We start from the raw sequence: 238,359 nt of genomic DNA, 5'->3' as shown, positions 1-238,359 counted from the left end.
TCTTTCAGCATTTCTTTTTGATTGGGGTATCATTCTGATCAGCATTTCACAATTCAGCAAAACAACAAACATCCCCACTCCGTTATGTGTTATTAAGAAGGAGACAAGGTACAGCATCTATTTATAGACACTGAGGAGCGGTGTGCACATCAGCAGCTGAGAAGGAGGGCGCTGAGTGCTCCCGGGTCTGCTGATGCTCTGACAGTTCTCTGAGCCACACGAGCTGCCTGAAATCACACACTTTTCCACCCAAACCCTGTGCCGGCAGCCAGCTGACAGCCAGGGCTTTCCTCAGGTCTGTTCAAGCTGAAGAGTCCTAACCGCTCTGACTTGCTGAAGGACGCACCTGTTCCTACAGTCGCTCACGTTCTCAACAAAACCATCTCCTTTCCCCAGCTATGCTTCACAGGTTCTGGGGAGTCATCTCACAGGGCGATGCCCACGGGGTGGTGGTCTGCTGAGTGGGCAGAGATGATCCAGGAAAGGAGAAGGGAAGCCCTGCCTGGTGCGGGCAGATCTGGTTTAGGAAAGACATTGATTTCCCTAAAACTGTCCTAGCCTCTCCCTGCCTTGAAAAGCCTAGGGGCACCCAGTTGCACCCCCCATTCGACACCACCGTGTGGGGAAACTGGAGGTGGAGAGGCAGGTGGAGGAGGAGAGCATGGGAGGCCACTGGCCTCCTGAGGGTGCCAGTGAGGCTGGGGAGGGGTGATGGGAGGTGCCGACCCACTGTGCTCCCCAGGACAGCCGACACCGAGATGCCGTGTAAAGTTAAACAAGAAAGAGACCCTTAGGTATACATCTGTAAAGTAAATAAATAGAAAAATGTTCAGTTGGAATATCGAGCTAAGGCTGGATAGGGGATGAGCTTCCCCTTCATGTTTTGCATGAGGGAGTCAGTACATCAAGCGGTTCACTTCTGTCTTTATAGAGTTGTGGGGGTCACTCCCTGAAGAACCAAACATAGAAAATGGCGAAGTAGGCAGGAGATAAGAGAGCTTCACTTTCCATTTCATGACCCGTGCTTGCATTTTTAAATCTGTGCATAAATCACTTTGATTTTAAAAATTACATTAAGTCCTAATGATGCGGGAATTTCAAGGACGGGGGAGACGACTGCCAGGGCCTACACAGCAGAGCTGGAGCCAGCTGAGCAACAAGCCGCGATCACAGCCCAGAGAACAAGATGAATTTCCACAAGTTCATACCAACACTGATACATGACCGAACAGTAAATAAATGAGGTTAAAGAGACAAACTTGCCATACAGAAAAATCCCAGATAAGTGGCTACTGCACCCCCAGGAGGGGAGCCCGTCTGTGCTTCAGGTGGGCTGCGCCGGGTGGGCTGCGCCTGGTGACCTCGCTCCCAGAACAACCTGACAGCACAGACCCAGACACACGCCCGCCCAGGGGTCAAGGTCAGGACACCAGGGACAAGGTGAGCAGGCCGCGGACACTGCCATGACGCGAGGAGACAGCTTCTCATCTCCGCTCTCCTCCTAAACCCGTAACCCCCGTCTATGCAGAGAAAAGGGTCATCAGATCCCAGTGGGGACGTTCTCTTGAATGCCTGCTCTGAGCCCTGCAAACTCTCAGGTCACCAAAAGCCAGGGGGTCCAGAAACTGTCACAGCCCAGGGGGGCCTGAGGGACACGAGACCAAAAGCCTGGGGATGCTGGGGCCCAGGACAACAGGGGCACGGTGGGGAAGTCTGAATAAAAGAGGGACTCTACTCCCCACGTCATTAATACTAGCTCACTAATTGTAGCAAACGTACCCACTAACGTAAGGCGGCTGTGATGGGAAGCGGCCCACCCGGCTGCTGTGAGCTCCCTGCACCACTTCACCATTTGTCTGCAGCTCTAAAACGGTTCTAAAAATAAAACTTATGAAAATCACATACTAGATGCTACTCCTATGAAAATGTGTAGCATTATGTACATTATTAGAGGTGTAAAATAAATGAACTAGGTACTTAAATGGAAAACGTAGATAAACTCTTAAATGAAAGAAATACATTTATAACATTTTTATAAAAGTCATAAAAAATAAAGGAAAATGGATGAGCTAGAAAATAATCTCCAATAAATTCAAATTTCCTTTTTAGTGATAAATGACCTTTTGAACAATAAATGGGGACATTATTACACGTTCTGAGGGCATTTCAAAGCATGGCAGCAGCTTCACATACCCATTCATATGAGCAGAAACTGGCTCCTGGGGGAAAAGGAAAAATGCAGGTCATTTGACCCCTCGTGATGGGCAAGACTAGACGGGGCAGTCACCCTGGGACTCGGCCTGGCAGCAGCCCGATGCACAAACAGGGCCTCAGAAGACAGACACTTGGCAGGCTCCCAAGGGCGCCAGCTGGAAGCCAGCCACCCTGCTGACCTGTCCTGCCTCCCTCCATCTTCCAGGGCAGCATGAGCACCCCACAGTCCGCAGTAGAGTCTGTGCCCCGTCAGGGCTATTTTAGGAGTCAGTGACGGAACACTGGGGGTTGTAAACAGCGGGCTTCGCGGTGTGTCTGCAGCCTGCGCTGGTCCCACGTCCCTGGTGCTGAAAGGACAGGATCTTTCCAAAGGAAATGGTGTTCTTGGATAAGAGCCTGGCCTGAAAGTGTTCAAAACAGGAAGGGGCTGCCAGGGAGAGGGTGGCCTGCCCGCGCTGGGCTGCAGGCCCAGAGGCTGCATGTCCCTGGACAGTGAGCCATAGCCAGGCAGGGAGGCTGCAGAAAGCACCGCGTGTAAAAACACACAGAGGGCAGAGGACCCAACTCAGCAAGCACCGCCCAGAGGCCCCATCAGGAGGCAGCCCTGGGGGAGGCCAGGGCAGCCCACACATGGCCGAGCAGGACAGCTGCCCCCTGCTGAGGCACGTCGGGGCCTTTGGGGAGAGGGTGAGGGGGGACTCCATGTGGCTCCCAGCCCCTGGCTTCCCTTGGCCGAGCTCAGGCCACAGATGAACAAGCAACAACCAGCCCTGAATGGAGGCAGAGGGCTGCAGTGGGTTTGCCCTTGGCAGTGGTGGGCAGGGAGGACTTCCCCTGAGAGGCGTCCTCATTTCAGAAGGAGACTGCTATTCAGAGGTCCAGTGATGAGCTGGGATTCGAACACAGGCCTCTGGGCTCCAAGGCCGGCCTCTCTGCATGTCATACCGCTGAAGACAGGACCAGCAGTGAGCTTGGGGGCCAGGCACAGTAGTATCACCCAGGTGACATGAGAGGCTTAGCCCCTGTGGAAGCCAGATCGCACCCAGGGTGGCAGAGCTCTGGCCCAAAGCCCTGCACCTCGCCCCAGATCTCAGCCTGCCGAGCCACACCCCGCCATTGCATCGAGGATCATGGGGGCCCTTCTGAGATACTCAGGGGCACAGGCGCTTGGCAGGGACAGCTCCACAGAGGGCACAGCCAGTCGCTTTGTGCAGGGCTGGCTCAGGAGACCACAGAGGCGGCAGTGCTCCGGCCAGGGGTGGGGCTCAGGAAGGCAGTGGCTGAGCAGGAGGTCCAGGGAGGGCAGCAGCTGCGCCGGGGGCTCCCGGTGCTGCAGGTCGTCACGGACCCACATCCAAGTGCAGGCTGGGTGCAGACTTGGAAGGCCCTTGATTCACTGTGACTGCGGGGAGCAGCTGCTGGCGCAGGTGCACCTAGAAGGCACGGGAGGACCGTGGCTGTGTGACCAGAGGCAGGAGGGGAGAGTGGGCGGACAGGGCCAAGCCGGACTGCACACAAGGGCAGGTGCAGTGGGGCCAAGTTCCCCAGATGCTCCACAGCCCGGCCCAGAATTCCCGCAAGGCATGGTCTTCAGCTCAAGGCGGGGCAGATGATGGAGCACAAGGCCCCAAGAAAGATAATAATTAGCAGCCAGGGCTCGGTCTTTGTCCAGGTCCTTTCCCAGAACTGGGGTGGAGGAGCTGGCTGGGGAAGACCCTAATGCAGGCGCCCTGGGTGGAGCAGGGCCCAGGAGCCGAGTGCTGGCAGCTCTACCACCGTGAGCACCAGGCCTGGGCACCTGGCAGGACTCACCCCCACCCCTCCTGCCTCCGGCTTTGCTGCTTTGCCTGCGGACACGCCTGTCTGTCCTCCCTGCTTGCTTGCGGCCCTCAGGCCAGTCCCGCCGCCCCGGACAGTGGGCCCGCTGGGTGCCGGGGTCTGTGCCAGCGCTCTCCCAGCCTCCTCCCGTGTCCACGTCCACCCCCCTGTTTCTTCTTGCTCTGACCATTGGGAACCAACCACCAGATGCACCTTTCTCTGAGGCCTCACCCCCCTCGCCCCAGGCCCCCAGCATCACCCACGCTGTTGGCACCTGTGGGCGCACAGAGCTGGGGCCCAGAGCCTGCCCTGCTTTCACTCCCTCCCAGGGCCTGGACTCCTCAGCACTAATACATGCCGAGAAAGGACAGCCTCTGGGGTGTGTCGCCATCCACGTGGGAAAGCCCCCCAGCAGCTTGTCATCTCCCCACAGCACCCCTTTCTGGGTGTGGTGGCCACCCCTGCTGCCTCCCTGTGCCAGGCCCCACTCTGGCCTAACCCCAGGCCTGCCTGAGTGCAGCCTGTAACCCCCATCTCCTCCCCAGGCTCCTCAGCATCGGCTGCTGAAGGAAAAGATGACCACCCTTGGCTCCAGGCTGTGCCAGTCTGTGGTCTTCCTTGGGGAGGGAGCTGGCCATTGGTCTACAGAGCCTGGGGGTGGGCAACCCTGGTCCCCTGGACTCTGCCTCCTGTGCTGTGCCCATCAGGGAATGGAGGGCCTGCAGGCTGCTCTGCCCACCTGCCTGGAGGCCCCACACAGCCTTTGCCCTCAGGCCTGGCCCCTCCCTGGTTGCCTCTGGAAGGAGCTGGCTGTGCTCAAAGCCACTTTCCTGGCACCTCAGGCCTTTGGAATAGGCAGTGGGGAAGACTGTGGGCTGGACTGGCTGCCCTGGCTCCCAGCTGTCCCTCCTGTGGGGCGCAGTGCAAAGAGCCAGACACCTGCCTGAGTGGCATCAATGGGCACATGTCTGGGGCCACTCCACTGGGTGAACTGCAGATAATCACAGCGTTAGGTGCTTCATAGAGTTCTGCAGGGGACAGAATGGTGTGTGTCACCTGCCAGGAACACCGAGATCAAGAGGCTGATGACAGTGACAGTGATCCCTCCCGACATAGCTGGTTGCCTGCGGCCAGCGTCGGGTTATTAGGTCCTGACTCCACAGGCGTCTGGCTACCAACTTCTTTAAAAAGACAAGTGCCTGAAAACTGAAGGAACAAAACAGCAGCAGACTCACAGAACCCAAGAATGGACTAACAGTTACCAAAGGGAAAGGGACTGGGGAGGGCGGGTGGGCAGGGAGGGAGAAGGGGAATAAGGGGTATTACGATGAGCACATATAATGTGCGGGGGGACACGGGGAGGGCAGTATATACAGAGAAGACCAGTAGTGACTCTATAGCATCTTACTACACTGATGGGCAGTGACTGTAATGGGGTATGTGGTGGGGACTTGATAATAGGGGGAGTCTAGTAACCACAATGTTGTTCAAGTAATTGTGCATTAACGATACCAAAAAAAAAGACAAGTGCTTGAAGAGGCCCCTTGGCCGCGGCGGCCTCAGCACAAGGAAAGCTCTGGGGAGATTGCTTCTCCTCTGCTGGCTTCTTTGGGGGGTTCTGGGCCTCAGGTGTCTGATAAGGTGTCTGATGAGATAGCTGGTGAGGTGGTTAGCCAACACAAGAGCTCACGCGGCTTCCTTTGGTTCACATCCGTGGGCTCAGACCCGGAGGGAAGGCCCCGTGCCCAGCACGACCGGCAGGTGCCTCCATGCCTCCATGCACAGGACTGTCCCGCGCAGGGAACAGCCTTCACTGGTCCGGTCCTCACAGGCCACACCCCCTGCGCACTCCCAGGACGACGGGCCTTCCCCGGCAGCCGCTGCCCCAGCAGACACGGAGAGCTCCGGGCCTCCCACCCTGGGTCCAGCAGCTCCTGATGGGGCCCTGCTCACCCAGGAGGTGCGCCAACTCCACGCGGCCTCCACTCTGCCCTGACCCGGAGGCCCAAGGTGCCCCTGCTTTCGGCTGCACCTGCCCTTCCTCAAGCGCTCCCCCGGGGGACGCACTGCCAGCCACCAAGAGAGGGGCAGAGGTAGACGGTGGAGGGAGCTCACTGTCCACTTCTGAGGGGGACTCCCGCTAGCCCAGTTTCTGGCCTTGCTCCCATTCCTGGGGCTGGGGCTGGGTGGGCACATGCAGGGCCTTGTCTCATTGCTGACCTCCCAGGTAGATGCTCCTGCGCAGGTGCCCGCTCTGCCCGCTGATCTGAGGAGGCCGCGCACCTGGGCTGCCTGTGCTGGGAGTGGGGCGGAGGCAGCAGGGTGGGCGGTCGGCCTCTGGGGCTGGAGAGCTGCCCGCCCCGTCGTGTATGCAGCCACTGTCAGCTCAGCCTGGGCGGGAAGTGCCCGGATCCCCCCCACCAGCCAGCTTTCCCTGCCGGGACCCCGGCTTCCCGCCCCTTGCTCTCCCTTGGCCTCTTCCCGGCGTGCCCGGGTACTGGCCCCACGCACGTCTTGGGCACATCCGCCCCCCACGCACGTCCCAAGCGTGCCCTGGGTGCATCGCCACATGACCCCACACATGTCCCGTGTGCGTGTTGGGTGTGTCCGCACACACGTCCTCAAGCAAGTCCTGGGCGCGTCCTGGGCGGGTCCCCACACCTGAGACCATGCACGTCTGCATGCAAGTCCCGGGTGTGTCCCCACACGTAACTCCACACACGTCCCGAAAGCGTCCGGGGCGCGTCCCCACACATGACCCCACGCACATCCCAGGCACGCCTCGGGCGCGTCAGCCCGCATGAGCCCATGCACGTCCCAGGTGCGTCCCCGTACATGACTCCACACCCGTCCCGGGCACGTCCCGGGCGTGTCCGCACACCTGAGGCCTTGCGCGCCCCCTTGCGGGTCCAGCTCTCCTCTGAGCCCAGAGCGCTCGCAGCTCTGCAGCTCACCAGGCACCTGTGCATTTCCTCTTGCCTTCAGGTGTGCGTCTGCGTTTCTCAAATGGGCTGCGGACTGGGTGGATGGATTCCTCTCTGTGCCCCCACTAGGCATCCCACAGACCTTGACTGCCAGTCTGAGGATCAGGTTCGCCCCGCGCTGCGTGCTTCTTGGCACTTGGGGCGCAGCTAGACCCGGTCAGTGCTGGGACACGTCTCCTGACCTGGAGTGGGGGGGCACCCAGGCTGTGGGGCCGTGGCTGCCCGCCGCTTCGTGTGGATTTGTACGAGGGAAGGCAGAAGGGAAGACAGCAGAGGTGCCTGCTTGGGCCATACGCCTCCCAGGGCCCCTCCGTGGCCCCCCTCCACCCATGCTCTCCAACGGGACCCCTCCGTGGGAGTCGCTCTGTGAGCCCCTCGCGGGAGCACAGTGCCTCTCAGCTCTGGCTGGAGTCCATTGGCAACGTAGGCCGGGCCCGAGGTGCCAGAGGGCTTTGTTCCCCCTCCCCTGGCCTTCACCCCTCGTCCTGTCCTGTGTGGCCTTCCTGCCAGGGAGGAAACCCTCCACATGTGGGACACTAGTGGTGGCCCGTTGGACAGCCGGCCTGTTGGTAGCCCAGGTCTGTCCTCTGACGTGCTCCCTGATGCTTCGTGTGGCCTCTCTTCCTAAGGTCTGTCCCAGAAACAGCAGTGAAGTGGGGCCTGTGCAGGAAGGCCACCTCCACAGCACCACCCCGACACACACACCAGAAAACCTGGTTTCTGTCCACTGGCTCACGGCTGCCCCCTGCTGTTCAGGGCCCACAGACCTGAGCGCACCCAGGCAGGGAGCTGTGTGTAGGGTGCTCATCCTGGCAGCTTTATTCACTGTGGACCCAAACTGGGGAGGCTGCGGGCCCTCAGCAGGAGACTAGAAGAACGCTTGGAAAATTCATGCTACACGATAATGTCCAGCAGCAAATGGGAACGAACTACTGGTACGCATTGGTCTGGAAGCCTTACACGAGTCACCACTGAATGGTTCACTGACGTGAACTTCCAGGCCACGTTTAATCTATAGTGAAAAATATCAGAAGGGTGGTTGCCCCTGGGAGTGTGGGTGGGACTGACTGGGAAGGCTGGGGACACTGGGGAGGTGGTTGTGGTCTGTGTCCTGATAGGCTTGGGCTACGCAGATGTGTACCGTTGGTAAAACTCACCTCACATCTGTTCCTCTCACCGATTCTCAACTTCACCTCTCGGCCCAGGAAAGAAGCCGGAGACAAATACCGAATGCCAGTGACGCACAAGCACGGCGCGATGCTCAGGGACGACGGGTACCGAGGTCTGCGGCTTCCTCTGAAGTACGTCCGAAAGTGAGTTAGGCTGTTGGAGGGCTGGGGGCCCAGGGTAAAGCGAAGACCGCAGTACAGTGAGCGTAGAGCCCGCATGGCCGCGCAGGCATGCTCACACGCAGCTCTTCTACCTCTCCTGTATGTCTGGGACTTGCCATCTCAAAAGGTTGGGGGAGAAATGAGTGAGGCAAAATGCAGAATTTCTTTAGGTACTGAGCCTTGCCTCTCGGCGAGAGGAAGGAAGGGTGCCCAAGTCCATCCCGCAGGGGAGGCTCAGCACATCTTGTGCAGCATGCAGTGTTTACTAGGCACTCTAGAGCTGAGGTCCGGCTTTGGCGAAGGGAGGACTCAAATGCAAATAAAACCCAACCCCTGGACGGGCTATGGTCTGGCCGGACGGGTCATGGGAGTGAAATTGCAGGGTGAGCAGAGAGTTGCACTGTGTTTATGTACCGTGTGTACAGTCTGCACACTTGTACACAATGGGGTGTCACATGAGCCAGCGTGGAGTTTCCAGACGTGGCTGTGTTCTTGGTGTGTGAGCCGGGCCTGAGGAGTGAGTAAAGTGGGTCAGGAGGCCCGTGGTCGGGGGTCCCTCAGGCAGACGCACGGCAGCACACAGGCACGGCCCATGTTACGTGTCCCCAAGTGCTTGGTGGCTGGGTTGGGTGAAAGGCACATGTCTGGGACAGCAGAAGTGGCGCCCTGGTCAGCTCAGGCTGCTACAGCCTCCTTGGCTGGGCGCCTTAGGCAGCAAACACTTAATTTCTCATGGTTCTGGAGTCCAATCGGGTTCTGGCAGGGGTCCGCTTCCGGGCTGCCGATGGCTCACTTGCATGGCAGAGAGAGAGAGACAGGGAGCAAGTTCTCTGACTCTTATCAGGACACTAATCCCAGCATGGGGCCGCCCTGGTGGCCTCATCTGACCCTGGTGACAGCCCTAAGGCCCTGTCCGCAATGCCATCACGCTGGGGAATAGGGGGTCAACCTATTTGGGAGGGGGCTGCAAGCACCCCATCCGTAGCAAGAGGCTGCCTGGGTCTGTTACTCAGGCCTGATTTTTACGCCAGAGGTGTGGTGTTGCCTGTGTGACAGCAGGCGCTGTGTGCACGTTTCTGCATCTCTCCATGTACACAGCTGTCTGCATTTTACAGAGGAGGAATCCGGAACCCCGCGGGCAGTGTCTTGGGGAAGGCTAGTCTGAGCCTGGGCAATGCTGCTCCTGGGCTTCACTCCTAAGCACCCTGTGGTGCTGTTGCCGAGTTCAGGAGCCCAGGAGTGGAGCGGATCCTCGGTGGTGCTCGGGATGTGGCAGGACGGGTCATGACAGCAGGTCCAGGCTACGGAGCCAGCCAAGGTGCTTGCTGGGGGTTCAGCCGCCTCTGGGAACACGTCTGGTTACCTGGCTTCCAGAGGGGGTGTTTCTCTCCAAGAACCTGATCTCAAAACAGTGCCTCCATTTCTAAGAAACCGAATGCAGTTAAGTATAGCTTCATCCATTTCCTCATCTGCCCCTCCCTCAGCCACCTCCTCATGCGTCTCTCCCTCCGTCAGTCGGTTCCTCTCTCCGTGCATCTTTCCATCCCTCTTTCGGGGCAGATCTGCAGGTACAGTTGTTTTAAGAGAGAGCAGCAGGGTTTGTGGCGGGTCAGACAGAGGAAGAGACAAGAGGGGGTTCAGGAGGTCTGAAGCCCTGTGGTCTGTGCAGTGGACAGGATTCACTGCTGGGGAGGAAATGGGCTGAGAAGGGATCAGCACTGGGTGGGGGTTTGGCCACACACATGGTCCAGGGGGCTGAGGCTTGGATATGGGGGAAGAGAAAGGATGGGGTGGGAAGGGGCGACACCTGCTACGAGATGGGTGGAGGTAAAGCCTGAGGGGCGGTGGGCACATGGGGGCGGGGATGCAGGCTGCAGAGGTGCCTCCGGAACTGGGAGAAAAGTGGTTTTTGTTATTTAAGCCCCCAGGCTGTGGGATGTTGTGACAGCACCCGATGCGGCGCTGTTCTCAAGCATATCCTAGACACCCGGGCTGCCTGAGCAGTTGGCCTTCCCTCCGAGGCACCTGCACACGCTGCACTCCCGGCTCCCCACTTGCACTTGCGGTGTTATGCACATTCCCTAAGACAAGCTGGCTGATGGCTAACAATTGGAGCCTGGGGCCAGGTGATCCGTGTGTCATGCTGGTGCTGGCTGGAGGAGGACCAGGACCATCGCAGCCCTGCAGGAACTGGCCCTGGAGGGCGGTGAGGGGAGGCATGTCCCCCCAGCAGCAACTGCAAGCAGTGTATTCGCATCTGCTGCACTTGGAAAGAGAGTTGACTGAGATGTTCATCTATACTGGTGGCCAGGCCCTTAGAAGGAATAGGTTTAGAAGGTCCGGGTCAGGGAGGCCTGGGGACAGGCCCCCTGGAGGGGGCTCGGATGCGATCATGCCTGGGTCCCTTGAGCATACTCACCAAATGCTTCTCCCCAGGCCAGTGAGGAAGGGGACCCGTTCCCAGATGTCAGCCAGCTGCTTCCCAGCCACCCCGGTCTTTGCACAAAAAGCCCATGAAAGAGTGGTGGTGGTGGGTGGGTGGCGGTCCAGGGGTCAACACTCATCTCTCCCACCAAGGCCGAGCTGTGTCATGCCCCCTAAGCACTAATCTCTCAGCGGCTGAGACCTATGACACACCTGGGGGAGCAGCCAGCCTCTGGTGGGAGACCGAGTCCGGTGGACTCACTGGGGTAGATGATTATTCTGGGGGTGGTTTTTCCATGCTTGTCCACCAGGCTTCCACCAGGAACCCCATCACAGACCCACTCAGTGCTTTCTTACCTTCATGCTGACCTGTCCACACCACCTCTGACTGGGACCCCAAGAGGTGCGGTGAGGGGCTGGCATCTGGAGACTTACAGGTCCCATTGGGTCTCCCAGCCAGACAGCAGGGAATGTTGGCTGGCCCACTAAAGGCAGCATAGAGGCTGGTGGGAAAACAGCCCTCCAAGACTGAGCGCTGTGCTGTCAGACGTGTTCTCGGCCAGCAATCAGCAAAGGGTACTGGTTTCCTGAGGCCAGACTTGTTCGGGTCCAGGAAGAAGGCAGAAAAGTGGGTGCGGCCCCTCTCTCCATCATACTTAGTGATCCACCTGCAAAAACATTGGCTCTCCATGCCCAAAAGGTTGGGATCTGCTGGAGTGTAAGTCCTGGTGTAAACCGGGGACAGGAATGTACCCCTAAGGGGCGATTCCCGGAGGGCAGGTTTTCACAGCACAGTATTCGCCTTTCCCACTGACATTAACTCGCTCACTCCCCAGCATCCAAGGGGTGGGTGGGCGCTTTACAGACCGAGCGACCTGAGCATGTACCCTGGAGCTGGACTGCCCATGCCCACGGGCCCCAGAGGCCCCGCTCAACCTGGGATTGTGGATGTAACCGCGAGCACGGGTGTGATTGGTTCCATGCCAGGCTCCAAGGCGCAATTCTGCCTCCCCGGCGGTGGAAGGCAGCACTTGGAGATGGGAAGCCGAGAACTAACGGCTGAAACACACGTGCACCTGCCCCGCGACGCTGCATGGCCGCTGATCTGCACCGCGAAGCGTGGTGAGTGACTCGGGCTTGCGCGCGGTGAGCGGCGGCGGCGGCGGCGGCGGAGGGCAGGGCCGGCTCGGCTCGGGGCTGCCTCTCCTCCGCGCTCCGCGCTCCGCGCAGCCGGGGTTGTTTTCAGCGACGTCGTTTCCCGATCCTAATAGACTGCGGACCGGCTGCTGAAGAGCCAGACGCGCGGAGAGGACTAGAGGTGGGCTGGGGGTGTCGGGGCCGCGCGGCCCGGCAGCGGGGCGCTCGGGGAGGGCCTGGCTTTGGGGCGCCCGCCCGCGCAGCGCCGCTGCAACGGCCGAGGGGTCCTTGGACGCCGCTGCCGGGAGCCTCGGTGGGAGCCGCCCGGCCCCGGCCCCGGCCCCGGCCCCAGCCCCGACCCCGGCCCCCGGCCCCCGGCCCTAAGCGCCGCCCCCGGGCCTCCGCGCTCCGCCGCGCCTGGCACCATGCTGCGCTCCGCCGCCCGCCCGGCCTCCCTGCCCCGCGGGGTGGAGGGGAGGCAGCGCCCGCTCGGCCCGGCCCGCGGGGGCAGTTGGCCTGAGGGTGACCCGCGGGAAGGCCAGAGGGGGACCGGAGGTGGCTCGCGGGCGGGCAGGGGGTGCCTGAAGGTGGCCTGGGTGTGGTCGGGGGCGGCGGGGTGACGTCCCGGTGGCCGGGGTCCCGCGGTCCCCTGCCCTGGTGGGGGTCCTCCCCGCTTCTCCAGGCCTCCCCCGCGGGCCAGCCACATCCTTCTCCGCCGCTGCCATTTCCTGGGGACGCCTGGGGGCCGATGGCAAGTGCACAGGCGGGGACGCTGGCTGGGCGCCGGCCCTGGGGGTGGGCTGGTGCTGGCGCAGGGGTCCGAGCCACTCGGGGCTTCCGCGTGGCCAACGGAGCTGCCCAGGGCAGGCGCGGCTCCGGAGGGTGTGGGGTGTGTGTGTGTGTGTGTGTGTGTGTGTGTGTGTGTGTGTGTCTCCTTTTAAGATCCCACTCATTCCCATTTCCGGGGGTAGCGACATAGCTGTCAGAGGCGCACAAAGTCGGGAGGCACACAATGCAGGTTTGATGGGGTCGGGGGTCAGAAAGGAGGCCCGCGCCGTCGCCTGCCCCTTGACCGCCCCGGCGGCAGCTGGGTTTCAGCGGTTCCTTCCTGGGGCGCCCCGGGCTGCCTGTCACTCTCGTCCCCCCGCGGTGATGGAGTGGGTCAGGGGTCTCTAGCTCTTCTGCGCGGAAGAGTGCGGTGACGGCCGATGGAGGCTCCGCCCGGGCTGCGGGCACGGGGAGGCTCCCAACGAGGGGTGCGGAGGGACAAGCAGGGCCCGCACCACCTTGCTGGGGGCGGCTCTGCGCCCAGGCGTTCGTGGCTCCCAGGTCTCTGCTTACCACCTTGTAAGCCTGTGTGTTAAGGAACAAAAATACCCCTTAGAGGGACCCCAGGGTGTGTCCGCAGGGCGCTGGTGTGCGGTCAGGGGGAAGCACCTGGCCCGGCGGCGTCCGTCTTTGGCTTCCTGGCCAGGGGACCCACGGGGCGCGCCCAGGGTGGCCTGGGCCAGGGGCTGCTCTGTGGCGGGACAGAACCGCTGGGGTCCTTCCCGCTAACCGGGCGGGGCCAGCAGCCTAGCACCTCACTCCTTACCTGGACTGCCTGCCTTCTCCCAAAGGGAAGATAATTGGAAAGAGGAACTTTTACAATCAGGCATTTCAGTTGGTTGCTGACATAAGATATTTCCAGGTTTAAATAGGCTTTTTAAGCACACAGTTTATCACTGTATAAGCTCATTATTGTTTCAGGACTTCATTTGTAGTGAGCATAGTAACACAGGTGTGGCCTGGCGTTTATTATCGGTGCTGATGACACCCGCTGAGAACCAAGGTCCGAAGGAGAGAGGGCTCGGACGCGTGGGGGTCAGTTCAGATGCCCGCAGCCACAGGCATGGCGCCGCAGCTGGCCTCTCCTGGGAGCCAGCGTCCGGGGGCTGCCTTTCCTGGCGGCGGTTGGTGGCGTCAGGGTGAACAAGTCCCAGGGTCTGGGGTTTCAGCACCACAAATTTGCTTGCATGCCACTTGGCAAGATCCGGGAGGTTGTGACCAATGACAGCGCAAGGAAAAGCTTATGGAGGAAAAGGTGAGGAGGGTCTAATGATGAAAAACAGCCGCCCATTCCACAGCCCCTGCTCCGTGCCGGCGCTGTTCCGACTTCTCCACCTGGTAAGGGGTCACCTGCAGGGCAGGCCTGGGAAGCTCCTGGGGAACCTCGAGGCGGGCCAAGGTGGCGGCTCCCTGGGAACCTGGCTAGGGCCTCACCCTCACGGAGCGTCTGGGGAGGCAACGACTGTATCATGGAGAATCATCTAGAACGGAGGAGCCTGAGGCCTGTGGAAGGGAAGGGCCTTAGCTCAAGCCTTGAAACCAGCAATTAGGGTCTGTGCCTCTTGGTGGGAGTCCAGGGACTCGTGGGCCTCTGCTGCAGCCTGTGTCCCCAGCCCTGCCCCGCCACCCTCCTCCCAACACAGTGGCCTCAACCACGTGTCTCGGGTGGCAAAGCTGTGCCGTGTCCAGCACAGACTGGCAAGGCCTTGTCCTCAGCGCCCTGCCGAGACCTTCTGCTAAAGGTTGCCTCCTGCGTGAGCTCAGAACAGGGTCACACCTCCCCAGCTGATCTGCCTGCAAGAGGCCCTGCAGTCGGCACCATGCTATGCTCTCCAGGCCAGCCACCTCAGGACCCCCACTCCCTCTGGGCTGACCCCGCAGCGGGGGGCCTCCTCTGGCCTCCTCCCTCGGCCTCCAGCCTGGGCCATGGAGACCCGATGTGGAAAGCATGGGGCCCTCTCAGGTGTGCAGACCACCTGCTCCCCAGTCCCCACCGTCACACTGAGGCTCTCTCCACCACCAGCCTTCACTTTATGATTACGAAGGAAATTCTAAAATTGCAGAAAGCGCCATCCAGTCGGTAGTACCTGTGATTAAAGCCTGCAGAGGGTGCTCCTGTGTGGTCAGGCGCTGTGTGGACCGAGTGTCTGCGTGGAATTTGTATGTGGAACAGCTCTGACCCCCAGTGTGATAGTATCTGGAGGCAGCCCTTTTTGAGGTGATTCGGGTTAGTGGAGGTCATAAGGCAGCCTTGATGGGGCTGACACCCCTGTGAGAGGAGAGCTCTTAGGCCATAGCTCGCAGCCGGGGACAGGCAGAGGTGCTCATCTGAACCCCGCCTCGCTGCACCCTGAGCTGGGCGCTCAGCCCTGCAGCTGTGAGGACCAGCTCTTGTTGTGGAAGCCCCCTGACCTGTGGCCCGAGCTCCCCAAGACCATGCTGTCCCTCCACAACTAGACACCCCTGGTGCCCACTGACCTCTTGACCAGCACCAGTGGAAAACGTCCCTCAACACACATAGTTTTGATCATACTATAATCACTTTATATGTCATATTGTGAGCATTTTCAAAAATCAATCAAAAGATGATCTGTAGGGTCATCAGCCATTTCCTTAATCAGTCCCTTATAATTAGGCATTTGTGTTGAATTTAATCCTTTGCCATCAGGAACAACCCCCCGATGGACTCTCTTAACCCATTTTATTTTAGGGCTTTACTGTAGGTCAGACAAAATAGCCTGCACATGTCCCCACGTGTCAAGGGCGTGTTGGGATCAAGGCTGCACTGCAGACAGGCACCTGGCTGTCAGTGGGAAGACAGGGGAAGGCATGGCCTGCGAGGGGCAGGAGAGGGTGGGGCACAGCCCCATCGGGGACACCCAGGCAGGATCCCTGCACAGGGTTGGGGCAGCAGGACTTGGGGCAGCTGTCCCAGGGCGGGAACAGGTGGACCCAGCAAGAGCTGTGTTTTCCGCACCAGGGGGCCTGAGGCACAGGCCAGTGTCTCCCCAGGGAACTCGGCTGAGCCAAGCGGTGCTGGGCTCTCAGCTTCATCGAGGCCCTGGCACCTCCACGCCCTCAGACAGTGTCTGTGCGGGTGTCACCCTGAGGGGGAGATGCAAAGCCCGCAGAAGCTTGGTGTGGCAGCAGGAGGCTGGGGGTGCAGTGAGCCCTGGACCATGTGGCTGTGTGCGGGGCAGGCTGCGAGCCTGGCCATGGCCGTCAGAGCGGAGTGCGCCTCACTGTATCACATGGCTTTCGATGCCGGATGTGGTCTGCTGAGGTTTGGACCGCTTTCTGGCCCTGGTTTGTGTCTCCTGCCCTCTTCTCTCCCCTTTGTGGTGAGTCCAGGCTGTGTCCCCAGTGTGCCCTCCCTCCCATTCTGGCCAGGGCACTGAACCCAGGCCCTCAAGCCATGAACAAAAAGAGCAAGGGCTGCGTGGGGAGAGGGTGGCAAGCTGGGCGCCTGCAGTGGGCTCCCCTCGCCTTAAAGACCAGAGGGTTGAGCACCAGGTGTGCCTCCTGCCTTCTGGTTGGATATTCCCCTGCAGCTGTGATTCACACTGGTCACCACGATGTTAGAAATGATGGATGAAACCAGGCCGTGAAGAGCTGCCCCTTGTCAGCTTCCCTTAGCGGGTCCCAGAAACAACAGCCTTTCCTCCTTGATGAGCTTTGCTATCATTTATTTCTTAACGTGGCTGCGTTTTGTCCTTCTGCCAGTCAAGATATCTTAGGTTTTTGGTATCTTTCTTTTGCATTTTTATTATACTGTACAAATCCTTTGGATTGTACCTTTTCTATCTTGAAGAGGTATCCTGCTGACCTGCTGCTTCTAATCCAAGCTTTTCTAGTGTGGGGTCCTTGATGCAAACAGCAGAGAGCAGGCAGGCAATCCAGGAGGACAGGGCTGTGTTTTGTTGCCCCAAACACTTCTTTACACAAGAATCCCGCGCAGCCTCAAGGTCTCCACGATGTCTGAAGGCTCCAGGGCAGACATGCGAAGGCAGCCAAGTTCCTGAGGCAGGTGGAAGGTGGTGTGTTTCCACCTGGCCAGCCAGGCACGCAACAGGAGGGCTCAGAGGGCAGGGGCACCCACTGTAATTGGCCTGTTCTGGGGGAAGGGAGCTCCCAGAGGCCTCTGCAGGGGCAGGACTTCAGAGAGCGGTTCTCATGCAATTCGTGCCGGTCCCTGTAACACCTGAATTAAGATCCTAGCAGGAGAATAAGGAACTGCAGCTGAGCCAGGAGTGAAATCAAATCAAGTTTTTTCTTTTGGAAAGATGAGGTGCGCTCCCCCCTTATCCTGCCCCCTACGTGTGCCCCTTATCTCAGGAGAGGGTGGCCAGCATGGGCCTCCTGGGCTCTCGAGGCAGGCGAGGAGGTGAGCACGTTCAGTCACCCAGTGTGGGGCCAACAGTGGGACCTGCCTGGGGACCCAGAGAGAGATGCTCATGGGCTGGAGGCTGAACCTAGATGCTGGCCCCCCATGCAGCTGTCAGCACTGTCCCCTTGTGACCCTGCTGGTGGCTTGCTGAGAGCGGATTTTATTCCCTTAGCAGACATTTGTCAGTTACCTCTTCTGGGCCAGCATCGTGGGCCTCGCTGGGATAGGTGCCCTGCCCTCTGCGAGGGCCAGTGGCCAAACAGACAGGCCCTTGGCCATCCTGCATGTGTAAAGTTTCTGCTGTGACAGGGCCACCATGGAGTTTCTCCATCCCCCAGGAGCCTGCCACATGGCCCCTAACCTGGCTGGGGAGGCCAGAGAAGGTGGCCAGGACTCAGCTGGCCAAGGGTGCGGTGGGGTGCAGAGGAGCAGGGCAGCAAGGCTGGAGGGCAGGGAGGGGCCGGGGGCCAGGCACTGGAGTGGACTTGACCCTCAGAGCCTGGGACGCCCATGCGCAGGGCAGAGGTCAGCTTGTGAGGTTGGCTTTTGCTGTTTCTATAAAACAACATAAAATTTACCGTTTGAACCACTTTAAGTGCACAGCTCAGGGGCATCAGCATGTTTATACCACTGTGCAGCCATTGTCACCGCCTGCTCCATAACTTTCTCACCCTGCAACATGGAAACTCGGTCCCCATTAAACACTCCCCTTCTTGCCTGAGGCCGTTCTATGTCCTGGTCTATGAATGCGGCTACTGCAGGGCCCTTGGCCAGTGGAGCCACCACAGTTTGTCTCTCTCTGTCTGGCTTATTTCCTTCAGCATGATGTCCTCAAGGTTGGCCCATGTTGTAGCAGGTGTCAGAATGTCCGTCCCTGTTAATGCCAAGTGTCATTCCATGGTATGTACCTGTGCCTCTGTGAGGGGTGCCCAGGCTGCTCCCTCCTCTCAGCCGCTGTGAATGACTCTGCTGTGAACACGGGGTGCAGATCTCTCTTGGAATCCTGCTTTCATTTCCTTTGGGTGTACACCCAGAAGTGGCATTGCTGGGTCCCATGGTGGCTCTGTCTTTGGTATTCTGAGGGGCTAACTTATGCTTTAAATAGTGGCTGCACCATTTTACACCCCTCCCAGGAGCCCTCGGGGCTCCAGCTTCTCCACACCCCCAACAATTGTTCTTTTCTTTTTCTGTTTTATGTGTCTATAGCAGCCATCCTGATGGGGGTGAGGGTATGTCTCATCGTGGTTTTGATTTGCATTTCCCTAATGATTAATTGAGTCCCTTTATATGTGTTTTTAAAAAGCTTTATTTTAAACTAATTTTAGACTTCCAGGAAAGTTGCAAGAATAGCACAGAGTTCTCTCCACCCATCACCAGGTTTCCCTAGAGTTAACCCGTTATGTAGCTGCAGTGCGTTATCAAGACCAGAGCATTAACATCGGTGCAAGACCACCCACCCCCAGTGCGGAGCCGATTCACCCCTCCCCCACTGATGCCTCTCCTGCCCCAGGGCCCCCCAGGCCCCGAGTTGTGTCCGGCTGCTGTGTCTCCTTGGTGTCCCGCGATCTGCGACAGTCCCTCAGCCTCGTCTCTGGGAGACTGGTGCTCAGGGGACACAGATGAGCTGCTTTGTGAAGCGTGCCTCTGTTTGGTGTATCTGCTGTTTGCTCAGGACTGGGACCTGCTTGTGAATTTTGGGCAGGAAGCCCCGGTAGCGCAGACCCTTCTCCGTGAGCTGTACCGGGAGTTGTCCGTGTCCATCTTATTAGTGATGCTGGCCTCAGTTGCTTGGGTCAGGCTGTGGCCGCTGGGCCGCTCCACTGGAAAGTGCTGGCCACTGCTGTCTCGGGAGGGACATGAAGGCTGTGCAAACCCATTTCTGACCCTGTCACGGGGAGTGCTGGCACCTGGGGTGCTGTGCCCAGGTCATCCCCGCAGTGCTACTGCTGTGCTCCTCCGGTGCCTTCTTCCCATCATGCTGCTCACGGGAGCCCCACAGACGGCAGAAGCCGTGGCTTCTCACTCACTCATCGATTATTTATGGACATCAGGACAGACACCTGGATAATCATTTAACCCCACAGCTTAAGATCCAGCAGTAACAATAATTATTTTGCTCGGCAAGGTGTCCCAGTGCCGGGCTTTTGGGGCAGCTTCAGTTCAGCTGCTGTGTCCTTTCTTTCATAAGCCCCATTTTTCTTTGTTATAAAAATTAGCTCATGAATTTATTTAAATTTTTGTAAGCATTTTCTTACTTTCTGGAATCACAGGATGTTCAGGCTGCACTGGTTCTAAAATCTTTGGTTCGTGTTCTTTCTCTCATTGATCTTGTTTGTTTCCGCATGGTTTCCTGGCTTCCTTGTTTTTAAAAGTCGGACGCCAGCCTCATTCTTTCGACACCGTGGAGCAATCCACCTTTTTGCCAGAGGCCTTGAGGATTCTGTTCCATCTTTAGCTTTGAAATCCAGTCATTTTGCTGAGTGTGTCTCCACGGCGGTCAGTCTGGGCCTGCTTTCCTGGGCACCCAGCAAGCCTGCAGAAGCGGGTGGGTGCAGGTCTGGGTGGGGGGGTCTCTTGGGGCCATGGGTTTAAATGGGAGCTCGGCCCTTGTGTCGTCCCCCTCCTCCTCGGTGGCTCTGGAGGAACAGGGCCTCCATCTCTGTCCTCCTGGCCTCCTGGCTTCCCACCTCCCTGCGGACCCTCCAACAGTTTCTGGGTGTCGTTTCCTCGGCTGGCTTCCTCCCCCTCCTAACTCAGGTTTTGTGCTGTCATTTTACTTCTGTCCTGTTTATGACGCCACTCGAATCACTGTCAGCTTCTCACAGCCACCTGCTTGCTCCGAGTTCCGCACTGTCCCTCTCTTCTGGCCTCTCAGGCGTCTGTGTGGCATCGTCCCCTGCAGGACGCCCCCACGTCGCTTCCTGCAGTGCTGGCACCGTGTTCTGAATGGCACCATTGTTTCTCTGTAGTTTTATTTTGGCCTGAAAAATTCTTTCTTTCAAGAATGAAGGTGCCAAATATCTTTACCAGGGATAGAATTCTTGTTTGGCAGGTATTTTTTGAAAGCGTGTCCGATGCCTGATTCTGCCGTTCTGCTGAGAACATAGCTGACGGCCTGTCTGCCCCGTCTGCAAACACAAGCCTCTGTCCTCTGGCAGATTTTATTTCCTCTTTCTCCTTGTTTCTTTCCCTCAAGTCTCATAATGCGTCTAGGTCACTGTGGCTTATTATGATCTTTAGACTGTCGTCCATCAATCCCAGAGAATCTGCAACCACTTCATCTTCAAATTTTGCTTCTAAGTTTCTCCCTTGTCTTCCTTCAGATCTTGTTCCCCGTGGCTCTCTGGTGTGTGTTCTTTTTTTTCTCTTTGTGCTCGATTCTAGGTGTTCCTTCTTTCCAGTTTCCAGAATTACTTCCCAGTTGCCTTGTGTCTGTCCCATTTGCCGCCAAAGGGTCCTCCATGTTTTAGCTTTAATTTCAGTTGCTGTATCTGTTTTTCTAGACGTGTGCCTCTATTCAGGTTCGGCATATCACTTTCTAAGTTCTTTACTTCATGAAGTTATGTTCAAACATCAAACTTCCTTCTTTAAAAAAGTAGGCGAGATTATGCACGGTGGGCGGGGTGGAGCGGAACGCTGAGCTTCCAGCATGATTTTGCTGCGACTTAAAACTGCTCTACGAATGAAGTCCACTTAGGAACAGGAAGACGTGTCCCCTGGAAAGCCCTGTCTGCTGACGCTGTGACTGGGGCTCGTGCGGCCTGCTCTGCTCCCAGACTCGCCCTTGCTCCTTGCCAGTTCTGTGCCTTCCCTGGCTGCCGGTAGGTGCGGGCTGGTCACCATCCGGGAACATTTGTGGGGCTTCTCTGAGGCCTCAGGCGAATGCGCCCTTCTCCAGAAAGGGTCACACCTGGTCCTGCCAGGCAGCGGGGTGCCCGGGTGGGAGCACTTGCGAGCCAGCGCTCAGCCTGGGGCCCCCGGTTCCTCCGGGACATCTGCTGCTGTCACTGCTCCTCGGGGCTGTGGCCCCCAGTTGCCCACCAAGGCAGCCTGATCCACACGCAGCCCTTGGAGCTGGGGTGTAGCTCTGGGACAGCCTGAGGGGTCGGCACTTCCCCCCACTCACCATGGGGAGGTCACTGGTACAGCTCCCCGCCAGAGCCTGCCCCTGGCTTTCTCCTGCCTCCTGCCCCTGAGGGGCTGAGGAGCAGAGGGCCCCTTGCGAGGTCCTGGCCAGCCCCCCCCAGGCAGAGCCACTTGGCCTGGCAGTGCCCCACTTCTCACTCTCAGTCCGGGTCAGACCTTCTCATCTTGGTTTCTCGTGCTGGGGGCAAGTCATCTGACTTACCCTGTGCACCGACCTGGGGAAGGGCCTCCAGCTCCTTCCAGCATCCCTGGAGTATCAGAGAGGGCTCAGGGATGCCAGTTTGTGCCCTGCGTGGGGCTGGGGTCAGAGAGAGCCGGAGCTGAAAGGCCGTGAACGTGAGGCCACCTTGCTCTGGGTCCAAGTTCATCTTTGTAATGACCAGGGGGCATGGCGGGGGTTTGTGCCCTTGGAAGAGATTGTCGAACAAAGCATCCACATTATAAAACGCCGTGGGATCCCAAAGCCTCGAGCCGCTGCCAGCCGAGCCGTGGAAACTAGCCTCAGGGATGGTTTAGCTAACGGTGCCTGGAAAGGCCTGGAAAGGCCTGGATACCCTCTCTCTCTCCCATGACTTCTGCTTACCGAGAATTTGAGAAAAGGAGGTGCGCATCAGAGCCACCAAGTAGCCCCGTCTGTGGATGAACTCGGGAAAGAGCTCCCGGGCTAGTGTTTCTCACACTGCTCACCCATAGGGGCAGACCAGCATGGGCAGCACTGCCAGAGGCTGGGGTCTGGGCAGCCATGAGGCAGATGAGCTGCAGGCTGGACAGGGCAAGCAGGGCGTGCAGCACACTCAAGTCTAGACCAGAGCCCCCTCCAACAGACAGCCCGGTCCCTGCAGGGCAGCCACCGAAAGCCAGGCCAGGAGTCGGGGGGTGCGGGCAGGCTCACTGGTGGAGTAGATTAAGGTGGGGCCCCCACTAGGTCCAGGCTAAGGCGTCATCAGTGACTTGAAGTCAGCACAGAACTGAGAAAGAGGAGATACTACAGACAGATTCCCACAGACTGGGGGCTGTTCCTGTGGACTCGGGGGCTGTTCCCGTGGACTGGGGGGCTGTTCCCATGGACTGGGAGCCATTCCTGTGGACTGGGGGGCTGTTCCCATGGACTGGGGGCTGTTCCCATGGACTGGGAGCCATTCCCGTGGACTGGGGGGCTGTTCCTGTGGACTGGGGGTTGTTCCCATGGACTGGGAGCCATTCCCGTGGACTGGGGGGCTGTTCCCGTGGACTGGGAGCCATTCCCGTGGACTGGGGGTCTGTTCCCATGGACTGGGGGCTGTTCCCATGGACTGGGAGCCATTCCCGTGGACTGGGGGGCTGTTCCTGTGGACTGGGGGTTGTTCCCATGGACTGGGAGCCATTCCCGTGGACTGAGGGGCTGTTCCCGTGGACTGGGAGCCATTCCCGTGGACTGGGGGTCTGTTCCCATGGACTGGGGGCTGTTCCCATGGACTGGGGGCTGTTCCCATGGACTGGGAGCTATTCGCATGGACTGGGGAGCCATTCCGTGGACTGGGGGACATCCCCATGGACTGGGGGGGCATTTCCGTGGACTCAGGGGCAGTTCCCGTGGACTGGGGGCCGTTTCCGTGGACTGGGGACCTTTCCTGTGGACTGGGGGCCTGTTCCTGTGGACTGGGGGCCTGTTCCCCTGGACTGGGGGGCTGTTCCCCTGGACTGGGGGGCTGTTCCCGTGGACTGGGGGGCTGTTCCCATGAACTCAGGGGCCGTTTCCATGGACTGGGGGCCATTCCCGTGGACTGGGGGCTGTTCCCGTGGACTCAGGGGCCATTACCATGGACTGGGGGTCTGTTCCCATGGACTCAGGGGCCGTTCCTGTGGACTGGGGGGCTGTTCCCATGGACTGGGACTGGGAGGCTGTTCCGTGGACTGGGGGGCTGTTCCTGTGGCCTGGGAGCCATTCCTGTGTGACTGGGGGCTGTTCCATGGACTGGGGGACATCCCCATGGACTGGGGGCTGTTCCCATGGACTGGGGACTGTTCCCGTGGACTGGGGGCTGTTCCTGTGGACTCGGGGGCTGCTCCAGCCTCCAGAGCCAGGCCTGGTCCCGAGCTTTCCTCCAGCTCTGCGGGCCCTGCCCCTCAATCCCATGAGGAAGGCCCCTGGACCCCGTGGGCCTGTTGGAAGGCCTCGGCTGGCTCTTTGGGCAGGTTCTCAGACCCCTGGGGTCTGTGTTCATCATTTCCCAGGAGCCAGAGCAGCGACTGGAAGCTGGACTCCCTGTGGGAGGTGGAGCAAGGCGGGGTGGCTTATCAATAACAAAACTGACTCACACATGGCCCAGCGCACATGGGTAGCTCACCTTGAGAACCACAGCTCAGGGCAATTGGCTTGAGAATTAGCATGAATCAATTAAAATCCAATGTTTTCTTCTGTCAGCATTTGGGAGGAAATTAAAGCAGGCTTTGCCAAAAAGCCTTTGGCCAGGGCGACATCAGATGAGGGAGTGACTGGGGGGAGGCCGAGGCAAGGGCCTGGGGAGCTGCTGGGGCCTGTGGTGCCCCCTCACCGTGAGCTTAATTAACGCTCACGTCACTTTCTCACTGTTCCTCATCTTAAAATTCTGTATTTGGGAGCTTAGTCAGTGGGAACTCACCAGCCCCCCCTTATTTTCTCTCCCATTGGCCCCTCCCCAGTACCCACTGTGTCATTGGGCCTCTGGGAGGGCGAGGGGCCCGGGGGTCCCACCCTCTGAGCCTTGGAATTGGAGCTGCCCTGCCTTGGTCTCCAGTGCAGACATGTAATCCAATCACCTGTTAAGTGTCGCGCTCATGCACAGGGCAGGCGACACTGCGTCTGGTCCTCGCGGCCCAACCACTGCAGTCTGCTCCAGGCCGGAAGCCCCCACCCACTGCGGCTCCATTCCTGCCAGTCAGTCCTCTCGCCTCTCCCAGCCCAGGTTTCTCCTCTGAAAATTGGGGGAGCCCCAGCATGGCTGGCACAGGGCTGGGGCCCCAGATGAGAGGGGGAGGGGTGCCCAGCAGGGGCACATGTGTGTGTGGGACCTCTCCCTCCCCTGCAGGCTTCCCGGGGTCCAGGGTGGCACTTGGGTCCTCCGGTCCTGCCCTGGCACCGTCTCTGTGCAGGTGGCTGCAGGCCCTGGGGTTGGACATTTATTCTGCGTCCCTGTGGGGGCGGAACCCCTCAAAGGCGTCAGCTCTCCCTGCTCAGGGGCCACAGTCCAACTCGCCTGGGAACCTTGGGGTGAAGAAGTGGGGTCTGCAGGTGGCATCAGGCTTCCCAGCACCAGCTCCCGGGCGTCTTTTGGTCACACGCATCAGGCCACACTCATGTCACCAGCCCCTACCAGGGGCAGAGAGGGTGGGTGGGAGGCCCCGCACGGCAGCCTCTGCCACCTGGAATCCTGGCGTCACCAGGGATCTTGGGAGCTGATTCACGGCAGGTCTCCTGCCTCCATGGGGATGGCCACAGTGGACCTCCCCAGCGCCCCTCCTGTGGAAGGGCCTGGTCTCTGGGTCCAGCAGGGCCCTGGACCCCAGGATGTCCACTCTGCACTCCCGCCTTCTGGAGGCCTGGGCTCCTGCTCAAGGCCCACACTTCCACACAGGCTCTCTGTGGCTGTGGGTCTGACATCATGGGGGCAGGAGCCAGTCTGAGAAACAGCAGGTGTCCTCTCACAGGGGTGGAAGCAGCTTCTCCCAGCCCGGGGACTCCACGCATGTCCCCACCCAGGTCAGGGCCTCACCCTCTTCCAGCATTCTGACCTTGACACCAAAGCCTCTTAAGGCCGTGCAGTCAGCCCCAGAGAAGGTCCTTCCACCTTCACGGCGATCCCTGCCCTGCTGTCCATGTGGACAGGACAGGGTGAGCCCTCGCACCAGCCGCCCTGAGGCCTTGGTCCTTCAAGGGTGTGCCCTAGGCTGGAAGCTGTCCACCTGAGCTGCCAGTTCCACTGTGCACAGCCCCAGAGCTGTTACAGGAGACTGTCAACCACACAACGTGGGTGCGACACGACCCTGCTGCTCCCACCGCCCCGCCCTGTGTCCTGATCCATCCCAGGGTGACAGCACCCTGCTTCCACAGCTGCTGGAGCATGGGCAACACACTTCCAGAGCCCCAGTGGGCTCCCAGAACCCCACCCAGATTCCCCTTTCTGGTCCCGGATTCCCTCCCTGAGGCCGCTCTCTACGCCCACTCCCCAGACCAGCTCTCCCGGCCTGGGCCCCAAGGCAGACCGGAGGTGCTGGCCTGCGTGCAGGGCACATATTCTAGGACGGGATCCCAGGGCACAGAAACGGGCATGGTGAGCGAGCACAGGAAGGAGGGAGGGAGACTGTTAGCGGCCGGCTGCCATGTGTGAGCCTGCTGGAGCGAGCTGGAGGACGGACGGAGGGACGCAGGGCAGGACAGCGTGGCCACTGCCCGGCAGACTCAGGTCAGGACCTGGTGAGACAAGCAGGGCGCTCACTTGGAAGGGCTCAGGCCGGCCGAGCGGGAGCCTCCCCCACAGCCCCCAGGCAGTGCTGCCCAGGTCTCCTGTCGAGCAGGCCCCGGGCCCAGCTGTGGCTTGTTTCTACCCCGTGAAAGGGCCTTACCTCAGGTTCAGCTGTGGGCAGCCGCCCTCCGCACTCTACCTAGCGTGAGTGTGGTGAATTCTGTGGCTCTGGATCACGTAAGGCCATTGAGCACCAAGCACACGGGTGCACGGGCACACACCGCAGGGAGGGCGTGAGTGCCTCCCCACAGAGGGCCAGCCTCAGCCACCACCCGGCCACATGCTCGCCGCTCAGCACCTGGGGCTGAGGCGGGCTCCCGTGTCTGCAGGTGCTGGCGGTGGGAGCTATGGCAACCCCGGTGCCGGGGCCAAGGGCCGGCCAGGCCTCAGCTGCTGCCGCAGGTGGGCATGCCTTTCAGGGCAAGACTATTTCATCTGGGGAGCAATGGGGTAGCATCTGTGGAATGCACTGGGTGCCAAGGGGTTGATTCTGAGGTTGGGATGCTCAGGGGCTCTAGAACCCACCCACGTGCGGGCTGTCTCCCTGCCAAGCGGGCTCAGCTGTGTGGGGGCCCCCGGTGTGCATGGGTGAATGGCCTCCAGAGGGAGGAGAGTAGCAAGGCCGAGGCCAGCAGAGCCTCTGCCTCCCCGGGGGACCTGCCAGGCAGAGGGCACACTTGGCCCGGTGAGGCTGGCAAAGCCTCTTCCTCCTGTGGTGCTGGCCCTGAGGGGACGTGTGTGTGGAAAGGCTAACAACACGTGAGCAGGGGCCCCAGGCCGCTGGAGAGCTGGTCTGATCCTGATGGAGGCCACCGCTGTGAGTGGACTTGGCTCCGGTGCTTGTTGGGCGTGACTGCAGACGAGCTGCCCTTCCTGCTCCAGACGTGGCGCCTCCTCTTGGGGCGTGTGCCCCCCGTCCGCAGGCCCTTCCCGCACCAGTGGCCCAGAGGCGTCACGCGGCAGGCTCACTCAGTGTGGGAGAGGCTCACCGCCCGGGCTCTGGACAACAGCTCTCTGCTGGTCCTGGACCGCCGTGCGTGCCTGCGCCCCTGCGGACGGGCTCACTGCCATGTCGTGGCTTTGCCGCAGTTCCCGTGGTGGGACGTTCTTGGGCTTTTGCTAAGCTCAGCTGCAGGCACGGGGAGAAGCCCTTCCCACAGTGAGCCTCCCTCTGGAAGGCTGCAGGGGCTGCCTGCCCCGGGACTGAGTCATCAGCCAGTGTGGGTGGTTGAGGCGAAGCACCTATGGTGGTCTGGGTGCCGAACTGACACCAGGACACATCTGTCCCCCAGCCTTGGGGCTGCATGTCAGAAGTCTTTGTTATGAGGTGAGATTTGCCAAAAATCTTCCTGGAGAGAGGCTGTGTTTTTGAGGATTGGATTGTCAAGTCAGGAGGGCCCTTGCAAACACAAGGTTGCCTATTTCTCAGGGGACAGTGTTTTTACATGACAGCTGCAGGTGCCTGAGGGCGATCAGGCCAGCCTCCTGGGGAAGAGGCGGTGGGCTCCAGCCGGCTGTGCCCATCACTTGCAGGGGCCCAGAGCCACCCCATCCTTAGGGCTGGAGGCCAGCCCCTCCACAGGCTGACCTCCAGGACTGCTGAAGCTGGGAGCTGGGAGTGCAGCTGCAGGTCTGGGGTGGGGCAGAGCGAAGGGAAGCCAGAGCTGCGGCTCAGGTGAGGGTGGCCCGGCAGTGGGGCCGCCCTGCCCATCCACTCTTACTGGCCATGTGCACCCACAGGAGTTTAGATTTCCAGAAGCAAGCTGCTTTAGCTTGAAGAACCAGAGAGGAACTGGGGAGTTGATACTTTTAAAGGCAGGCTCTTTGTGTCAGGGTAGAGCAGCTGTTTAAAAAGTGATGGTATGGCTGGCAAGATGGCCAAGGGATTCAGCCTGAGCACCTCTGCCCAGAAGGCAGGGCAGGCCCAGCTCATTTCCCAGGGGAGGGAGAGGGGGCTGACCTAGGGCCCAGGGAAGACAGTGGGAACCTGGGGCTGTGGGCCCTGAGTAATACTGTAACCTGTAAACACAATTCGCTTATCCGCTTACTGTCTGTGGGCGCCCTGGCTGCGTCAGTGTCTGACTGTCGTGATAAGTAGCCGTGCCGGTCGGTGGGCACACAGCTCTTGGAGGCCCTGCTTCCAGGCCTTTGTGTGTATTCTCAGGAGTGGCCTGCTGGTCACGTGCTAGTTCTTCGTTGAGCGTTTTGAGGAGCCACCATGCTGCCTTCACAGTGGCCGCACTATTTTGCATCCCTAGCTGTGCTCAGGGCTCTGGGTTCTTGGCGTCAGCACCGACCCTTCGTTTTCTGTTTGAGGGCAGCGCCTTCTGACCGAGGTGGCCCCGCTGAAGCTCTACGTGCACTTCCCGAATGGTCAGCCATGTGGAGCACATTTTCATGTGCTTTTTGCGCACTTCTTGGGGAATTATCTATGCAAGCCCTTTCCCGTTTTGTAATCAGGTTGTTGAGTTTTAGGAGTTCTCTATATATTCAGGATTTTAATCCCTTATCAGACATATGATTTACAAACATTTTCTCCTGTTCTGTGGGTTACCTTTTTACTCTGCAGATAGTCTTTTGATAAGCAAGATTTAAAGTTTTCATGAAGCCCTTTTCTTTTCAGCTTAGCATATTTTTTTTATTAAGATATCACTAATATACATACTTATGAAGGTTTCACATGAAAAACATTGTGGTCACTACATTTACCCATATTATCAAGTCCCCCCATACCCCATTGAAGTCACTGTCCATTAATGCAGTAAGATGCCAGAGTCACTACTTGTCTTTTCTGTGGTACACTGTCTCCCCGTGACCCCCACTACACCATGTGTACTAATCATAATACCCCTCAATTCCCTCTCCCTCCTTCCCAGCCCCCTCCCCTTTGGTAACTATTAGTCCATTCTTGGGTTCTGTGATTCTGCTGCTGTTTTGTTCCTTCAGTTTTGCTTTGTTCTTATGCTCCACAGATGAGTGAAATCATTTGGTACTTGTCTTTCTCCACTGGCTTATTTCACTGAGCATAATACCCTCTAGCTCCATCCATGTTGTTGCAAACGGTAGGATTCGTTTTCTTCTTATAGCTGAATAATATTCCATTGTGCATATGCACCGTATCTTCTTTATCGATTCATCTACTGATGGACACTTAGGTTGCTTCCATATCTTAGCTATTGTAAATAGTGCTGCAACAAACCTGGGGCTGCATATGTCTTTTTGAATCTGAGATCTTGCTTTCTTTGGGTAAATTGGTATTTCTACTTTTAGTTTTTTTGAGGAACCTCCATACTGCTTTCCACAATGGTTGAACTAGCTTACATTCCCATCAGCAGTGTAGGAGGGTTCCCCTTTCTCTGCATCCTTGCCAGCATTTGTTTTTCCCAGTCTTTTCTATGTTAGCCATCCTAACTGGTGTGAGGTGATATCTCATTGTGGTTTTAATTTGCATTTCCCTCATAATTAGCAATGTGGAGCATCTTTTCATGTGCCTGTTGGCCATCTGAATTTCTTCTTTGGAGAACTGTCTGTTCATATCCTCCAACCCAATTTTTTAATTGGGTTATTTGCTTTTTGGTATTGAGGTGTGTGAATTCTTTATATATGTTGGATGTTAACCCCTTGTCAGATATGTCATTTACAAATACATTCTCCCATACTGTAGGATGCCTTTTTGTTCTACTGATGATGTCCTTTGCTGTACAGAAGCTTTTTAACTTCATGTAATCCCATTTCTTCATTTTTGCTTTTGTTTCCCTTGTCCGAGGAGTTGCATTCAGGAAAAAGTTCATTTCCTTTTGTGCATGGAGTTAGATAATAATTCAGTTTCATTCTCTTACATGTAGCTGTCCAGTTTTGCCAGCACCAGCTGTTGAAGAGGCTGTCATTTCCCCATTGTATGTCCATGGCTCCTTTATTGTATATTAATTGACCATATATGCTTGGTTTTATATCTGGGCTCTCTATTATGTTCCATTGATCTATGGGTCTGTTCTTGTGCCAGTACCAAATTGTCCTGATACTGTGACTTTGTAGTAGAGCTTGAAGTTGGGGAGTGTAATCCCCCACTTTATTCTTCCTTCTCAGGATTGCCTTGGCTATTCGGGGTCTTCTGTGGTTCCATATGAATTTTAGAACTATTTGCTCTAGTTTGTTGAAGAATGCCCTTGGTATTTTGATGGGGATTGCATTGAATCTGTAGATTGCTTTAGGCAAGATGGCCATTTTGACAATATTAATTCTTCCTATCCATGAGCATGGAATATATTTCCATTTATTGGTATCTTCTTTAATTTCTCTTATGAGTGTCTTATAGTTTTCAGGGTATAGGTCTTTCACTTCCTTGATTAGGTTTATTCCTAGGCATTTTATTCTTTTTGATGCAATTGTGAATGGAATTGTTTTCCTGATTTCTCTTTCTGCTAGTTCATCGTTAGTATATAGGAATGCAGCAGATTTCTGTGCATTGATTTTGTATCCTGAAACTTTGCTGCATTCAGTTATTGGTTCTAGTAGATCTGGGGTGGATTCTTTAGGTTTTTCTTTATTTACAATATCATGTCATCTGCAAACAGTGACAGTTTGACTTCTTACCAATCTGGATGCCTTTTATTTCTTTGTTTTGTCTGATTGCCATGGCTAGGACCTCCAGTACTATATTAAATAAAAGTGGGGAGAGTGGGCATCCCTGTTTTCTTTCTGATCTTAGAGGAAAAGCTTTCAGCTTCTCGCTGTTAAGTAAACGTTGGCTGTGGGTTTGTCATATATGGCCTTTATTATGTTGAGGTACTTGCCCTCTATATCCATTTTGTTGAGAGTTTTTATCATGAATGGATGTTGAATTTTGTGGAATGCTTTTTCAGCATCTATGGAGATGATCATGTGGTTTTTGCCCTTCCTTTTGTTGATGTGGTGGATGATGTTGATGAATTTTCAAATGTTGTACCCTCCTTGCATCCGTGGAATAAATCCTACTTGATCATGATGGATGATCTTTTTGATGTATTTTTTAATTAAATTTGCTAATATTTTGTTGAGTATTTTTGCATCTATGTTCATCAGGGATATTGGTCTGTAATTTTCTTTTTTTATGGTGTTTTTGCCTGGTTTTGGTATTAGAGTGATGTTGGCCTCATAGAATGAGTTTGGAAGTATTTCCTCCTGTTCCATTTTTTGGAAAACTTTAAGGAGGGTGGATATCAGGTCTTCACTAAATGTTTGATAAAATTCAGCGGTGAAGCCATCCGGTCCAGGGGTTTTGTTCTTAGGTAGGTTTCTGATTACGAGTTCAATTTCGTTGCTGGTAATTGGTCTGTTCAGATCTTCTGTTTCTTCCTGGGTCAGCCTTGGAAGGTTGTATTTTTCTAGAAAGTTTCCATTTCTTCTAGGTTTTCCAATTTGTTAGCATATAATTTTTCATAGCGTTCTCTCATAATTGTTTGTATTTCTGTGGTGTCCATAGTAGTTTTTCCTTTCTCATTTCTGATTCTGTTTGTGTGTGTAGGCTCTTTATTTCTTGATGAGTATGGCTAGCAGTTTATCTATTTTGTTTATTTTCTTGAAAAACCAGCTCCTGCTTTCAGTGATTCTTTCTATTGTTTTATTCTTCTTGATTTTATTTATTTCTACTCTAATCTTTATTATGCCCCTTCTTCTACTGACTTTGGGCCTCATTTGTTCTTCTTTTTCTAGTTTCATTAATTGTGAGTTTAGACTGTTCATATGGGATTGTTCTTCTTTCCTGAGGTAGGCCTGTATTGCAATATATTTCCCTCTTAGCACAGCCTTTGCTGCGTCCCACAGATTTTTTTTTTTGTGGTGTTGAGTTACTGTTGTCATTTTTCTCCATATATTGCTTGATCTCTGTTTTTATTTGGTCATTGATCCATTGGTTATTTAGCATGTTGTTAAGCCTCCATGTGTTTGTGGGCTTTTTTATTTTCTTGCATAATTTATTTCTAGTTTCATACCTTTGTAGTCGAAGAAGCTGGTTGGTGCAATTTCAATAGTTTTGAATTTACTGAGGCTCTTTTTGTGGCTTAGTAAATGATCTGTTCTTGAAAATGTTCCATGGGTAATTGAGAAGAATGTGTATCCTGCTGCTTTTGGGTGGAGTATTCTATAGATGTCTATTAGGTCCATCTGTTCTAGTGTGTTGTTCAGTGCCTCTGTCTCCTTACTCTTTTCTGTCTGATGGCTCTATCCTTTGGAGTGAGTGGTGTGTTGAAGTCTACTAAAATGAATTCTATTTCCCCCTTTAATACTGTTAGTGTTTGTTTCACATATGTGGATGCTCCTGTGGTTGGGTGCATAAATATTTATAATGGTTGTATCCTCTTGGTGGACTGACCCCTTTATCATTATGCAATGTCCTTCTTTGTCTCTTGTTACTATCTTTGTTTTGAAGTCTATTTTGTCTGATACAAGTACTGAGCTTTTTTCTCCCTATTAGTTGCATGAAATATCTTTTTCCATCCCTTCACTTTTAGTCCACACATGTCTTTGGGTTTGAAGTGAGTCTCTTGTAGGCAGCATATAGATGGGTCTGGTTTTTTTTATCCATTCAGTGACTCTGTCTTTTGATTGGTGCATTCAGACCACTTATATTTAGGGTGGTTATCAATAGGTGTGTACTTATTGCCATTACAGGCTTTAGATTCATGGTTACCAAAGGTTCAAGGGTAACTTCCTTACTATCTAACAGTCCAACTTAACTCACCTAGTATGCTGTTATAAACACTATCTAAAGGTTCTTTTTTTTCCCTCCTTTTTCTTCCTTCTCAATTATATATTAGGTATCATATTCTGTACTTTCTGTCTATCCCTTGACTGACTTCGGGGGTAGTTGATTTGATTTTGCATCTGTCTAGTAATTAATTGGTTTACTTTCTTTACTGTGGTTTTATTTTCTCTGGTGACAGCTATTTAGCCTTAGGAACACTTCCATCTATAGCAGTTTCTCCAACATACGCTATAGAGATGGTTGATGGGAGGTAAATTCTCTCAGCTTTTGGTTGTCTGGGAATTGTTTAATCCCTCCTTCAAATTTAAATGATAATCTTGCTGGTAGAGTGTTCTTGGTTCAGCCCCTTCTGCTTCATTGCATTAAATGTATCATGTCCCTTCTGGCCTGTAAGGTTTCTGCTGAGAAGTCTGATGATAGCCTGATGGGTTTTCCTTTGTATGTGATCTTTTTTCTCTCTCTGACTGCTTTTAATACTCTGTCCTTATCCTTGATCTTTGCCATTTTAATTATTATATGTCTTGGTGTTGTTTTCCCTGGGTCCCATGTGTTGGGAGATCTGTGTACCTCCATGGCCTGAGAGACTCTCTCCTTCCCCAGAATGGGGAAGTTTTCAGCAATTACCTCCTCAAAGACACTTTCTATCCCTTTTTCTCTCTTCTTCTTCTTCTAGTACCCCTATGATGCAAATATTGTTCCATTTGAATTGATCACACAATTCTCTCAATATTCTTTCATTCCTAGAAGTTCTTTTTTCTCTCTGTGCCTCAGCTTTTTTGTATTCCTTTTCTCTAATTTCTATTTCATTTACCATCTCCTCTACTTCATCTATTCTGCTTTTAAATCCCTCCATTGTATGTTTCATTTCAGATACTGTATTCTTCAATGTTTGTATCTCATTTTTGAATTCCTCCCTGAGGTCTTGAATATTTTTCTGTAGCTCCATGAGCATGTTTATGATTTTTATTTTGAAATCTCTTTCAGGACGATTGATGAGTTCAGTTTCACTTGGCTCTCTTTCTGGAGTTTGTGGGATTTTGGTTTGAACCAGGTGCCGCCTTTGACATTTCATATTTGTAGGTGGCACCTTCTAGTGCCCAGAAGCTCTATTTTCTGGAGCTGCTCAGCCCCTGGAGCAATGGCAGGGGTCATAGGTGAGTGACGCTGGTGCTGTTGGGAGGAAAGAGCTCTTTCCTGTTTCCTGGCTTCAATGCTTGCCTCCACTGCCAGGGCCAGTGGGCCGAGTGTGCAGGGAGAAGCCTCTATGCTTTGTGCTTGTAGCTGCTGTAGGCGGCGCCACCCTCTGGCTGGTCTGGCGCAATGGCAGGGGCAGCCAGTTTGCAAGCTGGTGCCAACTGGGAGGAAGGCGAAGCAGGCTGCATATAGTGGGGGCCCTTGTAGCTGCACAGCCAGCCATGGAGATGGAGCACCTGAAGCTCCTGAAAGTTCCCAACCTGCTGGGCAGAGTGCACCCAGACAATTTTGCCCACCTGTCCTTTCTCCTGAGCAGCAAGCTGTGCAATCCTTGCCCCTTTAGCAGCCCTCTCACTGTTAGGAAGTCTCTGAGAGTGCCCGCCTTTCTTTTGTCCCAGAGTGGCTGGGGTCCCTCCGGATCATGGCTTTGGTACTTGACCCTTTTCCTTGAAGTTTGCTATTTTCTGCAGGTATAGGCAGTCTGCCACAGCATTCTTTCCTGTTGCTCTTTCAGGATTAGATGTATTTGCTATACTTTCATATTATGTGTGGTTTTGGGAGATTTATGTCTCACCTCTCATGCCACCATGTTTAAGCCTTCTCCTCATGAAGCCCATTTTGTCTGTTTTTCTCTTGTTACCTGGGCCTTTGGTGTCATATCAAAGAAATCATTGCCAAGTCCAATGTTGTGAAGATTTTTGTCCTCTTTCATTCTAAGAGTTTTATTGTTTCAGGTTGTACCTTTAGGTCCTGATCTATTTTGAGTTAATTTCATGTAGTGTGTTAGGTAAGGGCCCAACTTCATTCTTTTGCGTGTGGATGTCCAGTTTTCCCAGCACCATTTGTTGAAAAGAGTGTCCTTTCTCTGTTGACTGGTTTTGGCACCCTTTTCAGAAACTGGTTGACCATATAGGTGAGAGTTTATTTGTGGGTGCACCATGCTATTCCATTGTCTATATGTCTGTCTTTTATGCACATACTTAGTTTGAAAAATATAAATGCGATCACACTATACTCTTATAGCTGGCTTTTAAAAATCCTTAATATGTTGATTATATCTATGTCAGTACGTATGGATGTAAGGTACTTTTAAATGGTGCCGTTGTGTTCCTGTAGCGTGAGGTCCGTCCTTATGTTAACTGTCTCTCTGCTGTTGGACATTTAGGATGCTTTCAATCGTTCGCTGTTACATTATCAGCAACATTGTTGTAATCCTCCCTAAATGAGTTATATTTGAAGTTCCTGGCACAGTGCCTGGCACAGAGGAAGTGTGATGAGAGTATTTGTTAAGCAAATCTCTACAAAAGCACCATCATTACATCATTTCCTTAGGATAAATTCCTAGAAGTTGAATTGCTGAGTTAAAGTTCGTTGCCTGCAGAGGCCACCAGCTGCTGTGTCCCTCTGACCCAGAGAGTAGCCACCCTCTGAGACAGGTGCTGGGGCCTGGACAGACCCACAGCATGAGTGTGTTCCTATTGTAGGGCCTGTGGTGTCGGCTCGGTGGGTTCCTCTGGCCACAATGCCTGTCCGCTGTGAGAGTGGGTGCAGACGCCCATCCTCCTGGGGCCTCCCCTGGAACGTGGACACTGTGGTAATAGGCCGTCCATGGACTTTTCATGACTTTCGAGTGAGCAGAGCACGTCAGGGCCTGGGGAGTACCGATCGGGAGAGGTCCTCACCAGCATCAGTAGCATCTTGTCAAAGGCACAGCAATGGTCTTAATTAGTCAGCTTGGTAATTGGTTCTAATTAGTGAGCATTAACCAGAACTGGATGAACAGCAAGTATCACCAAAGCTAAGGTTCCACGATCATTAATGTTGTGTCATGTTTTGTTATTATTGGCATTTACTCTGTGGGTCATGTCAGAAGGATGCCCGCTGCTCTGGTATCGGGTGGAATTTGAACATTTGAGTCCAGTGGGAAGAGATGGGACTGGGCAGGGGTGGGTATAGACCTAGGTGCCTAGGGCAGAGCTGGCTGGGAGCAGGGGTTGCAGGGACCCTCTGGGGAGGATCAGGGCCGGGAGCTATGTCCCCTGCACACTTCCAGACTCTGGGACAGCTGCAGTTTATGTCCTGGGCAAGGCCGGGCAGGCCAGGCCACCTGCATCAGGCCCTGACTGTTTCCCTGATTGAGTCGGACCAGCTCGATTCTAGTGCCTCCAGCCCGGAAGCCTGGAGGCGGCTGCATCTCCCAAAAGGCGGACTGAGTTACAGTTTGGTTCTCAGGAAGTCTGAGGGTCCACTGGAGTTTCTGCCAGGGGGCTCATGTGCTCAGCAATCTCTGGTCTTATCTGCTGGATTCATTTCTGCATTTTCATGGATACCAACCCCTTCTATGTCTCACCATTTCAAGTAAAAGATGTTCTTTGGAGTGGAAGTTTGCTCATACTATTGGTCTTTAGTGACATAAAGTCCAGAGGGGATCCTCTAAGGCAGAGGGGACCAGCATGCGCTCCTGAGGCAGAGCTGGGAAAGCCCGCGGGCAGAGTCACCCACACTGCCTGCCCCTCACCTGTCTGGTCCTGTGAGGCTGTGGCCGCACCGGCCCTGGGCCCAGGACCCTTCCTGTGAACACAGAGCAGAGCAGCTTTCTGGACCTCATCCCCAGGGCTGTGCCTTTCCCAGCGGGCAGAGCAGCGGCTCCCTCCCGACCCCTGGTGGTCTGTGCAGGCTCCCAGTGGAGCCTCCTGGCGTTACCGGGAGCACCCGTCTGTGTGCAGCATTTACACGGCCTCCTCCTCCTTCGAGAGCTTAGTGATCCTGCCATAGGCTTCTGCTGAGGAACGCCAGGGGATGGTGCCTCCCCCTGGAGGGAGTTACAGCCTGGTAAATTCCATCTGAAACAGGAAAGCTGGAAGGCTTGCTGAGTCATAGAAGCCTGTGTCTGGTCGCACACGCAGGCCTGCGTCTTGGGAGAGCCGGTCAGGATGAGACGCGGTGAGGACAGACAACTGTAAGTGCCGGAGACACGGATGCTTCTGTGTGGACGCTGCAGGGGCTCTGCTGTTTCGGTGTGGGCTGAGGTCTTTCTGCACAGGTCTGAGCTGTTGAACTCGCTTATATTTAGCGTGCATGCATACGCAGCTAGAAAGCTAACAGCCTGGGGGAACATGTCAGCTTGAATCCTTAGAGAATATCTCAGAGGGAGGTGCTGAGACGTCCTACCTATTCATGCTCTGTGTGCCCTGGAAGGACGGCTGGGCCCACTTCCTTCAGGCCAGGAGGTTTCTCCTCTTAAACACGGAGTTTTTTTTATCACATAGGCAAAGCCAGAGCTTGTTTCCATGGCAGCCACGGGTGGGGAGCCAGGCTGTGACCTCACTCAGCCCGGGCGTGGTGAGCGCTGTGTGCGCAGGCCCCGCCCCCAGTCCTAGCTGGGCCTCACTGCCTTTCTAGCACCTGCACACCTGTGTGGCCCCAGCCTCAGCCCCTACCTGCCCTGTGCTTGGGTGGTGTTTTTCTGAAACTCAATCAAGAAGGACAATTCGCCTCTTGACCACACTTCTTAGGCCACCTCCTTCTGCTCTCGTGTTCTTAGGGAACAGCTGCTTCTTGGCTGATTCCCACCACTTTTCTGTGAAAGAAGTGGCCATTCTCGCCTCCTGCCTCAGTTTCTCTGGTTGTGCAGAGAAAACTGGCGCTTGACTGGGGCTGGCAGGGCTGTGGTGGAAACAACGCAAGGGGATCTGATACTGCCGTTTGCTGAGATGTGACGAGAGGGGCTCTGAGACGCGCCAGCGGGCGCCCGATGAAACACCGGCCCCCCCTGCCTTGCGTTCTGCAACTCGGTCATGAGTGGGGGGTGGGGGGCAGTGACAGCACAGAGAAAGCTGTTCCCATCCACAGCCCAAATCAGAGCCGGGCATTTCGGAGTCTCCTTGGTAGATACACGCCTGTGTACAGATCTGTAGTGAAATGCCACCTGGCTCCCGAGGGGGGCTGTGCGCTGGAGAGGTCAGCCCTCCGTGCATCGTGCATCCTGTGGGGAACATGTCAGCTTAAATCCTTAGAGAACATCACAGAGGGAGGTGCTGAGACGTCCTACCTATTCATGCTCTGTGCACTGGAAGGAGGGCTGGGCCCACTCCCTTCAGGCCAGAGGCTCCCTGGGATTTGAGGAGCAGACAAACAGTATCTTGCAGATGACAGCACACCCACTCCCGGGGCTGCGGAGATGGCTGGGTGTGCCCGGCGCCCACAACTCCTATCGGTTTTCTTTTCCTTGATTGGGTGGTGATTTGAGGGGCACCTGTTAAGAGTGTGTGGTGGTTGGTGTTCCTGAGCAGGCAGCCCATGGAAGGCCTGCCCCGTAAGACCCTACCCGACAGTAGGGTCTCACCAGACAGCTGGGTGTGCTCGCGGAGCTGGGGGCTCAGAGGGCGAGGGACCCCCACTGCAGCCCTGCAGGTGTGGGGCCAGCTGCGGTCAGCAAGTGCCGGGGCCTGGTGGCGGGTCTGCTGGGCTGCGTGAGCTGGGAGCACCCCCAGCAGAGGCCGCCTCCTCCTGCCCTGCTCTCACCTCCGTTGGCAGGTGAGGGTGGGTGGCGATGCTAGTTTTCCGTTCAGGCCGCAAACAGCCCTCTTTGGTACAGGGGTTGAAGGCCAGGACCTGCGCTGCGGGAACAGTGTAGCCCCGTGAAAATGTCACCCATCTTTCCCTGTGAATTTCACAGGCACATGTTGCCTGTCTTGGAAACACAGCCCTGCTGGTCCAGCCCCCAAGGTGAGCTTCAGGCGGGTGAATGGGCTCCAGGGCCCAGACCAGAGATGCTCGCTGCCCACATCCGGCCCTGGGCCGCCTGGGCCTGCATCCCAGCAGCAGCCTCCACTTACCGACAGGTGTGCTCCCCAGCGGGCCGTGTCCATTCCCCCTGCAGCCTTCCTGGGGGCCCTCTGGTGTGACTAGTCTCACCTGTGCTCCTAACCCCTCAGCACATGCCCGTGGCATCACCTTCCAGGTGGACACAGTCTGCACGGGGTGTCGCAGGAGACCCCACCAGCGAGCCGCAGACTGGGCTCAGGAAGAGCTGGCCTCAGAGGGAAGCCAGGCCCAGCCTCGGGGAGGGACGGATTCCGAGCTGGTGACTGTGACCCGCTCGGGATGAAGGGTTCCGACTCTCATCGACACTGTCTACACCCCAGCCCCCCAGACAAGCCTTTAGGAGCCTCCTGGACGTTTGGCAATGAACTCAATCAGGACGAGTCAGCACCTGGACTCTTTGTCTGGAAGGGTCCACGTGTTTAAGGCCAACATTCATCTCTGAGTGCTGCACAGGCTCCTTGTGGCTGGCAGGCACGTCCTTCAGAGTTTATTAAACAGCAAACATGGCTTGTACCACCTCTGCTCTCAGGGAGGAAAGAAGAGAGAACCCCAGGCCAGAAGGACCTTTGGTGGCATTAAGCAAAGGGAATGAAGAGGTGGGTGGGGTGGGCTGAGGGGCCGGCGGTAGGTATTGGGTCTTCACCCAGCGCCCCACCCACTTACCTGTTCCGCCTCCACAGCATGCCACACGGGCCCGACGGGACACAGGGCCGTGGGGCCCAGCCTCCTGCAGGCTCTGCACCTGCCAGACCCGGAGTGCGGCCGGGGCGGCAAGGAGGCCGCAGTGGTTTCATCCACTCCAGGTCCCCACCCAGACCCGCTCCTCTGAGCAGCTCTCTGCTTGTAGGTGCTTCTCAACCACTCCACTGCCTCTCAGATTCTGCAGATCATTCCTTGCCACGTGTGACCCGCGGACTGAGCCGCGAGGTCCTTGGCACACAGAGGTCTAATTGCTCCAGCACCATTTGTTCAAAAGGTCATCTTTTCTCCAATGAATTTTCTTGGGCCCCTTGTTAAGTATCAATTGTGCGGATAATACATGGTCTATTTTCTATTCTGCTCCATTGATCTGTATCCTTACACCAATACCAGACCGTCTTGATTACTGTAGATTCATTGTAAGCTGAAAGTCAGGCAGTGATTTCCAGCTCCAACTTTATTATTATCTTAAATTGCTTTTTCCGTTATCTATTTTAGAAACAGCTTGTCAGTTTCTACAAAAAAAGGCCAACCAGGATTTTGATTGGGATTGCATTTAATCTATGTTTCAATTCGCAGAAAATTAACATCCTAACTACTGAGTTTTGTGATCCATGAACACGGTATATGTCTCCATTTGTTTAAGTTGTTTCTCTCATGGATTTCTTGTGGCTCTAGGTGTACAAATATTGTAAATACTTTGTTAGATTTAGTCCTAGGTATTTCATATTGTTTTGGTGTATTGTAAAATTGCAAAGACTGTTTTGAAACAGAGTAATTTGTTGCTAGTACATAGAAATATAACTGATGAATATAATTGATTTTTCTCTTTTGACCTTTTATTCTGTTAACGTGCTACCCTCACGTCCGTGTTCTAGATAGATTCTTTGGGATTTTCTGTATAGAAGATCAAGTCATCTATTTCCATTTGGTATGTCTTTTACTTCTTTTTCTTGTTCAGTATTGAGTAGAAGTAGGGAGAATAGGTGTTCTGCATTGTTCCCCTATCTTAGGGGAAAAGCACTGTCTTTCACTATTAAGTGTGACATTAGCTACAAAGGGTTTTGTTTCTGTTTTCGTAGAGGCCCTTCATCAGGTTGGGAGGCTTCCCTTCATTCCTAGAGTTTTTATTTCTGTCAGAAGACTTTGCTGCATCTTTTGAGACAATTGTGTTTGTTCTTTTCGCTGTATAATATGGTGAATTAAATGGACTCATTTTTTAAAATATTAAACCGATTTTGTATTCCTTATGGATTCCCCATTTGATCACATTCTGTGTCCTTTCTGTACATTGCTGAATAGATTGGCTGGCTTTGTCAGGGTCTTTGCATCCGTGGTACTGAGGGCTATTCTTTTCTTGTGATATCATTGTCTAGTTTTGGTATCAGATAATGTCAGTCTCATGAAGAACTGGGAGGTGTTCACCTCTCCTCTGTGTTTCCGGAGGGGTTGATGTAGATGTGTTGTCAGCTGTGCCCTGTGGGCCCCGTAGGATTCAGCAGTGTGCGCGTCTGTGCCTAGGATTTTCTTTCTTGGAAGGTTTTTGCCACCAGTTCAATTTCTTGAATGGACGAAAGGCTACTCGAGTTATGAGGGAGCTTTGTTAGTGTGTATCTTTCAAGGAATTTGACCATTTCACTTAGGTTATCTGTCTGTAGGATATTCAGTGATGTCCCCTCCATGATTCCTGATACTGGTAATAGGTCTTTTCTTTTTTTTTTTTCCTAATCAATCTTCCCAGAGATTTCTCAATATTACTGCTATTTTCAAAGCACCATTTTTTAGTTTCATTGATTTCTCTTACTGGTTTTGTTTTCAAATTTATTGATTTCTACTAACATCTTTCCTATTTCTATGCTGCCTACTTTGCATTTACTTCTTCTCTGTCCTGTGGTTTAAGATGGGAGCTTAGGCTGTGATGACGTCGTGACTGGAGGCCTTGTTTTCCAGTGCAAGTATTTATTGTCGTAAGTTTTCCTCCCCATACCACTTTAGTTGTGTCCCACAAATTCTGGTATGCTGTGCTTTTATTTTCATTGAGTTCAAAAGAGTTTTCTGATTTCCTTATAATCTCTTCTTGTACCTGTGGGTTATTTAGAAGTGCTTTTTAAATTTCCAAATATTTAATTTTTTTTATATCTACTATATATTTCTAGTTTAATTTTTTTTTTGCCAGAGAACATACTTAGAATCATTTCAGTTCTTTTAATTTTGGTAAGATTTATTTTTTGCATAGCATGTGATCTGTCTTGATGGATGTTTTATGTGCACTTGAAAATACTATCCATTCTGCTGCTGGTGGGTGGTGTATCCTACAAACGTTAACTGTGTCAAATTGGTTGGTAGTAACAGAAATCTTTTATATACTTAATTAATTTTTGCACTTATTTTATCTCTTATGAAGAGGTGAGTTTTGAAGTCTCCAGTTATAATGGTGAATATTCCTTTTTCTATTTGCATTTCTATTGCTTTTTGTATTTTTGAAGCTCTGTTGTTTGATGCATGAACATTTAGGATTGCTACATCTTCCTGGTTCATAGGCTTCTTTATCATTATGTAATGTCCCTCTTAATCCTTGGTAATGTTTCTTGCTCTGAAATCTGCATGTTCTAACATTAATGCAATTACTTCAGCTTTCTTTTAACTAGAGTTTGCTTGACATAACTTCTGTTACTTTACCTTTAACTGACCTATGCCTTTATATTTAGAGACTTTCTTGTATATTATGTAAAGTTGGTGTTTGTCTTTTCAAAAAATCTTATCTGAAAATGTCTACCTTAAATTGTGTGTTTAGTCCATTTGCATTTAATATTTAGTGACATGGTTGGATTCAAATCTAGATTTCTGCTCTTTATTTTCTGTGTGTGTCTCTTCGTTATTTCCCTTTTCCTGCCTCCTTTGGGATTAAGTGGTTTTCAGGGTCCTGGTTTAGCCCCGCTGTTGGCTTCTTCATTACACTTCTTCTTTAATTTAATGTTTGGTGCTTGTTTTAGGGGTTTCAAGATCATCTTTAGCTTATCACAGTCCTTGATATTATGCCAATTCATATATAATTAATGACCTTCTTTTTCCCTTTCCCTTTCCCATTTTTTCCCATTATTTTCAGATATTTTACTTCTATACATGTTGTACAGTGCAAGGCATTATTACTAGGTTTGCTTTGAAGAATGTTATCTTTTAAGGGGATTGAAAATAAGATGGGTCTTTCACATATACACCCTCATTTTTAGCATTTTGGCTATTTTTAGTTTCTCTCTGTAGACCAGTGTCCCACCTGCTAAGGTCCCTGCTGCCTCAAGAACTTCCTTTACTGTTTCCTTGTGCTGCAGATCTGCTGGTGATAAATCCTCTCAACTTCTGTTTGTCTGAAAGAGTTTATTTCTCCTTCACATTTAAATCTTTTTTTGGTAGCAACTTTATTAATATGTCAGTCACCCACCTAAAGTGTGAATTCACAGGGTTTTAGTATATTCGCAGAGCTATGCAACTGTCACTACAAATTTAGAACATTTCTGTCACGGCAACAAGAAACCCTATACCTTTAGCAGCCACTCCCCACCGCCCTTGTCCCTAGCCCACGACAGCCATGAATCTACTTTGTCTCTCCACGTAGCTGTGTATTCCGGACCTTTCATGTAAATGGAATGATATGGAATTGACCTTTATGTCTGGTTTCTTTCCCTCAGCGTCACATCTTCAAGGGCCATCTTGTTGGATCACGGGCCAGAACTTCGGTCCTTTTATTGCTGAATAATTGCCCACCGTGTGGCTCTGCCGTGTTTTATTCATCCATGTGTCAGCTCACAGACATTCGGGTTGTCTCCACTTTTTCTGTTGTAAGTAATGCTGTCTTGGACTTCGTGTGGACATTTTCTTTTTTTTTTTTCTCTTGGGTATATTATACGTAGGGTTGGCACTGCCAGGTCACAGGGTAACCATGTCGAACTGAGGAACAGCTGACTGTTTTCTGAGGCAGCTGCAGCACCATACATGCCCACCATGAGTGCACACGGGCTCCAACTTACCTACATTTTCATTTACCATTTTCTGTTTTTTTTTAAAATTTATTAAACATTTTTATAGTAGCCATTCTAATGGGTATGAGGTGGTAACGCCTTCATCTTTGAAGTCATTTTTGCAGAGCCTGGAATTCTGGCCGGACCAGCTTCACATGCTTGTTGTGACCCTCCAGTGCCATGCGCTCCGGCCACCCCCTCACCTGCACCCGTCCGAGGGGCGTGCTGCCCACCCACCCCGGCTCCTGTCCTGGCTTCTCTTTCCCTTGGTGTTTGTTTGTTGGGCTATGTTATGTCTGGGTGTTTCCCTGTTTGAAGGTCTCAAAGCTCCTTGAATCTGTGGTTTGTTGTGTTTCATTCATTTTGAACCATTCTGTCATTTTATTTCTTCATGCATCTCTTCTCTCCACTCTCTCTCTTTCCTCGGGGACTCCACTTGCCCCTGTGTTAGGCAGCTCAGTATTGCTGACACTAAAATTCTGTTTTCTTTTCTTTCTTTCTTGGATTCATATTGGCTAATTTGTATTGACCTGTTTTCACAACCACTGAGTCTTTCCTGAGCTGTGTCAGCTCCTCTGATGAGACAAGCGGTTCTTCGCCTCTGACACCACGTTTGTCATTTCTGACGTCCCCTTTTGAGCCTTTGTGTGGCCCCGGTGCCTCTGCTCCAGGGCTTCATCTCTTCCTCTGTGATACGCACCTTTCCCGCTGGGCCCTTAAGCATGTTGGCCATAGCGACCTCACCGCTCTGTCCGGTAGACACAGCTCAGCATCTCTGGATCTAGTTCATTCAGTTGCTTTCTTTGCTGACAGTGGGCAGTTTTCCGTGCTTTTTACTGTGTCCCAAATTTTTCATTGCATGTCAGACTCTGTAGAAGAGCAGTAGAGGCCGAGGAAAACAACATTCCCGCGCAGAAGTGAGCACATCTCTTCTCGTGTCAGTGTGTGAGTCTGCATTGATCCCAGCGGTAGCTGAACTGGGTTGGGGCTTTGCTGTTTCTGTCACCACCCCAGTCCCTGGGGTTCTGGTTCCCCCAGAGGTGGGCTGCCAATATGCTGTGCTCAGTGAGCCTGGGATCCTGCAGTGTTTGTTGGGTTCCCGCCCCCTCCCAGCACACCTGCACCCAGAAGTCCCCTTCTGCGCCCCAGCCCCTCACCCAGTGTAGACCGTTGCTGCTGGTTATTCAGTGTGAGACCTGTTTTGGGGACGGGGGTCTCGATCCTTCCAGTCCAGCTCTGGATTAGACCAGGCGTTTGTGCCTGCACTTGGGGGCTGGCCCCCGGAGTACCCGCCTGCTCCCACCCATGGCAGCTCTGCCCTGTCCCGGCGGATGCTGAGCCTGACAACCTCCCTCCTCTCACAGGCAGGCCTCTGGGCTTGTGCTCTCACCGGGAGGCAGGGCTCTTTCCCCAGCTCCTGCGGGAAGGGGGAGGGCTGGGCTCCCGGGTCCCACGCTGATCCCCACCCTACCGTGCCCCGGGTTCTGCCGCAGGCGGACCAGCTCACGTGCCTGCCTGCCCCCGACTGATCACCATCTGGAGTGTGGCCCCCTTGTTTAGTGGCCTCAGGACCTCAGCTCATTAATGGGCTCAGGGCAGACATGATTTTGTAGATTATGCGAATCTGTTCTCATTTTCTGAATGGGAGGGACATCCCCTTATGATTTCTGCGTCTTACGCAGAAGAGATTTCCTCATGGTTGTGAAATCACTCTTTTTCCCTTGTTAGTAAATGATCTCGTTGGTTACCCACAGGCCCTGAGAGCCCCTTGTGTTTTATTAGTAATTTCACAATCTCCTAATATAGTAAAGGCATTAACTTTTTTATTGTATTTACTGCAAATATTGTTTCAAATTATTTCTAGCTCCTTAATTGCATGACATTTGTAATAAAGAGACGTGATATTTTATTTAATGTGTTGGATCTATTGATTTTTTTCCTTTCATCTTCTTTGAGCCTAGAAAAGCCTCTCTCTCCAGAGGTTTAAGAAATGCTCATTTTTGTTTCCCCTGCTAGTTTTAATGCTTTGATTTCTCACCCTTAATTCTCTTAATCCATTTAGAACTTTATGTCAGAAAGGCAGTATTCCCAATGTTTATGAGTAACATTCTGCCCCTTACCATTGGCTATAATGTTTAATAGTCTTGCATGTAATATAGCATCCGATTCTGAACTGTGGACTCTTTCTCCGTCATCTAGCCATTCACGTGATTGGGTCTTTTTCTGTTTAGCAACACTACATGATTTAGACTAGTGAAACTATTTTTCCATTAAAGTAAATTTGCTACCTTTCTCCAAACCCATTTCTGGGCGCCTCAGTCCAAGCATCTCAGAGGGTGACAGAGCAGGTCCATTTTCTGCTGCCACTCTCACCACTGGGCCTTAGGGACTGAGGTTTAATCACAGGCCACCAAGTCACTGCGCCAGCCCAGCTGCCCATCAGAGGCTGGCGTTCTGGCCGTCCGGCCCACTGAGTCCTGCATCCAGTGGGGCAGGCGCCTGCGGCCCGGGAAGGCGCGGGACGAGGTGGCCCCTCCCCAGGGCCTGACCCAGCCCGTCACCTGCCCCTGCATCCGTGGCCCCGTAGAGACACCCCACTGGGTGGCTAAGCACCTGCACCGCTGGTTCACAGGTGGGCCCTCCCGTGGGGCAGGCCCCACCCCAGAGCTGCTTCCCGTGTTATGCTGTCATCTGTGCCCATTTTCTGTCACTGACAAAAATGCATGGCCACAGATCCCGCGGCGTACGACGACCCCAGCTGGTTGTCCTGTCTCTCCAGCCACATGCCGGGCAGGCAAGAACCAGAGCGGGGCAGGCCATCCCCTCCGGAGACCACTGCGTCTCCTTGGTCTCTGGGTGGTCAGGGAATGGCGCTTCTTGTGGCTGGGTGACTGCCCATCTTCCTGGTGTCCTCGCGTCGTGCGGCCTGAAGGCTGTCTGATCGCCAGGCTCTGCTCCTCCCGGCCGGGGCTGCCTTCCTCCCCCTCTGGGCAGGCCGGGTCCTTCTCAGCTGGAAAGCCTCTCTTGCTGGACTCACACAGTTAGACTGGACCACAGGGACGGTCAGGGTCCTGTCCCCATTCCAGGGCCCTCAGTCTGTCACGTTTGCAGACTCCCTTTTGTCATGTGACATGACATAGTCGTGGATTCCGGATCAGGATGCGGACAGTACCAGGCACTTCATGTCTGCCCAGCCCGCTGCGTGTTCCCGGCGTGACCCCTGGCCCTCTTCCCCAAGCCAGTACAGCTTGCCCCACTGGACGGAGCAGGCCTGTTTCTAAGACATCTTATATTTAAAAACATGCTCTAATTAAGTTATTTCCAGGATAAAATGGCAGAGAGCTGAAAGTTTCAGATTTGCAGTAACAATGCGTCCACAAAAATCTCGCTAAGAAAAGCACTTTATAACTATAAGTATTTTTAACTGATGGATATGCAATAGATATTGGTTAATCAAGATAGAATCAAATTGAATGGGATAAATTCTGAAAAGGGGAGCCATGCCAAGGGCAGGAAGTTCCAGGACCTTCCAAGCAAACGGCAGGTCAGTTACAGCTGCCAGCAGCTGCGTCCACACCGACACAGGCAGAGCTCAGGGCTGGGGTCAGCCCACCCCACCTTTTGCTGATGTCCTCTGGCCCTTCCCCAGTTCCCGCCTTCAGTCACCCCCAGTGCGCTATAAACGAGCCCCTCTCAAGTAGACACCTACACTGTTTTTTTCCACTCCTGACTGAGAACACGCATTACCAACCTTACAGCATTTCCCCTAAATTATGTGTGCAGCACACCACTTCTGAAACGTCTTCCATGAACAAAGGGCCACTGAATTCCACTTCAGGCCACAGTGCAGTGAGGCCGAGTGCAGAGCTGGACAGGAGCCCCAGACAGAAGTGGCTTGCAAGGCATGGGGCCAGGACCAGGGTGAGGGCTGCACAGAAGGGACCCTGGGGGTCTGATCAAGGCTTCAGTGGGGTTCTGGCTGTGGACCGCGAGGCTGGCAAGGTCACCAGCTGCAGGATGTGATTGCTGCCCAGCCACGGGGGCACAGCGGCCTGGCTGCACAGAGTGGAGAGGCCTTGCGGCCTGCTGTTGCATAACCATGGTGCCATCCTGAGCCATGGCCAGCTGCTCGTCCCGTGTGAGGTGCCTGCTCAGCTCTTCTGCCCGTTTCCCACTGGGTGGTCTGTCTTTCTTCTGGTTGTTTATAGTTCTGACATGTCTGGACACAATCTTCATGAGATGTGTGTCCAGACGGCTTCCCTGGTCCCGTGGCTGGCCTTCACTTCCCTTGTCCTTTGACCAGTGACAGTTCCATGAAGTCCAGTCAGCCATGCGCCCCTGGCAGGTCATATTTTCTGTGTCCATTTCCAAGGCCATGAGGATCCTCTAGGCTCCCTTTAGAGGACTGCATTTCACATTTATAAATGCAACCACTGGGAAATGGTTCTCTGCCTGTGCTGTGAGGCGGGAGGCAAGGTATGTCTCCCACTCCCATGGACGTGCGGGTAACCCAGCCCCGTTAGCGGGAAAGCATCCGCCTCATGCACCGTGTGTCCCTTTATCACAAATCAGGTGAGGACACGCTGCCGCTGAGCATCGGCACGGTTTGTGGACTGCGCTCGGCCTTGTCCTCATTCCCCATCTTCAGCTAAGAGGGCAGTTGGCCGTGCAGGTCCCCCGGTCCCACCCCCGCCTTCAGGCCGCCCTGCTGGCTCTTGGCCCTGCGCTCCCACACCCTGTTCAGGACCGGCCGCTGGGATCAGCAAGCCTTCCGCTTTTGTTCCTGGTTTTGGTGAGCTGACAGCAAGCTTCCCAGGGGCCCCAGCGGGCAGGGCAGCGTCTCCTGGCATGCAGGGGACCAGCACAGGGACAAGAACACACGGGCAGACTCGCTTCTCAGCGTCACGTGCCCATGACGCGCTGCTGTAACCGCTCAGTGATAAGAAAAAAATCCCTGAAGCGGGCACCCCCACCCCCACCCAGACCTTAGTTCAACTTGCAGGAGACCTGGAAGGATTGCTGTGATTCAGGGGGACAAGAAGGCTGCCTTTGTCTGCCTGTTCGTCTGCCTCTCTACTATCATTTGTCTGTCCCTCTGTCACCTGTCTACCCAGCCATCTGTCATCTATCTGGTTACTCATTTAGAGTGACTGTGTTTTATTCATTTCCACCAGGAGGATGAGGAGAAAAGGCCTGAACCTCCCTAGCCCCTTCCTCTGAGTTAGGTCTGCCCTGCTTGGGTCCTTGTGGTCTTGGTCTCGGCTTGTGCTGCAGGCTCAGCAGCTGAGTCCCATTCTCAGCGAAGGCGTCCTGAGGGGTCCTGAGCTGAGCGGCAACCCCAGACCACAGCCACCATCCTCGGGGGGGAGGCACACCCCAAATGTCATGCTTTGAGCCCCACATCAGGATTTAGAGCCAGAGAAGCTGTGAATGAATACAAAGGTGGAGTTTTTGTAAATCATTTAATTTAAAATCTTTCTATATGGAGGCAATGAATGTAATAAGCCAGTGTGACAAGAACCAGATGCCACTTATGCTGAGGTGCCATTCCCTGGCCTGGGTTTCGGGGGTAAGCCTGGCTCAGGGGCAGTGCCCCCAGGTTCTGACGACAAGGCGGAGCCGAAGCTCCTGGGTGTCAGGCGTTGCAGGTTGGCCCTCGGGCCCGCCAGGTTCCCCAGGAGTGGCCATTCCTTGCAAACGAGGATCCCCACATCATAGAGGTCAGTTCCGCCGGTCACGCGGACTCCCAGCTCCAGGAGGGACTCAGGAGAGCTCACCCAGGACCCCTCTCTCGCTCCTTGCAGCCCTGACCCCTGTTCAGGGACCTGGCCTTCCCCTTGCGGGTAGCCGGCCGAGGCTTCTGGAGTCTCTGGGCACCCTTTCTGGGGCTGTCCATGGTTGCCCCCAGGGTGGCATAAAAACACAGCAGCTAGGGACATGCCTCCTGCTGGGCCCCGCTGCCCAGCCCCAAGGAGGTCCGCTGCCCAGAAGGGACCAGGGCAGACAGCGGGTTTTCCTTCTGCCCTCCACGCCTGTATTCTGGGCCGTGACGTAAGACACTCACCCTGAAGGCCAGTTCCTTAGGCCCTGCGGTGGTCCCCGAGCAGTGAGGCGTGTGCCCGGGGTCGGCTCTCATCAGGCCCTCCCAGAAACCAGAAATGACCGCCAGCCCCAGAAATGCTGTCTGAAAACCGACCTGGCTGAGGCGCCACTTCCCGCCTGCTCCCACCGGGACACCTCCTGGCGCTTCATCCCCGGTAGGGGCCGCCGGGGCGTGGACACAGGAGAAGGCGAAGCCTTTACTACCAGCAGCCCCCTGGCCCAGCTTATCCAGAGATGTGTTTCTAACACAATTTTACTTTTTATATTTAACAATTTATCAGAATTTTTAATATAGTTGTGCTATTTGAACCAGTTCTATAGCCGTAATTGCAATGATAACTCAATCTAGAGACAGTTTTATAACCCCAGTCCTAAAGTCACAGTGCCACACAATTAAATTTCCATTTATATATACATTTTATTATGTGTAAAGATGTGACAGGATGATTGATTAAGGGCCTTCAAGAAAAACAGTAATACCGCATTGGGGGATACGTATCACCTCATTCTGTGGGTTGGTAGAATTTCAAAAAGAAGGAATAATGTAAAACTTCTATTGAAGAAGAGGTTGCTGACATATTTTTAAAATAGATGACAGTGGGTTTCAAATCTATTTTATTTTAGATAGTTCTGCACTCTGCGTCAGGTCCACTAAGTCTCTTGCAGTGCGTCTTTCTGATGTTAATACCACCCCATGTGTTCCTTGCCGCAGATGTATTTTAACCTCCAAATCATTGGTTTAGATCTTCTGAAAGGTTTCCGTGTCTCCTCCTAACACGCCTTCCTTCCTCCGCCTCCCTGACCGCATCCAGCGCACCGACACCAGCTGCTTTATCGCCTGCTCTGTAGTTCCGGGTCTACATCACGCTTTACTCCCATTGATTGTTTTTTTTTTCCCTCCTCATTGTGAGCCCCGTTTCCCTACTTTGCATGCCTGGTAAATTTTTTTTCCTACTTTTATCAAGAAACAATTGACAGCCTGGTGATTTCTGATTGGATGCCAGAGACTATGAATTTTACGTTGTCAGGGCTAATTTTCTCGCACTCCTTTCAACACCACTGAGCTCCGTTCTGGGGCACAGCTGAGTCGTTTGGAAAGGGTTTGACGGTTGAGGCTTCTGTTACAGCTTAGACAGACACAGGGCTGCTGGGGTCTAAGCTGCCGGCGCCCCGAGCGCTCTCACTGATCCTGAGACTCGCAAGCTCGGCTTTCACCGGCTGGGAGAACCTAGCAGCGGTGGGCCGCCTGCCGCGGGGAGGCCAGGTTGGGCCGGAGGCAGGGCTGCACCCCTGGGGGCCGCACTCCGTCTGGGCTCTGGGCTCCTCTGAAGAACCAGGGGTTTGGCTGGCATCCCCGAGATCCTTTCCTGGGCTGGAAATCTGGTTGCTACATGGCTTCAGTTTTAGACCGTGATGGGTCAGGCGACTGGCTCAGTAGAAGCAAAGCTGTGCATAAACCTGGAATCCTTTTGACCAGAATTTTAGTTCTGTTGGTGTCAAAATGCTCCCACCTGGAAACACTTACAGTCCTTTAAAAAGTCATAGCTGCTGCCAATTCTTGCATATCAAAAGGGACGTCTCGGTGTTAATGTGACCTAAGCCTTCCTTCCTGGACTAAATCGGGCACTCGGAACCACACAGTGGCTTATACAGAACGTGTCTTCCCCCAAGATGGCCCTTCAGGCAAGTCCTGGAGGTGGTGGCCCTGTCCTCAAACGGGGATGGCTACTAATCATTTAACGTAAGTCCCCCTTCTATCCTGAGAAGTGGGCTGGCAGATTTTAAATCGCACTGTGATTTAAATGAAATACTGGCAAAAACAAGTGTAAGAGTTTCTTTGATCAGGAAGTTGCGGCGGGACTTCTGCCCCCAGGAGGGTGGGGTAGACACACTTTCCCCTGAAACTCCCATTCATGTAATAAAACCGGATGTCGGATCCGAAACAAACACAGGAAGGCTCCAACAGGTGGGCGAGGAAAGCAGGCTGGCGGGGGACCCCGAGACCCCAGAGGACACGGCAGCAAGCGAGCCGGGCTTTGGTTTGAACTCACACATCCCAGAGAAGGAGCTGAGGAAGCTGGCGGCTCAGGAACCCCACGGGTACAGACGGAAACAGCCCTCAGAAAAGCCTGCGCTCTTCAGCCATGGGGAGAGGATGCATGCAAGGCAGGTGAGCAGGGGAGGAGCCGTGTCACTAGCCACAGGGAAGCGCCACGGAACACCACGAGATATGCACCTACCAAAGCGGCAAAAACACAAAATAGCGACAGCACCAAATGCTGGCACGGACGCAGAGAAGCGACCCCTCAGCATTAGCACAGGCTTCCTGAAAGCAGCCTGACAGTTTCTTAAATAACAAAACACTCAACTACAGTTTGACCCAGAAATTTCACTTCTAGGCATTCATATAAGAGAAACAAAAACTTACATTGACACAACAACCTGTCCGTGAATGTTTATAACTGTGTTATTTATAATAGCCAAAAACTAGAAGCCACCCAGATGTCTTTTTGGGGATGGCCACTAAACAGCTGCAGCGTCTGTGCTGGAGAGCAAGCATGAGGCCCCTGTGTCCAGGGCTCACCCGCTGCAGGGCCCCAGTCCCGTGGCCTCCTGGGAACGATAGAACTATAGGCTGGGTGGATCCATGGTCGCTAGGGGCAAGGAGGTGATGGCAGTGGGGCGTGGGGGTATACAGGACACCGGGGGTCCCTGTGGAGCGGTTTGGAAGTCGGCATCCTGGGGGTGGTTCTGCGCTCCTCCAGGCACTCCCAGGGCAGGTGCGGGACCACCCGACCCCTTCACACACCTGCCTGTGAAGTGACAATGGTCACAAGTGCTTATGGAAAAGTAAGTCATGCCGCCTCGGGGAGGCCTGGTTCTCACGCATCCAGTCTCAGGACCTGCCTTAAAAAGGGGGATGTGCTGGATTCAATGCAGTGGAGAAGGAACAAGGACTCAGGGTCACTGAGCTGAAGGCCTGCCAGAAAAGTCCCACTTTGATGGGGGCAGTGTGTGGCCTCCCCGGGCCTACCACTGACCCTAAAAGCTGCCTGCTGAGCAGCCTGCCCTCCTTGGGGTCAGCTCAGGCGCAGCTGCCCCAGGTCCCAAGGGGCTGGCTCGTGCAGGGGGATGACAGGGGCCACCGCCCTGGTTCCTCAGAGCTGCGGGCTCCGGTTCCCGTTCCAAAATCAGGACAGGAGAAAATGTGTGGGTCGCTCAGGGCGCACAAATGGGCAGGTGCATGAACCTGACCTCCATGCTAGCTCTCCGGGGTCTGGTCCAGCAGGCTGGGTGCTCTGCACCCCATGGCTGCTCCTGTCTCCAGCCATCCCCATGAAGCGTGCACATTGTGACCCAGTGTCAAACGGCAGACCCAGCCTCTGGGGACGGCCCAGCATGCTTGTCTCTGAGGCAGGCCAGGGCTGTTCCCAAGGTTGATGATGAGAGCCAGCCAGCCCAAGCTCCTTCCATCCCTCGCCCAAGCCCCCTGCCTCCCCTGCAGGCCCCACAGGCATCCAGAGCCCACTCGCTGCTCCCTGGAGCCCACCACCCTTGAAGTGGCCCTGCCATCATCTGCCTCCTCAGTGACACAGGTTTACCAGTGACTGAGACCCATGGGGCACATTACTGACCACAGGGCTTTGTCTTGCTCTCCAAACCCTCTGAACATAAAGCAGCTCCCACAGGGAGGTCGGAAGGAAGCTCTTCTGCTCATGTTTATTACCTACTCAGGGACCCCAAAGCAAAGGTGGGCGGACCATGCTCTGGATCTGTTAATTGAACAACACCCATGGACACATGCGAGGTGCAGACCCATCTCAGTTGGCACTGGGTTTACTGGAAAAGGACTTGAGCACAATTTTGCCCCTTCTCCCTTGCATCCGGGGATCCTGAGTAGGTTTGTGGCACTTAGATCTGAGATGGGCTCTGGCTCAGTGCAGCAAATACTGAAGCTGCCTGCACGGCCATGCAGATTGCTTCCATCAACAGCACAATGTAAAGGCCCTTAAATGAGTCTCAGAGCTGGGGGATCACGGGAAGATGGCAGCGTGAGTAGTTCAGAGGAAATCTCCTCCCCAAAACATATACATTTATGAAAATACAATAAATACAACTATTCCTAAAAGAGACACCAGTGGATGCAGTACAACAGCCAGGATACATCTACATTTGTGACAACTCAACATCACACGAAGGGGGTAAGATACAAGCCGCGGCCAGGCGGGACCCGCACGCTTCCCCACCCCAGAACCTGGCGGGAAGAAAGGAGTAGGAACGGGGAGGGAGTGAAAGCCCAGGATTGCTAAACAACCAGCTCTAGAAATCTGCACCCAGAGCGCAGACACAAGGTGCACAGGGTGCTGGATATTAGAGAAACGGAGGAGTAAAACCTGTGGGCAGGTCTCCACAACCGGCACCCCTGAGACAAAAGAAAAGCGAGTGCTTTCTGCAAGTCTTAAAGAGACAGGGAGCCCGTAGCTGGACGAAGTTGTCCCAGCAGCTGGGAATACCGGGGAAACTTAGGTGCCCTAAACCCCCTGGGAGGCGGTGGCTCCCCTCACAGCACTAAGCAACTTGCCAGTCCTTCCTCCAACTGGTGCGGACCCTGACACAACGGCCCAGTTGTGGGAGAGTGGCAGCGTGCGCCAGGGACAGCAGCACCGGAAGGGACCAAGAGCAGATCCATGCGCTGCAGGAGAGGCTTGTGCTACCCTGCAGCGGCACAACCAAACAGCCTGGGCACGGCTCGTGGACACTGATGGCAGTGAAGCCAGAGGAGCCTGGTAGAGGCCTGCGCGGAAGAGCCCCATGCACACCTGCAGTGGAGCCAGAGGGAGCAGGTGCACTCCCAGCAGCCGACCGGAATCCCAGCCCAACGCACAGCCGCCCGGGACAGACCCAAAGGCCGCTGCTGCCACACAGCTGCCCAGCAGGGTCGCCGCTAGCATGGAAGAGTGCACCTGGTGTGCCTGCCACTCCCTGCAGGGCTCTGTGCTGCTCTGATGGAGACCCCGCCCACAGCAGCTTAGGGGACTAACCCAGTGGCTGCTCCAGGAGTGCAGGTAGCCGTCACAGGCAGCGGAGAAGGGCAAGGCATCCAGAAAGCAGGAAAGGACCTTCTTCTCCCAGCTGACACACCCGCAACCTGCCTACAGCCACCGCTGTCACCATGAAAAGGCAAAAAAATCTGGTCCAGTCCAAGACAGTTACACCTGAGAGAGGATCTTCAGAGGCAGACCTAACCAGTCTCCCTGAAAAAGAATTCAAAATAAAAATCATAAACATGCTGACAGAGCTGCAGAGAAATATGCAAGAGCTAAGGGATGAAGTCCGAAGGGAGATTACAGGCATCCGGAGAGAGATTACAGATGCCAGGAAGGAGATTACAGAAGTGAAACAAACTCCGGAAGGATTTATAAGCAGAATGGATAAGATGCAAGAGACCATTGATGGAATTGAAACCAAAGAACAGGAACACATAGAAGCTGATGCAGAGAGAGATAAAAGGATCTCCAAGAATGAAAGAATATTAAGAGAACTGTGTGACCCATCCAAAAGGAACAATATCCGCATTATAGGGGTACCAGAAGAAGAAGAGAGAGAGAAAGGGATAGAAAGTGTCTTTGAAGAAATAATTTCTGAGAACTTCCCCAAACTGGGGGAGGAAATAGTTGCTCAGACTACGGAGGCACACAGAACTCCTGAGAGACGAGACCCAAAGAAGTCAACACCAAGACACATAATAATTAAAATGGCAAAGATCAAGGACAAGGACAGAGTATTAAAGGCAGCCAGAGAGAGAAAAAAGGTCACCTAAAAGGAAAACCCATCAGGCTAACATCAAATTTCTTGACAGAAACCTTACAGACCAGAAGAGAATGGCATGATATACTTAATGCAATGAAACAGAAGGGCCTTGAACCAAGACTGCTGTATCCAGCACGATTATCATTTAAATATGAAGAAGGGTTTAAACAATTCCCAGACAAGCAAAAGTTGAGGGAATTTGCCTCCCACAAACCACTTCTACAGGGCATCCTATAGGGACTGCTCTAGATGGGAGCACTCCTAAAAAGAGCCCAGAACAAAACACCCAACATATGAAGAAGGGAGGAGGAGGAATAAGAAGGGAGAGAAATAAGCATCAGACTGTGTTTATAACAGCTCAGTAGGTGAGTGAGGTCGGACAGTAAGGTAGTAAACAAGCTAACCTTGAACCTTTGGTAACCACAAATCTAAAGCCTGCAATTGTAGTAAGTACATATCATTCAATAATCACCCTAAATGTAAATGGAATGAATGCACCAACCAAAAGACACAGAGTAATAGAATGGATAAAAAAGCAAGACCCATCTATATGCTGCTTACAAGAAACTCACCTCAAACCCAAAGACATGTACAGACTAAAAGTCAGGGGATCGAGAAAGATATTTCATGCAAACAACAGCAAGAAAAAAGCAGGTGTTGCAATACTAGTATCAGACAAAACAGACTTAAAGAAAGTAACAAGACATAAAGAAGGACATTACATAAGGATAAACAGCTCGTCCAACAAGAAGATATAACCATTATAAACATATATGCACCCAACACAGGAGCACCAACATATGTGAAACAAATACTAACAGAATTAAAGGAGGAAATAGAATGCAATGCATTCATTCTGGGAGACTTCAACACACCACTCACTCCAAAGGATAGATCCACCAGACAGAAAATAAGTAAGGACACAGAGGCACTGAACAACACACTAGAACACATGGACCTAATAGACATATATAGAACTCTACATCCAAAAGCAACAGGATACACATTCTTCTAAAGTGTACATGGAACATTCTCCAGATTAGACCACATACTAGGTCACAAAAAGAGCCTCAGTAAATTCCAAAAGATTGAAATCCTACCAGCCAACTTTTAAGACAACAAAGGCATGAAATTAGAAATAAATTGTGCAAAGAAAGCAAAAAGGTGCACAAACACATGGAGGCTTAACAACATGCTCCTAAATAATCAATGGATCAATGACCAAATTAAAATGGAGATCCAGCAATATATGGAAACAAATGACAAGAACAACACAAAGCCCCAACTTCTGTGGGACGGAGCAAAAGCAGTCTTAAGAGGAAAGTGTATAACAATCCAGGCATATTTAAAGAAGGAAGAACAATCCCAAATGAATGGTCTAATGTCACAATTATCGAAATTGGAAAAAGAAGAACAAATGAGGCCTAAGGTGAGCAGACGGAGGGACATAATATAGATCAGAGAAGAAATAAATAAAATTGAGAAGAATAAAACAATAGAAAAAATCAATGAAACCAAGAGCTGGTTCTTCGAGAAAATAAACAAAATAGATAAGCCTCTAGCCAGACTTATTAAGAGAAAAAGAGAGTCAACACACATCAACAGAATCAGAAACGAGAAAGGAAAAATCATGACGGACCCCACAGAAATACAAATAATTATTACAGAATACTATGAAAACCTATATGCTAACAAGCTGGAAAACCTAGGAGAAATGGATAACTTCCTAGAAAAATACAACCTTCCAAGACTGACCCAGAAAGAAACAGAAAATCTAAACAGACCAATTACCAGCAATGAAATTGAATTGGTAATCAAAAAACTACCCAAGAACAAAACCCCTGGGCCAGATGGCTTTACCTCGGAATTTTATCAGACATACAGAGAAGACATAACACCCATTCTCCTTAAAGTTTTCCAAAAAATAGGAGAGGAGGAAATACTCTCAAACTCATTCTATGAAGCCAACATCACCCTAATACCAAAACTAGGCAAAGAACCCACCAAAAAAGAAAACTACAGACCAATATCCCTGATGAACATAGATGCAACAATACTCAACAAAATATTAGCAAACCGAATTAAAAAATACATCAAGAGGATCATACACCACGACCAAGTGGGGTTCATCCCAGGGATGCAAGGATGGTACAACATTCGAAAGTCCATCAACATCATCCACCACATCAACAAAAAGAAGGACAAAAACCACATGATCATCTACATAGATGCTGAAAAAGCATTCAACAAAATTCAACATCCATTCATGATAAAAACTCTCAACAAAATGGGCATAGAGGGCAAGTACCTCAACATAATAAAGGCCATATATGATAAACCCACAGCCAACATCATACTGAACAGCGAGAAGCTGAAAGCTTTTCCTCTGAGAACGGGAACTAGACAGGGATGCCCACTCTCCCCACTGTTATTTAACAAAGTGCTGGAGGTCCTAGCCATGGCAATCAGACAAAACAAAGAAATACAAGGAATCCAGATTGGTAAAGAAGAAGTCAAACTGTCACTATTTGCAGATGACATGATATTGTACATAAAAAACCCTAAAGACTCCACTGCAAAACTACTAGAACTAATATCATAATTCAGCAAAGTTGCAGGATACAAAATTAACACACAGAAATCTGTAGCTTTCCTGTACACTAACAATGAACTAATAGAAAGAGAAATCAGGAAAACAATTCCATTCGCAATAGCATCAAAAAGAATAAAATACCTAGGAATAAACCTAACCAAGGAAGTGAAAGACCTATACCCTGACAACTACAAGACACTAGAGAAATTAAAGAGGACACTAACAAATGGAAACTCATCCCATGCTCATGGCTGGGAAGAATTAATATCGTCAAAATGGCCATCCTGCCCAAAGCAATATAAAGATTCAATGCAATCCCTATCAAATTACAAACAGCATTCTTCAATGAACTGGAACAAATAGTTCAAAAATTCATATGGAACCGTCAAAGATCCCAAATAGCCAAAGCAATCCTGAGAAGGAAGAATAAAGTGGGGGGATCTCGCTTCCCAACTTCAAGCTCTACTACAAAGCCACAGTAATCAAGACAATTTGGTACTGGCACAAGAACAGAGCCACAGACCAGTGGAACAGAATAGAGACTCCAGACATTAACCCAAACATATATGGCCAATTAATATATGATAAAGGAGCCATGGACATACAATGGGGGAAATGACAGTCTCTTCAACAGTTGGGGCTGGCAAAACTGGACAGCTACATGTAAGAGAATGAAACTGGATCACTGTCTAACCCCATACACAAAAGTAAACTCCAAATGGATCAAAGACCTGAATGTAAGTCATAAAACCATAAAACTCTTAGAAAAACACATAGGCAAAAATCTCATGGACATAAACATGAGTGACTTCTTCATGAACATATCTCCCTGGGCAAGGGAAATAAAGGCAAAAATGAACAAGTGGGACTGTATCAAGCTAAAAAGCTTCTGTACAGCAAAGGACACCATCAATAGAACAAAAAGGTATCCTAGAGTATGGGAGAACATATTCATAAATGACAGATCCGATAAAGGTTTGACATCCAAAATATATAAAGAGCTCACATGCCTCAACAAACAAAAAGCAAATAATCCAATTAAAAAATGGGCAGAGGAGCTGAATAGACAGTTCTTTAAAGAAGAAATTCAGATGGCCAACAGACACATGAAAAGATGCTCCACATCACTAATTATCAGAGAAATGCAAATTAAAGCCACAATGAGGTATCACCTCACACCAGTAAGGATGGCCACCATCCAAAAGGCAAACAATAACAAATGTTGGCGAGGCTGCGGAGAAAGGGGAACCCTCCTACACTGCTGGTGGGAATGTAAACTAGTTCAACCATTGTGGAAAGCAGTATGGAGGGTCCTCAAAAAGCTCAAAATAGAAATACCATTTGACCCAGGAATCCCACTTCCAGCAATTTACCCTAACAATGCAGCAGCCCAGTTTGAAGAAGACAGATGCACCCCTATGTTTATCGCAGCACTATTTACACTAGCCAAGAAATGGAACCAACCTAAGTGTCCATCAGTAGATGAATGGATAGAGAAGATGTGGTACATATACACAGTGGAATATTATTCAGTCGTAAGAAGAAAACAAATCCTGCCATTTGCAGCAACATGGATGGAGCTAGAGGGTATTGTGCTCAGTGAAATAAGCCAGGCGGAGAAAGACAAGTACCAAATGATTTCACTCATCTGTGGAGCATAAGAACAAAGGAAAACTGAAGGAACAAAACAGCAGCAGAATCACAGAACCCAAGAATGGACTAACAGTTACCAAAGGGAAAGGGACTCGGGACGATGGGTGGGAAGGGAGGGATAAGGGCGGGGAAAAAGAAAGAGGGCATTACGATTAGCATGTATAGTGCGTGGGGGGCACGGGGAGGGCTGCGCAACACAGAGAAGACAAGTAGTGATTTTACAGCATCTTACTACGCTGATGGACAGTTACTGTGAAGACTGGTGGGGGGCGGGACTTGGTGAAGGGGGGAACCTAGTAAACATGATGTTCTTTCTGTAATTGTAGATTAATGATACAAAAAAAATCTATTTATCATAAGGTTCAATATGTTACTGAACAAAATAAGCAGATTAAACTACGTACTGCATAATACTGTTTTTATAAATGTATTGAAGAATTTACAACTCTGTGGACATAATAGTAATTAATTTGAAGAGATGTGATGATGACTGAATTTTATGCTTTTTGCTAACCTGAATCTTCTAATTTTTCCTATGATGAATAGGTCTTACTTCTGGAACAACAGTAAATAAAGTTATAGCAGAGCATTTTTTAAAAAAATGAGTCTCAGAGCTCCCTGCTTCCTGGTCCCTGCCCCACCTAGGCCCCTCCCTTGATGGAAACCTACCACTGGACATCAATGAGCCTGTCCAAAAAGTAACCGTCAGATGCCACAAACTAGCCGGTGGGCTGGGCTGTGGGACCAGCGTATGTTAGCATCCAGGACCCTTGAAACAATTCTTCTCCTAAAGCTGTTGCATCCATTTCCAAGAGCAGCAGTGGGTAGAAGACAGCCCTCCCGTCGGCCACATTTTATTTCCCTTTTCCCAAACGCCCGGCACCCTCACCACAAGCCGAGGGGAGACTCTAAGAGGGTGCAGGGACGGGGCTTGGCGGGCGCAGCATGAGCCAGAGCACATGGCTCTGCCCTTAGGGGCAGGAGCCAGAGGCCCCAGGGTGCAGAGGGCAGGGCCCACGGTCCCCAGCAGGCTGCCTGCGGACACGGGAAAGCGGGACAGTGTCATTGCGGGTGCGTTCTCCACCTCCCTGGGTGTTCACAGGACCGCAAGCAGGGAGGTGAGGGGGGTCAGCTGCCTGGGCATCGAGCTCCCGCAGCCTGCGGCCTGTAATCAGGGCTGGGCCGTTCAGATCATCTCAGTAGCTGCTGCCACCAAGGGTGGTCCGTTGCTGGTGTGCTGCAAACCATTTTCTGGGGTCTTCTCTCCTGTTTTTGCTGTTCCTCATCCTTGAAAGGCAGCCACCCTCCCAGACTCCCTGCTCACTCTCCACCCCAGCCCGACCACGTGGCAGCCTCCCAGTGTCCCCCCACTGCCCCCCCCACCCATTCTGCAGCTTCCTCCCCACTCAGTATCAGAGGGAGGAGGAGAAAGGCCCTGAGGACTCGGCCCAAGTGTTTCCCCTGAAAGTGACAATGCCCAGCCTGCGGTCCAGCCCCTCCAGCCCCTCTGCACACTTTGAAAGCTGGGCTCTGACCTGATGTCCAAGTTGGAGAGGCACCTTCTCAGGCGTGTCAGCTGGGGCAGCTACCTGGGGGCACGGGGTGCCTCTGTGGCTTGGGTCACATCTGTGGACGAGGCTCCAGGGCATGTGAAGTATGGGATGGAGGCCTTGGGGAACAGGGCACCCTGGAATCCCTTTGGTGGAGGAGATGAGGCCGAGGCACGGGGTCCCCCAGGCAGCACTGTGGAGCCTGCCCCCTGCTCCCCAGCCCGGGCCCCACCTGGCCTGCACGGCTGGTGGTTCTCCCACTGGCCGCATGGGGTGCTGGGAGCTGGGACACGCAGGAATGGAACACAGTCCCCAGCTGAGGGGGGCTGCAGGGGGCCAGCACTCGGGACTGGGGGACAAAGAGCGGCCCAGGGCGGGTCTCGGGGCTGAGTGTGTGTGCTGGCGCGTGCAGGCCGCTCAGTCACACTGCGTGCCTGTCCTCCCGTGGGGCTCGCGGGTCCCTGGAGGCCCCAGGCCTGACCTCCACTGCAGGGCACTGGGGAGGACAGACAGCTCTCGAGGGGTGGCAGGGTGCCCCCCAACAGGCCAGCCTGAGAAGTTCCCGGTTCACACCCCCCGTTGCCGTCAGACCGTCACACCGTGACCTGTATGTGTATGAAAGCTTCATGTGAAATTCGGGCCTTAACGTTGGGGCCCCAGCTCTCTAGTTCCAGAAAGGCAAAGAACATGTATTGAGTGTTTGTTGTGTGCTGGGCATGGGGACGTGTACAGAGAGCACCAGCTTCTGCAGCTGGGGGCCAGTGACACAGTGCGGTCGCCCTTAGACTGGGGAGAGAATAGCCCCCACCCACCCAGCCCCAGTTCCCAGTGCTGGCTGGGTGCCGTCCACTCACCCAGCTGTGCTTCCTCCACAGGTGAGAACATGTAGCGGAGCCGCAAGGAGGTGACACCTGCCGAGCTTGGCGTACACAGCCCAGCCCAGACAGTGGCCTGCGGGGCACCCCACCATGGCCAAGAAGGGCATGGGTGGCCGAGGCAAGGGGGACAAGGCGGAGGTCCTTGCCGCGCTGCAGGCCGCTAATGAGGAGCTGCGGGCCAAGCTCACCGACATCCAGATAGAGCTGCAGCAGGAAAAAAGCAAGGTGGGCCCCCCACACCCCTGCCTCGCTCCCACCTCCCTGGGCCCCGGGGTTGCCCAAGCGGGATGTGGCCATGGCCAGGGCTCTGCAGGAGTGCCCACCCAGCTGGGCCTGGGGGCTCTCAGGCTGCGGGGAGGACAGACAGCTCTGTGAGGGGTGGCAGGGTGCCCCCCCAACAGGCCAGCATGTGGCCCCAAGTCCAGGCTGTGTGGGAACAGCCCTGCTTCTTAGCACCTGGGCCCTGGGAACTCGTCCAGTGGTGCCATCACAAGGAAACTCCCAGGGGCACAGCAGATCGGACACTGCAGGCCTGGCATGGCCCTCTGCATGAAGAAGGGAACAGCCAGGCCCCGTTATTTATAAGAAACCAAATCTGGGCAGGCGCATGGGGATGGTGGGGCCAGGGACTAGACCAGAAATGGCATCCCTGCATCTGGCACCTGGGGGTCTGGCAGCCTGTGGGGAGGCTGGGCTTGTGCTGGTGGGTACAGGGCCTCTGGGTGGAGGGGATGCTGGCCACAGGACGTGCCCCCAAGGGTCAGGCCCAGCTGGCCTCTCTGCCCTCCCCGATCACCTCCCCCAGGAGCCTCTGGGACACGTGCCTGGGCAGGATTCACTCCTGGGGGGTCGACAAGTCCTGGGCTCCCCACGCTGTGATAATTCCCCTTCCTGCTCGGAGCAGGACTCCCCTGGGAGGCTGGTCAGAGGGGAGTATTTGGGGCCGGTTACTAACCCTCCAAGTTACCTGACCTGGTTAAACCAAGAACAGTCATATTTGTGATGCATGATGATTGTATGAGACTCAGATTCAATGTCCACAGATGAAGTCGTGTCAGGACGCAGCCACGCTGTTTGTTTCTGTACTGCGCGGCGTTTGGCTCAGAACTGCAGCTGCGCAGGGCCAGCCTGGTTCTCTGGGGCCCAGGAGTGTCTCCCGGGAGGGCCACGCACCTTCCTGTTCTTTACTCAGCCGCCGGACCCCTCCCTCCCGCGGGTGAGGCGGGCGGCACTCCGCCTCGGGTGCTGTTCCCCTGGCCGCCGCCTGTGAGGTCAGCTCCAACGGCCACCAGGAGGCAGGCGTCCACTGCCGCTCCCAACGGCTCAGCTCACAGGCACGATTACACCCGCCCGAACCTTGAACTGTCTGTTTATCATTTTTTCTCCTCTACTCTCCCCCCGCTGCTCAAAAACATCTGTGCGATACATGCCACATTATTTCCCTTTTCTCAGCTGATTCCCACCCAGGTTTTTGTGATGGTGATGTCATTGTCATCTATTAAGAGGGAACGTGAGCTGGGCTCCCGATGTGCAGATGCAGCTGGCAGTTCTGCTCCGCCGCACCCAGCAGGACCTCCTGCCCCCCTGCCCTCAGCGCCCACACCCCCGGGGGGACAGCAGCGCACACCCCCACCAGCCATGTGCTCTGAAATGGCACCAGAGGGGACTCCTCTCCATAGAGATTCCTAATTGCCACCTGCTGTGTGACAGAGAACACCATCAAAAGTGTTGCTTTTCACTGTCTTGAACTCAACCTGGAAAAAAGGGAGATTCATCTTAAATGGAAGATGAATAAATGTGTCTGCTCTAAGCTTTTAGCAATACTCGTCCAGTCCTCTGAGCAGAATCCCCAGCAGCTGGACTGCTGCTCACTCTCCCTGGGCAAGAGGGAGGGTGGTTAGAACTCCAGCGGACAGTAGGCTGCCTGTTGGGAGCTCCGGCTGAGTGAGTCAGGGCCACATGTCCATCAGAAAGGGAAACAACAGTGGACAGGCTGTCTCCTCCCAGGGACACCTGCTCTGGCCGGGGTGGAGGCACTAGTTTATAGAGGGGTGGACAGATAAGGCACTGTCAATGAGCACCAGGGAGGAAGGACACAGTGTGGCAGGTCTGTGTGCCACAGGGCATGGGAGCACCTGACACCTGGTGTGCAGGGGCCGCTGGCAGGTGCCTGGGAGAGCAGCCTGAGGAGTCCTGAGGGGGCTCTGGCTGGGCAGAGGGAATGGGGGCTGGGAGGCAGGGCACCCAGGGTGTGTGGCGTCAGAGCTCATACACTTCTGGGGAAGAGCACAAAGTGGCTGTGGCAGGAGGGTCCCCTGGAGGAAGGACTGTGACCCCGGGGTGGCACGAGGGCATGTAGATGGGCCCAGATGCTCTGCTTTCATTCTAAATGCACACAGGAGGGAGCAGAGGTCACACAGGCTTCCAGGGCAACGCCCCGTGGAGAACTGCAGGTGGGGATTTGGGAGGCAGTGCTGGCCAAGCACGGTGCACAGACTGGCCACTCTGGAGGTGTGGGTGGCAGGGTTTGTGTGTGGTTTGGGAAGGAAGCTGAGACAGTGTCCTCTCACAGGGTGCCGTGCACCGAGAGTGGGGACCTCAGGGTCAAGGGGCTGCATTTCTAGGGTCCTAGCAAGAAGCAGATGGCATCCAGGTGGCCTGGGAGAGACCATCTGCAGATGCAGGCAGCAGGCGACTCCACGCTTCCTGTAAACAGGCAGGGCATCTACCTGGGCAGCAAGGACAGGAATGCAGTCTTGAGCCTGTGTCTGTAGGGACCAGGGCAGGGCTCAAGAAGGGGACCACCTTCCAACAGAAGCTACAGCTGGAGACAGAGTTCCCGGCCCCTCAGCAAAATGCTGGAGCTGTGACACCCCCATCACTCTCCCCTGGTGGTCCCAGGAGGTCCAGAGGCTGAGCCCAGCCAGGGGCCTGACAGCGTGAGGGCCCGGCGAGGCGGCCTGTGCCAGCCAGCCCCCGGCACCCAGCAGCTCGGCCTCCAGGGGGGAGCTTCAGTCGGGGTGTCAGAAGCCAGACAGCAGTGTGGAAAGGGCAGCCGTAGGTGAGCAGCCAGGTGATGAGGACCCCCCGAGCCTTGTCCCGAGCACACGTTCCCAGCCAGCTCAGCGGTGTGGCGGGAGGCGAGGAGATGAGGTTGTGTGGGGCAGGAGCCAGGGTGTGCATGCCATGGGCTTCTGATTGCCGTCTACAGGGCAGATCTGGGTTCCAGCCATTCATTCCTCCCATAAATAGATTCTGAGCCCGACACGGTGCTGGATGGTGGGCAGTGTGGTCGTTTAGCCAAGGTCAGGGCCTCCAGATGAAAACAAGTATATTTTGACTGTTTCCAAAAATCTAGACACTAGATGCTTAGACTGGTTCCCCATTTGCCAAGAATGTCAAATGGGAAACCCGTTGTTTGGGCTGGAAGGCAGGAGCCCACCCCATTCTCTCCTCACAGGGCTGAGCGGGGGGGAGTGGGGGGACACCCTGCCCCTGCAAAGGCAGAGTGGTCTTACAGGCCCCCGGCTGTCCCCCTCGGCTCAGCCACTCCTGGGAAGGCAGAGTCTGTGGGCCGAGTCTGTGACCCCACTCCCCGGGGCAGCTGGCTGCCACACGGTCTCCCGCGGACCCTGCGGCACCTATTCATGCTCGCCAGCAGTAAGGCCGGGTTCCGCTTTCCACCTGCATTTAGGATGTTCTCCAGGGGAAGGTGACCCCATGTCAGCACACGCACACGCGTCCCCAAGCCCTTGCTGCAGAGCTGGTCTGACCGCGCGCGTCTGCTCGTGTCTTCCAGGCGGGCCGGGCCGAGAGGGAGAGGAGCCAGGAGCTGAAGCAGGTGCGGGACCACGAGCAGCACAAAGGCGCCGTGCTGCTCACGGAGCTCAAGGCGAAGCTGCACGAGGAGAAGATGAAGGAGCTGCAGGCCGTGCGCGAGACGCTGCTGCGGCAGCACGAGGCCGAGCTGCTGCGCGTCATCAGGATCAAGGACCATGAGAACCAGCGGCTGCAGGCGCTGCTGCACGCCCTGCGCGACGGCGCGCCCGACAGGGCCAAGACGGTGCTGCTGTCCGAGGCCAAGGAGGAGGCCAAGAGGGGCTTCGAGGTGGAGAAGGTCAAGATGCAGCAGGAGATCTCCGAGCTCAGGGGGGCCAAGCGGCAGGTGGAGGAGGCGCTGACCGTCGTGATCCAGGCCGACAGGATCAAGGCCGCGGAGATGAGGAGCGTGTACCACCTGCACCAGGAGGAGATCGCCCGCATCAAGAAGGACTGCGAGCGCGAGATCCGCAGGCTGGTACGCGGGCGCGGGTGCGGGATCTGCACTCTGAGGCGCGGGGGGACGTGGGAGGGCGTGGGCGGTGCCGGGCTCGGCTCTGGGCAGTGCGCTCGGCCTGGTGCGTGGTGCCTGCACGGTCGGCTCCGAGGGCTCCTAATGCCGGGCCTCTGAGCACGTGCAGGGGTCAGCGCCCTCTGCGTGTGCCGGGCACCCCCTGCCCCCTGCCTCAACAGCTTTGCTTCGCCACTGGCTTGGGCCAGGACAGACATCTGCAAGTGGGCACCCCCTCTTCCTCCAAAAGGGTTTCTGAGAGGCCCCCTTCTCAGGTCCCCAGGTCAGGCTGGAAGCCCACAGAGGTGGGAGTTTTGATGGCACAAGTAGAGGGCTCACCCAGTCTGTTACGCTCATTGGGTACAGAGAGGGCAGACCCGGGACCCGCGGTGTGATGGCCAGGCCCCCAAGGCCATTTGGGGAGGCGTGGCTCTCAGGCTGCCCCAGGGGAAGAGGCTGCCTCTCCAGGGCAGGAAGGTTCTTGGCAGCCTCATCTGTGGCATCCTAGGGGCTCCAGAGACCAGGTGTCGCGTGGCAGGACCCCTAGAGCCGGTGTCCCAGAGCCCAGGGCTCGGAAGTTGGAGAACATTTGGGGATCGTGAAGTGCCGCACCTGATTCTCCTAGTCAGGGGGCCTAGACCTCCTTCACATCTGGGGAAAATGGAGCTGCCCCCCAGCACCCAAGGTCCCTGCCTTGTGCTTCAGGAGGCCCTCTAGCCTTGCAGTGGGCCACGCTCGGGGCCCCAGGGGCCCTCATGGCATGCCCCAGTCTTTCCAACCCACATGTGTGCACCCGGGCTCCTCTCCCTGCTACCCTGGGCCTTGGTATCCCAAAGATCACCTCTGGCCGCACCACCGTATGGAGCTTCCCAGAGGGACCACTACTCTCTGCACCCCTGGCCCAGAGGGGTCCATGAGTGCTGGGAGCAGATACAGATGTGCCTCTGGGCACAGGCCCTGGCGTTCCCAGCCTGCCAGCTGCCCTCCTTCCCAGACAGTCCCCAGTTCCACACTCCCCCACACTCTGAGCCACCCGACGACCTGGCCAAGACCCCACTTATAAGGACTGGGGTTCCTTCTGTGACAGGACGCGGCCTCCCCTCCTCCTTCTCTGTGAAGGGAGGGACACTGCTGGCCAGCCTGCTGTGGGAAGGTGAAGGGCAGTCAGCGCCATCCCGATGAGATCCGGTGCTGGCGGTGGGGGTGGGCAGCCCTACCTACTTAACTTACAGCTCAGCACAAAGGTGGCAGGTGCCCAGGACCCCTCAGCCCTGACTCAGACCCCCCAGAGGCAACCACCACAGCTCTTCTAGCTCGTTCTTCTGGGTCTTGTTCCAAATTCTCAAACACGTGCTTAAACTTCCACCTGACTTCTCCATTTAATGTCCTCCTCTCCCTCCCCACCGGCCCTCCTCCCACACCCCTACTGCCCACCCCGCAATCATTTTGGTCAAGTCTCAACGGGGACAGATGGTGCACCTGGAAGAGGTGACTGAGGACGCCGAAGGGAGGGGCAGTCTGCAGAGCCCCGGGAGACCAAGGCCACAGGGCAGGAGTGGGGCTGGGGGTACCTCGGCCTCTGCCAGCCCCCAGCCCAGCCGGAGCCTCGGAGCAAACCCACAGGCCTCCCACCCCCGTCTCTTGATCTCATGCTTCTGCTGGCCAAGCCCGACCAGAGCCTGGGAGGGGGCCCATCTGGGGGCAACAGGAGAGGGTCTCACAGGATCCTGGGGACTCCATCGTGGGTGCAGGGAGTGTTGACTACACGCATGACTGCTGAGGTGTAAATGTTCATAAAAGACCCAGAGGGACCGCGACTATATCGTCTTCCTTGTTCACACCTGATTTCCCTGGAATTAATTTTCCATCCGCATATTTTTCTAAGTGTGAACCACTGATTCATCCCAAATTTCCAACGGAAGGGTACATCTCCTCTCAGTATAGTCACGAATGTTAAGGACTCTGTCCACCCTTTTTTGAGACACCTTCCTGGAGTAATCTTCCACCTGCGCCCACCTGAGGGGTGTTTTCATCCTCACCCTGGCCCTTCCCGGGCTCACCCCCTCCTGTCTTCCTCTTTTTGGATGTAAATTTCTCATAGGGTGGAACACACTCTCTAACAGAGGACAGGAAATGAATTTTGGGAGACTTTGTGTGTGTATGAAATTTTCATTCCTACCTCACGCTGGATGTTTTTACTGGGCTTGAATCATAGGCTGAAAAACATTTCCATCAGGAATTTGAAGGTGTTTCTGCATTGTCTTCTCACCTCCACGGTTGCTGTTCTGATTACCGATCCTTCGTACGGCCATCTGCCTCCCCGACCTACAGGCCCCCCCGAGGACGTCTCGCCTGTGACGTGGGCACTTGCTCGGCCCGCGCTCCGGGCAGTCAGGAGCCTTTCTGACTGTGGCAACTGTGTTCTGTGGTTTCTGAGTCATTTTCTTCCCTCACTTCCTTCCAGAGCTCGTGGCAATCAGATGTTGGGCCTTTGCAATTGTTCTGTTTTTGTTTTTCTCTCCTACCTTGGCTTTTGTTTCTACTTTCTAGGAAATGTCCTCCACTCTCTCTTCCAACTTTTCTGTTTTATTTTTATTTCTGCCATCATACATTTGAGTCTCAAAAACGTTAGTTCTCTGATGTAAGATGTTCTGTCATTCTCCTCTTAGCGTAACATCATCTCATTTCTCTGAGGATAATAATTGCATTGGCTGCTTCAGAAAGGTTTCTTGGGCTCCTTTCATTGGCCATGTTACAAGAGTTCTTTGCTTTTTATTTGTCTGGCTGCTGTCTCTTGTGTTGGAGGATTTCCTCCCAATTTTGTTCTGCAGGAAAGCTGACAGGAGGCCAGAAGTGTGTGTGTGTGTGTGTGTGTGTGTGTGCGCGCACACATGTGTGTGTGTGCGTGTGTGTGTGTGCACACGTGTGTGTGTGTGCACGTGTATGTGGAGTGGGCCTTACTTTAAGATGCAATGGAAGAAATTCTGCCACCTTGTTGGGGACCTTTTTCCTTCCATCTTTTTTAATCGTTCCCCACTGAGGAATTTGAGTCCGAACTATAAGGCCAAAGAATTAAAGGCCTCAGACTGGAAAGGAAGATTTGAAACTGCCCTTTTTGCAGGTGATGTGAGTGTGCACAGAAAACCCTAAGGAGTCCACACAGGAAGTCCTGGAACAATTGGAAGAGTTCAGCAAGGTTTCAGGACATGAGATCAATATGCAGAATCAGTTGTGTTTTTACATACTAGCAACAGACAATCCAAAATGAAATATTTTTAAATTTCACTCATAATGGCATAAAAAGAATAAAAAGCTTAGGAATAAATTTAACAAAATAAGTGCAGGACTGGTACTCTGAAAACTACATCCCCTTGCTAAGGGAAATAGAGACAAAAATAGAGACGTTCCACACTCATGGGTGGGAAGGCTCAGTATTGGTAAGGGGACCATTTTCCCCAAATTAATATGATGCTGATCAAAGCCCCAGGAGGCTTTTCTGCAGGCACGGACAGGCTGGTTCTAAAATGTATAATAAAAACACAAGTGTCTTTCCCCACTCTGGTACCTTTTTGTATGCTTGGTGCATCACTTTGTGAGTAAAGTTTTGAATTCTAAAGTGGTCTGTCTTGTTCATCTTTTCCTGGAGGGTCGGTGCTTATTGTTCCTTGCGTAAGAAATCCTTTTCTTCTGAAGCCATGAAGCATTATTGTTTTAAAACTTCATAGTTTTGTCTCTTACTTGTGTGTTCTTGTACCAGGTGCACTGTGTGTGTGTGTGTGTGTGTGTGTGTGTGTGTGTGTGTGTGTGCTGTAGAGACCCAGTTTCTCTTTCCCATGTGGCTATACAACTGTCCTAGCATCTTTACTAAAAAAAAATCTTTGCCCCCACTCCACAGCACCACCTCTGTCATATATGAATTTTTCCTCTATATCATTTATTAACTATTCTATGTCACATACCATTTTATACACTAAGCATTCTTTTGCACCATATATTAATCATTCTTCTGTGTTACATATCAGGCGTTCTCCTATGGCACCCGACCAGTCTTCTCGCCTGAGCGGGCTTTCTGGCCCGCGCCCTGTCTGGGCCTCTTAGGCCTGGTTTGGTCGCTCTGCCCCCAGCATAAGTCTTGATTTCCGGAGGAGCAATCCTCTCCTGCTTTGTTCTTCTTTAAGAATAACTTGGCTCTTCTTGGCCCTTTGGACCGCCACATAAAACTCAAGAATCATCTTTCTTAAATGAAACCTGCTGGAATCTGCACTGGAATGACAGCCAGGCTGTTTTAACAGGGTGTAATCATGGTTCTCATACAGCATGCAATGAATGTGTCAAAACTTTATTTCTTTCCTTAATTAATGGGGAAACAAGTAAAATGCTGCAACCAACCCAGTGAGGATTCGCCCCAAGGAGATGGATGTGCCTACCTGGCCAAGGGCATTCATGACGCCATGAGCAGGAATCATTTGTATATCTGTGCACAGCAAATTTTCTCCGGGTAAACATCTCTCTCCAGAGAATCATAAAGGAGCCCAGTCAGAGACAAAGGCACATGCCTTGGGGGGTTAGACAGACCTCAGCGGCCCCCACATTCCTAGAAAAGCCAGAAATCTCTCCCTGCTTATTTCAGTCCTCCTCGAGTTACCCCTATAGAATCCATAATCCATTTGGGGAATCTCTTCATCATTTCAGTGCTTGAAGACCTACTGGTCTGATGAGCAAAAGGACCCTCCTGAGCCCCCTGCCAACTGTCCAAGGACTCTGTGCCTCAGTGCAGTAGGGAGGGATTCGCCGGGGTCCACCCAACCCAGGTGCGTCACCCACCCCTCTTCAGGGCCTCTGCTGGAGGCTGGTCCCAACAGTGGCTGCCGTGTGCTCTCCTCTGCTGGCCTGGGCCGAGGCGTCCCTCAGGCCTCCTCAGCCGGTGCTCCCAACCATATTATATGAAATGTAATGTATGACATAATGTTCTGTTTTAGTGCAATTTAAGTGAAATAATGAAAAACACAATTGAAACGCTTAGCCCTGTGCCCAGCATGTAGGAGGTGCTCCAAGGTAATTGGTACAGTGACAGAGCCAGCCCCTGTCACCTGTGGGCCAGCCCCTGTCACCTGGGAGCCTGGTGCTCACTGCCCATGAGCCCAGCAGCCAGGCCACAGGCTCCCTGCCCAGAGCCCTTCCTCTCCACAGCCCAACCCCGGTGAGGCCCTCTTGCTTAGCTGATGGAGGCCCCCGCATCTCCTAAGTTTTCAGTTAGGGCTCTAGCACATGAGAGAACATCCTAGGGGCAACACCCCAGGCCCAGCTACGTGTGGGAAGACACAGCGGAAGTAAAGCGAACCTGAGAGGCAGCGTGTCCTGGAAGGCCTGGCGGGCAGGAAGGCTGCGCCCGAGCCTGCTGTCCAGCCAGGAGGAGGGGCTGCATTGGCCGGTGCAGGGGCTCAGGGGCATTTCTGGAGATGGTGGGGACGGACGTTGCTGAGAGTGTGTGCAGGAGCAGGCCTGGGGCAGAGGGGAGGGTGGGAGAGGTGGTCTGGAGGTGGCCCAGCCACAGCATGTGGGGGCCGGTCTGAGAGGGGCAGGCTCAGTGGGGAGGCAGGGCCTTGGAGGCTGCAGCATGGTCAGTAGGGGCTCAGGGTGCTGGCCAGCCCTTTGAGAGGGTGGGAGAGAGGCAGGGAGGGAATGGGTTTCAACAAGTGGTGGCCACTTTGCAAAGAACAGGGCAACCCCCAAAGCGGCCCAGAGCCGGAGGCACTCCCTCAGCCACTTGCTGAATCAGAGGCTGGCCAGCGCCCTCATGTCCCAGCCCTTCCACCTGGACTGTGGCCTGCAGGGTGCTGAGCTGGGGGCATGGCCATCTGTGACTGCCTCAGAGCCCAGCGGGTGCCTGAGCAGGCCCTGGGGGTTGGGAGGCTGAGGGGCTGCCCAGCAGGGCTGAGCTTGGCAGGAGCAGAACAAACAGGCAGAGGGGACTGCGACACTGAGTCCCTGTCTTGGCCCGAGGACCCTGGGTGCCAGCTGGAGGTGTGGCACCTGGTAGGGGCACAGGGGTCTCAGAGGGAAGTCACGTGGGGGAGGGACAGGGGCATGGCCACCAGCAGGCACCCCCATGGACAGCCACAGCGGGAGAGGGCACAGTGGGCTCAGGGCTTCTCTCCAGGGTCGAGAGCAGGCTGTCGGCAGCCCAGCGGTGCCCTACCTAGACCCGGGCACCTGAGGGCACATGTCGGTACGCCCCGGGGAGCATTTCAGGAGGTGACCTCAGGGCCAGTGCCTCCCCAGTGTGCCCAGCCCCGCGGCCTTTAGGCCCTGGGAATTCCGCTGCATAGCGCCCCTGACCTTACAGAGGCGGAGCCCGGGATAGCTCGGACCGTGTCTGTGGAGAAGCCGTGTCCGGGGGCTGGATCCTGGCCGGATTCTCACCCAAGTCAAAGTGAAGGGCAGGAGAAGGCTTGGTGAGGGATGGGCTGGGCATGAGGGGCCACAGGACTGCTGCTCCCCATGGCGGGGTCTGGGAGGGCGCCCCCGGGGCTCAGCTGCTGCCAGCTACCGTGCCACGGGCACACTGCAAGCTCGGACTGTTACTAGAGACTCATAAGACCCAAGCGGTACAGGCAGAAACAGCCCAGCTTCCTCAGAAAACCTGTGACGCGTCATTTTTTGGCCTCCGCGCCGTCCAGTGGGCCTCTGGGAGGTCCCAGGAGACTGAGGGGGTTGCGGGGAGGCAGTGGCCCTGCCTGTCCTCCGGCCCCTCTTCACGGAGGGAGTTGCTTCGGGTGAGCTGCGGCAGGGCCCTGCCCGCGCTGGAGCCTTGCAGAACCCACATGGGTTTGTTTCCAGACGCCACGTTCTCAGATGCCGGGCAGCTCTGTCAGAACCCGGGCCTGTGGCTCCTCGGCAATGCTTCCTTTTGTGCAAAGCTGCCAAACTCTTGGTTGTCTGCTCCCTGGGGAGAGGTCCTGGCGTGCCCCCACACCGGGCCTACAGCATGCCCACGCCTTCGACACACCCATACCCATGCCCATGCCCGTACCCACCCTCTGTCATGCCCACACCGCAACTCTGCCTTAGCCATGCCCACACCATGCCCCACGCCATGCCCACACCCACCCTAGGCCATGCACCCATGCAGGGCAAGCAGGGCCCTGAGGACTGACTGAGCAGGTTCTCTGCCAGGTTCCACCAGGAAGATGCTACCAGGGAACAGACACACGGGGCTGCTGATGGCACTGTGATGGGCATCTTGGGGCACATCTGTCACAGGGGGACCTCGGCTCTATGGGTCGGTGGTTACTTTGCCATCAGCTGGGGCACCTGTGAAACTCAGGTTCCCAGGCTCTGCCTAGACGTGCCAGTCAGGGCACTGAGCGTGCTCTGTGCTTGGTGGGGGGAGTCTGGGTGTGTGCAGGGCATCTTCTCGGCCTCAGCACCTCCCACAGACCCCTTCCCTGGGGTTTCCATACACCTTTACCTGGGAGTGTGGGGGCAGGGGCCGGGGCAGGCAGGGGCAGGGGCAGCTCGTGGGCAGGGACAGGCAGGGGTGGGGCCATGGAAGCTAACAGGCTCCCATAAGGACTTCGACGCCCTTCGAGGGCTTTCACCACAGGAGTCATGAGGTCTGATTCTTGGTTTAGAAGGTGACTGGCTGGAAGGCGAGCAGGCTGTGGCTGGCATAGGTGTGGACACAGGGAGGCCACTTGGAAGCCACCACAGTGGCCCAGGTGAGGGAAGGTGGCCGCAGGGTGACCACTCATGCAGATTCGCTCCCCAGTTTCACCCTTTGAAAGCCCCCTTCCTGGGCTCTCAAGGGGGCTGCCCCACCCTGCTGAGGTTGGTGTCAGTGTGGGTGTGGGTGTGGGTAATAACATAAGATGGGATGGAGCCCTGACCCCCGGCCCCATAGTCCCCAGGGAGGAAAAAGGGGAGCCGGCAGCCAGAGGCCAGGGCCATGGTTCAGAGCCTCAAGCCTGGGAGGTGCCCGTTGGATGCCTTGTGCACTCACTCCTGCAGGGAGGCAGGCAGCAGCCCCTGAACCCCTTGCTGCCCCTCAGCTTCCCTGGCCTGGCTGGATGTCACAGCTGGACATGTGCCCCAAGCTGGAAGCAGCTCCTGTCACCAGGTGGGGACCTCACACGCCTAGCAAGGCCTTTTCTCCATCTCAGCGGGGCATCTGCGCCACGCGTGTGCCCACTCTCCGTAAATGGGTCGGAAAGGCGAGAGCCTGCATTTGGCTGAAAACTCTTGGTGCCTCCGATGCAACGGAGACCCTCGGCCTGCCCTGGAGACACCACCACTGAGTTTCCCGTCCTCACACAAGCAGACCTGCCCTGCATGGAAGCAATTCTCCCCAGTTTTCCTTCGCAGAGGCCGTGAAGCTCCGAGCTTGCGTGGTCCGGCTCACGCGGCCACATCAGTGACTCGCAGGGGAGACGTGTCAGAGAGGTCTGTCCTTTGACCAGAACCACCAGCTTGAAAAGCTGATTTACGGGATCTGTAGGCAGATCTTATTTTCTTGTTTCCTGATGAAAGAAAAAACGCTGTTTCTGTTGTAAGAGTGTAAATGCAGGGCCAGAATATAGTGCTCGTCAGTCTGGCTTTATCTTCACTGGCCCTGCGTTCCCGCTGACCCTGTCGCCCCTTTCTGCATCCCTGTGCTTGAGTACCTGGGAGTTTAGCAATTGAGGATTTCTTTTATTCTGTTCAGTTTACTACAATCTGGGCTAATTAGATATTTCAGCTCTGCTTTCCAGCGGGCTTCAGCGGACAGCCGATTTATTAGCTTATTTTAACCTTCAGCAACAAGTGAGCAGCAGGACGCCCGGTTCTGCTCTGCTATTTGAAAAATGGTCTTCAAACCAAGTCCCCTTGATAAGCTCTGTTTGCAGTGATGCCCACAGCGCCCGAATCTTCTGAAGACTGGCAGCAGGGGGCCTGTTCTACCTCCCTCTCTAAGGGCAGTGGCCACCTGTGGCCAAGGGTGCACCCATGGCAGCCCTGATGAGGGCTCAGAGGCAAATGGCAGCTTTGCCCAGAAGGGTTGCATGCAGCTGTCAGGAGATTGAACACTTTAGGGACAGTTGGGAGGGCTACAGACCCCAGCTGGCCAGGCAGCCGACAGAGGCCCAGGTGAGTCAGACGCATGGGTTTTCCTGCCCTCTAGCCGGAAGCCTGATTTTCTGGGGGCACAGGCCCTGCCCCAGCCTTAGTTTGAAGCAAGAGTAATTAAAATTGGGGTTTACCTGCAAACAGGAGGGCAGCACCCCTCTCTGCACAGCTGAGAGCAAGGAGGAGCAGGTGCAGAGGGTCAGTGTTGGTTCCAGCCCTTCCTAGGCCAGGTGCCCCTCGGAGAGCAAAGAGGCTGCGGGGCCCAGGCTTCTCCTTCTCTGCTTTCACAGCTCCTGCTCATCAGCTCCCCCTGCTGACAGATTTGGGGAGTTCAGGGCATCCCCCTCTGCCCAGCAGGAGCTGGAGGTGGTCTTTCTGGGCCCTGCCTGACAGGGCCAGTCCCCTTGGCCACCTAGGAGCCCTGCAGGACAGCACAAGGGAGGCTGGGAACGGGGCTAGGAGTCCCAGACGGAGTCTTCAGCCGCACCAGCCTGGCCAGAGCCCACTGGGCCGGAGGCCAGGCTGGAAGCCTGATGGGGGAGCCTGGCTGCTGCCCGGCGTGGAACAGGGCCACCCGCCTTGCTCCCGTCTCAGAGCCCGAGCCGTGGGCAGGGCTGCCACAGGGGAGACCCCCTGACGCTTGCTCACAAGTGTCACTCCACCTGTTTCTATGGTGACTGCAGATCTGTACCCTGCTTGCGTGTGTGATCGTGTTCTGTTCTCCTTATAGATGGAGGAGATAAAATTTAAAGACAGAGCAGTCTTCGTGCTGGAGAGAGAGTTAGGGGTTCAAGCCGGGCATGCTCAGAGACTGCAGCTCCAGAAAGAGGCTTTAGATGAGCAGCTGTCCCAGGTCAAAGAGGCTGATCGGCACCCGGGCAGCCCCAGACGGGAACTTCCTTATGCAAGCGGTGCAGGAGACGCCTCAGACCACTCGGGAAGCCCTGTAAGCACCCCATGCTTCACCCAATCTACCCAGAGTCACAGCACGGCACACAGCTGTGTGGCCCTGCACGGGCAGCTCCCGGCAGTCCAGAGCCCATGTTGAGCCCGGAGCTAGAACCCCCCTGCCCTGGGGACAACAACCATGTCTGCAGCCTGCCAGCTGGACCCTGGCTCCCCCCGGCTTGTCTGGCCTGGTGGAAAGGGTGCACAGACTGTCTCCTTCCTTGCTTGCTGACGTGGTATAGCTCTGGCCTTCACGTGCCCCCCTCCTGCCCTGGACTCATGGAGGACAAGGTTGGGCTGCTTCCCTCTCCATGCACAGGCCTTGCCTGCCGGCCAAGAAGGCTCCTTCTCCCTGCTCAGCGGCATCTCTGGCTTGACCCTTGCCCAGTGCTTTCTGCCACTCACATCACCAGTCGCCCCCCTCCACTTTTCACATGACTGTGCCACTTTTCTGCCCCTCCTCAGGCTAGGATGGCACAGGGGCAGCCGCGCTGCCATCGTCATCCATTGCCTCATGGCTGCCCCACATTCAGAGCCCTCTGGAGTGCTTCTGGGAAATGTGGGGGGACCTGAATTCCACGGACCCTTGCTGGGGTCTTTCTAGACCTGCTCCCTAGCCTCTCCTGCACCTGCTGAATGAGGAACCATTCCTCAGTCCCTCCTGGGCACACATTTTTTTTGAGGATGAAACCATGTGTGATTGGAGCCAGGCCTAGGACAATGACATCTCAAGGACAGAAAATGACTTTTTATAATCTTACTGTAAAGGGCTTTACTGATATAATCCCAGCTCCTGCTCTGGCACTAGATAGATCGCATTAACCCCAGAGAGGTTCTGAAACTGGATCAAATGTTGTTACTGATTTTTGAATGAAGTTCCAGTAATTCCACAAGTGGCCTTTTAGAAACTCAATTTGAGGGCACACTCTTCTTTAGGAAACCAACTTTTGAAAGTTTAGGTTGAATAGCTTTTACTGTGCTCATCATGTAATACTAGGAAAACTACATCCCTGCCTACGGTGCAGGGCAGACCCCTTCCCAAAAGGCGCAGCCGGCAGGGGCCCCGGGAAAGCAGGGACCTGGGTTCTGAGACTTTCTCGGCGTCACTGCACCCATGTGCCCGTGTGCCCACATATGCACACGCTCGCCTCCACATTGCACACTCCTGGATATCTCTGCCCTTTGTTCTGTCCCTGTCATGTGGTTAGCAGTGCCTGTGGTCCTCGGGGACCCTAGGAGTCCCACCCTGGCCCCCCAGCCACTCGGGATCATGGGCAGTCACGAACCAGAAGTGCTTGTGTCCAGGGTGTGCTGGGATTTGCAACAGTTTTGATGTCTGTGTCTGTGGACAGTTACTTGCAGTTGAATTTGTTTTAGGAACAGCAGTTGGATGAGAAGGATGCTCGGCGCTTCCAACTAAAAATCGCTGAGCTAAGCGCGATCATTCGGAAGCTGGAGGACCGAAATGCGTTGCTGTCGGAAGAAAGGAATGAGCTGGTGAGCGGCCGGAGGCTGGGGCATGGCGCACGGGGCAGAGGGGCTGCAGTAGCCACTTCCAAAACTCCCTGTGGAAAGGCGTTGTGAGGGTGACAAGGGCTGGGCTTGCACCCGGGCCTCTTGGCTGTTTCCAATAAAACTTTATTAGCAACCAGCAGCAGGGGTTGTGGGGAAAGAGGTGTGGGGCTGTGGGGCTGACCCTTGTGCATATCATTGAGCAAAACTGTCCTCAGTTCTGCACATTATCTGGCACATGTGAGGACCTCGTGCCTCAGGGGAAACATTGCATTAGTCCTTAAAGCCATTGAAGTTCCCGGGTAACCTGTGGCACCCGCTGGGTGTCCCAAGGGGTCCAGCGGGCCAGGTGAGTCTATCGTGGCTCTTATTGGCAAAATAGAGCATCAACCCCCAAACTGCTCCCACCCTCCACTGCAGCCGAGGCCCCTTCTGGTCAGTCTGCCCCTCTGTGTGGGGACTGTCAGTCGCTGTCACACTCTGAAACGATCACAGTGTGTAATCATTTTGTCTTGCAGTTAAAGCGTTTAAGGGAAGCTGAAAGTCAGTACAAGCCATTGCTGGATAAAAACAAACGCCTTACTCGGAAAAACGAGGATCTGTCCCACACTTTACGTCGAATGGAAAACAAGTTAAAATTTGTCACCCAGGAAAACATAGAAATGGTAAGGGGCCCTGGAAAGCCATCAGTTGGCAGGATGTGCCCCCACCCCCACGAGTAGCCAGCGGCCCCCCTGCTTCTAAGACACGCGGTCTGATGGCAAGGCCCCAGGGCAGGGCTTCAGTGCCTCCTGAGAGAGGGTCTTAGACCAGGCTCTGAGCACCCAGGGGAAGGGGTTGTGGGCACCTGCCCAGGGGGACAGTGTGGGTACAGAAACGGCAAGGAGGCCACTAGCCTGGCGGGCCACACCCCCACTCTGACATGAGGAGCTTGGACAAGTCGTCTTCCGATGCTAAGAAGGCCGGGCAAAGTTAGCAGAGCCTCGGGTACAGCCACAGGCTGGGCCACAGGCCAGGCTCGGGCACAGCGCGTGCAGCTGGGAGGCCCCGCTCCTGCCACAGCCACTGAGCGGAGTGTGGGGGCATTGACCTGCTGCCTGTGTGTTCCTTCCGGCCCACAGGCCCCAGAGGTCATGAGAGGAGTTCAGCCGGGGGGAATTCAGCACTGTGGGGCCTGAGGCAGAGGTGGGGGGCAGACCTGCAGAAATCCTATTCTTTCCACACCCTGAGTTTGGAAGAGTTGGCGGGGTGTGAAATGGCCCACGTAGTTCACACAATCTTGTCTTTGGGTGCAGGGCTATCCCCGTATACGCCAGGTACAGGCTACACAGCCCCACCCCGGCTTTGGGGATCCGAGGCCTGGGTTTCCCCTGACTCTGCAGCCAGCTGCTCCAAGGCCCGCACGGGGGCCCCTTGACCCGCAGCCAAGGGGTGACCAGTGTAAGGGCTGCACAGGCATATGCGGATCGAGTGAGGGCACCCCCAACTTCCCTGTCGCCCATCCAAGCAACTCACTCCACCCTTTGTGGTGTCTGGCTGGTTTTGCAGAGACAAAGGGCAGGGATCATACGGAGACCCAGTTCCTTAAACGACCTGGATCAAAGTCAAGATGAAAGAGAAGTTGACTTCTTGAAAGTTCAAATCGTGGAGCAGCAGAGCCTCATCGACGAGCTCTCTAAGGTGCCCAGGCCCCGGGGCACCCCCCGACCCCTGCTTGCTCCTCGCCCCTGCCCGCTGGCTGCTGGCCCACAGGTCACACCCACAGCCTTCCCTAGACTGCGCCTGTGGTCTGGGCTCTTGACTGGTTCAGTGATACCGTGACTGTCAGCCCCACAGTAAGAATTTATGAGGGGTAGGAAAGGGGAGATCTGTCGATTACAAGTTCACATGATCTCAGTTTTCTGGAGGTGAGGGACTGGCCCTTGGCTCCCGCAGGTTCACCTTGGGGATCAGCTTAGAGAGGAGGGAGGACCGTTAGGGCCAAGTAAGGCCTGCCCCTCCAGGCAGTGGGGAGAGGACGCAGTTCTGTGGCTGGGGGTGGCAGAGGTCCGGGGCAGTGCTCTGGGTGGTCTTGCTCTCCATCCCCTAACTGGCCGCTCTCTTTCCCAGACCCTCGAAACTGCTGGCTACGTGAAGAGCGTGTTAGTAAGTACCCCTTGATCCTTTCTCCTCACACTGACACCCTGTCTTGAGCAGCCGTCTCCAAGACCCCCTCTACTACCAGCTCGCTCCAGTCCAGACAGGAAAGCCATGCCAACACCATGACTACTGTGCTCCCTGCCCAAAGGCTTTGCTGTGGCAGCTGAGAATGCCATCCGGTAGGGTCAGATAGATGCCAGGAAACAGGCACGTGCTCCAGATGGCCTTAGGTGATGCCTTCAGGAGCCAGCGCCCAGCTCTGTTCGCCATGCAGACTGCCCCCCTCTCTGGGCTCCCTCCCCACTCAGAGGATTCTTCCCCAACCACAGGGACCAGCTCCTAGGTGTGGCTGGCTTCCTCTCAGGGCCCCAGAAATGCTGCATACCTCCCCAGGGCAAACAGGTCCCTGGGCACCTGCCATGTCCAGGGGGGTTCGTCCCCACCCACGTGTGGATGCCATCTCTGTAGACATCTGCTCAGCGAGTATGGAGAGGGGCTGGGCCATTGGTCCTTCTGGAATTCCCATTTCTGCGTGTGCTGCTCAAATCCCCTCCCCTGGCAGCTCCCCAGCCACGGAGTGAGAAAGAAGCTGCAGGAGAATTGGGTGTTGGAGGCTGAGAGCCACCGGACCGGGTGGTGGCTCATTCCAGCCTGAACAGAAGAGATGAGCCCTCCACACCTTCCCGGCAGGCTGCCCCGAGCAGGCTGAGGGGCTCTGGGCATTCATGATGGGAGGGACATCTCTCCAAGCTTGAAGCGGTGCTCCAGGTCCATTCAGACAGCAACACAGAAATCCTAAACTGACAGAGCTGTTCCGCGACTCAAAAACTCCCTTTCGCTGGTGTTTGCAGGAGCGTGATAAGCTTTTAAGATATCGGAAACAAAGAAAGAAAATGGCGAAACTCCCCAAGGTAAAGGAGGCGATGTTGCTATAGATGCACATTAACCATGTACGTTAAAAAGCCCTTAACAGGAAACAACCTCTTTATCTGGAGGTGAAAAGAAGATAAGTTGACTATTTCTAAAAATTGTTACTGTGAGATAGCCAAAACAAGACCCAAAGTGAATATTCCGTTTATAATTCTAAATTTAAAACTCCAGCCTCAATTCCTTGAAATTTCCAAGGGAAGACATATCACGGCAATAACAGGCGGGCCGCAGGACACGGGCCTCCCTGCTGCCCCACAGAGGAGGTTAAGTTCCGCGTGTCTGTGGGGCACCGGCCCCAGGACCGCCGGCCTGTGCCCTTGAGGGCCTGCCGGCCGTCATAGCGCCCTGGCCACAGCTGCAGTGTCGGGTCCACTGACCCCATGCAGGCCCCACGCAGCACATCTGTGCCCATAGGGAATCTGAAGACCTGGGCTAATTTCTTGGCAGCACAGTCTGTTCTGATAAATGATTCTTATAAAGGAGATTTTGGAAATATTCCCAAGGGACCTGTGTAGACAGGACGGGGGGAGACAGGTGAGTTGGGGTAAGAGGCCAGGAGCCGCAGCCACAAACAGATGGCAGGCGTGGGGAGGCGAGGAGGAGGCCGGGTCTGGGTCTGGGCTGACATGGCTCCTTCTGGTCCAAAGCCGGTGGTCGTGGAGACCTTCTTTGGGTATGATGAAGAGGCGTCCCTGGAATCCGATGGCTCTTCCCTCTCTTACCAAACCGACAGGACGGACCGGACCCCATGCACCCCTGATGACGACCTGGAGGAGGTGACCTCCCGCAGCAGCTTCTGGGCAGGCGTGGACAGGGCGGGGCAGGGGCACCACAGTGCCCAGGGGCAGGGCCAGTGTCACGGTCGGGGAGGGCACCCAGGGCTGAGGCTGTGGGGGGCAGCCTTGTCTTGGATAAAAGCACGATGGGGCATCCTGCCCCCCAGTCCTCCTAGAAGGACCCACCTTCGCATCAGGCAGCATCTGAGCCCCCGGGTGGGAGGCCTGTGCGTGGCGATGGGGCCGGGCAGACTGGCTGGGTCCCGGTGGCTGAGGGCCAGGGAGTGGAGGAGGCCCACCCCTGACAGGCCCTGACCAGCCCTGGGGGACTAAGGCCGTGGGGCCCCACCTGGCAGGTTCTGGCAGATGGCAAGTCCTGGTGGGTGGCAGGTCCCAGCAGTTGGCCCCATGGCCGTGGACCCGCCCAGAGGTCTAACACACCATACACAGCGGCCACCGGCGCACCTCGGGAGCAGGGTGGGGGCAGGGTAGCTGGGGCCAGGCTAGGTTTCCCGGGCCCAGTCTCATGGCCGCCCAACCACCCCAGACCCATGGCCTGTCCTCCTAGCAGCACACCTCCAGGGTTCAGCGGGCCCCCCAGAAGGCAGTGCAGCCTCACCCCCTCCTGCGGCAGCAGATGTGGTTGCAGCCAGAAGGAGGCATCTGGGGGGCACTGTGGGGGACAGTCCATCCCGTGTGGGCAGGGAGGAAATGCATTCCCTTTCCCTGGCAGCTTTACAACTCCACGAGGCCCAGCTCTCCTCCCCTGACGCGTCGGGCAGAGCCTCGGGTGACCCTGGTCAGGAACGTAGGCTCCTGGATTGGGGCAGCCTGGATGGCACGTGGGGCCCAGCTCTGGGCTCATGCCTCGGGGCCCCCAAGAGGCCAGAGCGCTCAAGCTGTGTCTCGTGCGCCTCTGCAGGGCGTGGCCAAGGAGGAGACGGAGCTGAGGTTCCGACAGCTCACCATGGAGTACCAGGCCCTGCAGAGAGCCTACGCTTTGCTGCAGGAGCAGGTCGGAGGGACGCTGGACGCAGAGCGAGAAGTTAAGGTCTAACTGACTTCTACTCCACCGGGTTCCGGCTCCCGCTGGGCTCCGCCCGCTTGGCCAGGGCTGGGCAGGGGCGCTCCCATTGCGTCACCTCCCGGGGCCGGGCCCTTCTGCCCCGCAGTCACCCAGGGAAGCTCCCCATGATTAAGGACCCGTGTTAGGGAAGGCCGCCTGCCGTGGGTGCGACCTGCCTGAGCAGCGCCAGGCGCTGGCACCAGTGATGGTGCTCCAGAGACCCCTTTTGTCTCTGGGGGTGTGACTGGTGGGCATGGGGCCTGCAGCACCTATAAGGTGAAGTCACCTTCCTTACAAACCTGCCAGCGGTGCCCTGGGGAAGCTCTTCCAGACCCAGGCTCAGAGATGAGGATCAGCAGAGGAGCTCAAGATACGAAGCCCGCTGAGATGATTCACTCATCCAGCAGATGCTGAGCTCGAACGCCACGCCCACTTTCACCCTGCGCCTTGCCAGGCAGGCCCTGCTGGGCAGCCAGTGGCCCTCCTGTCCCTGCCTCCCTGGACGCCTGGGACTGGTGCTCACATCTCTCCCACCGGATGGGACGCAGGCTGACAGGTGCCTCCTCCTGGCCACTGGGCCGCGGAGCCCGGGTGCGCCCTGCCCTACCCTGAGCCCCGGCGGCCGGCTCCCAGCAGGAGCAGCTATGGGACGTAGGCAGCACGCGCCACAGGGAGACAGGCCACGTCCCCAAGGAGAGCAGGGCTCTCCTGGGGCCTGGGAGTTGGCTGTGCTCCTCCAGCCACTGTGGGGCAAGAGCACGTTGCCATATGGCTCTGTGACAGCCTGGCTGGTGGAGTGTGGCCCCTGGGGACAGGGGACAGTGTCAGCAAAGCCCAGGCCACACTCCTGTCAGAACTCAGGGTGAGCTGGCGGAGAGCCCTCCCTGCTGGCCCCTCAGGGAGAAGAGCCCATCGGGGCAGAGAAGACAGGGAGAGCCAGGCCCACTGATGGGACCCCAAGAGGGGCCCCGGGCCAGGCTGGGTGTGCCCTGCCCTCCTCGAGGCGAGGGTCCCCAGACCTTGAGTCCGGCCCACACGCTCTCATCCGTTTGCTGTGAGCACTGTTCCCAGGGGAGTGGGAGCACCATCGGGTAAAGTGCCCTGTGGCTTGGACCCCAGGAGAGCAAAGTGGCTCAGAGAGGGTGGCTGGGACCCCCTGGAAGTGGCCCAGGTACACAGCCAGGCACTGAGGGCCGGTATGCTGAACAGAAACAGGCCCTTCGGGGAGCACTAAGGGAAAGTGAGAGGTGAGGAAAGGGGGAGGCGACCCGGCTGGCAGAGGGGTGTCTTCAGGGTGGGGGGTGTGCAGGTGTGTGTGGGGTCTGCACAGGTGGGCGTGCTGATGCATGCAGTTGTGCATGGAGTGCTTGCAGGTGTGTGTGGAGTGTGCAGGCATGTGGGGGGTGTCAGTGTGTGGGGGTTTGTGTGAGTGTGTGTGTGGGTCCGTGTGTGCGTTGGGTGTATGCAGGTGTGTGTGTGGGAGGGTGCAGGTGTGTGGGGTGTGTATGTGGGTGTGTATGAGCATGTGTGGGGTATCAGTGTGTGTGGGTCGGTGTGTGCGTTGGGTGTGTGCAGGTGGGGGGGTTGCAGGTGTGTGGGGTGTGTATGTGGTTGTGTGTGAGCATGTGTGGGGTGAGGTGTGGGGGGGAGGTGAGTGTGTGTGGGGTTGGTGTGTGCATTGGGTGTGTGTGGGTGCGGGTATGCGTGTGGGGGGGTATGCAGGTGTGTCAGGATGAGTCACTCAAGCCCATCTGCATTTGTCTCTGTCACTGTCCCTCCAAGAGGCCAAAATAAACCCCCTCCGGTCAGACCCCAGTGGGACTCAGTCATCCTCATCAGTTGTTCATCCTAAAAACAGGGAATTTCTCTAATAATTGCTCACAATGAACCGAAGGATCATCCTGTGTAATGTGAGTCGTGTCCCTTGCCTCAGATAAGCCTTAGAGTCCTCCCTGGCATGCAGAGAGCTCCTTGCCAAGCAGGGAACGGCCACTCCTCCGTCCACTGAGCAGAGAGGCCAAGAGTCCTCTGAAGATCGCATCACATGGGCGTGTCCGGCTTTTAGAGAAAATTTGATGTGTCTCTCCTCCCGCCCCACAGACCCGTGAGCAGCTCCAAGCAGAAGTGCAGAGGGCGCAGACGCGCATGGATGACCTGGAGAAGGCCCTGGCTGAGCAGGGGCAGGTGGGTGCGTGGCCTGGGGTCCCAGGGAGCTGCAGTGAGGGCCGGGCCGTCTGTCACCCACAGAGAGTCCCTAGGGGTGTGGCCCTTGGGGCTGCAGGTCTCCTGGGATGAAGGTGGTGCTCTGTGGGTCTGTGCTTGCCTCACACTGAAGACTGGCACCTAGGCACACCTCACTGTGTGCCCTACCTCAGTAAAAACTCAAAAAGTGGCAGGGTGTGGATCTAAAGGAATTCCACAGCTGCCTGACCACTGGACCCAATCTGGGTCAGCCCAGTCAGTCCCTCGCCTCAGGGCAGGATTCAGGTCCCTGGGGCTTGTCAGTCACTCCCCTCACCCCTGTGACCACCAGCCATCACTTCTGGGTTCTTCAAATCCTGCTAGGGGAGGCATCCATCCCCAGTGGCCACGAGGCCTGGGCACCCCGACCTCCTGGCTGGTGCAGCTGCAGGCAGACCCAAGACAAACCAGTGGACATCTATGTAGAGTCAGGAGGGTCTGCCTGGAGCACCTGGCTTCCCTCCACGGCCAGTGCAGACCCACAGGGTCCTCCACGTGCTCACCGCTGGGGGCATGGCTGGATGGACAGGCCCGAAGAGGGCCTGAGCGGCCCCCAGGGCTTGCGTCTGATGTCCTCAGGGAGCCCAGAGGTCAGTGCTATGGGGCTGTGGGTTTGCCTGAAACACACAGGACTACTTGCGCCCCAGCCCACCCACCACATCCCCCAGGCCCACCAGGCTCTCAGCCCTGTGGGAATGGCGCCCAGGAGCTGTTCTGGGCGCTGCCTTCATGGACCCTGAACTTTGTGAGTGACGTTCCTGAGCCCCATCTCGTGTAGCCAGTGTTTATGCCAGAGTAAAACCTGTGACGGGCTTGCCTGGGGGCGGGGCGGACGAGGAGGAGCAGGCGGGGCAGGAGGGCCAGCGGGAGGCAGCTTCCTTTCATCTGAAGAATGAATCTTACAGACTTGAAGGAAGGAGGCCAATGACTTTGCCAGGAAGAAACTTGGGATGAAGCCCAGAGTCCGAGAGAGCCAGTGCCCCCCGACTCCTGGCTTAGCTGGGGACAGGGCTTTGGGATGGAGCGTGGGGCTGGCAGGATGGCCCACACATCTCTCTCCAGGGCACAGAAGCCTGCCTCTGCCCGCATGTCCCGAGTGTGGAGTGGACAGGACACTTCCTGAGCGACCATCCGCTCCCTGCCTGCCTGAGACCCCAGGCTCTTGCTGGCTCCGTGCCAGGGTTCCCTGGACCTGTGACACCCACTCAGAACCGTACGCCTCATACCTTGTGGGGTCCTGTGGGTCCTTCTGAAGCAGGGCTGCCTCCTCCAGCTCTGCCCAGGACCCTCCAAGGAAATGGGGCAATCCTGGGTTCCCATTAGCTGCGCGGCACAAACTGTTCTCAGGGGTTACCTGGAAGCTGGGTGTGGAGTCGTGTGGAGTCAGGCCTCTTGTTCAGTTAAAGTGTGACTTACACCTCGGCTCCAGCTTTGATCCTGCAGGGTATCTAGTTTTCCATTTCAATTCCGTCTTCCAGGATATGAAGTGGATCGAAGAGAAGCAAGCCCTGTATCGAAGAAATCAAGAGCTGGTAGAAAAGGTGCGCCCCGAGCGGCAGTGTGGGGGCCCGGGGGCCTGGGCGGGCTGGGCTCCAGCAGAGGTCCCCTTGGCCCACAGTCCTGCTGTGCTTCTCTGTCCCAGGGGCGGCCCAGGTCCTCCTGGGGTCTGGGCAAGCCCTGCGTCTGCGGCTGCTTCTCTACCACGTTTTGTGCAGATGGTTCAGTGGGTGGTGATGGTTAGGAGGACTTTGAAAAGCTGCACTTTCAAAAACCACTGGAATCACCCCATTCCAAAGCCTTGTTGGCCCAGGAACCACTTCTCGTAACAATGGTCATTTTAAAGCCATTGGCTCCCTGGGAAGAGACCCCCCGGGAGGCTGGGCCTCGGTGTGTCACCACCAAGCACCTGTGAGTATGTTTCTGACTTAACCAGTGTCGCCTGACCGTGGGCCCGGCTTTGGGCTCTTCTGGCTTCCACACAACTTTGGGGCTTTTAGGAGGCCCCAAAATGCTGCTGTCCATGTGGCCCCCACTCCCCAGCCAGGGATTTGCTGGCAGGGAGATTTTAACTGGTGTAGGTTGGGTCAGGAAACCCAGCACACAGCTGGGCTGTTCTCATTGGTGGCCGGGCATCTGCCAGGAGCCACCCCATGTTCCCTTGTCCCTCGGGGGCTGTCCACTCGGGATGTCTCCCTCACTACCCCCTCCCCTGGGGCAGCCCTTTCTCTGGGCCACACTAAGGGGACTCACAGCACTGACGGCTGCAGGCTGCAGGTGGCTCTGGGCACTCTGGGAGCATCCCGGGTGGGGCAGGGCCCTGGAACTACAGCAACAGTTCGCGTGGAATGGGGCAGAAGGTGAGCACAACTCCGTGTCCAGAGGCAGAAAAGCCGCTGGGGCCGCACAGCCCACTCTGGAGCCCTGTCATCATGCCTCGGGGAAGGTGCCCCTGGGGGCCCTTCCCCACCAGCAGCTGGCCTCATCTGTGGGCAGAGGACAGGCAGGGAAGGCCATGCCTCCCTCGGCCAGCACAGCCCTTCTAGAGAGGAGCCAGGCCAGCCGCGTGCCCACAGCCTCAGGTGCCTGCCACAACAAGGCTCCATGGGACCCTCCGCCTCCAGCCCAGGCCCTCAGCCACAGGCTAGTCGTGCCCCCTCAGTAACCAGTCCCCGCTTCACGGCATGGCCTGCACGGGGCTATGCTTCGGGCGCCGTTCACATCTTAAATGGTGAGCAACACCTCCAGGCCTCCTGGGACCCTTCACACAGATTGCAAGTCAGGACAGCTGTCTGCATGGTGACCTTGTGTACATGTACACACTCGTGTTCACACAAATTCTGTGTGTACATATAAACATCCACATGCATATTTAAACATGAATGTGTGCACATAAACACACATGCACACTTAAATCACACACATGTCAACACTACACATACACTAAAATACTCATATGCACACAAATGCTCACCTGCACACATAACACTCACACACATAAATGCTTGTGTGTGCACAAAACACTCGTGTGTACACAGGCATGCATGTAAGTGCCTCACACACATTTAAGCACTTTCTTCACTCAAACACTCATGTGCATGCACATTTAAACACTTGTGTGCACACACATGCTCACACACACATAAAGATGCCTGTGTACACACTTAAAGCCTGTGCTCTTTGGTGACAGTGGCACGCACAGGTGCCTCCCAGTGGCCCCAGCTGTGCAGTGCGACACATGGCGCTGGGAAGACCCAGCTCCCAACTGCCTCTGCTCACTCGGAGGACGCTGCTGCTCCCGGGTCCATCTCGCCCCCACCCGTATCAGAGCGGGCCCCTTGGTCCCCAGATTCAGTTCAGGGGCATGGGCCAAGCTGCGTGTCCACAGGGGTCCCCCTCCTAGTGCATTTTCCTGTGCTCACAGGCCACTGAGGCCATGCACCACGGCTCCATTACTTCCGGCAGGCGTGGGCCTCACACAGGGCTTAATGTTGCTGATTCATTTGAACAGCCTCTCAGTTAGCGAGTCGTTCTGGAGGGTGGCCAGGCAGCCGCGGTGCACAGCGTCCATCAGACCACTACGGGCCCTCAGACTCTGGGCCAGTCCTGCCTCCAGGGAGCCCTGTGCTGGCCACGGTGACATCTGACCTGCTCTGCCCTCGTGGGCCCCTTCCGCTCAGACGGCAGGGCCAGGCACCAGCCTCCTTCCCCGGCTCCAGGGTCCCTGCCTGCCGCGCCAGCCCTGCCTCCCCTCGACCCCCATCTGGAGAGCAGAGATGGCCACCGTCTCACTAGGGTGGATCCGTCCGGAGGCAGGCTGGAGTGGGGGCTCTGGCCCGGTCAGCCAGCAGCCGTCGGGGAAATTGGGGGTTGACCTCACACGACCTCTGGTGTTCCGTCTGCCTGTTGTCTTACAGATCAAACAAATGGAGACAGAAGAGGCTCGACTGAAGCATGAGGCCCAGGATGCGAGAGACCAGAACGAGCTGCTGGAGTTCCGCATCCTGGAGCTGGAGGTGTGCAGGAGGCCTGGGCAGGTGCCCGGCGCACAGGGTGGGGTGGCGTGGGGAGGGCCCCAGGCGGCGGCCGGCAGGGGCCCAGAGCCGGTGTGGGGCCAGCCACCCTCAGCCTCCTGGTCCAGGTCCTGCACACGGTCCCACGAGGCAGAGCTGGAAAGGGGGCGTCTGTCTGAGGGGCTGGGCCAGCTACCCAGTGAGCGTGAGTCTCCCAGCCCCACTGCGGAGGCTGCAGCAAAGTCAAAACAAGTGCACCCACCCGAGTCTGCTTCCAGACCCCTGGGGCTGGATGAGATGGTGCCCACCAGGCTGTCCCAGTGCTGCAGGGGGACACGCCCGACTGCCTCGTCGGCCTGGCGGGCATCTGCTTCTTGCTCATGTAAGCCCCTGAGTGGGGGACAGCTGCCAGCCACACAGTGACCGGGAGCCCTTCTGTATCTGTGCTCTGCTGTCGGGGACCCACGCCCTCTGCTGTGACCTTGGCCCCCTAGGGAAGGGCAGAGAGCAAGTCTCCCAGGGGAGGGTCCAGCTGGACACAGAGCCGGTCCTCGCGGCAAGGCTGGGAGGTGTGGTCCACCTGCGAGGGAGGAAGCCACCCGACCGATGTCCACCTTGCTGGCTGCCCCAGCACCACTCTGGGGCCTCCTTTCCATCCTGGCAAACTTCAGGCTGCCTGGGGACAAGGTCATGACCCTGACGCATAGGAATGACCTGCCTTTTGTGCCTTTGCTTTGCTTGGTTTTTTCTGCACCTGTTTTTGCCTTTCCTGTGTCCTGCCCACCTGAGATGTGGGGAGCGGGGTCCCCACTTGCCCACCGAGGAAGTAGGTTGAGTCCAGATGGAGCTGCCCCTCAGGGTCCTGCCTTCTCTCCCCTGGGGCACAAGATGGCTGCGTGGCTGCTCTGTGTGTGTGAGAGAGAGAGATAGAGAGCGAGCGATGCCCCACCCCAGCCTGTGCCTGTGTCCTAGGAGAGGGAGAGGAAGTCCCCCGCCATCAACCTCCACCGCACCCCCTTCGCGGATGGGAAGAGCCCCCTCCAAGCGTGCTGCGAGGCTGAAGGCGTGACAGTAAGTCGCTGCCCAAGTCCGCCCCGCGTGGCCCCCGCCGGGCCAGGGCTCGCCTCCCAGCATGCCCCTTGTCTTGCCTGCAGGACATCCCGGTCACAGAGCTGATGAAGAAGCTGGACATCCTGGGGGACAACGCCGTAAGTGTACGTCGCTCCCCTGACTTGCGCATGCCTCCTCGGGCCGGCCGTCCCCTGCGGGTCCCGCCCTGCCCCGCCATCAGAGCCGCTTGGGACAGTCCCCTGCTATCGAGGAGAAGCCTCCGTCCCTTCCTCCCGTTGTTCCGAGTGTGGGTGGCGCCTGGCGCCTGGGAGCGTGGGCCCGGGGCCTCTGCCCTGCCGGGGGAGCCCCGGGGATGCCTGCTCCCTCCAGCGTCGGTACTTCCAGCCACGAGGTCTGTGCCGGGGTCCTTCCCATCCCCCTCATGCCCATGGTGGGGAGGGGCTGCAGTTCCTTGGAGCACCTTAGACACCCCAGACCTCAGAGGTTTCCCCTTCCTTGGTTCTGAGGGAAGGGCAGAGCCTATAAATAATCTGCAGATCTCCTTTAGGGCAGAGTTCCAATTTCTACAGCAAACTTTGCCAAAGAATACTAACCACTGAGTGGGCAGTGACCGCACCCCTCCCCCCACCTCCCTCCACCATCCCTCATCCATCCGGCCTCCATCCGCCCTCCGTCCATCATCCTGCATCTGGCAGGCCCTTTACCCGTGAGCTTCCCACCCTCCCACAGCCCAGACCTTCCCCTGCAGGTGTGCTGACAGGCGCGCAGGCCACAGGCGGTCCGAAGGCCCCTTGACCCCAGTCCTGGCTACTACTCTCCAGAAGGAGCGAGGCGCTCAGTCAAATCAGTGCACTTCACAAAATAGGTGGAGGAAAAAAACAAGCACATGCGTGCACACACACCTGGCTCACACACTCATTCACACCTCATTCACACACACACCTTCTCACACATACATACCTCAGTCACGCACATACACTTCACACGCACATCCTCTCACACACGTTCTCCCACACATACCTTCTCACACACACACACCTTCTCACTCACACACCCTCTCACTCACACATGCTCAGAGCCAGTTGTTTTCCCAGCAGCTGCGAGGGGTGCAGGGCTGTGCTGATGGGAATCACCTCTCTCCTGCCTGCCCCTCACTTGGGAAGCCATGAGCAGCAAAGGCAGGGAGCAGCTCCCCGCTGCATGTGCCCGGCGCCCAGACCCTGTGCTCCATCTCGGCTGCAGCTCAGGACTGCGGAGTGGCCCAACTTGTGAGGCAGGTGACGGGACAGCCAGCCCATCACCTCCACAACCAGGCTGTGCCAGCGCTCTGACCCTTGTGCCCAAACACCCCAGGAAGGTGCACCTCCAAACTGGCTGCATGGGCACCTGAACCCCAGACCTCGGTGTCCTCCAGGTCAGGGCCCTGGGAGTGGGGCAGGAGCTGGGGGGGTGCAGACTGGACCCCCACCACCCCTCCCAGGCAGTGCCACTCACCGTTACACCTGAGCTGCTGAGGCACAGGTACCAGCGTCAGGATGGCTCGCTGGGGCAAAGGCAGTGAGGGTGGAGCAGATGGCAGATTGCTGAGGCCGGGGACCTCGGATGCAGTCAACTCCTGGAGGGCCTAAGAGGACCCCAGCCAGGCTGATCACCAAGTGGGACATTGTGGATCCTTCAGCCTGGTCCAACCACATCCCAGGATGTTCTCTCCATCCCCCTGAAGCCACTTGCTCAGCCTGACCCCCTCCCAAACCCCCCCGTTAGGCCAGCCCTGCCCTAAGAGGAGAGCAGCAAGAGCAGCCTGGCCAGTTTCCCAGGTGCAGCAGGGTTTGGGGACACCCACCTGGCCCCAGCGCCACTCAGAGTCGGGACTGCAGCCTGCCCCAGGGACATAGCCTGCCTCTGCCCAACAGCAGCCGGTCATCGTCCCTGCCTGTGCGGCTGCAAGAGACCATTGGCCTGGGGGAGCTCACACGCCCGAGGGAGAGAGGCACAGACAGGGCTTTCTGAGTGGCCTGACCTTGATCAGGGATGTTCTGGGGTCTGGGCCTCCTCCCTGCTCCAGTCTCTTCTCCCCATGCCCCACCTCTGGGCGTCCCACAGATCGGGGCCGGCAGTGGGGCAGCCCAGCTCCCACCTGTGCTGATGGGGCGGGCGGCCAGGGTCCCAGGGAGTGAAGTGCTCACATCCTCTGAGGACGCACATCAGCCCAACGCCAGACTTACCCTGCCCGGAAGGACCACCCACGCAGGCTCCTTGTCCAGGCAGGAGCAAAACACGCAGGAAAAGGCAAAAACAGGAGGGACAGAGACCATGTCATAGCCACCTATACTGGATCTCTGCTCCACATACACAGGTGGTTTTTAAATTACTAATAATTGAGACTGCAGATGCAGAAAGCTGCCTTTACACAAAGATGCAGGCAGATGCAGTGGGCAGGTATTCCCTGCTGCCAGTCCCCTCGCTGCACTGCCTCCCCCTGTTCTGCCAACAGGCTAATCTAGAATGTCAGGGTTCCCAGCAGTAACAGGACAGAGGGGCAACATGGAGCATGCACCCAGTCCAAGGGTCAAGATGAAGAGGTGCCAAAGACTCCTGGGAGGGCATCTTAGTAAAAGTGACCCTTAGCTGTGACCCCAGCTCTGGCTCTGTCATCAGCCCCACCGCATACCCACTGTCAGCCCAGCTGCCCCAGAGGGCGCTACCCCTGACTATGCGTTTACTCTGCTTTTGGGTGCAGAATCTCACCAATGAGGAGCAAGTGGTTGTCATACAAGCCAGGACCGTGCTGACGTTGGCTGAAAAGGTGAGGGCAGCTGTGCAGGCATGCTGGGGGAGGAGGGGCTGCCAGGAGCTTGGGCGGGGCCGCTGATCACGTCGGCCTTGGGAGGTTCAGCACATGCACGGGTCAAACAGCACCCATCACACATGTTTGCAAATGGCAGGTTCAGCCGGCCCTTGCCCCAGGGCCAGCTCTGCCTCGGTTTACCCCCAGAGACTGCACGATGTGGTGCATTCTGTTCTCCCTGCCAGGACCCGCTTCTGGGGGCCATTCTGCTCACCAGGGCTCCCCACTCCCCAGCTTCCCTGCTCCCAGGGCTGCCAGCCTGCTTCTGGTCCCATCACACAGGCATCACCTGCCCAGTAGGCCAGCAGTGGGAAAAAGAAAGGGTGTTCTGGTGATTAGGGGCTCAGGGGGTGGGACTGCGGGAGTGCAGCACCCCTCCCACATCTCCTGCAGAGCTCTAGATGCATCTGCGCCCCCTGCCCCCCAGCTAGGCTGTCCCCATGGAACAGGGGGCACGCGGGATGGCTTCGGTGCCTGTGTGACTGCCCAAGGATCACACTCTCCTGCTCTCTCTGTTTGAGTCCAGTGGCTCCAGCAGATCGAAGAGACAGAGTTGGCCTTGCAGCAGAAGATGGTCGACCTGGAGAGTGAGAAGGTTGGTGGGTGGCGCGCCATGTGGCCTGCAACAGGGTGGCAAGGAGCAGAGCCTGAGGCTGAAGGTCCTGTTTTGCTTCAGGAGCTGTTTAGTAAACAGAAAGGCTACCTGGATGAGGAGCTGGACTACAGGAAGCAGTCCTTGGACCAGGCTCACAAGGTGAGGGGAACGTGGCTGCCGAGCCGGCGGGAACTGTGGGTGGAGCCGACTGAGCTGTTCCAGGTCCCGGGCAGCGCCTGCCTGCGAGCAGCCTGGGCCTGGTGTGAGTGGCGTGGGCTGCTCTGCTCTCTGCCCCTTGGAGGCCTCTGGCCCGTGAGCTCCAAGGAGACCCTGCCGCCCTGCCAGCAAATGCTCCCCTGTGACTGCAGGCACCTGAGCAGAGCTCAAATGGACATTTGCAATACGGTGATAAAATAGAATCTGTTGGAAAATAATGCATTCACAAATTAGTTGAACACAGTTGAATGCTTGTCTCATTACTCTTCCTGGGGCTCCTGCCTTATTCATCTAACCATTCTGAGCAGTGCAGGGTGTTCCCCTCCTTTGTACATCTGCTTCCTGTGGCAAACAATTTCTCCTGCTGATAAACCTGTGTGTGTCTCATCGGGTCAACACCAAGATCTGAGAGGACACTTCCCTCAGTCACTATGACTGACTCCTTGCTGAAATTGGTCTGAGATTTTGATTTGAACCTCACTCAGCCTTTCTGTTGCTTCATTGCCCTTCAGATTAGCACAGTGGGGACTAGGGAGCATACCCTGGGAGGCTTCCTGGAGGAGGAAGCCCACACTTCCTCTCTGGCAATCAGTGACACCTGTAAATTGATGTCACCTTGCAGGACAGTCCCTCTAAGTTCGACCTAGACTGCGAATCCTTGAAGTCAGTGTGTCATGGTGCTTATTCAGGAGAAGCTGTCCAGAGGCCCAGTGAGGCGTCCCGAGGATTAGCTAAAAGCAGGCATGTGCCCTGGAATTTACATCACCGCCCCTGGGATGCCTGAGGCCAGTGACTTGGCCCCTTGTGGTAAAGGGAGGTAGGAATTTCCACCTCCTGGAGTCATAGAACAGGTTGTATGCAGGGGGCACCATGCTGTCTGTTACTGCCCAGCTCTGACCCAGGGGCTTGAGGCTGCTGTCACCCCATCAGGGCCCCAGGTGGCAGGGCAGGGCCCTGCACCCTCTGCAGGGTGATGGTGGCCAGTTGCTGCCTGATGCCTGCTGGAGCAGTCACAGAAGAGGCAGCAGAGGCGGGTGGTCTCAGGGAGCTGTGCCAGCACTGGTGGGCCTCCCCAGAACATGTGCCAAGATCCAGGGCCCCAGGGGCTGGTGGGAGGCGTGCTCACAGCAGATGGGGCAGCCGGGAAGCCTTGAGCCCCCACTCGGGTGCTCTCTGTGCTCACAGACCACATGGACAGCACAGGGAGGGGACATCTCACCCCCAAGACTAGGCATCACTCCAGACTCACCTCGAGAAGGGGAATTGATTATGTGACATCAGTGCGGAGAAGATGGGACACCATACATGATGTCAGAGAGATGGCTTTGCATATGCACACACTCACACGCATGCACACACACAGACCCACCTGCCTGCAATAGACAGGCTAAAAGAACACATTGCCCTGGGGGTGCAGAGTGGCTGCTCCGCCCGCAGCCTGTGATGACTGTGGAGACCTCCTCCCTGGGTGATGCTATTAGGGGGCCCCCTTCCCCCAGTTCCAACAAAGACACACGCCTTGCCACCCACCCGCATCTGCTCAACTTGCTCTTTAAGCCTATGCTTTCCACCTGTCATTTACGTGCCCAGCAGGAGGTGGCAGACCGGCCCCACCTGCCCTGGGAGACTCAGGCATTCAGGCGCCTGCCCAGGTCTCACACCCTTCTTTGCTTTGAGCACAAGAGCCACAGCTGGGGGTTTGAAAGGGAAAGCATGGTCCCTGCTTGGGATGCCAGCTTCCTTGGGAGCACCTGGCACAGACCTGGGAGCCGGGCAGAGGCCTGTGCGCAGAGCCCGTCTTCTAGGTGCCACTCGTGCTCCTGTGTGCAGAGAAGGTCAGACAGCCTCTCCCAGAAAGACGCCGGGTTTTTGAAGCCATTGTGATGTTGGTTCTAAGCCCACATGCAGCCATTTGTCTTTAAATGCTGGAGTTTCCTTGAACACCCTGAAGCCCTTTTGCTCTGAGAAGTGGCAGCAGATGTAGGGTGAGCTGGCTGTGACATCTGGGGACAGTTTCTTGTGTGGCTGTCAAGAACAACAAAATGTAAGTAAGGTCCAAAAGGTTTTTTTTTTTTCATTTCCTAGAATGTCTACTAAGCCAAAAGGAGTTTCATCATCATCTTGCCCGAAGAAAAGGAAACATTAATTTCTGAAAAGGTTATGTTTTTGATGGGAAGATAGGGTTCTGTAGTTTGAGAATTTGGTTTTTCAAAGATTGTATCAGCAAAATTCCCTGAGGTAAAAGCTGTAAAAGTGTTCAAATGACTAAATCCTTAGGCATTTACACCAAGGTGTGTATTTTGGCTGCTGAGTTAGAGCAAAGATACTGTTTTATGCCAATCCATGGTGGTCCGTCATGAATTGAATTTCTGGAAGCAGGGGAGGGGAGCCACAGACCCCCCTCAACCCTTTCCTTCCCTCCCCACCCGGCACCCACTCAGCTTCTCTCGGGAGTTCTTGTGGGGTCTGTGTGGCTCCAGGTCCTTTCCCCAAGACTGCAGTGGGCACCGTGGCCCCTGACTTGTGGCCTTTCTTGCAAGGAGTGCGGAGCCTGCCTCTGTGCCTCCTCCGGGGAGGCAGGCCCAGTGAAGTGGTGTGCAGTGCTCTGGGAGGGATCCGGGGCTGCTGGGTGGCCTGTGGGGGACCTGGTGACCCCAGGGCTGCTTCTTGCCCCCTCAAGGACTCTGTGAACTGTCAAGCCCAGGATGCACCCCCAGTCTGCACTGTGCTCCCAGGGTGGCACTCATCAGCTCCCCACTTGCTGTGGGGTGGGGAGAGACATCCTACCAGATTCATAAATGGCATAATTTTTCATAAATTTACCTGAGTCCATAAGTGGCATCAATTATGTTAAATATCAAAGGTTCAGAAGCATCAGAAGCCTCTCAGGGTATTTTACCTTCATTCATTTATTTGTTCGCTCAGTAAACACATGCTGTCTACTTATGAGTGGGGTGCTGTGCTGGGACCACACGGGGGGATGCAAAACCCCTCAGCCCTGGCGGGAGGGAGAATTAACCAACAAAGTGGAAGGGCAGGATTGCCAAGGAAGCGGGGCTTGCAGGCAGAGCAGGGTGGCCAGGGAGGTGGGCTTTGAAGGGTGAAGAGGAGTTTGTGAAGCTCCAGGCAGGGAAGCATCAGGGGCATGATCACAGAGGCGCAGGGTGGCACTCGTGTTCAGGCATCAGCAGTGTGGCGGGCAGGCCTCTGTGCGTTGGAGCCTCTGTGGAATGGGGTTGTTACGGAAAATACTGAAAAAAACCTGGACTGGGTCACTGACGGAAGAACCAAGCGGCACTCGTAGGTCTTGGAGTGTTGAGGCTTAATGTCACCCCGGCAGGCTCAGAGGGGAGTCATCGCCCAAAAGTCTGAGCCCTGAACAAAGGCCAAGGGAGAAATACATATTCTTCTGTTTCTGTATCTACAAGATTCCCACACGCACAGCAAGCAAGCAGGCGAGCGGGCGGGGGTTTAGGGAGTGAACCTTGGGACCCGGGGCCCGGCAGAGCGGGAAACCAAGGGAGTGTTTTCTTATTGTTGTTTGTGTTGAGGTGGAGGGGAGCCACCCGGGCTGGATCGCGGTCCTTGTAAATCTTTCCCTATCAGGGTGGGTGCCTGAGCCCTGGGACCCTTGCGGGGTCTGGACGCCCACCACCAGCAGGGTTCCATGCCGGCCGCCCAGCTGCCCTTGACCCATCACCATGCCTCCGTTTCCTCATGCGTGAAGTGGGCTGATGCAGGCCCTACTTCACAGAAGGCGTGGGGACCGAATGACACTGTAGAGGTGAAGTCTTGAACCACGTGCCGCACCCCAGGCACCCGTGGGTGTGGGCATCCTCGGGGCTCACCGTCTGGGAGAGTGGGGGCCACGGAGCCAGAGGGCAGCGGCTGGGCTCACAGCCTGGGGCCGAGCCGTAGAGGAGCTCTCGTGGCCTGGGGGGCAGTCTGAAATCAGGCGGGGCGGCCCACTCCTCGGTGGGGTCCAGGACGGGGCCCTTCCCGCCTCCCACGGCGCTGGGGGCTCCAGGCCCTCCTGGGCTTGTGGTAAAGTCGCCCCGGTCTCTGCCTCTTTCTTCACATAGCCTGTCTTTGGGGACGCAATTCGCCCGCCACAGGCACCGTTGAGGGTGGCACAGCGGCTGGCTTTGGGTGGGGAGGGGTGTGACGTCAGGAACGTGCCCCCTCTGTCCCCTGCAGCCCCCCTTCCCCCTGCTGCGGGCCCACAGACCCAGGGTTGACCAGGCTGTCGGGGAAGGGGGGGCCCTTCCGCGTTCCCTCCCCCAGGGCTGCCGCCCGCTCGCCCGCTGCACCAACACCCGCTCTGGTCACGTCTTCCCAAATGTTAATGTGGTGCGAGAATTCTGCCATTGGTGTTTCACTGCACGTTTTTAAATCTTTTGGACATGAATGCTCTGGAAATAATTACTCCTGGACTGTTTGCACGCCAGGGAACAGCACGTGACCTGCTCCAAGGAAACACAGCCCCTCTGTGGACTGGCCTGGAGATGGTGTAACCCCGGAACCCGCGGGGCGCCCAGGGGCCCGTCGGGGTCAGGCCCCTGGGGACGAGGGGGGACTGACGCTGCCCCTCCCGCCCCCAGCGCATCCTGGAGCTGGAAGCCATGCTGTACGATGCGCTGCAGCAGGAGGCCGGGGCCAAGGGGGCCGCGCTGCTGTCGGAGGAGGAGCGCGCCGAGCTCACGGCGGCCGTGGAGCAGTGGAAGCGCCAGGCCATGAGCGAGCTGCGCGAGCGGGACGCCCAGATCCTGCGGGAGCGCGTGGAGCTGCTGCAGCTGGCGCAGCGGGTGCGCGGGCCTGGGGGCGACGCGGGTGTGGCCCCCAGAAGCGGAAGCGCAGTGGGTCAGGCGCCCCTCTAGCGGCCACGCCCCAGTGACCATGCCCCCCAGTGCCCAAGCCGCCCGTGGCCATGTCCTCCCATGCCCACCCTCCTGCTGGACTCCCTGCCCCTCCCAACCAGCCTCCTGGGACCTCGAGCTGGTTCTGGGGCACTTCAGGACCTCAGGCCAATCTGGACTAACGGGAGGTGAGGGGCCCTGGCAGACTGGACAGGACAGGCCTCTGCCACTGTGGCCGCTGGGGAGCCTGAGGCGATGTGCCCACTCCGCTCCCCAGCTGAGGCTTCCTCCGCGTCCGGCAGACGCCCAAGGCGCCTGGCCCCGCACGGTGCCCACGTGGCCCCTGGTCCGTGACTGTTCACCGAGGAATGAGTAAGGCCAGCAGGGCCTTTTCCCACTTGGTCTCCTTGATTCCCAAATACCCTGGTCACTGAAGATTTTCCTCCTTTTAACACTGCAGAGAATCAAAGAGCTAGAAGAGAGGCTAGAAGCCCAGAGGCGGCAAGCCAAGGAACTGGAGGAAAAGGTAACCTGGGGGCGCAGGTAGGCCGCTGGCAGCGGGGCCTCTGGGCGCGGGAGAGGAGCAGGGCACCCGGTCCGAGGTCGGCGGGGTGAGCTCTGGACCAGGTGCCGGGGGCGGGCGCTGGGAGCCGCACCCCTGCAGCGGCCCGGGCGTGCCACCTCGCGGGTACCGAGTCCCCCAGCCAGCTTCTGGCTGGAGCCATGTGCACTGGGCCAGGATCAGGGCCCTCTTGCGGGGACGGCTGTGCTACAGCGTATGGTTCCTCCAAGTTCACCAAGCAGTTGGCCTAAAATCAAGTTCCTGAAAGACTGTGGCTTTTCCACATGAAAGCAGGCCGACCGTCAGGTGCGAATCCCTTATTTCTGGTCCTTGATGCAATTACTTTCAGGTTTAGGAAACTGCAGGGCTGGCAAGCAGTTCGTTTGGGCCCCAGGTGGGCTGTACGGCTGGCTCTTTTCTAGACCCCTGGCTTTGTGAGCATGGGGTCACGGGCGCTCTGTCTGCTCACTGTGACAGTCTAGAGTGACACTCCCATACCGGGGTACACAGAGCGTTCCCAGAGAGAACCCTGGCTCGGGGGGGTTGCTTGTTTTAGGGCAGCTCTTTTTCTGATATTTAGGGATGCTTCAGTGATCTCCGGCAGTCAGATGAGGTTCCTGCGGTTGGTCCTGCCGGGGGGCTGGTTTGCACCAAATGCCTGGCTCCCCGCTGAGCAAGGAGTGAGGCCGCCGTTAGATGCACCTCCTTGCCTTGTCCCTCTTGGGGCGAGCAGGAGGCCGGCCTTTGGGCAGACTCCTGTGGGCTGCATGTCCCAGCCCTGGCCCAAGGCAGAGCCAGCAAAGACTCTGTGCTCAGAGGAGAGAGGGGTCCCTCCCCATGGCAGGCCTCCCCAGTGCCCACCCGCTGGTCCACAACCAAACCTGCCCCTTCCCTGGGCACTTTTCCACCACCCACTAAGCAGTGGCCACAAGAGCTGCAAATCCGCAGTGCAGGCACCTGTGCCCAGCCCCAGAACCGCCTGCGTGCAGCCTGTGACAAGGGACACCTGCCCCACGGACACCCAACATGTGGAAAAGCTACCACGAGGCATGGGGAGGCCTGTTCTTGGGGCTCCAGTCCCCCATCAGGCGCAGTCTCTCCCCCAAACTGAACGTGTTTCCTTTTGCATCTTAGAGTGGCAGTGTCTGTTTGCACCAAGTACTCAAGGCTTGTTCTTCTAGCCTAGGTACTGAGGCTCTGCCCTGCAAGACAACTGCGCCCCCACCAGATTCTCTCTTGTGTCTTCACTGGCCTGATCCACTCCCCCCACCCCCTGACCCAAAATAAGATTTCACGTGTGAAATCTCTTCAGGATGCTGGTTGCCCTTTATCACTATTAATGGGGCTGAGACCAGATATGGCCAGGAAGTGCTGGTGTTTGCCCAGCCCCTGGAATGTCTTTCCACGAGGCTCCCACCATCACCAGTGGCCTCTGAATGCTGTCCCCATCGGCTCCAGGACAGGCCCAGGCAGCCAGTCCCACCCCCAGAGAAGGAAGCTGGGTCCCGGGCAGGCAAGGAGACCAGCAGAGCCTCACACGTGCTGGGGACAAACTAGGCATGTGGCTTCTCTCCTGTGCCCACAGCCTGGCCTCTGGTCAGTGCCAAGCCCCCCAGAGTGCGTCGCTAAGTGGTGGCCACACAGTTACCTCAGGCCCTGGGCGTCCTTGGCCCCTCCCAGCATGACCCTCGCCGACTGCTTGCCCCTGTGCCGCCACACCCACCGTGTTCATGACCGTGCGTGCCGCTGGCAGGCGCCCCACCAATGCTCTTCTCTCTCTCTCTCTCCCCTCCCTTTCCTTTCAGTTCCTATTTTTGTTCTTATTTTTCTCCTTAGCTTTCATTCTGTGGTCATAGCTCGCCTGGGCTCTCTGACGTGGTGAGTATCCAGATGTGGGAGTTGTCCAGCGAGGGTGGCTCTCTGCTGCCTGGGGATCAGCCTGGCCCCATGCCGCCCGCCTGCTGCTGGGAGCAGGAGGTGCCTCAGGGGGACAGTGCCCAGGGCTCCAAAGGGCAGTCGCAAAGCCAGGGGCAGCCTTCAGATTCCTCGGCCTCTGCCCAGGTCCAGGTTCAGAGGGGCTTCCACTGTCAGAAGGCACAAGGGAAAAAGCAGAGGATCCCCCTCCCAGGGGTCCTGCCCAGTAGGAGAGACGAGTGTGCACAGAATGCCCGAGTGTGCAACTCCGGGTCCCCTGCCGTGGCAGCATCCTGGCAGGAAGCAGGGCCTGTACGGTGAGGCCGTTTCGTGTCTTTTCGCCCTTTTTCCGCAACATCGAGTATAAGCTGGGGTTGTGTTAGAGATTCAGCCAGAAATGCCCAGGGTCCCTAACACGCGGCTCCTTCACAGCTGTGGCCGTGTCTCACAGAACTGGGTGTCCCTGCGGCTTTCAGAGTCAGACTGCAAAGGCCTGGCAGCCACTGCTACCTTCCAAAAGCAGATGGGCGGCCAAGCAGTGTGGCTGTGTGGTTCTGCCTGGCCCACGGCCCCGCCTTCAGAGGGCTCCCTGAGAGGGCCTTCCCCGGAGCACAGGGCTCACACCCCCGACCCCCCAGCACCTGCCCCTCCGCCACCTCCCTCCCACCCAGCAGCCTCCCTGACCTGTGTGCCCTGTGTCTGTTTCCCTCCAGCTGCCAGAGGAGTCAGACCCCTTTCCTCCAGCCAGGCCAGAGAGCAGCAGGTGGCTGGGCGGCGAGACCGGACACTGCACCTCATTCCTAAGGACCCAGGAGGACCTGCTCTCTGCACACCTCCCCCCTTTAAGGAAGAGGGAGAAGGGGGGCTCTGAGCACCTCTGAGTGGGGGACAGTCACTCTGATGAGCCAGAATCAGGACTAGTTTTCTGGCCAGGGCCCTCCTGTCGGAGGCCTGGTCTTGGCTGCTGGACCCTGGGGTCTTTCCTTGGGGTGCAGCTTCCCGGTCCCGGTCGCAGGGCTGCCTGAGTGCCTGCTGAGCAGGTGCAGAGAGCCCTTCTGTGCAGGAGCCCCCCAACCCGCCCACCCTCACGCTTGGTCCCCGTACGAGCCATATGCCTGTCTCAGAGGGCGAGTCAGAAACAGCACAGGCACCCTGCGGAATGGCAAAGTGAAGGCTGAACCGTGGTGGTGACCGTCATTCAGGGAAACTGGTTCCTCCGGACGTCCCAAGGGCAGTTCCCCAAGACACCTCAGGTGGGCCGTGAGGACTCTGTGACTCTCACCGGGGTCCTGGGCGCTTCCGGACCACACATCCCGCAGCCCTGCCTGGTGCACGACGCTGCCACTCTTGGAACTGACCGTGGCTGCCCCACTGTACCGTGCCGTCAGCCCTCAGCCTTCTGCCCCACCTGAGCTGCGCCAGAGCACCGTGGGGCTGACCGTAGAAGACTAAGGAGCAAGATGGCAGGAGGTGGGGCAGAGAGGGATGGGACCCACCAGAAAGGGGCCTCACCTTCTTGGAGACCCTGGAGGCCAGAGGCCACCTCGGACAGCATAGCCCCAGACACAGTAGAGGCTCTGGGCACCCGGCAACACCAGCGTGGAGGCCAAGAGCTGCAGGCGCGTGGAGAGGGGCTGTGCTGCCCATCCAGAGCTCCGGCCTTCACACTCGGGGGGCCGTGTCCGGGCGAGGGCACAGCAGCACGCCTGTGGTTCTGCGTCCCAGAGGAGGGAGCCTGACGGCCAGGTGGTGGGCAGGTAAGGCACTGCACCCCTGGGGGATGGGGCCCTCCCTGCTGCTGGTGGGGGGGCTGCCACACCTCCTCCTGGCCTGTCGGGCTCAGCCTCATCTGTCTCTGCTTAGTTCAGGCTTTCCGTCTGAGATGTGGGTTCAGTTTGCCAGTCACTCCCTGCAGGCTGCGGGGGTCTGTGTAGCCCGCCCTCTGCTCCCTGAGGGCTGTTCAGGATGTGCTGACCTGGGGGGCGTCCTGCACACCCAGGACACTGCCCCCAGGCCAGCCAAGGCCCCCTGAGGACCGGGGAGTGAGCCACGGGCCGTCCCTGAGCCAGGAGGGTGGCCTCGTCTCCTGCAGGGGGGACCTTCCCAGGGGTGGTGGCTGTTCTGCCAGCTTAGGCTCCAGCCCCCACAGGGCCCTCTGGCCTGTGCTGCCCACCCTGTCCCACTGCCCCCAGGACTCCAAACCCAGAAAGGCCACTGCTGTAGCTTTAGAGCACTCCTCTCTCTAATCCGACCCCCAGCTCAGCAGCTTCCTGAAGGTCCCCAGCATGTTGAGTGGCCAGGCCGCCCGCCCCAGGGTCCAGCAGCTGGAAAGCCCATTCCAATTTATTTCCAAGTGGAATTCCTTGAGTGCAGGTGCTTCTGGGGGCCTGGTGGGGCTTTGGCGTGGGGAGCGGTTCTATTTCAGTGTGTAGTGTGGGATGGTGGGAGCCCCCCAGAGCCGCTCAGCCTGCCCCCTCCAAACAGCGGGCTACTCCTCACGCAGCTGGCTGTGGAGCATTCCAGAACAGCAGACCACCACTCCCTGGGCGTGCCTGCCTGTAGGAGAGGGAGCAGAAGGGGAGCAGAAGGTGGAGGAGGGCCGCACACCACCGCTTACCCGCTTACCGGGAGGGGCACTGGTGGCGTTTCCTGAGGAGGCGAGTGGGCCCCAGGACAGGCTTCAGGCGGGAAGGTCACTCTAGAAGCCAGGGCCCCTCCCGGCCCCGCCCTAGTCCTCAGGCACTGCAGGGCCACACAGGGGTGCTCTAGCCCAAAGACCCCCTTCAAGGCCTGTGGTCCCTGGTGCTCAGGGTCACCCTGCATGAGAACCTGCGATGAAACCCTTGGACCTTTACACAAATGGGCACAGGCCGTGTGGTGCTCTGGAAAGTGCTGAACGCCCCACCCCCGTGTTTCTGATTGCTTGGTGAGGACAATCTGCTGCCACAGCCTGGCTCAAAGGTCCCCCGTGGCAAGGTACATCACAGCGCACACAGCTGGATGGGAATGCAAGGCCAGCGTGCCCAGAAGGCTCCGTGGATGACAGGGTGGTTTGGGCCCCGTCCCCATCATTCCCGGTGGCCTTTCCCCGTGAGCCAGCCAGTGGCTCTGTGGCTGCCGTGAAGAGTACGGGGCAGGGTGGACCTTCCAGGGCTCAGAAAGCTGCCCAGTGTCCCCAGAGCTGTGGTGCCCCAGGGCCAGGAGCAGGTCACCTACGGAGGGGAGCCAGGGCCAGAAAGGAGGCCTGGGGCAGGAGAGTGGGCATGGGGGTGGTCCACCGACAGCACAGTGCCCCTGGGGATCCAGGCCCCCCCCACCCTCTTGGTGACCTCCAGGCCCAGACAGAGCCTCTTGTGGGTCTGGAGCCCCAGGGTGACTCAGACCAGCTCCTGTCCCTAGGCTGCTCACTCCGGGTGCAGGCACTGTCCACACTGGGACGGGACCGTGTACATGTCCCAGCTGCGGGCTGGCGGGAGGAGCAGCTCACCCGAGACATGCTGCCCGGTGGCCTCAGCCCCAGGACCAGACACTCACGAAGGTTTGCAGGCACAGAGCCACACAGAGAACTGCATTTTCCCCTCCACCCAGCCGCTGGTGCCCAGGGGCCAAGGAGAGAGCTCTTGAACGCTAGCAAAATAGGAGAAAAGGCTGAAGTGGTTGACGCCAAGCCACTCTGTTGCAGGTAGAACCTAGCTGGGGTGTCAGGTGAGACACGCCGCGGCCAAGGTCTGCCCTCTGGGCTGCTGGCCTCAGCCCCTTGGTCAAGGCAGTGCCTGCCCGGCTCCCGCTGACAAGGTGTCTTTGTTTGTAACTAGCAAATACGTCGGGGGGCAGTGCTGCGGGCCAGTGCAGATGCCCTTTTTCTCCTTGAACTTTGGTCTGCTGACTTGGGTGCCACCGGGGGCTCTCCCCTGCAGCGGTGATCACTGTGCCCTTCTCATGGCAGTTTCCGAGTCCCCACGTTCCTTCCATCTTATTAGAATTCTTCTCTAAAGGAAACCTGTCCCTTTTCTCATTCTTTATTTATCTAATTGTTTAATCAGTATGGACCAGTGTATATTTAATTTATTCAATGGGTTCGACTCCAAAATGCTGATTACTTATTTTCCTGCTTCAGTCACCCCGGCTTATGCCACTGAGCGTCTTTCAGGTTCCTCCTGTGTCACTTTGACCTGCTCCCTTCTGTGTTTTGAGCACTTTTTTACTTTGCATCATCACAGGATGCTCAAAGTCACCTCACATCTTCCTGCCCCAAGCCTGAAACCAGCCCCTTCCCCTGAGGAGCTCCCTTTTGGCGGATGGTGTTTAGGGACCAACACCTCTGGGTGAGGGGTGTGTTCATTGCCACTGGGTGACATTATACAAGAGACCCCCGTAGAGGCTCAGAGATTCATGTCTGTGTGCTAATGCATGCACACCCAGGCTCTTCACTTATTTCTGCATCTATCTATCATCTGTTTATTATCTAGTATCTATCATCTATCAATAATCCATCTACCTACCTACCTGTCATCTAGATTTCTAGCACCGTCTTTATAAAGTTCATATATATATAGTTCATAGAGCGACATCCAATTCCAGGCCAACAGTCTGCAGTCCACCCGGCCTCTGCCCTCCCTCCCTCTGCCTCCTGTCTTTGGTAGCCGAGACTTGGCTGTCACTGTATGTGCTGGGTGCCTACTTGCCCACAAGTAGCTTCTGCTTGCTCACCCCATACCCTCCAAAACAAAGTTACCAATGAGTATATGTCCATACAGTTTCTTTTATCTTCAGCCTTTTAGTGTCCAGACAAAATACTGTTTTTAGAAAAGTTAAGGTTGGTTCTTGTCTTCCCTCTGCCCAGTGTAGTTACCAGGGGGTTCGTTTGTCACAGCGTTGAGTCCATTTGGGCTTTCCCACACCTACTTATTTTTTAGAAATTTACACACACAGCCAAGTTCCCTATTTGTAATGTACAGTTCTCTGGGTTTTGACGCACACAGGTGTCTGCCACGATCACAGCCCTCTTGCCGCCCTTTGCAGTCATGCCATCCTCACCCCCAACCCCCTGGCAACACCAGTCTGTTTCCCTCCTGTCGTTTTTGCTATTTCTGAGCCACCTAAGTTGGGGTCTGGCTCTGCCCACTTAGTGACAGGACTCTCCTGTTTTGTGGTTTGCTCCTTTTTATTCTGCACCAGAGTCATTTCTGGTGCAGGGATGTGCTACCCTTTACCCAGCTTCTGGTTGAAGGACATCTGCTTGTTTCCTATTTGGGGCAACTTTGACTAAAACCACTATAAATATTCATGTACAAGTGTTTGTATAAATATAAGTTTTTGTTTCTCTTGGGTAAATACCTAGGATTAGCAAGTACTTAATTTTATAAGGAACTTTTGTCCAAGGTGGCTGCACGTTTTGCTTTCCCACCAGCAATATATGGGCATCCCTGTTGCTCCACATCCTTTTCAGCACTTGATACAGTCAGTTCTTTTTTTGTGTCCATCCTGATAGGGATGTGGCGATATTTTATTTTGGTTTTAATTTACATTTCTCCTATGATGTTGGACATCTTTCCATGTGGTGATTTTCTCTCCATGTATCTTCTTGGATGAAGTGCCTGTTCCAATCTTTTGTCCATTTTAGAGTTAGATTGCTTGTTTCTTATTATTGAGTTTTAAAATTTATGTATATATTCTGGATACATACTTTGATCAGCTACATAATTCAAAAGTTTTTTCTCCAAGTCTCTCTTTTGTCTTTTGAACAGAATATCTGTTGAAAAGAAGTTCTTAAGTTTGATTGAGTCTAGTTGATAAAAAAACTTTTTTTAAATGGGTTGTGTGTTTGGTGCTTGACCTAAGAAACCTTTGCCTAATTCAAAGTCCCAAATATTTTCTCTCATGTTTTGTTCTAGAATTGTAGCATGGTTTTATGTCTTACATTTTATCTTTGTGATCCATTTTGAATTAATTTTTGCATCTGGTGCCAGTTTAAAGCACACTTTTTCTGTGTGGTTCATCCATTTCTTGTCTCCTCCTGCCTCCATGGTAAAGAACTCCCCCTTGTTTTGATTAAAATCCTTGTTGCCTGGCTGAAGCAAGTCCCACCCCAGCCGAAGTGTCCCCGCCGACTGTGTCACTGCACAGGAGGAATCAGGGGGACGGTGTGCCACTTGCTGGCATCCTCTGAGCCCAGCATAAATGGTCTCCACTGGTTCCTGGGCACATGGCTGGGGATCCGGGGCCTGCCTGCCCAGCATGGCCTGGAAGCTGGAGGTGTGTGAGACTAACTGTCAGCCCATCCACATTCACAGCTCTTGGTGGGGCAGCACCGGGTGCCGAGGAGCAGCCCCTCGCCTAAGCTGGGTGCCCGTTGCTGCTGCCGCACCATGGCCCAGGCCGGCATGATGGCTGTGTGGTCATCTCTGAAAGGTAGGGATCCGCTGCCCTTGTTCAGAACGTGTCCGCAGGTGGTGAGCAGGGCTACATGTGGACTAGCGGCCTCCATTTAAAAAATGTCTCTAACGTCCCCATCAGAACCCAATGAAATCTTCTTAATTTGTGTCTATTGTTTTACCTTTTTTAAAAAAGGAACAAAAGGTGAGATGTTTATGTTTCCTGTGGGTGGTTCAGCCAAGTGTGAACAATGAGCTCTTTGAGGCCACTCTTCCCTGTGGCTATGGCTGAGCTGGGGGGTCGCTCTTCCCAGGTATCCCCTGTCCTGGGAGCAGGGTGGGGCACCTGCGAGGTGGCAGGGCTCCCAGATGCCGCTGAAGGGGCCCTGCCCAGGCGCCCTGTGAAGCTCCTGCAGGCCCTCCTGCAGGCCCCCCCGGGCAGCAGCCCTGTCAGGGCGGTGCTGTCAGCCTGGGCTCCAGCTGTCAGAGGCGGGGCTCAGAGGCGGAGGGCAGACGTGCGCTTGTCTGATGGCAGGCGACCAGCCTATGCACCGTCCGTGCCGCTCCCGCACAGGGCCACGGTGGTCACACTGCATTTGCATTTCAGAATAGGCTAGCCTGAGGGTCCCTGGCGGCAGGTGGGTGACTGGCAGGTCCTCACCACAGGCCTCCCTCAGCTTGGTTTCCTGGGTGCACAGAATTGCGTCTGTCCCGAGACGGGTGCAGACCACACTCTTGGCCTTGGGCTGGGAAGGCCTTGCTTCCTTACTTCGCTTGTCATGGTATCTGTGGGTGCGCTGGCTGCTAACTCACACCCCTTCCCACTGCCTGCCCCTGCGTAGAGCTTTGTGGCAGACCCATAGTTTCTAGAAGGTATAATTATTGTTTTCTAAGTCTTCTTAAAAAGCCATCGTATGTTTCGTATCTTTAGGACACACTTTGTCCTTAATACCACCGTGCTGAGAGTCACCCACATCTTGGTGTGGTGTGTGGTGGGTATGTGTCGTGTTTGCGACTTCTCTGTGGGACTTCACCTCGCCTCTGATGGACATTCGGGTCTCCTTTCCTAACGGCGCCTCTTGAACTTTCTCGCAACGTTGCTAACATGGTGTGGGAGTTGCTTGCAGGTGCCCGGCTGGGTCATCTGAACACGGATGCTTAGCTGAGGAGATGCCGCCGGGCGGTTTTCCAGTTCCCGCCGGGTTTGGAGCAGGGTGGCTTCCCTCTTTGTTCACAATCCCTCTGTTTTTACCTTATGGCAGAGGCTTTTCTCCAGTGGTCCTGGGAGGTTTGCACACACTCTCAGACAGACACTGACTAACCGGCCTGAAGCCCCCTCCCCCACCCGCCAGCATTGCTGGGCCGTCTCTCCCATTCTCTCCAGCCAGTAGCTCACGGTGGCGGCAGTCAGCTACCGTCTCTCATGTGGCCATCTTGGTTACAGCGGTAATGGGTCTTTTCACAAGCATGACCATGAACCCGTTAATATGAACGCCAGTATCAGAGATATCGGTGTTAGAGAAGGTAGCTGGACACCCCCTTCTAGGGCTGCGAGAGCAGCTGCTGTGACCCACACTGGAAGCAGCCCCAGGAACCAGCGGAGAGCAGGCAGCAGGCGTGTGCATGTGTGTGTGCCCATTTGGTCAGGTGTGTGTGAGCAGGCAGAGGCCTGGGGGCCTGGGCAGTGGATTCACAGTGCAGCATGGACAGTGTGTGCATGTATGAGAGCAGCCCAGCCTTCTCACCAGGAGGGACAGAGATGAGCTGAGCTGGCTTCCAAACACGCTGCTGGCCGTCACCTGGAGAGCCTGGCCCTGGTGCTGGTGCTTCTGGGCTGATGTAGGCATGGGGGGGCCCGGCATGCCCAGGCAGTTGGCAGCCTCAACCGTCCTTGCTGTGAGCACTGGAAGCTTCTAGAATTATCTCCGTTACCCTGACCCCCGGTGGGACCCCTTCCTGGAATGGATCCCCCCCTCCAGTAATCAGGGGTGGGGCCGTGGGAGCAGAGGACAGGCCCTACATCACCTGTGCAGAGTGGTGGTGAAGGGGCGAGGCCCAGTCCCTGGGGTGGTACCAGGCGCCCTTGTCACCCTCAGCTTGGTGCTACCATGCCCTCCAGAGCCTCAGGCACCCCTCATGGGCTGCTAAGAGCTCAGCAGTTCGGACTGGGGCTGTGCTGCAGGTGTCCCGTCATTGGGATTAAGCCTGCTGGTCCCCGGGGCTGTGGGACCAGGACACACAGCCTGGAGCAGCCTTGTGCCACCCCTCTGCAGCAGGTGCCAGGATGCACAAAGGCTGCCAAGGCTCTGCAGGGCCACTTGATGGCAAGAGACAGAGGGGTCCCCAGAAGGGCAGCTGCAGAGCTCCTCACCTGCCTGCCCAGTGGTGGGGCCATAGAGGCTGCAGGGGCACCGTGCAGGGCTCCCCCGTGCAGGGCAGTGCGGCGGGGTCTGGCACCAAACTGCTTCCCTGCACAGTGAGTGTAGGTGGGGGTTCAGGCAGCCATTCTGTGCCCAGTCTTCACCACGGCCATGCTCCTGCGAGTTCCCTGGCCCCCTGCCTTTGAGCAAGCCTGCTGAACTGGCATGCTCTCGCTCTTCCCAGCAGAGGTGCAGCCCCCCTGCCAGCCTGCCCCGACATCTTTCTCCACGCTGGCTCCCCGGGTCACGCCCTGCCTCCTGCCACCCATGCTTGCCTCCATTCTCTCTGGGTGGGTATCTCGGGCATGGCCATCCCCAGCCCTCAGCCTCTCCACTTGGCAGAATCTGCCCCAGGGCTCCCTGCCCAGGGGGCCTCTGTCCTGCTAGCTCCTGGCTGGTGCTCCGGCTCCTTGGAGGAGGGGGCAGAGTAGTGGCCACCAGGGGCTCCCAGCAGGCAGTGTGGGCCCTGCGCCTGAACGCCCTCCTCGGTGCCCAGACTTCACCTGCCCTGGCACTCCAGGGCACTGCGCTGGGTGCCAAGGGTCCTCGGGGCTGCACTGGCTTCCCGCAGAGGACGTGGCTGACTTTGAGTCTGGAGTCCCATCTCCCGAGAGCCAGGTGACACCAGCAGTGTGGACGGAGACAGGATGGCCGGGAGGGTCTTCTGGAGGCTACGGCCTGGCCGGTGGGCAAGGGAGTCAGGAGCCTTTTGGGCATGGGTGAGGTGGGGGCCCTCTACCCAGGGAAAAACCCACACAGGTCCATCGTTGCCGCTTGCTTCTGTGTGGTGGATTGACATCTGGCTGCAGTTTCCCCGACAAACAGCTTACACATTCTCACTGCCCTGTAGACGGACATACTTGTGTGGGTTGCTCTGGGGGGTCCGGGGACAGAGAGCAAAGATGCAGGCTGCAGGGTCTCACCCGGGCCAAGCGTCTGTGGAATCGTGCTTTTGCCCACCCAGACATCCCCTGGCCCACCCAGTGTGCGGACCTGGGTCTGCCTGTCTCCTGGGTGTTTCCAGAAGCTGCGGGGAGGCCACAGCCGGGGGCCCCCGGCACTCACCATATGCAGTTGGTTCCCATCCATGTGGGCTTGCTCAGACCCGGGAAGGCGCTCAGTCTCTTTGCCAGCATCTTTGTGTTTCCCAGCAGTCGAGATCCTGATGGGAATTCCCAACACAAACACAGACGGCAGGGGCTGTTCCTCAGGATCTATTTTGACAGGAGTCAGAATGCCATTTCCTGATGCATATGCATGACGGCATTTGCCAGTGTCTGCAGGGAGTCCTGCCTCTGCAGCTTTAACGCGGCTCTGACATCTTCCTGGCTCTCGGGCTGGATGCCCGAACAAGAGCACCCCACTGCCACTGGTGGCCGTCCAGGTGGGCGCTCTCTGCCCTCAGGCCTGGCCCCGGCCCATTTTTGTGGGAGGAGCCACTCCACAGCCTTGGTCATTGCCTGTCCCTGTGCCTAGCCACCCACCCTTCATGCAGCCCAGTGTGCAAACTACAACCAGAATCGCTCTCCAGACAGAGAGGTGAGGCTGTGGTTCTGGGGTGCACTTTACTGGGACATCGCCACATCACAGGACAATGGTTTGTGCCCCCTGGGCCTTGAGCTGGTCAGGGCCCTCCCTCCAGCACGGGCCCCGGCCGTGTGCTCATCCGCACCCTGGTACCCCGTCACACCGTGCCCACCCACGTCACCATCAGGGTGTCATCCCCTCTTGCAAGAGCTGCTCAGCAGCAGTGTTCCGGCTTGCTCTCTGTGGCCCCCAGGACGCACTCAAGGGGGAGTGCGTCACCACCTCTCAGCCCACTGCTGCCCCAGGGCTGAGGCAGGGCTCACCTTCCTCTTCAAAAGGAATTCGATCAGCACTTTCGTTACTTGTTGCAAACATTATGGATGTAAAAGGTCATAAGGAAGAGTCTCTCAGTAATGAGGATAAACGGAAATTAGAAGCGAGGGCATTTGGTCAGGCATTTCAGGGGAGGCCCAAGGCCACTTCTGCACATGCTTCGTGGGGCACATGGACTCATCTCTGTGGCCTTGTGGTCACCTGGGAAAAGTTGTTTGCGCCCCTGGGTCAGAGGCTCAAGACATGGGATTGTGACTAGCTAGAGCCACAGCCCCCACTGCCCTGTGAGCCTGTGCTCGGTCAGCCCCCTGCCCTGGTGTTTCTCTAGACCTTCCCCACCATGAGTGTTGCCCGCTCATACCTCGGGCATCTCAGCTAAAATAAAGGTTTTGTCTTTACTCTTTTTCAGAGAGGAAACAGCATGCAGATGAAGCCACTCTTAAGTGTGATTTCCATTTCTGCTGGGCGCTCTGGCCAACAGCCCAGGAAGGCCCCCGGGCACCGGGATCCAGCCTGGCTCACGGGCTGGAGGTGGTGTGTCTGTTGACCCAGTACCCTCGGTGGTCTCAGGCTGTCATGTTCAGTGTGGAATGTGCACAGGGGGTGTATGTACATGCAAGTGCTTAACCAGAAGGTGATGTGCAGGATTTTAGCTTTTTTGAAGCACCTAGGAGTAGATGTGCTGGGTGGTGAGACCTGAAGGCAGGTGAGAATGTAACATGTATTAAAAAACAACAAGGTGCATTCCTGAGGGGAGGCAGAGGGACAACCGTGCTGTTTGGAACTGTCTGATTCATTTTATATGTGTCAGAAGAAATGTTCAACTTGGAGATGACAGTGGTGGCCTGACCAGGCTTGATTCCCTAGGTTGAAATGGGAGAGAGCTTATAGGATCAGACAGGCACGCTTTTCTCTGGTACAAGTGGGCTTTCTGCTGGGTAATGCACTATCAATCAACGTCCGTCCAAGAAGGACCCATCCTTTCTGTTGTCATAAAAGCCACGGTTACCTAGTCATTTGGGCAGAAGATATTGGGGTCAGCTCACTGCCTCTCTGGCTGAGCCTGGTGTGGGGTTTGTGTCCAAAGTCTGAAACCTTGTTTGATCCTCCATGCATAGTTTTGTCTCATACTAATGGCTGATCCTCTGTTGAACTCAGAACCGAATGGCAAACAATAGTCTTGTGTTCATAAAAGCCACCACGGAGCTATGGCTGAACTCCCCAGTTGAAGCCTGATGGGCTGTGCAATGTGGGTGCTCAGGAACACCCCACACTGCCAGCTCCACCTGTGGGTCACCCTCCTCTGAGGGAGCTCCTACGTGATGTGTCCATGCTCAGGAAAAGCAGCTGGGTGGGGTGGCTGTTTAGGAGCTAAAGCTGTGCATTTGAAACCCAAGTTCACACCCCTCCTCTTTGTCCGGATCATCTTGATTTGCATGTTGTACACACCTGGAGTGCTCCATATACCCTCCCTGCACACCCCAGACACTCAGCCGTGGCTTTGTGAGCTAAAACAAGGTGAGCTACACAGGAAAGAGGGATGTAAACATACCGATGCTTACGAGATTGTTACTGTTTATGTGTAAATCATGTGCACATAGGAAAGGGAAGTGGTTCAATGGATGTTTTTGAATAACATTCCAGGAAGCAACTGCATTTGTATCCCGCTGTGTTCTGAAAACACGCAGTGGTTGTGATGTCAGCTCCTCTCTTTAGATAACCACTTTTTACTCATGTACCATAGGCACCTTTACATCTGATTAAAAATCCAGCATTTCAGGGCCAGGCTTTTGCCATCCCCACCCCCCAAAGAAAAAGGCAAATATGAGCATTTGTCACTGATTCCTGCTGGTCTAGTGAGCATCTGAAGAATTCAAGTATTTTAAAATAACATGATTGTCTAAATTCTAGAATATACATTTTATTCAAAACTAGGGGGTTGGATCGAATTTCCTGCAAGTATGTGGGCTATTTTACTATATGTAAACTCTTCAAACAGGGGACATCTGTGTGTAAACGCACCACTCACTGATGGAGCAACAGGTGGGACCCTGAAATGTTGCCAGAAATGTTTACTGTGTAACCAAGACATGGACCTGTGTACAGCATAACAATTACCAACAGAATCACAGTGTGTACACAATACCCCAAACAATGCAAATGTTTTCGTTTGTGTGAACAAGAAATCCATGTAAAGTGCGGCTTCCTCGTTGGCACAGGATGCGTGTGTACCTCGCTCCCATGGCCCAGAGCTCCAGTGCTGAAGGACAACGGCTCTTCCTCAAGGTGCTCTGCCATCATGGGGCCTGTAGCCCTCAGGACACCCCGAGTGCCTTACGTGGTCTGTGGACACCGATGCTGGAAGTCAGGAATGAGGGCGTGTGGGAGTTTGGGGCTGTTGTGATGTTAATCTACGTGGACCATTACTCCGTCATTGACACCTTCAGTTGGGTTGTGTGTTTTAACACAATAATGGATTTATGTTTAGGCTCAGGAAAATCAAGTTGTATGTATATGTATCAAATCATTTATTTGTTTACTGTATACTTTAAAAAAGCTTTACTGCACATTTATGCAAAAATGAAATTAGGACTTGTTTTCTCATGCAATATGCCAGCCAGTGTTTGTGTTGTCTGAAGCGATTCCTTACTAACCACATTCTAAAATGTGATGTTCTGTTCAGTGCTAAACAGTATTTATGGGCCTAAAATAGGTTTGTATGGTGATCAACTACAAGATTTTACACATATTTTTCTATTGTAATTCCTATGATATATACCAGAGAATTTTTACTCATTTGTAAATTATTGTACAGTTTTAATAAAATTGTCTTAAATCCTAGAATAGCGTAGTTCTCCTCTTTACAAGGCATTAAAGCTCGGACCTCCCAGCTGTGTCAGCCACTTCTGCGCCCCCTGTGCTCTGGGAGCAGCAAGGCCCCTTTCCACACCAGAAAGGGAACCGGGTTTTGGGGAGGAGGATCCAGGCATCTCAGCAGCAGTCTCATCCTAAAATCATGGAAAATCGCCTGACAGGCTCCGAAATCAGAGGTGTCTGGCAGCACCTAGCTGAGGTCAGCCACCAGGAGGCCTCCTGCAGCTTTTTATCAAGTGAGAACCAGAAAATACAAATAATTTAGAAAAGAGAAACGATTTCTGAGAGTGAATTCAAACACTGGACAACAGATTTCAGCCACAGACAATGTCACTTAGGTGAGTGGAGGCGGTGCTACTGATCACTTTGGGGGAGTGGAAACCAGGGGTGGACCCAGGGGCTGGGAAAGCACGTGGTTCGGCTCTGCAGACACGCTATGCGCAGCAGCTGGCAGCGACTCTCACTGTCTGAACTCAGGCTGCACAACATCGCAAGGCTGGAGTGTCTTCTCCTTGGAAGTTCATCTCTGAAGAGCTCTCCAGAGTGACGGCATCGCCCTGTGACCCCAGGCGGGCTGAGCGTCTCTACCGTGTCTCACCCCAAAACCTGGCACTCGACTTAAGGGAGCAGGAGCGGCTTGCGTGGGAGCACCCGCCGACCCTCCCGACTCGCCAAACGTTTCGGAGTCAGAGCCTACTTGCCGGAGTCCCGCTAGACAGTGCGTGCTCCCCATCCCACGCCTCCTGTGCTCCAGGGCGAGGTGTGGCGCTACGCCCGGGACTGAAAGCGCGCCCTCCTGCCCGGTCCGGCGCGTTCAGCACCCGGGGCGCGGACAGCGCCAGCCCTCCCGCGGGGCAGGCCCGGGGGCGGAGACAGCCTGGCCCCGGTCCGCCCCGTTAACGCGCAGCGCACAGACCCCGCAGCAGGAGGCTCCGGGACCCGTCGCCCCTCACCGGCTCCCGCCATGGCCGCACGCCGGCCGCAGCAGCCCGCAGAGCCTCTGCCCGCGCGCCTGAGGACGCTGGGTGCAGGCAGCCCCCGGGCCAGGCCCAAGCTCGAGGGTGTCTTCCGCTGCGTGGAGGACGCCTTTGAGAACAAGACTCTGCAGCTGGACGCACTGGGAGGCCGCCGGGACCCTCGGGCTTGGCAGCCCCGCAACATGGCACGCGGCAGCCAGGAGGGGCCGGGCGAAGCCGGCGGAGACGGTCCCGAGGACGCAGCGGGTCGCCGAGAGCGTCCCGGCACGGTTCCCGGCCCACAGCAGGTAGTGGCTGAACGGTATGAGGGCCCCGGACCCTCCGAGACCCCGCACACCCACGCCGGGAGCCCTCTGGGGGCTCCTCCTCTTCCCGAAGCCCCCAGCCTCTCTGAGGGCACCTGAGCGCTCGCGGCCAGTCTGGGCCTGGGGCATCTCCACGCTGCCACCGCGCAACCCCGCCCGCGGGCTCCGCCGCTCCTGCCCGTCTCTGGGTCTCTCGCGCGTCCTGCCTCTGGGTCGCCGTCTCTCTGCGTCTCTCGGTCTCGCTGTCTCTTTCCGTCGCTGTGTCTCCGACTTGTGCCCGCCCTCCTGCCCCCAGCTTCGCGGCCGGCGGCGGAGCAGCCTTGCAGGCGGCTGTCTCCCCCGCCCCGTCCCAGCCCGGCGTTCGGACGGAGGAGCCCGGCTTCGGCCGGAGGCACCTTCCCCGACGGAGTCTGGCTTCCGGAGCGTGGGGTGCCTGGGATCAATCCCCGCGACCTCGGTGCCTCGGGTCACCAGGGAACTGGCGGCGGGCAGCGAGCTGGGCGGGACATTGCCGGGCTTCTCCCACCCTCCCTCCCGGGCAGCACACTCCGCACACACGCTGGCCAGGACCTGTCGCAGCCCTTCGCCCTCCCCACCCAGCACGCGGGGCCGAGGCGCAGGGACCCGGTGCTGCGGCGGCCGATGTTGCCCGGGGCTGGGGAGTGGGCGGTTCTGAGCGCGGCCGGGGCGGGGCTTGTGCGCGGGGGCGGGGGCGGGGCAGGGCGGGGCGGGAGCCGCGCGGCCCGGCGCGCTCGCACTCGGACGCCCGGCGCCCCCACGCACACACGCGGCCTCCGCGCGTCTCCGCCGGGACCCCCGAGGCCTGCCCCGCGGAGCCGGGCGCGCGGGCCGACCGAGGCGGCGGCGCTGGCGGGAGGAGCAGGATGTCCTTCCAGGGCAAGAAGAGCATCCCCCGGATCACGGTGGGCCTCGCTCCGGCCGCGCGTCACCCCGCGCCCCGTGCCCGCCTCCCGGGGCGGCCTCTCGCGGCCCCGCACCGGGACCCCGCCCTCCGGGTGCAGCCCCCGCGCACGCCCGGCCCTTCCCTTCCAGCTCCAGCTCCTTCCCGCGCCGCCGAGGGCCAGGCGCCCCGCGAGCGCCGCGCAGACCAGTTTGGGGAGCAGGGCGCTCGGGCCCCGGGCCCTGCCAGCTTCCCCGGACCCGCTCTGCGCGCGAGGAAGGCGCGGGGTGCCGAGGCCGCTCTTCAGATGGGAGCGCAGATGTGCCCCCTCCGCGCGGAGGCCTCCGGGTCGCGGCGCTCTGACGGCGGGGGGAGGGGTGGCGGCGGGCGGACGCGGCCTTTTGTCGGCACTGCCGGCCCCCCGCCCCCCGGACCGCGCCGCCACCGCGCCGGGAGCTCTTTGTCCGAGACAAAGCAGCTCGGCCCGGCCGCTGGGCCCGGAGCCCCGGGCACCCCGAAGCCCTCCGCGAAGCCGGGATTCGGACACCCCGGTGGAGGCGAGCGCGTACTAGTTGGCGCCCAGCCGGCACCCCGGCGGCCCCGGCCCTCGGGAGGCGAGACCCCCGCCCCCCACACGCACCGGTGCGGGAGCCGGGCGACCACCCCGCGGCCGGGAAACAAAGCCGCGCCTGCGGGCGGCCGGGAGCCCGCGGGTCTCAGACCCAACTCTGGACTCGGCCTGAGCAGGAGGGCGGGAGGGCTTGCGGGGCTGCCGGCCGGGTTCCCGCGACACCGAGGGAGGAGGGAGCCCCTCTACTCCCCGGTCGGGAGGGCGCCGGCTTCAAGACTAACGCGGGAAGCCCGCCGGAGGCCGGCACCGGGGTGACCGGGGGCGGGAGTGATCCCGGCCCCACTGGGCCGGAGGGAAGGCGACCGGTCCGGGGGCCCCCACGCCCATCCCGGGGAGCCCGCAGCCCGTCCCAGCCCTGGAAGGTTCTGGCGCCCGGAACCCGCTGGAGCGCGGGGTCCAGGCCACCGTGCTCTTCCTACCCAGAACCCTCCTCCTCCTGGCGGGCTTGCCTTTGGCCTGAGGGTGAGGTGCCCCGCTGCGAGTGGGGCGCAGGTGTTGAACTGGGGACGCCGCAGGGGATGGCGGGCAGGGTCCAAGCACCGGCTGCAGAAGCTGGGCAAAGCGGGTCATGGTGCGGTGACCCGTCAGGGCGATGTCCAGGGCCCAGGGGCAGCGGGCGGTGCGCCCCAGCAGGACCCGGGGGGGGGGAGCCGAGGCAGCTGGGAACGCACCACGCCGTAGACCAGGAGTCAGCAAACTTCTGTGACGGGCCGGACAGCAGAGGCCTCCGACTTTGGGGCCGTACAGAAATGAACAGCGAGACTGCCCGTAAAACTTGACTTAAGGACACTGAAAAACGAATTTCATTTAGTTTATATGAGTGAGTCATGAAATATTCTTCTGATGTTTTTTAACCAATATAAAATGTAAAACCATTCTTAGCTCCAGGCTGCTTAAGGACAGTGTCAGGGCCGAGTTTAACCTGTGACAAGGCTTGTCAGGCCTTTTGGAGGCAGGGATGGCAGTTTTCCCTTTAATCAATAGGATCTTGAGAATTCATCCCAAACAGATGTCAGGAAGACCAGAGATGACATAATGAGGCTCACGTGTAACGAGTCACGTGTCACCTCGGGAGCCCTCTGCGGTCCTCGTGACCGCACAGCAGGTGGCCTCCCTGGGAAAGGTGCCCGTCTCTTCGGCCTTGGGGCCCAGTTGAGGGAAGGGGAAGGGCCGTGAGGTCCGCTCCTGTCCGCGTCACCCCGCCCTCGGCTCCTTCCTGATTCCCTCCACTGTTCTCTGCGGGCTGCACCTCCTCCTCCCCATTTCGCCAGGTCCCCTTCTCTGGGCTCTGTCTGTCACAGTCTGCGCTGGCCCTGTGTGACCTCTCATCATTGGTGTCTCCCTCTGCTGGGAGGCAGCCCCCGGGAACGGGGACGGGGGTCTGTCTGCCGCCCTGACCCCACATACCGGCAGCACAGCTGCCCCAGCCATGCTGCTGTGGACCGAAGCCCAGCAGCCAGCCGGAGCCTCTCAGTGCGGTGGCAGAGGAGGGGCAGCCTCCCAGGCCGGCATGGGCACTGCAGGCTCTGTCAGCCGCTCCCCGAGCCTGGGCTTTAGGGATCAGGTGATAAATGTGTACATCTGATCCATTTCACCGCTGCACTTCCTGGCGGAGTGAGAAGCCGGTCGCCAGGGCCGTCCCTGGGCCTTTGGCAGCACCAGACTGCTGACAGGAGGCGCGGGGCCTGTTCTGCAAGGGCCACAGCTGCCTCTGGGCCCTGGCCGCCCTGCTGTCGGGGATGGCAGCGGTGCAGGCCTTTCTGTTTCTTTCTGTGTGCACAGCTTGTGCCTGAATGTGTCAATCATAATCCAGAGTAAGTTGTCCTAGGTATGTTTGGGGTAACTCAATTTGGAGAAAACATACTGTTTTTTGTTTCCAATAGAGTGACCGCCTTCTGATCAAAGGTGGGAAGGTGGTAAATGATGACCAATCCTTTTACGCTGATCTGTATGTGGAAGATGGTTTGATAAAGTAAGTACCTGCCTCAACTGTCTTCACAGATCACGTGGGTACACGCTGACCACACATTGTCTGAGAGTTTACTTTTGGGTGGAATCCACGTAAACACTTTTTCTCGTCTAAAACCCTTGGAGACAGTTCCAGCCCCAGCCTTCAGGGATGAGTCTCTCTAGAAATTAAGACAGTGGCCCCCACCTCTCTTTGTGTCACCACAGCTTCAGGGTGATCTGGGGCTCACAGCAGGTGCTTAATCAAGATGAACTGAGCACCCCTATAGTTTCTCTGCTTACACCTGTCAGGCAGGACCCTCGAGTGGGGGCCTCTGTGCAGTAAGTGTGCAAAGCCCAAGACCTCCGTTTTGAGCCCTGGAGCCGCTGCACAGGGAGTCTTACTCTGACAGCCTCTGGGGGTGGTCCTGCTAAATCTTGGCCGCACCGTCCTTCTCCTCAAGAAGCCCAGGTGCACTTTCTGCTGCACCATGTTGCCAGGAAGCCTGTTCACATTCTGGCCTGGGCTCTTTATAACCAGTGAAACCTCTCTTTGTTGCTTTCAGACAAATAGGCGAAAACCTTGTCGTCCCTGGGGGCATCAAAACCATTGATGCTCACGGCCTGATGGTCCTGCCAGGTGGAGTTGATGTGCACACAAGGCTGCAGATGCCTGTCCTGGGCATGACCCCAGCTGATGACTTCTGCCAGGGGACCAAGGCAGCCCTAGCGGGAGGAACCACCATGATATGTGAGTGTCCCCAGGCGGGGCGGCCTCCGCCCCCAACCTCGGTCGTCTGGCTTCGGTGTCACAGGAGGAGTTTCGCATGATGGTGTTCTCGACCCGTCCCCAGTATTATATTCCAGTCTAAGCATCCTCGACAGCTCTTTTGTTAACCCTGTTTCTGAATCGCTTTGCCTTGGCCAGCTGTGGAATGCCATGGGCGCAAATGGATGTGTGCCCAGTAATTTATTATTTCCTGGGAAGCTAGCAGCTGGCCAAGGACTAGGTTTGGAAAAGTCAAATGCCGTGGACAAGCAGGGGGGTTGTGTTGCCTGAAACAGACATGTTCACCCCAATCCTTATGCCTCTGCAACCTAGTTTGTGGGAAGTTCTTGCCAGTGTCAAGAAGAGTTAAAGACGGAAGCTGTGGTTTTAGAAGGATGACAAAAATACTATTATCCATCAACAACCCCCAGAGTTACATTTCTTCAGTCCTGGCTCTGTGCCAGCCAAGAGAACCATCCTGACATGCTCTGGTTCACATACCTCCTCATAAAAACCTCTGAGCCCAGCAGAGAAGCCCCACTCAACAGCCTGTGAGATGAATTTGCTTGCCAACCATGAACTTGCTCTTTGTAAGCTTGTGGGGCCAGGAAAAGACCCCAAAGTCCAGCTGCTCCCCTCGTGGACTTGAATGCCGTCAGCTCAGCAGTGCAGAGCTCAGACATCTCTGCTTGGTTCAGACCTGGTGTAACAAACCTAGTTGAACCCGGACTCTACCCTGTTCCAGCTGTGTGACTTCCAGCAAGTCAGTTAGCTCTCAGAAGTCACACATTCCTCATCTGTGAAATGGGGGAGAGGAACCCCTTAGCAAGTTGCAAGGATTAAGTGAGTTGTGCATTTAATTTGCTTTGTTGTGCCAGGCACACTGTGACTGCTATTACTGCTGCCACCAGGAAGGGCCCCTCTGAGGTCACTGGGCACGTCACCAGAGATGCTCAACCATTGCCTGGATCTTGGGCAGTGTGGTTTACTCAACCACAAAGTGAAAAAGGACCAAAGACGGTCCACATCATTGGACTGAGAAGACGGGTCCTATCAGGCTATTGCTCATGCTGTCACTGGTGGCCCAGGCTGGCCAGGGCTCCTCCACATGGATGTCACCTGCTCACGCCAGTGCCAAGGCAGCAGTTAAGCTGTGGGGTGTCCCTGTGAGGATGGAGAGTCTACAGGCCTCTGTCAAGCCCCAGGCTGGATCTGTGAATGGCCCACAGGGCGGACAGGCACCCATTCCCATAGGGTCCAGTGTGGCGATCTGAGCTGGGGAGCAGAGGCTCCGAATGAGGGGCGTGCTGAGAAGACACGGCGTCTGCCACAGCCCTAGGTAGGCAGGCTTTTCTGCCCTAGGAGAGGTGCTAAGCAGTGTTTGGACCTTGGACGTAGGGCTGGTACGTGTGGGGAGGTGACCATGCAGTGGCCATGGGACTCCCAGCTGCCCAGGGGATTGAGTGGCCTGTTCAAGGTGGGCCATCCCTGAGCACAAGGGAACCAGCCACCGTTCTGGGCAGGCTCCTGGGTCCAGCCCCACAGACAACGGTGCTCCCCTCCTGCCCTCGTCCACCGTCCAGCCTGCGGGTCTGCATGGAGAAGGGCTGGGGCCGGAGATGCCTCTGGGCAGAACCGATGGGCAGGGTCACAGCCGTATCGGCCCCCAGTTCAGGTGCCCGTGGCCTTTCCTCTGCTTTTCTTAAACCCACTTCCTGATCTCTCGGGAACATGAAGCCAGTTTCCCGTGGAGGCCAAGTGGTTCCCCTTGACCAGGGTAGGGGGCTCCGCTGACCACACTGCTCCCACAGTGGACCACGTGTTCCCCGACATGGGCGTGAGCCTGCTGGCGGCCTATGAGCAGTGGCGGGAGCGAGCGGACAGCGGGGCCTGCTGCGACTACAGCCTGCACGTGGACATCCCCCGCTGGCATGAGAGCGCCCGGGAGGAGCTGGAGGCCCTGGTCAAGGACAAGGGTGAGTGGCGGCTCCCGTGGCCAGGCGAGGGCCACTGGAAGGGCGGGGGCGGGAGCCTGGGCTTCCCTGTTCTTGGGTGGGAAGGTGCCCCTCATCCTGGGCCCTCACCATGCTGACCTCTGTGACCCCAGAGCAGGAGGCCGGGGGCTCTGGGCAAGTTGAGCAAGAGTTACTGGAATTAGCATGCCCGTTCTACTTCCAAAGAGTCTAGACCAAGGCCACCTGCCTCCTATGGCTGGGGACGTTTCCTGTCCACAGAAGGACACAGTGCCACCTGTCATCGTGGCCCTTGTCCCTGGATGAAGGAAAAGCGCTAGCTACATTCAGACCCTTTTGGGAGAATGCTTTAACCTGCAGGTCCCTCTTGGGGCTGTGCTGAAACAGGCCAGTGCATAGACAAGCTGAGTCCGTTTGAACCAGAAGCCCTGAGGCTGAAACCACGCCAGAAATTCAGTCGGTCTGACAGGGTAGATGATCCTGGTGACTGCTCTCTGGTGGAGCAGCCTCCAGCTGCCCTTGGCTTACAGCCTGGAGAGGGTCACAGGCAGTGTGGGGCCAGCCCCTGGCCAGACCTGAAGGAGGAAGGGAGGGCTCATCCTGGCCATTTCCCAAAGGGTGTTGGTCCTCACACTATGGCCTTTGTTTGCAGGACCCCCACCCCTCCCTGGGAGCTGATGTGGTGGTGGGGGGGGCGCTGGCCTCGGCACCTCGTTCCAAGCCGCAGCTCGGCCGCCTGGTTGTTCTTTGCTTGGCCGTGGGAGGCTGTGGCCTTGCAGCTCAGAGCAGGGAGGTGGAGGGGAGCCGGGCACCTGCAGCCACTGCTCACCTGCTGGGGTGCTGCTGGGCGGGGCCTGCAGACCAGGGGTAGGTCCTCAGGAGGAGCCCAGGGACGGGCCACCTGCCTCCTATGTCTGCGGGACATTTCCTGCTCACTAATCAGCGACCTCCACAGATACCCTGTGCAGGTTGTCACCTGGGGGGTGGCTCCTGTGGCACAGGGTGACCTACTTTCCCTGCCACATGCCTCAGCTCCTCACATCAGCACTTTTAGGCCAGAGAGACTACCAGCGAGGAGCAGGGGGCTGAGAGCCTGGTGAGTGTGGGTGGCGGGGAGCTGGGGGCTGCCTCCGGGCCCCGGTGCATCCCCAGTCGGGTCCCAATTCCTGGGGGATGTGGGACAGCTCTGGCTGCCCCCAAAACAGGAGAGCTGGACCGTCCTCTTGGTCGGGCCCTGCCTGGCCGAGAGGCCCCCAAATCTGCCTGTGTCACGGTGTGTCCCTGAGCACGTGCTACGAGCCTGGCCTGGTGGGGCGCGACTCAGGCTGCAAAGGTCAGGGGTGGGCTGGATGGCCCCGCTGCTGTAGACAGCCTATAGAACTCGGGCAGCTCAGAGCACATGGCTCCCTCCTTGTCAGGGCTCCTTCCAGTGTCAGGGGTGCTGGGGAGTGGGGACGTGAGGGGCATGAGGGGTTCTCACCTGCATTTGCCCCTGCGGAGCCATTGGTTCCTGGTCCCAGAGCGTGAAGAGCTGCCAGAACAGGGCTGGGGCCAACTCCGGGCCTGCTGGTGAGCATATGTGGGGCCGGTGCCCAGGGCCACTGTGCCAGCTGCTGAGGCACGAGAGGAGGGGGCTGCCCCCACCCTGGCTATGCTGGGGATCCGACCACTGGTGGCTGAGTGTCAGCCGGTCCTGCCTCTCTCCTCCAGGTGTGAACTCTTTCCTGGTCTTCATGGCATACAAGGACCGGTGTCAGTGCACCGACAGCCAGGTGAGGGCGGGTGCCAGAGTGAGCAAGAGCCGCTGGGGCTGCTGCTGGCAGAGCCGCAGCCCCACACGGCCTGCACACCTCTCTTCCCAGATGTACGAGATCTTCAGCATCATCCGGGACCTGGGAGCCATGGCCCAAGTGCACGCAGAGAACGGGGACATCGTGGAGGAGGTGCGGGCGGGGGTGGGGCTGAGGGCGCCCCAGACTCTCATAGGAGCACTCGATCCCAGAAGCCCCAAGGGACGGGATGTTGAACGGATTCTAGTAAAAAGCTTGCTCAGGGTCAGAGGTCAAGCAGGGGGACAGGGCAGCCTGGGGGGCTTTTGGCCACAACACAGACTTTTCTGTGATCATCACACTTCAGATCAAAAATTTCCCAAACCGTAATGTCGTTTTGTGGGGGACTAAGATCGTTTTGCAGTGCCTGCCCCCCGCCCCCACCTTGGAGTGAGGCCCCTCTAGGGACTGGACCCTGTGTTCCTTCTGACCAGTGAGTGTGGTGTTGGGTCAGTGGCAGGCCCTCCAGTCACATCCAGGCAGCCCTGGGCAGCCCCTGGGAGGTTTAGGGCTCCTTGGTGGGCTAGAGGGTACACATGCACAGCCCACCTCCCTGACAAGCCAGACCCACGGGGGGACTTCCTGGGGCAGGGCGGGCTCTGCCCATCCCCAGGGCAGCAGGAAGGGGGTGACGTGCAGCCTGCGGGGCTCCTAGGTTCCCACCACCGCCCTTGGGCCAGCATGTGCCTCTGAGGCCACACCGTCAGGAGAACATCATGGGTCAAGCTAAGGATAGGGTGGTGGGCAGAGCGTGCTGGGAGGCACCTCAGCAGTGTAGGGGGGCTGGTTTGGGGGTGGATGGTATCCTGCTGCTCTCGCCTCCCACGCGGACTCGGTGTCTGTGTCCCTGACAAGAGGAGCTCCCTGCACAGAGCCCCAAGGGCCAGCGTGCTTCTGGGAGATGCGTCCCACCCAGCCCTGACTGCATAGCCCCCATCACACCCCCAGAAGCGCCCCTCTGAGAAACAGTGTGGCAGGCCGGGCTGGGGGGCTGCCTGGGCCCCATCAGGAACCCTAGGATCTCAGGCAAGTCCCTGCCCCCCCCCAGGCCCATCCCTCTCCTGCAGTTAGGGAGCTGGTGTCACTCCCCTGCAGGGCCCCCTCTCCTCCATTCTGGGTTCTCTGTGGTTGGTGATTCTGAGCGGCCTGGGGGCCCAGGGCTCACACAGGGGGTCTGAGGGCTCAGGACTCTGCCTAGGGAACAGGGCTTATGTGAGAGGTCTGGGGGTCAGGACCCATTTCGGGGAGCAGGGTCCCCTGGGCCATGGACTTCGCACCCAGGCTGAGGCTCCCCAGAGCTGGGGCTGCAGCCGGGATGCAGCACCGTGTCCTGCCGGTTTGTTTAGGAGCAGAGGCGGTTGCTGGAGCTCGGCATCACCGGCCCGGAGGGCCATGTGCTCAGCCACCCCGAGGAGGTAAGAGCTGTGCCCTGACAGGGCACCCTGGCCACTGCCTTCTTCTGGGGCTCCATGGCCGGGCAGGGCTGTGCCCCTACTTGGGTCACCTGGGAGGTGTGACTCAGTGGGTGCCCCTGCCAGGCTCATATCCCCATGACTGCTGGTCACCCCAAGGCTGTCACCAAAGGCTGAGCAGGCAGCGTGTTCAGGTCCTGAGGGCTGTGTGGCTCAGCCCAGAGAATGGGCACCAAGCCCCAGGCTGGGCTCCTCACCTGCAGTGGGTACCCCCTCTGGGCCTAGGACCTCTGGAGGTCTGTGGGCATCCTGAGGCCACCCTGGCCAGAAGGCCCCAGGGCCCTGGAGGGCCTGAGTGTCCCTGTCCCCAGGTGGAGGCCGAGGCTGTGTACCGAGCTGTGACTGTCGCCAAGCAAGCCAACTGCCCCCTGTATGTCACCAAGGTGATGAGCAAGGGTGCAGCCGATGTGGTCGCCCAAGCCAAGCGCAGAGGTGAGCACGGGGCCTGCACCCCAATGCCTGGGGAGCACCAGTGGGGGTCAGCGGTCACGGCCTTGGACTGGAGCTCACCAGCCACCCTGAGGCCCCAGCGGAGCAGGCCTGATGGGGAGGACGCTGCCGGTCGGCCTCGTGGTATTGGGGCCTGGTGCTGGGGGCCCGGGTGGCGGCCGCTGGGGAGGCAGGCCTCAGTCCCCGCCCAGGTCTGGTGAGTTTGGAGTCTCCCTCTGTTGGAGCAGCAGCTGCTCAGGAGGGGGCCTCGGAGCAAAGCGGGGCTGCTGGCCTGTGTGCACAGACGTGAATGCCATGACCATGGGGTGTGCGTGCGAGCGTGCACAGGAACGTGAGTGTATTTGAGTGCATGAGTGTGTTTTGAGTGACTGCGTGAATGTGTTCTGAGTGTGTGTGTGTGTGTGTGTGTGTGTGTTTGGGACAGTCTGACTCCAGGTGCTAGTGAACCTCAACGCACTGATCCCGCCAGGAGGACACATTGCAATTTGCTGGGCCCCTCATGTGTCCAGGACCTGGGATGCATGTCCTGAGGGCTGGGGGCCCTGTGCCCTCAAAACACAGCTGGAGGGGGCAGTGGATAAAGGGGAACCCGAGGTCTACAGACAGGCCATGGCCAGGCAGGGATGGGCACCAAGCCAGTCATGTCTCCCTCCAGCCTGCGGGCCCCAGCAGGGGGGCGTGAGGGAGCAGGTATGGAGAGGTCCCCCCAGAGGAGCCTGGGAGGGGGGTGAACCGTCCGGGTGGAGAGGTGGAGGGGTTGTTGGGAGCCATCAGCACAGTCCGAGGCCTCCGTCCTGCTAGGGCCCGGGGGCATACAGGTCGGCAGGGCACCTCTCGGGCCTGTTGCAGGGGTGGTCGTGTTTGGGGAGCCCATCACTGCCAGCCTGGGTACAGACGGCTCCCACTACTGGGACAAGAACTGGGCCAAGGCCGCGGCCTTTGTCACATCGCCCCCTGTCAGCCCGGACCCTACCACTGCCGACCACCTCACCTCCCTGCTGTCCAGGTAAGGGGCGGCTCGGGCTGGCCCAGGGCAGCTTGCGTGCTCCATGCCCACCATGGCCTCAGCCTGCTGGCAGCGCAGGCCTCCCTGGCACAGAAGCTTGGCCAGCACCTCCCACCTGGAGCCCCCGCACTGCCCTGTCCTTGCCCTGTCCTGGTCCCCTGCACTCAGTGCCGCCCCTGCCCAGCGCCCTCTCTCACACATCTCCAGCCCGTGGGCCGTGCTGGCCAGGGTGGGAGGCAAAGCTGGCTGGGCCTCGGCGGGCCTCAGAAGGGCAGGCCCCTCTGGGCTCCACTGAGCCCAGCTTGCTCTAGCGGGGACCTCCAGGTGACTGGCAGTGCCCACTGCACCTTCACCACTGCCCAGAAGGCTGTCGGCAAGGACGACTTCACCCTCATCCCCGAGGGCACCAACGGCGTCGAGGAGCGCATGTCTGTGGTCTGGGAGAAGTGCGTGGTGAGGACGCAGGGCACCAGCCGTCACTGGGGCGGGGCTGCAGCGGGGCTCCGGTGCCCAGAGGGAGGCCACCGCACCAGCAAACGCACCCTGAGGGGCACTGGGGCTGGGGGCCCCTCCCTGCCACCCAGGGGAGACTCCCACAGCTTGGGGGAAGCCTGGCCCTCCCTGATTCCAACGTCCCACCAGGAAGACATCTTACATGATCGAGGGGGGGGTGGCCCTGTCCCTGTGGAATTACCTCTGTGATGTCAGTCGTGTCCCCAGGTGCTGATTTCCTTTGACTCCATGTCCCTCGGAACACCCTGCCTGGCGTCCCGTCCCCCACCCCCACCTCCAGCCCTGGGCTCTTCCTGGGCCCAGCCCTGACCCCGGCTCTGCAGGGAGACCGTCACATTCTAAGGGCCACAGCCTGGGGGCTTCACCAGTTATTTGCCCACAGAGTGAGAAGAGACGAGGCTTTTGCGCACAGGGTCAGACCTGTCCGTTCCCACTGCCCTGGGGGCACGGCTCTGGACCTGCCCACTGCCTGTGCCGCCTCGTGTCCTCGGGACACTCCCTCCCCCTCAGCCAGGCCTCCTTGTCCCCAGGCCTCAGGGAAAATGGATGAGAATCAGTTTGTTGCTGTAACCAGCACGAATGCTGCCAAAATCTTCAACTTTTACCCAAGGAAGGGGCGAGTGGCCCTGGGCTCTGATGCTGACCTGGTCATATGGAACCCCAGGGCCACGAAAATCATCTCTGCCAGGAGCCACAACCTGGTAAAAGCAGCCTGGTCCGAGTTGGGGTCGGGTGCCATGGGGCAGGGGTCCTGGGAGCCCCCGGCGGCCTCCCTGGTCAAGCACAGGACTGGCACTCTGGGTGCTAGCGGAGGCCCTGCTCCTCCTGAGGGTGAGCGGCTGGGATGTCTGCTGTGGAGCCCTGTGCCCTGTGCCTGCCTGCCTCATAGGAAGGCTTAACCCTGGGCGAGGCGGTCCACACAGCCCTGTCCAGGGACCGTGCCCCAGGACAGGGCTCTGTAGGGTGCGGCCAGTCCCCCCCTGGGCTCTGGCCTGGCTGAGTCCACTGTGCCTCATCAGAGGTCCTAAGACAGGTGCACACAGGCCTCTGGGAACACTGGTCAAACCCACGGGGTGTCTCGGGAGCACACAGGGCTGCTGCCCCATGGACCTGTCTCCCCAGAACGTGGAGCACAACATCTTGGAAGGCGTCGAGTGCCGAGGAGCACCCTCGGTGGTCATCAGTCAGGGCAGGGTGGTGCTGGAGGATGGGAACATGTTCGTGACCCCAGGGGCTGGCCGCTTCATCCCCCGGAAGACGTTCCCTGACTTTGTCTACAAAAGGATAAAAGCTCGAAACCGGGTAAGGCTTGGGTTGGGTGGGCGTGGCGCGGGGGCCAGGACCTCCTCTGCACAGCGTCAGTTCCCCTGGTCAGCCCTGCCCCTGCCCCGCAGTCAGGAGAGCACAGAGGGCCCCTTGCCTGGCGGCCAGGCCCGTAGTCGTGGCTCTGCATGCCTTTATTAGCCACATAACCCAGCATAGAAAGTGGACCTGAGGTCAATTAAAAACCACTGGTGGCGCCTCCCTGTGTGAACCAGCATCAGCGCTGCAGCAGAGCCGCCCAGGCTGCTCAGGAACAAGTGTGCAGGGACTAGGTGAGGGGCGCGGTCTTCACGGCAGCATCATGAACTGGAGCTCAGCAAGCCCCCCTTGTCTCTGCTGCCTGGCCGCGGCCCTCTGCCAAGCTGCCCTCTGCAGCCGATGGACGCCCCAGGTGTCTGCCCAGGCCCACGCTGCACGCCCAGCTGGCTTGCACATGCACACACTAGTGCACACACTGGTTTGCTGTATCCGAGCTGTGCCTCCGTTTTTCTGGAAGGATGTTGTCTGAACTGAGAGTGAGGAGCGCGTCTCCTCCGAGGGGAAGAGGTGGCATGGGCTCTTAAGGCGCATGGTGCTGCCACAGGCTATCGGGCACAGCTGTGCTCTGGCCTGACCTTGGCCACACACCCACCCCTCCCTCAGGGTTTGGGTGGGGCTGAGAGGCCGGGTCCAGGCCAGACCAGGCATCCACACCTGCCCTGAGGGGTGGAGGTCTGGGACTCCTATGGGCACCCAGATAGGCATCACCTTGGCAGCTCTGAAATTGCAGACTCAGCTCTGGCACAGCCAAGGCACAGGGAGGGCGTGGGCTCCCGGTCACACACCCGGGGTGAGGGGTGTGGGGTCAGACCTACACTTGCCATCTCCCTGTAGTGGCCCCACAGTGACCCCACCCCCAGGGCAGGATCTGATGGGCAGGCGCCCCCCACCCCCCCGCTGTCTAAGCCACAGATCCCAAGGGAGGTGCCAGCCAGAAGCACAAACCATCTGAAGGTTCTGCTTCGGTCTGTGGACCATCCCTCCACTGTGGCCACTGGGAAAGGCCTCTGGCGTTGGGGCCGTTGTCAGGGAGGCCAGGACTCAGGGCTTCCCTCTCAGGGCCTCCTTGGGGTTGGAGAGGGGCTCTGCCGGCCACCAGACACCGGGTACTGAGGAGGGTTGGCTTCCAAGTCCAAAAGCGGGCTTTCTCCACAGGGCTGCCCTTGTCTGAGCAGTGCCCCCAGCTCGGCACAGCTACCCAGCCTTGGGTGAAGGAAGCATGTCTGCACACGTGTGTGCAGGGAGGTGTGCGTGCACATGCGTAGGGATGTGTGTGCACATGCACAGGGAGGTGTGTATACACACACACGGGGCAGAGGCGCCCACGGTGAAGCCCGGACATCCTGAGCCTGGCAGGGGGGCCCACAGAGCGGAGCAGGCCCCGGTCCTGGCAGGAGGGCCCGCCCTGCTTCAGGGTGGGTTTGGCCCCCTCATGCCTCCCCTCGGCCCTGCAGTTGGCAGAGATCCACGGAGTGCCCCGCGGCCTCTACGACGGGCCAGTCCACGAGGTGATAATGCCTGCCAAGCCAGGGGGCAGTGCCCAGGCCCGCCCATCCTGCCCCGGGAAGAGCTCCATTCCCACTGTGCGCAACCTGCACCAGTCGGGGTTCAGCCTGTCTGGTGAGTTGAGCCTGGGGCACGGCAGGTTGGGGACTCCGCTGCAGCATCCTGAGGGACAGGAAGCCCCCCTGGAGACAGTAGGCCTCAGTTGCCAGGGTCCTGCTGGCGCCCAGGTGGGGAGCTCAGAGGCTGCAGGCCCCCCAGCCCCGCGCCTGGCCACACCTGCCCGCAGAGGGAGCTGCTCAGTGTGCAGAGGGTGGAGGGCACTTCCCCTTGCCCTGTGAGGGGCCGAGGGGCAAGGCCTGGCCAGGGAAGCCCTGTCTTGTGCAGCATCTGCTCCAGGGCAGTCGTGATGCCCCTGGCCTTGACTCAGTGCTGAGTGGGGACTGTCACCTTATGCCCAGGGCTGAGCGGGGATGTCCAGCCCCAGCCAGCCCTGCCAGCCAAAATTGTGAGGCCAGTAGGGAAGGGTCTGCAGGTGCTCAGGGACACCCAGATGCTTTGGAGTCCTCAGGGGGTTCCAGGGCACAGGCCGTGGGCTTCAGGCCTCCCCTCGGGCTCTTGGCTGTGCCCCCTACCATGCTACATGACTCAAGATTCTTCCAGAAGCCCTGAGTCCTGGGTTCTCCTGCAAACCAGAGCAGGACCCACCCTCTCTTTCCAGACCGCGCAGGGGCCAACCCACCGCTTGGTGTCCTGCCTCACCCTCCCGCTCACGGAGGTGGTATGTGCTGGGACAGAGGGCCAGGGCAGGTCCCCTTTGAAATTAGCATCGTCTTAAAAGCTACGGACAGCCCTCTGCCACTACAGGGTCTTGAGGGCAAGGCGGGTCTGCCCCACAGGGGGCACAAAGCAGGATGGAGCTGCGCTCTGCTCCCCAGGCAGGCTCCTGGAGGGTCAACCTTGACCTCCAGTCCCTAGCTGGACACAAACACTGGCCTCCCGTTCTTACCATCGCCGACCTCAGGCATGGGGGCAGCTGCCCGGTGTCCGGGTCTGCGGTGTGACCCTCCGTAGTGTGGCTGCGGTGGGGGTTGCTCCGCGGTCCTGGCCTCGCACACAGCCGGCTGCTTCTGCCCCTCCCACACCCACTCCCAACTTTTCTGCAGGATCTCAGGCGGACGACCACGTAGCCAGACGCACAGCGCAGAAGATCATGGCGCCTCCTGGTGGGCGTTCCAACATCACCTCGCTGTCCTAGAACTCTGCAGGGATGGCGCGGGCTGGGCTGTTCCAGGCGGGCAGCTGTGGGGACGCTCACGTCTCTTAGCTTTCCCTTTGTTGACTTTGAAAGGTGCTGGGCCTACCTTCCCCTCCCCATATACTCTCCTATTGGGGTCCCAGGTCCTGTTTCAAGAAGCCCCCACCAGTAGAGAGAATTTGGGGAGGTCTCTCTGCCAGGGCAAGGCTGGACATGGGGGCCCGGAGCCCAGGTGCTAGGTGCCTCGTTCGGCAGGGCCATTGCCCAACGGGGGCCACAGCCAGCCGGGCCGAGAGGCTGCGGCATTTGCCTCTTCCTCCCCAGCAGGAGTCCCTGACCCAAGGCCCCAGCCCTCCTGCTGGCCCAGCGGGTCTGCTCCCCTCGCCGGACCCAGGACAGAGGCCCTGCCGCAGAGCCGCTGTGACGTCAGAGACCCGTCAGGACCTCACGCGGGGTGGCTTCCGGCAGAGGACTGAACCTCTACTTTCCTAGTAGCTCGTTTCCAGGGAAATTGAGGCTCCTTTTTAGCTGAGATGCATTCCTTTTATTACCAAACGTGCATTCCTGTAGCTAGTGAGAGCAGCAGCTTCGCGTGGTGAGGGTAGCTGTAGCCAGAACCTGCATGCCTTCCCCAGCCCCATGTGAACTGGGTCCATTAAAGGTCTCTGGGCTGTAGCTGCTGGCGTGTGGACAGCCCTGACCTCTCTGTCCCGTGGGCCATCCCCCAAGAGTGCCTTATGAGTGGGCCCCTAGGGCATTCTGTGCGCCCGACCCTGGTTTTGTTCTGGCTATGAAGCTGGTTCTCCAGACCACCTACGGGGATGCCTCTGCTGGGCCCAGGTCAGGGAAGGGCAGGGCCGGGTCTGCATAGGGGTGAGGCTCTCACTGTCAGGGCAGCAGCCTGGGGACTGTACCCCAGCCCAGGCCTGCAGGTCAGAGACAGCCAGAGGGTTGGCTGGATGCTGAGGGAGAGGGTTCGGCAGAGAGGCTGCCTCCCACATTCTGACCGAGAGCCCAGGGAACCCCAGTGGGGTGTGGGGGCACCATGGCACTGGGGAGGCATGGGAGCAGGGTGGCAAGCTCACACCTCCTGCAGGTGGCAGGAGAAGGGGCAGCCATGGCCACAGCCCTGTCTCCAAGGCAGAGCAGACCCTCAGGGCTGTCAAGAACCTTCCAGAAGTGCTGGCTGGCCAGTTCCCAGCAGGGGTGTCTGCCGAAGGGCAGGATGATCACAGGCACCAGGAAGACAATCAGGGAAGGGTCGGGGATGGCCCCATGCCTCACAGCACTGGGAGCTCAGGCCTCGTCCCGGCGTCCATTCTTGGTGGCCAGGGAGTGCTGTCAGCTGTGTTCTTGGGGCTTATCTTTGAACTGGGCTTCTCAGGAAGTTGTGCTGGCCCAGGCATCCTCCCCAGGACAGTCCATCCTGGTGGTCCTGCCACATCGCCAGGGCTCCCCCGGCCCAGCTTGGTTTGGTCACTGTGGCCTCAGAGCCCATTCCTGAGGCTCACCAAGGCCGGTTTCCACGGCACTGTATCCCCTCCCTGGTGGGATGCAGTGGTCAGAGCCCAGTCACACCCATATCCCTGCCACCAACATGGGAAACCAGCACGCAGTTCCAGGGGGTCTCAAAAATGCACACCTGCGTTTATACATTTATACATGACCTCAAGCCTCCTGCCCTGACATCACTGGGAACATACCCCAGGGGTTGGCACCACCACAGGGCATCCTGCAGTGCCCACCTCTGGCCCCTGGCAGTGGCTGTGGTCCTGCATCACCACGTGGCACCCATGTACTGGGGCCCTCAGTGAGTAGGGCAGCAAGTCTCTCCATGCCACCTCTGCCTGGCCCAGCCAGCTCTCCTTTGCACCATCTGTGCCCACTTGGTCCTTGTGATTTTACCACCCACCCACTGCCCAGCATGATGGGGCCCTTGGCCTCATCTTGCCCATTCCACAGCCTCCCGCTGCCCAGCATGGCTGCACCCAGAGCAGGCAAAGACTTGACAGTGAGCAGTTCTAGGCATGATACGCAGAGGTGGAACTGCACAGACAGCAGAAAGTGCTAGAATAGTGTATCTCTAGAAAACTATTCATCATCCTGCCCATGACCCTCCCCACTTGATGTACAAGATCTGAGCCCATGCTGGCCACCACCAGGTCTGGGCAGCAAGCTTGAGGGCAGGGACAGGAGCTGCGCACAGCCAGGGGGCTGAGGGCCAGTGCACGTGCCCACCATGTGAGCCGGTCGGGGCCGCCAGAACAGACCTGGCCCAGCAGCCACGAGCCTCCCTCCGGCATCGCAGTCGACTCAGTGGCTGGGGACACCTGCCCTCCTTTCCCACCACTCTCAGCCACACCAGTCACTTCTTGTTACTGCGACACTGAGCCAGGGAGCAGCCTCTGCAGTCAGATGGTCCCAGTGAAAATATGGCCAGATCTGCACCTGGACGGGCTGGGCTGTTTGGCTGGGGACATGGACGCTGGGCCTCTGCCCGCAGCCCCGCCGCTGTTCGTCCTTGGAGCCTGGTCTCCACAGGCCGGCCGCCCGCCTAGCTGCTCCCAGCAGAGGGGCAGAGGGAGCCACACATGGGCAGGGCGGGGCGCGCCCCCTCCCTGTCCTCTGAGGCCGCCTCCGTGTCCCCGGCCTCAGGTGCGGGCAGGGGCTCACTGCCCGGGTCCTGGCTCCTCTTCAGTCTGGGGGAAGGAGGCATAGGACGGGCTGTACAAGCCTCACCAGCAGCCCCAGCGTGCTTCCCTCTGGCCCCTGACATGTCCGAGGGCTCAGGAACATACCAGGGGCCCCCAAAATGGACTGAGTGCCAGGCGTCTGCCTGGGCATAGGATCCCTGGGCCGGGCCAGCACAGCAGGGAGCCGAGAGGGACATGGGGCAGGCAGGAGACTGTCAGCCCAGCAGCTCTGACTACCCCTGGCCTCACGCTGGAGCGGTAGGGCTGGCAAGCTGAACCCCTTCCCGACCAGAAGCAGAGACACCAGTGCAGGTGCAAGTCCTGAGGACCAGCAGGTTTGGAAGAAGGCTTTGCGAAGAGCGTGGCCAAGCCTGTCTTACCCGCTTCCCCCAGGCCTCTGACCTCCAGGACAGCAGCCACTGTCCTAAGCCAGTGCCTACATGTCCTGGTCCCCAAGACGGACAGCGTACCGGCCAATCCCGCTCACCTTCCCGGCCAGAGCCCAGGGCTGCCGCCTCCATGCCTCATCCTGCCCCTCCTCCCCTGGACCCCCAGAGCCGGGCCTTCTCCCTCCACTGTGCCAAGCATTTCAGCTGCCTATGGCCTCTCATCGCCCTGAGAGCCAGCTGTGCCCACCCCTCTGTCTGCAGCAGGGGATGCGGGTGGACAGGAGCCCACGGGGCTCTGCAGGTGATGCCCGGGGAGCTGTCATCCCTTGCCTGGCCGTCCACTATGCATCCCCAGGAGATCCTCGCCCGTGGCCCGTTTATGACTGAAAGTTCCCAAGGGACCCCTCCCATGAGCCTGGATGAGGACCTCCCTCGCCCTCCTCCCGGGGCCACTGCCTGGACTCCCCCAGGCAGGGAGGGGTCCGCTGATGCCAGGTGACTGGGGGCTCAGGACTGGTGTACCAAGAAAACCTTGGCCCCAATCCCCAGCTCCTCTCTGTGACCAGTACCCACCCCTAACACACTCACTTTTCTCTGTTAAAAATCACGAAGTCTTGCTGGATTGCATCAAGGCAGTCCTGAAGGTAGTCATTCTCCTGTTAGCCAGAAAGACACAAATGAGTGTGGTGGATGCCATCAGGTTCCCTCACATCCACTCATGGCAGGGCCTGGTCAGCTTCTCCAGAGCCCAGGTTGGGAGTTTGCCATGCCTGGGTGACCCTTAGCCAGTGACTGAAGGACACCCTAGTATGGAAGCTCAGCCCCCTGCCTCGGGGGATGCCGACATGGATGAGTGCCCATGGGACCAGACTTGGCCAGATTTCCAGACCCACTACTGGGTCCTCTTGGTCACTTGTATACAGATTCCCATCTTAGAGTCCACTTCCAGGGACCTGCCCTAAGAAGGCTGGTCACCGGGCTGTCCCAAGAAGCAGACTCTCAGAACAGGACAGGAGCTGGACCCTGCACTGCTGGACAGACAAGGAGCCCATTCCTGGTGGCGGCCACAGGTGTCCAGCTGCGGAGACTCTCGCCTCGGGGAACTTGGGGTGGCTGCCGTCGGGGGGGAACGTGAGGGCCACCACCACAGCTCCAGCGCTGGGCAGAGGTGGGAAGGGCAAGCGCATACACGGCCCGCTGGCTGCCTGTCTATTGCAGGGCACCGCGACTGCATAAGCAAGCGACAGACTCAGGGCACCCATGAGCAGCCTGGGGCACGGTGTGAGCAGATGCTCCGTCCTGGGCCTGGACAGCTCCCGGGAGGCCAGCTGAGCTGTAAGGGCCGCAGACCCTCAGAGGAGGCAGGAACCATGCAGGGACCCTCCCGCATCACAGCCAGGGCCCTGAAGGGGGCGGAGCGGGGCCATGAACCTCGGGAGGGCCCCTGAGGGGGTGCGTGTGGGCACCCCTGAGCTTGTGGATGGCCCTTCCCTGGGGGAGCAGAGCAGCACCCCCAATTCCTACAGAGGACACAGAGCTGCAGCCGTGTCAGACACCACGGAAGGCAGCCCTTGCCCCCTGTAGGCTGGCCTCTGCCCACCTCCGACCTCCAGAACAGGTCACCAACAGTGGCCTAGCGGGGAGCGCTGGACCCACGAGGCATCACGCGCTGACCAGGGCAGGCATGAGACCAGGCACCGGCGTGGTGAGCACAGCTGCTCCAGGGACAGTGTGCTGATGTGAGCGCAAGCCTATTGGCTGGGGACTTAATTCCCTGGCAAGAGCCCTGGAATGGGGTCAGTGTGGCTCTTGGAAACTTGCAAGAAACTTGGAATCTTGGCCTTGGCCCTGGTGAAGATTCTAGGACCGCCTTGGAAATAGGCTGAGGGTGAACCAGAGGCTCAGAGAAGGGGAGCAGGACCGGATTGACAGACTCAAGACTAAAGAGCAGGTCCCTCGACGGCCAGGTTCTGGGGGGCCCCACGGACAGTGCCTCCAGCAAGGTGGTGAAGAAGGAGCTGCCGTGGGGGCCCAGGACCATGGTGCCTGTGACCCACAGGAGGGCCTGTTCCGGAACCCGTGGTGCTCACCGTACCCAGGACAGCAGAAGGCTTGCCGAACTTGGCCGCACTTAACCAAGTGTGAGTGCCCCCTGCCCTGGCAGCAGGATGGAGGGGCATGTGGGGCACCCTGCCCCCAGGGTCGGGGGATGATAGCAGCGGTGTGCACACACGGCGGGCGAGACCATGGGAGCACGAGCGGAGGCTGTCGTTAGCCTCCCTGAGGGAGGGCCCATCCCCTTATCACCAGGCCCAGTTCAGTCCTCAGACCGGGGACCTCCGTCAGAAGGGGTGGCAGGTCCCGCGACGAGGGCCGTGCTCCCAGCAACTGTCCCTGGCAGAGCTTCCTCCGGCCCCTCCCGGAGTCCAGGCCACCACCTCCCTGAACGCAGGGAGTGCTCCATGCAGGGACCACCGCATGCAGTGGGGTGCGGAGCCAGGGCCTGAGCCAGCACTCGGCCCGCGCCCACCTGGCAGCGGCCACCCCGGGAAAGGCGCCGAGAGCTCCAGACACCCGCCCCTCGCAACAAACCAGCCTAGACAGCGAAGAGAACCCACACCAGCATGAGAGGGCAGGCAGGGCCACTGCCAAAGACTTTCAGGTCTTTACCTTCTGACTTTTAGGGCATGAGGATGCTGCTGCCCATTACTTTCCCTCTTGATTAACAAGCCTGGCATTTGGCCCATAGCAGGGATGGGGACTGTGGCAGCCTGAACCGACTGGGAGCCGTGAGCGCCGCTGCCGAGCCGGGTGCAGAATCAGTACCAGGACGGGTCCACACAGCCTCTAGTGCATGGCATGAGGCCACTGATCTGACATTCCGCCCAGTACCCACCAGCGGGGGCTAGAACCAGCTCACGCTCATGCGAGACACGGTCATGGTCTTGCTGGGGCTGGCGTGTGCTCCCGTCCTCCGTCAAAGCAGGCGGGACGAGCCCCGTCCATCTAAACTCCCCGGTCATCACGCGCGGGTGGTGTGCAGTGGATTAGAGGCCACGGGCAGGCAGCGCTGGGCGCTCTGCATGTCCTTGTAGAACACAGGCCCAGAGTAGGGCAGACGACCACTAACAGCCTCAGGAGCCTGTCCTGTCTAACTTTTGTGCATCTAGCCATGGGGGTCATGCCAGGACGTCCCTTCCAGGGCAAAGGAATGTCACTATACCTGCACCTCTTCCAAGAAGAAAGCACAGAACTCGGCAGGCTTACTGGGTCTGGAGGAAGCTGGTCTGTCCCCCCTGCTGAGGCACGCCCCAAAGGACCCCACTGGGTGCCCCGTGAGTTAGGAGGGCTCCCACCCTGGCCGGCAGGCTGGCTCCTGCGGGTCCGGTCTGGGCTCTGAGGATGGCTCTGTGGCTCCTCCGCCCCCTCAGTGGCTCCTGATGCACTAAGTGCGGATCAGCAGCAGCCTGAGCCTGGGTGGGGGGGCTGGGGGTGGGGGGGCCACAACCTCTGAGCTCCCTCCAGCCCTGGCCGTGGCACGTGGCCTCCCCCAGAGGAGCCACCACCCTGGCAGGGTAACTGACCTCTGCCTCAGGGAGACAGGCCTCCTCGCAGGCCGGGCTGTTCACCTAGCTGTCCATGTCCCAGCCTTCGTGTCAGTAACGAGCGGACATGTGCACAGGTTCCGGCTGAGGAGGTGATGGGAGCAGGGCGCCGGCTCTCAGTGGGGGTCTAGGTCAGCCAGGAGGCAAGCCGCCAACAGACCGACCAAGGGCAGGCGGGGAGGCTGCGGCAACAGGGCGCCCGGAGGATGGCGGGAACGCGCATGCTTGGCCCGCCTGGAGTTCACCTCACTGACCTTCCTCATCTGGGCTTTCCCAGGAAGCCGGAGGAGCCGCTCCACAGGCTTCAGAGAAAGGCGGCTGTGGGCGGTGCAAGGGACCACTGTGTGTGACCTGTGACCGTGACCCCTTCCACAAAGGATCCTTTCTTGCCGAGCCACGGCCCAGGAGGCCTTTGCCGCACCCGCCCTGACCTGGTTCTGCTGTGCTTTCTCCCTCTGGCTGCCAGCCTGTGCCTGCCACTCCCTGGCGTCCTGCTCGGCCACTGCAGCTCTTTGCCCACACACAGGTCCCCCTGGAGGCCTCAGCCGGTGATGCTGGGCGCAGGAAATGAAAGCCAGCGTCCCCGGAGGGAGGCCTGCCCTCCGAGGGCCTGGCAGTTCAGGCTGAGGCTGCTGTCCCAGGACCTGCTGGCCTGCAGTCCAGCCCTCCTGGCTTCTCCCCTCTGAGTGATTTCTCCCGGCTAATTTCCCGAGTGAACCGTCTGCACGCGGACCCTCACTCAGGCCTCCATCAAGCCTGACGCTCAGCCTCAGAACCCAGACGGCTCCCAAGGTGGGGAGGACAGGGCCTGGGAATGCAGAGCAGGTGCACCCCTGACTTTGACACAAATACACCTGCTGAGCAGCTCAGATACGATTCCGAACCTCAGGACCCCCGGGGGGAGCAGGGGGCCCAGACTCGCCAAGCCATCTGGAACGTGTTTCCTGGTTTCAGAACTCACTGCAAGGCCGCAGTTGGGCTGCAGCTCTGGCACCAGAGGGACACACAGGTCAGCAGAGTAGAATCACGAGTCCATAAACAAACCCTTACATTTGGTCAGTTAATTTTTTAAAGTGACGCCAAGCAGTTCAGTGGGAAAAGAAGAGTCTTTTCAACAAATAGCGGTCAGACGACTGACACCCATGTGCAGAAGGATGCTGGACCCCGAGTTGATAGCATCCATAAAACTTAACTCAAAATGGATCCTACACCCAAACGCATGAGGTAAAATACTTAAAACACTCAGGGGAAACAGGAGTGAGTCTTTGTGACCTTCAGGTAGGCAGTCGTTCCTTAAATACGACTCCAAAGGCACAAATGGAAAGACAAGACTTCATCAAAAGCACAAGGTGCTGCTGCAGACAGCACCACGGGGGAGGGCAGAAACCCCACACAGCAGAAGGAAAGAGAAAACATTTGAGAACCATCTCCAAGGGGCACGTGTACCCAGAGTGTGCAAATAACTCTTACCGACCAATAACGATAAAGACAAATAAGGAATCTGGCCTCTGCTGTCACGTGCAGAGAGCTGCGAGGTCACCGCTGGTGTCCTTATCCAAAACAGCCGTGAAAACAGCCCAATAAACTGGCAACCCACCACTGTTCCCCACCTCAGACCCACCGCTGGACACTGGTCGCCGTCGCAGCCCCAGGTAGGTGGGAGGGGGCCGGAGCCCACCCACTCGGGCCTTTACTCCCTGAGGAACTGAGGCATGCAGGGGCGCACGCCCCGGTCCTGGGCCCCACACCGAGGTGGAGGGGACCGATGGCCACGTGCCTGGGAGCGTCTCAGGGCCCATCAGGTCTGAGGGGGCTGCACAGGGGCTGCGGCCTGAGGGGCACCCCAGGGCACCCTCCATGGGCTCAGACGGGTCAGGGTCAGGGTGCAACCAATCATGGACAGTGTCACCATGAACCCCTGTGCTTTTGTGAACCCCAGCTGTGCCCTGAGTCCCTGAGCATGCTCACCACTCTCGCTTCCCAGACCCCACCTGCTTCAGAGAAGCCGCAAGACCTGGGGCAGGAGAGGGGGTGTTATGGGTAGACTGTCCCCCCACAGTGAAGGCCTAACCCCTAGTACTTCGGGTGGTGAAATTAGCTCACTGCAAAGTAATCAGGCAGATTGACAGGAGGTGATTCTGGATTAAGGTGGGATCCTCATCAGGAGGGGAGACAGACACGGACCGAGCCTGGGGTAACAGGGAGCCCGGCATGGGACGATGCCCACCAGCCCAGGGACGCCCAGGTCTCGGGGCCACCCCAAGCAGGAACTGGCAGACAGGGGAGGGACTGGGCAGCCCCCAGCAAGGCCCACCCGGGCACGCCCGCCCTTCGGGCACTCACCGACTGCGGGCTGTCCCGGCTGCTGTCCCGGGACCTGTTCTTGGCCAGCCGCTTCTTCTTCTTGTGCAGTGGCCTGGATTCGAGGATCATCTCCTCCAGCTCGAAGGTGGGGTCACAATGCAGGCGGCCTTTCTGGGGGGGGACAGGGCACTGAGCCCCGCCCACACGTACCCCCCATACCCGTTCCGGACCGCATGGTGCCCATGGGCTTACGTTGGGTACGAAGCCTGGCTGCACCTTCTTCTGGCTCAGGTCGTCCCAGAGCATGCCGGCCAGTGCCGGGGCAGTCCGCACGGCCTGCAGGCTGGACACACGGTGCTTGGGGTCCACAGCCAGGAGCTGGAAGGAGGCCTGCATCAGAGGGTGCCTGGGCCCTGAGGCCTGCCCTACCCAGGGCACCCAAAGGCCACTCCACAAGGCTGGAGGCTCAGGAATTCAGGATATCAAGGGCCAGGCAAGGAAAGTGGCACCAGTTACAGGCAGAGCAACCCAGTCAGCGCAGTCACTGGGCCAAGGCGACAACTCGGCCTGAGTGGTCTGGCCAGGCCCCAGAAACCCAAGGAGGGCAGAGGGCCCCAGGGGCCCACGGGGACACCCTGCTGGGATCGACCAGCAGTCAACAGCCCTGGCCTAGCTGACTGCAGGGCTGGGGCCAGGACACAACACATCACAGCCCCATGAAGTCCCAGGGTGGCCCTGCGGCCAGTGTCACAATGCTGGGTGGCTGCATCTCCCCACACACTGTCCTGTCTCCCAGGAAAATGCCGCAGACCCTGTCAGCGGCTTCCCCAGGGGTGGGGCTTGCACCTGGACCATCCCCACTCCCCACGTAGGCCTCTGAAGGCCAAGGTTCCCATGCGAGACCCCTGGGCAGGTGCGGGCAGAGCTCTGCCGGGAAGGCTGGGCCGAGAGGATCTCTGCGGGCTGGGAGAGCCTCAGGCTGCTCGGCTTTAATCCCAGGGTGGAAGGTCTCTGGCAGCAGCCAGGACCTGCTCAGGAGGACCCTGTGGGCCAGGAGATGGGAGCAGGGAGTCGGCCAGACTTTTCCCACACCTGCTCCTAACCCGGAGGCACCAGATGTTTATGGCGCAGCTCAGCTGAGGGGCAGCCCCCAGTCCAGCCCTGAGGCCTGGAGGGAGGCCCTTGGACAGCCTCGTCTCGCCAGGCTGAGGTGCCCTGGGCTGCTGCAGACACATGCTCAGGCCTTGGGAGGTGCCCGGGGCTCCGGGGGCTCTGCTTGCTGCAGGTGGGGTGGGGCTGGTCCGGCCGGTGGTGGTGGCAGGGGCTGCCCTCCTCCGAAGGGGGAGCAGGGGCCAAGGAAGCCGGTGCACCATGTGGGCTGGGTCCCAGCCCCACACTCGCCCTCCCTACAGCAGGCCTGCTCTGGTTAGCCTGGGGGACAGGGTGCAGAGTGTCTGCCCAAAGGGGTGACGGCAGCACCTGGAAGCAGGTCTTGGGGATTAAATTTGGTAACGGGAGCCGGTGAGTCGGCTCTCAGGCTCTGCCCAGACAGGCCAAGCTCCTCCACAATGCTGCGCACCACTGCAGGGGCCTGCAAGCCTGGCTGCCCAGGGACCCGAGGTGCTTGGATGCGGGAATCACACACCCTCGTCAGACCAGTGTCTCGGTGCTGCAGCTTACGGGCAGGACCGACCCGTGCCTGGCCGGCGGCACCCTCAGGCTCACCTTCCGCAGCAGGGCCACTGTCTCCTTGGACCAGGTGGGGACATACTGCACGCTCACTGTGCTGAACAGCTGGACCAGGGACTCCACGGCGTTGCTCGAATGGATGTCATAGGGCCTCTGCGGAGGTGGAGGCAGTGCTGTTTCAGGTGGTTGGTCCCTGTCACCCAAGGCCCCCTAGGCAGCACCTCACCCCCAAGTGGGCACACCCCCAGGCAGAGCCTGCAGGGGGAATGCTGGGACCATGGCCAGGGAACCACTCAGAGGAGGCAATGAATTCTGCCAGGAAGGAGGAGCATCGCCCCCCAGAGGACTGGGCCCTGGGAGTACCATCCCTGGAGGACCAGGTAGGGCTGCCCTCCTCAGGGTGGGGTCCCGCAGGGTGGCTATGGGCGCTGTGCCTCAGAGCCCCCCACGGGGAAATAGGCAGGACCCTTGGCCTCCCAGGACTGAGGGCTGGCCCTGCTGTGGCCCCAGAGTGAAAGCACGGGGACCCCCACAGGGGCCTTGAGGAAGGTCCCCTGGGGGTCAGTCCTCCCCTGCCTGCCTGCAGAGGCCAGAGTGCAGCCTGCCAATGGCCCCGGGAATGTACTGCCCCCGGCACCCGCATGGGCACCACTCACCCACTGGACGCTTCACTAAAAGCGTGTCCTCATCGCCAGAGCACACAGAGGCCTCTGAGCATCTGGGCCTGGGGGCGGCCTTGTCCCTCCCCAGGGCCCTCGGGCCACCCCCGAGACCACAGCCGGCTTGGGTTCAGGGGCTCCGTACCCATCCGCGCAGCAGCTCATAGGCCATCACCCCCACCGACCACCAGTCCACCTCGAAGGAGTAGCCAGTCCCTCCACTGATGAAAGACTGGAAGATCTCCGGAGCTTGGCGGAAAGGGAAGGGCAGCTGAGCACCCCGACGCACAGGCCCCAGGGCCGGCACCCCTCCTGGGCCCCAAGACCAGGCGGCCATCAGGGCTGGACAGGGAAGCTGCCCTCGGCGGCCCAGCCTTCCCCACTGACCGCCTGGCTCAGTCCAGGTCCCACAGCCTGACACGGGCGGAGGGCTGCCTCACAGTCACGCTGTAACCCTCACGGGCATCCCTTAGGGTCTCAGCAGCCGGTCCCATCACGTACTGCTGTGCGACGTCAGGGGTGGCCTGACCCGCCAGCCCTGGGCAGTGTGGGTGCGAGGGCGGGCAGGGCCGCGGCTCACCCATGTATGGCTTGGTCCCCGCCAGCGCGGTCGCCCTCTCCCCATCCTTAATGATGGTGGCGATGTTGAAGTCAGTCAGGTGCGCGTGCCCTGCGAGGAGAGAGGATGTGGCTCTGTCTGGAGGACGAGAGGTGCCCGCAGGGGCCTGGGCCCCGCGCAGCCGGGCCTCACCTCGCTCATCCAGCAGAATGTTGTCGGGCTTGACGTCTCTGCGGAGAGCAGAAAGCAGGGGCGTGGGTCCGGAGCCCCTTCCTGCGCCTGCCCCTGGTCCCCAGCAGGGTTGGGGCTTCCCACGAGGGCCACATTCTGGTCCCTGTGGTGGCCCCCCACCTTCTGAAGCCAGACAGACATCAGGGAGGGGGCTCGGCAAGGGCACAGAGCCGCCGGGGCCCCCAGAGAACAAAAGCAGAGCCCCTCGCTGTGGCCTCCCAGGCTGGCCCCTGTCCGAGAGCCCTGTGCTGCCCAGAGTTACTGATTCGGGTCCGAGCTGTCCGCCCACTGGTGTTAGGCCTCACCTTGCCCGACTTCTGGGCACTCGGTAAATGTTTGGCCTGAATAATGGCCAGATAAGAGTCCCAGGGGCACAGAAATCCATCCCATCTTTGATTTTACAATATGCCACATAATTTTTTGTTTTGTTCTGTGATGCTGCTTTATCTTCCTAATTTCATCTGCTTTCAGCTACTGCTAAAACTAGTTTGATTTCCCCAGGGACTGGCAGATGGGGAAATGGGTGCCTGCTAGGTGGGGGCAAGGACCCTGCAGTGGAACAGACCAGGCGAAGGTCCCACTGATGTGGCCAGTCCCAGATTCCCGGAGAGCCAAGCACCCTCGGTACCTGGCCAGGGCTGCTCAGACAGCATCCACTCCACCCCCAGGTGGACACCAGGTGCACAGCTGTGGGGCTGGCCTTGGAGTCCAGCACTAATGGGCCAGGGGGCTCACCTGGGGACTCAGAGGGCAAGGGCAGGCCGAGCGGGCAGGAGCCTGTTGGGGTTCCGCTGGAGCGGGGCTGCCCCACGGGCATCCGGCCTGAGGCCAAGGCAGGCGCCCCACCTGTCCGGCATGTACACACCTATGGACGATGTGCTGGCCACGCAGGTAGTCCAGGGCCAGCGCCATCTCGCAGACATACAGCCGCACCGTGTCCTCAGAGAACTGGACATTCTGCTGCAGGTGGTAGCGCAGGTCCCCACCCAGGAGCAGGTCCACCACCATGAACATGTCCTCTTCGTCCTGGAAGGAGTACCTGTGGGCGCCAGTGGGGGCGGGGCGCTGGCACATGCACGGCTGTGGAGCTGGAGTCACAGCTCGTATCACTGGGCAAGCCCCCAACTAAGGGTCTGAGCCCACCCTGGGCAGGGCTGTCCCCAGAAGTGGGCTGTGCCTGAGGCATGGACTCTGCCCTGTCCAGGAGCGTCTCTGAGCCAGGACCCCCAAGAAAGACAGAATGGCCCTGATGGAAGGCAGCCCAGCTGGGGGCCGAGACCCGGGTGACCACTGGGGGAGGAGCAAGCACCGTCTCTGGGCCATTTCCCCAGTTGCTGCCTTGGCTTCCTGGTCTCCTTAAGAGAGATAAAAACCCAACATTGGAGGGTCGTCGGAGAAATGGGGACAAGGCTTGGGCAGTGCTGGGCTGCTAAGAACCTGCAGCAAGGTGACAGCATTGTGAGGACAGTGGTGGGGACGGTGAGCACGGTGGGGATGGTGGCAGTGGTGAGGATGGTGACGATGAAAGTGGCAGTACGATGGCCTAAGGAACCCCTACTCTGTGATTTCTTGTGAGTTTTCAGAAGGAACCCTTATTGTTAATCGACTGGCTCTTCCAAGAGCCATGTGACAAGTTCATGTTCCATGTGATGCCCCTTTCCCTGCTCACCAGAAGTCACCTGTCCTCATTCTCGGGGAGGAGGGGTGGCCCTACGAGGGTCGTATAGGTTGTGGCCTGAGGAGGGCATGGGGCTGGGCCACAGACCACAGGAACTCAGCACGTGAGCCTCCAGGACAGGCCGGGGGTCCCAGCAAGCAGTGGAGGTGAGGCTGTAGCGGCCCGGCCCTGCCCTGCCCAGCCGCGGGGTGGTGGGAGACACCCCCTGGCAGGCCAGCCTGCGGGGATGCAGACGTCAGCTGAGCAGGCAGGGAGCCTGCACCCCTGCTCGGCCCTGACTGGTGTGCTCTGGCTGTGTGGACATGTGTAAACTTCTGCCAGCCTGAGAAGTGCGGCTCAGGGACCCTCGCACCCCTTTCCACAGACAAGGGCACTGGTAAAGGGAGGGTAGGGCATCGTCTGCGGCAGATGGAGGGAGTCAGCCCAGGTGCCCATGCTGGGCCCCTAGGAGAGGCAGGGAGGGCCAGGATGCAGGCCAAGGCCCCCAAGGAGGGAAATCCCAGGTCTTCCTTCTGTAAGAAGCTCCTGGTCCTATGCCAGCATTGTGGTTGGGGGCTGACCACAGACAGCAGCCCATTCCCGTGAGGCTGCGAGCCAGGAGCTGCCTCGGTGAGGCCATTTCCACCCCACTGACCCACCACCCCAGGGGGGCAGTCACCACCTTTGCGGATCAGAGATCTGACCCTCCCCAGCTGTCTGGTGGAGGGGGCAGGCTTAGGCGGTGTTTGGTGCCTGGGTACCCCTCGCTTTAGAACCATGAGACCGTGGAGCACAATAACAAGACCTCAGGGCACAGGGATGTGGTACAGCCCTGGCAGCCCTCTTCCTGCCTGCGGACTAGACAACCATTTGGCCGCAGGGCCGCAGGGAGTGAGGCCAGGACCCACGATACAGATGGGTAAGGAGCCGGAGGCCCAGGGCCCTTTCCTTGTGCTCCTTCCTCCAGAACTGGGCAGCTTCCGGGCCTCCACCTAGGAGCCCTGGAGGCCTTGGTCAGCATGTCCGTCTCCACGCAGCAGCCTGGGTAAGACAGCAGTCCCCCATGCCACCCGGCTCTTTCCCCCACGTAACTATGGAGCAGGACCAGGTGACTGACTGGCAGTGGTGTGGCTGCAGACTGCCGTCCATTCTGAAGTCCCTCCTGCACTTGCAGTGACCCCAGGTGAGTAACTAACTGGGGGTGGGGGTCGGGGCCCTGAGTGACTCCCCTGGAAGACTCAGCACCAGATGATTCTCCAACAGAAGGTGGTGTCCCCACTCTATCGTCCCCAAGTGCTGGTTGGGCTGCCTCTAATGGACACTCAGGTCAGACAGACTGGGGAGAAGTTGTAAACCTCCCCGAGGAGGCACTGTCAGCCCAGGGTGCCTTTCTCACATGTCTCTCCACCTGCCATGAGCACCGTGCCCGCCAAGCGTCCTCGGGAATGATGCCCCACCTGAAGGTGCATCAGGGGAGCACCGGCCTACAGTGGGAGGCTGCTGGGAGGCCTTAGGAGGACCCTGTGTTGGGGAGGACCCCACATCAGGAGGGCCCTGCACTGGGGAGGCCCCTGGCCCCAGCAGGGCTCCCCTGCCATCTCTGGTGCAAAACTCCCTGGGCCACAGCCACCCTTCCTGGGAAAGCCGGGCTCCTGCGGCCTGGGAGACGAACGCTGGGTGGTTACGGCTATTGCCCCGGGACACTGGACGGGGACGGTGGGGAGGGCCGTGGGGGTCCCAGAGGCAGGAGGGCACCCAGGGAGGGGAGCCCAGGGCAGGCGAGGGTGGCCACCCCAGCCTCGGGCCTCTGCCCCCGCAGCAGGCTCACCAGAGGTTCACCAGGAAGACGTGCTCGATCTCCTGCAGGATCTCCAGCTCCCGGAACACGTTGCGGACCTCGTCCCTCTCGATGCACTGCTGCTTGCTCATGTACTTCATGGCGAACATCTTCTCCGTGTCCCGCTTCTGCACGATGCACACCTGGGGGCAGAGGGAGCTTCAGCACGCCCGCCCGGGGATGGAGCCCCACCAGCCTCCGCCCCGGTTCCCAGTGTCTGGCAGGGCAGGCACCTGTGCGCACCTTCAGAAAGCAGTGAGGAGCTGCCCAGGAGCACAACAGGCCGGGGGTCCCCAGGCCTCTCCGGTGCCTCGCCCCTTGCCAGCCATGACCTGGTTCCCCTTCCAGGGCTCAGGACAGCAGCTGGCTGGGACAGTTGCTGGTGACTGGCAGAGATGCCCTTAGCCAGAGCCTGGCACCCGGGAAGGCCACAGAGAGCTGCCTCCCTCAACCAGGGGCCATCTTCCCCAACTCAAGCCCCCTGTGATGACAGGGTCCCTGCACAGCTCTTAAACCCCACTGCCCCTCTGAGCACAGAACTGCAGGCCACTTGGCAATGGGGTGCAGCTAATGGGCTATGTGCTTGGTCGGGGGGCTGTGGAACCTGCTCCAGGGCCCCACCCCTCAGAGGACAGACACCCAGAGCCATTTCTGAGTCCCCACAAGTCATCTCCAGTCTTCACAGGGCAGGCGCCAGGGGCTGGAGGAAAGGGAAGATTCCAGAACCGAGGCAGAGGCAGGCGGCCTGGAACTGACCAGACGTGTCCAGGAGCAACCGAGTCGGGCCAGGGAAGCAGGAGCCCATTCCCCGGGGACCCCCATTCCCTCGCCCAGGGATGCACCTAAAAAATGCAGATCCTTTTCTCCAAAATAGGTTCATCTCATCAAACGAACTGCTTCTAACAAACTCAAACAACCTTAACATTAACGACCTATAGACACAGATGTGGCCACGGAAATGACACTTAGGAAGACTTTTAATGACACATGACAACTTTTAAAGTACCAAGCAAGAACGAAAAGCTCCACTATTTAACACAGAGATGATGGGCCCAGAGAGACAGATGCTGGAATCAGCATGGGTGGAAGGGAGTGGCCACACTTGGGGACAGCAGACTGGGACCCGGTCCCCCGCTCTGGCTTCTGCAACATCATCCTGAGGCGTCTGGCGACACAGTGCCCTCAGCCCCCAGGGAGGTGTGGCTCCGGGGTTCTGGACACAGCAGCTAGCAGCTTCTCAGCCCGAACGGCCCAGCTCATCCAGTCCAGGACCTCCCCGAGCACAGCTGCGGCTTCCAAAGTAACACCACCACATGGCCACCCACCCCAGGCCACACTGCCAGCCCCAGGCGATGCCCACAGGTAGAAGAGGGCTGCGTGGTGGACATCTACACGCTCGGGTCCTGCCCGGCCTGCACCTCAAACCTGCCATCTGTCCTGCAATTCTATCCCACAGCGGATGAGAAACACCCTCCCAGCTCCAGGAAGGGCGTGCAAGCCATTGGAAGAGCAAAACCCCGGTTGACCATCTACCGGCCTCTAAGTGTCAGGAGGCAAATGAAAATAAGCCCACCTTCCGCTGAGTGCAGGGCCCTTCCAGACTGACACTTCATGCTGCCCAGAAAGAGCTCCGTCCACTGGAGGGCGAGCAGCTGGCCCCGCGCGCTGTCCCCGCGCACACACCCTCTCAGCTGGGGGCAGACAAGTCCACGCAGGCAGATGGAGGTCCGCCTCCTTGAGTACAGCAGGGGCGGAGTGGTTGGCGCTGGGTAGAGCCCCTTGCCTGCACCTGTCCAAGCCGGCCTGGCCTCACGCTGCAGGCTGGGACCAGCCCTCAAGGCCCACGGGCTGCTGGGTCCACTCGCAGTTGTTCGAGATGGGCCAGGTCCCCCTTAAACTCAACCTGTCCTGACGCTCTCTGGGGGGGCTGCCGGGCCACTGAGGCTCCAGCTAGCGGTGGGTGAAGCACTGGGCTCGGGGCCGACCCCGTCCAGAGGGGCCCCAGGTGCTGCAGATCAAACGGGCAGTGTTCATGAAAAGGGTGTGGAAGGCCCGGCTCTGATGACTATGCCTTGGAAACGGAGCAGGCTGACCACCTTCAGCCATTTCCTCGAATGGAATTGGTCTCTACTTCCTCCAACATTCGACTTCCAGGCAGGAACAGATCTAAGCGCCGCGAAATAAAGCCTGCTGACCCCAGCCCAACAGCCCGGGGCTCAGGGAAGCGCCACTGCCACGGGGCACTGAGCCACAGCCGGGACAGCTGGTGACTGATGGTGGGTGACAGCTGTTTTAACGGGACACCTGTGTATCTTCTGCACATTTAGTGATTCACCTCAAATTCTTTTTCTTTCCAAGTAATTTTTATTCCCCAGAAAGCAAATGACAACAGGTACTTAGAGCCTTGACATGATGCAGGGAAGCGGCCTCCTACTCCCACCTGGGCAGCTTCCGCAGCCGCAGGGAAGGCAGAGTCTGGCTGCAGACGGATCTCCTGGAGACGTCCAAGGGCCTGGAGCCCTGCTCTGTTGGGTCTCTGTCCCTGTGGCCGGCCCATGCATGTCTGCAGGTGTTGGGTGGGGGAGCTGGGCAGTGGGCATCTGGGGGGAGCCCATGGGGAGCGGGGCCAGCTCTGGACACTGAACCGGAAGGATGCTCAGAGAATGCACAGCAGAGCCACGCCAGGCTCCTGACCACCACGTCTGGTGACCCCTCTCCTCTGGACCCTCCTGAGAAGCTGCCCCTGCCCAGGATCCCCTGGGGTGGCTCTTTTTTTACAAAGGCCCTATCCAGGGTCCCCTCACTCTCAGAGTGAGCTCACACATGCCCCTGGGCAGCAATGGCCCCAGCATGTATCCCTGGCCCAGACCTGCCTTGCCATCCCCTGGGGGTGAGGTGGGTATAGAGGGCCAGCTGGGGTTTCAGCAGCGGCCACCCGGACCATGGCCAGTATACTGACAGAGACTCCTGGGGCCACAGAAATGCACAAAACTCATGGGAAGGGTTTGGCAGCCCCCAAAGGGGCCCCAGGCGATGGCTGTGAGGGCAGTGAGCTGGCAGTGGCCCTGTCTGACACTGAGGTTATTTTCTTGCATCTGCTACAGTCACATAGCTGGGTTACCTCCTAAGAGATGCTGGGGACCCTCTGCATCCTTCCTGCAGGGACATCTGGGGGCCTAGCAAAGTTGGGCAAGTAAAGGGCTAATTAGGCCAGCTTACAGACAACCGAGTGCGCGGGCAGAGCCGTAGCTACTGAGGAGACAGTGGGCCTCCCATGGTCTGCAGGCGCCCCAGCCCAGCCGGCCTGCAGGCGGCCAGCCCATGTTCCTGCCACACTCCTTCCCAGCCCGTGGCTCTTCCCTGGTCGAATGCTGTCATTTAGCCAGGACACAATGCTGTGCGCTCAGAAATGAGCTGACTGCAGTGATGACAGGCCAGCGCCCCCAGCCCAGGGCTTGGATCCTGGCTGCAGGGCCTGGTCACGGAGCCAGAATGGCAGGAAGGGTAGGTGTGCAGGGGAACAGCGTGGGCAGATACACACCGTCCACCCAGCGCTGGCCACCAGAGTCAGGGCGAGGCCATTATGCCAAGGTTCCTCCTCAGCCCGAAGCAGAAAGGAGGGGCACCAGGCCTTTGCCTGTCTCTGCAGCGGCCAGAACATGCTCTACCTCTGGAGCAGATATTGGCAAGCAAGGGTGTTACTCCTACTTGTTCTGAAGTCTGCACTTTTAGGACTTTCTCTGGGCAGAGAACACAGGGTCTCTGGCTCCTCTGCCAGGCTTGGAACCTGGAGGTGCAGCAGCCACCCTGAGGCCGTGAGTGGCAAGCTGGCCAGCAAGGGCAGCCCAGCAGTGAGCGGGAGCCCAGGCCTGGACAGCGCCACCTCTGTGCGAGTGTGGGCTTCACTGATCAGGACCCACGCCTGACCCTGTGGCTGGCTGCATGCATGGGGAGGAGGCCAGCGGACCTCTGCTCACCCGAGGCTGCCTGGCCACCTGGCAGAGAGCCTCATCCACCCCTGCCTCTCCCAGCTGCATGTTTTAATGTCCCTCCCATGCCACACGGTCATTTGCTGACCTGCCCAGCTCTGTTTCTCCCCGACTGAGTGCTGGCCCCCAGAGCAGGGAGTTAATCTGCCTTGTTCCCAGGTGCTTCGCAGCTCCTAGAACAGAGCTGCCAGATCATAATGAATATTTCAATAAATGTTTGCAGAAGGGTCCCAGTGCCATCCAGGAGAAGGTCCTTTCCAGGCAGAGGAGAAAGTATGGCCGGACTCCCGCCCCAGAGGCCCACAAGGAGGCTCCACAAGCCAGCCACAGGCATCAGCTGGCCACACAGGACTCCTTGTCCACAGCCAGGCCCTCCAACTGGTACCCTCGTGCCAGGAGCAGGCCCGGGGGTCTACACTGATTTGTCATTTAATCCACACAGCTCTCCCAGGGGCAGGTCCCTCGGCTGCCCCATCCTGCAGAGAAGGAAACAGGATCAGAGTGTGGTGGGTTCCCATGCAGCCCCAGTTCCAGCCAGCAAACGCAGAGCCCAGATGCAGGGCCAAACCTGGAATGAAAGATGTCAGCCATCTCTGCCTGCAGGCAGTTTTGCATCTGGATTCAACAGAATCAGAATAAGCAATGGAAAAACTACTGCAATCATGAGAAAAATTAGTGAAATAGCAAATTATCAGATCAATATACAAAATTTGCTGGCCTTAGTACATATAAACAAATTCCAGTTTGAAGATGTAATGGGAGAGAAAATGCTTTTATAAAAGCAAAATAAAAAACTTTCACAAAACCTACAGGACGCTCCTCAGAGACGCCGCACACACAGAGCAGATGGAAAGCAGGCCAGGGTCTCAGACGGGAAGGCTTCGCATCAATATGTGACTCCTCCCTAAGGTGCTTTATAAACTCAACACAGTCCCAGTGAAAATACCAGGGCTTTCTCCCCCACAGCTGACAAATTGGTTGTACAATTCATCCAGAAAGACAATCAAGCAAAACTAGACAGAAAAACCTCGAAAAGAAGGACAAGGCAGCGGTGTTGAGCCCTAACAGGTGTCACAGCGTATTATATAAAGCTTCCACAATAAAGCGTGGGGTCCTGCAGCAGAACAGACAGGAGGGCCGTGGAGCAGAAGAGAGAATCCAGAAATAGGCCCAACTGCCGAAGAATATTTAGTACATCATAAAGGTGGCATCTCAAATATATAGGAAAGTGGACTTTCTAATAAGTCACGTTGGGATAACTGAACAGCTGTATTAGCAAAGACACAATCTGATCTACTCGTGACCCTGTAGCCGGAGTGCACTGCAGATACGGAAGAGCCTCAATGTGACCCGTGGAAGGTGAGGCGATGGAGACGCGTGATGGAGCCCTCGGCCACAGGGGCGGCCACGTTCCTGCGACATGGCACCCAGAGCAGCGAGGAAAAGGGTGGGGAGACGTGACCACACGAAAATGAAAAATAATTTTACAAAGAAAAAGCACGCAAAGTTGAGAGACTAACTGGGAAGGTATTTGCAGTTAATGTCAGAGATAAGAGGATAATACATCTCAGAGATGAGTCTCTACAATGAAGAAGGCCACCAACCCGTAGAAGAACGGGCAAAGGCTGTGCGAATGGCCCTCTGACCTTGGAAAGATGCTCCCCCTTGCTGATTACAGGAGGAATGCAAAGTAAAGCTGAGTAAGATGCCGCTTCTTGCCATCTGGCAAAAATCCAAGCCTCTGGCACACGCCCCGTGGCAGGCGCCGTGCTGGGAACAAGCACAGGGCTGTGCGGGGGTGTGTGGGGGGGGTGGCGACGTCTCACACCATCACGCACACATTTCTCATGCAGCCCACGTCCTCCACTCCTAGGAGCTAACCCGAAAATGTGGCGGCAAAGGCGCCCCCGGACTATGTGTGCGGCATGGTGGCACAGCACTGCTTGTGATCGCTCAAGGTTGGAGACCCTGAGGCCCACCAGACACGATGTCCAGGTCCTAGCCCCTGGAACCTGTGTGCAGATGCCACTTCCATGAGAGGAGGGGCTCTGCAGATGGGCCTGGGTGGCACACAGCTCACGGGGGGACTGCTCAGGAGCATCCAAGGTGGGCGCAGTGCCGCAGAACGGTCCTTATACAGGAAGAGAGAGGCAGGGGGGCCGGAGTCCAAGGAGACGTGAGCACAGAGGCCGTGTCAGGGATGTGGGGCCGCGAGCACTGCATGACGCCCCTGCGGGCAGGAGAAGCGGGGGACCAGTTCTCCTGGGGCATCAGCCGGGAGCCAGCCTCACCCACACCCCCACGGTGGCCAGCTGCTTCCCACGTCGGACCCCTGACCTCCACGCCCGCCAGCCATGCACAGGCTGCCTAGGCCACTCGCCTGTAGCCACGGGCCCGGCATCCGGGAGCTCCTGCACCTGTACTGCCAGCGGCACTATGCTGCCGTGAGGAGCCACGACCGCCGCATCCGCGGGCGGAGCACGTCTCCAGAAATACCGCTAAGGAGCAAAGCAAAGCGTGGAGGCAGTGGGAGTGCTGGGCTGCTGTCGGTAAGAAGCAGGTCGTGTGAATATATTAAAAAGAAATCAATGGAAATGTAAGCCAAAACCTTTTTCAAAAGGGGTATTTATAGGAGGAAGGAGGGCACCACATAGAAGGAAGAGCAGCAGAAGCTGCCCTGTCCTGATTATTCCTGCTTTTATTTTAACACCATCTGAATATCTTACATAATCATTAAATTTAATATAAAAGGCAATCCCTAAAAATGACAGCAAAATAAAACATAAGCTAATGTGGATCCAGGTGGGGGACTCACCAGAGAAGAACCAGTTCAAGTGGCCTTAAACACACCTTGTGGGGTGCTCCTTGAGGGTCCCCCAGCTCTGGCCACCCAAAGGACTGCAAAGATGACCGGCCAGGAGCCCTGAGCAAACTATGGTCTTTAACTGCCATGCCACCAAAGGATGGGTCCCACGGAGAAATGGGCTCATTCCTCAGGGCAAGAGCACCCCGTCACACCGGCAAGCGAGGGTGCCGTCCAGGCATGGGAAGCATCAGGGGTCCATACCAGGGGGCCAGCAGCAGGGCCTTCCGGGTGTCCACAAGCACAGTGCCAGGGTGGACGTGGCCACACAGACAGTTCACACACACGCACACTCCCAGTGGAGCACAGCCTCGCTGGCCTTCAGAGGCCTTGGGAACCAACCCTGTCCTTTGAAAACCGCCTGGTGATGGGGAAGAGCATCTCCTAGGTGAGCTGCGACTCAAATGCATCCTCTACAAACATGAAGGAGGAAGTGTATTTTTGGCCTGTTTCAGCTAATCAGAATAAAGCGACGGCCCTGGAAAGCCACCGCCACAGCCCTAAGGAAGTGACCGGCTGGCAATGATTGTCGGTGGCACCAGCCTCAGGAGGCGTGCAGACTCGGGCTCCTGATGGAGAACTTGGGGGGTGCCCCCAGGGCAAGCCCTGCTGCAAAGTCAACCCCCTCCGTCCAGCCGGGCGAGATCACGGCCAGCTTACGCCAGCCTGCAGGGGGACACGCCAGCTGAACCCGGACAGCAGCCGCTCAGGGCACACAGCTGGCTGGACCCGCGGCAGAGAAGCTGCAGGGAAAGAGGGACGGGGACGCAGCCGACCACACCAGGGGGGCCTCGTTTGGATTCTGACTCCAAGTAATCACAACAAATCATCATAGTCAAAATGAAAAATTCCTAACCATCAGGAGACATGAAGCCTGGCATGGTATCTGCTGATATCTGGATGTTGTTAATCATTTTAGGTGTGAAAAAATATTGCGATTATGTTTAGGGAAAGAGCCCTTATTTTTTGGAGATTCACAGTGAAGTGTTTATGAGTAAATGATGCGCTCTCTGGAGCTCATTTCCAGTACCCAGCGTGCAGAGGGGCTGTGGAGGGGTAACAGCGGAACAGGAGCCTTGAGTGGGAGCCAGTGGGTGGTGGCTCATTATTCTACTTCTATTTTTTGCTTAGGTTTTAAGTTTTTCAAAATTAAAAACTAATAAAGGAGCAGGGATGGGCCACGGGGCTCCCACTGCAGACAAAGCAGCCCAGGCCCAGGGTAAGCGTGGGCACCCTCACCTCCTCTGATCGCAAAGAACAGCCTCCAGCCCAGATGGTTGCATCGCCGTGCGCATGGGCCGAGCACCCAGGCAGGGCAGCTTCCTCCCCACTCGGGACACACGGGGCTGGCCGCTCCTGCCGCTCTCAGCCGTCCACCAGCTCCATCTGCCCACGCTGCTCGGCCCAAAACCAGGCACCTGGCTGGGCCCAGCCAGCAGCACCCTGCCAGGTAACGAGCGCTCACACACTGTCCTGGGGCAAGCACAGGGACCTGGCCACACAGAAGATGGCCCACAAGCAAGGCCTGGGGACCCAGAGAGGGGCCAGCATTCTCATGCACCTCGGCCCACTTCAGAACATGAGATAAACTCCGACGGCCACTGCTCCGAGGGGAGGCCCCCACGCTGGGTCCCTGCAATTCCACGGCCAGGCGTCCACCCTCAGCCCGGGCAGCCGGAAACAGTCCCTGCCCTCACCGAACAGCTCCCTGCGGTCGGGAGAGGAGGGGGACCATGCTCCCAGCCCCTGCCGTCCCTGGTGCTGGGGCCCAGCCTCGTCCAGCCGGGGCCTGACCTTGGAATGCCCAGGCCACTGTACAGGGCCCTTCTGGTCTCTGACAAGGCCGTGAGAGTCTCTCAGTGAATTCATGCAAAGGAGCCAATTTGCCCTTGTTACAATCACGCCAGGCAGGGCATCCACACAGCTGCGCAGGCGGGGCAGGGGACAAAGGCCTCACCCGCCAAGCCCCCTCAATAGCTCGAAAGAAAAGGTCCATTCGGAGGCAATCCATCTACAACAGACCCACAGGCAGGGTCCCAAGAGCTGATTTCAGACTTTCCAGGGCCTCATTAGCCTCTCTGAGTTGTAATTACCCCCAGTCTCTAGACAGTACAAGCTGCAATCAGGAAGTTAGGTCTGGCCAAGAGGAAGCAAAAGGGTGGCGAGATGGGGGCTTGACGCAGGCCGCGTGGGGCCAGGAGCGGCATGGCTGCCCGGGACGAGGACGCTGCTGCCCATGCCCCTGCACCCCTGGGGGAGCGGCCTGGCCCATGCACCGCGGCCGTGTGAGAGGGCCACAGCAGCTCCTGCACTCTGGGTGGCCCACACCCAGGCTCCGTCTCTAAGAAGGGCCATCCTGAGCACGTGGGGGTGTTGGTGTCAGCCCTCGGACTCAGCACTGGTGCTGGCTGTACCCCTGCTCCCAGCTGAGCTCCGCAAGACCCCCAAAGACCTGGACTAAAGACTCAGGCCCCAGGAGCTCAGTGCACACCCCCTCCGCTGCCGGCAGCCAGTCCCCCCACCGCCGCACACCTACAGCCTCTAAGACAGACCGGGGTGGGCCAGCCTCTCAGAGCAGGGTCAGCATGGCCTCTGTGGCTCCGCCTTACCTTGCCAAAGCTGCCCTTCCCGATGGCCCGCAGGATCTGGAAGTGGTCAAAGTTCACTGCAGAAAGAACATAAGGACACCAGGTGAGGTGGATGCCAGGTGAGGTGGCAGGAAGGCCATGCCCCCCAACAAGCCCCCAGCTGGAAGAGTCCCCAGGGCCACCCACCTCTGCAGGGAGCCCCTTGCAGACCTCTGGCCACCCCCTTCATCCTGGAAGAGGGTCACTCGTGCTGCTGGCTGGGGCTAAACTCAGGCTTATGTGCAACGCAGGGGGCCCTGAGTCGAGGCAGAGGTGAGTCCCGGGGGCCCCTCTTCCCACTCACTGTGGGCCAAGCCAGGTCAGCGACCCACAGACAGGACACAGCATGAGTGGAGCAAATGGTACCCAGAGGGCTCAGCTTAAACCCAGGCACCCAGCAACCCCCATAGAAGCCACCCTGAACCAGGAAGACCTGCCAATCGGCAGCCCCAGGAGTCTCAGGGCCACCCAGAGCCTGGGAGCAGGTCCCCCACCCTCCCAGGGAGTTCATGGTACAATCCCAAGGGGCCACACAGACACACTGCAGGAAAGACAGATGAATAAGAGGGGCTGTGACTGTGAAGACTGCAGGCAGGCAGAGTCCCCAGGCAGCCCCAGAGTGGGGCGGGGTGCACATCCCTCCAGGCCCAGCAGAAGGCCTGAGAAAGACCATCCCCAAGGGGTGGCCCTCTCCGCTGCAGCCTGCTCAGCGGGGTGGCCAGCACCCAGAGAAGCTCTACCAGGCTAACCGGAGTCCCTCTGTCTTGTGACTGGGGGCTCCTCAGGCACCCATGGACCTGCAGTCCCACCCTGATGCCCAGGCCCCTGTCCACCCCACCCACCCACTGCCCAGCAACTCATATGAGGCCCTCCGAGGGGAGCGGGAGCCCCAGCTGCTGTCTGCGGCCCGTCCCCCGTGCCTGCAGCAGCACGCAGGTCCTCATCTACCCGGGCAGGGCTAGGCCCTCCCACAGCTGCCCCTGTCTGGGCCAGCCATGCCTGCTGCTTCTAGCCCACCCTGCTCCAGGGGGAGGTGCCGGCAGGATGGGGGCAGTCGGGGGTGGGGTAGGGGGATCCCATGCAGATTTGTTAAAACAGTTGTCGGACTGGCCCTGAAGAGAGAGGAATATTGTAATCACACAGATGAACTGAAGCCATGCTGCAAACGTGGCCACCACCCAGACGCCTGTGGAGGGCACTGATGTTGGTAAAGTGAAGGTCCCCAAACACCGGACCCTGGGCAGGCCTCCCCAGTAAGGAGAAGGGTGAGTCCCCGGTGCCCCAAGGAGCATGCAGGCCTCCACCCCAGGCAAAGTGTGGCCCCAGGAGGGGGACACTGCTCACAGGCTGTCCCCCGGGCTTTCGGAGGCTGCACAGAAGTCAGAACCACTTCCAAAGTTCAGCACCCCCAACAGTGAGAGGCACTGAATAGACCCAGGGAGGGACTGTAGCCCGGGGGCAAGGCTGCTGGTCACCCTGGGAGGGGCAGACCCATCAGCAGAGGGGTGGGAGCTAAAGCCCCATGTTGCCCCACCCGCCCTCAGCCCCCTGTGGCTCCAGGCAGCCCCGGAGGGTCTCACCTCAAGCCCAGCTCTGCGTGGGGTGGAGCCCTGAGCCCTGGAAGCCAGGCTGCCCCACATGCCAGCCCTCAGTCTCCAGATGCAGGTCGCCACCCCAGAGCCTGGGGGCCACCGTCCCTTGTCCTCTGGCCCTCTGTCGGTCCTCCCAGGCAGGCGGGCAGCCTCACAGGGCCCTCCTGCTTTGTGCTTGGCACCAGGAGCTGCCTCAGCCCTGGGGGGCTCCCCAGCACCCCCACTCTGCAGGGAACGCCTCACCTCTCCTAGGTCACTGGGGCAGGACGTTGGCTGTGTTTGACTATGGGCTCTGGGCACAGGTCTGCTCGGGAGGCCGGGTGCCACCAGGCAAGCCCAGGGCTCCCGATCCCGGAAGAAGGCCATGGACGTGCCCTCCCAGAGCAGCCCCTCCCGTGCGGGGAGTCAGACTCTTAGCCAGCAAACACACACGTGCCCACCACCAGGGAGAAAAATAATCAGGGGCAACTTTTTACGTGGCCTTCGGGGGTACATTTTTGAAGCTGACACTTGGGCTGGCGTGACGGTGTGGCCGGGGTTCCCTGAGTTATGGACAAGCAGGACTGCCTGCCTCATTCTCAGCGCAATCATACTGCACCACAGCAGGGCTGGCACCGCGTCAGACACCTGTGCACGCCTCCCAAGTCACAACGGAGGCAAACAAGGTGATTCAGCTCCCGACAGCCCCCTCTGACGCCAAGGCGTGTCCATCCCAGGACACGAAGCCAAGGTGGCTGGGCCGTGCCCCTGACAGCAAGGCTGCGAGCCCAGGGGCCCTGCTACACTGCCCCATGGGAGCGGCACTGGCTCTCCTGGCTCAGGTAAATATTTAAAAAGAAGGTTTTAAGAGTATGTATTCTTGAAGACTTTTATTTCACACCGCTGGCCCTCCAAAGCAGGCCAGAGCTATGAAAGTAGGTCATCTCGATGCAGCCAACTGACCGCGAGCGGGAGACGTCTGAACTCTATTTCACCAGGGTCGAGACGCCAACACAAGCCTCCCGCACAGCCCATGGCCTCGGGCGCCCACACCAGTCCTTTCCGAGGGCTGCTGGCTTGCCCAGGGTCACTGACCAGAGGGAGCCCAGTGCTCAGGGAGCACTTTCCTCCACTCAGCCCAGCGGCCCCAGTAGAACTTCCCACCATCTGTCACAGCTCAGAGTTCCTCATTCCATCTCGGGGCTCCTCTAGGAGCCACCCACACCCCTCAAGGAAAAGGCAAGGGGCTCCGCTCCTGAAGCTTGGACAGCCCTCCAGGGGCCTTGTTTCCAGCGAGACTCATGCAAAACATCTGTGGTTTCCTGGCGCCCTGCCAGCCACTATAACCGTGCCACAGATGGTCCTGTTTTGAAACAAGGGCCCCCGGTGCTGTCTCATCCAGCCTGTACATGGGCTGTGTCCTCAGTCCCGTGGGTCACAGGAGAGGGCAGCCACGGGCTCACAGGGCAAAGGTGGGCAGGGGGGACGAGAGAGAGGGACCGTCCTAAAGCACGGTGCTGGCTGCACAGGGACAGAAGTGGGCAGAGAAAGCCTAAGGCTTCTTGCACAGCTGCCACAAAATCCAAAGCCAAGTGTTAGGCAATGTTTGGACACTTTCTTCCTAAAAATACAATGATGGTCTGCACTGCCTGTGGGCCTGGCTTGAGCCTTCTTTCCCATTTGAGCGCAGTGAGCAGCCTGGTAGGCATTTCCAACATCTCAGGAAAGTGCTAGGAAATCTCCCAGTGAGATTTCAGGTAAAATGCAGTCCTTCCCTAGGCCAGGGCTTTGTGTAAAACAGCCCCAAAACTGCCCCCAGTGAGGAGAGCAGAAGACAGGTCCTGGGAGAGTCCTGAGTCACTGTGACCAACCGTCAATGGCAACACACTGCGTTCGCCCAGATGCCCCCGGGCCGGGAGCAGCCCTGCTCCTAACACACACCCCAGTCCCAGTGCCTTTGGGGCCAGGGGGCCAGGGTAGCTTGCAGAGAAGCCGCATGGTGGGTGAGCTGCCCGCTCTCAGGGCAAGTACCTGGAACCCAGCCCACACCTTCCCTTCCCAGCCCACCTCCCCACCCAGCCCCCCACCCCCACCCCCCCATCACCAGGAGGCCTCAGCTCACAGGGCATCCTTGGTGGAGCTGGCGCGTGACCTCGGGAGAGTGCCACAGCAGCCGTGAGAATAATGTGGGAAATCGTGATGATGAACCAAGCGTCCCAGGGGGCTGAGACTCGTGCAGGAGGCAATCACATCTTGTCAGACACCCTCTGGCCCAGAAAACTCAGAGCTGCAGTCTGGCTGCACAGTCTGTGTGGCCTCTGGACATCCCCACAGGGCTGCACAGAACAGTCCACCTGTGCATGTGGGAGTGGGCCATCAGATGGTCGCCTCAACATTGAGATCCTGACCCGTCTGCCACTGCCCGTCCCCCAAGGCCACAAGCCTGCCAGGGAGCGGAGCCCCAGCAGGCCCAGCGTGGCAGGCGCCAGGAGCTGGGCCTTCTGGGAAATGCCCCTGGTCCTTATCACTGTTAACACAGAGCAACCTGGGAGGGGGCGGGTGCTCACATTCTACAGAGGAGAGAGCTGAGCTGGGAGGTCCCGGCAGACTCGTGGTAAGAGAGGCCGAAGAGAACGGGTCACCTTCTCCCGAGGGGAGCCAGCACCCTGACCCTCAGGTCCAGGTCCCTCCACGGGGAAGGCGTCTACACTCCATCTCTCCAGGCCACCCTGCCGGCTGCTGGCCCTCCTCCAGGCGCCTCCACCGGCCTCTCCGAGAGCTCACCACTGCCCTGTGACTGCCGTGGGATCCCAGGCCAGCACTCCGTGCTCCTGCCCGATACTCACTGCCCCAGCGCAGGAGCAACTAGACCAGCCTGTCATTTCTGAGAAAAACAGCAGGTATGGGGGCAAAGATGCGTGAGGCTTCTGGGGGCCCAGTGGAGGCCTGAGTGGCCAAGACCAGATGCCAGCAAGTGCTGGCGCCTCCTGCCAGGCTGGACTCAGGCGGTCCTGGAGGAGACCTCCCGTGCCTGTTACAGTAACAGCCCAGAGGGCCGCTGTGCTGGGTGCTGACTGGTCTGAGGTGGTCTGAGACTGTGTTCCTGCATTTCACACTGACATTCCCAGCACGGGAAATGCTCATAAATTACTGATTAAGGCAACAGCCAGATCAGTAAGGTACCCGGTTGGCTTGGCGGGGGTTGCCTGGGGTGGAAAGGACTAGACGCCCGGGGTGGGAAGGACTGAACGCTCGGCTCCCGTCGCCTCCCGGGGTTGTAGGCAGCAGTGCCTCCCAGGCCACCTGGAGGGAATCTGCCACTCAAGGCCCCTGACTAGCTGCCTCCCGCCACCCGGACGCTAAGCCCCAGCCCAGTTCCAGCAGCAGGGAGGGACCCTGATGCCACCTGGCCCCGCACCAGGCGTGCAAGCTGCTTGGGGACTCCCAGGATGGGCGTGTGGGCAGACGGTGTGCCCTGAGGACCCAGGAGCTGGGGGGAAGCCACCCTGGTCTGGGGCGGGGCCAAGCAGGGGAGGGGGAAGCAGGCCTTTGGAACAGTTCAGCTCTGACTCTGGAGCAAACTGACCCCTGGCTCCCACTCCCGGTCCACTGTGCTGGGTCCTCTGATCACCCCTCCCATCTCAGCACTGCTGGGAGCTCCACATTTTGGGGGATGTGCCTCCTGGGTGCTTGGGAGTGAGAATTACGCCAAGGGCATGTGCCAGGAAAGGGACTGAGTGGAGACGGCTCTGGGGAACCAGCAGCTCCTGTGGCCTGTGTGAGCAACAGCCCAACCCCATCCAGAGAGCAGGGCAGTGGGCAGATGCAGTGAGGCCCAGGCTGTGAGCAGATGGCCAGCGCAGGCCTGATCTCTGGGCAGTGCCAGCTGCACACACAGGGGCCCAGGCCACACACTGGGAATCTACCAGGGGCTGGCTCCCCGTGGGGGTAAAAAGTGGTCCCAACCCTTAGGGATATGGCTTAAGAAATCCACAGCCACCCCAGCCTTCAGCAACCACCACCCTGATCAGCCAGCCAGCGCATCCCCATGGGGACCCTCCTCCGGCAGAAAGATTGACCCACTGGAAGCTCAGATGATGGTCAGCACTTTTTAGCAATAAAATATTTTTCATAAATGTATGTACATTGGTTTTTTAGATGTATTACTACCTCACAGTTAGCAGACTGCAGTATACTGTCAACATAATGTTTATATGCACCAAGAGAGCAGACTATTCATTTGACATCCTTTATTGTGATATTTGCCTTATTGCTCTAGGGACCTTGTGCACATGGAATCACACAGAATTTGTCTTTTTGTGACTGGCTTATCTTACTCAGCATAATGTTCTCAAGGTTCATCCAAGTTGTGGCCTATATTTTTTAAGGCTAAATAATATTCCATCGTGCATATATACATGTTGCTGATCCATTCACCTGTTGATGCACACTTGCATTTCTTCCATGTTTTAGCTACTGTGAATAATGCTGCTGTGCCATAAGTGCTCAGATCTCTCTCTGAGCCCCTGCCTTCCTTTCCTGTGGGTGCAGACCAGACGTGGCATTGCTTGGTCGCCTGGTAGTCCTGTTTAATGTCTCGAGGAGCCGCCATGCTGCTTCCATAGCGGCTGCAGCATTTTACAGCCCTAAAGGTGCACAAGGGTTCCTGGTTCTCCATATCCTTGGCTATACTTGTCATTTTCTGGGTTTTTGGAGGATGAGTCCAGGGGCTCCATGAGCAATCAGGTGACAGGGGTGCCAGGCCAGACGTGCCACCTGCTGCCTGCCTGGGAAGGACAAATTCTGGGTGAGGGTGCATACGTGTGCACATATATGCACATGTGCTTGTATGCATGTGAGCATGTGCCTGCATGTGTGTTTATACTGCATCTGTGTGCTGTATGCATGGCATGCATTTGTACCTGAAGTGTGTGTATCCTTTATATGTGCACATTTATACATGCATGCATGCACACTTCTGTGTGTGCACAAGCTGAGCTGTGTCCACAGGGCTGATGTGGGCCCCTCGCCATCTGAATTCCAGGCTCACTGGGGCTCCCCCAAAGGCTCACGTGCCCCTGAGGGCCCAGAAAAGCTGACAGTCCTGGAGCTCCCGGCAGACGCCTGCCTGCAGCACTGGTTGGACTAAATGCCACTCTAACCCCTTTTTCTCCAAGGAGGCTCCTCAGGCCTCAGGCTGGGAGACCGTCCTCACCCCATGTGGGCATCTTCCCCGTGCAGCCTCCCACATGCACCTGGCCAGGTGGGAACGCTGCCCTGCACGTCCTTCCTCATAGGGTAGGATGCGACCCATTGTCGGGAAGGCACCAGGGTTTCAGAACTTCCCCGTGGCCTCCCTGAGAGCGTCTGGGCCATGGCACCCGAGAGGCAGGTGGCTTCAGTGAAGCAGCTGAGCATTTTCAATAGGCTATCATCGACCTGTCAGCCTTTACATGGCAGCCAGCTAACTATTAGCCTGGGGGTCGCCATAGTTTCTTGTCACTGGGTAAGGGCAGGGCCCATGTCACCACGGCCCAGAAGCGTATTGCGGCACAAGCAGCATTGCATTTGATTTAGGGACAAGTACAGGCAAAGCCCGAATGCTGGGAAAGAGAGGGTCCCAGGCTGGGGCTCCTGCTTCAGGGCTGTCCCTGGAAACGTCCCTGCAACAGGGGCGCCCCTCGCTGTAGACTCGGCCACTGTCCCCAGGCAGCCTTGGCTGGACCCCGCCTGCCGAGCCAGCAAGAGAGCCGCTGAAGACCCCCCCAAAGCCAGATGCCAGCAGCTTCCAGGCAGGTGGCTGCTCAGAAGCAGAGAGGCAGCATTAGCCCTGACCTCCCAGAAGGGGTGGCAGCCGGGCCCCACTCACAGCCCAGCCATCGCTCCCGGCCGCCCCTCGGCCATGCAGGGGAGCTGGTGCCACCCAGCCCGGCCCCAGCCCACCCCACACAGTCAAGCCAATCCACACCTCAAAATACCACATGTTTACCAGGAGACACGCACAAGAAGGCTGGGACGGTCAGAAGCTGGAAACTACCCCAAATGCCCAAGATCAGCAGATGGGTCAGTAAAGTGCCATGCAGTCACACAGAGTTCCAGACAGACAGAGAATGAATGGATTACCACTCACACATCAGCTGGGACGGATCTCACAGGTGCGATGCATTGAGAGAGACGCTCCATCAGTGGAGCAGATGCTGTATGATCTCATTTATATGAAGTGAAATTTTTTATAAATACTCCTGGTTTGCTGTAGAAAAAAACATTATTTTCTAATGACTGGAAGCAGAGTTCTACATGCGTCCACTAATCGTGTGCACTGCTAATTGTGACGTGCAGGTCTTTTATCCTCTTGCTGCGTTGTGTTCCCTTGGCCTGACAATAACAGAGACCGAAACCTCCCACTGCAATGCTGGGTTTATCCCTCCCTGCAGGCCCATCATATATTTTGAGACTTTTTGTTGGGTACATACAAGTTTGAAAATGAAACATATCAAAAATGATGTAGCCAAAGTGGTGCAAAGAGGGAAATTTATAGTGCGAAGTACATTAGAAAATGGGAAGACAATAAAAGCACAAAGTATATCTAAAGCAGAAGGAAGAAAATAACAAAGTCTGGAAATCAATCAGAGACAAATAACAGAGGAATGTCAGCAAAACCAAGTCACTTTTGTGACTCATAAAACTGAGAAAAACCTTTGGAAGACTGATTTTTTTAAAAAGATAAAATACAAATATTAAGAATTTTAGAAAGAGGATGTCATTACAGATACAACAGGCATTTAAAGGATAATAAATACAAACATGTTGACAAATGATATTTGTAGATGAAATCGAAAAATTCCTTGAGATACACAATTTAACAAACCAATGCAAAATGACAAAAGACAATCTGAACAGCCCTATATCATTTAAAACAATGTAGCCATAATTGAAAACCACCCTGCTAAAAAAAGCCTGCAGCCCAGACAGCTTCTGTCAAATTTTAAAGGAAGAAACAATATGAATCTTATACAAACTCATTTAGAAAACAGAAAAAGTGAGCATCTCCTAACTTGCTTTATGAGACCAGCATTTTCCTGACGTCTAAACCTGACAAGGACAAGAAAAAAAATCACAGACCAATATTCCTCATGAACATACATACAAAATTCCTTAACAAAATGTTAGCAAATAAGCAGCAATATGTAAAAAATACAACTCATCATGAATGAGTGAGGTACATGCCAGGAATGCAAGGTCGGTCGAACTTTGAAATCAGTGTGGGAGTCACAGCACTAACAGAATGAAGAAGGAGGGTCGAATGATCACCTCAGCAGAGGCAGAAAATGCATTTCACAAAATGTGCTGCAATTCACGGAAAAGACTCTCGGCAGACGCAACAGGACAGAACTTCTTTCCTGTTAGGCCACATTGAACAGGGACACGCTGAACGCCCTCCCCCTACGCCGGGGACTGGGGCAAGGCTGCCTGCTCTCACCTCTCCTCACTATCCTGCCCCAGCCAAGGATGCAAGAAAGAAGTTGAAATAAACAGTAGGAAAGGAAGAAGTCAGAATGTCATGGCTCCCAGATGACACGGCCATCCAGAGAGATCTGCGGAATCCACAGACCCCTCCTAGAATTAAGTGAATGAAACAAGAGCACATGGTGCAGGTCCATACACAAAACTTCCGGTATTTCTAATAAAATAACCAGAAACTTGAAAAGTAAGATGTTAAAAATTCCACCAGCAGTGGCAGAAAGGTATCATCATACACATAGGGGTCCACCTGAAGAAAGGTGTGTGGGAGTCACCCCTGTAGCACCAGAGGCGTCAGGCATCAGAGGAGCTAAACAGGTGGAGACGCACCCGTGCCCGGGCCGGAGCAAGAGCGCGTGGATGCCACGCCTCCCACATGTCTGCAGAATCAGCGCAACCCCAGTCCAAACCCTAGCTCGCCCTCTTCAGAGAAACTGGTAGGCAGATTAAAGTTTTTATGGAAAGCTAACGTATCTAGAATAGTAAAAAGTAATCTTTAAAAAAATAAGAGCAAAGTTAGAGGACACACACTATTATCTGACCTTATAACCTCCCGTAAAGGGACAGTAACTGGGTTGGCGTGGCGCTGGTGTGAGGACAGACACCCGAAACGATGGAATGACAGGCTGGGCAGAAACAGGCCCACACGCCAACCGGCCAGTGAGATTTCGGTGGCACTACTGCACATCTATGGGATCATGTCAGCCTTCAACATGTACTGGGCCAGCTGAGCACCCATAGGGAGACATGTCAGCCTTGGCCCATACTTCATACCATGGCCAGAAACGATTCTAGGTGGATTCCAAGTGTAAATAAGAAAATTAAAAGTATAAAATGCCTGGAAGAAAACAGAGGATAACATTTTTGCAACCTAAGGATAAGCAAAGATTTCTTAGCCACATGCCAAAAACATGAACCATTAAAAAAAAATTGATCAATTTTGCTTCATCAGAATTAAATATGCCTGCTCTTGAGAAGACATTATTAAGAAAATGAAAAGTATGACCCAGGATAAATATTTGCAACACATATGGCAGCAGAGGACTCACAACCAGATTCAGTAACAAACTCCTGCAAATCAATAACAAAACGACAACCAGACCAGTTAAGAATTGGGAAAAAGACTTGGACAGACAATTCACAAAGGAAGACCTATGAAAGGCCAACTCACACAGGAAACGATGCTCAGCCTCCTCAGCACTGGGGCGATGCGCACTCACCCCACCAGAATGGCCAGTCAGAATCAGGCTGACCACACCCGGTGCCACACAGACGCAGAGCTACTCGACTCTACAGGTGGCTGGGGGTGCGGGGCCCGGCAAGGCAGTCTGGAGAACTGGCAGTCTCTTGGAAAGCTAAATATACACTTGCTGGGCAACCGAGCAATTCCATTCCTAGATGTTTCCCAGGAGAAACCAAACAGATGTCTGCACAGGAATGTTCTTTGCAGCGTCACTCCCAGCAGCCACGGACAGGGAACAGCCGAGATACCCATCCGCACGAGATGGGTGGAGAAAGGGCGTCACAGTCACATAGCAGAACACGACCAGGCAACTCCCTTCCAAACAAGGATGAAGTGCTGATGTCTCGTCCCATGGACGGATCTCAGAGACACTGCTCTGAGCGACGGAGCAGATACTGTGTGGCCTTGCTTACATACATCTAAGGACAGACAAAGATCCCACAGTGACAGAAGTAGCTTCGCCCTTGCCCCGGGGAAGGGGGGCGAGTGGGGGACCTGGGACAGAGCAAGAAGGGACCCTGCAGGGTGACGGCGATGCTCTGTGTGCCTCGACTGAGCTCTTGGCTACACATTTGTCAAAACTCATCAAACCACACACTTCAGGCCTGTGCATTTTACTGTACTTACGCCCAAGTACAAATACATAAAATACAGATTATGGCCCATTTGTAGAGGGGTTTTAGGTATCCAGTCCACTCACTACACTGTGGGAAAGAGTCATTCACCATCTGACAGCAGAAAGCAGGATCAGAGAGGCTGGGTGATCTGCCCACGGCCACGGAGCCGGCAAACTGCAGTCAGGACAGGAATCCAGGGTGCACAGCCCCTGGGGCCGGGGGCAGATGGGCAGGCCAATCGAGGGAGGGGAGCGAGGCTGGGGAGGGGAGCGTGGGGGTGCGGGGGCGGTGCAGAGGGGGCCGGGAGTGCTCTGGGGGACAGGGGCGTGGGGCTGGGCTCAGCCTGCGGGAAGGGGCTCCGAGGAGAGCTTGCCTGATGTTACGTCACGAGAGCGGCGCTTCCAGCCCACCCCGGGGCCTGGGGCTGCCATGCCTGCCACTCACCACCAAGCACTGCGGCCGTCGCAGGGAGTCGCCGCTCCTCTCCACCCACCCCAACCCAGAAGCCGTGCCCACAGTATGTGTCAAGCTCAGTTTGGGCAGAACAAACCACTCCAGAGGACGACCCCCCTTCAGAAGCAGGGTGTCAGGCACAGTGTGCTGCTCTCCTTTCAGAGCCCTTTGAAACCCGGCCAAAATGGGAGAAGTTTGCACAGCACAGAATTCACTTTTATTCTGGAGCCAATTGTCTATCTTAGGTCACACTTGTGTGTGCCTGTGGCACGGCTCTGTGTGTACATGTGTACACACAGGTGTAAATTGTGTACCTGTGGTGTGGCTCTGTGTGTGTACATGTGTATACATGGGTGTATATATGTGTGCCTGTATGTACATGTGTACACATGGGTGTGTACCTGTGGCATGGCTTTGTATGTGTGCATGTGTACATATGGGTGTGAATGTGTGTGCCTGTGGTGTGGCTCTGTGTGTGTACATGTGTACACACGGGTATGGATTGTGTGCCTGTGGCGTGGCTCTATGTGTGTAAATGTGTACACATGGTTGTGTACCTGTGGCATGGCTCTGTGTGTGTACATGTGTACACACGGGTGTGAATTGTGTGCCTGTGGCATGGCTGTGTGTGTGCACATGTGTACACACTGGTGTGCATGTGCATGCCTGCAGGTGTAGCTCTCTGCATGTGTGTCTGTGTGCGTGTGCACACAGTGGTAGGGCGTGAGGGTCCTGCCCCAGGCTCCTCTAGGTGGGCTCACTGAGTTCCCAGCCCAGGTCTGACTGACGCATCCTGCCTGGAGGCCACGTGCTGCAGGGCATCCTGGAAATCCCCAAGCTATGGGGAAGGGACGCAGGATGAAGCCTGCTGCCGGCTGGGCCAGACCATCCCCCAGAGAACTCGGGAAGTGTCACAAGCTGCCATGGGGAGGAGGTGGTGCTTGGGAAATGTGTGTCTAGGCTAGTGTGGGTTTTACAGCCACTTATCACTTATGCCCCACGGCCCTGCCAAAGCCATCACCTCCTCGCCGCGCCTCCTCCCGCGCAGGCTGCTGGGCCTGGGACTGGCAGATGGATTGATTTATCCCCAAGGGAACAAAGGCCGATGATGCCCAGCTGACAGGAGTGGAGGCCTCGTTCCCTGTGTCAGCTTACAAATCAAAGCTGCCAGACTCCAGGCAGTCACCACGCCCCATCTACCTGGGGCGCCCTCGCCTCGCGGTGCATGGGTGGGCAACCTCAGGTCTCCTCCGTGTCCTGTGGCCCCATGTGTCATCACCCACATGCCTCCTTCAGCCTCACCTAGAGCCAGTTCCCACCTGCTCAGCCTCCGAGCAGCTTCACACATGGAGGGAATGTGACGGTGCTTTCTAGGCTCACTGAATGGCCAGAGGGCAGCCTCTAATCAGGAGGGGAAGGTGCTGGTCCCAGAAGGTGCCCTGAGGCCCCGGCAGTGGGTCCCTGGCAGATCTGTTCAGGCTGACCATGGTGCCCTCTGAAGCCCCCAGCGGCTCCCAGCCTAGCCCGCTGTACCCAGTGGAGGCTTGTTGAATGAGCAAACAAACCAGACGGGCAAAGGCAAACTGTAGTCCCACCACCCCTGTGCCATCCCCGGCCCCACGCCAAGCGAGCTTTTCTCTCCCAGGCAGACCCTTGATAAGATACTGGGCTTCAGCTACTCTCTTTTATAATCTGTGGGATGCTAAAAACACGGGATGAATCCAAACAGCTGCAAGATAAGTAAGTGTTTCAGCAGGAATCAAGGCATGCCATCAACCTGCAAACTGGAGGGTTCACTGGACAGGACAGGACAGGATGGGCCCAGACCCTCCCTGTGGCTAGAGGGGGGGCGTAAGTGGGAGGCACGCTTCTTCCTGCCTGTGGACAAGGACCCCACAGTCAGAGCCAGCTTCCCCAGAACAATGGCCTGCACAGCGAGCCAGCTGCCCCCAGGCGTGGCCAGCCTGGGCTCAGCAGAGGCCCCCCACCGGACTCCCCTGGGCCGTGGTCTGCTGCCCCAGGACCGGCCCGCTTGATGCGGGCTCCGCTCTTCTGGAGCAGCTGGCAGGCAGCCTGATGCTGTTCTCGGAGGGCAGCATGGCGTCTCAGTCAAACCCCAATCCCACACTGAGCTTGGATAAATGGACGCAGCATTGTTAAGGAAAAGCTGCTGCTTTAAATCACATCTCACTGTAAGAGGAAGGTTTTATCGCAGACCTTTACTTTGAAAAGGAATTTGCATGTGGTTTTGATGGAAAGTCGATATTTAATGATTAATAAACCATACAGTTGTTTGTTTTGCAGGAATGAGTGCTGATAAAGCCTCCCAGGCTGCGCAGGCCATACCAGCAGGCCTCACTGGAGCCCGGCCATGGGCCACCCGCTGCCCCTCGGCCAGGCAGGAGCCTCGCCTCAACCCCGCAGGCACTGGCCTGTCTGCAGAGTAACCCTGGGCGAGTGCAAACCAGCGGGCTGCAGAGCCCCGAGCAGGACGGGCCCTTAGACACCTGCAGCCCGATGCCGCCCCGCGCGACAGGGCCTCTCACCTCAGAGCCGCGCCCAGGTGGGACCAGCACTGCTCACCAGGTGGCACTGGCGAGGGCTGAGTCGTCCCTCTTGAGGACACCCCGGGCAGCGGCACCTCAGAAGGAGGCAAATGGAGGTGACAGCCATGACGGGGGCCCTAAGACATCAGCCCGTGACCCCCACACAACGAAACCCTGGGGTCTAAGGACCTTTGAAGTAAACGGAGCACCCCACAGGTGTCTGCCAGGCCTCCGCGGCCCCTGCCCCACAGCCACCAGGGCAGTTCGCTCTGCATGCCCGCTGGGCAGCGCCGGCCTCCGCCTGTGCCCACATCCAGACACACACGGTCTTCTGGTAGGTGTGGGGTCTGGCCCCACAGGCGCAGGCCGGTGCCCACGGAAGAGTGAGACGGGCAACAGTGAAGGCTTGGCCAGCACGAGTCGGCTGAGGATGCACTGCCCTGCCACCTGCGGAGGGAGCCGTGGCCTGGCCTGGCCTTGGGGCAGCCTGGACTCAGCTTCACGAGTGAAGGGAAGAGCCTGACCCTGCAGCGGAGCCTGCGACCCCAGAGGCCGACGTGAGTGCCCCCAGGTCACACGGCGTCCCGAGGCCTGTTCCGTTCCCGTCGTGTCCTCCGACAATTCAATTAGACGGGCCAGCAAACCACGTGCGGCCGGCACCCAGGCAACCAGAGCCACCCCCACACGTGGTTTCCCACCGCCCGGGACTCCTACACCTCCTCCCTTGGACCCGGCCCACCAATTCTCTTCCCACCATGTCCTCGAATGACCCCATCCATTGGAGACACAGCGGCCTCCAACCAAGAACCCGGGCCGCTCTGCCCTCCCAGCCCCCAGCCCCAGCCCCGGGCCTCCCCGTAGGAGGCACAGACGCTCTGGCTGTGGTGTCTGGGCCCGCGCAGCCCCTCACTCCGGGGCGGGAAGCAGTGAAGACAGAGGCCCCTGAGCTCGGGAAGGAGCCTGCAGGCGGCCGAGGACCCCGTGTGGGAGACTGTGCTCAGTCACCCAGGCCCCAGGTCCCGGCACCACTGTCCTGATGACCACTCTTCTTGGTCACCAATTTTTGTTTTCCACAGAATATCAGAATGTGGGTACACACCTAGGCAACAGCACAAACACGCAGGAAAAATTGTTCAAGGAAAGAAACAAAAAGGAGATTTTTAAGGAGTTGTAAGATGCCAAAAGGCTGGGCAGCATGGGATCAGCTTGTGTTGGACCCGTGAGCCTACAAACGCAGCTGCCCGGCAGACCTGCCAGCACCAGACAGGGTCAGGACCTTTCCCGAGCTGGGTCTGGTTTGGGTGGGATCCCATGTGCTTCCTAAGGTGCCAGAAGGGGCACCCACCACGTACGCGAGCATACAAGGTTTCTGCCCCGGGTCGGTCTCCGGGACGACCCAGGAGCCGAAGCACAGAGTGGACGCCCCCCGGGCTCAAGGCCATGGCCGAGCTCTCAATGGCCATGATGCGGGGGCCTGCCTCCAGCCCAGTTTCCCCTCCCTCAACCCTCCTCCTGGCTCAAGAGGCTTAATTATCATCCTGGAAAAGAGGTGGGTCTTTTAGGGGCCCAAAGTGAATGGAATTGAGAAAGGCATTATTTCAAGGTGGAGAATCAGGCTTCTGTTCTCCTGCATGTTTCCAAAAAAAGAGGAAGAAGGTCTGAGCAGCGCCAGGTGTTTGTCTGCACTCTTGTGGGTGCTTAATTCTGTGCTTCCCCAGAGGGAAGCCTTGGCCAGGACGCAGAAAGCACGGGGCAGCAGGCTGAGGGCGGCAGGCCGGCCAGGAGTTCCCTGAGGGCTGCTGGGCAGAAAGCCAGAGCTAGCCAGCTCCCAGAGGCCTGGGCAGAGCAATGGCCGCAGAACTGGCTCCCAGCCCCGTGCAGTCCCAAGCATTGAGGCGCCAGGCTGGCGTTTGTGGGACCACCCCAGGTCTCCAGACAGTAAGGAATGTCAGTGTCCTGCCTCACCCACAACCTGAGCAGGCTTCTGTGAGGTCTCAGGAGCCCGGAGGATCAGCCAGCTACCAGCCCTGGCCCTGTGCCCAAGGCCCCACGGCCCCCACCACACCCTAGCACGGGGCATCATGGAGAGCTGAGCATGTGAATTACATGCTGGCCTGTGACCCCTCCAGGTGACCCACGGGCACCATTCCAGACCTGGGGGGACTCTATGTGGCCTTGAGCTGAGCTGGGGGAAAGCTCTGGGGGAGCAGGTTTCACCTCTGCATCCCTTACACATGCATGCACACATTCACTCCTTTCCAAACCTCTGCCTTGAGGCTGCAGGCAGCTGGTTCCTTCCCCCGGGGGCCGACGCAGGCCTGCCTGACCCTCTGCTCGGTCACCGCGCACAGCCCACTGCAGGGCGGCCTGGGCTCCAGCTGCAGGGAAAGGCCCTTCCTTCCCCACCCAAATCACAATGCAATCACATTCATTCATCCCACAGAAGGCAGGAGGCTGCCGGGCAAGCTGATATTCTAAACCCCATCGGGGGTGGTCTCGGGAACAGTTCAGGGGACAACCCCCTTCACATGAAGATTCCCAGGGACTCTGTCTCCCACCACCCTTCCCTGCAGGCCTTACCCTCAGATACGACTCTCAACTGTCTTTTAAAAGAGTCCTTTTAAAATACTGCACACAGACGTATCTGCTACAAAACAGACAGAGACAGACCCACCCACATGCTGGGAGGTGCAGAAAGACGCAAACGCATCCAGGACAGAGGAGGCCTTCTGAGTGGGCAGGGGAAGGGGAATGATGGGAAGCCTGACCCTCCCTCACTCTGAAGCACAAAGCAAACCCCAAACACAGCAGAAGCTCGCTCACTCACTCGCTCTCTCTCTCTCACACACACACACACATATACACAAAGAACCCTTACGAGTGCTAGAAAAAAAATGGGTGATAGTGAAGTCATCTGCATCGAGAGGCCTTTCCAAGCAGGAAGCAAACCCCAGAAGCTACAGAGGAAGGCCTCTTCATCAAATGGGTAAGATAAGTTCAGCCACACAAAAATGTAAAACTTCTGAAGAGAAAAAGCAGGGTTTTTATCAAAACACTGCAAGGGGGAAATATAATAAGTGGGGCCTGATTTCCTTCCATTACGATGAAGCTGTACAGTGAGGAAGCCAGCCCTGTGGGGAAAGGGGCCGAGGCTCTGACGGGCAGATGGGCGTAACGGGCACTGAGCCGCATGCCGGAATGGCCACCTCTGTCCCGGGTAAAGCTGCCGGGGGCAGAACGAGGAGCCAGCACTTCGACTTCCCAGAGCGGAATGAACGGTTCCGGCCGGTGCTGGAGACAGGCAGGCCCGGGAATTCCACGACCGGTGAACTCACAGAACTCCATGCGGACCAGGGCGGCGGCCAGGAGGTCAGTCCCAGGGAAGCCCAGGTGCACATGCCGGTCGGGTTACTCTGTCACCACCTCAAGTGGAATTGTGTGTGGACATTAAAAAGGTTTATGTGCCAATAAGAAAATGCCCCAAAGACAATGTAAAGGTTTTGCAAAAGTGCAGACACGCTGGGTATGACAACCCCTCTCGTGTACGCTAGAGACTCTGCATAAGCGGCACACACATGTGGAGACGTGCACTACATATGTGATGGAGGCCTTCGCTTCCCACTTCTCTACACGGCTGGGACACTTTCACCCTGACCACGGAGCGCTTCACAAAGCTGGGGATTACCTGGGCGTGAGGTCAGGGCTGTCTCCTGTCTTCTTCTTGCATTCTGTTTGTAAGAAACTCATCAAAACCCTGTTAAACGTGATGTAGAAACTAAGGCCCCGCTGTTCTGATTTGCCTTACCGGCCCACCCGCCCAGTCATGGACCCCCGTGCGCCAGCCGCCTCTCAGCAGGCCCAGGCCAGCGTTTCTCAACCTCAATCTGAATGGCCCTTCTGTTCTCAAGACGCACCTCACCCGGCCCCGGGAGCCCGCTCCTGGAACCCAGTCCAGGAAACCGGGCACAGGAAATTAAAATCTTGCTGTGAAAGAACCATCCCAGGGTGACATGAGCCGGTCTTGGCCACACAGCCAGTCAGGTGCAGGTGCAGCCATGAGTCCACAAGGGCACCAGCCATCCCGGGCCCTTCAGAACCGGCTCCAGGGCCACAGAACCAACCCCAGTGGGACACACTGAGTGGCAGCTGGCCTGCAGCTGGTGAAGGTGCCCAGCCACCCACAAGGAGCCAGTGCGGCGGCCCCAAGAGAGGCTGCCCCGTGTCCTATCGTCCAGACCCACAGCCCATCTGCCATGGCTGCATGCTAGCACTGGCCACCCGGTGGGGTAAAGGTGCACAATGGCACGACACTCCTGCCACACTGTGCTTAGGCAGCTGGGTGGCACCTCAAATGCCTGGGTAGGATGCCAGAGGTGTGATGGTGGCTGATTGCAGGGCCCACGTGCCCACCAGGACCCAAAAGGCTCCCTGGGGTGTCACCCACGGGGCCCCAAACAGAGCACAGCGTCTTCTCTGAGGCGGCTCCTGCGGTTTCCCCCGGCACCAGGCACTGCTACCAGCCCATCCTGGGCCTGTGACCCGGTGCTGCTCTGTCACCTGATGGCCACAGGCTTCGCCAGTGATGCCTCCTCGAGAGGAAAGAAATGACAAGGTCATTGTTAGGAAAACATGGCCAAAGGCATTGTGACCGCATGGCCGCCTCGATGAGATGGGGCCCTCAGTTCCCGTCCTGGCCACCAGCAGAAGGGGTCCGGCTGCATCCTGTTTGCTGTCAGAGGGGAGGGAAGGCGCAGGACAGGGGAAGGGACAAGCCGGCCGGTCCAAGGCCCGGGGGTGGGCTGTGTTCAGCCCTGTGCCGCCTCTTGAAGGATGAGGCCAGAGGGCACTGGTCAAGGGTGCTCATGTCCTCAGTGTCCCTACAAAGGGCCGAGGCCAACACAGACACCCCCCTACAGCAGGCCAGGTACAGGAGCCCAGAGCAGAGACGGCTGAGGTCTGGGCAGTGCCGGTGAGCGCCTCCATGGGGCGGGCAGGACCAGGGGGAGCCCGAGCCCCGCTGAGCCCCGGGCCTGACCGGGACTCACGCGCTCGCCCGGCCGGCGTCTCCTGCCCTCTCGGTGTCTGTGACCATGTGAAGCAGCCCTGGGACAGCCCTCGCTCTACTTGGTTCTGGGTGACACACGGCCAGTGGCTCCAGGGACAGCCGCAGTGTGGGTGAAGCAGAGGAGAAGCATGAAGGGGAGGGACCTGCCACCGGGCGCCGGGGCAGCATGGTCCTGTGAGAAGGTATTACCAGGGACCAGAATGCCAAACGCAGTGGCAGGTCTGAAGGTCCAGCGCTGTGGCCGCCCTGCCTTGCAGGCAGACTCCTTGCTGACCTGGACACCCACCCACCTGGGCCGTGGGCTGCGCTGAGGAGCCAGATCAGAGTGGGCACGTTGGGCAGGGCAGCCCAGGGCTCGTGGAAGGCGGGGAGCCAGGCTGTGGTGAAGAGGGTCCTGCCTCCAGAGGGCTGCCAGCATTCCCCGGGTGCAGAGGAAGCCTGGAGGGAGCAGCTTGCAGCCCGAGCAGACCCGGGCAGGCTTCGGGCGTGCACCGGTCCTCCCAGGATGCAGGAAAGCCAGTGGGCCCGGCTGGCTGTCTGCACCCTCGTATCTGCTGCAGAGCCAGAGGCCGCTGAGGGGAGCGGAGGACACGGACGAGGCTGCCATGGAGATGGCCCAGCACTACAGAACGGGGAGTAACGGTGGCGCCCACAGGCTGGCTCTGCTGTGGCGGTGACTGCATGGAAACCACCAGCTGGCACCCCCCACTCTCCTCCCCACGGTCCCAGATGGCGCCCACCTCTCCCCACATACTGCTGGGCGGCCCACTCCAGGCGGCTCGGGGGGCCTCCTTGCAACCAGCAGGTGCTACCCAGCTCCCAGCCCTTCCCCCACTCCCCCCCATTCAGAGCCCAGGGGTCCTGCAGGAGAACAGGGGTGCAGCCACCCCAACTGTCAGAGGGAACAAATGGGGCCCGGACAGACAGACGGCATGCAGCCCTGCCTGTGTGGCTGCAGAACCTGCTCTTCCCGCAACAGATTCTCCAAATTCTGGGACTTCATGGCATCTGCAGCCTCTGACTCCCACTGGCCACCAGACAGACAGTATCCGATAGACACAGGACAAGGTGTGTCAAGGAACAAACTGCGACCAAACAAGGCCGGGGACCACCCAGACCACACACCTGCTTCAGCGTGTGGGGTCTGCAGGTCAGGCGGTGGCTCAGGGTGGGAAGCATGGGCAGAGGCACCCCAGCCAGACCCCACACTGACACATGCAGCTTTCCACCCAAACACAGTGTCCCAAAGGCCAGGGGTGCACAGCGAACACAATACCCCCCAAGGGGCTTATGTCCAACATGGAGGAATGGATGGTAAACAGTTGATAGATGGGAAAACAGAAAATCAGCACACTTAAACCCAAACATGTCAGTAAGTACATGAAAGTAAATGGGCTGCCAGTCCAGTTAAACAGCAGACTTTTTTTTTTGGTATCATTTATCTACAATTACATGAGGAACATTATGTTTACTAGATGCCCCCCTTCACCAAGTCCCCCCCACATACCCCATCAGTCACTGTCCATCAGCGTAGTTAGATGCTATAAAAGCACTACTTGTCTTCTCTGTGTTGCACAGCCCTCCCTGTGCCCCCGACATTATACATGCTAATCGTAATGCCCCCTTTCTTTTACCCCCCTTATCCCTCCTGTCCCACCCATCCTGCCCAGTCCCTTTCCCTTTGGTAACTATTAGTCCATTCTTGGGTTCTGTGATTCTGCTGCTGTTTCATTCCTTCAGTTTTTTTCTTTGTTCTACTCCACATATGAGGGAAATCATTTGGTACTTGTCTTTCTCCGCCTGGCTTATTTCACTGAGCATAATACCCTCCAGCTCCATCCATGTTGCTGCAAATGGTAGGATTTGTTTCCTTCTTATGGCTGAATAGTATTCCATTGTGTATATGTACCACATCTTCTTTATCCATTCATCTACCGATGGACACTTAGGTTGCTTCCATTTCTTGGCTATTGTAAATAGTGCTGCGATAAACATAGGGGTGCATCTGTCTTTTTCAAATTGGGCTGCTGCATTCTTAGGGTAAATTCCTAGGAGTGGGATTCCTGGGTCAAATGGTATTTCTATTTTGAGCATTTTGAGGACCCTCCATACTGCTTTCCACAATGGTTGAACTAATTTACATTCCCACCAGCAGTGTAGGAGGGTTCCCCTTTCTCCGCAGCCTCGCCAACATTTGTTGTTGTTTGTCTTTTGTCATGTGTCTGTTGGCCATCTGAATTTCTTCTTTAGAGAACTGTCTGTTCAGCTCCTCTGCCCATTTTTTAATTGGATTGTTCACTTTTTGTTTGTTGTTTGTTGAGGTGCATGAGCTCGTTATATATTTTGGAGGTCAAGATTTTATCTGATCTGTCATTTATGAATATATTCTCCCATACTGTAGGATGTCTTTTTGTTCTATTGATGGTGTCCTTCGCTGTACAGAAGCTTTTCAGCTTGATACAGTCCCACTTGTTCATTTTTGCTTATGTTTCCCTTGCCCGGGGAGATATGTTCATGAAGAAGTCGCTCATGTCTATGTCCAAGAGATTTTTGCCTATGTTTTATTCTAAGAGTTTTATGGTTTCATGACTTACATTCAGGTCTTTGATCCATTTCGAATTTACTTTTGTATATGGGGTTAGACAATGGTCCAGTTTCATTCTCCTACATGTAGCTGTCCAGTTTTGCCAGCACCATCTGTTGAAGAGACTGACATTTCCCCCATTGTATGTCCATGGCTCCTTCATCGTATATTAATTGACCATATATGTTTGGGTTAATGTCTGGAGTCTCTATTCTGTTCCACTGGTCTGTGGCTCTGTTCTTGTGCCAGTACCAAATTGTCTTGATTACTGTGGCTTTGTAGTAGAGCTTGAAGTTGGGGAGTGAGATCCCCCCTACTTTATTCTTCTTTCTCAGGATTGCTTTGGCTATTCGGGGTCTTTGGTGTTTCCATATGAATTTTTGAACTATTTGTTCCAGTTCGTTGAAGAATGTTGTTGGTAATTTGGTAGGGATTGCATCGAATCTGTATATTGCTTTGGGCAGAATGGCCATTTTGACAATATTAATTCTTCCTAGCCAGGAGCATGGGATGAGTTTTCATTTGTTAGTGACCTCTTTAATTTCTCTTAAGAGTGTCTTGTAGTTGTCAGGGTATAGGTCTTTCACTTCCTTGGTTAGGTTTATTCCTAGGTATTTTATTCTTTTTGATGTAATTGTGAATGAACTGTTTTCCTGGTTTCTCTTTCCATTAGTTCATTGTTAGTGTACAGGAAAGCTACAGATTTCTGTGTGTTAATTTTGTATCCAAACAGCAGACGTTTTCAGACTGGATTTTTAAGCAAGACTCAGCTATGTGCTATTTATAAAAGAGCCACTTTCCACTTAAAGATACAGATGGGCTGAAAAGTAAAAGGGCAGAAAATGACACATCATGTCAAGGACTGACCAGAACGAAGCCAAGGGACCGCATCAGCGTCAAAGCAGACTTGAAGCCAAGGACCGTCATCAGCGATGAAGAGGGACGTTTCATGGTGACGAAAGGCTCAAGCCGTCACAGAGGCATGAGTGTGAATGTCAAGTGCCCGGGAACGGGCCACAGCGCGTGAAGCGCCCCGGACGGGAAGGGAGAAGGGGCTGACGAGCGCCCGAGGCTCTGAGGTTCCTCCCGGTCCCTGACACACAGACACCAACGACCAGCCTCAGACACAAAAGGGGGGCTACAGACGGTCAGAGGGAAAGAACAGCTTCATGCCCACAAGCCAGTGACATAGACGAAATGGACAAATTCCACTCCTTCAAAGCTGAAAAAAATCACCAAAACTGACGCAAGAAGAAATGGAAAATCTCAATGCCTCCTGTCTGTTAAAGAAAGTATATTTGTTCCCACTAAGAAAAACCTAGGCTCAAATGGCTTCACTGGTGAATTCTAGCAAACACTCAATGAAGAAATAATACCCACCCGTCAATCTCACGAAGCTTCCTCATGACACGGAGGAGAGGGGAACATCTCCAAGCCATCAGGACCGGACAAGGACACCCCGAGAAAAGAGAATCTAGACCGATGTCCCCGATGAGCACAGAAGAAAAGCCTAGGATCAAACACTAGCAAACCCAGTCCGGCAAGGTACAAAGCCCGGCCTGGCACGCACGGTCAGAGCTCTACTCAAAAGTCAACCCCTGCTGGCAGGTTAAGGGAGAAAACCATATGATCAATGCCACGGGTACAGAAAAACATTTCACAAAATTCAGCGACCATTACTAATCTAAAAACAAAAAACTCAACACACTAGGAAGAGAAGGTCTCCCTCAATCTGCTGCGTGCGTTTTTGAAAAAGCTAAGCAGACATCATACTTAGCGATGAAATATCGAACACTGCCCCCCTGTCATCAGGAAAAGGTGAGGATATCCGCGTTCACCACATCTAAACAACACTGTGCTGAGGCTCCTTGACAGCGCAGGGGGCACCAGGTTCCACTAGGGCAGAAATGGACCTGTCTTTATTCACAAATGGCATGACTGTGGCACAGAAAGCTCCAGGAAATGTACAAGTAAGATCCTACAATAGGGAAGTTCAGAACGCTTAGGGTATAGTCAATATGCAACTATTTTTGAAAAAATAGAAAATATATAGGGATAAATTCAACAAAACGCGTGCAAGCCCTGTACACTGGAAAGTAAATGCTTCACATGGAACCACGCTGGCAGACGTAAAGGGCGCCAGAACAGAAGGCTTGTTCGCAGACTGGAAGGCTCAGCACATTAAGGGGACCCTTCTTTGAGAACCGATCAATAGCTTCAATGCTTTCCCAATTAATATCTGAGACAGCACATTTTAGGAGTTGGCAAACGGATTCTCACATATACATGGACGGTAAAGAATCCAGAGTGGTCAGTGTTGCAAAGGACAGACTTAGAGGGCAAACACGTCTTCTTTCAAGGTGTCCATGAAGCTACCATCATTAGTACAGCACGGTGTTGGTGTGAAGACAGACCAGGGGACAGAGCAGAGCTCAGAAACAGACCCACAATTTCAAGTTCAACTGACTCAGTAGAGATGCCAAAGAACTTCACTGGGGGAAGGACAGCCATTTCACAGGTGGTGCTGGGTCAGACAGACAGACAGCCACGTGGTCTGTCTGGGGAGGCAGGGATGGGGGCGAGGGAGACAGCCTTGACCTCCATTTCATATCAACAAAACACCAACTTGAAACAGAACATAAGTGCAGATTAACAGCTAAAACAAAGATTCTAGGACAGGAAGGGGGAAATCTCCGTGATCAGTGAGCACAATGTGTAGCTCTGGCCTCACGGCTCTGCCAGCCCTGGAGAGAGATGAGCCATCTCACAACTGGAGACACTAGAGAGGGCGTGTGTGTGCGCATGGACACATGCAAAGGAGAGTACCGCCTCCAGACAGCCAGCCAGGTTCCCTGGACCGGCTATCTCACTGCTCTGACCTCCACGAGGACGGCTTCCTTGAGCGCCCTGAGAAACCAATGCCCGTGAGCCCTCTACCCAAGATGGCACCACGTCCAGCTGGAGGTGCTGGGCACCACCACTGAGCCCCAAGGCCAGGTGCCCTGCACCCCTGCACGTGTGTCCTCCACTCCCAGATGACCCTATCTCTGCAGAAGCTCATCCCACACACTGAGAAGATGTAATCAAGGGAGGGTGGCCCTCGGAAGAGAAGAAACGGCAGTCAGAGTAATTAACCTTCTGAGCCTCCCAATTAACTCAGTCTGCAGAGGCACGGGCTTCTGCTCTCTGGAGCAGTGCATTTATTTAAATTAAAAAGAACTTGAGTTCATCCTGGAATGGTTTCTTGAGATTCCACTGGACACGCTCCCATGGGTCCAAAGCCAGGACGGCCCGCCCAGATGACCAAGCCCTGGGTCTCCGGCCCCTGCCACTCCTGCTACCAGTCTGCACGTACCTGGGGTGTGCCACCCAAACAAGAGGGCAGCTCAGCTTTCCCATGATCCCTCAGTGCAGGACACGTCCCTGCTGCCCAGGGAAGTGAGAAGCCCATGGGTAGGCTGTGCTGAACCAAGATTTCCACAGCCCCAAGACGCAGCTCGGAGACCCGCCCCCCTCGGCAGACCAGCCAGCCGCCTGGCAGGGGAGATCTCGGCCGCAGGGCTGGTGGGTGCGGCCACGTGGGCTCCAGGTCAGCCCTTGTGCATAAGACAGCCCTTCCGACCTGCCCTGGCAAGCCAGATGGAGAAGGGGCCAGAGGCAGAGCCCACGTACGGGGTCAGTCACCAGCCTTGCCTCCCTCCCCGCAGCCCTGGGCCTCCCACGAGATCCAAGGCTCCTCCGCAGGGGTCCATGGGGTCCTCCAGCTACTGCTTAGGACTCCAGGATCGAACGGAGAGACAGCAGCCTAGGCAGGCTGCCACGTGGGAAGTCCAGCAGCAGGTTACAGGACAGAGGCAGCCACCTAGAGCGGGTGGCTGGGCAACTTGGTGAGCACAGCCCTGTCCTCTCCCCAGGATGCTCGTGCGCCAGGCAGGGGCCTCACTCCACTGCTGCTTCTCTTCCCAGCACAGGCTCACACACGCATGAATGCAGACCTGCACGCTCCCACACTCCCAAGCACACACGGGCTGACCCACAGAGCCTCAGGGGCGGCCCAGGGGCTCCTCTAAGGCAGGCCCTGTGGTCAGCAGAAACAGCCATGTGATGTCAGACTCTGCACTGGTGCTGGGGGACCTGGGCCCTGGCCCTGGCTTGGAGACCCCCATCAGGACAAACATGGGCAGTCTTGCCTGCGAGCTGAGGTCCATGACCTCCGATCTCTAGACCTTTTAGTCCTGGGGCAGGCCCTCCCAACGAAGCTCCAGAGGCACTGACTCTCCCCGCCTCAGCCAGGCTGAGGCCACAGGAGGGACGAGAGACTCCCTGTTCTAGGGCTCAGAGTGTGGTTCTCTGCTGGGAAACGCTACCCCAGGGGGCATGTGGCGCTGCCTAGAGGCTTGAGTGACCACCGCACACTTGGAGAGGGCGTGCTGCTGGCATGTGGGCGGAGGCCAGGGACACTGTCACCCTCCTGCGTGTGATGGATGATCTGAGGCCAGCGCTGAGCCAGCCTGGTTCAAGGCTGCCTCTGCCCCACTCAGCACAGGCCAGCCCCACTGTCCAACCCCCGCAGGCTCGGCCAGGAGAAGTCCAGGGAGTCCTGTGGTCAGAGCCACACCCAGATGAGGTCCTGGGCCTCCGCATCCACCACTGACCTCCCCAGGAGGCCGCCAGGCCTGGATATGAGGCGGGGCCTGCCCCACAGCCAGTTCTCACTCCTGTCTGTGCGCACATCATAGCCGGCCCACTTACAGAGGATTGTCAGCCTAATTCAGGGAAAGGAGTTTTGGACAACGGTGCCCACAGCCCCTGAAATCCATCCATCACATTTGGCCTGAGGGCAGGTGCAGTGGCCCCATGAGCCTCCTTCAAACAGCCTGGGCAGCTGGCTGCTTCAGCTGCTCCCTGGACCGGTTCTAAAGGACAGCCTTCTGGGCCTGTCTCTCCAAGTGACAAGCCGGCCTTCCCCACCTGCTTGGAGAGCCGGGGACAGGAAGCATGCCCACCGGAGGACAGAGCAGCCAGTGGGGCCGGAAGCAGGTCTGCCATCCAGAGGACACAGGCTCCAGTGGCCAGGGAGGTGGGGCCTGCCCACCTGGCACAGAAGCATCGCTGACGGGCCCCACGGACACTGTGCCCAGGCCCTGACTCGCCAGCCTGTCAGGGGAGTAGGGACCCTGGGAAGCCCGTCTGAGGTCTGGCCAGCTGCTCTCCCAGCAGCTTGCCCTTTTGGTGGGAGAGGCAGAAAGAGCGCATCCTTTGCTCACTGGCCTGGCCAGGAGGCAGCACCAGAGCCCCCAGTGGCCGCCGTCCCAGCCACTGGCCTCACTGCCAAGTCACTGGGACACAAAGGGGGACAGAGGGAATAAGAACCCACTTGGGGGTCATTCCTCTGGGGCAAGGGGCCAAGAGGGCAGAGCAGGCAGGCGGGGGCTCCGGGGAGTGGAGGCCGCCCTCCCGCCTCCAGGACAGGCCCGCATAGGAGGGCAAGGGCAGGCGGGCACCTGAGTCTCACCATGCGGCCCCCGAGGCATCCAGGAGACACGCCATGGTGGTGTCAAGGCAGACTGGATAGAAAAATCTGGCACGTGGGAGGCAGGTCCCAGCTGAGAGATAAATCTGGCAGCCATTGGCATATGGGTGGTATTTGAAGCCGTGAGATCACCAGGCGTGAGTATGGTGAGAAGGGACAGAGCGGAGAGGAAGGTGCCCCGAGGGGCTCCGCAGGCACAGCAGGGAGAGGGGGGACCAGCCCCGGGGCCCAGAAGGGGCCGTGCGGCCCTGGGAGGAGGGGGGCCTAGAAGGGGTCCCCGGGGCCAAGCTCTGCCTTGGGCCAGGGATGAGGAGGACCGAGAGGCTGGGCGTTAGGCTGAGCCACATGGAAGGGGCTTCCCAGGAGCTAGGGGGCCATGGGGATGGATCCCAGCTCCTGCTGGGTCTTGGGAGAACTGGGGACAGGGTGGGGACAGCGGGGACAGAGAGCTTCCAAGGAGTCTTGCTGAAAAGGGGGAGCAAAGGACTGGGGGTAGCATCCAGCCAGGCTTTCTCAGCATGATGCCCACCCGTGAGGGGCGTGCCACGGGGTGTTCGTCTTCGCTGGTGGCTCACACTGTGCAAGCACACAGGAATTTACATGCCTGGGTAATGCCGGGGGACGTCTGGTCTGGCTCCAGCTTCTGCCCGTCACACATGGTGCTGCGTGGACATCGGTGCCTCTCAGTGCCCAGATGCAAGCTTCTCGTCAGGTCTATACCCAGGAACACCGCCCTCGGTTTGGAGGTCAGTGACGCAGAAACAGCCTAAGGCGGAACACTCTGGCTTTGCCACTCCTTGCAAGGAGAGGGAGAACATGCCTGGGGGACGAGGGCATCTCAGCAAGAGGCTATTTGGAAGGATGGATAAGGGTTGGGCCCAGGGAGGTGACCTTTACGAGGGTTCGGGCAGCATGGCCTCGATGCTGTTGGGAGGCAGGCTTCCTACCTCCCCTTCTGCAGAGGCGGGAGGGGTGGGCCATCCGGGGCTGTGGCTGCTGTCCGGGAGCCGGCACTCCCATCAGCCAGGGCGGGGTCTGCTCATCTGGCCCCGACAGTGTTCATGTTTTGTCTGTGTTCAGACAGGATTATGGAGCGGTCTTGTTTCTGACATGAGCCATCACGGTCAGACAGGCCTGATAGTCTGATGTGAGTGTTCTGTGACCTGGTCATGGGTCACAGGGGAGCTGGGGCCAGCTGAGAGCCAGGTCTGCTCCCAAGTGTCAGGGGCTGGGCTCTGTCCCCCAGGATACAGGCGTGTGCAGTTTAGCAGGTCCTGCCAAGCAGTTTCCAAATGGTTGCACTGATGCACACCCCTCCCTACGCACCTGCAGCCCACAGAGCTGGGGCACAGTCACACGCTCAGCTCCGGGAGGGGTCTTGGGAGACATCAGGGCCTCCAGCCACCAGTGACGTGCTCAGCTCTGTGCTTTAAACAGGTTCCTCTCTCAGTAACCGTGGGCCTCCCAGCCCCCAGGTCCTGGTCTCTGGTGCCGTCCCCAGTAGAGGCCCAGGGCTCCTGGGAGAACCAGCTGATTCTAGGGTTGGGTCAGGGAATGTACGAGATGCATGTGAGGAGGCTGCACACCTGCGTGTGAGGGTGCTCAGGGAGGAGCCTGCCAGGGACACAGGGCTGAGCGAAGAGCTGCCGTGGTCAAAGCAGGGGCAACATGAGCCACAGACATTCCGGGGCACGGTGCTATCACCCTAAGTGTACAACAAATACCCATGAGTCCACACTGATGTAAATGAGTGACAGAGTAACAAAGTAAACGGAGGGCAGGCAAACCTGTGCAGAATTCCAAACTGTTTTGTGTACATACTGGCCCCTGGCCCTGGCCCCCACGCCAGGAGGGGGGTATGAATGTGCTTCGGGTGGGTTGCGCCTGGCGGCCTTGCTCCCAGAACAACCTGACAGCGCAGACCCTGACACATGCCCTCCCAGGGATCAAGGTCAGGGCACCAGGGACAAGGCGTGCCAGCCATGGACGCTGCCCTGACGCGAGGAGACGGCTTCTCGTCTGTGCTGTCCTCCTAAACCCGCAACCCCCATCTACGCAGAGAAAAGGGTCATCAAATCCCAGTGGGGACATTCTCCTGAACGCCTGCCCCAAGGCCTGCAAACTCTCAGGTCACCAAAAGCCAGGGAGCCCAGGAACTGTCACAGCCCAGGGGAGCCCAAGGGACATGAGACCAAAGGCCTGGGGATGCTGGGGGCCCAGGACAATGAATAAACTGTGGACTTCAGCCACTGAGAGTTACAATGGTTAAGTTTATGTGCCAACCTGATGGCACAGGTGCCCTGGGAGAGTGTCTCCCGCTGAGATGGACACATGCCTGGGAGGACTCGGTACAGACGGCCCTCCCCAGCGCGACGGGCCGCGTCCTGCCAGAGGGCCGAGCGGAGAGTGGGAGGAAGGAGGAATCCGCGCCTTTCCCCTGCCCACCATGCTGTCCCATCCTCAGAGAGGATCCACACCCCGGCTCCCCGGCTCCCCGGGCCTCACACTTGGGCTGAAACCCGGTCCTCTGGCCTACAGACAGCAGAGCGCAGGACCTCCCAGCCTCCATGGCTGAGTGAGCGGATTCCTCCTCGTCAGTCAGCCAATCTGTCTGCACACACACACGTACACTCGCGCACACACACACACGTACACTCGCGCACACACACACGTACACTCGCGCACACACAGACACACACATGCGCTCACGCTCTACTGGTCTGTCTCTGGAGAACCATGACTCATACAATAATGAGTCACGCTGGTTCACTGGCTTTGGCAATGCAGCAGGCTACGACGTCGGGGGAAACAGGGTGGGCAAACGGGGGCGCCCTGGCCACCTTCACAACTTCTCTGTAAGTCTAAAATATCCTAAAATAAGTGTATCAGGAAGAAGTCTTTTTAAGTGGCATATATTTTGTATGCACCCGAGTATAGATGGGAAGGGGATATGAACACCGGCAAGTGGTTGTTATGCCAGCACTGAGATTACATAACACACTGAATTTCTTAATATTTGTTCTTGTCACTTTTCATTATATAATAAAAAGCTATAAAGGAAACGAAAAGATCATTCTGGCGGCTGTATGGGCAGACATGCAATCTATCATCCAAAGCAGGTCACATCTAAGAGTAAAGGGGACACTATTAATAATCATGCCCAGTCAGCAGGCACGAATGGGGCTTCTGGCAGCAGGGGTGCAGTCACCACAAGATGCAGGAATCGCAGGCATGCGCCCTGATTCCCACAAGCACTGGTGACCCTGGAAAGGAGCCTCAGGGCCAGCAGGTAGCCAAAGGAGGGAGGTGGGGGGCCAGGAGCCAGCCTGGGACACAAAGAGCAGCACTGCCCTGCAGGGTGAGGCAAAGCCTGGAGACAGGGTGCACCCGGCACCTCGCTCCTGTCTCCCGCAAATCCCTCTCTCGGGTCCGTGATGTCCGCGCCAGGTCAGCTCCTGGGGACTCCCCATCAGTTAGGCCCCTTATGCTCTGCACATTCTGACTGCCCAGGGCTCAGGGAAAGGGGCAGGTGGATCCAGATGATCCATGCTGAGTGTGGCAATGCCCACCTGCAGGAGCCGCCATGGGGGAGAGCGCCAGGGGGTCTCCCCTCCCAGTGGCTGTGGCCCTCAGGCATGTGTCGACTTTGCAAAGCACCCTTTGTTCCTGAGGGGCTAGAACATGATTTCAGAAACAAAATGACCTTGAAACTTAGAAGAAAAAGGAGAAAGAAAAGAATTGGAGACAACATAAACGTGACCGTGAGACAGCCACAGGATCCCACCACGGCCACCCAGGAAACAAGCCGGGACCTCGGGGCCCTTCCCAGCAAAGGCTGTCACCAGGTGGGGACACAGGGACAGCCGGTGGCCTGCTGGCTTCTTGGACTTTATTTTTCACACTCAGGAAGATGGTGATTCCCACTCCACCTTCACATGAGGTTCAAAGCACAAACAGCGTGGTCCTCTGGGCTCAAGTCTCGATGCCAAGGACGGGATTTGTCAGTCTCCAGCATTTCTGGGGCTCTCAAACAGCACCTGGCCGGGACTGGGTCCACTTGGCTGCACTGGCACCCAGTATGGTCTGAGGTCAGAGCTGGCCAACAGAGACCTGGGGCAAGCATGGGCAGACAGGCAGTCTGCTCTCCCCGAGGTCACCGTGCTCAGACCGGGCTCAGCAGGCCTAGCTCTTGGCTCAGGCAGACGCCCTGGCTCCTAAGCAGCGGCCAGGGGGCTGGTGGCCCCTGGCCTGTCCCTGCCCTCCCCTGCCTGTGTGCAGATCTTCCTGCAGCCAGACCTGGCAGTCATCAGTGGCCCCACAGCCCCAGACAGAGGCATGGCCCTGTACACACAGGTGGACCCGTGACCTGCTCCAGCCAGGGGGACATGGCAGAAGTGATACCCCAGTCCATGCCCCAGCCTGGAGAGGACTGGCATCATCTCGTCTGCACTCTTGGGAACACTGAGTATCTGCAGGGAGCTCCCCTCTCCACTGCCGGGACCAGCAGAGAGAAGGCGCCCTCAGGCTGCAAGGCCGCTGGACAGAACCAGGTTCTGTCCCCAGATGCTCCCTCAGAGGGCGGGGCCGAGTCCCTCCCCTGGAGTGCGGGCTGGACGCAGACTTGCTTCTGAGGTGCAAGTGGCTGTGGCGACCCAGAGGCTGGTTCTGAAGCTCCCTGTGGCTCCCGTCTGTCCATGTGTGCATGGGTGCAGCCCCGAGCCGTGGGGCCACTCCACAGCCCTACGGGGAGGCCCACGTGGTGAGGAGCTGAGGTCTCCAGCCCCGCTGACCTTCGGGTGATGCAGCCCTGCAGGCATCTGCCACCACCTCCTGCAGGACCATGAGCAGACCCTCCCAGATGAGTTGCTGCTGGGAGACCAACTCAGGCCACATGGGGACACCTACTGTTTCAAGCCACTAAGCTGAGGTGACTTCCTGAGCATTAAGTAACTCTCGGTACCTGACCCGCCAGCCAGGAGAGGCTCTGAGACCCCCAGGATGTGACGCCTGTGCCTGGCCCATCAAGTCACAAAGTGACAGTTATCTATTTCTTGCTTGATGCACACCGAGCATGCGGAGTCCTCATGAGATTCTGAGAGCAGAGACCTTTCCGGAGTCAGCTCTGTAAATCACTGTGACAAATGGAATGTGCTCAGAGCCTATTTTTAATAAATTGGGGGCGACACCAGCTCCCACCTACACCGTCTCCTTGGCTTCAGAACTTAAATAACACCAAGCAGGGTATTCACACTCTCGACACGGGCCCGGGCCTGAGCTGGCAGCATGCTGGTGACCAGCCATGGGCCCCTGTACTGCCAATGGGAAAGTGGCCCACCTCTGGCTGGACAAAGGGACAAAGCCCTGAGTCAGCTCTCTGCCCTCGGCCACGCTGATTTTGGTCAGCTGCTTTGGTTTGTAAAATACTAGATTTCAGGTCAATAGAAAAACATTCTCAGATGAAGCAGGCATCCCAATTTTTAAAAATAACGATTTTATTAATCAAGGCTGCCCCTAAGTCATCTCAAACTTTGGTCACTGCAATCGTCCAGTGTTTAGATCTGGCCTGTGTTTGCGGAGGACAGTGGAGCCCAGCACCCCGTCGGGCACCTGGCAGGTATATGCCCACTCCCTGTGCAGGGGCGAGGCACTCTGAGAGGCACCCTGGGCACAGAGATGCCATCACAGGTCGTAACCCCGCCTGACAGGCAGGCAGCATGCCCCACTCACAGGGAATGTCTGAGAAAACACCAGCCACTGTCAATCGTGGTTACCAAGACTTTATTTTTATCTGTAGTTATACATAAGTAGCAGAGAGAAGCAGGTACCAAGAGGCAGTTTCACATACCTATTAAGTGTGGAAGAAAAGTCTGGATGAAAAGGAAAATGGTACCAGGTGGAAGGCCTGGTCCTTTCCTAAGGTGAACACCAAATTTGGCTCTGAGCTTCCTACTAGCAAGGGACCCGGACCAGGGCCACAGGGCCTGAGCCCTTAAGAACCAACCAGCCTCCCTAGGAGGGTCCTCCTGGCATGGCAGGGAGCACCCATTAGCACCCATCAGCACTCCACAGCCAGGCCCACGGGGGTTGGGGCTAGACCCAAGACACCCTCGATGCAGGCGCTGGGAGGATGAGCCCCCTGAGGTGGGCTCTGGGACGAAGGGCACAGCAACCAGAAAAGGGAGCGCACCCACCCCTCGGCAGCCTGCCCCCCGCAGCGACCCCACGGCCGGCCTGGGTGGGAGGCGGGAAAGACGCCAGCTCACGACCCACAGTGGCGGTGGGGACCCAGGGCACAGCGTGCGGGCCACGCTGCGTGTATAGGTAGAACACAGCGGCCTGAGAAAACATGGGGGGGATGACAGAGAAATAAAAACAAAGCCAGGGGTGCCACACTGCTGCGGTGTTGGAGTGCCAAGCTGATCACTGGCCACTTGGCAGCAAAAGCCAATTTGTCCCCAAAGGGTGGATGAGCGGGAAGTCTGGAGTCTCCCCTGTAGCACCACAGCCCAGGGCAGCCCAGTCCGGACGGCACTGAGGGGCTGGAGCCCGTGGCCTCTGCCCTCAGTGAGCTGAGCCCTGGACAGCAGCGGAGGCGGCCTTGGGAGCCAGGCGGGCGTGTGGACTCTTGTCCCCACCCCGCCCGGCCGTTCACAGTGTGGCTTTACAGGCCCCCCAGGGTGGCTCGAGGACCTGCTCCGGCCTGCTTTGACCTTGTTCCAGATGCTTCTCCACGGCTTTGCCTCCCTCAGCCGGCCTTGGGGCCTCCTCATCCCCAGAGGGAAGCCGGGGACAGAAGTCACCTCCGTGCATTCTTGCATCACTTCTCGACCAGAAAGCTGGGTGGTTAAATTTTTAAAAGAAAATCGGCTTATTTTTAGCATTTTAAAACACAGAGCCAGATGGATAGACGTGCAAGAGCTGACATTTCTTACATAAGAAACTGTGACAGTGGGTCCTGAGTCCCTTCCACACCAGCCTTGTCAGCCACAGGCAAAGAATCCCACCAAGCTCCATGGTGGTCCGAAGGCTCCCCAGGACACCCAGTGCTGTGCCCTGGATCCTGGGGGCCTGGAATGAACAGAAGGGGGTTTTCCAAAGGGACCACGTGCCCTCCTGCCCAGTGTGAACCCAAATGCGCACACCCAAGGGCCTCTGCACTGCTCCTACCAGCTGGGAAAGGACCCCAGGGTCTGTGGCCACCAGGCTTCTGTCCCCAAGGCCGCTGCAGTGGGGAAGAGGTGTGAATCACAAGTCTGGGTCCACAAAGAGCCACTGCCCCAACCCTTGCCACCCGCCCCCCCTGGGTTGGGAGGGAAGGAAAAAGTCATCCATCGACACGCAAGTCCCCATCCACTGGGAACAGACTCTCAGAGAACAGGGGCCAGACTGACACTGACACTGTGGCCCTATCGGGTCAGGCACAGGCGCTCAGTCCTCCTCGGCCCCGCAGGGAGGGGTCCACGGTGAAGACAGCGTGAAGCATAAGCACCAGAAAGTGACCCGGCCATCCCTTGCTGGTGACATGACTGGCCAACCAGGAAGCCCAAGAAAAGCAACAACCCGGAAGCTCAAGCTGACAGGGACTCAGAGCGGCCATTTCCAGGACGGCTATTGCAGTGAGTGACGGTTTTCCCCATGCCAGCAGCGACCACCGTGAAACACGGTCCTGGTTCGGGTCCAGGAAAACCAGCAGCACACAGCAGAGGGCACACCTAAGACCCAGGGACGTCCCGAACGGGCCCGACTTGGGCACATGCAGAATGCGAAGCAGGAAAACTGTCTCGTTCCAGGTAGAATGTTATCCCAAATGGACTGGAGTTGTCAGGATAAAAATGAAGCCACAGAAGCACCAGAAAAAGGGCAGTTGCACGTGTGTGTGAACTGAACCACTGTCGCCTGTGCCAGGAAATGGCATTAGTAACATGACCTCCAGGCTGGAAAAGGCCAGAAAGGAAGATACTGATGAATGTGACCACACAAAAGTTAGCACACCTGTACAAAATAAGCCCTAGCAACATTACAAGGTAAAATGACAAACGTGTGGGGACTGTTCAAGGGTGAGCCCTTCACATGTACAGAGAACAGAGAAAAGAAACAGGACAGCAGCCTCCTACAAAGAGCAAAAAGACTGCCTGTCTCATCGTTAAAGAAACTGAAGACATTAATACAATCTTTTTACCATTCAGGTTGTCAAAAAGTAAAGACATCATTAACACCCAGGGCTGGTGAGAATTCTGGGAAAGATGGCGGCCGTGCACCCCTGGAGCAAGCCAGGTGGGCATTCCCTTCCCTGCCCACCCCGCTGAACATAGCTCTGCCCATTTCTGTCTCCTGCAGGGTCCCTGCTGCTCAGTCTACTCGTTTCCTGTCCACTGGGGTCCCCCCACTTCGTCCTTTGTCCAGTTTCCCCGCACTCGCATCGGCCACATCCATCTGGTCACCACTGCAGAGCAAGCGCCCGTGAGCAGCAGGCACATGGAGCACCGTTCAGAGCTACCCGAGCCAGCCGGGTGCACCGACCTGACTTACAAGGACACCCCCGACCTGGCAGTGTCGTTCCTAGGAATTTACCCTGAGGATAGAATACCAAGTACACAAAACTGAATATACAAGGACGTTCACTGTTAAATTGTTTATGATATTTAAAAAATGGAAACACCCAAATGTCCTACAATAGGAAATTAAGTAAACAGAAAACATAAAATCTACAGGGGAAAGTGAAAGGCCATGACTGCCCATCAGCATCACTAAGGGGGCTTAACGACAGAGTGGTGCCTGACTGCCTCCCCTGCCTCCTACCACCCCAAGCCACCAGATTCAACCTGAACTTTGGAGGGGCAGGGCCCAGACACCCCTACTTTTTAAGAGTCTAGCTCATAAGCAGAATTGAGAACCGTTGTTGTAAATTTAGTCAACCAATGATGCCATAGGACAGTGGCGACACATTGTACAGCGGTACGTGTGAGCACATTCCTAGAAAAGGCTGGGGAAGACATGCTGAAGTTGCACCAACATGTCTCAGTTTTCCTATTTGGGGCAACTGTAGGAAAAACAGCGAAGTATAAAATGTTTACAAACTTACACATTTAATGTTCACATAACTAGAAAATATCAAGGGCTTTTTTTAAATTTTAAGAAAGGTGACTTGAGAATGTGGTAGCCTGTCCTGCCATCCTGCTCACCCACCTGACAGCTCGGGGCCAGGAACTCTGCAACCTGCAAGGGCCCCCTTACCTCCAGTGTCCTCGGGCCGAAGGCAAACCTGCCCAGTGCTTAGTTACTCCCTACTGGCGAGCTAATCCACGCCAGTCTGAGACCAGACATCTGAGAAAGGCAGGTGACCCACCAGGTTGCTGGGCTGCTCAGCAGGAAAGTGCTGGAAGCCCTCCGACCCCCAGAACCACTCAGCCTGTGTCTCACACAAAGTCACCAAGATGAGAAAAACAAAAGGGCAGTTGCTCTGGCCAAACACTCCACAGCTCTGCAGAAATTCAGGTTCCCTGGCAGGCTCAATCCCTGAAATCAATTGCTCCCAGCAATCAGAGAGGGACAGAGCAGAGAAAGGGACAGGGTGGAGGGAAAAGGAGGAGTTGTTCTGGGCTCTGGAGTGAGGAAGAGGTGCAGAGAATTCTAAGCATGGACCCAGCACCTGCCAGGTAAGGGCGATGGCTCTGGACTCCACGGGACTGATAGAGACAGAGGACATCTAAGCTTCTGCGTTATAGCCACACCTTTTACTTAGAATTTACCTGCCACTTGTTAAACTGCCCTCTTATTTTACTTTCTCCTTTTCTCTGCATACCGAATTTGATGTATTAATTGGGTGTTTTAATCTAAAAAATGCACCAGGTCTCACATTGCCATAGTAACCATGTAGTCCCAGCAAATGCAAGTCACAGCATGACACGGATGTCTCAGTAAGCCCGCTCTGCAGCGGGGCCGAGAAAGCAACGGGACACTGTCTGGAGGGGATGGAAAGAGTGACTTCACCCCTCAGCCCAGAAAAGATGCAGGGGTCAGGGTCCCTAGTAGGAGACCCTCCTTCGTCCCTTCTGAGCCCCATTCTTCCCATGTAGATAAACCCATGCATGGCCTTCACACCAAGAGTTGCACAACAGCCTCTCTGCAAACATGTGCTGTGACTCACGCCACATGAGCCCTGGCAATGGTACACAAACTTGGAATAAAAATGCAACAAAGTGGCACCCACAGAGACAATGTCCTCAACTGCTGAGCCCAGGGCCAGGCTTGGTCTCCCTATTTCGCCACAGCCCAGGTAAGACCAGGTCATGTGTTCAGCTTGGGGGCGTGGCCACCATGCCCAGGGAAGAGCCAGCGATCAGTGGTCACATGTCCTAAAGAGCGCGCACCTGTAGCCAGTCAGGTACCACCCCCCCTCCCACCCCAACTCCCACAGGCCCAGAACCGCAGGCACCTCTGCCAGTCACTGCAGGCAAATACAGGGGGGTTAAATAACCCTCAAATCAGATCTCGAGCCTCATAAACAGATTCTGTGCTCTTTCTGCCTTTCCAATGACCCTTCAATTCTGACACCTAACACACTGTTAGCAAGCAGAACTCTACCTTAAAAAGCAGAAGGCAGCCTCTGTGCTGCATCAGTTTCACTATTTCTGCGTCCTCTGCGTTGGAGAGCATAACAGGAAGGCACCACAGAGGTGCCAGCTCCCAGCTGACACCAGCAAGTGCTGCAATCAATGTATTTCTCAGATGTTTTCTCATCCTGCAGCCAGAAGTTCAATGTACATCTGCCTCCTGATTAGTTCCTAATTCACTCTGGGCTTTCTTTTCTTTGGTTATTTATGTGAAAAACAAAACTGTGTAACATAGGAAACATTCACAGCAGTAAGTTCTGCTGTCCCCCAGTTTAGCACTGTGACAGGCAGCTGCAAGACATACCGTCCAGTGTGGCAGGTCCTGGACACCCCTCCGCTGGCCCAGCATCCATGCCCCTCCCCTGCTGACTGGGGCCAGGCTCAGCCGTGCCCCGCACCCCCTGGCCAGCACCAGAGCAGGCTCCCCATCACTCTCTCTGACGATTTCGGGCACCCGGCCCGCACATTCACCAACACTGGCCTGAGGTCATATTATTATAATTTCCTATAATGCTTAAATTATTTATCAGAAATAAATAGCTTGGGCTCTTGCACTGAGCTGTGCTCTAAAATTATAAAAGATCTGTCATACCACTGCAGGCTGCCTACAAATGAAAAATGCATATTTCAACTATTTTAAGAAAATGTCAAAAAACATCAAATGTGTCATCATTTTACCATTTAAACTATCTGCCTGACAACTGTAGAAAAACGCTGTGTGTTGCATATAAATGTTTCACAGTGCCCGAAGGCGGACACTGCACAGCCACCTTCCCTCTGGGCACTAAGGCAAAGGTCCCTGGTGCCAGCAGGGCCCCCGGAAAAATCCTGCCTGACCCGCTGCCTGGCACCTGCCTTCCACCAGTGCCGACGTCGGAACGGCCACCGAAGAGGCACCTGCCCTCCAGTCCGCAGCTTTGCCTTCAGCAGGGCCTGAGAGCAAACTACTTCCCCAAAGGGCAGTGTTTGCACAAAGGCAAGGCCACCTCCACCATCTGAGGGCAAAGGTTGGGCTTGCAGGCGGCCCCGCGGCACGGTCACCAGGGAGACCAAGAGCTCCGAGGGCCAGGGCCCCCGCGCCACCTGTGGGGCAGGCATCTCCCTTTGCAAACTCCGCACACTGTAGGTACATAGTAGTGACGGAACCCGCACACGGCCTCTAAAAGGGAAAATAAACTCGTACAGCCCTCGCTACGGCCCGAAGCCTCCCCAACTGCGGACCCTCACCCAGCAGGGCCAGCCCGAGCCTGCTTCGTCCGCGGCGCCACCCCGGGACACGGGGGATGCAGGCGGGCGCCCTGCACGCGCGTGGCCACCGCAGGCAGCGTCCGCGGGTGTCCCCACAAACCTAGACTCCCCAAGACGCCTGCCTAGGGGACCGCGGTGTCCAGACGCGAGGAGATCCCGCAGAAAGCGCGTGGGGTCCCCAGGCGGCGGGGCCACCGCGCTGTCCCCGGGGGCCGCCCGGAACCTGGCCGCGCGGCCGCACTCACCATCCTCCTTGTCGTCAAACACCGGCCTCCGCGCCGTGGCCGCCGACATGGACGAGCCCATCCTCTTCTTCCACTTGCTCCACGGAAACAGGGGGCGCGGCTGCGCGCGGGCATCGCCCGCGTCCCGGGCCCGGGGCTGGCCGGCGGCGGGCGGCGGCAGGGCCGGGGGCGCGTCGGGGCCGGCGGGTCGCGCGCGGCCGGTGGGCGGCGAGCCGGGAGGCGCCGTAGCGCTGCTGCCCCTGCGCTCCGCGCCGCTCCTCATGGCCGGGCCCGTGTGCGCGCTGCGGCCGGAGCCCGGGGCATGGCCCGCGCCCAGCCCGGAGCAGAGGAGGAGCGGAAGCGGGTGGCCGCGGCCCCGTGAGCCACAGCCTCGGCGCTCGCGGTCTGGGGCGGCCCGCGCGTTCCGCCGAAAGCGAGCGCGCGGGGGCGGGGACGGGGCGGGGTCGTCGGGGCGGGGCCGAGCGCCGGGGGCGGGGACGGGGCGGGGCTGGAGCGGCCCCGGCGCGCGGTGCCGGGTGCCCGGCCCCCACACTGGGAGGGGCCGGGTCTGCGCCAACGCTGGGGCCGCGACGCCGACTGGGCTGGAGGGACAAGAGCGAGGAAGGAAAGGCCACGGTCCCCTCCGAGCATCCGGTGGGTCCCAAATGGATGCGGTCCTGGGGACGGGGACTCGGAATCCCTGTGGGCCTCCCCACCTCCGCTGCCGCAGTGAACAAAGCGCGACCGCGGACCGCAGCCGCCCCCGGGGAGCCTTGAACTTCATGCTGCTGCTCTGCGCATGGCGGGAAACCGCCGCGCAGGGGCCTAGGCCGGGTCGGGGTCAGAACACTCGGCGCCCGGGTTCCAGGCCCGGTGCGGATGTCGCCCTGCAGCTGCGCCCCGGGAAGGACAGGGGAAGACGGGGAAGGGGCCTGGCACGCGAGGCCTCCCCGCGCGGCGGGCCCGGAAGCTGGCTGCACACGGTCACAGCGGCCCCGACCTGCCCGTCCACGCCCTCGGGATCCCTTTGGCTGGGCACCAGGCGCTACTCCCAGCGAGGACGGCCGGGCGCCGGTCCGGAGATGGCGCCCCTGGCGCAGGTGAGAGCCCCCCCGCGCCCGGTTTGCACAGCATCCCCTGACCCAGCAGAGGCCTTGACGGACCGCTGGGCTCTCCAGGCCTTCGCGGTGTTTTTCCCGGGCAGAGACGCCGGTTTTGACCTCTGCGCGCCTCTGGCCCTGCCCACAAGGCCAGGTGAGACCACGAAGAGCGCTGAGGACAGCGAGCGCCTCGGGAGGCTGCCCTCTCAGACCTGATCCTGGCCCTTTGTCACTGAAGAACCGTTTTGGGGTGGGTTTCTTTACCTTGACTTTCAGAAGCCTTCTGCTTGTTAAGCCCTGCGTTGTGGCCAGGCCCCAAAGCTGGCCAGCCCTCCCTCCTGCTTGAGGTCCTGGAAGGGTCTTCTGCCGCCTCACGTGGGCAGACCCCCACCTGTATTGCAGGTGGGTCACCAGGCCCTGGGCATCTCTCCTCCACTCCTCCCTTCAGTCACCCTGGTCCCTACCCTGCCCTCGCAGCCCCCACCCTGGCTATGGTGCCCAGTCTGGCTGCTTCCACCTCCTCTCTCCTTGGTCACCTAAGCTGTATACTTGTCCCCCATCCATCTCTGAAATTCAGTGACTCCTTGATCTGCTTCCCCAGTGAAATGTGAGCAAACTCCACGCTGCTTCTGGGCTACACTTTCAGGGCCAGTGTCCTACTGGCCATGCACAACTTCTTGGCCATGGAGCCCCCATCACCTGGGGACCACCTGCAGACAAGACCCAGACCTGTAAAACAAGGGAATCAGCCACTGAGGTGTGGGGGTTACACATCCCACAGCAGAACCTGGGTCAGCCCCATGCCCACCTGCCTGATTGACACGTGCATCCCACCTGGAGTGAAACTTCATGGTATTGAGAAGTTTCAGGCCTCCCAGGCGGAGCTCAGCACCCCTCCCTGCAGCTCTGTGCTTGGCTTACTCCTCCAGTCACCATTTGAAGGTCTCAGTGCCTGCCCAGAGGAGGCCCTCTGCAGGGCCTCGCCCTGCAGGAGCCACGGGGTAGGCCCCAAGGCGGGGTGATGCTTGGGGCCGCGCACACCCTGGACTGCACACTGGCACCTTCAGACTCCCCAGGGCAGACTGGCCGTGCTTCTGCATTTCCTTGCCCTCCAAGACCCCCTAACGGGATAGAAAATAAGTAAATAAATTACCCTCCCTCTCAGAGAGGGAACAAGATCAGGGACTTTAGTAGAAAAAAATGTTAGTGGCTTCAGAAAATAGCTGGAAAAGTACTGGGACGTTGAGAGACCGAGGGCTTGGAGGTACCAGGACCACAAGGGGGGGGCAGGACCCAAATGAGGAGGGGGCTAGGAAAGCCCAGTGGAGCTGTGAGGCCCCAGGGTGTTCCCCCACCCAGGATCCTCCCACCCAGGGGACCTCCCCTCCCAGGTTAGCTCTCTAGGCAGGACTGGCAACCAGGAACCAGCCCCACCCAGGAAATAGGGAGAATCTCCTCTGGGGAACCTGAGCAGCTTGCAAAAGATCCCGGGACCCTAAGAGCTGCGGCTCCTCCTTGGGCTCCAGCAGGACAGAGGAGGATGCATCCCAGCAGATGAGCCCTGCGCTGGCCTAGGGACTCAGGGCACAGCTCTAACCACCCAGGAGACACCCCCCCACCCCATGCCTGGCCACAGCAAGGTGGGACCGTACCTTCGAGGCAGGCTGGAATGAGGGGTGCACAGTGTGAAAAGGAGACAGAAAAGGCTGAGCTGCCTCACAGGCAGACCTGTTGTGCACCTCAAAGGTGACTGTGGCATTCTAGGGGCTGGGAGGGATGGAGGATGGAGACCGGAAAGGGACTGGGTGCCGCACTGACCAGGAACACCAGCTTGCTGGGGACAGAATCCACGTCTGTCTATTCCAATGAGAGAAGAAATAGGTGAGTCAGTAACAGGCTCGTATGTCCACAACGTGCAGCTGCAGGAGTGTGCGGACAGGGCCCCGGGCAATGTGTGGCGGGGACCAGGTTCCACGTGTTTGTGCTGTATATCACCACTCTTCAGTCAACACTTGTGAGCTTCCCACACAGCCTGCACCGTGGTAAACAGTCTTATTAAATGCCCTACATTACCAAATTTGAATGTGCTGAGAAATAGACACCCGAACAGCCCCCAGGAAACAGGCAACAGAGCTAAAATAGGGTTCTGACCCTCAGTTGCTCACCTACACAGAGCATTCATGGCTAGCCTCCTTCCCAGCAGGCTGTGGTGCTATCCAAGTAGCCTGGTGTGACATGGGACAGAGTCATGTGGAAGCCAAGAGCTTGGGAAGCCAAGTGCTGGGTAAGTGGCTGCTTATGACAGTGTTGATGCTCAAGGTCATGGAATCCATATCCTACCATTTGTCTCCAAGGCATTTCAACTGATTGGAGAGACCCACCCAGATTATCGAGAGTAATCTTTATTGAATCAACTGATTGTAGATGTTAACCACAGCTACAGAATACCTTCACAGCAACACCTGGGTTAGTGTTTGGTTAAATAACTCCTAGCCAAGTCGACCCATAAAACTAACCATTACGCCTGTGTTAGAGCGAACCATGTGTGGGGAGGGACGACCTTGAGAGTCAGATGGAGACATCTGTGCAGACATGGATAAAGTGGAGAACTTTGGACCCCCAAATCTGGGGGTCCCTTGCTGGCAGAAACAATCCTTCTCCCCCTGGAAGGAATAAGCCTTCCTGTGCATAGAAGCTTCTCATGTTTATACCTGGGGCAGGTACAGCTCAAGCTGGTGCCAGTTTTTTCAAGACCCACTCTTAGGTCCTCCTTTGCCTGAAGGCCCCAGAGAGTTGGGTGGTCAGGTGGCAACAGAGCCCGCTCTGGGAAGAGAGAGCTTTTAGGCAAAATGAGATACAAAGCCTCACCTGTTTGTATCCACAAGAAGGCCTGGAAGTGGAGCCTAGAGGCATTAGACCAGGAAGGAGGAGATACGGCCTTGACTGGGCCAGATCTGTCTACCTGGGCGCTCACACCAGGATTTAATGGAAAGGTCGATGGTACGTAGAGGGAACTGGAGTCTTGATCATTCTCACTGAGCTTGGATTCTGGAGCCCTGGCACATGGAATCAGAAGGTGAGCCACAAACGATAGGAAGTTGTGGCCGCATCCCTCCCAGCCCACTTACTGACCGGCACAGTTCCTTGGCGGCAATCAGCCTAGTAGGCTGAAGGTTAGAACCGGTAGGAACACAATCTAATTAAAACTCAGCTGACCCCCAGATCAACTTGATTCTTAGATATATGTGGATGATTAACCCCTCTCTGTTAACTGCCACAAGAAAGGACTTTAAATAATGTGGATAAAGTGAAGGTTCCTGTGGCCAGGATTCTCACCTGGTCCTGGTCAGCTAGTTCACTATACACATGTGGGCAATGCGTTGTTAGTGACTATATAAAGAGCTCCACCCAGGGCTCTGGGTGACACGGTGGCACGGCTGCAAGGCTGCAGGAGGGCAGAGATGAGACTGGAGTGGTGGGAGCACCAAGGACAGAGACTGAGACAGCACTGGGAGCAGAGAGGCCCAGAGGGCAGAGACCAGCTTGCTGTGTGTGGACTCGCTCTGAGTGGATGGGATTCTGGTGACTGACCTGCCACCGTGGGAATAAAGTCGGGTGTACACACTTTTACCCCAATAACGTCTATTGTCATTTCTTTGGTCACACTGAATCCATAGTGAACTTTCCCAGGGCTGAAACCCATTGGCAAAACAAATAACAATTATAAATTTGTTAGCAAATGTACAGAAAAAGGTGTATATTATGGGTGAGGAGAATGGTAATTTTGGATGTGAAATGGAAAGTTTAAAAAAGAACCAAATAAACAGTCTAGAACTAAAAAATACAATATTTGAGATTTAAATTTTTCCTAACAAGCTTAATATTATCTTGGAAAAAGTAGAAGAAAAAAAACAGTGACTATGCAGGCAGCTCAACAGAAATCCAGTGATGTATGTAGAAAAGTCAGGATAGAATGGGACCTTGAAAACTGTGAAAAATGGCAGCTGACTTAACAGAAGAAGTGGAAGCCAGGAAACAACTGAACAGCATCTTGACTTTGCTAAAAGGAAGAAATTTCAACACAGAATTTTGTATCAAAGGAGGATAGTCTTCAAAAATAAAGGCAAAGAAATACACTTTGAGATAAAAAAAAAAAAAAACAATTTGTCACCAGCATCATAAATATCATAAGAAATGGAAAAAGAATTTCTTCAAGATGAATGGAAATTATTCTGTTGGGAAACTTGCACCTACATAACAGAATGAAGAGTTCCCAAAATGTCAAATAAGTAGGTAAGTAGAAAACATTGTTTTCTTTCCATACATTTAATATCTTAAAAAAAATAACTGATTGTTCCTTTGAAAATCATAACACTGTAAAGTCTATAATGTGTAGAAGTAAAGTATACGATAATTGTACAAATAAAGGTGGACAAAGAAATGGTAAAGTGGTATAGCTAAAAAAAAGGATAAAAATGCATACTAGAAATACTCTATTAATCCAAAACAATAACAGATTTTTAAAAATTAAAAACAGACGGGACAAGTGAGTGGTAGACTTAAACCCATCCATATCACCAGTTACAGTAAACTTAATTGGGCCTATTTAACTTTAATTGAAAGGTAGAGACTGTCAGGCTGGGTAGTAAAGGGAGACCTGAGCATATGCTGTTTTAAAAAGATGTATAAAGATGGTTTATAGCCTAAATACTAAGTTAACAAAAAGAGATTAATAAAAGGATAGAAAAAAGATATACTGTACAAATATAATCTTAAGAAAGGTGATAGAGCAATATTTACATTTGGCAAAGGAGATCTTAAGACAAGGAATATTACCAGATGTGTAGGCACCTAATGGGAAGCTTCACAGTACCTACAGCCAAACTGTGCCTCCTTCTTGGTTGTAGGAGGGCAGATGCAGCATCTTATCGTTTATCTTAGATGGGGTATCTTGACATGTGCCAACCCCTGGGCCCCTAGAAATTTCCCTGAGGTAGAAGGCCCCTGGATTTTAATGGGATTTACTCCCACCCTCTGCTGTGCAAACAGTCTATCAGCAGGTATAGTGTAGATGCTGCGTCCCGCTCACTAGGTCCCATTAGCATAATGTCAGTGTGATGCACCAGTGCGATACCCTGTGGGAGAGAAAGGTGATCAAGATTCCTGCCAATTGAATCATGACACAGGGCTGGGGAGGGGTGCGCACCGGAGGGAGGACATGAAGCCGGCCTTGCCAGCTAAAAGCAAACTGCTGCTCGTGGACCTTCCTCACAGTCCTGGTGAAAGGCATTTGCCGGATCAGTACCTGCACACCAGGTACCGGGGATGTGTGGGTTTGCTCCAGCAGTGAACACATCTGGGGCTGCAGCTGGAGTCACCACCTCGTCAAGCTTCTGGTGACCCACCGTCATCCTCCAGGCCCCACCTGCCCTCTGCACAGGCCCAGTGAGGCAGCCGAGGGGGGGTGGGGTGGGAATCACCACCCCGCGTCGTTCAAGCCCTTGATGGCAGCACCAATCTCTGCGGGCCCTCCAGGAGGGTGGTGCCACCTTTGACTTACTGCTTTTCTAGGTGGGGCTCTTCCAGGGGTTTCCGTTTGGCCTTTCTGACCACAACAGCCCAACTGCCCAGGTCAGGGAGCCAGCGTGGGGATTCGGTGAGCTGCTAAGTAGGTCTGCTTCAACTGTGCATTCTGGAGCTGGGGAAGTAGCCCCAGAATGGGTGCTGGGACTCACTGGACCCACTGTGGGCTGAGCCTGGGCTAAAACTCCATTGGTCACCTCATCTTCATGCTGAATGGTGGCTACCAATCCTCCGGGAATCAGCGTCAGTTCAGAGCCACATCCAGTAGTCCCTAAGAGGTCTGACTAGTCCTTTTTCCCAGTACACAGCCTCCAGGGTGAAGGGCATAGGTCTCCCTGGGAAAGGCTGGGAGACAGATTAACAGTACACATTTTCAGCAATGTACTGGGGTGCTTTCTCAAGGAGACCCAGCGTCCCCTTCATTCTGGGATTTTGGGTCTGTAAACTGACTTATGTCAGGGAATTAACTGAGGGGCCATGACTCTCTACTTTTATGTTAATAGAGATCAAGTAAGAATTTAATTGGCTTCCTCTCTAGTTTCCTTCTAGGAACAGCAGGATGACCAGCCAACTGCACAGACCTACTTGAGTCAGATTATTCAGATCGCGCTTGGCTCTGGGGTCCGTCGCAGGAGCCACGCCCACCATGCCTTCAGTGGCTGAGTTCCACCCTGTTACTGCCCACAGGGGAAGGCACTGGTGCTCTGCAGGTGTGGGCAGGATAGTTGTGTCCCATCAGGTGGAACTTAAGCCTCATGATTATCTTTACTTGGAGATTCAGCATGGCTTTAGGAGATGCGTAAGGGGGCCAGGTTGACAAAGGGCGGCCTTGTGATGGTTAATTTTATGTGACGACTTGACTGGACTGAGGGATGCCCAGGTAGCTGGGAAACTGGTTCTTGGTGTGTCTGTGAGGATGGTTCTGGAAGAGAGAAGCATCTGAATCTACTTTGAGATTAGAATTTGAATTGAGTAAAGTTGATTGCCCTCCCCATCAGGGGTGGCCTCGTCCAGTCAGCTGAGGGACGGAGCAGAAAACAAAAAAGCAAAGGAAAAACAGTTTCTCCTTGAGCCATGCTGTCCGTCTTTTCTTGCCCTTGGACATTGGAGCTTCTGATTCTGGGGCCTTCGGACTCGGGCACCTACGCCAGCCTCGCCCATCCCATGTGCTCTATTCCCTGGTTATCGGGCCTTCAGCTCTAGCCGGCTGGCAGGTGGCAAACCTTGGGCTCCCAGACCTCCTTAATGGTGTGTCAGTTTCTGTAATAAATTTCCTTTTATGTGTATCCCTATATATTCAAGTGGTTCTGTTTCTCTGGAGAACCCTGCTAATACTGCAACCTGAGAAAAAACAGACAAATCCACAACCACAGTGAGATGCAAGTGCTCCCCCCACAGTAAGTGATGGAACATGTCCACACATGCGGAATCACTCATGATATAGAGGCTTGTGGAACAATATTACCCAGCTTGGCCTAATTGACATCTGTAGAACAGTATTACCAAGAACTGAATATTACACATTACTTTCACACATACAAGTATGGAAAGAGTGGGAGTTCCTATGACCAGGATTCTCACCTGCCCTGGTCGGCCCGTTCATTATACACGTGTGGGCAATACGTTGTTATTGACTCTATATAAAGAGCTCCACCCAGCGCTCTGGGCCGCACGGCTGCAGGAGAGCAGAGGCTGGAGTGGAGGCAGCACCGAGGACAGAGACTGAGAGGCCCAGAGGCAGAGACAGGCTTGCTGCGTGCGGACTCGCTCTGAGTGGACGGGGTTCTAATGATTAACCTGCCACCGTGGGAATAAAGTTGGGTATGACCCTTTCACCCCAAGAACGTTCCACTGTCATTTTTTCAGTCCCATTGAATAGTGAGCTTGTCCTGGGCTGAAACCCACTGGCAAGACAACAAGGAATACTCAGAGAGATAAGTCATGTCTTGTGACAAAAACAAACAAACAAACTCAGGTTTGAGTAAATTTCAAAAGTTTAAAATATACAGAATGTTGTCTGAACACAGTGACATTAAATAGGACATCAACAATAAAAGATAACCTAAAAGTCTACAAACTTTCGGAAATTAAGCAATAGACTTATAATATAATCCATGGACCAAATAATAAATCACAAGGATAATTAGGAAGTATTTAAAACTGAATGATTATGAAACCAACATAAAATCTGCCCTGGCCTTTGTAGCTAATAGTTTTGGTTGCCTGCTCAGTGACCAGACACTCCCTTTCCTCACTTTAAAAAATACCAATTTATTTCCAGGTATTGTGGTGGCTTTGTGATGTGCCAACGTAGTTAGACTGCACTTTCTGCAGAATTCTCCTTGTGCAAGGATTCTAACTGGGCCCAAAGGGTAATTTTTGGAGAGATTCTGGTGGGGGGCATGAAGCATCAGCCCTGTGTTTTTATACTTGGAAGGTCGGTGCAGGGGCTCAGGTGTGGCTGCAGCTCACACGTTGTCCTTATTTGCTGGCACACCTCACTAATGACAGGCAGGTGCATAGCTGCCCACCTCTTCAGCCGGCTTGGCTTTTCCAGCAGGCGCGTCTGCAGTCTGTGATGAATGGCACCAGTGGTACCATTGCAGGACCCCTGCAGGGGTGCAGGACACCACTGGATCAGGTCATCCTGCAGGTCCAGCTTGTGCTCACTGCAGGTTCGTCTTCAGGGCTCCCGCTTTGCCTCCAGCCTTTCTTCTTGACCACCTGCTCTGCACACTTCAAGCTGCAGCCTCAGGCAAGGATAACACCTCAGGGACTGTCCACCCGGCTCCACATCCGCAGGAGGTCACAGTTCCCTTGACGACATCACTCCCTGAGGGAGCTGCGTCTGGCCGGTAGCGGTGACCCCACAGGGAAGTCCCGAGGGGCCTGAATCACGTGGTCACAGCTGCCCTGTGGCGACTGGTGCAGGTAAGAGCAACCTGGACGGGATCCTGGCAGCAACTGAACGGGGCTTCCGGGAGGAATGCTTCCTTGGGACAGAAGGAGAGGCCCCTTCTCCCCACGATGGGGTTCGTGTGACGATGCGACAGCAGCGCTGTGGTCATCCGGAGCCAGGCCTGCCTGCCGCAGACGGCGAAGCAAACAACGGAAAGGACTCTCGATTCTTGGCACCGCGGTCGCTGGACAAGGACCCCGGGACCCCACAAACGTCCTCCAAGAGCATCACGACCCTCCGGGCTTCGGCACACACGTGCCCCTTGTCCAGAACACCCCAAAGCCTCCGTGTCCGCGTCACCGAGAGCCATGCAGACGCGGCGCCGGAATCCCAGCTCGCTGGCGTCAGGGCGCAGGAGCCCCGTGCGCAGGCGCACCACACCCTCCGCGGCCGCGCGCCCTCCGCGCGGCTTGGCGCCTGCGGGCTCCCGTCCGGCCTGCGTCTCCATGACGACCGCGTGGGTACGGTGGCCTGCATTACTGGGCCGCGGGCTGCCTCTCTCCGCGCCCGCGAGATGCCAGCGTTCTCGGGGCGCAGCGGAGCCGCAGGGAAGGCTGGGGGAGCCGGGGCGGGGATGTCGGGCCGGGGGCGCCGCAGGTGAGACGGGGCTGGGGGCGCAGGCTGTGTTCTGGGGGGCAGCGCGGTAGGGGCGCGGGAGGCGAGACTGGGCGCCAGAAGCTGGGGGGCCGGGGAGAGGAGGAGAGCCCGACAAAGGCCGCTCCCCCAGGCCTGGAACGGATGGGCCCCGAGGCCGGGCGCTGGGGCCCGAGCAGCCTCCACGGGAGCGCCCCCCGGCCCCCGGGCCTGCTGAGGACTCTCGGTTTTCGGACGGCGCTCCTATCGGGAGGTGCAGGAGGTGAGGCGTCCGTCCCTCCGCGTCCTGTGACTCACAGTGAGGGGCCCAGGGGCCTCTTGGGGTCGCGCCTGTGTGCCTCCTAACTTTGGACAATTCCTTAACTCACCCAAACGGCATCCGGGGGGCCGCACGTGCACTGTGCTGGTGGCCGGGCCGTGGCGTGGGGCGTGCTGGCGAAGGAATCGCGGCCTTCAGTGCTGCGGTGCGGGTCTGCATTGCTGGCGAAATTGCTGCATTGTAGTCCTGGAACTACAGTGGAAGTGTGCCTCCCCCACTGAGGTTTTGGTGAGCAGCAATTCTTGAACTTCGGGTTGAGCAGAAGTATTGCCAAACTACCAAAAACTTTCCCAGCGCTCAACTTTATGCTGGCCAGACCCAGGACTGGTCACTGAGCCAAAATAGTCAACGAAACTGGCAGGGGTCCTGGCCACGAGTTGCTTAATGCCTGGTGGAAAGGGCACAGAACCACAGTGGAAGGAAGAAACTGCAAACCTAGGAGTACCCACCCCCGCAACACACACACACACGTTGTGCGGAACACATGCACTGCTTTTCGGACTTCACAGAGTTCTGATCTGTTTTCATCCCTAAAATAACCACTCCTATTTTGCCTCATTGCATTTTCCAGGAGTTAAGCACTAAACCTTGGAATCCTAATTTTGTTAAAAACCAAAGTCAGTACAAAGGGAAGAACAGAACACTAATCAACTTATTTTGTTCTAGTGCTTTTTTTCTTACAAGCTTACCATACTGTTATTAACAGATGGTTTTGTAAACAAGCGAAACTGTTGCAGATCTGCCCCATAGCTGACCCCTCCCACCTGTTACTGTGTCGGGGTGCCCAGTTGTAGCTGTGTGTCCCCATCTGCAGGTGGGTCCAGACCGAGAAGAATGAGCCGTGGCTCCCAGAGGGCCGCCTCCGGGCTGGCAGATGGAGGGAAACAGCTCCCACAAGGCTCCCTCTGGGGCTGCTGATCCGGAGAACGGTGCTGGTGAAGCTCCGTGCACGCCTGCCTCCCCCTCCAAAGATGCTCACGAGAGTGTTGGGGGGATCACCTTTTCATCCTCGCCAATTTTAGATTTGAGTCAAAGTGGTCTGCACCATTTAGGAGAGATCTTTAAAATTCCCAATGTTGAAGTAAGTGGGGCATCTCTGTCTGCCCTGCGCACGTGAGCAAACAGTTCAGATGGGCAGGCCCACCCTGGGCTGCAGTTTCCTACCTTAGCAACCACCCGGTGAAGTTACTAGGTCATCAAGGCTTCCCTCTGTGGGTGTAACTTTTAACGAAGAAATGCTCTCAACTCTGCGGGAGGAGTCCAGCTGTATCATGAGGTTATTACCTTTGTGCATAAAGGAAGGAGGAAATTCCAAAATCCTTCTTCAGCCTTTACAAAGACACTTTGTAACTATGCCTTTCAGAAGACAGAGATGTCAGTATAAGTTTTATTACCTTGGAAACTAGTCTTTGGGTGAGGGGCCCAATCAGAGCTATAGACCCTGAGGAGCTTGAGGTGCACTTTGTAGCTAGAAAGCACGTGGAAGATGGTACTGGAGGCAGAATTGAGTGTCATGAGACTGTGGGAGGGGAAGAGCAGCCTGGTACACTTTGCATGGTGCTCTTCAGTAGAAAAGGCAACAGTCACATGGCTGGCACTGCCCCATGCTCCTGGGTGCCAAGCACGGTTCACGCTGTACCCTGGGGATGGGTCCTGTGGCCCGCTTTACAGTGAGGATGCTGAGCACAGAGAGATTTGGGGACTGGCTCAAAGTCACTCAGCAAATAGGTTTTGTAACCTAGACTTGAAACCAGGAAGTCAGGCTACCAGGCTATTGCTCTTATCTATATTACCTTATCTATTTATATCTATTTGTGTTCTTCTGCCTCAGTAGACAGAAGTTATTTCTGTACATAACCGATGAAGTCATGTAAATGTGTGCAACACACAACAGCAGTGCTAAGGAACATTTTTTAAGCTACCCATAATCCTGCGCCACTATGACAGTAAAATCGTATGTATCTCCATTCCAACACAGCACAGTCGGCGTTGCACATCTGGTTTCCCACCTTTCCTTACTATTACATTCTGTTTATGACTGTGACTTAAGATTCTGCTGAGTTCTCATGCCCAGCTGTTTGTGGAATGGCGGTGACTGGGCTTGTTTGTGTGTGGCTGCTTATCATAGACAACCACACAAATAGTTCAGGGCATGTGTCTCTTAGCTTCCCTTTAATTATTTCTTTGGGTCCCCAGGGCCAGGCATGGCTCCTGCTAGTGGCTCGGAGCGCAGAGCTGCGGCGGGCACTGGGGAAGACCGTCAGGGCCTGAGGGGCACCGGGTGTGGGCCGGCAAGGAGAGCGGCGGCTTGCAAGCCTTGGGGAGGCCGTTTGGTATCGAAGGCGATTTGAGCCTCCAGATGGGCGAGAGCAGCGTCTCGGGGTTGGGAGGCTGTGCTCAGCTCCGAAAGCTGAGGGCTGCCTGGTGCCGCTCTTCCCGGTGCCCGTGCCTACTGTTTGAACTGTCGAAGGGAAAGTATTACGGTTTTCAGGTTTCCTCTTAACTTGGTGTGTATGGTTGCAATTGCTGGAGGTTCTCTGGGGACGCCTTCAAAGTTAGGTGGTTGATGAACGTTCTCTTCTCTTTTCCCTGAGAGCAATTGCATCTTCACAGAAATGCCCTCTGCTCGATTCCTGAAGATCTTTGTGCTACTGCCAGACCTTACTTGGCTAGACCTCCGGCGTAATAGAATCACAGCGCTTCCTTCTGGGATTGGATCTCACAAGTAAGTTGTGTGTTTACTTTCCAGACCTAAGAATCATCATCTCTAGAATATCTGAGTGCCTGTCTTTTGCTGCCAAGCCCTACTGCTGCTTGAATTTTAGTTTTGGTTTCAGAATAGAAGCATTTAATGGCATTTTTTAAAGCCTGCTCAGAGGTGCAATGGTTGAATGTACCACATGCACTTACAATTTAGAATATTCAATCCCACAAAGAATGCTGGTAGCCACAGTGCCTTTGCTGAAGTGTCCACGCAGTTTTTGCAACATGTGGTTCCATCTCTGACTCATCACGAGAAGCTAACTGAGGGGTGGGAACTACTGCTGAGTTACAAGCAGCCCCCACTCCTGAGGGCCCGTGTGTATCTGCTCTGGTTCTTGGTGAACAGAGGGCAGGCAGTCCATGTCGGACCACTGGGAACCCCAAGGTGAGCAATGTGTGTGCCATCCTGCCACATTCCTGCCGCTGACTGCAGGGAGTTCCTTGCGCTCTACTTCTAGAGCGAATGCCACATGCCCTTCGACCCCTCGCCTGCCCCTCCTCCCCAGCAGCCAAAGGTCAGCTGGGAGCCATCCTAACTGAGGTCGCCCTCATCCCGCCCTTTGCCTTCAGTGCCCACATGTCTCCACACTGGTGTTTCTTGACCTTTTGAAAACCTCCCGATGTTCAGCCCCCCTGTGAGGGCTCCGCGACCTGGGTGGGGGGAGGCCCACAGGGGCCCTGAGGCGGGCACGTGCTTGCCAGATGCGGGGGCACAGGAAGGCCGGTGTGGGGGCAGGGGAGCCAGAGAGGCATGCTGAGGCTGAGAGGTTCTGCCAGGCTCGTGGGTGTCCTTGCAATTCTGGATTTCATCCTGGAAGCCTGGAAGTCACAGCGTCTGTATCAGAGGGCTGGAGTTTGACTTGGCCTTGGGGGCGCTCTGTGAGGAATGGTGGGGGGGTGGCCGCGAGCCAGTTAGAGGCTGCCGCCCAGTCCACCCAGGAGGCAGCCGCCGGGCAAGTCAGAGCTGGGGGAGATCGGGAGTCGGTGGCATTCAGGTTGGGCGCAGGGCGTGTGGCCGAGAGCTGCCCAGGGGTGACCCCAGTTCTTACCTGAAGCACTGTGTCTGCAGAGAGCCACAGGGCTGCCGAAACAGCAGAGTGGAGGCCTGTGGGAGGCCCTTTCCTTGCCTGCACTGTGGCTCACTGTTTTTAAAAGTATTTTTTTGGAAGTGAATATTTTGTCACATGTAACAGTAAGAGGAAGTCTTGAATCATTTGTGCCTTTTCAGGCTCTGCAAGGAAAGCACTAATTTCTCACCACAAGCTTGCACCTCCGGCAGGGTGGGAACAGTTGGGAGCCATCTCTCTGGAGCGCCTGGGGACAGAGGTCTGCAGAGCAGACCCCTGCTGTGGGTTGTGCCACTGGCCACACAGAGCAGTGTCCTCAGCTCCAGCTGGGGCTGGGCACATTTGCTGAGCCCTCGTCTGCCAGCCGGTTGTGTGGCGAGTGGCTGACTGTTCTCTGGGCCTGCTCCCACCTTGTCCCTTACAGCCTGACCCAAGTAGCCCCGTGAGTCTTCTGAGATTGCGGTTTAGGGCGGTTTGGAAAGGCTTAGTTCTCACAAGCTCATCATCTTCCGTCATTAGAATAATTTAGGGCCATTTGTCTGTGAATTGCTTTATCATGGACACAGTTCTGGAGAGCAATTGCTACTCAGTGTAAAAATAAACCAAAGCCTATTCCCATCAGCACTGTTCCTTCTTCTAAAATAAACACACAGTTCTCAAATTTTGGAGTTCTTTAATTTTGCCAGTAAAAGCAAGTTGCTTAATATTGTTTAATATATAATTTTGCATGTGATTTATAACCCATTATGTCATTAAAATCAGATCAGCTTGCTGAAAAGCTGGAAGATATAATAAAAAATTTTAAGTAATTATGTTTCTTTTAAAGCTTTAAACTTTCCAGAAAGCCTAATTAAAACATGCCAATATTAATATTCTCCCCTTTTCTCAATGTCTTCAATGAGTGAGCTTGCCAGCAGAGAGAGAGATTTAGGAAATGTGCACTAGCATATCTGCCTCTGTAGGCAGTAACTCCGGATCAGTACATGACTTAATGTGTTCTGTGGAAAGCCCACGGAGTGAGATGATCGGTGGATCATGATAGTATTGAAGGGATTAACATTTATTAATTTGTCATTTGAGGTGTGCATGAGAATATTGTGATACTATATATGGTAGAAAAATCCCCTGCGCACTGCCAGCCAACCGCTCCCCACCGTGACAGGCCCGCTAGGCTTCAGGGAAGACCAGTCAGACTGGGGAGGCGCTTTGCAGCCGTCTGGGGTGGTTGAGGAGGCCTTGAACAGCAAACACAGTCCTCATGGGCCGTTTCTCTGTCGGCAAAATTAAGGGGACCAAACCAAAGCAATTGGTTGCAGTAACAATGTTGAAGCAATTCACCTTTGTGTACATCAACAAATGTTTAATTCATAGAGTTTATTAAGTTTCAAGTAAGGAACATCCAGGGAAGTAAATGGAAAGAAAATTATCTACTCCTCCAGTAATCTGATTTTGCTTTGGGGGGTGCCAATCAAAAAACTGCACTTAATTTTAATGAGATACTTACTAGAACTGTCGATTGAGTGTTGGGAAAATCATGGTTTCTTCTTTCAAATCTTGGGTGCCCTGGCCAGTGGTGTTGGATTTTGGTTTTTCGCCTTCCACTGCCGAGTGAGACCCGTCTCCGCAGCCTCAGTTCATCCGTGGGGTTAGTGAGTGTGCTCAGCGGCCTGCACGTGCAGCCACCTCTCTGCAGACGTGTTTGGGGAAAGGAAAGCTGCAGACAGGGGACACAGAGGGGTCTGCGCTGCAGACCTTGGCTTCCTGGGGCTGCTGAGGGCACGGTGCCTCTGCCAAGCCAGCAGGGCTTTCCTCCAGGGGTTTATGGGGTCTCCATGTGGCGAGCAGCCATCCCCTACAGAGCAGCCCGAGCCTCGGTGAGCGGCCCTGAGCACCCCAGCCTCGGGACAGCCTGCTCCATGCTGTGAGTGGGGACACTGGGCTGGCAGACCTTCCTGGGAATGAGGTGCGGCAGCAGTTGCAACAATTCTTCAGAAGTCTCTTGCTGAAGCCTGTGATGGAGCAGGTGCAGAAGGGATGAGGGACAGGGTCCTGCCCTCTACCTGGGTCCCCTGGAGAAGGAGCCTTCGGGCCCCTGGCGGAAAACACTGACTGGGCCAGGGCCCATGCAGTCTTCCCATGCCAGGTTGCAGCTGCTGATCTCTGACAAGTCAGAGAAATAGATCATTAGCATATGATACAGTTCTAAGAATTCAATGTGAAAAATAAAAGAACGCAGAAGGGCCAAGCGGAAGTTCAAGATGGAATTTCCACATCATTTGGCGGGTAACTGTCTGCTGGGTCCCTTCCATCTCTCCTGTCTGTCTGTGATGTATTTTGTGCTAAATGTTGTAGGAGACAGTAACGGGTGTTAGATGAGAGAGGGCATCGAGGCCAGTGCATGGAGAGTCACCCCCTAGACCAGGTCTCCTTGCTGCCGCTCCTCAGAGTCCTCCCCACACGCCTCCTTCACCCCGGAGCAGGGCCCTGCTCTGCGACATGAGCCCACACACTTGACCATGGAGACGTGCCAGACCCCAGGAAGCCCTGGTGTGCAGTGAGGATACCGCTGGGAGATGTGGCCACCTGAGCTGGCTCTCAGGCCAGGCGGTTTTGCTCCAGTGGACATCGTCTGGACATGGTGTGTTTGTCACAACTTGGACTGGGCGATACCCTGGCAGTGGGGAGAGGCCAGGATACTACTGAGCACCCCACAGAGCTGGGGCAGCCCTCCCCAGGAATGGCCTGTCCCCAATCTCAGCAGTGCCAGGCTGAGAGCCTGGCCGGCTCAGAGGTGCTAGTGCTGGGTGTGCATGTCAGCCTGTTGGGACGTGTGTTGTCTGTATTGAAGTCATTCTCTTAAACAGAAGATAAATGGAGTAATTTGAGGCTATATTTTAGGGATGGTCATTTTATTTTCTGCTTTTTGAATGATATATATTTTTGTTTTGTTTTAAAGACATTTGAAAACTTTGCTTTTGGAAAGAGATCCTAACAAGATGTTACCTGTGGAGGTAGGTAAGTCTTCATAAAGTAAAAGTTGGCTTAAAATGCTGCCTTCATAAGTTCCTGGGACCTGTTACGGAAACAGGTGTGACACAGGAGGGGGGCTGGCTGATGTGTACAGCCTCTGCACTGCTGCCCCTCAAGGGCACGTAGCGTGGCCATACACGCGCGGTGGAAGGGGTACTGAGAATGAAGAGCTTTGCCCCCCGAGCACAGCATGGGGAAAGTCAGCGTCACCCGGACCTTGCAGGCCACGAGCTCGCCCGGTGCCGCTTCCCCCCACAAGCCACAGGGATTCAGGGTGTGGTTAAAGGGCCGCTTGCTGAACTGTTGCGTGTTTATCATACCATCTCCTGGTTTTCTGCTCAGCACTGTTTTTTTGAAGTTTGCCCATATGGACATGTGGAACTGCAGTTACTCATTTCTGTTTGTTTTCCTTGCTGAAAATACTAACGAGGAGGAGGAAGAAGTCGATTTTCTCTGTTCTACAAATGTTTTGTCTCGTGGATTTCTGTTTGGTTTTGTTTTCATTAATTTAGGTCTGTTGTTTTCTCTAACTCACTGAGCTGGAAGCTTGGATCATTGCTCTTAACCCTTTTCTTCGTCACCGAGGCGGTCACGCCGGTTTCCCTCAAACGGCCACCTTGGCCGCATCCCACAGGTCTCAAGTCCAGCTGGCTGTGCTTTATCGTCATGCAGCTCTGACTCTCTCTATGAACATTGAGCCACGGGCTCTTTTTAAGTGTTTTGCTTAATTTACGAATGGTGGGAGATTTTCTGATCATCTTCTGCTGTTGAGTTCTAGGTTAGTGCCACATACACTGTGTAGTTTTGGATATTTGAAGCTTTCTGGCCCAGGATGTGTTCTGCCCGGTGACGTGATCCTGTGCATTCTCAAGTGTTGTCTGACGTCATGTTCTATGTATTCAGTTAGGTCAGTAGGTTAATCAGTGCTCCAATCATCTACAGCCTTGTTATTGTCTATTTTGTCAGCACCTGAAGAAGTGTGTTAAAATCTTCCACTGTGACTGTGATTCGCCTACTTTTCCTTTTAGATCTGTCAGCTTTTGCTTTATGTATTTTGGTGCTATGTTACTGGTTGAATAAAAATTTAGGATCTTTTATTTTCTTATGTTTGCCATTCTGGCCATGTGGTCGTCATACCTCACTGTGGTTTGCTCCGATGGCCGCGATGTGGAAGGAGCGCCTCGGCTCCGCTCACTGGCATTTGATGGGTGTCAGCGCGGCCTCGCCAGCCAGAAAGATGTTACAGACTTGTTGCCAACCCGTCTGCATTCACAGTACATGTCTAGTAGGCAGCGGGTGGTCGCGCCTCATTCTTTTGTCTGGTCAGAGAGTCTCTGCCTTTTCATTGAAGTGTTTAGCCTGTTAAATTTCATGTAATCATTGATATGAATGGATTTAGGTCTTTGTTTTACTGCTTGTTTTCTGCTCATTTGTTTTTTCTCTGTTCTTACCTTCCATTTAACTTTGTTTTGGTCAGATAGTCTAAGATTTCTGCTTTACCTTTTTATCGAATTTTTAGCTGTACCTCTTACATTCCTTCAGTGGGTTAACGGTGGTTCTTGGGGTCACAGTACAGATCCTTAGAGTCAGCCCTGGGCCATGTCACAGAGCAGGTGGCCCCTCGGGTCCCCCCGGGGCCAGTACCGCCCCACGTGTTGTCGTGAGCCACAGCGCAGCGCTCTGGTTTTTGCTTTAAACAATCACATATGTTTAAAGAAACTAAGAGGGTAAAAGTCATATATTCCGTCAGTGTTTAGCGTTCCTAGGAAATGCCTCCCCATTCTTTCCTTGAGATCCGAGTTTCCATTCAGCATCACATTCCTTCAGCCTGAAGACCGTCCCTTCATGTTTCCTGAAATCAGTCTGCTGGCAAAGAATTCTCTTAAGTTTTGTTTTTCTAGAAATATCTTTATTTTTCCTTAATTCCTACAGGATATTTCTGATGCAGAAAAGAGGGTTGGATTGTTCTCCCCCAGGACGGGCCTTGGCGGTCACTCACCCTGCCCCCTTGTGCAAGCTTGTCGGTCGCCCTGGGTCACTTTTAAGGCAGCTCTGTGTCTTTCCTTCCCTTTTAACAGATTAAAACTGTGATCTACCCACAAGTCAAAGGTTTTCTTTGTATTTATCCTGCTCGGAGTTTGTTAAATTTGTTAAATTTTTTAATTCATGTCTTTTGCCAAATTTGGGGAGTATTTTAGTCATTATTTCTTCAAATATTTTTCTGTTTCTCTTCTCCCGCTTTACCTATATGTTTAACCTTTTTGTCGTCCCACAGAGCTTCTGTGCATTTAAAAGAAATCATTTTTCTGTTCTTCAGGGAAGATAAATTAATATCTTCAAGTCTGTTTTTGTTTTTTTTTTTCTTGCCATTTCCAATTGGCTTGGTAAATTCTTTTTCAGATATTGTGTTTTCAGTCATAGAATCTCTATATTATAAAAGCATAGTTTCTTTTTTTCTGCCGAGAGTTCTTATTTTTTCATTTGGTACAAACACATTTTCCTTCATGTCCTTGGGCATAATTATAATAGCTGAGTGTATCGCTTTGCTCGGGCTGCTGTACAAACTACAACAGACTGGGGGCTTAAACCACCCAAATCACTTTTTCTCAGCCCTGGAGGCTGGAAGTCCGAGGCAGGGGTGTCACAGGGCTGGTTCCCCCTGAGCCTCCCTCCCTGGCCTGCAGGGGGCGCCTTCGTTCTGTGCCGGCACCTGGTCCCCACTCCGCACACACATCCCTGGTGTCTCTCCCTCTCCTTACAGGGTCACTGGTCGGATCTGCCCGGCCCCACAGGCTCATTTCATTGAATCACCCCCTCAAAGGCCCTGTCCCCAAAGACAGTCACGTTTTGAAGTACTGGGGTTTAGAGCTTCAACATACGAATTTTGAGAGGACACAATTCAGTCCAAAAAACTACTTTAAAATTCTTGTCTGATAATCTAGACTATCAGGACTGATCTCCATCGCCTGCCCTTGCTCTCGAATGTGGGTTGCATTTTCCTGTTTCTTCACGTGCCCAGTAATTTGAAGTTGAATCTGGACATTGTCACAGATACATTGTAGAGGTTCTGAGTTCTGTTACATTCCTCTGTAGAGTGTTAATTTTTAAAAAATAGATAGTTAAATTGACAAGATTAAGCACAGACTCCATCTCTTTTGGTGTGGGCAGTAGGTGGACTCTCGGTCTGGCTTTTTTGGCCTTGGCTGTGCTGTTTGCAGTCTGTCCCATGCACGTGAATTGCAGGACTTTGCTAGAGGCTTGGGTACAGAATTCACATGCACAGTTGCGGGGTCCCCCTTACAGCCCTCTCCTCTGGACTACACCCCTTCACTTTTTAGCTGTGGCGGGAGCTCTGACATCTGTCCTCTGGCCCTGCAACTCATTATGACTGCCCAGTCTCTGTCCATGTTATACTGCCCGAAGCAGTGCCATCTGGGGCCAGTCTCTTCCTGAAGCTGTCTTGGCCCCCCGCCCACTTCCCCAGTTCTGCTCGCCTCTTGTGCTGTCCTGCCTGAGACTGATACCTCACCCGGTCTGTAGCTGTCAGCAGGAGCTCTGATTGGAGCCACTCCAGCATCTCTGGATGTCATGGCGCCGTGCATAGTGGCATTTCAGTGATTACTAGGAGACTACGCTGTGCATCCTTGACTTGTGACGGCCCACTCAAGAGAACTGTCAGTATTTATTTATATTTCCTCATGAATTTACCCTCTGGCGCTCTTCATTTCTTGAAGTTACATGCTTCCATCTGGGATAACTTGTCTTGGCATAAAAATTTTGCTTTAGTACTATTAGTCTGCTGGCAATGAATCATTCAAGTTTGGTTTTTGAAAAAGGCATCTTTATTTTTCTATCATTCTTGAAGGATACTTGGCTGAGTACAGGAATCTAGATTTTAGAGATTTTTCACTATTTAAAAATGTCTTTGTCTTCTGACTTCCATTATCTGTTGAAAAATAAGCTGTCAGTCTTATTATTTTTCCTTTAAAAAAATGTGTCTTTTTTCTCTGGCTTACTTAAAATTTTTATCTTTGTGCTTCATTTTCCCCATTTGTGATGTACCTGGGTATAGTTTCTTTGTGTTTACTTTGGGGTTCACTGAGCCTCTTGAATCTGTGTATTGATATATTTAATTAGCTTTTGAAAATTCCTGGCTATTGATACTATTTAGACACTACTGCTTTCTTACTCTCTTTTTCCACTCCTTCTGGGACTCCAATTACATAAATGTTGAGATTTTGATTCTGTCCCACTTGATTTGAACACTCCCTTTTTTCCATTCTTTTTTCTGTCTGTTCTAATAGTACTATTTTCTGTTAACCTGCCCTGGAGTTCACAAATTCTGTCATCTGCTGTTAAACTCATCCATTTAATTCAGTGGTTTTCAACAGGATTTGACTACATAGATTGCTTATTCACTTGTTTAATTATTGGGGTCATTTCAGAATATCTATTTCTATGTGCATCAGTTTTGGAATATCTTCATTTCATCTGCACTTCTGAAGGGTAGTCTTGGTGGATTCAGAGCACTTGATTAGCAGGTTTTTTAAATATATTCCACTGTCTTCTTGCCACCATCGTTCTGACAGGAAGTTAGCTGTTCCCTCCCTTTTATATCATGAGTTGTTTTCCTCTTGCTGTTTTCAAGATTTCTTATTTTTCTTTCTTTTGGTAGTTTGATGTGTGTAAGTGTGGTTCCCTTTAGCTCATATTACTTGGGGTTCACTAAGATTCCTAAATGTGTAGGTCAGTGTTTATCATCAGATTGGGGATGTTTTTGGCTGCGGGCTCCCCGGATGTTTTTCCTCCCCTGTCCTCCCCGGTGACCCGTGGCGTGTGTGTCCGCAAACCTGATGGGCGTCGGAGGGCACACGGGCCTGCGGCTGCTCGAATCTCTGTTCTCTCTGACCATCACTTTGGAGACTTTATTCCTCCGTCTTCAGGTTCACTTTTTGTTCAACTGTTACCTGCTGTTCAGTAACTCTAGTGAGATTTTCATCTCAGTCTTTGTAACTTTGAACTCTAGAACTGCTATTTGGTTCTCTTCTGTAATTTTTCTTTTTATTGATATTCTGTATTTCAGTCATTTTATTACTTTCCTTTAATTATTTAAACATGGTTTTCTAATTTCTTTGAACACATTTATAATGACTGCTTTGAAGTTTTGGTCCACAAACCCAGTGTCTGGGTCCAGTCCAGGAGAGTCTGTGTTGACCGCTTGTTTCCTGGGTAACCCCGGCTCCCTTCGCTTTGCGGCACTGTACCCCAAAGTAAACACCTTGCAGTTTCTGCGCCGAGAACAGGCAGCCTCTCATCGTTACTTGACAGCTATCGTTGCTGCTTCTCTTTTTGTCTATTTAATTTTGTAACTAGCCGGCCTTAACCCGCAGAATCTGTCTCCCCTACAGAGTTTTTTAAAAAGCAAATCTCAAGACAGCTTGTCATTTTGCCGCGAATTCTCCCTAGGATCTTGTTTTCAGGGTATAGACGGCATCCTCCACACCCTGTTTCCACCCTGCGGAAGCATGTGTGAGCTGTTGACAGCTCTTCTCCCTTGCAGGGAACGTGACTACCCCGAAGGCGCTGAATTCGAGACACCGCCCTCTGGAGTTCCCCGCCCCACTTATTGTGCAGAAAGGGCTGGCAGCCATCCTGACCTTTCTTCGCATCTGTGCGGCGGAGAACTGCTCCCCCAAAGGTTTAACCTCGTGAGGTTTGTGGGACAGTCATGACAAACTGCTTTGACACTGAAGTTAGTGCTTTTTAGAATCGGGACCAGGGAGCAGGTGTGCTCTTTAGTAGTGGCTCATGAGGGACATGGAGCCGCACGTGCCCTCTGCTGGACCGCATACGCCTGGTCATACACAAGTCCGCTCCCTGAGCCATCACAGCTGTGCTTTTTCCTGGTTCTGCGCTCATGGCTGTGTGTCCTCAGCACCCATCATAGAGCCTCTCTAGGGTGCGTTTGGGTGCAAGTTCACCGGGATAAATCAGATGAAACGCCACCAAGCCACCGTCAGGCTACCGCTTCAGGAATTGCTGGCTCCGTCAGACAACCCCTTAATGACACGTGCAGTGAAAGGCCTTACTCCTGGACACCTAAGAATGGGCTTATCAGACGTTTTTGTCTGGCAACTTTCTTGCATGCCCAGTAAACAATCCCACGTTTTCAGCATGTTGCCTATCCAGCCAGATACTGTAATTGACTAGGAAAAAAGGTAGAGGGTAGCTCAATAAATTGGGCTTAAAAGACTAAATAAATTCACTTTCTATGAGAAGGTAATTACCTTGGCCAAAGCTGTCTAATATTTGCTTAAGAACCACAGTGGTCAGTGAGTCTAGAGTATGTGGGAGTGCGGAGGCCCCCCAGCCCCAGGGTCACTGCCCGCCCCTCAGGGCACTGTCCCCCTGCCTAGCTCTTCTTCCAGATGTCTGTCAGCACACAGAACACAGGCCAGGTCACCCCACCTGTGGGACGCCTAAGATGGGACCTGGCAGAACCCATGGATGAGTACAGTTCAGGGGCAGAGGAGAGGGACGGTGACAGCACAGGAAGGGCAGAGTGGACACTGTTCCAGCCTAGCTGCCGCCAGCCGCTGCTGCTGCTGGGAAAACACGTGTTCCGGTCAGAAGTGTGAGTTCCCTTGCGCGCTCCCGGCGGTCCATCTCAGAGAAAGGAAAGCAGCCCAGTCCTGGGTGTGCACCTGCGAGGACCGACATGTGCCTTCCAGTGTCGTCTGCCGGGCACATGGGAACAGTAGCCACCAGCTCTGTGTGCGACACAGCAGGAAAGGGCTGCGTCCTTGCCCTTCCCGTCCCTGCCCCTCCTGTCCCCACTCCTGTGCGGGGGCCTGGACGTGGGACTGGGGCTGCAGAGGGTGTCACGAGGTGTGAGGCCTGCCTCCCAGAGACCGGCATGGGCCCCCACCCTCCTGCTCCAGGTCTGTGGTCCTGGTGCCCCCACCAGGGGACTGGCTGTTGGGCCCTCCAACTCTGCACTTTGTGGGAATACTAATATATGGCTGGGGCTTCTTTCCAAGTAATATGCTTTTAATACTTTTAAAAACAAAATTAAATTCCTGACTTTAAAGAACATCTACTGGGTTTAGCATTCCTTGTTTTCTTCCTTCAGGGTGCTGCTCAGGGGTCCTGATGAACTGAAAGGGTGCCCACCCTCAGACAGTCGGCAGATGGTCTAAATTCTGCTGTGTCCACAGCCCAGGCCACGGTGGCTCTGCCTCCCACCCCCCACCCGTCTCTCCCTCCTCCCTTTTCTGGAGGTTAAGCACCTCTAAAGAGTGAGGCATTTGCCCTGGTGAACTGATGGCCAGACCGGGTGCCGCCCTGCTAATCCACTTGGAGGTGACGCAGCAGGTAGGACAGTTCCAGCCGCAGGCTGGGGGGGCCCTACTGCAGGCTCCAGCGGGAGGGGCCCTGCTGGGGTCTCGGCACCCTGCCCGCCCAGGAGCCCACCTGTCCCACCCTCCTCCCCACACCTGCGCTTGCCCTGGGCATCCCTCTGCCAGGAGGCAGTGGCCGGTCAGGATATGTTTAGGAGAGCCTGGGGCCCCAACCAGACATCCACTTGTGGCCCAAGAGGGAGGAGGGGAACGGAGGGTTCGAGAAAGGCAAACGCAGGTAGGGAAAGGGGGCATCAGGCAGAGAAGGAAGCCCACGTGCTGTGTCGGCAGGCCTTAGAAATAATGAGCATTTTAGCATTTGTAGTGATGTGTAAGCATTTTATGAAACACTGTAACTGGGAAGTTTTAAAGAAATTGTCTGAATTCTTACAGCAAGCTTCCAGAAACAGGTCAGCCTCTATCCATCCTGTTTCCCTCTGGCCCTGGACGTCACCCTCTGGCCCCTGGCCACCTCCCACCTCCAGTGAAACCCATGGGCCACAGCCTGAGCGGCTGTCGGCCACTAGAAGAGGTCTTGCTGGATGATAGCGGTGGCTGCGGACATGGTCGAGACCTGCTGGCCAGCATGCGGCTAGGTTAAGCAGGCGCTCACTGCGGGGGCGGGGAGGGGGCACGGGGCTGGTGACCAGGGTGCAGCTAAGCTGTGTGTGCACGTGAGGAAGCGCACGTGAGGAAGCAGTGTGCCGTCACTGGGAACCTCAGCGCACTTTATCAGAAAAAGCCAATACTGAAGTATTTCTCCTAAGTTTTCAGTGTTTAATTGGCCCTGACCCTGGACCAGTGGATTTATAATAGGCTTTCTACCTATCAGACTTGATCTTTCCTCACCTCATCACTTTTGCATCGGCTTGAAACTTAGTGACTTAAGATAGAGCCACATCTGTGTGGAACACCAGGGTCCCTTATAGACAGTACATTTCCCATCCGTCGTGCTGACAGAATTTTGAGCAGGGCACTGCAGCAGCCTTCCCAACGGCTCCCAGCCTGGGGCTGGGCCCGGGCCCCTGGGGCTGCGAGCTGGCTGAGGCCGGAGGCTCATGACTGTGGGCGGGGAGAACGCTCCCCTCTGATGCCCACCGACTGATCTCGCAGATGAAGAACAAGTCTAGTGATCGATTGGCTTGTGTTAACGGCAGTGTTTTCCTGGACCGCTGAGAGCATCTTGTTGTGTTTTACCAGGTGGCATCGAAGATTCCCTTTGCCACGGACCTCATGGATAAGGGCATGTCACTGAAGCGTACCGGAGAAACGGGGCAGAGCAGGAAGTCAGTGAAAGCGCATAGCGAGCTAAGGTGAGCGGCCGGGGCGGCTCGGGTCCCCACCAGCAGGTGCACCGTCCCCACAGTGCTCGGCCGCACCTCCTGGAGGCCCAGGCGCGCCGCGGGCTCGGGGGGATGCGGAGTGGGAAGGTGCTCTTCCTGCCTCAGCCAGCTGCCGTGGAATCACGCTCCCGTCTTGCATACACCCCCTCCCACGCCCCCCACACAGAACAGGGGTTGCTCTGCGATCTTGGTGTTTCTTTACTTTTCCCATGTTCATGCTTCGGTATTGTTGCTCTTGGCCCCATACTGACCTAGTGCCTGCAACCCTAGGAATGACCCCTGAGTGGCCTCCCCAACTGCTCTGAGACCACTGTCAGAGACCAAGCCACACTCCAGGTGCTGGCACTGGGGAGCCAGGCCAAGGAAGGGGGTTCACATTCCCAGGGGTGTGGCCAGGAAGCAGCGGAGCCTGACCCCCGTGAACTCGCCTGCATCGACACGGCATCATGCTCTCGCAGGTGGCGCCGGCTGTCCGCGTCCTCCCCTCCTCACCCCAGGCCTCTAGCAGCGCCTGGCGGCATGGCTGGGCAGTGACTTGGATGCCAGGAGAAACCTACGCAGAGCACACGCTGCACCCTCACGTGGGCCTCCTTTCAGGACCAGCCAGGGCAGCGTTCAGACGCCCTTTTAAGTTCAGTACAGTCAGAAACAAGATCCAGGCCACAGAGCACAGCCGCAGGTGAAGACTTCCAAGACTGGCTGGGTCGCTGTAGGGCAGGTGCAGGGCCTGAAGGCAAGTCTGACGGCTTTATCTTAAGAGATGATCTTAATGATAGTGTTTTCTGAAATTTGGCATCTGAGGACCTGAGTGTCCTGTAGTGCCAGTCCACCTCAAATGAGCATCTCTTTTTGTGCTGTCCATGCAGGGCCACTAGCCTCAAAGAAAAGGCCTGTGTTCCTCAGAGAGCAGTGTTGGCTCTGCTTGCAGGGAAGGCCCCGCGCTCTGAGGCGCGAGCCTGTCCTGCCCCAGGAGAGCCCACCCCTCATGGAGCTCGCGGGGCACAGAGTGGGCATGTCTGCACCGTGACCCAAGTGTGCAGACCCTGGAGCAGCACCAGGGCCAAAGCCCTGGTCCCATCCTTAGGTGGTACGGAGCCCCCGCCAGGGGCGAGGCAGCCAGCTGTCTGTAGCCCGAGGTGGGCACATACCTGGACGTAATGACATGTGCCCCCACTCAACCCCTGGGAAGTAGAGGTGGTGAAGTGACGTGTGTGGACTTCCTGAGCTTGTCCTTCTCTCCCCCACCCCACCGGAATGCAAACACAATGGCAGGAGCTGGGGCAGCCATCTCAGACTCTGAGGTGAAGGCTGTGGGTTGAGGAGCAGAGCAAGGGTCGCCAGCACTGAGAGCTGCCCTCTCAGATAAAGTGCTCCACCTGGTGGCCACCAAGGCCACATCGCAGTGCACAGCGCCGGTCCTTGGCATGTCCCTGCACCCCGGGAAGCAATGCCAACAGCAGGCAAGGGGGCTGGTCCCACAGAACCATGAGACTAAAAACAGATAGCAAGTTGAAAGCCTACAAGGCCAGGTTAGTTCCCCAGCCCTGCTCAGCTTGCTGACCACCTGCCCACCCAGCAGGGGACAGGGGGTGTGGTCCCCAGGGAAGCCAAGCAAGAAGGCACCACTCTAGGCGAGAGGCCATGTAGCACCTCCCTGAGCCCCAAGTGGTGAGGGTCTGGCCCGGCCCCCCGCGCTGGGCCTGGTGGAGCTAGGGGGCCCTCTCTGAAGGAGTGGACCCACCGAGACATGTGGCCCCAGCGTCCTGACACTGGGGCACCTCCAGTGCTGCCGCTGCCCCCACAGCATTCGCTTGTTCCAGCCCTCGCTCCACAGAGTGGAGGGGAGCCAAAGGGCAGGGCAGGAGGGCGCCACGCCAGCCGGGGAAGCGCACACTCAAACAAATGGAGATGTTGTCAGAAACAAAGTTGGCACCAACACGGAGTCCGGGGGCAGCGGTAGAAAGTACTCGACCATGGAGCAAGTCGTCACAGAAGCGACACCCAGATAACCAAGAACTCTCGGAGTTAAGTTAAAATTAGGGCAAACTTCTTTTTAATTGAAAAAAGATGAAGTTGAATGATAACCACCCACTGCCTCCACCAGGAAACAGAGTGAAAAGGAAACAAGGGATGGGAAACAGACACGACACACCAGAGGACTGGCCCAGGGCTCACTGCCTGGCCGACAAGCACCGCAGACAGACGTGGGGCACAGAGGCCCTCGTGGGGGCCGTTCCCGATCGCAGGCCCACCCTGGCCCAGCTCCACCCCAGGTGAGAGTCAGGGGCCTGAAAGGAGGAGGGCGCCTCCAGGTGGCGGGGCCGCGACCCCCCTCCAGGTGCCCTTCTCCAGAAGCCCCCGAGGAGTGCACTCTCCCAGGCCAAGGGGGAGAGGGAGTGGGTGCCCACAGAAAGGGGGCAGGAACCCAGGCGTCTGCATGCAGACCACCAGGCGCCCCAGCGGGGGGTGGGGGGAGTACCCTGGAGGGTGTCCCAGGAGGCAGATGCCCAAGGGTTTGACAGGGGAGGGGGCCCACTGGGCAGGGGCTCGTAGTTTGGGGGGATTCAATAACAGGTGTGTAGAAAACAAAGTAAACTTCTTAAAGGAGCGGTTGTCACTACCACAAAGGACAAATTTCTACAGAAAGGAAACTGTCAACAGTGGGTACCGGCTTCAGGTAGCGTTTGCCCACGCTGACAACACAGACCTGAGCGTCGACCCGCAGCTGCGGTGGCTCTGTGCTCGGGGAGGGGAGCGTAGGCGTCTTGGGTGCCTAGGCTGGAGGGGGGAAATCGCAGCCAGAGGTGGGGGACAGAGGGAGAGGGCAGGGGAGGGGGACGCAGGACAGGCCTCCTGGGGGCTGGGGCAGGCCCCGGCCCTGTGGACACAGCTGCCCGCTGGCCAGCTTCTCGGGGCTGAGGCCTGCCCCTTACTGCTGGCCCCTGTCCCTGGGGCCTCCCACAGGGTCTTGTCCTTCTTTACACCCTTTTCTGGCCCAGCAGTTCAGCTGGAAACATGGGATTTGGAGCAGAAGGCACACACCTCACTCTAGGCTGGGCAGTTTCCTCCCCGCCACTAGGGACCCCGGTCCTGTTCCTGTGTCGGGGGAATCGTGGCCAGGAATGGTGCCGCAGGCCAGTGGCCCGTCCCTGACCGGCGTGGACTCACACAGCTGGGGCCCTGGGTCTCCAAGAGGAGCTGCTGTCCTCATGAGAAGAAAAGGCCTGGCTCTATCGCAGGGCTGCGCAGTAAGTAGGCTCCTCAGGGGGGTCAGGCTACGTGGCCCAGTGGCTGGGCACTGCCACCTGCACTCAGGATCCATTTGTCTAAAGCAAACAGGTGCCATGCCAGGTGCTGCCAGCCTGGCTGACTGCATCCCCTCCTTTCCTCCCCAAGGCCAGGAAGCTACAGGCAGATGTGATGAAACTGAAGTCGGGACTGACCTTGAATGGAAATCACCCTCTTGTAACTCTCACTGGAAGCTGCTCACTTGGCCCACCTGCCTCACAGCCTCAGAATATATTTTTTAACATGAAACATTAAGAGTCTGAAGAAGCCGACAAATACCAGTGACTGAGTGTCCTCGTACGGACGGAAACCTCGCCACACCCGAGCACCGGCTCGGCAGGTGTGTCCTCTCTCAGGGGTCAGCCCTGGGTGGCAGGGGGTGCCAGGACTCCCACTGTTCTCAGGACCCACTCCACGGAGCGCCTTGGAGAGCCCGCCGCTCGGGATCGGTGTTGCCCTCATGAAGGCTGAAAAGGCTTAAGTGGCACTAAAAGAAAATACCGTAAACATTGTTTCCACCTCTGCCTACTTTCTCCCTGCTGTTGATGAGTGTTTGGGCATCAGCACCTGCCTCCCCATCCCAGCCCCCAACCCTGGTCTCAGGAGTAATCCTGGCTGTCACTGACTGATGTGTTTCAGCGTAGGAGAGGCCAGGTCACCGACCCTGCCAGGTCAGAAGTCCGTCCCTCCGTCTTTGCCAGGAGGAGGGAGGAAGGGGTACTTGCCATGAGGGCTTCAGGTACACACACCATCCTGCTGCCTGGAGGGCTGTTCCTCAGCTCTCACCTGTCCTGGTGGCCGACCCCCATCCTGCACGTGGGGCGGTGAATGCAGCCCTAGCAGGGTGCCCGCCTCCCATCACAGGATAGCCCTTTATGTGTCATCCCTCACCCAGGCCACTCAGGTTCTATCCCACTGAACCTCTTGTACAGAAAAGGTTGTCTGAATGCCTGATTGTCGTTAAATAAGGGCTTAATCTCAAAAACATCTTCAATTTGATTTCTTTAGTAAATGTAGGATTATTCAGATTTTCTATTTCCTTTTGTGTCAACCTTGGTACATATGTTTTTCAGTGAACTTTCCTACAAATTGTCAAATTGATAAGCATATAGTTTCTTATAATTCCTCTTATTTTTTTCAGTTATTTAGAGGCTATGATAATGTCTCCTTTTTCATTATTGATATTGGTGTTTTCCGTAACCAGCCTTCACTAGGAATTTATCAGTTTTGTTAGTATTTTCAAAACCTAGTTTTTCTCTTTGTAAGTTTCTCCACTGTGTGTATGTTTCCTCCGCCGCTGGTTTCTGCTCTTCACACTCACTGCCTTCTGCTTTCTTGGGGTTTGACGGGTGCTTCGAGGTAAATCTATCACTTTTAAATGCATGTGTTAGAGGAGAAATGTGTAAAATCAGTAAGTTTCCAACTGAAGAGGCTAGAAAATATATTAGTTACTGCTGCAAAACAGATTCCCCAAAACACAGCAGCTGGGGGAGTAAACACTTGTCATCTCTTACAGTTTCTGAGAGTCAAGAATTGGGGGTGGCTCAGCTGGGGTTTCTGGTTCCCTCAGTTGGGGCTGCACACTCCTAGGGCTCAACTGGGCTGGGGGGCCTGCTTCCGGGTCGGAACGAATTCTCTTCAGTCCAGTCCTTTGAAATCTGTGAAGACTCGCTTTATGGCCTACCACACAACTGAAGGCTCGTAAGTATTCCACATGCACTCGAGAAGAATATTTAAATATTTATTTCGTAGGTGGTGGATATAGTGTTTTCTGCATGTTGAGTCAAGTTGATTAATCACGTTGCTCAAATGTCCTGTGTCCTTTCTAATGTGTTTATCTTGTCTGTCAGCTGTTGGGAGAGGCGGGTTAGCATCCGTAGCTGTGGTTGTGGACTTGTGTATTCCTCCTTTTAGCTGTGTCAGTTTTCGTGTAGATGTTCTGGAACCATGTTATTAGATGCCCACACATTAAAGACGGTCTTCCTGTCGAATTAACCTTTTTATCCTTATGAAATATTTCTCATTTTATACTTCTTGCCTTACAGTCTACTTTTTCTGATACTAATACAGGCATTCCACGAGTTTTGGTTAGTATTTAGAAGATACATCTTCCATGCTTTACTGTCTTTTTTATTTTTACTTTTTTAAATTTAAAGTGCATCTTTTTTACTTTTTACTTTTTATTTAAAGTACATTGTATGTGAACAGCATATAGTTGGGTCTTGTTTTCTTCATACAGCCTGCCAATCTTTGTCTTTTAATTAGCGTGTGTTGCCCACTGACATTTAAGGTAATCGTGCATACGGGTGATTTTACATCTGCTATCTTGCTACTAATTTTATGTGTCTCATACGTTTTTGTCCCTTTCTTTTCTGATAAATTAATCAAATGGTTTTTTTATTATTCTTTTTTTCTCCCTCCCTTTAGAGTGGTAGCTTCCTGTACCGCTCTCTCGGGTGCCACCCCAGAGGTTGTAATACACCCACTTGGTTGGATGCCTTTGCCTGCCAGACATCCAGGCACCTCCCCGTGGGCAGTGCCGCCTGCCCCACTCCTGCCCCTGTGCTGCTGCGGGCTGTGGCTTCCTTCCGCACCCTGGTGAACCCGCGAGGCCGGTGCTGGTGCTGTTTGTATGCTCTTTACATCCCTGCTGGGCTCGCCTTCCCTGCCACGGTTTCATGCATGTCAGAGGTGATTTCCCTCCATCTAGAGTAGAAGAACTTTCTAGTATTTCTTTGTGCTATGGTTATGGCTCAGCAGGCAATAAATTCACTTAACTTTTGTTTGTCAGAAAATAAATTCAGTTTGCCTAATTTCTGCTTGGGCAAATTATAGATTGGCAGTGTTTATCACCATGACACATTAAAGATGCTGGTCCACTTCTGACTGGTCCACTTCCATATATTTTTATGTGGGTAAAATTCAACTTTCATCCTTACTGTTGCACCGTTTGAAGTTTCTCTGGCCCCCTTAAAGACCCCTCTCTGTCTTTGAGTTTCAGCAGTTTGTGCCTAGATGTGGTCTGACTTATCCCTCTGCAGTATACAGAACTCCTCAAATCTGTGAATTAGTATCTTTCATCAGTTTTAGAAAATTCTAAGCCATTACTTTTTGGGTATTTTTTCCCCCTATTCTCTATCTTCTCCCTTCTGGGACTCTGGCTTATGCATCTTGAGCCACTTGACTATGTCCCACATGCCTCATCTCTCTTGTTTTCCACTCTTTATTCCTTCTGTGGTTTTGTACTCGCTGATCCTGTCTTCTGATGCGTTCATCAGAAAGATCAGTGAGGTCTTTTTAAGATTAAAAAAAATCAAACTATATTATATGAGAAAAAATAAATATGGGGGCTTAGATAATGGTACTTAAAGCTTAGAAGCAGCGTGCTGGGCACCACGCACACCTCCCTCCCCTCAGCCGCACGGCCCTGCTGCTGCACCACCCGGGACCTCTGCCTGGGGTGTTTTATTGCTCGCAGCTCCATGTGTCTCTTTATAGTTACCATGCATCTTTCAGCTGAAATTCCATATCGTTTATGTATGCTGTCCACCTTTTCCATTAGGTCCTTTAACGTAGTAATCATGATTTTTTAAAATAACGTTTTTATGTTCAATCAGTTTTTAATTGCAGAGAGTATTCAGTTCTAGAATGTCTGTTTGGTATTTTTATATGGATGCCAGTTCCATGTTGAAATTCCCTATATCATCCATTTCACCTCTTCTCATTTGCTAGCACATACTACATTTGTCTCATAACTTTTGTTGTGTGCCAAACATTGCTATAAAAACATTTTTTTAACCCATGGAGACTGAAAACAATGTTATTTTCCTTTAAGAGGACTGGTTGGCCTTCTCCTCGGTTAGGCATATAAATAGGGATGTACTTTATCACCTTGATCCACTCAGGGCTTGAGCTGGGTTGAGCCTGTGTAGCACTTGAGCTGGACTCAGTTTACCTCTGCCTCCAAATGTCTGGAGGTTGACAGCTGTCAGCGGTTTGCTGCAGGCCCTGCCCTCCGGGGGATACTGCTCCCTCCACCTTGTGAGATGGTGAAGGAGCTCACTGTTGCCCCAGGACAGCAGCTGGCCTCCCTCCTGGCTTAGCACTCAGCACCTGGGGGGCCCCCCGGAGCTGACACACTTGATCTAATTCCCTCCATGCTTATGTTCTCGTGCCTGTGTTCCCAGCTTGTTCAGGCTGCTGTCCACTCCACCTTCTCTGTGTCACCTGAATCGCCATGCCCTCTCCATTCTCGTAGGACTACATTCCCTTTACCATCTCTTATTCATACAGGTATTTCTCTCTTAATCTTGAAAGTAAATGTCAGTTTTCCTCCTCGCTACCCCAAGGCCCGTGCCTCCCCTCCGAGATGACAGATGAGGCCACCAGGTGCTTCTGCCTGAACGCCACCCCCGCCGCCTAGAGCTGGGTGACAAACCGCATAGTGGCCCACACAGCACCTGTTTTGTGATCCCTTATGCTGCGTGGGCTGACAGGCTGGTCCCCCTTATGCTGTGACCTTGGACAGAACGGTCCTGGACGGCTCCCCCCCACACCCATGCCTTTCAAGGTCTCCTGGAAGGTGCCCCTGCCCTCTGCACATGTCCCGGTGTGCTCTCGCAGGGGCGCATCTCGCCCTCTTCCACAGCAGGGCAGGGCTCTGGGGTGCAGGGTGGGCGCTCCGAGACCTTCCTGAGGCCTAGGCCAGAGCCAGCACAGCGCCTCTGCCTCCGCGTCCTCTCAGTAACTGCGTCGCACCCAGACTGCCATGGAGATGCACCCATCCTGGCCGCCCTGTTCCACTGAGGTCCGGTGGTGCTTCCCACTCACTCCCCTTAGGAGTGCCCCTCCCTGGAGGAGGGAGTGCAGGAGTGTGCACGGCACACTGATTCCACATTCCCAGCTGGCCTGACGGCCATGCGGACACAGACATGCCAAGGGGCTCTGCTTCACCCCAAGGTTTCTGCTCCGGTTTCGATGGTGTCCTTCCTCAGCCCACCAGCAGGGGAGGCAGGGAGCACGCCCCGTGTCGGCGGGTGTCCCCTGGGTGGAGGCTGGCGTGCATGGGGCTCTGCGCCTCGTGCCCAGGGCAGCCCCGCCTCCCTCCTGGCTGTGGGCCCGGGTCTTCCCAGACCCGGAGGGAGCTGGTTCGGCTTCTCTGGATGGTCGCCCCCCCTGCCCCCGGCCCTCCGGAGCCTTTCGGTCCTCAGGGCAGCCCCCGGCCCTTCCCACGCTGTCTGTCACTTGCCGTTTCCCTCTTTTGCTCAGAGTTGAGGTGTGTTTCCTGACCGCCTCCCGCGCTCCCGGTCTGCATCTCAGTGTGGCTGCCCCGCCTATCAGTCTACTTGCTGGAGGCGAGTTGAAAGACCCTTCCCTCAGCTCTGCGAGTCTGGAGGGTGCCTCCTCGAAGACCCACTCCAGCCGTGTCCACCCCCACCTCGGCCGGCCCCGCTGTGGCCCCTCAGAGCTGCCCTTTGGGGAGACACGCATACTTTTCTGCGCTTCCATGCGCACGACTTCATTTCTGTGAGGCAGGCAGGCCTTAGGACTGTGACTCTGCGTCAGGCCATTTCACGCCGTGCCTCCTCATGCAGAGATTCACGAGGAACATTGCCAACCTTGGAGTCTAAGGAGAGCTCAAGTAGTTCGGATCGACACCTCCCCCCGACACTGGGACACGGAGGGCCTGCCGCACACCAAGTAACCGGAGCACCGGACGCACCCTGAGCCTTGGGTGCAGGGTTGCCGTGTGCAGGAAGAAGCTGAGATGCTCGCTGCGACCCACGCCACCCCGGAAAGCTCTGCATTGTTCTCCTTGTCAAGAGAACAGGCTTATTTTGAGCAAAAAACAGAAAACGCCACAGATCGACTGTTTTGAAACTAAAGCACTTATTTGGGGAAGAGATTCCTCACCCTGAAAATGTTACTGCTCAGATGCCTGCCACTGCGGGGCGTCTTGGATCCAGGCCTGATGGGGATCCGGGCCACTGCTGAAAGCCACCCTGCTCACAGAGGCTGCCCCAGCTTCTCTGCCAAGGACACGGGTGGGCACAGCTCTCTGCAAGCCCCAGCCTCTGTGAGGCCCTTCGGCACCAACACTAGCCAAGGTGTGGGTGCTGCACAGGGATGTGGCATGGGGCTTGAGGGTGCCACTACTGCCCCTGTTGGGGATAACAGTGTGTGTGGGGGGCATGCTAATGGTGGTGGTGGTGACTGGTGGCATCAACCTTATAAACCCTTATAGGGCACGCCAGGCCAAGGCTGAGTGCTGGTAGGCCTGATAGTGGCTGTGGGACCTGTGGCAAGGAGCAAAGGCTTTAGGGGCAAAGTCCAGAGACCTAGAGAGAAGACTCCTGGCCTAGGCCTCCCTCAGCAGGGTCCCCCATAGGGCCTCCCCAGGCAGCCACCCTCAGCCCTGACTGCCCAGGACCTGCTGGGCCTGGCTGATGGGGCAAGGTTGGCCCTTGACGGGGACACTCAGGGAACACTGGGTCAGGAGGCAGCAGCAATGGGGGGTCAGCACCCAAGACCCCTCTGAAGGACATCTACATTCTAATCAGCAGCTCTGGAAACAGGAATGGTGGTGAGGAAGCCACTGGGGAGCGGGAGCAGGTGAGTGGGCTGGGGTGATGCACCTGCCGGGGAGGCCCTGGACAGCCACCTGTCAATCTGCTGGACCCCCTTCTAAAACCCTAGAGCACACTAGAGAACAGGTTTTTACAGTTTCCAAGCTCACTTAGAAAGCACAGCACACAGTGGGCTGGGGCAGAGGCCAGAGGATGGGGCAGGGTGCCCCTTCTCACTCCTTCCCACCCCTCTCCCCTCTGAGACCCCTGCCTGGGACTAGGGAGCTACAGGTGGGTCTGCGGCCCTCAGGTCCCTCTGGGGGCGCCCCGCACACACAGTCCCAGCAGGCTCCACCTCCCCTCAGCCCGGCCCCTCCCACAGCCCGGCATCCTCAGGTACCGCTGTCTTCCCACAGCCGACTGACATCTGGGAATTACCCAGAAGCCTGCCTTCCTCACCACAACCTGGTGCCTCTCTGCACCCCCACCCCCGTGCCCCGAGCACCAGCACCTCAGCCCTGAACCCCGCATTGCCCAGGTTTCCCCTGCAGGCCCCTCCTCCCTGCGTCACTCAAGCATCACCCTCCAGGGCGTTTTTTCTAGATACCCCATCCATACAGACCCTGCGCGCACACTGACACATCCCCACCGGTAACGTCCCCACCAGCCTGGGAGCTGACACCCCCACAAGCTGGTCCACACGATGTCCCCAATGCCAAGGAAGGACAGTGCCCAGCAGGCATTGGGGTGCCCTGGCTCCCCTGCTGAGCCCGGGTTAGCCCCGGCCAGCCCTCCTCGCCCAGTGCCAGCAGGGGTCCCTGTTGCCTGTGTCCCTGCTCCAAATCAGCCCCACCCAGCTCTGGAGGGGGAGGCTGCAAAGGCCTGTGGGTGCAGACAGGCAGGTCCCAGGGCCAAGCGGTCACGGGGAGGGGCAGCTGATCCTGGAGGGGTGGCCACTGAAGTGCCTGAAGCCTCTTGGTGGGGGTCCCTCACTCCGCGGGGGTCCCCAGCCCTCTAGAGCACAGGCACTCTCTCAGCCGGCAGGCCTCACTCCCCAGCTCTGTAAAATTGAAATTGGGGTGATAGGGCAGTGCGAGGCCCCCGCGGGCCCCCAGCTCCGCCCTGGCTCCTCTTGGCCGGCTCGCCGCCCGCGCGGCCGCGGGAGGGCGAGGACGCGCTGCGCCGTGGCCGCCAGGACTGTCCCCGCGGCGCCAGGGGCGTCGGCCGCGGCGCAGGTCCAAGCCCTGCGAGCGAGGGGCGGGCCGGCGGCGGCGTCCGGTTGTCAGGACAACCGTGCTGCAGGCCAGCCTTCGCTGCCGAGCCAGGCTGGCCTGGCTTAAGGAGCCGCCTGCGCCGCGCTCCGGGCAAGGTCACTGCAACTGGCTACGGGGTCCCTGGCGGGTGCAGGAGGCGCAATTTTTCCCGGGCTGGAGGCGCACGGGGCAGGGTCCGGGTGGGGGTCCCAGGACTGCTGGGCGTCTCCACCTCCCACTGCCCCCAGCGGGCTGGCTGCGCGCGCCGGAGAGCCCCGCTGTCGCTCGGGGAAGGCGGTCCTTTCCCTCGTAAGGCGGCCGCGTGGCGCCCCAGCCCGTCCCGCCGGCGGGGTCGTATAGTACCCGCGGTCTCCCTGGCGACCTAGGGGCATCCTCCCCAATCCTGGTGCGGGTCACCCCCGGGCACACAGGACAGCCCTGAGCCAGGCGCGCGCCCTCATGACGCCCAGGTAGGCGCCGGGCATATGGTGTCGCCAAGTGAAACTGGGCCGCTGCGGCGCACCAGCCGCTACCTCCCCTGCTCCCCCCGTCCCCTCGGCCCGCCCCGACCCCTGCTCGCGCCGCCGGGACTTCGCGCAGTGCCCAGGCGGCCACTGGGCGCCAGACTCCGAGGCTGGGGTCTCACGGTGCGGGGAGCGGGGGGCGAGGCCGGCCCCGGGCGGGGGGGAGGGGCCCCAAGCAGCGGCCAGGGCAGCGTCCCCGCCGCCCTGCGCTCCCGCCCTCGGGGCCTTTCCGCGGACGCTTGCGATCCGCGAGGCCCGGAGGTGGACGCCTCCCCGCCGGTCCCGGTGGGCTCCGCACTGCGCCTCCGCGCCCAGCCCCGGACGGGCCCCGCTGCAGCCCGCGTCCGTGCGCGACGGCCCCGGGGGAGCGGCGCCGGCGGGGAACCCCGCGCCCCCTCCCGCGCGCCCCCGGCCCGCCCCGGCGGCCGCCCCGAGCGGAGCTTTGTGACGTCAGGCGGGCGGCGTCACGCGCGGGCTGACCCGGCGGCGGGCGGGGCGGGCGGGGGCGCGGGGCGCGGAGCATGGAGCCGCGGGCCGGCTGCCGGCTGCCCGCGCGGGTGGAGCAGGTCGTCAACGGCGCGCTGCTGGTCACCGTGAGCTGCGGCGGGCGCAGCTTCGCCGGGATCCTGCTGGACTGCACGAAAAAGTGAGCGGGGCGGGGGCGCCGGCCCGGGGCCCCCCCTGCCCCCCGCGCGGGCCCGCGGCCCGGACCGGCCCCAGGGAGGGGGCGCCCGCTTTCGGTTTCCCCGAGCCCGGGTTTCGGGGCGCCCGAGCGCTGCCGCCGCTCGGGGGCCGGAGTGGCTCTAAAAGTCGCGGAGACTTTCCGGAGCGGGAGGCCGCGGGGGGCGCCAAGTGGGAGCCCGGGTCCCGACTCCCGCGCCGCGTGCCGCCGGCTCCCCGAACTCCGCACGTCTGCCATAATTCATGCACTTTTCTTTGTTCAGACGCACTATTGAATTCGGCTGTTTTCAGAACTGTCATCCGGTGGCGGCGGGGAGCGTGGGGTCAGAGGCGCGCCAGATTTGGCCTGCCAGTTACTCACAAAGGGGGGGCTCCCTGTCTAGTATCACAGGTCCCCCAGGCTCCCAGGAGCGACTCGGGCTGAGGTTGGAACTGGTGACAAGCAGTTGTGTCCGGCGGGAGGGGGTGGGGGGATTTTAACAGTTTTAAGTGCAGGGGCCCCGGGAGCGCAGGGGTGAGAAGGTCCAAGCTGTGGAGCTGGGCCGGGCGACTGGCTTCTCTGCTGGAGGGGCGCGCAGGCAGGGCCTGGGGCAGATGCCTCCTGCGATGCACCTGGCCACTGCAGGGACTCCTGCAGCAGGGAAGGGTCTCCTGGATACAGTGTCACATGGTAGTGAGCCGTGCGCAGATAAGTGATTAGGCATTAATCAGGCACTAATGTCTTACTGCTGGGCCTGATTTAGAAATTGGGAGCGGTGAGCAGCTACCCTTGCAGAGACCCAACTTTTCCCCTCTGTGGAGCCCAGACTGGGCTGTGGTGGTGAGCATGTGGCAGGTGGACCATCACCCTTGCATTTACCCTGCTGGCATGATCTCGTCATTAAATGTGCCAGAAGCCATTTAAGCACAAGTCATGTGATTGAACATATGGCCTCCCGGGTGAGGTGCCTCACTCAAGCTGGCTACTGCAGAGTGCTCAGTGGAGCCAGGTGACACCTCGGGGCTGCAGCACAGTCACCTGGGAGCTGCCAAGCCTGTCCTGGGGTGGCCGAGGTCCCCTGCCACCGATGGCCCCTGCTTCCTCCCCAGGCTTCCTCGCCAGGCAGGGCTGCCGGCCTGGGCCTGTTCCTGCTCCCGGTATGTGCAGGGCGGCATTCCTTCCTTCCTCAGAGAGGGCCACTGGCAGCAGAGGTTCCCTGGCCGGCCCCCTGTTTTCTAAGCCCCCTGACTCAGGACGAGGGAGGCTGCAGGCCCCGACTTGTGGCTGGGGGTGTCCACAGCGTCTTCAGCCGCCCCTCCTTCCTCTCTGCCTCCCCCCAGGCCTCTGGCTGATCTGGTTTGGAGATCACTTTCTGCAACCCCTTCCTCACCCCTAGTGGAAGGAAGCAAGCAGGCAGGCTGGGGTCCCCAGCATGGGAGCTGACGGCCACAGGGTGGGTGGGTGTCAGCCCTGCTGTAGCCACGTTCTGCTGTAACCAGAGCCACCCGGAGCCAGGAGCGGGGCCTCGGCAGGCTCAGCTCTCTGCAGCTCTGTCTGGCTGGACTTGGCCTCTTGCCCTTGTGGAGAATCTGAAAATAAAAATCTGGCCTCCCCCAGGCCCTCCACCCTCCAGGGCCTGCTCCTGAAGCTGACCCCCACCCCCACCTTTGCTTGTCACCGAGGTTTCCCCCTGACTGCAGCTCTCTGCCCATAATGTTCGGTGTTGTGATGCCCGAGTTTACAGCCTGCTTGTCAGGCAGATTCCAGAGGTAGCTTTCAACTTGTCCTGGGTACTTTGGGCAGCTGGGATCTGGCCTCAGGCCCCAGGGTCCACAGCACTGACCTGCCTGCCCAGGGGCCAGGTTCTCCTTGCTGCCTGCCTGCCCTCAGGGCCAGTCAGTGGAGGCCCCGACTGGTGTGGGTCCTTGGGCCCCAGAGGAGCCGAGTTGTGCTGGGTCTGTTCAGGGCAGCAGCTGGGCATTGCCCACAACTGTTGTGTGCCGGCAGCTTCCCAGGCCCACATGCAGACCTGCAGGCCTGGGAGCCCTGCACAGTGACAGATGGGCAGTGCCTGCAGACGCACAGGGAGCGCTGGTCACACGGGTCGTGTTTTTCCTGGAGCAGGCCCAGTAACCAGCATCCATCACTGCTGGGAAACTGGGAGGGGGCAGCCCCTTCCTTGGAGGGGGGTCCGCAGAGGGGAAGGGGGCTCTTTGGCGGGATGAGGTCTCAGCAGGGGCATGGAGCTGCCGGGCCAGCTGCTGGGCTCATCCCTTGAGTCTGGAACCTACTGTTGATCTGAAGCAAGTTTCTCAGCTGCTCTGACAGCCTGCCTGCTCACGCAGTCATCTATGTTCATTGAGCGCTTACTGTGTGCCAGCAAGTGGGCTAAGCCCCAGGTGCCCTGCTGGGAGCAGCCTTCCCAGCATCCCCATAAGCCGGAATTCCTTCTGATGCACTAATGGCGCTGACAGCCCAGGCCTGCCCTGCCCCAGCTGCTCTGGCTCTCCAGGCTGGGCACAGGCTGGCATGGGCATGGCTTTGTGGGTGCTGCAGGGTTATACCTCTGGTTGAGGGCCTCAGTGGTGTGGTGCCTGCTGAGGGGTGACCCAAGGACAGGACAGGCTCACAGCAATGAAGAGACAGTGGGTGTGAGGACCAGCGGGACCTCTGGCCTTGACCTCTGAGCTGGCGTTTCTCAAGCTTCCCCAACTGTGAGTCACCCAGAGTGCCATTACCATGCAAGACTCCTGGGCCCCTTGCAGGCAGGTCGGAGCATGGGCCTCTGTGGGGCGGGGGGGTGTCCTGGGATGGTTCACTGCACAGACAAGGGGGACACCTGGCCCAGGCCTCACTGGGCACATCCTCCCTGCACTTGGGGGGCTAGAGGGACCGAGAGCAAGGTGCCCATCTGTCACAGGGCTGCACAACCAGCAGCCAGTGGGCAGACCTTGCCCAGGGAGGCCTGGCCTGCATGCCTGCTCTCTGGAACTTCTGCAAGGACATAGCCAGGAGGCGCGGGCTGAGGCCTGGCCTTGTGCTGCTGAGGAGCCCTTGGGGGCTTAGCGAGGGCGCAGGCAGCTGAGTGTTGTTGGGATGATTCTGACTGATGAGTATTAAACCGTTGAATTCAGGACACTGGGGCCAGCTGTGGTGGCCTGGCCCCGCAGCTCTCCTTGGACACCCCTGCCCAGAGAGGCAGGCTCCCATGTGTGACCTTACACGAGGGCCACTCCGGGCTCCATTTCCCCTGCCAACCGGTTTTCCCCGACTCCCGGAGCAGAGATGGACCTGGAGGCCTTTGTGCTGCGGCAGGCCCAGCAAGCCTGCGCTGGCCCCTCCCTCCGGGCTGCAGCCCTGCGGCCATCTGTCTGCAGGCCTGTGAGAGAGGGGGTCCGCTGTGTGTTTTCTGAACCACCGTAGGGCGTAGCACCTGGCTGCAGGGAAGCCTCACTGCCCGCACTCAGGCCTGTCCCCGGCCACAGGCTTCTGTCGACAGGTGCTGGCTACGGCTTCTGGGGGCACCTGGCCCTGGGCTTTGGACCCCTGGGACATCTCTGTTCTGGGAGCCACATTTTCTCACCTCTTTGCCAGACACCGTGGTGGCCTGTCCCGTGGAAATGTGAAGAAGGGAGGTGCAGGGCAGATGTGGACCTGGCTGGGGTCAGAGGCCGTAGCTCGCACCACAGCCTCCCGGACCCTGAGCGTGCAGGGCGGGAAGGCTGCGGGCAGGCCGGTCAATGGGCGAGACCCAAGGGATGCGGGCAGCCAGGGCTCGGCCACTGTTGCCTCACTGAGGCCTAAAGGCCACTTCTCTTTGGGCCAAGTGTCTGCCAGGTGGCTGGGCCTCACCCAAGGCAGAGTGGGGGGTGACCCTGGGGATTCTGCCACCTCTTCCTTTGGGGACAAAACTCTTTGCTTTTGGGTCTGACCCCCACTAGGGCCTCCTGGTCTCCCCAGCCCTCCCTCGGAGCTGAGGCTCCCGCCGCTCCCCCAGCTCCCGAGGACGCTATGCTGGTTTGCTGCTGGGCCCCCCCGTTTTCTGTGTGGAGCTGTTGGCTGGCCTGGCACTCTATCGAGGTCGAGGCTGGGCCAGGCCCTGGCCCCCCTGTGAGTCATCCCATCCCCAGCATCCTCCTCCCGCACCCTCGGCCCAGGTGGCCCAGCAAGTCCCGGCAGACCCTCAGCGCAGCAGGGAGTGGAGCAGTGGTGGCCCTGGGCCTCACCCTCG

The 238,359-nt window shown here is 56.8% G+C and overlaps 5 protein-coding genes across 26 annotated transcripts in view; 4 read left to right on the top strand and 1 right to left on the bottom strand.

The window, feature by feature from the left end:
* Window positions 1-6,845: 6,845 nt before the first annotated feature.
* Window positions 6,846-115,111, top strand: JAKMIP3 (Janus kinase and microtubule interacting protein 3). Of its 3 annotated transcripts, XM_073240109.1 has the most exons (26): window positions 6,846-7,172; window positions 7,646-7,951; window positions 8,222-8,329; window positions 61,813-62,040; window positions 65,615-66,112; window positions 75,981-76,196; window positions 77,576-77,695; window positions 78,229-78,375; window positions 79,259-79,390; window positions 79,820-79,855; window positions 80,701-80,760; window positions 81,427-81,555; window positions 82,478-82,606; window positions 84,722-84,805; window positions 86,341-86,403; window positions 88,777-88,875; window positions 89,845-89,943; window positions 90,027-90,080; window positions 92,684-92,749; window positions 93,318-93,386; window positions 93,468-93,545; window positions 98,204-98,407; window positions 98,919-98,984; window positions 100,857-100,898; window positions 101,648-102,691; window positions 111,998-115,111. In XM_073240109.1, exons 4-25 carry the CDS (start codon window positions 61,906-61,908, stop codon window positions 101,813-101,815), a joined length of 2,694 nt encoding a protein of 897 aa, XP_073096210.1. In that variant the 5' UTR covers window positions 6,846-7,172; window positions 7,646-7,951; window positions 8,222-8,329; window positions 61,813-61,905; the 3' UTR covers window positions 101,816-102,691; window positions 111,998-115,111. The 3 variants fall into 3 exon arrangements, with proteins under 3 accessions (XP_073096210.1, XP_036867204.2, XP_036867203.2); XM_037011309.2 differs by lacking the exons at window positions 6,846-7,172; window positions 7,646-7,951; window positions 8,222-8,329 and adding an exon at window positions 10,956-11,893 and having other exon boundaries at window positions 90,027-90,086; XM_037011308.2 differs by lacking the exons at window positions 6,846-7,172; window positions 7,646-7,951; window positions 8,222-8,329 and adding an exon at window positions 11,916-12,089 and having other exon boundaries at window positions 90,027-90,086.
* Window positions 115,112-116,483: 1,372 nt separating this feature from the next.
* DPYSL4 (dihydropyrimidinase like 4) lies at window positions 116,484-132,033 on the top strand. 4 transcript variants are annotated; one of them, XM_037011324.2, is made up of 14 exons: window positions 116,484-116,667; window positions 119,160-119,248; window positions 119,790-119,974; window positions 121,804-121,968; window positions 123,676-123,737; window positions 123,828-123,908; window positions 125,141-125,209; window positions 125,578-125,698; window positions 126,566-126,722; window positions 127,034-127,175; window positions 127,766-127,936; window positions 128,358-128,537; window positions 130,052-130,217; window positions 131,267-132,033. In XM_037011324.2, the coding sequence occupies exons 1-14, from the start codon at window positions 116,629-116,631 to the stop codon at window positions 131,356-131,358; spliced, it is 1,719 nt and encodes a 572-aa protein (XP_036867219.2). In that variant the 5' UTR covers window positions 116,484-116,628; the 3' UTR covers window positions 131,359-132,033. The 4 variants fall into 4 exon arrangements, with proteins under 4 accessions (XP_036867219.2, XP_073096197.1, XP_036867218.2 ...); XM_073240096.1 differs by lacking the exon at window positions 116,484-116,667 and adding an exon at window positions 117,789-118,096; XM_037011323.2 differs by lacking the exons at window positions 116,484-116,667; window positions 119,160-119,248; window positions 119,790-119,974 and adding an exon at window positions 122,618-123,061 and having other exon boundaries at window positions 121,842-121,968; window positions 126,930-127,175.
* Window positions 132,034-133,411: 1,378 nt separating this feature from the next.
* STK32C (serine/threonine kinase 32C) lies at window positions 133,412-196,114 on the bottom strand. Of its 4 annotated transcripts, XM_073240098.1 has the most exons (12): window positions 195,700-196,113; window positions 156,443-156,498; window positions 146,973-147,124; window positions 144,353-144,526; window positions 143,449-143,486; window positions 143,278-143,367; window positions 142,843-142,946; window positions 142,075-142,191; window positions 140,602-140,727; window positions 140,389-140,520; window positions 135,029-135,096; window positions 133,412-134,057 (listed from the first exon to the last, which is right to left on the bottom strand). In XM_073240098.1, the coding sequence occupies exons 1-12, from the start codon at window positions 195,959-195,961 to the stop codon at window positions 133,913-133,915; spliced, it is 1,464 nt and encodes a 487-aa protein (XP_073096199.1). In that variant the 5' UTR covers window positions 195,962-196,113; the 3' UTR covers window positions 133,412-133,912. The 4 variants fall into 4 exon arrangements, with proteins under 4 accessions (XP_073096199.1, XP_073096198.1, XP_073096201.1 ...); XM_073240097.1 differs by having other exon boundaries at window positions 143,278-143,486; window positions 195,700-196,114; XM_073240100.1 differs by lacking the exon at window positions 156,443-156,498 and having other exon boundaries at window positions 195,700-195,902.
* A 10,377-nt stretch (window positions 196,115-206,491) lies between these two features.
* LRRC27 (leucine rich repeat containing 27) lies at window positions 206,492-225,631 on the top strand. Of its 8 annotated transcripts, XM_073240105.1 has the most exons (9): window positions 207,372-208,958; window positions 213,020-213,074; window positions 218,654-218,806; window positions 220,226-220,467; window positions 221,694-221,806; window positions 223,941-224,109; window positions 224,442-224,513; window positions 224,836-225,084; window positions 225,233-225,631. In XM_073240105.1, the coding sequence occupies exons 4-9, from the start codon at window positions 220,417-220,419 to the stop codon at window positions 225,377-225,379; spliced, it is 801 nt and encodes a 266-aa protein (XP_073096206.1). In that variant the 5' UTR covers window positions 207,372-208,958; window positions 213,020-213,074; window positions 218,654-218,806; window positions 220,226-220,416; the 3' UTR covers window positions 225,380-225,631. The 8 variants fall into 8 exon arrangements, with proteins under 8 accessions (XP_073096202.1, XP_073096206.1, XP_073096208.1 ...); XM_073240101.1 differs by lacking the exons at window positions 218,654-218,806; window positions 220,226-220,467 and adding an exon at window positions 206,492-207,168 and having other exon boundaries at window positions 208,847-208,958; XM_073240107.1 differs by lacking the exons at window positions 213,020-213,074; window positions 218,654-218,806.
* Window positions 225,632-232,923: 7,292 nt separating this feature from the next.
* The window catches only part of PWWP2B (PWWP domain containing 2B), a 23,145-nt gene continuing 17,709 nt past the window's right edge, over window positions 232,924-238,359 (top strand). For 2 of the 7 annotated variants that reach the window (XR_005059433.2, XR_005059434.2), the window contains exon 1: window positions 233,947-234,113. Coding sequence is in view for 3 of the 7 variants with exons in the window: in XM_037011575.2 (XP_036867470.2) it covers window positions 233,989-234,113 (125 nt within the window). In the remaining 4 variants the exon portion in view is untranslated. Of the gene's footprint in view, window positions 233,060-233,105; window positions 233,414-233,946; window positions 234,114-236,354 lie in introns of those variants that run through there. The other 5 variants (XM_037011575.2, XM_037011576.2, XM_017659831.3 and 2 more) reach the window with 4 other exon arrangements.

Source organism: Manis javanica, chromosome 7, assembly GCF_040802235.1.
Source record: "Manis javanica isolate MJ-LG chromosome 7, MJ_LKY, whole genome shotgun sequence".
NCBI lineage: Eukaryota > Metazoa > Chordata > Mammalia > Pholidota > Manidae > Manis > Manis javanica.
Note: the sequence above shows the minus strand (reverse complement) of the source record. Positions and strands in the feature narration are given on the sequence as shown.

Excerpts from the sequence above, each read along its gene's own strand:
- JAKMIP3 (XM_037011309.2), top strand. The coding sequence starts at position 61,906 with ATGGCCAAGAAGGGCATGGGTGGCCGAGGCAAGGGGGACAAGGCGGAG. Across the intron at positions 66,113-75,980 it reads AGCGCGAGATCCGCAGGCTG|ATGGAGGAGATAAAATTTAA; the intron begins GTACGCGGGCGC and ends TTCTCCTTATAG. Across the intron at positions 98,985-100,856 it reads CCAAGGAACTGGAGGAAAAG|CTTTCATTCTGTGGTCATAG; the intron begins GTAACCTGGGGG and ends TTTTCTCCTTAG.
- DPYSL4 (XM_037011322.2), top strand. The coding sequence starts at position 122,643 with ATGTGGTGGTGGGGGGGGCGCTGGCCTCGGCACCTCGTTCCAAGCCGC. Across the intron at positions 123,738-123,827 it reads GTCAGTGCACCGACAGCCAG|ATGTACGAGATCTTCAGCAT; the intron begins GTGAGGGCGGGT and ends CTCTCTTCCCAG. Across the intron at positions 125,699-126,565 it reads CGCCCAAGCCAAGCGCAGAG|GGGTGGTCGTGTTTGGGGAG; the intron begins GTGAGCACGGGG and ends GGCCTGTTGCAG.
- STK32C (XM_073240097.1), bottom strand. The coding sequence starts at position 195,961 with ATGAGGAGCGGCGCGGAGCGCAGGGGCAGCAGCGCTACGGCGCCTCCC. Across the intron at positions 142,947-143,277 it reads GGGGACCAAGCCATACATGG|CTCCGGAGATCTTCCAGTCT; the intron begins GTGAGCCGCGGC and ends CTTTCCGCCAAG. Across the intron at positions 140,728-142,074 it reads CAGTGGCCCTGCTGCGGAAG|CTCCTGGCTGTGGACCCCAA; the intron begins GTGAGCCTGAGG and ends GCCTCCTTCCAG.
- LRRC27 (XM_073240101.1), top strand. The coding sequence starts at position 207,108 with ATGGAGGGAAACAGCTCCCACAAGGCTCCCTCTGGGGCTGCTGATCCG. Across the intron at positions 207,169-208,846 it reads TGATCCGGAGAACGGTGCTG|AAATGCCCTCTGCTCGATTC; the intron begins GTGAAGCTCCGT and ends GCATCTTCACAG. Across the intron at positions 224,110-224,441 it reads CTGGCCCAGCTCCACCCCAG|GAGCGGTTGTCACTACCACA; the intron begins GTGAGAGTCAGG and ends AACTTCTTAAAG.